The sequence below is a fragment of the Lipophrys pholis genome (genome assembly GCF_963383615.2).
Source record: "Lipophrys pholis genome assembly, chromosome: 14".
Classification (NCBI taxonomy): Eukaryota; Metazoa; Chordata; class Actinopteri; order Blenniiformes; family Blenniidae; genus Lipophrys; species Lipophrys pholis.
The window spans coordinates 3,185,420-3,468,752 of record NC_137633.1 but is presented as its reverse complement, the minus strand read 5'-3'; the positions used below and the strand labels follow the sequence as shown (position 1 = coordinate 3,468,752).

General features: G+C 41.8%; 19 protein-coding genes across 29 annotated transcripts in view; 13 read left to right on the top strand and 6 right to left on the bottom strand.

Moving 5' to 3' along the window:
- Nucleotides 1-4,849, top strand: part of LOC308119633 (uncharacterized protein) — a 13,502-nt gene extending 8,653 nt beyond the window's left edge. The window contains exons 13-18 of the mRNA XM_080479784.1: nt 45-153; nt 233-407; nt 1,024-1,098; nt 2,319-2,421; nt 3,102-3,208; nt 3,911-4,849. Coding sequence (XP_080335910.1) covers nt 45-153; nt 233-407; nt 1,024-1,098; nt 2,319-2,421; nt 3,102-3,208; nt 3,911-4,052 — 711 coding nt within the window. The 3' untranslated portion in view covers nt 4,053-4,849. The remainder of the gene's footprint in view (nt 1-44; nt 154-232; nt 408-1,023; nt 1,099-2,318; nt 2,422-3,101; nt 3,209-3,910) is intronic.
- A 30,203-nt stretch (nt 4,850-35,052) lies between these two features.
- Nucleotides 35,053-36,760, top strand: LOC308120189 (nanos homolog 1-like). The gene has a single exon (XM_080480640.1). The coding sequence runs from the start codon at nt 35,165-35,167 to the stop codon at nt 35,837-35,839; it is 675 nt and encodes a 224-aa protein (XP_080336766.1). The 5' UTR covers nt 35,053-35,164; the 3' UTR covers nt 35,840-36,760.
- Nucleotides 36,761-39,982: 3,222 nt separating this feature from the next.
- On the top strand, nt 39,983-43,376 carry neff2 (neuronal intermediate filament family member 2). The gene is made up of 3 exons (XM_080480472.1): nt 39,983-41,190; nt 41,806-41,930; nt 42,264-43,376. The coding sequence occupies exons 1-3, from the start codon at nt 40,180-40,182 to the stop codon at nt 42,322-42,324; spliced, it is 1,197 nt and encodes a 398-aa protein (XP_080336598.1). The 5' UTR covers nt 39,983-40,179; the 3' UTR covers nt 42,325-43,376.
- A 1,577-nt stretch (nt 43,377-44,953) lies between these two features.
- On the bottom strand, nt 44,954-51,057 carry LOC308119434 (lysophosphatidylserine lipase ABHD12-like). The gene is made up of 13 exons (XM_080479438.1): nt 51,004-51,057; nt 50,580-50,742; nt 48,869-48,971; nt 48,559-48,678; nt 48,326-48,356; nt 48,193-48,238; nt 47,618-47,747; nt 47,505-47,542; nt 46,682-46,761; nt 46,100-46,182; nt 45,856-45,934; nt 45,627-45,760; nt 44,954-45,437 (listed from the first exon to the last, which is right to left on the bottom strand). Exons 2-13 carry the CDS (start codon nt 50,680-50,682, stop codon nt 45,416-45,418), a joined length of 969 nt encoding a protein of 322 aa, XP_080335564.1. The 5' UTR covers nt 50,683-50,742; nt 51,004-51,057; the 3' UTR covers nt 44,954-45,415.
- Nucleotides 51,058-55,825: 4,768 nt separating this feature from the next.
- nin (ninein (GSK3B interacting protein)) lies at nt 55,826-82,843 on the top strand. Its single transcript, XM_080479667.1, has 28 exons — nt 55,826-55,895; nt 56,821-57,033; nt 59,159-59,255; nt 59,968-60,140; nt 64,408-64,453; nt 64,535-64,710; nt 64,787-64,933; nt 65,199-65,366; nt 66,196-66,332; nt 66,476-66,616; nt 66,731-66,905; nt 67,396-67,506; nt 67,656-67,745; nt 68,008-68,143; nt 68,259-68,380; nt 68,741-69,840; nt 74,161-74,259; nt 74,439-74,508; nt 74,613-74,780; nt 74,867-74,983; nt 75,211-75,324; nt 76,522-76,668; nt 76,759-76,938; nt 77,046-77,180; nt 77,252-77,353; nt 77,447-77,539; nt 81,143-81,256; nt 81,896-82,843. The coding sequence occupies exons 1-28, from the start codon at nt 55,842-55,844 to the stop codon at nt 82,109-82,111; spliced, it is 4,641 nt and encodes a 1,546-aa protein (XP_080335793.1). The 5' UTR covers nt 55,826-55,841; the 3' UTR covers nt 82,112-82,843.
- Nucleotides 82,844-83,906: 1,063 nt separating this feature from the next.
- sav1 (salvador family WW domain containing protein 1) lies at nt 83,907-93,621 on the top strand. Of its 2 annotated transcripts, XM_080479753.1 has the most exons (6): nt 83,907-84,248; nt 86,129-86,632; nt 89,477-89,747; nt 91,102-91,257; nt 91,475-91,645; nt 91,980-93,621. In XM_080479753.1, exons 1-6 carry the CDS (start codon nt 84,155-84,157, stop codon nt 91,984-91,986), a joined length of 1,203 nt encoding a protein of 400 aa, XP_080335879.1. In that variant the 5' UTR covers nt 83,907-84,154; the 3' UTR covers nt 91,987-93,621. The 2 variants fall into 2 exon arrangements, with proteins under 2 accessions (XP_080335879.1, XP_080335878.1); XM_080479752.1 differs by lacking the exon at nt 91,980-93,621 and having other exon boundaries at nt 83,945-84,248; nt 91,475-91,809.
- A 2,277-nt stretch (nt 93,622-95,898) lies between these two features.
- atl1 (atlastin GTPase 1) lies at nt 95,899-107,335 on the bottom strand. Of its 5 annotated transcripts, none has more exons than XM_080479746.1 (13): nt 107,144-107,282; nt 105,401-105,651; nt 104,596-104,730; nt 102,912-103,016; nt 102,546-102,596; nt 101,767-101,823; nt 101,578-101,670; nt 101,342-101,480; nt 100,197-100,324; nt 99,287-99,343; nt 99,071-99,142; nt 98,475-98,934; nt 95,899-96,636 (listed from the first exon to the last, which is right to left on the bottom strand). In XM_080479746.1, the coding sequence occupies exons 1-13, from the start codon at nt 107,181-107,183 to the stop codon at nt 96,341-96,343; spliced, it is 1,884 nt and encodes a 627-aa protein (XP_080335872.1). In that variant the 5' UTR covers nt 107,184-107,282; the 3' UTR covers nt 95,899-96,340. The 5 variants fall into 5 exon arrangements, with proteins under 5 accessions (XP_080335872.1, XP_080335873.1, XP_080335875.1 ...); XM_080479747.1 differs by having other exon boundaries at nt 107,150-107,282; XM_080479749.1 differs by having other exon boundaries at nt 98,485-98,934; nt 107,150-107,282.
- Nucleotides 107,336-108,501: 1,166 nt separating this feature from the next.
- map4k5 (mitogen-activated protein kinase kinase kinase kinase 5) lies at nt 108,502-146,579 on the top strand. Of its 2 annotated transcripts, none has more exons than XM_080480052.1 (33): nt 108,502-108,949; nt 111,125-111,368; nt 115,482-115,539; nt 120,913-121,003; nt 122,481-122,545; nt 122,673-122,728; nt 122,813-122,860; nt 123,849-123,891; nt 123,983-124,055; nt 125,191-125,322; nt 126,088-126,150; nt 126,261-126,342; nt 127,232-127,348; nt 128,742-128,820; nt 131,808-131,866; nt 132,021-132,088; nt 134,519-134,563; nt 134,658-134,700; nt 134,792-135,002; nt 135,807-135,892; nt 136,281-136,322; nt 136,566-136,650; nt 136,724-136,803; nt 137,536-137,596; nt 138,369-138,483; nt 139,249-139,307; nt 139,535-139,638; nt 140,018-140,195; nt 140,428-140,496; nt 140,584-140,676; nt 140,938-141,008; nt 143,598-143,653; nt 145,587-146,579. In XM_080480052.1, the coding sequence occupies exons 2-33, from the start codon at nt 111,261-111,263 to the stop codon at nt 145,672-145,674; spliced, it is 2,628 nt and encodes an 875-aa protein (XP_080336178.1). In that variant the 5' UTR covers nt 108,502-108,949; nt 111,125-111,260; the 3' UTR covers nt 145,675-146,579. The 2 variants fall into 2 exon arrangements, with proteins under 2 accessions (XP_080336178.1, XP_080336177.1); XM_080480051.1 differs by having other exon boundaries at nt 108,507-108,938.
- A 2,337-nt stretch (nt 146,580-148,916) lies between these two features.
- Nucleotides 148,917-159,487, top strand: cdkl1 (cyclin dependent kinase like 1 (CDC2 related kinase)). Its single transcript, XM_080479286.1, has 10 exons — nt 148,917-149,021; nt 149,438-149,670; nt 151,874-151,995; nt 155,341-155,413; nt 155,818-155,908; nt 156,291-156,491; nt 157,362-157,444; nt 157,535-157,591; nt 158,349-158,510; nt 159,351-159,487. The coding sequence occupies exons 2-10, from the start codon at nt 149,503-149,505 to the stop codon at nt 159,450-159,452; spliced, it is 1,059 nt and encodes a 352-aa protein (XP_080335412.1). The 5' UTR covers nt 148,917-149,021; nt 149,438-149,502; the 3' UTR covers nt 159,453-159,487.
- Nucleotides 159,488-159,818: 331 nt separating this feature from the next.
- On the bottom strand, nt 159,819-164,193 carry dmac2l (distal membrane arm assembly component 2 like). Of its 2 annotated transcripts, XM_080480359.1 has the most exons (6): nt 163,581-164,193; nt 163,353-163,480; nt 163,150-163,249; nt 162,301-162,509; nt 161,595-161,766; nt 159,819-160,682 (listed from the first exon to the last, which is right to left on the bottom strand). In XM_080480359.1, exons 3-6 carry the CDS (start codon nt 163,245-163,247, stop codon nt 160,568-160,570), a joined length of 594 nt encoding a protein of 197 aa, XP_080336485.1. In that variant the 5' UTR covers nt 163,248-163,249; nt 163,353-163,480; nt 163,581-164,193; the 3' UTR covers nt 159,819-160,567. The 2 variants fall into 2 exon arrangements, with proteins under 2 accessions (XP_080336485.1, XP_080336486.1); XM_080480360.1 differs by having other exon boundaries at nt 163,353-163,883.
- On the top strand, nt 163,821-173,066 carry l2hgdh (L-2-hydroxyglutarate dehydrogenase). 2 transcript variants are annotated; one of them, XM_080480357.1, is made up of 10 exons: nt 163,821-164,118; nt 165,832-165,947; nt 167,028-167,179; nt 167,976-168,107; nt 168,238-168,400; nt 168,502-168,536; nt 168,827-168,994; nt 169,604-169,761; nt 169,898-170,029; nt 170,988-173,066. In XM_080480357.1, the coding sequence occupies exons 1-10, from the start codon at nt 164,027-164,029 to the stop codon at nt 171,181-171,183; spliced, it is 1,344 nt and encodes a 447-aa protein (XP_080336483.1). In that variant the 5' UTR covers nt 163,821-164,026; the 3' UTR covers nt 171,184-173,066. The 2 variants fall into 2 exon arrangements, with proteins under 2 accessions (XP_080336483.1, XP_080336484.1); XM_080480358.1 differs by lacking the exon at nt 165,832-165,947 and having other exon boundaries at nt 163,880-164,118; nt 168,224-168,400.
- A 1,564-nt stretch (nt 173,067-174,630) lies between these two features.
- On the top strand, nt 174,631-209,872 carry sos2 (son of sevenless homolog 2). The gene is made up of 23 exons (XM_080480032.1): nt 174,631-175,573; nt 189,029-189,154; nt 189,450-189,581; nt 189,704-189,868; nt 189,954-190,160; nt 193,776-193,919; nt 194,862-194,972; nt 199,444-199,542; nt 200,193-200,320; nt 201,132-201,787; nt 201,880-201,961; nt 203,924-204,046; nt 205,442-205,554; nt 206,041-206,263; nt 206,775-206,894; nt 207,073-207,235; nt 207,333-207,450; nt 207,568-207,740; nt 207,831-207,947; nt 208,416-208,680; nt 208,769-208,810; nt 208,928-209,028; nt 209,247-209,872. Exons 1-23 carry the CDS (start codon nt 175,490-175,492, stop codon nt 209,754-209,756), a joined length of 4,002 nt encoding a protein of 1,333 aa, XP_080336158.1. The 5' UTR covers nt 174,631-175,489; the 3' UTR covers nt 209,757-209,872.
- Nucleotides 209,873-213,178: 3,306 nt separating this feature from the next.
- On the bottom strand, nt 213,179-219,570 carry LOC308119671 (uncharacterized protein; the record flags this gene model as incomplete). Its single annotated transcript, XM_080479819.1, has 12 exons — nt 213,179-213,770; nt 214,249-214,352; nt 215,291-215,987; nt 216,121-216,213; nt 216,760-217,118; nt 217,200-217,304; nt 217,414-217,552; nt 217,670-217,790; nt 218,723-218,868; nt 218,972-219,072; nt 219,164-219,328; nt 219,529-219,570. 12 exons carry the CDS (start codon nt 219,568-219,570, stop codon nt 213,671-213,673), a joined length of 2,172 nt encoding a protein of 723 aa, XP_080335945.1. The 3' UTR covers nt 213,179-213,670.
- A 1,980-nt stretch (nt 219,571-221,550) lies between these two features.
- Nucleotides 221,551-227,636, top strand: cdkn3 (cyclin dependent kinase inhibitor 3). Of its 2 annotated transcripts, none has more exons than XM_080479993.1 (9): nt 221,551-221,692; nt 223,019-223,087; nt 223,697-223,780; nt 223,876-223,931; nt 224,022-224,066; nt 224,803-225,025; nt 226,173-226,204; nt 226,292-226,395; nt 227,207-227,636. In XM_080479993.1, coding segments are annotated over exons 2-9 (636 nt in total). In that variant the 5' UTR covers nt 221,551-221,692; nt 223,019-223,085; the 3' UTR covers nt 227,297-227,636. The 2 variants fall into 2 exon arrangements, with proteins under 2 accessions (XP_080336119.1, XP_080336120.1); XM_080479994.1 differs by lacking the exon at nt 227,207-227,636 and adding an exon at nt 227,155-227,184 and having other exon boundaries at nt 221,624-221,692.
- Nucleotides 227,637-228,279: 643 nt separating this feature from the next.
- Nucleotides 228,280-234,638, bottom strand: cnih1 (cornichon family member 1). Of its 2 annotated transcripts, XM_080479995.1 has the most exons (6): nt 234,436-234,626; nt 232,461-232,529; nt 232,122-232,169; nt 229,917-230,029; nt 229,664-229,807; nt 228,280-229,539 (listed from the first exon to the last, which is right to left on the bottom strand). In XM_080479995.1, the coding sequence occupies exons 1-6, from the start codon at nt 234,514-234,516 to the stop codon at nt 229,512-229,514; spliced, it is 483 nt and encodes a 160-aa protein (XP_080336121.1). In that variant the 5' UTR covers nt 234,517-234,626; the 3' UTR covers nt 228,280-229,511. The 2 variants fall into 2 exon arrangements, with proteins under 2 accessions (XP_080336121.1, XP_080336122.1); XM_080479996.1 differs by lacking the exon at nt 232,122-232,169 and having other exon boundaries at nt 234,436-234,638.
- Nucleotides 234,639-237,322: 2,684 nt separating this feature from the next.
- On the bottom strand, nt 237,323-246,088 carry gmfb (glia maturation factor, beta). The gene is made up of 7 exons (XM_080479997.1): nt 245,999-246,088; nt 242,381-242,477; nt 241,913-241,962; nt 241,705-241,754; nt 241,470-241,552; nt 241,307-241,380; nt 237,323-238,828 (listed from the first exon to the last, which is right to left on the bottom strand). Exons 1-7 carry the CDS (start codon nt 245,999-246,001, stop codon nt 238,757-238,759), a joined length of 429 nt encoding a protein of 142 aa, XP_080336123.1. The 5' UTR covers nt 246,002-246,088; the 3' UTR covers nt 237,323-238,756.
- A 1,457-nt stretch (nt 246,089-247,545) lies between these two features.
- Nucleotides 247,546-251,953, top strand: lgals3a (lectin, galactoside binding soluble 3a). Its single transcript, XM_080479992.1, has 6 exons — nt 247,546-247,726; nt 248,125-248,142; nt 248,229-248,945; nt 250,003-250,091; nt 250,298-250,454; nt 250,913-251,953. The coding sequence occupies exons 2-6, from the start codon at nt 248,128-248,130 to the stop codon at nt 251,066-251,068; spliced, it is 1,134 nt and encodes a 377-aa protein (XP_080336118.1). The 5' UTR covers nt 247,546-247,726; nt 248,125-248,127; the 3' UTR covers nt 251,069-251,953.
- A 1,555-nt stretch (nt 251,954-253,508) lies between these two features.
- Nucleotides 253,509-270,806, top strand: LOC308119813 (deubiquitinase DESI2-like). Its single transcript, XM_080480035.1, has 7 exons — nt 253,509-253,699; nt 254,254-254,390; nt 254,852-254,947; nt 266,772-266,844; nt 268,224-268,317; nt 268,397-268,538; nt 269,317-270,806. The coding sequence occupies exons 1-7, from the start codon at nt 253,636-253,638 to the stop codon at nt 269,551-269,553; spliced, it is 843 nt and encodes a 280-aa protein (XP_080336161.1). The 5' UTR covers nt 253,509-253,635; the 3' UTR covers nt 269,554-270,806.
- A 3,757-nt stretch (nt 270,807-274,563) lies between these two features.
- On the top strand, nt 274,564-280,645 carry srsf5a (serine and arginine rich splicing factor 5a). Its single transcript, XM_080480029.1, has 8 exons — nt 274,564-274,721; nt 275,850-275,983; nt 276,072-276,142; nt 276,765-276,893; nt 277,213-277,282; nt 278,572-278,645; nt 278,745-278,852; nt 279,577-280,645. The coding sequence occupies exons 2-8, from the start codon at nt 275,858-275,860 to the stop codon at nt 279,989-279,991; spliced, it is 993 nt and encodes a 330-aa protein (XP_080336155.1). The 5' UTR covers nt 274,564-274,721; nt 275,850-275,857; the 3' UTR covers nt 279,992-280,645.
- The last annotated feature ends 2,688 nt before the right edge of the window (nt 280,646-283,333 follow it).

Sequence of the window (283,333 nt, the reverse complement as noted above, 5' to 3'; positions counted from 1 at the left end):
AGATTTGTTGGGTGAAAGATGCTGCTTTTCTTTGCACTCTTCAGGAGCTGGGCTTCAGCTGGGCGCAGAGCTCCGAGGCTCTGAAGACTTACGCCACGTTGGAGGAAGTTGTGGAGGCTCTGTTCATTGCCAACAGACACGAGGCACTATATGGTACAGCAGACACATCCGAAATGGTTCCCGAGGTCTCGGCGTTGGATGTTTTTTAAACGGGGCTGCTTTTCTCCCCTAGCCGCCCATGCTGGCGCCACGGGAGAGCCGCCGGCGTTGGAGGAAGAGGAGGAAGGCGAGGGAAGGTGGACTGTCCTACAGGCGAGCCGCTCTCGAACGCACCAGATCAGGGAGTCCGCGGAAAGCCGATCGCACTCCCTGTCGCCAACCCCTCGCTCCAGAATGTTGCCGAAACCGTTAGTTCACTTTACGTTCCCTCTGTTTGCAGGGTTTAGATCAGGGCTCTGCAAACTGTGGCTCTCTGAAGCTTTCACAACATTATTAGGACATTTTTTTAAAGGACTTTTAACTCTGGGCTTTAAAAAAAAAAACAACCAATGTTGGACAAATGGCTAAAACCAACATAAATGGGAAAAATTGGTTAAAAAAACAACTCGAAAAGGCCGAATTATTTAAAGAGAGAAAAAAAAAGAGCTAAAAAAACATCCACAGCTGCTTCACAGTAAAAAAGCTCAAATGTCAAAATTATGTAAAAACAGGTGAAACCGCTTAAGTCGGGTCCAAAAATGCCTGAAAACTAAATGTTTCCCTTCTTAAATTGTAATTGAAACTTCATGAGTCTTTGTTTGAAAAATCTAAACGTGTTTTGTGGCTCTACGTTAATTTCGAGAATTTGGAGAAGACGCCCTGATTTGGCTCAAGCCCACAGGATCACAGCTCATCCCTCACTTCTTGTTTTGACTTAACTGTTCACAGTCGCTCCACAGATATGAGGAGCAGAAATGAGTGTGTTACTGAAGAAACTAAGTGAAGTTTAATCTGTGTTTTCTCCCTCTGCTGTTTTCTGAACAGGGACCTTTTCCCCGTTTGGGTTGGGACTTTGAGTCCCGCCATGACCTACGTCAGACTCCACGAGCTCTTCAGCAGGTTGAGTATCAGTCTCTCTCTCTCTTTTTTTTTTTTTTGTTTAAATCTCTCACCATGTATTTATATCAGGATCTCCTTCACTTTACACCAGATTGGTACCATAAAACTAAATCAATTAGATACGGTGGAGATAAAAAGGAGGAGGAACAGTGTGTCCTACACGATACATCTCCACTTTAACTGTTATTATATCAAACTGAGGTTTTTTTTTAAGCATTCTTAAGAGTTTAGTTGTTATAATTATAGCTTTGGGTTGATGGAAAAAAAAAATGTATCGCAAAAATGATAAAGAAAGCAGCAGAAAAAGATTGAAATGTTTTATTTTGTGTAGTTAATCTAAAATACGTGCACAGTTTTCACAATAGTTAAACTACATTATGGGATCTTTTCCCTAAAATCAGCTCATTTTAGGTCAAAGGCAGTGAGGTTCCTCAGCAAATATCACAGATTCTTAATCAAATTATTTTCAGCTGCCTTTCAGTACATTTAGCATGATTTATTACATTTTATTTTAATGTCACCCAAGCTGAAAAACTTCTAAAATATGAGTAAAAAAAAAAAAATTCAACTGTTTATTTTTAGCTGAGTATTAATGATTTTTTCTTTTGTATCAAGGAAAAATGAAATTTCCAAGCACTTTAAATGACAATTGAATTCCGAACTAATGTAACTGCAAGAAAATCCAAAAGTAAAGGTCTATCTTGAATGTAAGGCTCCCCAATGAGTTCACCAATGATTAAGTGAACTATCTAGATGTCTATAACTGTTTTTACTGAAAGCCTAAAGTAAAGTTAATTAAAACACTCTTACAAAACCTTTTATGTGATTTCCCACAGAATAAAGTTCCAACAGCTCCACACTAACTTCTGCCTTTAGATGGTTGGAGATGTTTTGTTTGTTAATATCTGTCATTTTCAACATGTCACGAAGGCTTAAGCAAAGTGTTTCATATATTCTGCCCCTCTAATGTACGTTAACAAAACGGCTATAATGATAAAACTCTCCTCAAGACAATACAGTTTACCGTCACAATGAAATTCAACCTTAAAGATCGGAATGAAGTTAAAATAAATCAGAGAGAAACTGATCAATATGACTTCTGCAAAGGCAAACCTTCAGACAGAGTTGTAACCCATTGAAATAGCTTCTTCTTTTTCTTTTTTCTTACTGAAACTAAACCTCTTCCTCCCTTCCTTCCTCCCTTCCTTCCTCCCTGTCAGAACCGGGACCGTCTACAGCATCAAGATGCTGCTGGAGCAGCAGTGTGCCTTTGTGAACTACACCAGACAGGAGGACTGTGACAGAGCCATCGAGTGTATTCACGTATGTAAATCACTTCAAAAGTACGAATATTTGTCTGTGTGAATTTGTTATAAGTGTTTCTATTACAAACGAAGCCATGGATGTAACACTTCCTTTATACCGTATAAAGATTTACCAGATTAAAGCCTCTAACGAACATAAAAATATATTTTTATTGCCTTTGAATCCCAACAGCTTTTAACAATGTTTTGTAGTGTGGAAATCATTAAAAAAATAAGATTTGCCATCATAAATTACCACTTAACATGAAATAAAACTGATCTGTGCTCTGTTATATATCAGGATTTTTTTTTTCTTCTTTATTTCCCACATGTACTTTCTCCTCATATTTCTTATTTAAATCTCGATAAGGACGGTTCAAAGTTACAGTGAAAAACAGTCATTTCTGCCAAAAAAAAAACTATGAAACAAGTTGAATCTTGAACTTAACCAATAATTAAACTGCTGTATCTAAGATGACCAACACTATACGATAGTGCGTTTGTGTACATCTTCATACCTTTATGTGAATCTGATAACTACTTCAAATCAACAAAGTTAGAACTCATGAAAATTTAAGAATCTTTCCGCTTTTACTGAAGTATTAAAGTTGAAACTCGCTCCTTTTTTTAAGCACATATCTGCTCTTAAGCGAGTACTTTTGTCCCTATATTGACGTTGAATTATTGTTCCTCCTCCAGGGAATGCTGGTCGACGGGGCTCCACTGACGGTCAGATATCCCTTCAAAGCCCACTCTGAACTCGGTGCTTCTAAATCGGCCGCCACCGATCCCTTCGCACGGCCCGGGTAAGAAAACTCAACGTGGCCACAACATGTCGAGAATTTATCGTTATCAGACTGAACGGCACTCGTGTTGTTGTCTTGCACGGTGCATTCAGGCTCTTCAAATTCAATGTGCCAGAATTTAAAACATGAAATAAATGTGATTTATTACAATTAATTCACAAAGTTTGTGGGATTTTTTTACTTCTGAAATGGTAATGGAATTGACAGCATTAAAAAATTTTTTTACGGGAAATTACCAAAAACTGCAAAGTCTTACAAATTAATTAGCAAATAAAATGCAAAGGAAAAAAATGCATGATAGGCATGTGATTTGGAAAAAAAAAAAAAAGGCAAGATAAATCGGCTCTGGTTTTTGGAAAAACAATGACTAACATCCTCAGTGTTTTTTATATTATGTAAATGTCAGATAATATTCCCAGAGTATTGTCATAATGATATTATGTCGAATTATTCCAAGCAATTACATGAATCCAGACGGTAAAAAAAAACAACTGTTGAATACATAATTTTGACGTCTATAAATTCTATTAAAACGGGCACCTTGCTTATTTCTTGCCATTAAAACGGGCGAGGAGAAGAAGCCATGTCAGCAAGACCAACGCACAATTCATTAATTAAATAAGCATTTAGAGCTCGAGCATTAAAACTGGTGAACCTACAAAGTTTTAAAAGGTGTTTTTTTTTTTGTTTTTTTTCTTGTAGCACGTACAAGAAGGAGTGCTTCTTCTGGAGGACGACTGGCTGCACGAGGCAGGACTGCACCTTCAGACACGTGCCGGAGAACAAGAACATCGACAGGGAAAGGTTCACCAGTCGCCTCGGCTCTATGGGGAACCAAAAATGACGAGCGTGCGTGGTTCCCCAAGTGGGGCGGTCGTACCCGGTTTTGTTGTAAAAAGTTTGGTCATCCTCCGAAAACATAACGATGAAAATATGTTGCACTATGTCGGCCGTCACTATAGTATAAATTGCAATAATGTACTGCATGATAGTATTATAAGGTATTGATCATCCATCAGAGTTCGATAGCTGCGTTCAGGATGTGTCGGGAGCTTTGAGCTTCCTTCAATCATAGTATGACCTTCGCTGGGGGGAGAAAAATACACCAGTCTGCATGAAAAAAATCTGTTTGGGCTTTTTATTTTTAATTAAGATATATTCTAGTTAAATCTTTTTTGGCGCAAATTGATGTTATTTGGTCTCAAAAAGCTAAAGTGTGTGTATATATTTTAGTTCCTGTGACACCGAAGAAGCTCTGTCTGAATTTGATCAGCAGCTACATGCTACTCCAAACAAGGAGTTTCTGCTTTTATTTTAACCCGTCAAAACTAAAAGTATTTTCCATTTCCATCTGATCTCATTCTAAATGTAATTATTCTGACAATACAATTGCACCTGTTTAAAAAAAAAAACTTTAGATTTTAAATTTTTTCGGTTTTAAAAAAAAGAAAAAAAAAGTTTTGTTAGTTTCTCGGTCTCCACCAGGTGGCAGCATTGCCTCTATGCCTCATCTTTTTTCAAACGACTTGCTCCGATTTTAAAAAGCAGTGATTCTCTTGCATGGATCTGCTGTGTTCAATCATTTTCAAACTGTCTTCAGTAGTTTGATTCACTTGCCCATTAAAATTTATTTTTGATTCATTTTCTGTTTGTCTTTGTACATAAACCGAATTATAAAAGTGAAAGTACATATATCATGAGACGTTTGTCTCAAAGTATTATCATATATTAGTAATATACTAAATGATGAAAGAGGTCATTGAAAGGACTATTTTCTCCAGCCTAAATATTTCTATTCAGTAATTCTGTGGCTGTCAGGATGTGTTGCTGCTCCCTCCTCTGTTTTATCTAGTTTGACGGAATAACATTTGAAATGAAAGTACTTTTCCAGGAAGTGAAAGTACAGATATGTGCTAAAAAAAAAAAAGCTCTCTCTCTCTCTGTGTATATATATATATATATATATATATATATAAAGTAAAAGAGATTAGATGTGATTAAAATAGACACTGATAATGTGCAATATGAAAACTATTCCAATACTTTTAGCTTTATAAGACCTTCAGCTTTCTGAACATCACTAATGACCATGTTTATAACCTGAATAATGTTATGATTCTTCCTGATTCTTCCAAGTCCACAGTTTGTTTTACTCAGATTTCCTCTTACAATAAAAAAAAACAAAAAAAAACAAAGCACTTCCAATGCGATTCTAAATACATTTACAGCTGAGTTGGCAATAGAGGTCAATAAAAACAAGAAAAATATTAAAGATAAAAGCATCAGGATGAAATAATAATAAACAGGAAAAGATAAAAGCGAGAGCTAAAGTGCAGCGCAAAATGAATACCTGCTGAAAGGCAGCTGTAAAAAGAAAGTAAAGATAACTCGAGAGTTGCAGTTCTCAGGGAGTTTATTCTAAATAGATGGACTCTGCTTTGAAATGCAGTCGGGTGCAATCGGCTCCAGGACCTCTTACTTGGTTGGAAAGATGAAAAGTCCTTACTTGTTCAGGTGTAAAACACCAGCTTTTCTTTATAAAAGGCTCTTGTAACAACCCCCCCCCCCCCCCCCCCCCCCCCCCCACACACACACACACACACATTTAATGCTGCCTGTGTATCCCGTTGCATTTCATTGAGTAACAGATCCTTCTACAGTCATGTCAGGCCAGCTTAAGTTGAAGAGGACCAGTTAAATGCCTGGAAAACAACCATTGTCCTTGAGATTTTATCTCTAAGCCTTAAAAATGTCTCTCCGGCTGTGTTTTCTCACTGGTAATGTGGGTGGGATTTGTCCAGATCCCTCTTTGCTAAAGGCCGGGCGTATTTGTTATTTGACTGGAGCAGTCCAAGGTCACTTTGGCGACTCCTCTTATGCAATATTTGGAGTGTGAATTACAAAGTCTTCCCAAAGAGCGGAATAATTACCTAAAAATGGGGCCGGGAACGGACGAATGAAAGCAAAGTTTGGGGAGTTTTAGCCGTGAAAAGTGCTTAGTCTGGAGCTTCCAGGCAGTGCAGCTGTGCTGGTGGGCATTAATTGGCCGATGGTGGCACAGCTCACAAAGCCCCTTTGATCTGTGTGAGATTGCGAAGCATGAAAGGACCGGTCATACTAATAACATGAACTCTGGTTGAACCCGCCGGCAGCACTTTGACATGTGGTTGATACATTAACAACTTGCAAAAAAAGGGCCTATATTTAATCTGACTCGTCCGTTTGGCTTTGCCCCCCCCCCCCCCACACACACCCACACCCCCACCCCTCCGCGAGAAACCTGCTCGGATAAAGACTGATAAAGAGGTTAGGGTTCACGAGCCGGCTGGAATCAACATCCCGCCACTCTGCGCTTGAACGAAGCCAAATCTTTACTTAACAAAAGCAAACACCAGTGAGATTAAGTGCATCTTGTTAAAAGGCTGCGTGCTTTGTGGAGCTCTTAACAGATACAAAAGCAGAGAACAAGTTGCTCTGCCTCTCGTAGTTTATTTATATATATATATATATATGTGTAGCAGGTATGCGCTACCCTCAAGAGATCATAATCTAATTTTTATTCTAATACTGTGGTTTGCCTCTGCTGGTGAATAAACTATTGATGTGACATGAGGGAGTAGCCGACTCACGCTGTATATCAACACAGTGAGTTGCTTCCCAGGAAGCCAGAATAAATGGCCCAATGCCAGCCGCTCGGCGCTCCTCCGACTTCATAACCTCCCCGGCAGGGCCGGCCGGCTGGCCGGCCGCTCCTCGCTTGTCCTCACTAAAAAGCGGCACGCCAAAGTCGAGACGTGTCTTCCCATGCATCATTTACAACACGTTCTCGCAGTATAAAGCCACCGGCAGCGCGTCTTCTCAGTCAGCTGCTTTTACATTAAGCGATGTGGTCATATAGGCAAGAACTCAAAGTTCCAGGAGTTTAAAGTGGACGAGGACTGTTGGAGAGATGTTGCATCATTCTTTGTCTTTTTTTCCCCCACAATGTGTCTCCAAACCAAAGAATGTAAATAACCCTCACACATGGGCTTTAAATACCCATTAATCTTCCAAAACTGCTTTATCCAGTTCAGCTGGAGGCAATCCAATCCCAGCTGATCATGTATGAAGGCAGGTTGCACCCTGGAAAGGTCAGCAGTCAATCACAGGACTTAACACACACTCACGTTCACACCTGCGGGTGATTTTAGAGTCGCTAATCAACATCAAACAGGAGTTTGGACTGCGGGCGCTAATCGAGGAACCTGGAGGAATCCCACGCAGGTGGAACATGCAAACTCGGCTCGTTCAGTAATTTATAGTATGTTCATGGGCGACTGGGGAATTTGCTGCTTCTCATCAGAAAAAAAAAAAATGACACAAAGGCTGTTTGGGAACTTCCCACTAGGAAAGTGGGACATTTTTAAACTAACTTGTAATACCAGTTAGAATTTTTTTTTTAAAGAACATAGGGGTTTATTAGGGATTCACGAGTAAATATAAAGGGGGAAAGGTGACACTCCCAGTGGGGAAAAGTACATTGATGTCCAATATATTTAAATTTTTTACTTGAGAGACTTCAAATAAAAATGAGACCTTCTCAACTTCCGTAGCTCCCAGCTACATGAAAACACCTACTAACTACAGTTTAAAGTGGCAACAAAGTAATTGCATTTATTCTAAGTTTAATTTTAGTTTTTGATAAATCAATGTACTCGTCTCAAGTTGTTCTGCAGGGCAGCACAGTTCCATCTAGGCTGGGATCATTTCTGTTCAGTTGGCATGTACTTCCTGTTTGTCGTTGATTCTGATCCTTTGCTTTGAATGTGAATTTGTGTGTTTGTGTCCAGGGCCGACGATAACTTGGCCTAAGCGAAATAAAAGATGGATGAAAGGACGTCGTCCTGTGTTAGTTTGCCCCTGAAGTGAACTGATGTTGATCAGGTGTGATATTAAATTGTGCTCCACCAACAGCAATGCGACAATAAAGAGCGTTTGAATCATCAGTCGTGGCTTCCACTTCATTCTCCTGGTACATAATTCACAGGTGATCTTTCCGAATACAACATCAAAACAGATCAATATGTGAATACAATGTATGTAACCATAGAAACGAACGTCACTTAAAGGGTCACAAGTGAAACATCAAAGTATCGCCTGCATTTCTCCCAACTATGTCCTCGTTCTGTCTTCGTTTCCATGGAGGTCAATAATCACTGATCCTCAACCGTTCCCAAACAGACGCATAGTCCAGGACCAAACTATTGTGTTGTATTGTAATGAGCACGATATCTGGGATCGGCGAGATGCCGCGGTGGTGTGGAGCCGCCGCCGCGGGGAGGCTTCTGGTTTTTCTGCGGTCTCGCCATAACTGGTGGCAGACTCCTTTGTTGCGCGGTGAAATGAATACAGTAACCGTCACAATGAGGAATTGACCTTCCCTTTAATCTCGACAGAGGCCCCCCTTAACAAGTTAGAATAGCGCAAACCCAATTAGGGAATTGATTGCTTGCTTTCATTTTCCTCATTTGCATCAGGGTCATATAGGGAAGATAAATTAACGTCTTGGTCTTTTGTCCATGCTTGACGTTCTTGCTTGTGAAGTATTTATTGCCAAGAAATGAGCATGAGGAAAGTCTTTTGTCTCCCCCTGACAAACCCATCGCTGATGATGCGCTGTTAAACACCTCCAGAAAGAAAGACCTTTAGGAGACCTCACTGCTTGATAGAGCTGCAACCGTATTAATTTGATGAATCATCTACGGCACAATACGATCTCTTCTTGTTTGCCCGTGTAGTACATCGTACGGTAGGTTTGCGTCAATGTGAAACGCAATTAAAAGCATCCAATGTGAAGTACAAATACTCTCCCACTTCTCCACTTCAGCCAGAAGGAATTCGGCATGCGATTGTTTTTCTGTGTATTACTGCAGATTTTTTAGTGTTTATATGTGCAGAATTGATGTGTTTTTGTTTGTGAATATTTTGAGTATACGTCCTGTCTTTTGCATGTGTAGCTGCAGGTTTTTATCTGCAAGCTTACATGTGGATCTGTACATATTCAGCTATTTTGCGTGTCGACGTGAAGGTTTCTAAGTGTTTTTATGTATATTTGTACATAGATGTGTAGTCTTCCATATGTATACATGTACTTGTGCAGGTTTTTGCACATATGTGTGCTGGGAATTGTGAGCATGACAAGCATGTCATCATGAATAAACACATTTGCAAATTAGTATGTGATTTTGCAGATTTTTTGCATGTAAATGCAAGTTTTTGTGACGGACTTATGCATGCGTACATATGCACATTTTTATGTATATGAGTATATGTAAAAAACCCGCATACATACACACAAATGTATGTATGCGGGTTTTTTTTTAATATGTGTTTTACATATGCCAAATTTTGTATGTATATGTGCAGGTTTCTTGTATTCATGAGTAAGTTGATTGGATGTGTTGCATGGATTTATGTGGACATGTGCATGTTTTTATCATGTGCATATGTTCATGGAATTGTGTGTGCATATTTTGTGTGTACATGTACATACTTCTATGTGATATGTTCACAGTTTGGTGTGTACACGTGTAGATTATTGGAATTGTGTTTGAATGTGGGGATACCTTATGTGTACGATGTTTAATTCTGTACGTTTCTGCAGATTTCTGAACGCATAAGTGAAGATCTTTCTTTTCAAAAGATGTGAATGTTTTTGTTCCCACACAAAGACTTAAGGATGACATGGGGGGATAATGGCACTGGGGTCCTTTGTCGCCTCTCCTGATAAACGACAGTTTAAAGGTTGGCTCACACAGCTCTTTCATCTCCGTCAGACGTGCACAGGCACAAATTCTGCGTGTTGTCACTTTATTTTGGTCTTTGTCAATGTGATCGATTGAGAAATGGCCTGCGTGGGAGCAAAGTGTCATTAACATGATTAGAGGCTTGTAAACAAAGAGGGGCCTTTGGGTTTTCAAGGCACCTTTGCTCACAGCGTGATGTAAAGCTGAGCATGCCTGAGCTTGCGTCCCCCTTCAAGTATTTACGTGACTTAATCGGGGGAGAAATATGTGGGCTGTGCGTAATCATTTGAACCTGCAGCCGGGGCTGTATTTCACCCCGCTATCGACCTACATATCTGGAGGTAACATGTTCAAGGGCATGAAAAATGTCACGGCCTGTAAATCCTCTCATTGTTGCCTCAAGGAGTTTGACTTCCAATAATTGATGCCCACTTCCATACATCACTAACTCCCATTCCTGCAAAGCCTAAATCTCACGCGAGCCCCTTTCACACACACATCGTCCAGAGGTCGTCTTCCGTTTTGTGTCACTCATTTTTCAAAACCCATAGATTAACCTGTACAACACCGGGCACAATAGCGCCCCCCATTAATCTGTGGGTTACTCGGTGGGACAGTGATTTATAACAGGAGACACTTGTAATAAAACTTTGCCCTGCGGGCTTCACCGAACTGCGTGCATCCTGTACAAATGAAACCTGCTTCCTTTAATACAGATAATGCCCGAGCGGCACGTTAGCTCCCTTGAAATCTTTCATGCTGACAGATGTTTGCCTGAACGTTGTCGTTCACTCCTCTCAGGGATCGGCGTAGTCAAATCTATCCTCATTACCTTTGCTAGTTTTCTCCACACTGTCTAAACATGGGACACGGCAAACAAGCTGTGTAATGTTTACCGCCCATTTAAGAATCAGTGAGGAGACTGTTTATCTCTCTTCTGGTTATAGAGCCCGTGTGCAGAAACCAGGATGTCTGGGACGATTTAAGACTTCCTCCCCGCTCGCCTGCTTGCTTTGCCTGTTTGAAAATGCTGCAGAGGATCCATCCATTCCTCTCGTTGTAATGAACCTCCCTGGGGGCCTGGGCGCACCATGTGAAGACGCCTTAGTACCAGAGCGATTCATTACCTCGGAAATGTGAGCTTTTGTTCCGTTTTCAGCAGAGCCCCATTAATCTTGGGCTGCCTCCTGGCATGCAGGCCAGGTACTGCTTAGGTAATTACAGTTAATCATCATTCAGACGTGCACATGGACAGTGGGCTTCTGTTCCTATACATCCTCACACTGTTGTTTACTTGATTCCAACTGTAACTCGACATCCCGGTTGCACCATAAAAAAGCCGTTTTTGTTTTTTTCTTCCTGTGTATGTGTGTGTCTTTGTTGCCGAATCACAGGAATTTGGGTAATTGTGTTCAGTAAGATTCGACTCAAGCAAATCTCCCAGTGCACAAACAAGTAAACATCCCAGCAGCACCTTCCTGGGCTCCCTTCAAACATTTTACACTATCCAGCTGTCACTGTTGCACAGACACAGGAGCCTACTGTTCACCTGCCGTTTATGATTGTGATTAATGGACAGATTATTAAGGGGGATGATTTTCAAGAGCAACAAGCAGAAAGAAGCCATCTGCATCTTGGCTTCAGACAGAGAGAGAGAGAGAGAGAGAGAGAGAGAGAGAGAGAGAGTGAGAGAGATAACTTCATCACCGGGGTCTCTGAAAACCTGCAGAGCTGTGGCGGATTAAATGTTAATATGTCAGACTGAAACAATAGGTATGTTGCTCACTCAAGTGAGTTTGATAGAATTACTTCAGACACTTCAGAATCAGGCCCGTTCACTCGTGAAAGAAATGGCCACTCGGTTGATTGTGTACATTCCACAAATGACCCACGTCCACATGTATTATCATCCCTAATGACCATGGAGACAACAATATGAAAGGAGACAGAAGAAGCCGTGGAAGGGATCGGTCATACAGCCATCGTTCAACCGCAGACTGATGTTTGAGTTCAGAAAGGAAATTAATTCTATTTTCAATTATGTAAATAAACAGCAGAATAATTTCTTCTAGCTCATTGATCTAACTAAATCTAATTAAACAACAATGATTGAAAAACCGATCAATTTATATGAGCAAGATGGTGAAACTCCCCTTTACGGGTAAAACTGGCGTTATTAAAGAGTGACTGGAAACTTCCCAGTGGGAAAAACGAAAGTGAACGGGGTAAAACTGGGAGCTTCCTTCTGGGAAAGTGGGAAGAGCTCCAAGAAGAATGTTTGACATCAATTAACACAACAAATTATAGAATTTTTCCTTGGATTTATTATCTCTATGAGGCCACATGGCAATGATTATAACAGCTCTCTATAGCAAGGTTAACAGCAAGAAAATATCATAATGGCTGCATGACAAATGCACGTAAATGAAGTGTAAAAATAAATTGTACCACCTGAGATTAATTTAATTCCTCTCTTGGTCAATGTCTCTAATGACAATATTTGTGGGACCTTGTCAGCTGGTAATGAAATTTTTTTAAAAACCTGTTCTAGGCTGCATGAAACCAACATTAAGCTTTGGTGGTGAATCAGTGAAGCTGGTTGATGACTTGGCCCTCAGCTAATTACAGCCTGATTGTATGAACAGACAAAACCTTTTAATAATAAATCCACCAATTCTGTGATAGACTGAGTAATCAAATAGCTATGAGCTCATCCTGATCTTCTGCCACAGTGAAACTTCATTTTTTATTTGGGTTTCTATTTTAAATGTGTGTTCTTACACTCCGGATGATTGCGATGGATATTCTCTTTCCATATTTGAGTCCAAGAAAAGTCAACACAAGCTCTGCTGATGGCAGATTTAGTTTGAAAAGAGCCGTAGCATTACGTAACGACACAGGAGAGTCAAAGACAATACTGATGAAAAAATAATGCCTCCACAACACTCAGAGAGTGACTAAAGCTGTGGATTCAGAGAAAAACTAAGGAACAAAGTCACATGCGATTAGTGTTGTAACTTATCTGTATTTTTCCAGGATTCATTTTTCCTTTTGAAGCAAACCTCAAACAATCACATTTCTGTTGTTTTGGCTACAAGTCTTTTTTTTAAATTTTATATAGGAGTGTGTTTTGTTGCAGTTTTACAGCTAAAACTCAGCCATTCATCCATTCAAAAAGAATTTCTAAGAAATCTGTGAAGCCTTCTAATCAGTTCACTGTGTTATACTCGGTTAACAAGCAGAGGTATTGATTAACATTGCAGATATAAACAAAGAGAATCTGTGTGTGTTGTTTCGCTGGAGAAAACACGGCTAAACAAGCAGCTGCCTGTTTGATATTTGACTGAAGATAAAATTGGTGGTTAAAGGTTGCGGCGGCAAATGTGCCGGCTTTAGTCTGGCTGACCTCCCTCAAGGAGGACAAAAGCAAGCTTAGGCCAAGTCAAACACGACCAGGATGCTGTTTGCTTTGTTTGATTAGAAGGAGAAAGAAAGCGGAGATGGTAATGTGTGGTGGTAAAGCACACTGAAGACATCCAGGCTCTGTCTTGGTGGAAATGAGGAATGGGTGAAGGCAGCAGCCCGTTATCTGATGCCAAAGGAGGGCAAGAAGGCTTCTCTCAGGTTTGTGTTGCACCTGTTTGGCTCGTGCAAAGCAGGTAAATCCTGAGAGAAGATCGGAGAATGGTACAATCGGAAAGAACAAGAAAATGCTGATAGGAAAGATAATAAATCTGATGTTTAAAGAGTCTTTCTTGTCTTTGTTCTAAGAACAAAATGCCACTTTTTTTCGCCCCTACTACATCACAGCAAAGGCATTATACTGGTTCTTTGTTTCCCAACAAACCACCTGACAAACCACCAAGGAACCGTTGATATTTTCTAAAACAAATGTCTTAAGAGTAGTGAACACAACACAACGCCGAGACCATCGCAAAGAAACTAGCATCAGCCTTAAAGCCATGCTGTCAGGGTGAGTTTGTAAAAACATGCATAATATAACAGTTCCAGGAGAAGTATTTTGGACATTTCACTGTAATCTGCACCAGAAGGTTTCATTAAAATTGGCTTTATGTTGAGACAGGAGTAACTTTCAGTAGTAACTGTTGGGTTTTTTTGTGAAAAGATCAACATTTTCCTGACATGTACTTTGCACCACAACAACTAAACACTAACAAGTTTTAATTTAAAGGTTATTATGGAACTATTTCACCAGTCTGGCCCACTGAAAAGGAAACTGGGTTGCATGTGGACCCCTGAACTAAAATGTGATTGACACATTGTGTTGTCGAGGTTCGGCTTGGGGGCCTGGTGTTCATGCACGTTCTCCCTGTGGGCGTCCACAAGCCACAACTAGAACTACACTCGGTAGAGCGCAGACCTTCACCAACGCCACGTTTGTTTGTGGAACCGAGTTCTAGCCTGTCAGGTAGCAACAACACTGTGTGAAACACTGAGCAGAGAGCATCTCTATGGCAACAGGCGCTGATCTCCTTTGTTTTCCACAGTAATTTGGGATTCACTCAGAAACAGTTCGCCGTTTACGTCCCAAAATCAAATCAATTGGTCCTTGGACGATGACAAATCATCCCTGAAGATTTCATGCAATTCGGGTAGATAGTTTTTGCGAAAAGTTGATGAAATTCATACATACAATTCAATAAAGAAATAAATACATGCAGACAAAAAACATAACCGTCCCCCATCATGTGTTTGAGGTTTATTGGTCATTCAGAGATTAACTATCAATGGACACTTCCAGCTGTTTTCTTATTTCACTGAAACTAACCATGTGGTCATGAGGATAAGACAGTGGGATTCAAAGACATTCAGTGATGAATGTAAAATACGGTTTCATTTCGGTCAGTTGTGCACTTTGCAGAAACATTTTTATTTAAAACAAACAAAGGTTGGCCTTCCTTTTTAAGAACTGTCTATTGTTATCTCACCTGCTTTGTTGCCGCTTCTTCCCTTATTTCTTCAAAAGGTGCGAACACATTGTACACCTCTAATACAATTCAGAGAATCTATTTTTCCTTTTTTTTTTTTTAAGAACTTGTTTTTCTACAAATATTTGAACTTCAATAACAGTGACGCGAGCCTTTCCTCCCCTCTCACATTTAAAAGACATTTTGACAACACAGTATTCCCAGCTATGCGTGTAAACACATTGTGAAGCTATTTCTGTAAAATGTTAACACGATTTCTCCAAGATTTCTGTTTTCTGTAATGAGAGCTCGAGGCGGAGGGAAACAGTGAGGGAATTGTGTAGATAGACAAAGAGAGACATTGAAGTTTTTGTTCAGTTTTTGAAGCATAATGTCGGCCCCTTTCGTTGAAGTTTATGCAATGTAGAATAATCTTTTTTTGTGTGTGTGTAATGCTACCTTAGCTAATGATTACATAAAACAGTTTCTGATCCGTGCAGTGATGAAAGGGTTGAATGTTTGAAGAGGAAAAAATTAAGAGAAGATTTTTCACTCTAATTGTTTTGCTTTTACCCTTGTGGTCCTCCACACCACCTTAAACCGCAAGACACCTGTCCCTTTGTGTGACACTTTGCACACACACACACGCACACACACACACACACACACACAGGCACACACACGGACTGAAAAACCTCTGGGGGTTTCTGCCCAGTCGTTTGGCACATTTTTGATGTTGAATCAAAAAAGACAAAATGAGAGAAAGAGGAGGGAGCAGAGGAGGGAGAAGGAGCAATCTAGGCTTTCCACTCCAGTGAAAGGCACTCTTTGTTGAGCACTCCTCTCTGACTCCCCCACCGCTACACACCCACACCCACCCCTCCGTATCCACCCCCCCCACCCCCCCCCCCCCACCCCCCACCCCACCACCACCTCCACTCACTCCCCTCCAAAGCCTGGGTGGATTTTTCATTAAACGCTATCAGAAATGTGACTGGTCCTATTCATGGGCAGATGGAGGGCTGGCTGTGCGGCTGGAGACCAATACCTTCACTGGAGAATGACAGGAATCTGGGCTGTAGGTGAAGGTCCGGGCAGACTTAAGAGGACCTGACAGAGGAAGAATAAACAGGAGAAAGCTGCATCACCTATTTGCTTTCTGATTTCCTCCTTGGGAGAGAGTTTCTTTGTGTGCCAGAGCTCCATTTTCTCAACTCCTAAATGTGTTTGATGTATTCCTCCGGACCAATGTGTTCTCGCTCAGACTTTTCTCCCCGGTAGAGGAAGAAAAAATAAATAAAAATGAAACAACCTCAGATTTGTTATACTCGGTGGCAGCTCCCTGTTTTCACTCTCGGTTCCCTTAAGTAAGACCTCCTTGTCCTCATTTTTCCTAAAAGCTACTTAAAGAGTTAAGAGCACTCTTGTCTAAACAAAACAACATATTGTGCCCACTGTTTCCCCACACAAACAAGGTGACCAGATCCATCCGCTGTTCATTTCTCACCAAAGGAGGGAGATGAACCTTGCATATTGTTGAAGAGCGCTCGATTATGTCACGGGACAATGGGAGGCAGCGGGTTGGAAGAAAACACAAACAATGATTTCCGCAACAGCAATTTAATCCTCTGGCGTTAAAACCCGACACAAAGTGGACAAAGGCGAGGAGGCTGGCACGAATAAACCTCGAACCTGAAGATTAGGCAGGGGAGAAAAAAAAGAGAATCTTTTGTGTAAAAAAGGCCCTTTATCTGCTTTTGAAGTCGGTGAGACCTGCCAGCCGTCCGCAGACTCTCTTTGTAAGCGGCCCCCATGTCCCACAGCAAACCACCACCTCACTTTCATCTGCCCGTCATCTTAGGGGGCAATTAATGCCATTCAGGTCTACCCACCACACAGAGCGGGAGAGAGAGTGGTGGTGGTGATGGGGGCGGGAGGGGGGGTGTAGATGGTGGGAAGGCTCATCTACTTGTTGAAGCAGGAAGATGACAACAGTTTAGTGTAGCCTAATGTGTCGCATATAGGACAAGCGACATTTCTTGATCGGATCAAATTCGGCGCCACTCCCCCTCTCCGGTTATTATTTATATTTGATTGGGCTTTTGTTTACAGGCAGGCAGTGTTGAAACCAGCCAGGGCTGTTGCTTAATGAATATTTCACTGCCTCCACACAATGAGCCTCCCATGATAGCCCCGTGAATAAGGTCCCGCTCTGCTCTGCAATTCCGCCGTGCAGGGCGCAATAACTCCAACTCATACTTGATAAAGCTGCATGTGAGGAGAAAGCCTCGGGTTTTATTGTTGACCTTTACGCTCTCTGCTGTAGTTTCTTTACTCGGGGGACTCCCACTGTTTCTCCTTTGCCATCTCTAATGCAGCGGCCCCGGCCTCCACGTCTGCGAGAGGCAGGGGAAATAAAGCCTCCATTTGCATTACGTAATTTCATGCATTATTCAGAGCTTCAGAGAATCATTTCACCTAGACAACTCCTCAGAGGGCAGTGAGGAGATAACTGTTAGTGACAGGACTGGCTCATGAAATGCAGAGTGACTTAACCACGCAATCTGCAGATATTACCCCGGCCTGAATTGGAAATAGACACAGATGCGCTCCTTCAGAAGTACACACTCCCTGATATTCTCACTTTTTCTTCAATCGCTGAGGGAGAACAAGAGATATCAGATGCACATTTTCACAGTATATCTGTTTTATGATGCTGTTGATATTTCAAAGGATTATAAAGCTACGGTAGATATAAGCAGGGAGGAAACAAAAAAAAAAAAAACCCACAAAAGAGGAAAAAGGCTTTGAATCCAGAGAGACTGTTGGATAACGATGTTCTAGTTCTGCTCAGTTCGCTCCTTCCACAGCCCGTTATGTTGCAGCCCTGTCACAGCGGGGTGCGTGTAAAGATTTTATTGTCATAATCTGTCTTTTTTAATAGGGCACATTAGTTTGCCAGCTCTACTAACAGCAGCGGCGGCGAGTCCATCACGAGGCAGAGAGGGAGCAGGCAGGCCAATTAGTGCAATCAAACAGTCACCATCGCACATACAGCATGCTCCCTCCAACAGTCCGACCACTGATTATTGTTTATTCTCCATTAGGTGTTATGTAGGAATCTGCATGACTGTCGAGAATCAGCTTAAATTTCAGAGTTGGCATAACTGCTCACGCTTAACAGAAACTTAAAACTGCAGTAAAAGCATCTGTACGGATTTAAGCACCTAATTTAGGAAGAAAATACTGTTTCAAAGTACCTTTTGAACCCTGCTAAGTGCATATTCATGTTGTATTGTTATCATTATGAGTTCATCCTGTAAACTTTGTGTTGGTGTGGCATGTTCTTAATCCATACATCCATCTTCTTTGTGTACATAGTGTGTGTATAAAAGAATTTGAATCCAAATTGCAAGTACATAAAACAAAGGGATGCATTTTTTAGAAAGGTATTTGGAGTTGCTGAGACTTGCATCTCCTGCCCTTTTCACGTCAAACCCATGTCAAAAAAAAAAAAGATCCACATTTTTGACTAATAAAGAGGCTCTTTGTCCACAAACTAACCTGGAAAAACTGTAAAATCCTCATTCAACAAACAACAATGGAAATTCCAGCAACCTGCACTTGGACAGGCGATTCTCGTGAAGAGAAAAAGCTTCTTGTCTCGGCTCTTGTCAAATTTCATGGAGTATCTTTTTTTTTTTTTTTTTTTTGCGATTTTGCAAGCAAATTGACAAATAATTGGTGCCTCTTGGTTTTCTTTCCCAGGTTAAAAAAACCAACAAAAACCTTTCCAGTTATGAGTTCAGCTGTTCAAGCCGAGGTAGAGTTATTACCAATTAATCAAATAAACCAGAATGAAAATAATGGGTTTTTAATTCAGTGCAATCTGGTTTTACCTTGTCTTATGATTACTTTTTTGTTCATTTCTAGTTCTAAAATAGAAGTAATCTTGAATTCTAATCTTAAAGGGAAGCAAGCCTGTAATCTGGAGTTTGCTGGTTTGTCACAGTGCGGGTCACATGACCTGCTGGGGCAACCGAAAAGATATTCATAATCGTAAAAGACTTTTTCATGCAGTTTTCTTCCATTGATCTTCTGTCCTTTAGTGTTGCGGGGCACTGGAGCCGATCCCAACTGCCGATGGGCGAATGCATGTGGTAAGGCACTTGAGAGAGACACTTACATTCACACCTAGAGGCGAATTAGATTTGCCAGTTTGACTCGACTGCATGTTTTTGGATTTGGCCGAGAAAACCCCACACACATGCAAACTCTGCACACAAAAGGCCCAGACTTGCTGTGACGTAAGTGAGTGACTGCTAAACCCAACTCCACCATGTACACTCCATTTAGTTTTATTTCAATCAATACTATAACCCAGTATACCTGAAATGCCTGAAATGTAATTCAGTTGTCTGTAAGAACTTTAAATTGGATCAATCTGAATAAAAGGTGTTATAAATAAAGTTATTCTGATTCATTGAAAAGGTTCCAAATAGACTTCAATTTTGGTCTCTTTGAGGTATTATAGTCCTGCATTTGCAACTGCAAGCATCCCACTACACCCATAAGGGGGGTGCAATTTCCAGCAGTCATGCAGAACTCAGCATAACACCGGCACTCAAAATAAAGGCTCACAGCTCTAATGGTTGTGCCGTTGTTATCGCAGCCGGGAAACACACTGCAACACAAGACTGCTGAGAAATAAAGCCTTCTCCATCTAATCATAGACAATGGGAGAGTATTTCATTAAGCCAGATAATGGTGTGTGCATTTCATTACCATAGATAACTAGGAATATTTAGATGAGGGATGAGGTGCTCATAAAGCGCCAGTTGGTAACCATGGAAACTTGGACCTTGGCAAACAAAAGAGTCGGGGAGAAATGTTTGCTGGGGGACGGAAAGAAAAGGAGAAATGGAGGAAAAAGAGGGAAGGAACTCGGCAGACGGAGTCCCAGGCCAAAGCAACCGAGCTGAACCGACATTTGAAATAAAATAAAAAAAGAAGAGACTCAGGTGACGAACCGGGATCCTCCTTTGTTCTGCAAAGTTAAATATTCCTTTCTCTGTAGGATACCCCTGGGATAATCACATGCTAATGTAGCCGGGGGCCAAATAATAAACTTAATCACCCAAATGTGGAAATCAATGTGCAGTAAAGAAAAAAAAAAAAAAGAAAAAAGAAAAAACCCGAACCATCCATCTTTGCTCCACTACTGTGAATATTACAATCCAACCCCTACGTGTCCCGGTCACAGTGCCAGTCAAACCTGACTACATTTCTCTCTGAATTTCAAATGAAGATCCTCTCTGACAATAAGCAGGGCCTCGGCTACTGAATCAGTCCAAACTCTGACCTTGACCTTGGGAGATGGCTCTCATTCATCCCGTTTCATTGCTGTCACTTTGAGGAAGAAAAGCAGGACTGCTTTTATTAGTGTGGCTGACACCAAGGCAGCGGGAATCCATTCCTCTTCCAGCGGCATTAAGCGCCGCCGCCCTGATCTATCGAGTCTGTCATTATGAATGTAGAGACATCATTTGCAGCTGGAAAATTAGGGGTTGGAGTGAATGACAAGTCTATACAGCTGATTTGACATTTGCCAAACATAGCAGTTATTACAGCTTTTTTTCCTCCTGAATTGGCCAGACAAGCTTTCACACACACACACACACACACACACACACACACACACACACACACACACACACACACACACACACACACACACACACACACACACACACACACACACACACACACTGTGATTACAAGTCACAACTCCGTCACTTAACTAAGAAGATTAAATGGCGTGCTTTACATTATTTTGTCACACTGCCCAAAGAAAGCATTTCCCATGATTTGAAATGTTTTCTGTTCCGTTCTAACTCCTTTTAACTTCATTCATTTTGTCCACGAGTGACTAGAAAGAAGCTTTGCTTGATCGACTTTGAATCACAAAGCCAAGTTCTATATCTTGCATGGATGAACATATTCAGTTATATGTTGACCCAGAAGCTCCATGGTGAAATAGTGGTTAATGCTTTTGACTTACAGAGAGACTGTACGTGGTTCAAGTCCAATCTGGGGTATTTTCCGTGTGGATTTTGCATGTTCTCCCTGTGTGTGGATCGGTTTTCCTCCCACAGTCCAAAAGCATTCAACTAACATTAACCCTATAAAGCCGTAACCATCAAATTATTTATTTTTTTAAACTTTCTTTGTTCCTTGTCTGCTGCTCTTTGAGTTACAAACGAGATCCTCCAAGTAGCTGCATGGAGAAAGCAACCAAACCTGTGAAGCGAACAACACGAGCTGGTTAAAAACTCCCCAGCAGAGCATGTAATAGATGCTGAGCTACAGTCTATCAGTCTGACACTGCTATTTCTCAGTCTACGCTTCCAGCATGACTAAAATCCCCACAGCAGACGATACAGACGCGAGGAAAATAACTGCACATGACCCGCAGATAGAGTTCAGCCATTAGGTGAAAGCAGATACCACTCCATATGGACAATCACATTCCACGCTGACAGGAATGTAGCGCTGCTGTCAGGCGTTCGATGTAAAGGAGAAGAAACCTTTTTAAACATTTATCTATCCTGGGAACGGTTTTGCAGAGCATACCGAGTGTGCTCTCTAACAACCTGCCTCACATTCAGCAGCTCTCGTCCTCCTTATGTGGGAATCTGAAGATTTGAGAAGCTTCCAAGATTGTTTTGAAGGTTTCATAATTATTATTGTATTAGCAATTTATATTAATTATAAGCAGTGTTGACTGAGTTTAACACGTCGGGTAAAAAGGGTAGACTGACACAGAGGTCCTGAATATCTATTAAATATTAAGGTCCAGCGATGGTGCACCAGGATGCAGGTTCCTCACAGTGTGCAAACTGCAGGGAAGCACTGCACACATTCAATAACAACCTTAAATAAGGGGCTTTCGCAAGTGGCGGTACACAAAATTGGCTGTTTCAGCCTTCAAAGACCCTGCTGGAAACATAAACTGTGCTACGCTCAGTACCCCTGTGATAGTCTGATATTGTTGTTTGCATAACTTCACACTGCACCAAATCCTAAGAAAGGCATTCTTTAGTTTCTAACTTCTGGATAAACACAAGAAATTGCAAAATTCCCGAAATGTATTACAAACAGAAGGGGCAGCATCTTTCTGGGAAGACAGTACAGCTTTCCAAAAAAACAGGAGTTTTAATTATTTCGGTTTATGGGCCACGACCTCTTTGTCAGTGTTTGGAGAAAGGTGTCCTAATGCTGCGGTAATATAAAAATGTGACGTATTCCGGAGGAGATTCTAGCTCAATTTTATAGAAGCAAGAAAAATCTGGATGTGAGCATGTATGACTACTTGCCCCATAAAGGGGTAAACAGCAATTAAAAGATAAAACCAATTGCACATGTGCAAACACACACACACACACACACACACACACACACACACACACACACACACACACACACACACACACACACACACACACACACACACACACACACACACACACACACAAACACACTACAAAGTGAATCCAGCTTGTGACAGTCAGCCGCCACCACATCGATTCCCCCGGTGGTGCATGCATGTGTTTGTGTATCCAGACACCGGCCCTGGCCCAGAGTAATCGGATCAGCCTGTTTGGGCCTGACAGGCCGAGTCTCTCTCAGGGTGGCCCATCTGGCCAGCGACCAGGCCGCGGCGCCAGCCACCGGCTCCTCTGCTTGGGGACCCATCTGTGGTCCTGTGTGGTATCGACCATTACACTGCCAGGCCGGCACAGATCTGCACATGGGTACCCCAGTCAGGGTGTGTGTGTGTGTGTGTGTGTGTGTGTGTGTGTGTGTGTGTGTGTGTGTGTGTGTGTGTGTGTGTGTGTGTGTGTGTGTGTGTGTGTGTGTGTGTGTGTGTGTGTGTGTGTGTGTGTGTGTTACAGATGGTGGTGAGTCAAGTAATGGTAGCACATCACTCTTAGTGACTGCAGGATTCAAAGTGTGAGGGGTCACAGTCAGGTGAGGAGTGGGACAAAAGGACACAACCTCGTGATTTTCCTTGTAAAATGGTAAAGTATTTTTGTTGTTTAAAGAGAAATGCATTTGCGTTTCACTTTCTTTTAAGGATAGATAACTAAAAACATTAAAATACAAACACAAAGTGTCCGACACAACATTGTGCTCACTGGGATCCAACGGGTTGGACTTTGATTGAGTCACACTTTTATCTGAAATACGAGGCCAACTGGCAATATTCCTTTATGCTTTGTTTCATTTAGACTCTGGTTGCTGACAGCTACACTCTTTATATTGTACCTGAAATGTGTCTTTTCATAATCTGCACACTGATTGTAGAATCATTTACAAAGAGATCTAAAGTGAGAAGTACTCATGAAATCCAATACATACTTTTGAATGATACTGTTATGATACGGTTGCTGGTATGGTATGGTTGCTTTCATATGTTGTATTTGCACTTGGACTTTAATTCAGATTGGATTCCAACATAACTTGTGATCAGAGGTTTTTCTTTCTTGTATGTATGAAGAGAACCAGGCCAGCTGTCGCCACCATCTTTCCAGCTGCTGGCTTCGCCTCAAATTCACCAACTGCACATAAAACTTAACATTTGTCAAGCTTTCTAACACCAAATAAATTCAAACAAAGTAAACCAGAGGTGGGACAATTTAAATATTAACATTTAAGGTGAGCTATATTTGTTTTAATTCGAAATACACTGGAATTTCTTTTACAATTGAAATATCTGAACTTTCCACATAACATTTTCAAAACTGGTATAAAGCCATACTATTTAGTCTGAAGGGAATCGTCATTAATTATGCATCATTATGTACAATGGAACGAAACAGAGTAGGCAAAGTTGCCTTTTGTGCAATCAGTAGTGGATTTCAGGCATGACAACCATGCAATGTGCTTCTCAGTTAAAACCCTTAGAAGTATCTATTTAAGAAAATATATACTAAATTCATAAATGCATTTATTCATTCTCTATATCAGTTTTATCTAAGTTAGAGTGACAAGGTTGAAGCGTTTAACACTTAATATTTTTCTAATAGTAAGCATTAAAACGTGGGGTATTCTCACGCAGTAAAGTAAAACAGAATAAAAGATGATTTATAAAATAGCCTTACATGACCGTGGAAGTTTTTCCACTGAAGAAAAGGGCACCAGGACGCACGGCTGCTGCAGATATTAACCTGGTGATACTGTGGCAGTGGGAGCCGGGGAAAAAAAAGAAAGTCATCCCAGAGTCGCGGCCTCTTCTGGCCTCACATCGAGTCCTAAATTACAAAGTTACATGCTGAGACTTGAATAATGATGCTGAAAAATCACTTTAGCAGCTTTTTATCCGTTTGACTTGGGCCCTTCCAGAGCATTTATTCCACACACTTCTCTTGTTTAGTCTGATGCTGTATTGATGTAAAACACATTGCTTTAGGTTGGTTTCTCTGACCAATGATCAACTGTAGAAACTGTCATATTACTAATTTGTTGACTATTAAAGTGTTGGGCCGATTGGTTTAGGTCGAATGATAGTTTGCAGGGTTTTTGGTTTTATTGAAGTTCATCACATCATCAAGATTCATTTAATCCTAAATGGATGTTGAGTTTTATTCTGTAAATGCCACGAGATGGTCATAGAGTAATTGGCGCTATACAAATGGAACTGAATTGAAAAACATCAGATATGTCAAACAAGGGTTTTTCAGATCACAGGGGGTCTCAAAGTAGATTTGCATAATGTAAAAGAAGACCATAATAGGAGTCTATCAGGCCTGGGAATCTTGTGCTGGTGACACTTTGGCTTCACTGAAATGTTTTGGCAAAGATCAGAGGGTCTAAAGACTTTCCTCAGAGGCAATCTGGAGGGTTAAAAAGAGAAAAAGGTTGGGGAACCACAGATCTTGAGCACATTCTCTTTTTAAGTTCTCCCTTCATCTTCAATCCCGCTTTGCCCACATTAATGTAATTGTGCTGGAGCCAATCTCAGCTTACAATGGACTCAAGGCAGGGTACAACCTGAATATTAATGCTGCTTCAGCATTTCGATCAAAGATTTCCTGGCGTATGCCACGAAGCCCTCCACAATCAGAGGTGCGACCCCTCCTCAGAACAGTCAGCCGTTGGAGCAATCTCTGTGTTCAGAACATTATTAACCCCGTGAGACCTCGGAAACTACACCAGGAAATGCAACCACGCACAGCTCCAGGCACAGCAGGGTATCCATGTCCAGAGCAATAATGAAAACTTTCTGCTTCAAGCCATGTTCAATCTGGTCTGGAGATGCGATCCACACAGCCGTTGAGCAGGGTTGACTTGTGTGGTCATCATTTAGTTCATATTTTCTGTGACGATCCAAGCTATTTAACCCGTTATCGGACAACTGACCATATCGCGAACTGTTGCATTTCGTGTATTTCACACTATTAAATGTCCATCACCTGAGCCTGGTGCCTTCATGCTTCAAAAGCGCCACCATCATCCCAGTCCCAAAGAAACCTGCCTTCACGGGACTCAATGTCTATAGACCCGTCGCCCTGGCATCTGTGCTCATGAAGACCTTTGAGACACTGGTATTGAACCACCTGAAGGACATCACAGGCCTGTTGGACCCCCTGCAGTTTGCCTATCAGGCAAACAGGTCGGTGGAGGATGCAGTCGACGTGGGACTGAACCACATCCTGCATCACCTCGACTCCCCAGGAACCTACGCTGTGTTACCTGTGTACACTGTCACTGTGAATGTACATATACGTACATTATTTAATTTAAATGATCATCTACGCCCACTGTAATGTAAATACTGAAAGTTAACTTCATCACCCTTTTGCACTATTCATCACTACACTATTATCTATTATCTTATTGTACATATTAGTCTTTAATTACTTGTTTATTGTTATTATTTAATGTTTACATTTGTACAAAGAGAGCACAGTCTACCAAAGTCAAATTCCTTGTATGTTAAACATACCTGCTCGATAAAGCTTCCCTTAAACTAAATAAATAAAGCTTCGCTTAGTTGACCTGATTGATGTGGTTAACTTGAAAATATAATAAATAAACTATGAAAAACTGCCACATATGTTTTATATGCTTTCATTAAGTCGTATTTAGAGGACTACTTTTTGCAAACAAGGCATTATATAGAAGGATAATGGAGCACAAGAAAGAGTTTTGAAGTTAGAAATGGTGAAATATGTGCAAGTTTCATCAACATAAGGGTGTTTCACTTTAAAGTATTAGGATAACCTTAGATAGTGTTTATTTAATGAATGCCAGTCACTCAGGGCTTAAGAACATACGAAAATGTGCCAGAAGATGAGTAATTGGATAGGAAGAAAGCTTAAAAAGAGAGCGCTGAATCCAAACCAAACAATGAATGTGATGTCTGTGACGGGGACAACGAGCAGCAATCTGGGTGAAAAAAAAAAGGAAAAAGAAAAAGCGTTTCTTTCTTCACTTATATAATTTGCATACATGTCAAAGACTTTGCATTTCTACTTTCACTCAAGCAAAGAATGTGAAACACTGCTTGTAACAATGCAATGTTTTTGTACACATCAACTAATGTGTGTGTTCTTTGCCATTTCTGCAAATAATGAAATATTGAGAATGCAGCTTTTCTCACTCGTACCGTTGTCTGATGACAGATTCTCATTATTAGTGTCAAAACAAAACCAAGACGTTGGCATATCTGAACCACCCACCGTGATGTTTGACAAGAGAAAATGTTCGAGATCTAAAATGACAACAGAGGAAAATAAATAAATAAATAAAATCAGGTTTTCACATTTCCTTTCTTAAACATTTCACACGGCGTTCAGTTTTAACTACCAGCAGCAGAAGCGTCGAACATCAGCCTTGAATGTCAGCCTCATCGGGCCCCTCAGACAAAACCGCTGCAACAAATGCGACTATACAGGTTTCATGTACAAACAGAATGAGATTTCCACCAAGCTGCGTGATTCACAAACCCGAATTAACCCGAATCTGCTCAACCACAAGTGTTGGGTTTCTCTCTAATTCAGTTTCAGGAAGCTGAAAGCGAGACGGCGGAATGTGGACACGACAGCAGCTGCAGAGCTGAATGATCACAGGAGACAGCAGAGCATGAGCTAATATGAGACGAGACACATCTGCCTCAGAGATCCACTGCTCTTGTGTGGTAGGAGTTTACTGCATAATAACAATACGGTGAAATCTGGACGGATTCCAGCGTAGAAACAATAGCTCTGTTCCTAACATCTCATTGTGAACCTATCTTTGCATGAACAATGAGGACACTAGCAGAAATTCACACACACACACACACACACACACACACACACACACACACACACACACACACACACACACACACACACACACACACACACACACACACACACACACACACACACACACACACACACACACACACACACACACACACACACACACACACACACACACACGTGGTATTTTCACACATTCATTTGTGTGAATAATTTATAGTTTGACTGGTGCTGGCAGTCTCATATTTTCCAATAGATTTCTGCTTATGTACAGCGGCGCTAAAGCTGACGATGCTAATTTGCTAATGTTGAGCTTTATTTCCCTGATAAGCACTGGATGCTGTTGGCATGGCGCCGCAGTGGTCAGAACTGTGGCCTAACAGGTGTAAGACAGGGGTTCAAACCAGAGTTTCACCTGTGTGCGGTGTGCGTGTTCTCATTGTAAATGCAGGTTATCTTTCACACTACAAATTAACTTAAGCGAAAAGATGCACCTAAAGAATTAAATTCATTCTATCAATCCGTTACTTCATCCAACCATCTGCCTTCCTGGTGATTCCACATGGGGTCATGGTGGTGCAGTGGTTACCACGTTGTTTCACAGAAATAAGTTTCATGTTTCACTCGAGGCCTTCATGAGTGAGGTTTCTAGACACTGACATGAAAAACACAGATTCATTTATGGTATGCATATCCCTGCACGCAAATGTACACATATGTATACACACAATCAGTATAATATGTAGAGACAAGTCAAATATAAGTCCAGGTGAAAATAATAGATAGGATATCATAATAGCATACAAATATAACAAATACACACCTGTTTATTCCACCTTGCATCACATGAATCCTACAAATAAGATGAAACAAAAGTGATTTTACATCATTCTGGTAAAAGATAGTAGGTAGTGGATGAAAAAGCTTTTGAGTTTGGAGCTTTTCTGTGTTCGGTTTACACACTGTTCCTGGGCCATATATTGGTATTTATGAGATACCTTGGTCAGTGAGAGAGAAGAATATCATTAATGTTTTTACTAAAGACTTCCACCCCCTGTCACCTGGAGACAAATCCGTATTTGATAATGAGAAAAATGAATGCAACAAATAGAAAAAAAGCATTAGGTCTGATAATAACTTCCCCACATGCCAAAGCCTTTTGGAATTCTTTGGATCTGTCTACCTTGTATTATAGCTTCATTAGTGCTGGCTTTTCTAAATATGGTTTGAATCATCCAGTAAGCCTGTTCCTATGCTGATCAGCTCTGTAACTGAAGGATGCGTCATTAAGGTTTCAGCCTGCGCCGTTCTGGGACTGCAGGATCCCATCAGGGGAGACAGTCTGAGATAATGTGGATGTGACTATTAAACCTTTTACCTTTCATATAGACTTTCACCACATTACGGGGCTGTGTCACAAGCCATTAAGCGCTATACTACCGCATATATTACAAGCATGGGTGGCCACAGTGGCAATTAAAGTCCTGACAGTGCTACTGTTAGCATTATGTTCCCACCATAAAATTGATGCCCGCATCAGCATTGTTTCTGAGGAGGACATTTCCTACCAGGCTGCCTTACTACAAGTTGGACTTCAAACGTGTCACAGTCCACTCGCCTGGCTGCACAGTTTAAAAGCTCGACACGGTGCGTGGGACAATGGCGGCTCTCGAAAAGCATTGTGGTAATCAGGGCCAATGGAATTTTCCCTGCATCATTAAAAAGGGATTGGTCTGCTCGCCGCGTTCATGGGAAGTGCCGTTAGTTAACCCAACAAAGGTGCTCCGGCTACAGACCCCCAGAGATGAAGGGCATCGCAGGAGCTCAGTGAATCCATCTCTAATCCTCTCGGCCCCATTGTACCGATACCCCCTAAGCCCTTTGACCACTTCCCGCTCTAATCTCTGCAGATTTCAGTGAGTTAAACAAGTTTCTGATCCGCGGGCTTGCAATGTTCCTGCTCCTCATCCTCCACCAGGTTTAGATTTGGCAAACTGACCCCAGCAAAGGTTTTCTCTAATAATACACTCTCAAGTTCTCAAGTTCACATGATCCTAAAGGTATTTACTTTACAATGTACGTTCCAGTCACACTGACCTTGTACTATCATCAAGAAAAGCAGCCAGACACTTGACAGGTAACCTTAACCTCCACAATGTGAGGATTTGCTGTTCTTTTTTTTATAACAGAAGTGACGGTAGACTGAACATCTCTGGCTTTTAGGTGAGGAATTAACAATGAGAACAACTAAAGTCTGCCTTGTGATCAAATAAACATTTTACAAATGTCCAATCTATTGCTGAAAACAATCTTAGACAATTTTTAAATAGTTAAGCAACATTTCCAAAAATTATGTTTCTAGACTTGTTTATTAATATTTTAATAGTGCAATCTGCTGAGGATGTGAATACAATAAAAGTAAAACATAAAAGAACAATATAGATCCACAAAAAGGTCAGAAGGAATGTTTAGAAATACCTCGAGATGTTAAAAAAAGACTGTCTATACATCACTTCTGTTGTCTGAACTTATTGATATACTAAATCAAACTGCTCATCCTCTCAATTTGAATGGTGCCGTCAAGTTAAAGAAATGAACAATGACAGTCAGTCCTAATATGTCCAACTTGCTGGCAGGATATTACCAATATGTGTGTATGTGAATACATGAATGCCTAACTGCTGGGTGGAGGGGGTGGAGTCAGTAAAAGCAGGACGGGGGCGAGATGGTGGTCTTGACAAAGTACTTGACGGGCCCAGAGACACCCCCTAATTCCAGGTTGACCTTGGCTTGTTTAGCATTCTCCATTGCGGCTGGTGACAGTGACACGTGTCTGGGGCTGGGTCAAGTCTAGGAGCAGGGGTCTAGAGGGGGTGGTGACAGAGAGAGAGAGAGAGAGAGAGAGAGAGAGAGAGAGAGAGTGTGTGTGCAGATGGACGACCGTTGGGGATGCAGTGCTCTGGTCCCAGGAGAGGGGGCAGAGGTCAAGGATCAAAGCCCCTACTGATTCCCCACCCAGCTCCGTGTCTGGGGGCGAAGCGCGGAGCCAAAAACGAACTGAAGCTCAGGGCCGGCAGCATTATTCAGTTCATGCAATTAATGCAGCAGCAGGGCAGGCAGGGGTCTATAGGAACCGTGTGCGAGTGTGTGTGTGTGTGTGTGCGTGCGGGGGGGTGGGGGTATATCTCTTGTGCCAGGCCATTGTAGCTGCACAATGAAGCAGCACAGCTGGCACGTGCTGCGCACACACACACACACACACACACACACACACACACACACACACACACACACACACACACACACACACACACACACACACACACACACACACACACACACACACACAGCAGAGTCCAGAGAGGTCTTTTAATTAAGGGATTTGTTAATTTTCCATACAACTTGACAGTGATGAATGGGGGTGGGGGGTTTGGAGGCTTGGGGGGGGGGGGGGGGGGGGGGCTCCTGCCCATCTCAGCCTCGGCTGTTCAGCAGACCGAGCCACTTCTGGGTACGATCCCCGCTCTCCGAAGCTATATTTACACATGAAGACTTTTTTTTTTTTTACCCTTTAGTAGCCAGAGTCACGACGTTTAAAAACACTCTAGTGCTGCTGAGAAGTAAACAGAAGAGTCCCACAATAGACAGGAGGATTTGTTATTAGCACCGGCTACAACAGTGATGGGCAATTGTTATATGAAGCAATCACGGCTTGAAATACTGAAAACGTCAAACAGTAATTTTAATTTCTTTGTGTTGATGGTGCATTGGGGATAAAAGTCCAAAAATTGATGTCGTATTCTCATTTACGTCTCCCTCAAAATTACATTAAAAAAGCTCTCTGTGTGTTTACAACAATTAGGAGAAATTTAACACTGCCCGACTTGCATAATTACGATCTAACAACTTGTAAAATCTCTACTTTGTTTTGTTCCTGTGATATCTGCTCTTGTAATGTAATGTTGCAGACGCTAATCTACTGAACGTATTTATATAAAGTCTCCTACGTAAACTGAGCTGGTCACAGGACCTAAAGAAGCAAACTGCTGTTTTCAACATCAGAGCTGCTCAAATGCTTTTGGGTTGTCTTGTGTTTGTCTCAGATTACAGTGCAATTTGACATCCAAGGGAAATTTTGTGGCCGCATGTTGTTACTGTGCTTGGCGTTCTAGTATTACAGAAAGAATATCCCCAGTTTATAGACGTGGGGTGCCGCACTGTATGGAGTTGGGATTGGCATCAGTCCCTTTGCGACACTAAATTAGATAAGGCAGTATAGAAGATTGATGGGAAACCTCGATTTAAATTTGCTTGGAAAGATGTTGGAGAATTAGCACGAGACCATTCCCCACAACGAGGGCAAAATGCAAAGTTAGAAAAAGATTGGTTTCTGCAGTAATGTTCATCTGAGGTTTTAAAGATTCGATTCAAGGCTTCCTTTCTGTGCATATTCTCAAAACTAAAGCAATACCTGAGTGTAACTAATGCCGAGGTTGCTGAACACAGATGAAACACAATCCTACACACTCCCTATATTTAGCCTGTTTTAAATCTAAATTAAAAAACAAACAAAAAAAAAAACCCCATCTTGTTTCTCTAAATCTTTGACTTATTATTATTCTCTGCTGCACTTTGTGGCTCTTTTATTAAATGTGGGAATGATTTATTGCTGCACCATCGCCTCCATGGTAACAACTACCACAATAACAGCGCTATATTTGTCCATTTTTAATTCAACTGCATTCTTAGATAGTTTTTTTTTTTTTTTATGTGGTTTATTTTATACATGATTCTTTTTTACTTTTCTCTGTACTGTATAAAAAAACTAACAAAAAAACTTGTTCCTTACTCTCATTCAGTCTAAATTCAGTCCCGTTTTCAAGTGCTGGCACTCTGAATTAAACTCCTCATTTCATATTCATTATCAATACTTCCATTGTTGCTCCCAAACATGTTTTGCATTGCGAATAATAAACTCTACCCCGAAGCAGCGGAGCCACATGTCATATTGGCCCGGGTGCAATTTATCTATTGTGATATGGCAGCCATTCATCTTTTAAATGCTCTCTCATGATTTCCTTTGTGCATGCAGAGCTGGAGGTGACCTTGGAAATGGACCATGTGGTGTATTCTGATGATAATTTATTCCCACATACGAGAAACTGTCTCGCTAACATGATTTTCTTCCTGCTTTGTGCTGCTCTGGACTCACTGGAAAAGTTTTATGGCTGCAGCCATGTGCGTTCTCATTTTAAAGGATCCACTTTAGGATTTATAGGGACGTGCGAACTTTGGACACGGGCATGTCTTCCTGAAGATTTGAGCACAATTCAAAGACAAATTTGTCCTGTTTGTGCCACCAAATCCAGATCTTATCTCCGAGTGAATACAGATAGCCAATTATCGCAAACTTGAGGACGGACATGTATACTGATTGTGATGACATGGTGCCCAAAACAACAATTCAGCCTGAAAAAAAAAGCTTCTTCTGAGTCCTATCCAGAATCTGCAGCAGACTGACAGAGAGATTATCTCATCAATGAGACCTATCACAATGGTGGCAATTCAATCTAACTTCCAATTTTAGAATAATACGACAAGCAAATGACTTTTGTCTCAACTTTGACTGTCCGTATTAGTTCACCTCGAGGTGTGACTGAAATAGTAACACAGTCATTGTCCAGGCAGGAAGGCCAGTTATCAGGCCCCCCCCCTTACTGGGATTTGACTGACACACACACACACACACACACACACACACACACACACACACACACACACACACACACACACACACACACACACACACACACACACACACACACACACACACACACACACGCAGGTTTAATGCATATTAATGAAGTTAAACGGCCCGCTGTAGAGGGGAGACAATGGAGTGAAGCGGGGCTGGTTGTGAGCACAAAGCCGGGGACTCGGGGGATGGAGAACAGGTGCAGCTTCACGTGAAACGACCGCTCCATCAGTGCAAGAAGGGATCTGTTGATGTGGTGGAACACAACACGCAATGTTTTTGTTTTAGTCTCCGTGCTTTGTTTTTGCTCCGTCTCCCATTGATCAAACAGCAAGTTATTTTTTTTTCCCCCTTGAATTTTCTGCTTATGGACATTTAAGTTTAGTCATTGGTACTTTTTTTTTTTTTATATAGTCTATATTTGACGTTTGATGAACCAACAGCTAAATACATAATGCCCAAATGAAACAACACCCACATGGCAACACTTTTAAAGGTGAAATCTGTGTGTGTGATTTAGACTCAAAGTAAAAGTACTGACAGCTGCCAGAAGAAGAGGCGACTGAAGCATAACGGCAACCATTAATGTCATGATAGAAAACTGTTCAGCTGCTTTTCTTTTCTTGGGTTATTTTTTACATCGATATGATTTTTGGATGCTCTTCTTCTCTCCAGAGACCATAATGTGATTCCAGTTCCTCCCATTCATCTTCTATAATGCTTTATCCAACATAAGGGTCACGATGGGAGCCCATCCCAGTTGTGGGTAAGGGCAGAGTCCAACCTGGACCGGTCACCAGTCCATCACAGGGGGAACACAAGAGAGACCAAAAACACTAACTGCACCTACTGCAGGAAATGTAGAGAACGCACATACATGTTTTCAAACTGTGTGATGACACGAGTGTGGCCTGTTAAGTTAAAACATGGATGTTTGTTTTGTCATTGTTCACGTCTGAACTGCCAATAAAGAGTAGAAGCTGCAGAAGCAATGCATGGTAATGTAGTAGTTCCCAAGAGTCGGAGCGATTTGAACTGACTTTAAATGGTGCACAGTGGTTTTTAATATCATGCTTTTCATGAAAACTGAGGGAGGACGTGATCTTTGGCTACTAGGTTTTAAAGGGGAACTTCCACAGTGTCGAACATGAAAGATCTTTCACTGTTTGCTGCAGGTTTGGATGACTTCATTCAGAGAAAATAATCCAAATTCATCCCAATGAGCATTATCTGTGCTGCTTGTAAATCACCCAAAGCTGCTGCTGTGAGGAACAAGGGTGGAAGTAATGAATTACAAATAATCTGATAAAGTAGTATTTTTCATTACTTGTGCTCTGACTATTTCTTCAATCGTGTCTTTTTACTCATAAATCAGTCAGCCAGCATCTGTTTTATGTCCACATTTGTTCACTATGGTGTAATTTTGTATTTATATTATTGTTTAACAATACCACTGAACGTTTTACTCAGCAACAGTACCCTCTCAGTAAAGTTTAAGCAGCAACAGTCAGTCTATACAAATGTTAGAAGTCTTTCCAATGTGGTTAAAGGGCATCACTTATAATAAAACAGCTGAGACTTTAAAACCTTGTAAAATCCTGACAGTTAATTAAAAAGGAAAAGATCTGCTTTCTGTGGCTGTTCTTTTCTCATTTAAAATATCCCCTAACACACACACACACACACACACACACACACACACACACACACACACACACACACACACACACACACACACACACACACACACACACACACACACACACACACACACACACACACACACACGGACTGAAAAACCTCTAACGAGAGCATTACACCCAAAAATCAATAGTTTCAGGGAAAATACAGCAGACAGCCTCTTGATGCCTTTCTTCTAACACAAAGAGATACGCTCGCGGTGCTAATAGTTAGATTATGGGAGGGGAAATTGTTTTCCCAGCTCAGTAACTCTCTGCTCTGCTCCAGGGACTCTCCTATGAGGGAGGAGGCGGGGGAAATCAACTCCAACCAGACCACGCCCCCGTGTTTTATTCCGGGGGAACTTATCAGCGCCTTCACGCACAATGCTCGGCAAACTCGAGCCAGCAAGAGAAGAGAGAGGAAGGCTCGACACATGCTGACAAACACACGACTTATTTACCTCTGCAGACTTTACACTCTGCAGCCGTGACAGGATGGACTTCGAGTATCTGGACGCGCGGTCCCCGTACGACTACACCTTCAATTTTTGGAATGACTACCTCGGTCTGTCGACACTCGTCGCCAAAAATAAAATCAACAGCCCGTCTTGCAGCCCAAACTCCATAACCGAGTCCCTGAAGGCGACGCTGGGTCTGGAGGATGACTCTCCGGACTGCTCCTGCGTAATCGCGCACGGCAGGGACGCAGACGGACACTTGGACTGCTGCTGCGCGGCCCCGGGTTCCCCGCCGATCTCCTTCTACGACCTGCGGGAGCGCATATCGCTCCTCAGGCCCTACGACCACTTCGCCGGGGACTCGCAGCTCGGGGGCGGCGATTCTCCCTCCTACGGGGGCAGCTTCGCCGGCCTCGACCTGCTCGCAGCGGAGCGCAGACGCAAACAGACGCAGCGGAGCAAGCCGGAGCCCAAAGTGTGCGTCTTCTGTCGGAATAACGGCGCGCCGGAGGAGGTGTACGGCACGCACATCCTGAAGACGGCGGACGGCCGGGTGCTGTGCCCCATCCTCCGGGCGTACACTTGCCCCCTCTGCAGTGCCAACGGCGACAACGCGCACACCATCAAGTACTGTCCCCTTTCCAAAGACCAGTCCAGCCAGAGGGTGGCCAAAGGCGGCCGCGCGGCGGGCAAAAGACTGAAGATCTTCTGAGAACAAGAAGCTTCGATTCCAGTTGCACTGTTTGAAATCACGTGCAGTGAGTTGCCCAAATTTAATGCACAAGACAAGTCTGGAGATTTTGGACATTAAAAAAAAAAAAAAAAGATTTCTATGGGTTTATTTTGTTTGCGTCACAAGCTTCATTTGTAATGTTTTTTTGGGCACACAGTTTACACTTGGACGCAATGCGCGCAATATCCTGGGCAAAGAGTCGGTGACCGAAAATGAACCAAAGTACTGTACAGATCGACCTGTGAATGAACACCTTCATGCTGTAATCACAAGTTGCTGTTTTTGTTTGTTTTTTCCTGAACTGCAGTGCCAGTGCAAACAGCCCCTCTGCATGTCAACGGGCTGCTCTGGCTTCATGACATGCCAACATAAATCAATATGCAGCACTCCTTAAGAGGTGAATGTTTAGTCCCATGTAGTCCACTGGCAACTTGGATGGAAGAACTCCGCCAGCCCCATGTAAAAATGCAAGCCGTATATCTTTATATCCAGCACAATTTCTCCTGAGATACATGTTTTCTACCAAAGGAATACACTTTTGTACTGAAACTGTAATGTTTATATGTTGGATGTCTTATATTCTCCATGCGATTTTATGTGAATAGCATTTTACACGATTCAGCTTGAATGTAATACATTGGATGGAATCTTTTGACATGCAGTTCGTAAACAGTCCGAGCTGCTTTATTTCTCTCAAAGTACTTTCTTTTTTTTTTCCCCACACATGAAAATGTGCACCTGCAATTGTTGTAAATGTGTAAACAATTTTAGCAATGAGAAGCCTGACATTCCAAAGTCTTTATCTGTCAATAGAAATGTTTTATGTACTTATTTTCTACCTTACAAACCACTGGGGAATATATTCAATGTAAATGACTTCTGAATAAACATGTAATTTGGATTGTTGTTTGACTGCGTCAGATTGAAATGGACTTTTTATGGTGTGTGTGTGTGTGTGTGTGAGTGATCCATCACTTCTCACAGGAAGCTGTGGATGCAGATCTGCAGCAGGATTCCTGATAGCATAACCTGAAGTCAGGAGAGAACAACTGTAACACCTGAGACTCAACAGTGGAGACAACGTGAAGAAGTGTACATGTGCCACCTAGTGATCAAAGCCTTCAACGAGAATGTCGAAGAAAACATTGAAAAACCGATTCTGGACAGGCCATCAGTCAGTCACAACACTGAAACAAAGACACACAGTTGGTGATTCTACAAAACACAAAAGTCCTATTTGACTCCATCGCGGTCCATCGAAAGCATTGGCATGTGTGCATATAGTTCAATGTGACGGATCACATAAAGCATGTTGAGGTGGTTCATTCACAATCAGATATTTAACCAATTTAAAATTGCCAATTCAATCTTCATAGGTGCACAATAGAAAAGCACCTGTTAGGATTCAACCCCACAGGACTTCCTGTTGTGAAGTCACAGTGCCAGCAACTGCAACAGTGCAGTGGCCCTCTTTTGTGAAAGTGGTGTGATCCTGTCCCAACTGACCCCAGGTGAAAGGTCACCAGATACACTCAACCGGGAAGAGCATGCAAACTTCACACAAAGGCCCCCCAAGTTTGTGGTCTGGTAGCAGCAATAAAGCAACAGTGCTGGAGGCAATAATGTTGTTTCTTTATTTTCACACGAATACTGAAAAATTTTGAAAAATGATCTACCCAATCGGAATCTATTCCACTTTCCAGCTGCATGAACACATAATATATATGTAAATAAGGTCTAACATTAGATTCATAGCTACAAAAAAATCTGTTCTTGTTTTTCAGGATTTATGACATATTGTGGGTTTGTTTTGTTCAAAATACAAACATTTTATACAATTTTCTTTGTTTTAAAAAGTCAAAATATCACATTTGTGCTGTATCATTAAAAAACCATTCTGACTGACCTTTAAAACATGTTTCTTTTGGGGGGGGGGTAGTTATGAGTATTATTTTAATAATGCAGCAGCGACAATGAAACGATGGATCATCTGTTGCTTTGTTTACGCCCGTGTAAAAGTTATGAATGGCACTGCTCCATTTCAGTAATCAAAGTGCGTTTTGATAGGAGAGACGTTTTCTTGGTGTTTTTGATGAGTTTTCCATTCATAGGTCGAATATGTATTAAGCTTTACTGACCTCTGCTGGTCACAAGAGGAATGACAGGACTAAATATCGCAGCAAAAATAGCAGCAGAGACTGCCTGATGGACCTATTGTTGAAGTGGTACTTACTTCAACTTTCCTCTGTGATGTGAAAATGTTGCTATAAAACAATAATAAAATAAAGCGAGAACACATCCAACAAGTTCAACCCATTAAATTGGCTGGTGACCAAGAATTTCCACTCTTTGAGATAGTTGTGGTCACGGCACTCGCCTCATAACAAGAAGGTTCAGTCTGAGTTGATCGCTGCGGTTTCACTGAAACCTTTCATCAACAAGAGTTTGACTTGGCCAGAAGGGCAAAAGCTCACTGATCTATATTTTAATTATCAATACATATGACAGATCAGGGCATCAAATCCATCTGACATCTTACTTTGGACTCCCACAGTCCACAAACATGCATTTGACGTGATTTGGGAACTCCAATATTGCCCATAGGTGTGAATGTGAGAGTGTGTGTCATTGTTTGTCTCTGTGTTTGCTCAGTGATGGACTGCCAACCCCTCCAGGGCAAACCCTTCCTTTACCATAGTCAGCCTGGATCGAGTCCAGCATCCTACAACCCTGAGCTGGATAAAGGACTCCATGATGGAGGAGGCTGTCAGGCTGGATTTTGCAAGAGTTAGTTTTTCTAGGCTTGAAAACAACATTTCAGGCTTTGTAGCAAAAAATAGTGATTCTGACAACTCACTGACAGGAGGCGCACTGGGGATTATGTAAGCGTTTATAGGAAAGAGATTTTTTCACATATAACTTAAATATAGTCACCAACATCAACTAAGAATGGTACAAAACATTTGTATCTCACTTACATTCGTTTGCAGTGAGATCGAAGATTTTTTTGCAAGAATCTTCATTTTCCCTTTAAATTGTCCTGTTCTTGTGTTTCCCACCATGCAGGCGCCTACAAATGCCGATCTGCTTTGAGAACCACCAGACCGAGTTTGTCCGGCCACTAAAAATACTCGCCCTTGAGAGGGAATCTTGACCTTTCACAAGAGCTGCTTCATGCATCTCTATCAACAAACACTAAGGATGATTTACACGTTCCCTCCGACTCATCTCAGGACAGAGCAGCGGGAGTGTTTCTGTGTGTCAGCAGTTACAGGCGGCACTTTCTTCTCCAGCGGTCTCTCCCACACACGCTGGCTCAATCACATCCGTGACTCATCAGTTTGCGCTCTAATTAGATCAATTAGATCGACCTAAAGACACTGTGTAAACAAATCTGTATGAAGGGCATTGCAAAAGAATCTGTACATACCAGAGGAGATCGTCTCTTACAATGCAAATTACTGTAAAAAAGGAAGAAGAAAAAAAAAAAAGACATACTGGTGTTTTAAAAAAGCCTCAAGACACAAGAAAAACAAATCATCAGTCAACTGTTCATTCTGCATTAAAATAGCTTGATAGTTTCAGTTTGACATAAATCTATAATTGGTCAATTATCACTGAAAGAATTCAGTTATTGCATAGTACTTTTATGTTATGACACTGCATTAAAACCTCTATGTGAGTGTCATTAACACACATGTCCTCCCTTGCTCTCTCGCTCTCTCTCTCTCTCTCTCTTTGCCCTAGATATTGATTTTCTCCCACTTGGGATGTGACAAAGACTTTGTTTCAAGTCATTTCAGCAGCTTTTTCCCAATTCTACTTCTCTCCCTTTATGTATGGGCATTTGTTGCTTTAAAAAAGGATCGGCGACTGCACTGAGTGCATGTGTGGGGTAAATTATGTCTCTAGAAACATCCAGAGCAATAAGGCTAAGTGAATTCAATGCCATTATGGGAGAAAATTAAATGGGAAAACCAGCTCTACCACATTCACTCTGTCTGCTGTGGCTGATAGTGAGCCTCAAGACCAACCTGCTCTCTCCTCACTGCAGCAGCCTGTGATTGGCCTGCAGAGTGCTGACAGTACTGATGTTTCTCTGTGGTGGAGGCGGAGAGGAGGAGAGGAGGAGGAGGAGGGAGCTGCCCGGCTCTATAAAAGCTGGGGATCTGCAGCATCACTGAACTGGTGCAGTGCAAAAACGCTCACTCATCCTCACCGATGGTGTGCAGAACAAGGGGGACATAAAAGAAAAAAAAAACTTTTGAAACTACATATTCTAAAAAACAAACAAAAAAATCCACCACAAACAATTCATCATGAGCTACGATTCCTACATCTCCTACCGCCGCCCTTGGGACAGCTCCAAAGGCTCCCGATCCACCACCACCAAATCCTCCATGTCTTCCTCTGTCTACTCGTCCTGGCGAGCTCCTCCGTCCGGGAAGAGGACCCTGAGGACGGCCTCCTCTTCCCTGCCCGACGGGTCTCAGAGGTTGGACCTGGCTCAGGCCAGCTCTCTCAACACAGAGCTGCTGGGCCTGCGGTCACAGGAGAGGGAGCAGCTTGTGGACCTCAACGACCGCTTCGCCACCTACATCGAGAAGGTGAGGACCTTGGAGCTGCAGAACCGAGCCCTGCTGGAGGAGCTGGAGGCGCTCCGGAAGAGGCAGAACGACCCGTCCCGTCTGCAGGCGCTCTACGAGGGGGAGGCGCGGAGCTTGCGGTCCGTGATCGACTCGGAGAACGGGGAGAAGATGCGCATGGAGGCGGAGAGGGAATACCTGCGCGATGTGTTTGGGCAGATGAAGGAGCGCTTCGAGGATGAGGCGAGGAGGCGCGTGGACACCGAGGAGGAACTGCAGCGGGCCAGAGAGGAGGCCAGCAGGGCCGTGATCTACAACTGCGACGCGGAGGCCACCGTGGTCTCACTGTGTGACGAGATGGCGTTCCTGAAGAAGGTCTTCACGGAGGAGCAGGCTGAGCTGCAGGCCCAGCTGCAGATGGTCAACATCAGCGTGGATGTGGAGGTGACCCGGCCCGACCTCTCCACCGCCCTGCGAGACATCCGGGCGCAGTACGAGCGGCTGGCAAACAAGAACATGCAGGCCGCCGAGGAGTGGTACCAGAGCAAGTTCGCCAGCGTGGCGGAGATGGCCAGCAAGAACAACGAGGCCGTGCACGCCATCCGGGAGGAGACCATGGAGTACCGCAGGCTGCTCCAGTCCCGCTCCTCGGAGATCGAGGCCCTCCGCAACGTCATCGACTCCCTGAATAAGCAGCTGGAGGATCTGGAGGAGACGCAGGCGAAGGAGGTGGCAAAGTACCAGGTGAATGATGAGGGCTGAGTGGAATCACAGATGAGTGGATCCTGGCTGGCCCGTTTCTCTAGTGTCCATTCTGCTGTATGGTAATCTTTTAGTCTTGTGTCCGACTTTAGCACAGGGGGTCAGACGAGAACTGTTTGATGAGCTTGAACAGTCATGTGATCAGTCAATAACAAATAGGGATGAAAAGTGCAAGAAACTGTGCAGGAAAGACAAAATAAAATCTTAATCAGTCTGCACATAGTGCATGCTTATTGTCTTATGTGTCATTCAGCAGGATTTAAAAATTCTGGATTAAAAAGAAAACAAGTCAAAAAGCTGTTTCATCTTCCTTAAATATACTCCATGAAACAGATCCACCCTTGACTTGCTCTCTGTAGTGCTCAGCAGAACAGCAGGCTCATTGTAAAGGTGAAAGTCTGCAAGGTGACTGGAGCTGGGAGCCTCAATGCAGCTCGAAATGCTGCAAAGTGCAGTGCCTTTCAGAAAAGGCATCTACTCACACAATTTATCATCTTTCGTCTGTTTTACAATATTTTTAAAGCAAACTTTCAGCCACCCTGATATTATTTCGTGCACCGCTACGGGATCATCATTTGTTTTTCTTTGTATTTACAGATGAGGATAAGTGACCTGGAGCGAGACATCACTGAAGCCAAGCAGGAGATGGCACGCTACCTGCGAGAGTACCAAGACCTTCTCAATGTGAAGATGGCTCTGGACATCGAAATAGCTGCGTACAGGTGAGAAGTGAAAACAAGCAATTATATATACATATAGTTATGTTTCTTTTCTGGCTTTATATTCATTTAATCCTATCTTGTTAGTTGTATTATGTTCTATCACACTAATCAGGATGATTTTTGGACGTTTTCCCTTTCCTTACTCCGGTTTCCTCCCGAATGAGTGTCTGTCTCCTTGTTGATTGTCCTGTGATTGACTGGCAACCTGTCCAGGATGTACCAGGCCTTCACCCTACATCAGCTGGAATCAGCTTATTTGAATAAAGCGGTGTAGGTTAGAACATTAAGCAAAGAAAAACAAGTAAAACCATCTATTTCTGTGTTTCTTCTCAGGAAACTTCTGGAGGGGGAGGAGATTCGACTGGCTTACCCTTCCCTTCCTGCTCTGAATTAAAACCTAAATGCCACCAGCCTGGCACAAACCTGAATTCTCCACACCCCTTCATCTTGTCCTCAACATCCTGAACATTACAACTCTCTCCCTCAGTTCCTCTGCCCCCCCCCGCCACCACCACCATCATATGGATTCCATCTATCCTTTCCGAAAACAACTCCGCAAACCAAAGCTCATCCTTCTCAAGACAGCCGCGCCCTTGTGCTAAACAAGAGGTCCACCAGAAGTCCCCCTTCTTCTACACACAATCTGACACCATAACATCAAGAAGACCGCAAACAGCGAAACGCAGAGTGGCTGCACTGCATTAGTTACATGGCTGCGTCTGTAGGACAGCGGCTTCGTTCCGGTCGAGTTCCTGTCCGTCGAGCACGTTAGACACCCAAGCAACAGAGCTAACAATTCGACGGAAACCTCATTGCGCAAACATCTGACCAATTGTTTGTGAAAGAGGAACACAAAAACCTTCTTGAACCTGTCATTGCTTGGGTTTCTTCTGTGTTTGACCAGATGGAGAATCTCCACCTCTATGTCCTGCTTCCCTGGTCCTGTAATCATAGTCAGTGAACCAGTGACCTTAAAATCTTATTTTGATTATGTTAGAGACCCATTTTTGTCTTTTTAGTTAGTCTTCCTCTGCATTTATATTTAACTAAAAATTGCAAGCTTTGGTTCGAAGATCAGAGTAAATTCAAGTCTTCTGACTTATCTATTCGGTTTGTTAAATGTTCAACAAATTACTGCTTAGAATTGTCATCTGGACGTGTAAATGCTGTGGAAGATTAATTGTTACTGGTTTCTCCTTATAAACATGCAGAGTGTCTCTCGGTCGATCTGCACTCGACTTTCAGTTTTCCGTTCTGTGAGTTCATTCAAAGCTAAGCTGTGAAACTGAAAGAGAAGCGCAGGAGCTCCTTGTTGTTTGTCTGCTCATCTTAGGACTAAGTGGTGCTTTACGTCTGTGAAACTAATAAAACGTTTGCACCATTGCGCTTGGAGTACCTGTAACAGCCGGCAACAAGCTGAATAAACATAACTGACCTGCAACATGCATCACAGTGTGTGTTTTTATTCGACACTTCAGAGGATGTTTTGGACAATTACATCCTGAACTGTTGGCGATGTGTCTCTAGAGTTTTCTCTGGAGCTATTAAGTTTGAACCAGTAGTAAATTCAGTAAAAAAAATGTAACTGAGTGCACAGATTAACATGCACCATATAAGGTGAATTTCAGCAATTGTTTGCTCTGATGGATGCCTTCTCTGGTTAAAGTTCCATTTTATTTATGAGGGTGTTGTGAAGGTTGTGACACACAAGGTCCCGCTTACGTGAAGCTCTCAATGTCACAGGAGGACCACACAGCAGTGCCGCAAGATTTCCCATCTGTCCACAGTCCTGGCAAGTAGCTGCAGTGTGTTGATAGATTGCCCTCAGTAGGTTCTTCAGTCACCAGGTGACAATATCCATCCCCAAAAAGACAAATCACAGCATTTTACAAAGCAGCACACTTTGTGCACAAAGGAATGGTGTAAAAATTAATGATTTTATATAGTTTAGAGTAATTTTGGGAAGCAAAACAAAAATGTTTGATGACTATAGAAACACATAAACTTTTTTAATCATAGTTTTATCTTGTTTATGGAGTGAAAATAAAACAGATATGCCAAATTCTCAGAAAACATTCAACTGACTGTTATGACAAAAAAAAATGTTAATTGTATTTGGAATATCCAAAATATAAATTGCAATTCTTTGTGATTATTTCACCTTAATTACCAGTTTGGATTAGGTTTGGGATAAACATAAAGATTAGCATTGGTGTTAGCATCAGTGCACCCAGCAAGGGTATATGAACAGTGAAAATAACATTTTAGATATATTCATACAATTAAAAAAAATCACGTCTTCCTAAAACAATGAAAACAAGTCAATACAAACAATAATGAGGTAAACACTCACCTGGAAATCTCTTCAACAATGTCTGGAGCATTAATTATGCTAAAGGATAATCTCTGTTTACAAAGTTTCATCATTCCTGAGCTTTATAGGAACTTCTTTTCTTCAAATATATTCTTATGAAGCATCTAATTTCACTGCTACAGTTCATTAGACGAAAATTGAACGTTCTCCATGTATTCCGAGATTCCAGCTCACAGGCTGGTGGTGCGTTCACGGCCCATAAGCACAAACACGTCACAACGCAACCTCCGGACTATTTTGATTCCGGGAGAGTTTAATGAAACTTAAGTAAAATACTGCTGCTCAAAAATTGTGATTAGTGTCGTTGTGTTTTTCATTAGTCGGCCTTGTTGGCCTCAGTGTTTAAATTGTCATAACGTTATGCATGTACTCTGCCACTCAAAGTTTAGTTCCGGTTTTGTTCCATCGGAAAATATTGTCCCCCGGAAACAAAGTATGTTCCTCCAAACGCTGCCGCACTTCCGTTGTGGCTTTTGTTGTTGCGTTATGGCGTTGGTTCTTCTCGGCCATCGTAGGAATTGGAAGCCTCTCAAATTGAGAATTTACTTGTTCAAAGCAGTTTTAATACATCAACTCCTCAATTTCTTGGACATCATTTGCAGCCGTCTTGGAACAAAATTACTTAACATGAATAAAAACTAACGATAAACACATTTTAAAAAATCTTTATTGAAGCAGCACATTTTCACAGTAGTCTTGAACACGTGATATGTTGTTTGTATTTTTTTTTTTAAATGTATGTCAACTTCAAACAACACATGCATATTAGTTTGAATGATGGTTATGTGTTATTTGCAGTGCAAAGATACTTAATATCATCAGTGACAGTTGATTTTAGCATGTCTATTAAATCCAAAAGTTTGGTTTGTAGGATTAATTAATAAAAAAAAGAAATCACAGCAAAACAATTAAAAATATTAGTATTAATTTATGAATCGTACTAACTGTTTAAATCAAACTGAAATGTAACATGATTTGGAATGCATTTGTGTCAAGTTTTAATGTGCCATAGGAAGTAAAAATCAGTGCGAACTGGAACTGTTGGGAGATTACGGTGGAAAAAAAACCATGAAATCTTCAACACTTGAAGGAAGGGACAGGTTCATTACACTCATAAGTTTTGAAGAAAGTTCCTGAAAAGGAAAGCATCAAAAAGGTAATTTGCAAGACAGCCCTTGTATTAAAATTCTCAAAAACAGAACATACTGTAACTACAGAGTAAGATGCATAATAACTCTCAAACATATTTATCTTGCAAAAAAACAATGAAAGGTCTGTGTGTAGTTTCTGCATTTTGGCTTTGTGGGCCAGTTTTAACTTACCCAACCACATCTGACAAATTGGGATCCAGGTACATGCTGCTGTGAGAGTAACCACGCTCTGCTTCATAAGAGATCATTTTGACTTTAACATCTGCGTTGGCTTTGCTCTGTGCCTGGAGTGATATCTGATACAGCTGGAGACAATAAATGGGAGTATTTCGTTGAGGAGGCGGCAGTATCCACCAGGAAATTGTCGAGATGAAGGGCAGGATTAGAGACTGTACTGTACCTTCTGACCCATGTGATATGGGACCACGTGGTCATCCTCGGCATGCAGGATGAGGAGAGGACTGGTCAACATCTTCAAACTGCAAAACATATTTAAAGTTGGAAATGCATCCAAATCTCAAATCAGACATCACATATCACAGCAAACCCTTTCTTTATTTAACAAAGTGGAAAATGGTGGAAATGTTATGAAAAAAAAAGACAAAGAGTCAAATTATACTCACTTATACTTTATTTGTACTTACTTTTTGTCGTTCGCAAACACTATGTTGTTCTCCTCCAGAAGGTACTCAAGCAAGCTCTTAAATCCTGGCAGGAAGATGTACGGCTGGAAGAAAAGATTGCATAAATCATGCAGGAACAAAGTGCAAACTTCTGTTTAGTCTAATAACACAAATATATGCACCATCATCTGTGTCTGCCTCTGCTCAAGTCTGATTGCTCCCTGCAGTTCACTTCCCAACCAGCAGAGGTCTCCAATATCTCACAATTTAGCTGTGGTCATTCTTAATGTCTATTACCTCACACAGAAAGATTATTTATTATATTGAGCTCTTTCAGCTTGTGAGCTCAGAACTGCCATCTGCAGTGGGGCAGAGGTACTACTGACGGTCTCACTTTAAAATCAAATCCTTCATACACACATTTAATACATTATCATCTTGCCGTCAGCTGTCACAGTCCAGTGACCAAGATGTCACGCAAGAAGGAAGGTGATTTAAACCAAGGCAGATTGTCTGGGTATTTTCACGTCTCAACGTTACGCAATATGAGCCATGTTTTGAGGTCCGCAGAAAGACAGAAGTGCGCTAAGCGATCGTTCTCACTTTAGCAAAGCGATGGCTGACGACGACCCGTCCAATTGTTGTGTACGGAGCTTCCAGGATTAAAGCATCAACCGCAGAGCCTGACAGTAAAAAGCAAAACATAACATTTATGAGCTTGCGTACTTAAGTCAATGTCAAATTATTGCAATGCTAGTTAGTAGTAAGCTGTATTTTATCGCAGTGTGCATCAAATATAATAGAAATCGGTACTTGACAAAAAAAGCTAAATGTTACTGATCTGGTGTTACTTAATCTAAACCTTTGAATCTAAAGGCGAATGTTTTTCCTGTTGGTTAAACGCAGCTTAAGATATTTCTTTCTTATGAATGATGCTCCATATGGAATATTTACTGAATCAAAAACAGTGCCGCACTTTTATTTCACTTCTTAGCATTTCAATTGGTCTCGAAGTTGCAGCAGATAATTCTTGCAGCAAATTCATGAACATTCTTATCTGATATAGTGATAAAATACTGCTATTGACTATTTTAATTTATCAAGAGTCGAGACGGGATTGTATGTAGTCGTTCATGACTGTGATCCTTTGAAACTATCAGCTACAACAACAATTAAAAATAAATATTCGAAAAACACGTCAAGTCAATCTGAGAGGAAAAAGTGATTAATAAGCATTAAAAAAAAAAATACCAATAGAAATTAGAAGAATCAAACATATATAAAAATAAATAATACTGTAATAGAAGATATACAACAGTTTTCTTGGGACTTGCACCGTCCAAAAAAAGTTAAAAAAACAACTATTTTTATACATTGTGCAAATCTGTTAATGTGAAAATAAACACAAATTCAATTGGGAACTCACCTTGCTCTAATATTTTCACTGCAGTGTTTGTGGCCACCCTGTGCAAATAATGGAATATAAACTTTCTATTTCCATCCAATAATTTCATCTGACAAATAAAGAGATAAACTGACCCAGAGCCAAGCGAGTGTCCCCACAGACAGACCAGACTTCCTCTGCTGTGTCGCTTTACCCAGTGGTACAGGTAGAGGGCGTCACTGGTCAATCCGGCTTCACTGGGATCCCCAGTGGAGTCTCCAAAACCTCACGATACAAAAAAACACACAAAAAAAACCATACATTTGTGATTCTATTCATACAACACTTCAATTAAATGGTATTTACATTCCAGAAGACTCTATTCAACCTTTTGAATGATCAAATAAAGGTAATAATACAATTCAAATAAAACTCTAAACAATTCAGACAAAGTGACAGAAAATTATATATTATTCATATTATAATCGGCAAAGAAATATGTAAAACTACCAATAAATGAAAAAAATTTAATAATTAGATTTTTCCTTTCCAAATCAAAAATAGATGCTGTTTTTAATAATTCAATACATGAAGGGATAATACAATTAGGACATCTAAGTTATTAAAAAACAAACACACTAAAACATTTCCATCAGTGGCAAAATCTTTTTAACTGGATTTTGAGCTGCTAAATTAAACCCAACTATAAGAATATCATCACTAGTATTACCTCTGTAGTCCAAAGACAAAACGTGGTATCCAGCAGCACTCAAGATCTGTAACATGAAAAGTGCATGAAGAATATTTGACAGCTTAAAAACATTTGGGGGGGGGTGGGGGGGTGTTTCTGATAAAAAGCTTACCTTCACCAGTTGCACTCTGTTATTTTTTGCCCTGCAAAAAAAATAAAAAAATAAACAGCCACAATGAACACAGACGAACAAGTGGCTTTCAGTGACTCATTTATTCTGACCCACAAACCCTGGCATGCATTGTCCCCAGTGGATAAAACCAGAGGCCTCAGCAGTCATGTAATACCCACTAGACTCCATTAGGATCAATTCAAGGATCCCTACTCCGCTGCTCTCCATCCCACCTGGTCCCTATGTTTCCATGGAGATAGATAATAACAGGACGGTCATCTCCCAGAGTCTCCTGGTACCACTCGGGGCTTTTCCCGGCGGCCTCCTCCCATTGGCTGGCGGGGAGCGTATGCCTATGAGACACAAAGCCAGAAAGAAAGACCCAGCTAGACAAAACAAAAACATGCCAGTGTTTCACGCGACGCGTCTCGTTTTCCGAGTGGCTCTCGAGCGGCTGAATGAGTCCGGCGGCGTCCCCATTCGCCCCGCAGCCACCTGTGCAGAACACGCATGGGATATTTTCATGCAGGTTTCGTGGCCTACCACACTCCCACTGAGACGCCCTCCTCGGTGTCGAGGTAGAAGTTGCGTGTGAAGTTCAGCACGTCTTCAGGCCGGCCAAGATCCACCAGGAATGGAAACCTCACTGCGGACCAGATCACTCAAAGTAAGTACAGTTTTGTTGTTGTTTTTTTTTTTTTTTTACCTGATGTCAAAACATACTATTATTTGCGTCTGATTAAGAATCTCACTCTGCAATTTTCTAGTTTTTTGGGGAATGTTCATGCAATATTAACGCTGCTTTCTTTCTGCGTTAAATAAAAATGTAATAATGAAGTTTTAAAGCGATTTAATCTTTATCTATGTGTTTCTAATTTGATTTAAATTATTTTGACAGTCTGCGTTACATTTTTCAGAATGTTAATATGATAAAATTGCACTAGTGGGTCAACATTTCAACGACAAACAATTTTGTGATGTGCCTTTTTCCCCCAATAAATAAGTTGAGGGTAAAACTATTTATGTTTTTATTAACAAAAGACTCTCTGGTCCCATCGTCACTACACCAGAGGACGACAACACAAAGGGAAACACGCACTTAAAGCCAATTTGGAGTCTGCAACAAGGAACAAGGAAATCAATTTCAACATTTTTCAACTATTTAATTTGAGAACATGTTACAGACAAATGCATGGATTTGATCTAAACTATTCACTCAGTTATCCTGTATTAATTTTTTATTCTTGAGAATGAAAACATCAGTGCAAAAACTGACATCTTGATTTGTTTTCTCCTCATCATCCCTTTTTCACTGCTTATATAAAAACCCTAAATAACAATGAAAAAGCTGAGTGTTTTTTTTTTTTATGACAATATAAACTATTTTATATTGTTACGTTTTTCCTCAATGCCACAAAATCCTCAGTATCTTTACTTTCAGAGTTACTTTTTTGCACCCTTGCTGGTTGCAACCTACTTCATGTTGCGTTACATTTTCTAATGGGGGCTACTGTCAACAGCCCATTGTTTAACGTCATAATAGTGACGCACCGCTGTTATTGTGTGCAGCTGAGATGCCCATAGAAACGAGGTCAAACAAACTCTTATTTAGTCTGAATTTCAGACAGAAGATACAATATTGGGTCGAATCTTTAGACACTTCATGCCTGAACTACTATGATTGTAAATTCACTAAATCCAACATCTACTTTTTAATACGTTTTTAGATCTATGAGTATTATGTAGTGGGTGCATGACTTTTAGAAGACTAATAGTGTAAATGCAGCAAGTAACGGGGATCCCTACACGAAACAATAAATAATAAACACTACTGTTCTTTTTTTTAATCTAACTTATATGACAGTGTTTATATGGGTTTTATCATTCTACTTTTATTGTTGTTGTCTGTTTTATATATATATATATATATATATATATATATATATATATATATAGTGTTCATTGTTTTTATGTGGACTAAAGCAATAAAGAATGATTTGATGTCTATTTATGAATATAGCGCAACAGAATTTCAGACAAACTGAAGGTTTGCACTAAAAAAATACTTAATATTTCTATATACATAGTATTGCCTTATATTTCATTCACTTACAAGGATTTTTACTAAAACACGACACAGTAATGAAGGAGTTAAGTTTTGTGTTTTAGTGAAATTTAGACTATTTATGCACGATAGATAGATAGATAGATAGATAGATAGATAGATAGATAGATAGATAGATAGATAACTGACCCAGGTGAGCAAACACTACATGGTTGATGGTCCAGGGGAACAGGTAAAGCACCACGGGTACCGAGGCGTACGCGGTTATCAGGATTGAAATGAGCCTCTTCATCTCCGTTATTTTCCACTTTGCAGCCAAACAATCCGACCGTCTGTTTCTCCGCGTTTCAGTCTGAGAACAACAAGAGAAACGAGCCACACAAGGGTGGAAGAACAAGAAAAAAAAACAAAAAACCCGGTCAAGGTTCAGCTGATGTTTCTGGGCCAGAGACGATTCAAATTACAAGCGGAAGTGGGGAGACTCGTCCTCGCAGAAGTGGAAATAAACAGCAAATGTGTGCCTAAAAGAAAACCCATACGTGCGAAAAAAAAACGTCCGTAAAAAGTTAAAATAAACGCGACAGCAAATGTTTGTTGTAAGAATTGTTCTTACCTAAGAACGTCTCTTCAAAACCGAACGGACCCGGCTGACAGCCCGCAAGGCATCATGGGTATTGAAGTTTTTGTTTATTTATTGAATTTTTAGTTTGAAGAACCACAACTTGCTTGATTTCTGTGTGTTTTCTGTCAGTGTCCGATATAAACATAGATAATCAAAATATATCTCTGACATATGGGACATTTTGGGTGGGTTGAATCATGAATGATCTAGATTATCATTTTGGATGGATGGATGGATGGATGATGGATGGATGGCTTGATTTATAGATGATAGATGGAGTGATGGATGATGGCTCAAAGTCAAATTAACTTTATTAATACCCGGAGGTAGATTTTTTTTTTGTGCAGCAGAGAGGGCATCTGACAGTACATTCAGATATATTAAAACGCAGGACAGTAAAAGACAATAGGGACACAGAGATAGACGGGCACTCAAAGACTCACTGACAGGTTAAAGAGTGAATAAATCAATAAACAAATACATAGAAGGAGCCACAAAAATATCATTATGACAGCTTGTTGATAAAGTTAAAAAAGGAACAATAAATAGATAAGAAATCAGGTCGAAATTCATTGCGTAACAAAACCCAAGAGAAAGGTGCTTTCAAGTTTGATTTAAAAAGAAAATGGCTGCAGGAACAAAGCTGCTCCTGTAGCGGCTCGATGGCAGGAGCAGGAACTCTCCTGGATGGATGAATGGATGGATGGATAGGTTGATTTTTGGATGGATGAATGATGGATGGATGGAGGGATGGAAGGACTGATTAATGATGGATGGACAGATAAAGGATGAATGGATGAATGGATGAATGGATGAATGAATGATCGATGGATGGATGGATGAATGATCGATGGATGGAGGGAGGAATGGATGGATGGATAGATGTATGGAGGGAGGGATGGATGGATAGATAAAGGATGGCTGGATGGATGGATGGATGAATGGATGAATGGATGGATGGATGGATGATGATGAATGGATGGATGGATGGATGATGATGAATGGATGATGAATGGATGATGATGGATGGATGAATGGATGAATGGATGGATGGATGATGGATGGATGGATGGATGATGGATGATGGATGGATGGATGGATGGATGGATGGATGGATGGATGGATGGATGGATGGATGTATAAACATGACTTTAATTTTGAAACTTTCAAGGTAGTCAGATTCTTAGTTATTTTCTACAATCATACCGTATTTTCATTTAGAAATAAATTCAACCTATACATCTTTTTTTAATTAATTTCTTATATAAAAAATATATAAAAAAAGACTACAGGAAGTTGTGACACCACGTGCTCGTCTTGGTATGACCGTGTATGAAGGCGTTCATCATGAACTGGGCGGTGGGTGGCGCGCGCGGGGGGAGGGGGGGGGGGTGGTTGATGGGCGGTGACCCGGCCCGGGGCCACTCAGACTCTGTCACCGCCTCTTCCTCTCCCAACAACCGCGTTTCAAAATCCGCTTCCAGCCGCAGGAGGATGAGACACCAGCGGACACAAAGCGCCACGGAAAGGCTCACGGCAGCGGGGATCCAGGGGCGAAAGACCCGGGCAGAGTAGCGGCTTCATGCGGAGGATCTTTTCTCCTGATCCGAGAAGAACAAAACCCGGAGAAATGTTGAGAAGTTTGATTTAGAGGCGCTTCAAGAAAAAAACTGAAAAAAAAAACAAAACCCAACATCTGCAGATCTCAGTCGGACAAGGAGCGACTGTCGGCTAAGTTTGCAGACTTTGGGTGAGTTTCACTGTCAACCAGCAGCTTTCTGCAGATTTTCACTCTAAATGTTTCCTCTGCTCGGTTAACCTCGCTTTTCTACTGCTTGTTTAACGGCTGGAAAACCACATTTGTATCGAGTAAAACCTGTTTTCAAGCACATTCAGGAGGAATCAGTAACAAGTCTGATCGTATTTCCAGCAGATCACGTTTCATAAAGTCAGATTATGGTTATAAATTGTCAGATTTTCCAACATCAATGTATAATCTGATTTAAAAAATGTTGTAAACGCAGGAAAGCTATCTGTTAATCATTAGAACTGTGTATGCAAGACATTTATTGGGAATATACCGTTTTATATACAGTCAATAATGTTCATTTAAAGTTTTGTGCTTAAAACAGAACTTTATGTGAGATTATTTCATCTTTCTAACAATCCCTGGAAATAATCCCACTGCAACAGAGTATTTTCTACTATTAAGTTCCTGCTACATCACTCAGCTGGAATTGAAGAGTTTAGTCCAAATATGATTAGAGACAGAAATTATAAATGGAATTGGTTTATTTTCAAAACTATAACCTGTTTAAATGCATTTAGGCCACGAAGGACGAATAAGCAGGTTATTTCAACTGTGTTTCATCACAGAGAAAAAAACAACCAATTCTGTTAATAAAAATATTAATGTTTAAAGAAATAGTTATTTGGATCAGTGGTTCCCAAACTGGAAGTCCTCTGCATAGTCTTCTCTTGAGATTGTCAAAATCAGAGCCCCCCCCCCCCCCCCCCCCTTTTTTTAGGGAATATTCTGACAAAATGTTGAGATGAACTTTTCACATTTACACAATAAATTAAATGCTTTATATGTAAGTGTCTGTTTTCACTGTAAAGAAAATTTGACATCAGAGGGTGGCTTGCAAACCTTTCTTAGATTTCGTCTGTGGAAAAACTAAGAATCTTCCAGACACTGGTTATGATTTACAGATTAGAGTGATGCTATTACCCAGTTTGATATAATCTCATACAGTTTAGATTAGAATCCCAGTGATGTCTCTTTATCCATCCAGGAAGTTTACCTTGTTTGTTTAGATTGTTTCCCCGGAAAGTGCCTGTTGAGATTAAAGAAATGCATCGTGATAAGTGTCTTCTGCAGTATGTTGTATCTCTCAGATTGAGTATTTCTGATAATGGGACATTAACGTGACTTCAGACCAAAATCAATGATTGGTGACATATGTAGAGGAATGCAGGAGCTCCATAAGAAATATGGCCATTTCTACTTTTCCAAGGGGACATCTGCTGGTGATAATTGCCAGTATTACCAGTGAAAGCTTTGTCGGTGTCGGGATTAACCTTCTCCTTGTGACCTGCACTGGTGTGTGAATATTTGGCCTCAGCAGCTGCATATAGGGGCCACCAGCATAACTGGCTCAGTGTCTGTTTGCAGGAAGCAAAACAGTCTGGGAGACAACAAACCCAACATGTGATTAGAAAATCCAATCATGAGAGGGAACTTTTTATTTTATTTTTAATCAATTTTCCAACTGTTGCTTAAGTATAGTTTCTCATCCTGGTCCGGTTTCTTTAGAAATGTGTAAGATGTAAAAAAAAAAAAAAATCCGACTGAATGCCGAGCCATTATCTTTCCCCTGAAATGTGCAGATGTAGAATACTGATGTGTTTTTTGTGGAAAGCCTATTGTCCACGGTGAATGGGGACCCCGGGCGTGGAGTGTGTTGGGGGGGGGGGGGGGACACCTGGCCGGGCGCTTGGTGGGCTCGCGGAAGGCAGCTGGAAGAGCAAAGGGTCAGGCGGCACGACCACGCTCATTATTATGAACACAAATACTCCCCCCAAAGCTGAGGAGCTTCAGCTCATTAGATGTAGTGGCACGCTCTCGGTTCAGATCCTCGGGTCCGACACAGATGAGATGATGACATGCTTATAGGTGAACTAGTGAAACAGAAGCAAAGAAAAGTTCCCCCATATGTTGCCTAACTGCCAATTACCTTGTGACGCCCAGTACACTATGTAGATGAACAAATGTACATTTTGCCCCGACAATCTGCCTTAAGTGTCAAATTTAAGCCACGCCTCTGTTTGGGTTGCGGTGGCCCAGTCTGTCTGTCTGTTTTTAGAGTCTTGTTGGAAGCAAACCTGCTTTTCATCTAGACTCCAGTGCTGTGAATCGGCTACCACGAGCTTCAGCCATTCAATATTGAGTGACTCGGGACACCATCTGGTGGTGAGAACTTGTATTGCAAAACCAAACAGGCGGGGGCCATTTGGGAAAACTTGCTGAGTTTAGTTGATATACAAGCAGCGCGTCACGCAGTTGTGCTTTAGATTAGATCATGAATGTTTGATCCCTGCCTCAAGCTTTTTGGTGACAATCTTCATGTTCATAAAATCTGGGTTTCTGTTTTTCTGAAAATGTCATGACCCCTCCGTAGTTTTTTTTTTTTACACTTCAAAAAATAGTTTATTCATACAAGCATTTCAATTTTGAGATAAAAACAAAAATGTAGTGTGTGTGTGTGTGTAACTGATGCTGCCAGCCAGTCAATGTTGGCATCCTGCTCGCTGTAACCTTCTTAATTAGTCCCTGGCTTCTTGCTCCACTTGGTCCAGTGCCACCTTGTTGTATTTGCCCTTGGCCTTCATGATTGGCTGCAATATTAACATTTATGCTTTTATTTTAAATGTATATGTAGCCCAAATACTACATCTTTCCTTTTTATCTCCATAAAAATCTGTTGAAATAGATTAATTGTTTCACCCTCCACTTCTTCTTAGAAATTGAAAGTAAAAAAAAATAAACACACGTCTGACCCCCAGATTTGACCTGCTGTACACTATTTATATGTTCTATTTATGTATGTGCGTTTGCACAATTCCAGTTCTCCTCTTCTGTCTTATGAGTGAAACATCAGCAGTCCGAAGCATTGAAATAGACTCCTGCTCTGTGACGGACTGTTAATAACCGTGTCTGTTAATTTACCCGATTGTCTAATCGTTGTAATTGGATTAACCAAAGCCTGGGCCGCAAACGCCGCTGTGGCGGTGTTCTTGACGTCCCAGTCTGTGAGTCACGCTCTCAGATGAAGGTGCAGTCAGGAACCCATGCTGTTGAAGTAGATGCTTCCACTCAGCTTGTGAGTAAAGTTTGACTAGACTTCCTGAACTCTAAAGTAAATATATTTTTGCACCATGCATCCTTTTTGCCTGCTGTAACCTGGTTTGGTCACCCTGTGTTGACGTTTGGGCTTAAATGTCATGGAAAATGTGGCGTATTTACATTTATTAGGCGTTCCTATTCATCGGTATGTAAACATATTCGTAATCTCATACAATGGGTGTTGATCTTGTAATTGGTGATACTCCTATAAGGTAAATATTCAGTTCAGAGATCATACGCGAGAGATGTTTGGTCCTTCAGACACAATCGAGAGACTGTTCTTAAAATGAAATTCCTTTTAAAAAGAACAATAAAATCGGAAAATAGAGGAGAAAGTTATGAAGCTGGAGGAAAAATGGGTATTTAATTAAATATTGTACAAGTTAGGCATTAAAAAAATACAGTAAAATATAAATATCTCTGAATTAAAAGCAAATAGCCACTATTGAACATTTAACATCATGTTTCCCTCGGGGTTTTCTGAAAGAGGTGATTTAAAACACACTTGAGAACTAAATGTTTCTTATTACAACATGATTCTGTCCCGTAGCATCCGTGCTAATCGTCCCTTGGCTGAAACATTGGCTGCTTATATCGGAATCTTGTGTGCTTATCGGCTGGAACGATATATCTCCCTGCCAAAGACAGATGTCATAGGCATGGCCAAAGGGTTTGAACTCTTTTTTTTTTTTTTTTTTGTCTTTTCTTTTCTTTAAAAAGAAAAACAATGCATTTGTAAGTTTGAGCATTTTTCTGTTTATTGTCTCCCTGAACAATCAAATGGCTTTTCAGCTGTTGGTCTCTGACATGAAAGACGTCGATCGATCCAGTTCCTTCTCATTTCTTCTATTCCGTTCCAGGTCAGGAATGATTTTCTCTTTTGTCGTTGTTGCTTTCCCCAGGGCCGGTTGCTGTCCTGTGGGATGGGTGACGGCCAGGAGCAGGACCACTACGAGGAGCGCCTAAAGGAAGTCTTTAACAGTTTTGATGCCAGCGGCTGCGGCTCCCTGAGCCCGGAGGAGCTCTCTGAACTCTGCCTGTCTTTACACCTGGACGATGCCACGCCAACGCTGCTCCATGCTCTGCTGCAGAATCAGGACCAGCTCACTGCCAGGGTGGGTAGAACCCCTTCCCCAAACTGCTTTCATTCTGGCTTTTTACCGGCTGTATGGTGTCCACAGATGCACTGTGACACTTATTTCACATGTACTTCTGAATATTTAGCTACTTTATGAGTACGTGATGTATGTATGCTTGTTGTGTTTTGTGGCACTTGAGCAGACCACACACACACAAAAAATCTTCAGTTTTCACATTATTCAGTTGTTGAAAGAAATTAATCTGATTATGTTGGAAAGCCTGTTGTGGCGTATTTGAAAAAACAAATATGCCTTTGTGGGATGAGCATTTTGGATTTTTGCATAAGAAACATCAGTCAAATCTTCTCCGTAAATGCAAAATAGCTTCAAGCCAAAATTCTTATGGTATTTTGACCATTCAGACTGCTGTCACGCTACATTGCACAGAGTGAGTGCCGCTACGAGGTGCAGGTACTTACAAATCATACAAATGAAATGCCATAATATGACCCTGTTGCTATATTAAATAGTAGTTTGCGGAACTTATAGAGGTGAAACACTTGTTCACATTCTATTGCAAGCTCTTTCCCAACACGTGAACACCGGCCTCCTGTTTTGGCAAACAGTTACTTAAACTAACTTATTTTTTTTTACTTTTGCTTGTACCATATATCTAATGTAGTTAAATCTGCTTTTACAAGATTGTCACTTTCGCCTCACCTGATGTGCACGACAGTCGGGAGTGTTTTAGACGCCTCCGTTGATCTTCAGGTCTGGTCGCCCCCCAGCAGCCCTGTCCCTGACGTCTGTCGTCATGACAACCGAGCTGGCTAATCACCTCAAACGCGCACACATTTCTCTAAGAGTGCTTCATTTTCAAATCGCCGGTCACAACGAAGGACAAATACGCCTCGGTGTGTTTTAGTGTTGTTCAATCATTCACCCTCCGGCTTCGTGTTTCCACCTCCAAGTCTAAAAATGAGAGTATCCAGACGGCTCACCTCCACACTTTTGCACAAACTTTTTGTTTGTATATAAGCGTGTGAGCAGACGGGTGCCTATTGTTTTGCAATGTGGGGGTGAATTTCTAGCACGAGGGCCAGAGAACTGAAAAAAAAGCGAGAGCTCTCCCTCCCCCGCCAACCTACAGCCGCCAGTCCTAAAAAACACAAAGAAAATCACCATATCCAGGGTGAGCAGCTGTTGATTCTTGAAGTGTGACCTCCCTGAAACCCTCCTCCACCCACATGGCCTCCACCCGGCACGCTGGGAATTACGCCCCATCACAGGAATCCACTGTCGTCGTTCTTTTTAATATGTATTGCACACAAGGAATGTACCAGAGAGGAGAGGCCGACTCGCCATGATATGACAGAAATGTTTACGAGTCGGATCTGAAAAATGTAAAGGTGACGAGCTTCTTCTGTCGGAGTTCGCTGACCTTCTCTGAAGAGATAAAGCTCTCAGGATGTTTGTTTACCACTTTAGAAACCTTCTTAAATCCATGCAACATCTTTCTTTTCCTTATAATTTCCTTTTTTTGGGGTAAAGTTTTGCACGTCCTGTCTCTAATACTGCAAATACAAACATGCTGATTCTTGTGTGAGGCTTCAGGAGTGATGGGAAAAATAAATCTAGTGAATTTTATTATAATTTACAACCATTGTAGTTCTGCAGATGCAGTAGAAAAAACTAATATATAGCTTTCGTATTTCATAGAATTATACTTTAACATTTTCTTAACTTTCTTTATTTTGTATTGGTTTGTATTCATTATTTTGTTTATTACTTCATACTGATTCGCTTCTTTACCCCCTCTTGTTCTTGTTTATCTTTTACTCTTATTTTTTTTACCTCTTCATCATTTCGTTTACTCTTTACTCAATAACTTTCTTTTTGACTGAATTAAATCTTTACTCACTTTCTTTTACTCAATTACTTACGTATTCAATTAGTTTTTTTACTCCCCGATTCACTTAATTACTTCAATATCCCCAATTATTATTATTCTTTTTAATGTTGCTTTTGCACCTTTTTCTTCCACCTTCATTTTCTCTTACTTCCCATCGGCCTGATTGTTTCAGATTGTCGATTTTAAGAAACATTTTCCTTTAAAATTAATACACAAATGTCGCTCAGTTCTTCCTTGTAACTGTTGCAGGTCGACTTTGACCAGTTCAAGAATGCACTCATCCTGGTTCTGTCGTCGGCCGCGGCGCCGCCGCCTCCAGAGGAGCAGCGATCTTTGCCCGAACCAGGTAAAATCTCAATATTGTGACCGTTTTTTAAAAGAAGGTTTTTGTTTATTTCCTTTACCCAGATCGCTAAAGCGTAGACGGCGGCAGAAGCCGAGTAAGTGGAGCAACCTTCACGCTGATTCAGCTGTAAATTGACATACTGTGGATCAGTTTGGCTCAAAGCCAATTAACTGACAGCTGAACTCTTTGCACCGTCATGGTTTGACTGAGTTCGCTGGTCGTTAGGCAGGTTTGAATGACGCTGTATTTTGTAACGATGAGCTCCGATGGAGACATGAAGCTTAAAAAGGCAGGCAATGAAGTCCAGAGTCTGCTGTCAATATATGTGCACCAGTGAGTAGATTTTCCTCTGCTGACCTTTAGTTTAATGTTTAACTCAAACAAATAGGAACGTGTGGCTGCTTTTGGCAGCTTTGAGCCCGTTGTCATTTTAGAGAAGTGGCTATTTTAGGAGCTGTAGGTTTTGAAGGCTCAGGCGATGGTTAGTCACTGTCGTGTATTTAAATGTCGAGAGTTCTCCTTTCTGTCGAGAGATTCTATCAATCTTCCTCTGGAGGCAATCTGGAGGGCACATAATGGGGCAAATGCAGAGAGAAAGACGGTCTCACCTATAGGCAAAATAGAATTGTCAGTGAGAAACTCATGACTACTTATTTTTAGATGTGGTAAAAATAACTGGGTCTGTTTGGTTTTTTTTTGTGTGTCTTTTCAGAATCTCCTGAAATCCAACCAAAGTTCGTGAAAGGCAGTAAACGTTACGGCCGCCGCTCCACGCCGGAGTTCCTCGAGCCGGTGCCGGACTTGTCTGAAGTCGCGAGCAGGACGTCGGGCGACGAGAAGGATTTCGAGGACAACTGTGACTCAGCCGTTCCCAGGAAGCGAGAGGTAAGAGGCTGATGAATTCTCAGCGTCACTGAACCTCCAGACGCTCGGATGCCATTCTTATCGCCTCCTGTCCTTGCATGTAACCCCCCCCCCCCGCCCCCGCCCCCGCCAAGCGTGGCTTCCCTGGCAGCGGCGGCCGAGCGCCGGAGCGTTATTCGCGGCTAATCTGCTTAACGTAGCGCAGTGCAGGTCCTGAAGTGTAACATACCTGCACACTGACTCGGGATCCACAACACCCTGTTGGTTGCATAACAGCTCGGTGCTGTCTGTAAATAACACGGTGGACATAATTACTGGTTAATAAGCCTTGGGTAATGAGCACGTCAGCACTGTGTTGGTAAAGTGTCACATAATGTGTCCAATGTGAAGTTTAACTGATTGTATAAGCAAAGCGCTTTAGGATGCGAGTTTTCAGCGCATACAAAGAACATATTGTGGTGTTTTTACAAACTCCTGGGAAAGCTGGAAGCATTAGAATATGATTGATTGTGAGCTGAGGAAGAGTTGGAGTTAGAAATGCAGAAGTATTACTCATTAATATGTTTGCCATCTAAGTTTTGAACTATTTTGTGAGGTTTTGAAGCAGAGTTGTCAAACATGTAGCCTGTAGGCCAGAATCGGTGAAGGGTTCCCAAGATGAACTTGTAAAGTATAAAATAAGGACTTCCCAGTAGGGTAGCACTGTTCTAGTCAGATTAGAAGACAAAACCTAATAGCAGATTAATTTAACCTTCAGTTGTAAAGCCTAAGCCCCCGTTAAACCCGGCATTATGTATAATGAATGATTAGATAACGATCTCAAACTACTTGTGTCCATCTCATATCCTTCAAGTTAAACCTTACCACAGTAGCATTGAGATGGAAACAACATCTTGACTTAAATGCATTAAACAACTATACGGGGGTCAGTGGGTCGAGCAGATAGTCTTCTGTTTATGACGTCGGTGGTTCGATTCCCATCTCGGGTATCAAGTTTCCTTTGAGAACTTGTTGAATTGCCAAGTTGCTCCCAGAAAAGTAAAGCGTTTACACCAACAGGTAGGTGTGGCTAAAAAGCCACCACTCGCAGTCTTACTAAAGGTGCCAACTGTTGGATAACATCAAAATTTCCCTCCATTAAAAGAGTTTCAAATGGCATTAGAAGTGGCATTCTTTAGCAGGTGACGTGTTCAATTGCATTTTTTTTAAAGCGTTTGTTGTCTGGGACACTTGGATTTATATTGTGTCCAGAATTGTCAAAAATTGTGCAATGTCAACTTAAAATCTAAAGTATACATATCAATTCCTGACTGCCACAACAGGGGTTTCATCCCAGGTAGACGTTTCCCATTTAGACGCCTTATTATAATAAGTTAATTATTTGTAAAATTTCAGTGACCTAGGATGTATAGTAATATATTTTTGCACAGAAAGACACATAGTTTAAGTTCATTAGTTCATCGGGAGAAAGAAGTCGGAGAAATCATGACAGGGGAAAGAGAAAAAAAACTCTCCACCCGTTTCTGATGTCCGATGCAAACCTTCACAGAAAACACTAAAAACATATGTTTTATGTTATATTATTTATGTTCATACATATATATATATATATATATATATATATATACACACACATAATATTAGTGCTGTCAATCGATAAAAAAAGAACTAATTGCACAGTTTTCTGTAATTAATTGCGATTAATCGTATTTTATTTCTACTGAAGATTGAAGCTTGTAATGGATATATATTCAGAGAAAAGCACGGAATTAATGTCGGCTCAACACACACAGACTATATTTAAATTCAAAGATTATTCTTATAACGTCCTTTTAGCTTTGCGTGAAACTCTGTGAGAGAGAGAGAGAGAGAGAGAGAGAGAGAGAGAGAGAGAGAGAGAGAGAGAGAGAGAGAGAGAGAGAGAGAGAGAGAGAGAGAGAGAGAGGAGAGAGAGAGAGAGAGAGGAGAGAGAGAGAGAGAGAGAGAGAGAGAGAGAGAGAGAGAGAGAGAGAGAGAGAGAGAGAGAGAGAGAGAGAGAGAGAGAGAGAGAGAGAGAGAGAGAGAGAGAGAGAGAGAGAGAGAGAGAGAGAGAGAGAGAGATGTGCTGCTCTCTGCACCCATAGACGCTGCACATGCAGCTGCTCCAGTAAGGGAGTGTGTTGTAGTTTGCTTTGCAAGTTCTTCAATTTCCCTAAAACTGTGGAAGAAATGACCTGGTCTGAACATGCAATTCAAATCTGTGGGGAAAAAAAAGCGATTTAAGTTCAGGCATGATGCAGATCATCAGATTAATTGATAATCAATAGGATTTTCCAGAGTGAGAGGTGGTCTGCTTCTGGTCCTGCTGCGGTCGTCAGGCAGCAGGCTGATCTCTCACACTGATGGAGACTCCGTCCTGGATGAATGTGAAGGCTGCAGCCACACGAGCTGCGACAAAGGAAAGCCTGCGATTGTTCACCGTAAACGGTATAATGATGGTCAGTTCAGCTTGATGCCGGCTGGACGTGTTGATATTCGGCGCATTGTCTCGGACTCCGCCCCTCTGAAGTGTGTCTCCGTGTTGACTAATCTGCGCTGCCACAATGCGACAGTGTCCGGCCTTTTGGGACCAGCAGATGGGGCTGGGTCAGGAGGGAGGAGGAGGAGGTGCAGCTATGGGACAGAGGAACAATAAGCCCTGCTGCCCCCTCCCTCCAGGATGCCGACGCTCCATGTATCAAAACGCCACTGGCAGGATCCCATCTGCTCTTCATTCCCTCACTGCCAGCCTCCCAGACAATGGGACGGCCACGGCGGAGACCGTCTCCTCAATTATTGTAGTTTACAACAAGTTGAAATCTTAAAATGCGCTTGGAGAGGTTTTTGTGAATTTATTAAGAACCAAAAGAGTACTTTTTGATGATTTTAGTTGGAACTGGCGTGGAGAGAGTGTACATTTTTAAGCAAAGTGTACAGATCAGTTCAGTTTTGTTTAAAAATGAACCAGAATAAACTTGATATGTATCATGTTGCTTTCAAGTGGATTCCAGCATTTGCTGTTTTACTGAATTATATATATATATATATATATATATATATATATATATATATATATATATATATATATATATATATATACATACATAGATTAGTTTTTTCTAAATTAAAATGATGCTTAAAAATTGCACAAGGAGCTCATATATACTTGAAATAACTCAGTTGCTGATCCTTTTAAGCCTGATCTGTTAAGGTATTTAATGATTATAGATATGGGATTAACATGAGTCAGTTGCATAATGTGTAATGCTTATTGCTCCGTACCAAATGAATATGATTCATAAAAATAAATCGATCTTGGTGATTTTCGAACAAAAAGGCCCAAACTGTATTTTATCATTTTAATTTAAGTGTCTATGGTCTTCATATTTAAATGAATTAAAAACTAAAGAGCGCATCACAATGACTGATATTGACGATCTGAGGTGGAAAGAATATAGAAAATGTCCACTCATGCAGAATTATCTGCACATTGATTACATTTTATAAAGTTAAGTCTTTTCAAAAACTACTCAAAACATTAGGTACTTATAAATTCCATTAAATGTTATTGTTAACTCAAATTCTGCTCTGTCTGTACATTTAAGGCACATTTTATCACACAAATTAAAGTACCTAGACTTTACACAATGGAAATTTGTTTGAACAAATGTCCAACTGAAGAGATTGAATGACGTTGTGGGTGTATTTATTCAATAATCTATTATAAAAGTAGTAAATTACTAGATTTATTCAGGATGAGCCTATTACTTGAAAAAATACTGAAATGTACACACCCCAAAACTTCACTTGATTATAACCTTAACCTGTGGATTTGTAATTTTTTGCTTCCTTGATTGATTTTTATGAGTTTTGATTTATTCATTCTTTGCTGCACAAGTTACAACTATAAAGAATAGCCACAGAAAAGTTGAGCTTTTTATAAGCTATGAATCCCTCAAGCTGTTAGGATAACACCTTTTATAATTAATTCTAGAGAAGTCCAGCACTCAATCATATGCAAAGTTCCCACAAATCAGATGCTTTAGAGTGGAGAATAGTGTGTCTGCCTGGGACACTTATTTATTTATTTTTTATTGTCAATAATTCTCTAATAGAGAACCAGAATATGTTTAAACACACAGCTGACCCTCGCATTGTTCTCACTGTTCTAGTTTTAAGATTATTCTAATCAGATCCATTAGAACTGTACGAATTCGAACCGTTTCGTCACAATATTTTCACTCCCCATCTCGTTTCCTGCCCCCCGCAGCGCTGGAACGGTTACGACGCGGCCACAGAGGAGTATGAAGCCGAAGGTGAGTCTGACTTTTGTCCAGAGGCGTCATTTCTTTCACAGTGACTCGTCCTCTGACATCCGTCTGTGCCGTCGTGTGCAGGTCAGCTGCATCTGTGGAACCCCGACGAGCCGAGCACGCCGCGGGGCTCCGTCGCTCCGCCGTCGGCCCGGTTGGAGGAAAGCCTGCGCGACGCCTGCGAGGAGTTGTCGATAATGTGGGACGGCTGCGCCGGACACAATGAACTGCTCGCTCTGTGTGAACACTTGGGCCTGGAGGTTTGTTGAACCACTTTCACCACTTCACCGACAGTTTTAACAATTGCAGATCTATAAAATCCGCTCTCGTTCTCAGATCAACGGAGACGTTCTCCTGAGCCTCACCGGCGACGGAGCCATGAACGTTCAGGACTTTGTTTCCAGGGTTGTGAACCACAACAAACCCCCGACGCCGTCTGCCTCCACTCCCTACAGGCAGCTGAAACGGCTTCACTCCACTCAGGTTCGCCGTGTGTTTACTGTTCCCTGCCAGGTTACCAGATCCTGACTCCATTTCCACTTCAAACAAACAAGGGCAAATGGCATGACGCACACATTTCTTTGCTTCATGCATGTGAGGACATGCCCTTATTGCTTTAGAATTTAACATTTTGTTGTACCCGTTGTTTCATTTCCCTATTTTCTTTATCGATCCTGTCATCAAAGCACTGCACATTGATCATCACTGTTATCATGGTTGTTGTAAAGTCGGTCTTTTCTTCCCGCAGCCCTTCGATGAGGGAGGCCGGAGGATAGCGACACCCTCTGCTTTAACCAGCAGCATCGGCATGCGTCTCTTCTCCACCCTTGACGACGGCAGCGGTTTCACTCCAGCCGAATACATCCTGGACGCTTGGGTAGAGGAGGGAATAGAAAACAGCGCCGAGATCCTGCAGGTACTACAGGGAGGTTTCTACCCTAATGTCTTACAGTTGTACATTTATTAACAGACAATTTGAAAAATATCATGCAGCAAGTTTGTGTGTAAAAATTCTGAGTGGCAGTAGTGAGTCTGGTTGTGTCAGTTTTTTTTGCTATATGACACACCGTACCACCTTGTGGTACGAACAGGTAGTACAAGATAAATCCATGGATAACTTTTTCCCGTCCGTCAAATTAATTAGCAACGTTCTGATGACTATTTAAGGGTGTTTTTGACAAAAAAATACTACAAAAATAAGACTGCTAATACAGTTCAGTGATCTATAGGGAGTTACTTTTAATATGCACAATTTATTTCTCATTTTCACTTATCACCCTGCTTGCGATCAGTAACTCGCGCTTTTCTCGATGAAAATGATGAAACTGCACAGAACACACTGTCATCGTATTTGTCTGTTTGTGTTGTAAATCAAGCTTGATGATATAATAGAACTCAGAATGAAATATTATTTGAGATATTTTTACTTTTCACAGTGCGAAGCTAAGTTTTGGTTTTGAGCTATTAAGAAAATAAAAAGTCTTTTTCTAATCCCTAAAAAATTAATTCAGTAACAATAACTTATTTTTATCATTTAAAAAAATAAATCAAGTTTTTTTTATAGTGAAATTAAAGAACTAAAATTAATAAAACATTTAAATTGAACATAATATCCTAAATACAGACAAAATGTTGGGGGAAAAAACATAAATCAACCAACTGTATATCTATCTCTTGGTGAGTGAGCGTGTGTGTTGCTGATATATTGATCAATTATTGTTGTTTTTGTATTAAATCTTTCGCAGGCATTGAACTTTGATCTGGATGGAAAGCTGAGTCTTGGCGACCTCACCATGGCGCTTGAAAACGAGCTGCTTGTCACTAAGAACGGGGTTCACCAAGCGGCTCTGGCGAGCTTCAAAGCTGAGATCAGACATCTGCTGTGAGTAAACTCACTAACTTAAGGCTAAACGTTTTAACCTTTAAAACATTTTCACTTTTTGTTGTTGTCTGTGTTTTATTTCTTCATATGGCTGTTTGTATAACTGGTTGGTGTTTTTTTTGTTTTTTCCTCCTTCTGGTCAGGGAGCGTGTGGACCGAGAAATCAGGGAGAAAGAGAAAATCCGATCAGACCTTGAAAAAGCGGAGAGACTGAAAACGCAGTTTGCCACTGAGGTGGATGAGCATCACTCTGCAATCGAGCACATGAACAACCTCAACCTCAGGTTATTTATCCTTCTCTAGATTCTAGGGATTGAAATCTCAACCATTCCTAAACTCCGGTCAATCGTTTCACATAATGATTGTACATATTAATCTGCATCACCGTGTCTCTGCAGGAAGCTTGAGCAGGAGCACAAGGAGAAGCTGGCGGCGGTGCGGTCCGAGCTGATGAAGGAGATGGACCAGATCCAGCAGCAGGCGGGCCTGCAGCGCGAGGAGCTGGAGGCGGAGATCGAGAAGATCCGGGAGGATGAATCCTTTCTCCGAGACCACCTCTCCATCTCGGTGAAGGTACCAAACAACTTTCTAGTCTTGCTTTTATTGTGTTTGATCATTTGAAGCTTTTACGGTTGTTTCACATTTGTTAGTGCAGATTTGGCGTTGACCTTAATGTGCATGACACAATGTGAGGTGCACATTCACACACACACGCTCTGATGGGGCGTTTCCATGAGTACAGAGCAAGAAAACATTAAGGCGTCATGTTTCCATGACAACATGGAAGGTGTCATGTTTCCATGACAACAGAGCCTGATGACATGGAAGGTGTCCTGTTTCCTTGACCCAATGCACGATGCCATCAGGAGTATCATGTTTCCATGACGACTTGGAGAGCACCGTGACAATGGTTTCCTCTGATTTCCTTGATATTTTTTTTAAACTTTACATGTTTTCACAACACGTAAAAAACATTTCTCTTCATATATCACATGAACTGTGTACAAAGTGTGTGCTTTTGTTGAAATAAATGAAAAATGTTTTGAATGTTGTGTATTTTCAGGAGAACAGGCGTATGGAAATGGAGTTGCTGGACAGCACTGAAAAACTTGTGGAAGCACAAAGTCAAATTTCCAAACTCCAGACGAATTTAGACAACATTAGGAAAGACAAGGTACTAAGAGCTTTCATGAAACCACAAACATTTTCTTAGTTCTTGCTATAAATGTTTTGACTTTCTGTGTAGCTATCACTGTGTTTCTTTTGTCTTATTACATTTTGGTTCCATGCTCATGACCTTCAAACTCTCTTCTTGTCATGCAGTTTGGTGACCTGGACCCCGGCAGTGTCGACTTCCTTCTCCAAGAAGAACGAATCAAACAGCTCCGCCGTGGCTACGAAGCACAGTGCAGGGTAACTGTGGCTCAATCTTTAAAAGAGCTTCATACTGTAATCTAATTACATGTTTAATTCTGTGTAATATACTTGTTTTAAACACGTTTTTGTGAGGTGGCTCAACACTGACAAACAGTGAAATGGACTTAAACCATTGTGAGACAGAAGCAGAGGGAAGATAGAACCTTTTTAAAGTTACAAATATTTGTGCTTTGAGTGATAAAATTGGCTATTAATTACATACATTGATAAATTGCCTGTTTTTTGTTTCTGTGTTTAGGAGCTGCAGGATCGTATCGACGAGCTGCAGTCGGAGTTGCAGGAGTTTCACAGTCTCGGTCGAGCTCATCAGTCCTGCCAGAAGCCTCTCTCCGAGGAGCTGGAGAGTAAAAGTCCCGGCATGGAGTCGGACCCAGGTGAGCTTAATGAGTTCCTTCAAATACACAAACAAATAAAAGTATTGATGCGATCTCCAGAGGGCTCGTTATCGGACTCGCACCACGTTTGTTCTACTGACCGTCCTCTCTGCAGGCATCGGCGCTGAGGAGGTCCAGCCCTTCAGCATGAGCCTGGAGGCAGAGATGATGCTGGAGCAGCTGAAGGAGCAGCACCTCCAGGAGATGGAGGATTTACGAAACCAGCTGGAAAGCAAGGCGAGTCTAGTGGAACCACGATTTTTCTATTCTTTTTTTAAAGGTGTAGTGAAACTGTGCAGTTTTAGAGGGCAAAAGTTTGGCTGTTGTAACATAAAGTGAGCTTCTTACTCTTCATCTTCTTCCTCTTGGCTCTTTATTGTTTTATCCATTTTCTCTTATTGTTCTATGGAATCTTTGTAACATTTTTCATAATATTGATGAGGTTTATGTAATAGCAGAAATTTAATAAGAATGTATTAAATGAAAGTGTAATAACTGTTAACAGTATAAATGTTCATGTGTTTAGCAGCAGCTGTAAAGTGCTTTATCTTGGCGTGTCCTTGAATGCACCCTTTTTGTTTTGATAAATCCCTGCAGATCAGCGAATTTGAGAAGATGGTAGAAAAGCAGAGGTCGACTCACGAGGACCAGAAGGCCGCCTTGTCCCTCCAGTACCAGCAGGAGGTCCAGGCCCTGCAGAAGGAGATGGCCAGCGTCCAAACCCACGCACAGGAGCTCCAGAGCCAGCTGGGTCAGGCCGAACAGGAGCAGCGACGCCTGGAGCGACGGCAGGCGGAGGAGAGGGAGGAGCTGGAGAACCTGCAGGAAGAAGAAGTGGGAAACCTCAGGCAGCAGCTGCTGGAGGCCCACCACTTCGCCGCAGACCTGGAGGAGCAGCTGAAAACTCTGGAAACGCAGCAGGCTGAGACGGATGAAGATCTTCACGCTGAGATGGAAAAACTGGGAGAGAAACATGTCGCAGAGGTCGGGAACCTAAAAGATGAACACGCAGAGCAGCTGGAAGCCAGACTGTTGGAGCAGAGAACGGAGTTGCAGGAGGAGAAGGTCAGGCTAGAGCAGAGTCTGTTAGATGGTTGGGAAAAAGAGAAGAAAGTGTTACAGGAGAGCCATGAAGGGAAAATAGAGGAGTTGAAGTCGAGGTTTGAGGAGGAGCGCAACGAAGTCGTGAAGAATCTGACGGAGCAGTGGCAGAGAGAGAGGGTCCAGCTGGACGAGCAGAATAGCGAGTCTCTGCAGGTGTTGCTGGAGGAGGAGATGCTGAGACTGGTCCGGGACCAGGAGGAGAAGCAGAGCAGGCTGAAGGGGCAGTGGGAGCAGGAACGAGCTCGGCTTCAGGAGCAGCAGGAGGAGGCTCTGCTCGAGAGGCTTCGAGGGGAGCGCTTACACTTTGAGCAGCGGGACAAGAAGCTGAGGGAGGAGTGGGAGACGGAAAGGCTACAGCTGGAGGAGGACTATGAAGGGATGATCCAGGGCCGGCTGAACGAGGAGAGGGAAAAGCTTGAGACTGAACGGGAGGAGGAGGATAGGAGGGTCGACAGGTTGATGGCAGACGAGAGGGACCGCCTGGAGCAGCGTCATCGAGAGGCCGTGAAGGAGCTGACGGCGAAGCACGCCGAGGAGAGGGACTCACTGAGCGCCGCGCTGGACAAACTACGAGACGACGTCGCTCGGGAGAGGTGGGTTTTTACCTCATTGTTATTAGAACGGTTACATTCCACTGCAGTTGTGGTGTTTTAAGGAGCAAAGTCTAGAAAATCCTCACAAATGAATGCAAATGGAACATTTCCTTCTTGAGTCAATTGAGGGTCGTTGGGATCTGACTGTGCTGAAGGGGGGGTTATGGGAGAAAAACTGTAGTACTCATGCAGAGGGAGAACATGCAGACTCGACACAGAAAGCACCCTGCATGATATCAAACTGGGGTCTTCTCAATGAGTGGCTGGATTAGATTGTGCTTGTGTGTTAACATGACCCAAAATGACCACTACCAAAGGTTTAGCTACAAAAATGGGACATCATGGCCACTGAAGACAGCATTACTAAAAACAAAGCACAGAAACGATACCGTTTTGTAGACATAGTCAAGAAAAAGATACCATTTCTATGAATGTAGTGCATCATTATGTTTTGGCCATCTGAAAAAAAACCCATGCAGAACAAAATAGCTGTCCTACTGTAAAACATAGTGGCGGTATCATCATGCTTTTGAGTTACATTGCTGCATACAGTATTACAATATATCATGCAATTACAGAGACATTTTCAAAATGAATATGTGAATTTGTAATTCCTGACCTGAAATCCCTTGAAGATGACAAGGTTCTTTTGTTTGTCTGTTTTTTGTTTTTTCTTTGGTTAAAAAAATTTGTTTTAAATGGAATTATCAGAATATTTTGACAAAATTGATTGATTTGCATCTATTTCTGAGGAGCATGGTGAGTGCCAGTAATTAAAATATAAAAAATTAAGATTGTATTCCTAAGGCTTGTGGGGCAATTGTTGTTCTTGAGGATATCTTCAATCTTACATTAACAAATGTTCAGCGCTGTTTGTGTAACCATCATTGAATAACCATGTGCAGGAAGGAAATCGAGATCAGCTTCAACCAGAGAATCAGAGAAGTGGAAAATCGTTTCTCGGGCGATCAGGAATCTGTCGCGGATCGTTTTCAAGCGGATGTTTTAAAACTTGAACAGCACTACCAGAGTGAGCTGAGAGCGCTCTCCGACAGCCACGGTGCACAGCAGAGCCACTGGGAGGACCAGATGCAGAAAGATCTCGAGAGCCTCGATGAGCAGAGAAAGGTGATGGAGGAGGCCGTGGAGCGGGAGAGAGAGAGGCTGAATCGGGACTGGACCGAAGAACGACGGGAGCTGGAAAATGTCCACAGTGAAGAAATGGAGGCACTGATGTTGGCGAACAAGCAGCTGCAGAACGAGCTGGATGAGATGGTCGGCAAGGCCCAGACCAAAGAAATCGAGCTCAGCAGGCAGTTGAACGATCTTCACTCCAGGCTTCAGGAAAGTCTGAAAACCAAACACGATCTTCTTTCCCAGTCGGAGGACAAAGCCCTTCAGATTGAGCTCTTGTTGAATCAAACCGTGGAGGATTTCAAACAGGAAAGAGCAGAGCTGCAGAACAACAACTCTGAGCTGGAGGCCAAATACAAGGAGGCGCTTTCCCTCTCCGAGAGGCAGATCGTGGAGAGGATAGGACTGTTAACTGAGCGCGACGATTTGAGGATGAAGATCGAAGAACTGGAGATGCTCCTGAAACAGGCTGCAGGGGACTTCGAGCAGGAGAGGAACGAACTGCAGGAGAATCTCACCGTTCTTGAGAAGATGCTGAAAGACACTCAGGAGATCGACGTAGAGGAGCTTAAAGCAGAGAGAGATATGCTGAGAATGAAGGTTGAAGAACTCGAGGTTTGGCCCAAAGAATTGAATTACAACACCGAAGATGGTGTTTCTACGTCTGGTGGAGCAAATTTAATTCAGGTTGAGCAAGAGGAAGACGCAAGAACTCGAGCAGAAGAGGAAGATGGTGAAAGTGGAGAATATGTTTATGAGCAGGAGAGCAGGGAACCTCAGGAGACTCTATCACTTCTTGCGAAAATGTTAGAAGAAATAGATGGAGAGGAGCTCGGGGCGGAGAGAGAGGTTCAGCTCAAAGAGGTTTCAGATTTTGCACAAACAGTTGAGATGGAAGAATTTATGGAATCAAATTCAAAAGAAAGGATGCAGCACACTGAAAATGACGGTTCTTTGTCTGGAGAGCCAAATCTTCTTCAGGTTCAAAGTGAAGGAGAAGCTGATGCAGTACATGATGATGATGATATTGGCGAAAATGTAGATGAAGACGGTTCTATTGACGGCGATGACCGAACAGAGCAGGATGAGACGAAGAAACAAGATAAAGCTGCTCTGCAAACGGAGACTCGTGACCTACACCCTGAAAATGCTGCGCTTTCTCCCGGACGACCCGACCTCCAAGTCGATGTTGTTCCCGATCACCGGCTCCGATCTTCAACCCCCGAGCGAACCTATCTTTGTCATGAAACCTGTGAATGGACTCCCAGTGAAAACCACAACCCAGATCCTCCAGAATCATATTTAAAAAAAACAAATGAAGCCTTCGGTTTGGAGATGCAGCAGGACCTTTTCTCTTTGCTCGGGGCGTTCGCCGACCCTGAGAATAAAATCCTCCTCCAATCGTGTAAGGAGAAGAGCAGACCTCAAGATGCCGCCGCTGTGGGTTGTGGGAGCTCTTTCCAGGAGGATGAGCTGCATCATGAGGTTTTGGTTGATCCGTTATCGCTGGAGGAGACGGGTGAACTCGATGAACCGTCTCTGGAGGATCCACAGGTTGACTGTTTACCAGAGAAGTCTCACGGCAGCAGAAAGGCGCTCGCTTCAATTTCAGAATGTGAACGTTTAGCCACAGAAATAAGGCACGAATGTGCACATGATCGCATGGACTCGGACGGCGGACACAAAGAGTGCTCTCTTCTGGAACTACAACCCCTGCTCACCTCCACCACGGAGGAGAACTTCCTCCTGCACGAGAAGATTTCTCTGCTTCAGCAGAAGACGGAAATACTCGAGCATCTGCTCGCTCACAACGCCGAAAAGATCAAAACGGGCCGCCAAGCTTTGGAGGAAAACTACAGCCTCAAAGTAAAAATGCTGCTTCTGATGGAGCTCGTCAAAGAGATGGAGGCGAAGGCCTTGAAAACGACGGACCTCCAGATCAGGTACGAGGACTGCGTGTGCGAGAACGCCAAACTCAAGGACCAAAACGCTGAACTGGAGAAGAGGGTTTGGATCCTGGAGGGCGGGATGAACATATTCCACGGCTTCCGAGACGGACAGGGTTCGCTTGTGGACGAGGTCGACAGGATGAGGGAGGAAAACGCGCAGCTGTCGGAGCTGTTCGTGAAGCGGGGCGGGATCGTCTCGGAGAGCCCTGCCGACGGGGCCTTCCCGGATCCAGACGGCGAGCTGGAGGTGGAGGTGGAGGTGAAGGCGCAGGCGGCGGCCGACCTGGAGGACTGCTGTTTGGAGTTTGAGAAACAGAACAGCGAACTCCGTCGAGCCATCACTGACCTGCAGGACAAGTCTCAGACGCTAAACGAAACCACACAGGCTCATAGGTAACGTGGAGAAGAGTAGGACCCCCAACCCTGTGTGACCTCCGGTGACCTCCGCTGCCCCGCCCCTCTGTGCCTTGATGGACTCCTCCTCCTGTTGTTCTTGTAGTTCCACCTGTGGTGAAAACGCTCCTTGACCTGCTTTGGACCTTGTAGATCACCATTGAGTGTTTGGTTTTTCCATATCTAGCAATGTGGTTGCCCTTCTAACTCCTGTTTCTATGGTAAATATCTTTAATTTAACATGCACTGCAAAAACCCAAAGCTCTTTATCAAGAATGCAGTGATATATAATGACTTGTTTTCTTTTGACTCTGCAGCTTAAAATTAAAATAAGTTTTTAGTAATTAAAACAAAAGCCTACATGAAGATTAGCTCAGCCTTTTACAGGGCGAAGAAAGAGACTCAAAAACATATAGAAATTAACATTTTATTGAATGAGAATAAATTATTCTCAAAATAGGATTTAATAGAACGCCTGTGTGTATGTTTACCACAAATCACCTTGGATTGTATGAATATTACTGTTAATGTGGAGGCTGGTATGTGGGCTCTCCATTTTTTTAAAAAGATATGTACAGTTATAGCAATCGTCAAACAACATGTATGATAATAATGACATTGCCTGATACAATTCATGATGTTTATTAAAAGCAGGATTCAAAAACATAAAATTGTTTCATTTGAAGATGCAGAGTCGAAAAGAACGATCCGAAAATCTCAGCAAAATGTTTTTTGTTGAGCTTGACACGACATTTCGACACTCACCCGTCACGATTTTGGGTTTTTGCAGGTTTGTCGGACCGGTTTGTGCGTTTTTTTCCTAACTGGTGTCGTCTGTTGGCAGATCTGAAGTCGGTCGTCTCGCTGAAGAAAACGTCGTCCTCAGGCAGAGAATCGCTGCACTGAAGGTGGAGGACTTGAAAGACGTCCAGGAGGCATTAACGTGAGAAACAATGAATTTATGCCGCCGTGCTGTAAAAATCTGCTTTTTTTTCTATTTTGAAAGTACTGGAAAACTCGTGTTATAACTTGAACAGGCACTCGGTAGAGCGCGTACCTTCGCCAACGCCAAATTTGTTTGTTGAACTGAGATAGCATCGCAAGCATGTTCTGTCATTACAGGCAAACTTTGGAACACTTGAATAAAGAGAAGTTTGGAGCTCAAAAAGCGGCTGAATCTTTCCAGAAACAGGTAATCTGTGAACAAAGTCATAGAAACAATCTTATCAGTTTCTTATTACGGTATTATGGTTGTTCTGAAGCACAAGTTCAGAGTTCATCCCCTTTTCTCTGCAGATCTCGGAGCTCCGCCTGCAGAACCAGCTGCTCCACGATGACAACAGGATGCTGTTGGAGAAGAATGCCCGAAACGCTTCCGACGTGGAGACCCTGCAGCAGCAGCTGGACGAGCTGACGGAGGATGGCCAGAGGAGGGAGCTGTTCCCCGCCGAGGAGAGAAACGAGGTGAGTGCCTGATAACGTCCGACGGGTTTACTGTGGTGATGGTGGTAGTCGTAGCAGGTAGTTAACTGGTGGCCGTTCTGTGTTAGCTGGCGGCTTGTGTGTCGGCTCTGGAAGCAGAGTTGACCAAAGCTCTGGAGGACACTGCACAGCTGGAGGAGAGGAACATCCAGCTGTCACAAAAGCTCTCCGAGTCCAGAGGGAAGGTGAGCGTCTTCGCTTGGACACGAAATTAATAACTCCTCCAAAATATGTTCTAATCAAGACGTAATAAAAGCATTGCACAAATATATAATATGGCTTTACAAAGAGGCTGGATTACAGCTATGACTGTATTCTGCCCCCAGTGGACAAATTAGGAATAGCAGTGTTGATCTATTTTTATTTCTTGGCTTTAGTTGTGATGGGGTTATTTGGGGGGTTTTTCTTCCAGGCCGTGGAGGTGGACTCGATGGAGGTTCAGCTCAGTCGTCTTGTGGAGGAGCGGGAGAGTGTGGAAAAGGAAACGCTCGGCCTCAGAAACGAGCTCGCCAAAGCTCAGGAGAAAGTAACCAACCAAACTCTCACTTTTGGGTTGAATAATTGAAGAGCAGCTTTGGGGAAAATGCTTTTTTTTCTTTTTTACTATTGTGATACTTCAAAGCACTTTAAATTTGTCATATTATTTATATTAAAATTACTATTAGGCTCAGTCACTTTTGTTTTGAAAAGAGTGAAAAACTCTTTCAGAGCAGCTTTGATATGAATTAATTGAAAACCACTTCAACTACAAGTACTAATGATACTACTGCTACTACAACTGCTACTATATGACGACTATACTACAATTACTACTGCTACAACTTCTGCAACTATGTTACTACTTCTACAAGTACTGCAACAAGGACTACTGCAACTTCTACTATGACTACTACATCTCCTTGTAGTCCTACTGCTACTGCTAGTGCGAGTTTACTAAATCTACTAATAGAACAACCACTCTAGTTATGCTCCTGCCACTACTACTGCTAAGTGTACAAGTGTTACTACTACTACTGGTACTCTTGCTACTAGTACTACTACTGCTACTGCTCATACAAGTTTGAATACCACTATTGCTGCTTTTATTGATAGTACTGCTGCTGCAAGTGTTGTCGCACTACCACTATTACTACTACTACTCTTACTGATGGTAGCAATTAATACCACTGATAGCCTTATTAGACATTGCTTGTACTAGTATTTCTACTCCCACTTCTACCAATACTTGTACCAACCTTAACTTCTGATTTAAAACCCTGATAGATAAATATATATGTATATATATATATGTATATATATATTTATGTGTGTGTGTGTGTGTGTATATATATATATACGTATATATCTATATGTGTGTGTGTGTGTGTGTGTGTGTGTGTGTGTGTGTGTGTGTGTGTGTGTGTGTGTGTGTGTGTGTGTGTGTGTGTGTGTGTGTGTGTGTGTGTGTGTGTGTGTGTGTGTGTGTGTGTGTGTGTGTGTGTGTGTGTGTGTGTGTGTGTGTGTGTGTAAATAGTCAACAAGATATACAGAACCATCAGGGATTGTATAATTTCACATTATCGACATTTATACGATTAAAATTTCAAAACCAACTAAAGGGAAGTTTCAAAGAAAAACAAGCCAGTTGAAATAAAGTAATTACAATTATTTTTTTAAGCTATAACTTTTAAATTCCTGCTTTTCAGTGATGCGCAACGCTGAATGCACTTTGTTTCCTTTCCAGGTGAAGTCGGCAGACGAGAGTCTCCAGTGTGTGAACCGCCACAGCGCTCGTCTGAAGTCGGACCTGCGCGTCGTGCAGCAGGAGAAGGATTCCCTCAAGCGCGAACTGGCAGCGCTGCACAAGCAGCTGCAGAACTCCAACGACAAGGTCCCACTTCTTTTAGAAAAGTTTTGTCTCGCGTGTCGCAGCTGCAGAGCGAGGACGCCGAGTGTGACGCCGCCCCTCTGTTCATCCTAGAACCGCGTCCTGGAGATGGCGCTGCATTCGAGCGGGCTGCAGAATCAGAGCAAGAGGCTGTACCGAGACGAGATGTCGCGGCTGATGGAGCAGGAGCAGCAGCTGCTGAGGCAGGAGAACGACCGGCTGCAGGCCGAGGTGCGCGGCGTCAAGGGCGACCTCGTCCAGTCCCGAGAGAAGGTGCCCGGAGGCTTTCAGCGATACTTGCAATATAACCTTAAAAAGACATGGTAATTAGTGTCCCTGCTTTGTCTTGCCGTTACGAATCGTCCGCTTTGTGTGCGCAGGCCCGTCAGCTGGACGCTACCATCCTGTCCCTGAAGCAGCACAAACAGCAGAGTCAGTCGTCTCTGGTGAAGACGCTGGAGCAGGAGAACGTCTCTCTGAAGCAGGAGCTGGAAGCACGGCGGGAGCTGAACAAGGTAGAAACGGCTCTCATGATTCGGCCAGTTGGCTTCAGTATGCAGTTTTTTAAAAAGAGCTTTGTTTTCAGAGCTGTGAGGCTGGACAGAGACACACGGAGCTGGAAAGCCTTCAGCAGGAGAACGAGGCGCTCAAGGCCCAAATGGCTCGACTGTCCACGCAGCTGCTCGAGGTCGGCCGCCGGAACAATCCGTCTCTTTTTCTTTACAATAAAATTCCTTCTTCCTTTAGTTCGGTTATATAATTTTCCATTTTTTCTTTCAAGACGTTTCAGGCCCAGCTCGTCGGACTTCTGCCCCCGTCGCCTCACAGGATCCCCCGCGGGCAGCACCGCGGTGAGGATCCAGACAACGTGCAGGTACAGTCCACTTTTAATCATTCCTGCTCGGGTTTAAATCACCAGTTGATCATACAAGAGGAAAATGAGAAATGCATTTTTATTTTTTGCAATTTGCTTGTGGAACTTGAGAACTTAATAGTGAGCTACAAATCTCAAGACTTGGCACTTTTTTTTTTTTCCATTATTACGTTCATTTCCTGCCATTTCTTTTCTTTCAGTGCCATAACTGTTTGTTTTGGTGTCGTGGTTTTTTTTTGCCGTCACACCGTTTTCATCATTACGCCAACCCGATAAATCAGGGGTGTCAAACATAAGGCCCGTGGGCCAAACCGGAACACAAGAGGCTCCAATCCGGCCTGCAGAACCACTAAGAAAATTATGTAAAAAAAAAAAATAATTTTATTAACTTTTTTTCGGGGGGGGGCGTTCTTAGGAGTAGCAGACACAACAATGAGGCCCCAGCTGATGCTGCCATGAAAGCCATGTGTGTGTAAAAACTTGCATGATGATTATACGTGTGGGAAATTGTTTCGACATTTTCAACACAGGAGGCCTTTTTAAAGTTTAAATTGAAAGGTGATCATGGCACTATTTAACTGATCCGTCCCACTCGGGATGAAACTAAAATGTGTTCGACACCCCTGCTCTTAAATGATCGTTTCACTGTTCTAGTTTATTTTAGTGCATTTAAAAATGTGTTTAGTAGTATGAACCAGATGTTAAAACACCCAAATAGAAATATAGTGATGTTCAACATAAAATATAATTCCGAGTAGTTTCCCAAGATGTGACGGTAGGAATACTCGCATTGTGTTTATTACATTCAAATAAATCACTCGGCTCAGGTGCTGAAATGTTTTTTGTTTTTTTTTGTTGTTGGTGTTTTTCCTTAAATCATTTGCGTTTGGAAATTGTAAAATAATTTCCTGAACACCTGAGCTGAGTGTCATTTATTTGTGATTTTCCCTGTTTCTTTATAGTTTCCTTCATCGGTGTTAGAAAAGCACAGCGCTCCTTTGTTTTGTGTTTTTTGTTGCTCCTCACGGATCCATCTCGACACCTGTCTGCGCTCATGTCACACCTGTTTACGTTCGGGGTTTGGTGTTTAGTCTGTGGTGCCGGCCTGGGTTTATTTTGTCGTGTGTCGCTTTCCTTATTTGATTTTCCACCTCGGGACTGAAGTAGTGATTGTCTGGGTGTGGTCCTGCCGGCTCTTTCCATTTGTCACCTTCACCTGTTCACAGCAGATACATGTTAGTTTGTTCAACTTTATCTGTAAGTGGTAAGTAAGTAAGATTTGTAACACATGATACCAGTTTTCATACTTTACATGTAATGAGCAAATATTTTCATGACCTGACCTGATGGGAGGAATTATTTCTTTCAGTGTGTTTTACTGTTAATGTCACAATTCATTCATTTTATTTCCATTTCTTTTGAAATAGGGGTGTCAAAGTTAAGACATGCAAGTCAAAACTGGCCCTTATGTATTTTTAAGTTTTCATTAATAGAGCTATGACTAATTTACTACTACTAACTATTTATCGAGCACTTTAAAAAATGTATGCTCTTTGCATAGGTGGTTCAGATTATTTCCACTTGATTTGGAAAATAAAGAGTACATTTGGAGAGTACACCCTTTAGAGTCGTAGTAAAACTGAGAGAAAAAAAATGTAGAATTGGGTTCTACGTTCTACGTCCGACACCCCTGTTCCAGTTGATTTGGTATTTCGTCACTGATGTCTTCAGCCGTAGAAAGCCGTTACCTGGCCGGCCTGTGTAGGTGTGTAGGATCAGCGGAGAGGCCCGAGCTCTGGTCAAGTGTTCCTGCCTTTTCTCTCCAGGGGCCGATGCCGGAGCAGCGGGCGGCTCACGCAGACAGCTACCGGCGGATCGGCGGATTGTAACACCCGGCGTCTTTCCCCGCTCTAACCCCGACTCCTTGTACTCTGCTTTTCCTCGGCTATGCTTGGAGCGAAAACCCTGACCTGTAAACCTGCCTTCACTCTCTGCATCCTCATAGGAGACTGTTGACTGCCTGATTTAAAAAAAAAAGGCGTGAAGCTGTAGACATGTTTGACTGCTGCTCGGTGGCAGGAAAAACACAGGGAGGGCTTTTTTTTTCTTTTTTCCCAATGGGATTTTAAATGATGGCTATTAAAACGCTGTCAAACATTCTATGAATAATTTGACATCTATTTGTTTGAGCTGGACAAACTTTTTGTAGTCAAATTCTCTGTTCTGATCGGAGGACATTTTTAATGTATTTTCTGGGAGTAAACTGTTTCTGGTGAACAGGGTATGTTACGGCGGCCAGAGGGGTCGACACAGAAGCACAAACGACACAAGTGCACAAGCTGCAACTCGAATACAAAAGCAATCACACGGATGCAAAACAGTGGAACAAATAAAAAGAAAACCCCAAAACATGAATAGAAAATTTGTCATAAGACAAATTTGGCATCACAGTGAACAAAAGCCACAAGAAGGATATTAAAATGACAACACAGAAATATCACAGCTACAAAAGCCTGAAACACTAACGTATACATCACAACAGAGACAAACTCTGACAGCAGCACAGATACAAAAGCCCAAAAAACAAGCGCACCGAACACAACGGATAAAGAAGTCCACAACCTAAATACAAAGTTTACAAGACGGTATAAGTTAGTGAGCAGCGACAACAATCCCTCTCCAGGCTGATCCATTAGTTCATCCCACCGTTCAGCCACTTCCATCGCTGTGTTGGTGTTTGTCGTCTTTGTGCGTCTGTTTAGCATTGTGGGGACCCTTCTGAGCCGCCGTTTTACCAACATCCTCGGAGGCCTAAAATCCCGTGCGACAGTTTGCCTCACGATCTTCGTGGCGGAGTTAGTGCCTGACGGTCCTCTGAGCCTTTTCTAACAATCAGCCCTCTGCTACCTGATGAAGTCGGGTGATTTCTTTTCACCGTCATATCAACGAGGTTCAATCTTGTTTAACCTGAGCCGCTTGATATCGACACCACGTGGAGTTAAACACTTGAAACTACCTGCCGCATGTTCGATGTTACTTTTGTGTTCTGGACCTGGTTTTGTTGCTGCTGCACAACCAAAGCAAAGAGAAGCTGCTGGTTTATGTTTTTTCTTGAGCAGTGACTGTTCAAACAAGTCACTCGACTGTTTTGACAACTGTTAACTTTGAATGTTTATCTATTTAGTTCTCGTAGAAAGTTCCCATGAACTGTGTCTTTATATGTATATGTATATGTGTTGTCATTTAGTCCGACTTTGCCATCGTGTATAGACTCGAATGTATTTAATTTTATTTATTTTATTTATTTTGCCATGTTAGAATTTATTTTTATTTATACATTAAATTATTTTTTTGTAGAGTTGTCTGGAACATAGAGCATCATTTTTATACCTATTTATATTTAATTTATTTTTTCAGTCCATCTCCTTTAGAAATGTATCGGAAGTAATTTCTTGCACAAAGTTTAATAAAATCGATAATTTAGCATACAACAAATGTCTGTGTGTTATTTCTTACGCATTATTCATTCGTGAAAATGACAAATGTCCTTATTTGACTGCTGCTGTGGCAGTTGGGTGACGTTCTCGGCTGTCTTCTCACCAGGACGACAGAGAGAGGAAGATGAAGATCATGGAGGAGCGCATGAAGGAAATCGAGTTGTCGCTGCACAACGTGAAACTGCTGCTCAGAGAGAAGGCCGCTCAGCTGAAAGACCAGGTCAGTTTATGGTTGACATTAAAAAAAAATCCCTCAATGTTTTTTGTTACTTTTTTTAATTAAGATGATTTCAATCATTTTGAAAGTCTTGAAAGAGAAGAAAAATGACTTACTGGCCATGGTTTACTCTATCTGGATTTTTAATGGACAATTTTTTTGGTGTAAATCATAAAAAAAACAAGATATAAGCTGGATAGATATAGAATGGTACTTGTTTTGGTCTTTAATACAGCTAAACTGCTAAGTCTTGCAGTACCGCTTTATACCTCCAGATGGTGTAATGAGTTACATTACTCGGACTACTTGCAGAACTGGCTGTGGTTACTTCGACTATGGGGTAATTTGATTACATGCTGATCCAACTACACCACTTCTGAGGACGGTACTAAATCACGGTCGAATCAAAGTGGCGTTGTCTCCTGCTGTTGGTGCTTTCTGAATGTGTGCATGCGCCACTTTGTGCACGGTGTTCCGAGAAATAATGTCAGTGGTAAAGGTTAATGCATTAAGCAACACTGTCCTTTAAATATTCCAGAATCTGGAGAAATATTTCAGTTTGCAAACATTCGATGTTCATCAAATCCTCAATCTTTTACCACTTCTCTTGATTTTGTTTTTTTTATTATTATTGTCTTGTAGCTGCACAAGAACGGCAAGTCAGACGTGCTGATCAAAGATCTGTACGTGGAGAACTCCCAGCTGCTGAAGGCTCTGGAGGTGACCGAGCAGCGGCAGAAAATCGCAGAGAAGAAGAACTACCTGCTGGAAGAGAAGATCTCCAGCCTCAACAAGATCGTGCGCGACCTGAACCCGGCTCCACTCCCGCCGCTGCCGTACCATTACAAATGCTCCTGATGTCAAATTACTCGGGGAGGGCGGGGCCACGAACTGCACTGTTTTACTACAAAACCCAATTATTTGTCTGAATGTGTTTTTACACTAAGTTTTAGTGCAACAGATTCAGCCGTATGCACAGAAACTGACACGGGCTGTGTCTTTTTTTTTCTACTTCTAAAAATGCAGTATTTCTATTTTAAGCAATGACTAGATGAACTTGTGAAGCGTTGAAATGTGAAGTCAAACTGTAAAGAAAGTGAAGTTTTTTTGCAATAATTTATCCTTTTAAATTAATTTTAATGCATTAACTATTACAAGTGCATATTTTACACTGATGCCGAATGTCTTGGTCCAAAACGAAATGCAATACTGTCTTTTTATATATATATATATATACACACACCCACACGTGGTCTTGTGAGTGTATTGTCTGTCTGACTCTCCTCAATCCTTTATGTAAAGGTGAAACTAACCCCGTCTGTCAGCGGTGTGATCATGTACACAGAAAAGTCAAATAATCTGGTGACCTTTGCAAGGTGTTTGCTTCCAATGTGACTCGACTCGAAGTTGCACAAACTTAAATTGTCAGTGAATATTTCACATTTGAATGTATGCGATGGTGTCTGATGACCTGCTGCAATATGTTTGACTATGAAGGTGGTCACACTAAATAAAGGAGTTTGTAAATGCTGCCTCAGTAAAGAGAAAACAGGGTGTGTTGCGAGAAGGAATAAAACGCATGTGAATGCACGTGTCTGGTGGTTTGATTTGTCTGCTTACTATTATGGAATTTGTTTTTTGTATAACAATTATAGAGCCTGACTGCAGCATATCCACAACCATCTATCACGTGCGGAACTTCTTAACTTTATCCTGTGTGAAGTTAACACTGAAAAACTTGAGCCAATAAAATACAGCAAATTATGCATTTGTAAAGGTATAAAACTATAGATTAAGTCTTTATAGTAATATGTTGGTTGCATTAGATCAGGGGTGTCAAACACATTTTAGCCAAGCGGTTATTACCGCCTGGTTTTATCTTATGGGGGCTGGATTGGTACTGTAGTGCCGTAATAACCTTTAAATTTAAACTCTAAAGAGTTTCTTTGTTGTGGTGCAAAGTATACATGATGAAAATGTATATACTTTCACAGAACCAAACAATCACGATGGGGAAATCACAAAAAAAAAGGCAACGTTAATCATGCAAAATACAGTGAAATAGCTGTTGCATTACGCATGTTTTAACAAACTGAAGATTCAAGATATTTATTGTCATATATAGAGATAAACAGACATTTAAACCGTACAATGAAAAGCTTACTTTGCTGGTCCCCAACCTATTAACTACAAGAAAGAAGGAAGGAAGGAGTATGTACAAAAGAAACAATATGTACAGATAAATAGTTAATAAATTCACGGAGAACAAAATAGACAAGGCGCATTAAAAAGAAAGACTGACAGCATAACTTTAAGGATAGTTTGATAAGAGCGAGGTTGCTGTTTTCATAGCAGCATATCAACGATATCTCAGCTCATGTAGTGTGTGCCTGAATAAAAAAAAAGGTTTATTTTGACACTTTTGGTAGTTTGGCGACCGGATTGGAGCTACTTGCGAGCCGCTTTAGGCCCACGAGCCTTATGTTTGACATCCTTGCTTTAGATGAATTTATTGACCTTATTGAATATTGACACATGATTTCCCCACTTGATGTTATTTTTTTTATATTATCTAAATGAAAAGGTTTGTTGGTGCAGATGTAGACATTGCTTGGTGCTGATCTCTCCTCCTGCAGAGGGCGAGATGGGAGGAGGAGGAGGAGGAGGAGGAGAAGAACCAGCAGCAGAGGCAGCGGCGGCAGAGGCGGAGGGGACAGGACCGCCAGCAGCAGCAGACGCTCCCAGCGGCTCCACCGCGGCCGGCTGACGCGAAACCCCCGCGAGCCTGGGAAATGTTCACCCGCCGCGCCTCGCGACGCCACGATCGGGATGGTTGCAGAGACGAGGGGTCGGGCCGTCACTTTCCAGCGCCGCGTTGTTGACGCCCGCGAGCCTTGAGTTATGCTCTCACGAAAGAAAAGCAAAAACGAAGCGTCCAAACCAGCCGAGGTCCATGGGAAGTATGTGAAGAAGGAAACGTCGCCGCTCCTCAGAAGTAAGCGCAACAAGTTTAGCCGCTGTTTCGGGTGAACTGGTTTCACTGTTATCTAGTGACCGACTTCCTCCATTCCCCCCGCCGTTGCCGTTAAGATGTAAATAACCCGACGTGAATTTGTCTCATTGCGAAACCATTAAACCGCATTTACATTAAAGTTTCTAAATGAAGAGTCTTGTTTTTTTTTTTAACATCTGCTGCCGATAGCAATAACAATGGACGCGAAAGGAATTCTGTCACCAGTTAACAGGGAGACCAGGTAATCCGAAACACCGGCTAGCTCGGGCTAGCATCGGCTAACCCGCAGTTTAAAGTTAACCACCGACACACCGCAGCCAGTTGCCACTAACCGTCTGCCTCAAACGGATTAATACCAGAAGTGTGTCAACTTGTTGGTGATTGTGAGCTTGTTTAGAACGAGTTAATCTTGTAAACTTGCAACCAAGCTGGATGCTAACATGGTGCTAACCGAACGCTGCCCGGACGTCAGCTGCTGAGATTAAAGTGTCCGAATAACGGTTACAAACCTCACTGCTGGCTAATTTACTAAACTTCTCCAATAGAACAAAGTCACAGCTTCAGTTGAATTAGTTTAAAACAGTATTGTGTGGTTTAGTGTACTTGTAAATTCTAATTTTAATGGAGACTGTGTTAAAAACAGTGTGAAAACCCTTTAAACAGACGTAGAAGTAACGCGTTACACTTTACTGTAGATAAGTAGTAATTCAGGGTTTCTCCTCAATAAAAACCATTCATCACTCATTTATGATTTGTATACTTTATAAATGCCTACTATTTTAAGTCCAAACACATGTAGTAACTTTTTGGAGAAGAGTACTTTCAATATTATAATTTCGTTCTTAGAGGTTTAGTTTCAATCAAGCAATGTAAATGATCAGTGCTCTTTAGCAGACATTTAGTAGCATTTTGGTAATTGATTAATCAATTCGTTGATTTATTAGAAGTTAATTGCAACCCATGTTGTAACCAGTCACTTATTTTATGTTTTTATGGGTGAAATGCTTATTATAGCTTAGTAGGTATGAATCATAAGTAAGATTTGTTTATTTGTGAGCAGCCAATTGGGCCACAATGACAATATTTATGCTCCTGAACCCTTTAAATATCCACACAACTAATCAGTCAGTTGATTGATCATCAATTCTTTCTGTGAAGTCACTGTCCAGTTTCTTTCCTCCTTTTTTCTTTGTGACAGAATGAATGTGTGAATGAACTCCATACAAGCTGATCATTGTATTGAGCGTGAAATTCTCCTTAAAATTCAGATATTTTAGATTGAATACATATGAGTGATTATCTTTTGTGTACACTATTGATCAGAACACAACACTACAATTTTGACAGCATCTCAAGTTTTTAAAAGCCTGTTTTGGCTTTTTAAATGATTAACTCATTGAGGAGATTCTGAAATAAAGAGCACATGAATCAAAGAAGATAATTATCGTTAAAGTAGGAGGTGTTATTCATACTAAGCCAATGCATAGAAAACATCACGATCATTACCTGTCATAGAAACAAGTTTTGTGTCTTTTTTTCCACTCTTTTTGCCAATTTTAAAGACCGAAAAGAGGAGTCAAGATTGGATTTATAGAAATGTTTCATGAGCGAGATGAGTCAAGAGATTGATGTAATTATATAGATACATTAAAAAAAAAAACATTTTCTTGTAACTTAATCCAAGCAAGCACATTTCCATGTATTTGACATTTTCTACAACAAAACTAAAGCTTTTTTTTTTTTTTTTTTTTGGTATAAGTCTTTGTACCAAAGGTTATAATGGCCTAAAAGTCATGTTCAAAATGTCAAATCCTTCTCTGAATGTATTCCATATAACCGATTCCTGCTGTTTGTGCCTGCAGATCTTATGCCCTCGTTCATCCGTCATGGACCCACCATTCCCAGACGCACCGAGGTCCCCCTGCCGGAGATGGGCCCCTCCGCCTACCCGGTGGCCCCGAGCCGAGAGCCCGTGGTGTCCCGAAACAAGAGCGTGCTGCGCGCCCCGGTGCAGCGGCCCCCCCAGGAGGTGGCCCGCAGGGAGAGCCACCGCCTGTCTGCCCCTCCCTACCTGCCCCGCAGCCTGGGAGACCTGTCCCACGAGTACGGGGGCTCGTCGCAGTCCTTCCTCACGGACGTGAGCCCCATGTCCGAGAACGGAGACGCCGCCCGCTATTATTACCCCTCAGAACCTTATTATGACAACCAGCAGCAGCGGCAGCAGCAGCAGCAGCAGCAGCAGCAGCAGCCCAGGAGAGTCCCCGAGCGCTTTCCTGAGGACTATAGATACTATGAGCACAATGAACACAACTTCCAAAGAGTCCCCCGACAACATACTCCCCCCGCCCCGAGCAGACCCCCCTCAGGTAAACAACAAATGCTTTACACTTCTCTGCCATTTTTCTTCAATCTTTCAGCTTTTTGTATTTTTAAGCCTGCCCGGTGGCCACCAGTTTTGAAATAATGAGAGCTCTCAATCTAATTAAGTTTTTGTGAATTAATCAGAGTTTTCTTTCATATTAAAAATGGTCATTTTGAAATTTGTCATGAATGCACAGTGCATTAAAAATTTAATTTCACTGTGTATATTTCACATATCAATACCACGATAACAATAATTTTGTGGTATAATGTGTAAAGTAATGCCGGGCTGCCATTAAAATTTTCAGCCACGATTAATCACATGACTTTCAGTGATTAATTGCATTGTTATGCACTAAAATGCAATCATGAATTCAAATGTATTGACCTTTTTGTTATTATTATTATTGTAACGATACAAACAAACGCTTTACCATTTGTTTTACCCAGGAATATATAAAAAATACAAGTGTTTTCAAACGGCAGTGTTTCCTTCACACAGTGACAGTTAAAGTAATTCCATGATAATTATACTGCATTAGTGTTTTTTCCTTGACAAAGGCCTTAAAAAAATGTGTTTGTCGTTTAATCGGCGTCTCATGCTGCTTCAACACTGAGGTTATGTTTATACAAGAACCATCAGATGGAAATGGGTTAACTTTCTGTTACTGTTTTAGAAAAGTTTCACGTTAACCAGGGAACTTTTTGATAACGATAGCCGAACACACGAACTGGCAAAAATAGTGTAGTTTGCATGCCAGGCCACTAGTTGGTGCTACAGCCTCTCATGCATCTTTGTACAATGTAAACGGTCAGAATGGCTCAACTAGATGAAACCTCAAGAACAGGCAGAAAGGAGAAACAGCCAGAATTCAAGCTTTAATATTTACAGAAAGTTGGTCAGAAGGATTTTCCTCCCTTTCTTAAACGCTGGTGAAGCCTTTGTTTTGAGGCCGAGTGTCGTCGGCATGTATCCGGTCGGTCCTGGTGTCGGTCCCGCCCCTCGCGTGTCACACAGGCTTGTTTGGACTCCAGTTAAACAAACATTAGAGGCTCTGCATTTTTCACCTCTCCGTTTGCTGAATCTCTCTGATGGCAAAGTAGTAATTTAGCCGACCGCCTCCAGTCAAACATCTCAGCCTTAAACTGCCTCTGCTGTGAATCATCTGTGTGTCTGAGCCTCTTCCTCTCTCTCGCTCCACTCCTGAAATATGTGTCTAATCTTTTGGCGTGATGTAAGAATTTGCACTGTGGGGATAAAATGGAGTTGTTTTTCGTATTTCTCTGCGTTGCTGTGTGGAGAAACTACATTGAAGGATCCTTCTCCGGTTTACTTCTGCATGCCAAATTACAGTACTCGATCAATCAATCAAAAACAATAAGGTGTCGCTGCTCAGGGTCATTGTCTGTTTATGCGCTCAGCAGAAGCTTCTTTTTTTATATTTAACCGTTTTATTTTTATTCTGTTGTACTCATAGCAAGACTCGACTGTCACAAACTAGCAGAGTAAAGAAGATTTACGGCACATTTTACTTCACGGGCCACATATATGGCGCTAAATTTCAAAGAATGATGGAAAAAATATAATTTGAAACGGATAAGTTCAAGGTTCAGTCTTTAATTAAAAGAAAAAAAAAACACTTTTCAAAATAAAAGTGTTTGAAAGGTTTGTGTATTCGACTTGAATATAATTTTCATTCCACTCAGGAATTTTTTCGCAGTTGCAGGTTTGATGTTTTCAGATTAGGATCTTTTTTTTCCACATTGGAATCCAGTTTTTCAGGTTATAGATTTCTTTTTTTTTTTTTCACCTTCAAAACTATTTTTTTCTTTTAGCCCAGTTCTGGCGCGCGGGGGCTTCGACTGAGAAGGACGTGGGATTGTGAGTGACTGCACAGAAAAAGCTCAGGGCTTCAGTCATTCTCTAATTAATCTTTTCTGATGGTTTATTAAAGCAGTTATTTTGCTTTTTGATCTCAAACACAAAATTTATGAGCTGGATTTTCATCGATTTGAGTTTTCCACTTAGTTTATTTACGAGGCACAAGTGTAGACCATTCCCGACTGTACCAAGCGACATTCCTGTGATGCCTTGAGCTTTAAAGTATTTTTCTGAAGAAAAGGCCAGTAGTGATGATGATGAGGAGGAGGAGGAGGAGGAAGAGGAAGAGTGCATTTCTGTGGAGCACTCAAACATTCCAGCTCCTCACTCAGCAGCTGGCAGAGCGCTCCAGCTCCGTTGCTGTCACTCTCCTGCAGAATTTATCAGATCTCGGCCGCCATTTTAACCCAAAATATTTCATTCGTTGCGCTTTCTGCTTTGTCTTTTCCTTCATTATATATATTTTTTAACCCCCGATTATTCTCCCTCGTCCACGCAGCTGTCGGCTGGACATTCCTCGCTGACGTCAGCCGACGGTAAAAGTACAGGACCTCTCTGCCGTCTGCTCCCACACACTCTGCTCAGCACTTTCCTCCAGTCGCCTTCTGCCTGGGGAGGCTAAGACTTCCCGTCTGAAAGCAGCAACACTCCCATTTCCTACCATTCATCAAACATTGCCGCTCAGAATAAGATTCTTCGTCACAGAAGAGTCAAAGCTATGAAAACCGTCCTGGTTTCAAGTCTCATGATGACGTTCGGTCGCCCCGTCACAGCGACCTTTCCAACGCTGCGGATACATTCCTCCCTCTGTAAAAACGACATCTTCCCACACAGGAGATTCTTTAGAGAAGCTTCTCCACATACTTCCTCTTTCCCAGAGGCGCTGGCAGCTGACAGCTGCAGCGCTGGATGTTTGGTCAGACATGTCTCCCTCTCCCTCTAAGACGACATGTTTGTTTTTACTCAGGCATAGGTCGGATACAGGCCAAGTCTCTGGGGAACCTGTCCAGTCTGACGGCCGAGGACCTCCCCCTTCCGGGCGGCTGGACCGTGGACTGGACCATCCGAGGCAGGAAGTACTACATCGACCACAACACCAACACCACGCACTGGAGCCACCCGCTGGAGAGGGAAGGGCTGCCACCGGGCTGGGAGAAGGTGGAGTCCGCCGAGTTCGGCGTCTACTACGTGGACCACATCAACAAGAGGGCGCAGTACCGCCATCCGTGTGCTCCCAGGTGAGAGGAGTACGGTGGCCCAGAAGGGTCAACAGCAGAACACAACAAAAAGCCACAACACAAAAGCAAAAAGCCACAACACAAAAGCAAAAAGTCACAACACAACAAAAAAATTCACAATGAAAGCGCACGGCGGTCGGAGAACAGACTTTGTTTTTTGACGGTCTGAGAACGGGCTTTGTTTCTGGGGGACATTTTTTTCTGACGGAACGATGGACGGCAGAGCACATACATAATTAGTAATGACAATTTCAACACGATGACCAACAATAGTGAGTTCTACGACAAAGAACGTTTAACATTAATCACAATCGTCACGCAGCAGCGTTTTACTTGCGTCTCATTATTCAAAATAGAGAAGAGTGATCGGAAAACTGCACAAAAAATGACACGACTGGAGAAAGTTTAAATTGGTTGGAAAACGTTTGCACAGTTTGCACTTGGCTGCACACAGCAGGTAATACTTACTGTATTTGTCACATCTGCGACATTTAGGATCCTAAAGCCTAAAACTGGTCAAACATGTGGGGCTGTTTCCTCATGTTGACCAAGCCTTAAAAAAAAAAAAGAAAACCCCATTTCAGTCCACTTTTCTTTGTGTTGGTTCTGATATTTTTAATACCACGATAAAAAATGTAAACATATCACACACTTTAATAATAGCTAGAATGTGCCAGATCTTTCATAACTTCCACAAATAAGCTTTGTGCGGGATAAACTACCCTCCAGGGATGGCTGATCTGGTGTGTTTACCATCCGAGGACTCGAGATTGTTTAGATAATGTGCAAGAAATTCACAGAGTTTACACACGGGTGAGAGACGGCAGCGGTCCAGTTTATTCTGCTGAACATCTTCGATCTGAGCTGCATTTAGACCAGATCTGAACCGCATGAGATCTGGTTAGGAGTAAAAACAAAGCCTTGGCCTCCTGGGGATTGAGGCCACGTTTCCAGGATTCTAATTGACTATCGTGGTTAAATGCTTCTCGTTACACTGCCCCCTACAGGTTTGGCATGCTCGTGGTAGCTCTGAACCAGGTTTATATGCGGGTCCATTTCAATGAAGATTTTTTATTTATTTTTTAAATTTTATCCTAATTTTTTTTAGTCGTAGAGGGGGAAATATTAATTTTTGTGAAAACTCAGATGTGTGGAAACATGACCTCCTCTTGTTTGGTGTTCACTCCGTTTCAGATAACACACACTTGAGTAATCAAACACACATTTGTTCCCAATTAAATCTACAAACTGAGGAAAAATCCTCATTATAAATGGCTCTTTTTTTTCTGGAGACTCTTTTGAACACATTTCCTGTTGTTTCTTTCAATGATGAAATACTCGTGTTCGGTTCCAGCGTGCCTCGCTACGACCAGCCGCCTCCTGTCCCACCTCCGGTGACGTATCAGCCTCGTCCCGCCGAGAGGATCCAGCCGGTGCTGGTGCCGGCGAACCCATACCACACGGCCGAGATCCCGGACTGGCTGCAGGTTTACGCCCGCGCGCCGCTCAAGTGAGTACGGAGCGTGTCTCGATGCTTTGCTCTTGTTCGCTGGTGTGTCGGCCACTACGACTGAAAACCTGTGATCCCCGTTGAATAAATCAGAAACAACAGGAACTTTGATTGCAAAATGAAATTGTTTTGCGAGGTCATCCAAAGTCTGGATTAAAAATGTAGGGAAAAAAATCAGCTGCCAGTTAATATTTCCCCCTTTTTCTTCCCCTGTAAGGTACGACCACATCTTGAAGTGGGAGCTGTTCCAGCTGGCCGACCTGGACACGTACCAGGGCATGTTGAAGCTGCTCTTCATGAAGGAGCTGGAGCACATCGTCAAGTCCTACGAGGCGTACCGGCAGGCGCTGCTCTCCGAGGTGGAGGCTCGTAAACAGCGGCAGCAGTGGTACGCCCAGCAGCCCGGCAAGAACTTCATGGGGAACATGTGATGCGCGTGCGTGTGCGTGTGTGTGTGTGCGCGTGAGACGCGGGGCAGCCACGCCTCTCTTGAGGTTTCCACAGTTTGGGAGCGGTCGGACTTTCCTTTGAAATTGCGATCGACTCTTAATTAGCCTCTTTACCAAACACATCTGTGCCTTCGCTTCATCCAAATATACCAACCAGGAAGCTGAGACCCCCCCCCGTGTGACGCTCACTTCGTAACAGACACACCGAACAGAAGGGATGAAGTGCTTCATCTGGAGACCGCTCATGGTGCCGTTTTTTTTATTTTTTTACAGCCACTGACCTGAGAACTGTTTTTAAAGAGAAAAGAAAAACCTGCTCTGGCGTTTTGGATCTGGAGGTCGTGCCTTGATTCAAATACTCTCCGCTGACATCATGGACACAGCAGCTCCTCTCTTCCTGTTTGGGGTTAAGCCACCGGCAGCTTCTTCTGATTTCAAACACTACATGACATTTCTTTCCCTCCCTCCCTTTTTTTTTTTTTTTTTTTTAAATTTTGCTTCGTTGCCCTCATGAACTGAACCCTCGCCCTTTTTGTTTTTACATTTAAAACAAGTGTGCATTGTTTATCATTTATGCCATACTGTGTACTTTATACGACAATCCACCAAAACCTTAACAGATATTTAATTTTTTTTTTTTATATGAAACACGTCTTTTATTTAAAGACCCTTTGACGGATGAAGCATCACGTTTGATGCGGCGGTTGGAGCGTCGCTCGGCTCTTGGCATTACTGCAAGTCAGGAAAAGTCTTGTTTTTGCGCGTCTGATGAAACATTAACGAGCTACGGAACGCGTTTGCCAAACAAGTGCAATTCAGTTTCACTCTTGATGGATTTCTGCCGCCCCCGATTCTCCTTTTCATTTATTATGAGCGCAGGTTCTACGAACGGCTTCATCTCCTCCTGAGATGCTCAGAATTGTGCTGTTTTTTTTGGGGGGGGGGGGGTTTAATCGAGTGGACACTGGTGCTAGCCAACGGACGAAAGTAACGTGTTACTTTGAAAGTGTACAAAGAAAACTACCTTCAGTAAAATAAAAAAGAGGAATCAGAACTTTTCTGAATGTCTGAGGAGGGGTAAGAACCAATCACATGAAAATGGCCAATAATGTAATGTTTTGGCTCGTCGTTTGCCAATAATGTAATAAAATTGAAAGGGTGAATGAATATAAACAAATGTGACGACTATGTCATCCACTATACCTGTTTTTCATCAGCAAACTGCACAAAACCCGCATAAAAACAAGCTGTTATTTCCAAGAAATGCAGTTTTATTTATGCATTATTACATTATTGGCTGCAGTTTTTCTTATTATTATTTTTTTCCAATGCTACGTCAATCACGTGTCATTTTATTACACCGTTGGCAACTTATAACACTTTATTGGCTCGGTTACATTTAAAATGGCCAAAATGATTACGTTATTGGCAGGTATGAGGTTGTTGGTTATTACAGGGTGTTTGGTTGGGAAGCAGTGGAGCAGATCTGTAAGGAGCCGGGTTTTCAAAGTGTGGGACGATGAGCCCAAACTCACCTTTGTTCTTCTTTCCATTATAAGATATTAAGTTTAGAGGCAGTAAAATCAACTTTTTTTGCTTCTCTGAAAACATCTTAGCTGTTCTGTTTTTGGTTTTCTTTTGCACTAAGGCTTTGTTTATAATTTCTTTTTATCTCTTTTACACTAAAATGTGTTTATTAGTTCTATTTTTGGCCCAACACATAGTTTTAATTAAGATTTCTTATCAGTTCACGTTGGGGGGAAAAGGCGTCCCCACACTTTGAAAACCGCCTGGTGAGTCCTACACTATGCAACAAGTTCTCAGTCGCATCTCCTCTCAGAGCCGCGTCATCGGTTTGTACATATCTGATTCTGTGAATTGCAACTACAGGAGATAAACAATAAAGTCTGCCGTGAAGAAAACCTGCACTTTTTTTCCCTCATTTTGTCTTTGTGCTGAAGATTTATGAGCTGTACGCGTCGGATTCAAATATAAAGACGCAGAACAACTCTTGTTTACCGAGTTTTCATCATGAGGATTGAAGAAAAAAAAAAAAAAAGACTTGAAACTTCACTTGTAATAATTCCTAGAAGTGAATTATTTTAGGTAAATAAATATATTCATCCCCGTTCCACCACACTAGATTCAAACGGAGCAGGTCAATACAAGCTTCAAGGCTGCAAACACTCTTTTAAAAGACATTTTTAGCTGTTAATACATTTTTTAGTGCACCTAATTCAAATTCAAACAGTTGATTTGCTGAAGCGCTGAGAAAAAAATACAACTCTCCAAAAACCTTTTTCGAAGTTAATCTTCACATTGAATTTGATTTGGAAATGTAAAATTTTTAAGTCCCTCCTCCCGACTTCTTCCTGTTCTGATAAAATGTTTATTGTGAAAAACAACTGCAGTTCAGGACTGACAAAAACTGCTTTAGGACAAACTTAACTAATAAAACTTTGTGTGTGCCGCTAAAAACAATTACGTTTATTTACAATGAATTTTAACAGTTTAACTGTGAGATTTTATTAAAAAATTTTTTAATGACAATTAAAATTTTTTATGTATTTCAGAAGTTTGAACTCTACTTACCAAGGGTGGTGCAGGAGGATATTTCTTTGTAAACCTGTGAGGTTGTTCCAGGAAGTGTTTTTCCCGTCACAAATAAACAACTCAAGTCTACATTTCCTTAATTTGGTCCAACTTTATTTAGTCGTTTCTTTGTAACTGAATGTGTTTTTTCCTCTTTTTTTTTTTTTCCCAACGCGTGTGCTGAAACTAAAGCAGAGTGGACTCGGAGGAGCTCGCCCCAGCAGGCCGACACCACGTGACCTCTGACCTCCCGAGCTCAGACGATTCGACGAGGGGGCGGCCGTGTAAATCCTGGAGGAGTGCGTTTGGAAACAACGCACAACCCGACACCAAACAAGTACAACCGCCCTGCCTGGTTGAGCGGACACACCGAAACACAGTCAAAGGGGGAGGGAAAAAAGAAAAAGGTTTCTAACCTCACAGATCTCTGTGTGAAGGCCTCACTTGATGCTGATTATACATTACGGAAGACTGGAAGCCACTCTGCTGCAGCGCCTTGAAATTTTCAACCCTTGAGGTCAAACCTCACTATAAACTTGCTAAATATGCGTGACTGATCGGATCTGTGTGTGTGTGTGTGTGTGTGTGTGTGTGTGTGTGTGTGTGTGTGTGTGTGTGTGAAAAGTTTACAGCAAGGGAGCGGTGGGGGGGTGGGGGTGGGGGGGGATTCTGGGCTAAACAAAAACAATACAACCACATTTGTACAAATCTACAGTAACAGTCCACAAAGCCAGAATAATCAAACACCAAGAAGCATGTTGGGAATATTAAATATGTTTCATAAAGGGATGTGTAACACTGATATTTTTGTACTAGAATTTTTTTTTATTTGGTCGTTTTTCCTCATTAATCAGAGCCGATGTCCTCATGGTTACTATGTCGGTAAACTCCTGTCAGCTGCAGAAGTGATGCTAAACTATGATTTTTTTTCTTTCTCTGTTATCTCAATTTAGTTTTCTTGAAGAACTATTATGCAGGACATAGCGGCAGATTTTTAGAGCATCTTCCGCCCACTAATTTTAGCCTTTTGTTTACAAGCCGTTTGGTAGGAATGAATAACTGAGGATCCGTCTCTCTCTCTCTCTCTCTCTCTCTCTCTCTGTTGTTGTTGTTGTTGTTTGCGCACATGATTCAGCTTCAGTGCGTGAAAGAGATGATGACAGAGATGTGGAATGAGGATTGTTTCTCCCAAAGCAGAGCACATCTACTCTTGATTCCACGATGGCCACAAAAAAACAAAACAAAAACAACAATGGCTTTGACCTGCTGCGATGGCAACAATCTCTCTCCTGTGACACACACACACACACACACTCACACACACACACACACACACACACAGATAGGATCACTACATATACAAAAACTGCGAGCGGACTAAAAAGAGAGCGGTAATGTCATCGGTGTTGCGTAAACCTTGAACTGCTCTCCGGAGCGCCGTCGCAGCAACGCCAACCTCCAAAACAACAAATAACACAGGTTTTAGAAGTGCCCTCGGGGTGACTGCATGAAACGTGAAATCATCTTTACGTGTTATGGCACGATACCACTTCATCACAACCATTAAAACTTTTTTTTTTTTCTTTTGTTTTTTTTTTTTAATACAAAGCATACCTGTACTTTAGAGCTTAAAGATGACAGACACGAACCGTTTACCATGCTGATGACGCTTATTTAACATACAGTACACATTGTGGCTCTCGCAGGTCATAGGTAATGTTCTTTCGAGACGGTTTCTAAAGAGCAAAGAAACAGAACGATCGTCACAGATGGTGGGATTCACAGATTCGGCTTTTTGGATTAAAAAAAAAAAAAGAAGAAGAAAGAAATCGATGAGAAACGATGGGAGAAAGGAAAATGAAAGGAGGAGCTGACTGGAGGTTGGGTTACGCGGAGGCCTCCTCCAGCAGAGTGTTTACAGGATCTGTACAGGTGGGGTTTGTTCCGTTTTGTTGTTTTTTTTTTTTCTTTGTTTTGTTTTGTTTTTCCACAGACGAGAAGTGAGAGAGGATGAGCGTCCGTCACTTTGCGTCCGCTTTGACCTACGCATGAACGTTACACAGTCTGTAATAAGAGATTAAAGTAGTGAACGCACTGGTGGGCCGCAACAGCCAACCCCAGAGTAAATAAGTGTCTGATGGGCGAGGAAGCTCCCCCTCCTCTTCCTCCTCGTGTCCACCAGGAAGTCCCTGCTGCTTTGTGTCCCCTCTCGTCAGTCCTTCTTCTTGTCCTTCCTCTTGTCCTGCTCCTCGGCGGCCTCGTGCTCCTGATGCCCGGGGAAGGCGTGGTGGTACAGGTGCCTGTGATTGGCCGCTACGTTGTACAGCTTGTAGAAAGCCTACGGAGCCGAGGCCAACACGAAAAGTTAGGCGAGCTCAGATTGTTCAGAAACATCTGCTTCTGCAGCGGATCACAGAGATTATCATGAAGAACCAATAATAAACGCCCCCAAAAAACGTCTGATAGGTACATCTGTAATATAGAAATGTAATCTGTAATCTACAGTTATCCAATGTGTTCGTAAAAAATAAATAAATCCTCTGCTGTTTCTCATTGTCATTATGTCACAAGTCTGGTTCTTTTAAGACATCCAGATTATAGGGCATCTTCCTCCTCTGACATCCACAATATAGAGCATCTCCCTAATCTAACACCCAGATTATAGCCCATCTTCCTCCTCTGACACCCAGATTATAGAGCACCTTCCTTTAACATCCAGATTATAGAGCATCTTCCTTCTCCAACACCATTATTATAGAGCATCTTCCTCCTCTGACATCCACAATATAGAGCATCTCCCCAATCTAACACCCAGATTATAGCCCATCTTCCTCCTCTGACACCCAGATTATAGAGCACCGTCCTTCAACATCCATATTATAGAGCATCTTCCTCCTCCAACACCATTATTATAGAGCATCTTCCTCCGCTAACATCCAGATTATAGAGCATATTCCTCCTCTAACATCCAGATTATAGAGCATATTCCCATAACATTGAGATTATAGAGCATCTTCCTCCTCCACACATCCAGATTATAGGGGAATCTCCCTTTAACATCCATATTATAGAGCATCTTCCTCCTCTAACATCCATATTTTAGAGCATCTTCCTCCAACTAACCGATGTGACTTCAGTTGAACTTAAGGAGTGAATCAGCCATTACACTGACCCTCACAGCTCAGCTATGTGACATATAAAACCAGTTTAACTGACAATTACGAGTCACTTTCTCAATTCTATTTAATTTTCAGCCGCCAATAAAATATCTCCACTACAGTTTAAAGAAGTAACTAGTAACTGTAATCAATTGCACAACACTGGGAACAACCTCAAGCTATTGTAAGTATTTCTAAAGTTTGATATCTGTCAACATCATTCATCCATATTGACCGTTTGTCTTTTTTTTTTCTTTCCTCAAAAGCTTTCAGTTTGTAGATTTTCATTTATAAAAAATAAATCTCTCCTCCACTCACCTCGTTCGTGCTCCCCTGTAGCGGCATGAAAAGAAGTAAACATACATGTAATGTGAGTATATAAACACACCAATAAAATGAACACAATCAGCAGAGAAAAAGTTATTGACAGATTTTCTGACACTGATTGAAGAGATTTTGTCTCCCTCTGGTGGTTTAAAGATGCAGACTCGTCTAATCTGTTTGTCTCCTAAAGTATCTTACATTTTTCTTTTCAATAATAAAAACTAAATCTCTTTAACTATTTGTCTTTAACACAGATTAATGATATTGGCAGGGTTTCATCAATGTGAGTTTGAACGTGGTTAAAAACCTGCAAATAACATTTCAGATATTTGAATTCCGTCTTTTACTTTCAGTGAATTAGAAAGTATAAAAAAAGAAAGAAAGAAGCCTTCAGTCTGGTCCTCATCCAGCAGTTTCAGCATCTTTTTGTTTGTCTGATGATAACATTATTGGTTTATTAGGGGGAAACCCTCACATGCATGTTTAGAAGATTTAACGTAAACATCATATTTACATCAATATTTCTCAAATGTATCACTGAATTACGAAACTCTATGAAGCACCAGAAGTAGATTTTTACCCAAACTTCAACAGAAATCATTACAAGTCCTCCCAGTATTAGTGTAACACATGTAAAGTTTCAATCAGAATTGATTCAAAGTGAAAATTGGTGCTAAATGTGGCTTTTTCTTGCATTTGCTGACCTGCTCTCTGTGATTTACCTGGTCCCACAGCGCCCCGGCCACCTGGTCGATGACGGCGCCCAGTTCCCGGTACTCCCCGGAGTAGCGGATGTAGGCCCAGGTGCAGAGCGTGATCAGCGCCAGGCCCAGGATCATGTTACACAAGCTGGCTATGATGTCCACGCCCACAAAGCCCGTGATCCCCGCCGCCACGTACATGACAAAGATGACCACGAACAGCGTGGCCGGCGTGCGGGCGGCGTGGAAAATGTTCTTGGAGTCATTGTGCTTGATGTACTGGACGAACACCTCGTCGATCTCCCCCTCCAGCTGCTGCAGGTAGCGCCGGCTGAACTCCTCGCCGCCCATCTTCTTCACGCCGCGAAACACCTGCAGCGCCTCCTCCCGGATGACGCCGTGTCGGGACTGCAGCTCGTTGGGCGCCAGGAAGGGCCGGTCGCCTCCGCAGACCTGAGAGTGGAGACCAGAGGGTCAACACGGAGACGTCACACGGAGACGTCACACGGAGACGTCACACGGAGACGTCACACGGATCCTCGCGGTTTCACTGAAACGAGCTGCCATCTCACAGTTAAAAGTGACCAACCTCTTCCATTTTTTTGTTGTACAAATCCTTCGCGGCTGCTACGGCTGCCAAATTATTCGCCTCCGCTGTGGCCTGAGAGAGAGAGAGAGAGCGAGACAGAGCACGTGGAAATAAAGTGTTAATCTTAAGGATTTTTCTTTTAAATAACATTGAACAGTTTATGCAAATGAACTGGGACAAAACTGAAATGCACAGTGACAATGACTTAAAAAGTACCTGCAACATTGACTTTGGATGGGGCAGCTCCTCACCCTGGTAGATTTTGATATATGCCTGGAAAAAAAATAGAAATGGAAACATGTCATCAGTCGTGCGAAATTCTCCACATAAATACACTTTCTTCATTATAGGAACATTTAAGTGAGGTTAACCTCATATCCTTATTCAATTGTCCTGTTTTTAATGTAGAAATGTATTGCTATAAACTTGAAATGCTGTAAAAACCCAACAGAAGGAGAGTATAAATAAATAAATAAATAAATACTTTAATATTTCATCTGGGAAGTGATCATAATGGCTCTCTTTATGCTCATCGTTGAGATATATGCTATCTGTTTATCAAATTAGGATAAAAATCATCGCGTTTGTTCCTTTTACTTCAGCAAATCATCTTCTAATCCCGATATGTTGACCTGATCGATGCATTTGAGTAAAAAAAAAATTAAAAAAAATCTCCTCAAACATTTGCAACGTGCAGAACAAAACTACTGCAACTGACAATATGCATGTGTGAACATAGAAACAATGAAACTGTCATATAAGGAGGGGAAACCTTGAGAAAACCCTGAATATATGAGTGATTTTGGTCAAATTCACATCACTTTGGTTCAACCGACTTAATATGGTGTATTTTTATTTTGACTCATTTAAATATCCTACAACAAGACATCAGAGTAAAAATCTTTAATTCATACAACTCTTTCCTATAATTTCCTATAAAGGTTAGACTAAATAAATAGTTGTTTTTAGATATGTAAAAAAAGAAGAGTTTTTAAAGTTACATAACTGCTTTCTCTACACCGGCGGTTTGTTTTTCAGAGAAACGTCGTGTGCTGCTCTGGAGGTTTGTGGCTGGATGAATATTTTATGGGACGTTGAGAGAAGACGGAGGCCTCGCCGCTCTGACCTTGAAATACTCCACCAGGCCTCTGCAGGTGATTTTGCTGCCGTTGATCTCCTTCACGTCGATGTTTCGAGGGCTGAGCAGCCAGGGGACCAGAACCTTCAGGTTGTTTATGAACTCGCCGTCGATCTCTGCCAAGTGAGGAGAGCGAGTGGTGACATGAGTCTGTTTGTGCTTCAGTAGAGACATTTTTACACACACAACTTTTAATGAGTTAACGTTGTGTTAAGCTGCTGAAGCAATATCCTGTGAAAGACCAATAAAGTTCTATTCTAGTTTAAAAGATATGTGCAAGAGGCACAATCTCATCTTGAGAGGACCAGACTTCTAAAATTAGAGAATAATCTCTAAATATTTTAACTTATTTTGCTGCAAATAGGTGTGACATTTTGAAAATATCTCAATTAATTTAAATGTCATCTCATAAAACTTGAACAAGTTTACATTTTTGAAAAACAAATGCAAGTTTTAACAATATCTCTTGCTTTCATTATTAGTTTCCCATCTAATTATGAATAGTGAAGCAGATTACATGGTGGAAATTAAGAATGAGCTACATTACATACTAGAATTAAAAACAAAAGGGTTACTATTTCTTTTAGAGCATTTTAACATGTTTTAATTAAATGTGTGACACAACCAGAGAGCAGGGGTGTCCTGGCAAAGACAACTGGAGCTGCAAATATATTTAATTTATGAAGATAATGGAAATGTAATAAACTTAAATCAAAATTATAAAATAAGCTACAGAGCAAAAACAGGTTTGTAGGCCTTTATATATAGATATAGATATATAAATGACCTATGTAAAGGCATGACTTTGGATTTACCGTTTATTGCCTTTTGGATTTGATATTAATCTGAAATTCATTAGGGAATCTGGTGTTACCTAAAATTACCAACTCAGTGAGATTCCTAATGAGTTTCATTCCTGTTCCATGATATTGTTGTCTGTGTCTTTAACCCCAGAAAGAGAGAAACGGGTTTAAATCCCACCTGAAATCAAAATAATCCCTCAAATCCTCCCTGGTGACTTGCACCGTGTTTCCACTTTGCTTTTATGTAATATAATCCCGTCCACATGCCGCACTTGGTTCATTCAAGAGACTGCAGCGTTCGCATGTCAAGTGAGCAAAGCGGGAAATGACCTTTGATTCTCCCGTCGAAGTGCGGGTTGGTGGCCACTTTGAGGCCGGGGTGAGGCATGAGGAAGCAGGAGATGTTGGTGAAGCAGGAGTGGATGTGTTTGCGGACGTTCTGCAGCTCCTCGTGCTGGTTCTCCGAGATCTGAAGGGAAAACAAAACACGAGCAGACGGGAGTCACTTCCAGTCCGGCCGCTCAGCCTGCGAACCTGCCGGTCTGCCAACACGTCCGGCATTTCACCTTCAGCCTCTTCTCCAGGAACTTCATGCCGCCTTCCTGCCCGTATGGAAACTCGTATGGAAAACTCCAGTCTCGGACCAGGAAGATCATGGACTGGATGGAAAGGGAGGAAAATCTCAAATTCACTCTTCACTGTAAACCCACAATCAGCATTCCATTCTTCTGAAGACAAAGTTTAGTTCATCTTACCTGGAAAGGCTTGAGGAACGTCTCCTCCATCGCGAGTCGGCCATATTCAGTGAAGAGCTGCAACACAGGAGGCCAGGACAGGTCAGGATGGAGAGAAGGAGGAGAAAAGAGAAAGAGAAACGATAAAACTCAGTTTAAAAAAAGAAAGAAAGAGGAAACAAGAAAATGACAGAATGAAGATAAGAGACAAAAAAAGGACAAAAAAAGAGAAGACAACAGAAGAGAAAGACAAGAAAGAAAGAAAGCTGAGTTGAGAGAAAGAACAGAATAATAAGAAAGGACTGAAAAGAAAGAGGGGATGGAAAGAAGGAAAATTAAGAAAAAACTGACAAAGAAAATCATATGAAGAAAAGAAGATAAAAAGACTGAAGAGAGAAAGAACAGAATAAAAAGAACTGAAAAGAAAGAGTGATGGGAAAGAACAGAATCGAGGCAAAAAGCATCATATGAAGGAAGATAAAGAAAGAACTGAATAGAAAGAATGAAGAGAGTGAAAAGAGAGAGAGAGAGAAAGAAATGAATAGAAAGGTCAATAAAAGAAAGAACTAAATAAGTCCAGAGGAAAGAATTGGTTCAATAGAAAAATGAAAGAAAAATAAATAAATAAATGGAAATAGAAGTAATATAATAATAAAGAACACAATAGAAATAAAGAACTAAACAGAATAGAGAGAAAAAGAATGAAATGTGAAAGGAATGAAAGGAAGGAAGGAAGGAAGGAAGGAAGGAAGGAAGGAAGGAAGGAAGGAAGGAAGGAAGGAAGGAAGGAAGCGTTTCACCTGTAAATGCTGGAGGTCGTCCTCCTGTACGTTCTGGGAGATGTTGTAAACCTGAAACAGTTTAATGACTCACAGCGTCACTGAAGTCACATTAAATACACATAAAATAAACTCCCATGTACAATCTATCTACGAGCACAAATCTTCCCTCGTTCTTCAAGAAAATAACTAAAACAAAAGAGCATCAACAAAATCCGCTGACTCATGGATGTCCGTGTGTGTGTGTGTGTGTTCGTGTGTGTGTGTGTGTGTGTGTGTGTGTGTGTGTGTGTGTGTGTGTGTGTGTGTGTGTGTGTGTGTGTGTGTGTGTGTGTGTGTGTGTGTGTGTGTGTGTGTGTGTGTGCAGCGCTGTGAAGGTCGCCGTACCTGCATGGAGCTGATCATGGTGCTGAGAGCGAAGACGGTGGCCGAGTCTCTCAGCGTGGACTGACTGTCGAACGTGCCCTGAGTGTCCATCAGCAGCACGGCCACCTGCGCACAAACACACACACATTAACACGTGTGTGTGTGTGTGTGTGTGTGTGTGTGTGTGTGTGTGTGTGTGTGTGTGTGTGTGTGCGCTGCAGTGTGTGTGTGAGTTTAAATACAGTGTGAGGAAGGGCAGGTAACATTCAGTCTCTGGAAAAGGCAAAAAAAAGAAATCCTCCTCATTTCCTCACATTTCTTTTAAAACATTTAAAGGTTTGTGACGTTGGTTTTTAATGGTTTTTTTGAGATTAAATGAGATTGAACAAATTTCTTTTTTTATCCTCAAATGAAGAATAAAATGGATCATTAAAAATGCTATTTTAAAAGGTCTTATATTCTCCAGCTTTTCAACACTTTCACGTGTCTCGTTGGTCCAGAAACCTTCAGGATTCTAAGTTTCTAGCTCCTCCTTGATTTTCCTCCAGTTGAATATTGGATCATAGGAGCTGCATTCAGAATCTGCTGTGTCTGTGTGAGCTGGACTGGCTCCGCCCACACATGCCCATCTAGGGAAGAGGAGGAAGTACTTCCTGTCGTGGTGCCATGTGCCAGAGCAGAGCTGCCTAATTGTCGGAGGAGTCAAAGGGAGGAGCCTACTTTGATTGGGATTGGCTAAACCCCCGATGACACTATATAGGGTTTGATTTCTGATTGGCTGGTTGGAGCAACACACTTTTTAAAACCCTGAAACAAGCCAGGGAGAGAGAGGACAGACTGTCTTCACTTCTGGGACGTCAGTCCAGGTATGGGGACGATGAGTACTGTTGGAAAACCTTTAGAAAGTGAAGTTTTCATAATATGACCCATTTAAAAACTTAAAATGTTTTAATTATAATTTTTGACAGGTATACGATAAAAACACAGCAACAAGTATGGAAATAGTGAGTTTCCTGGTGATAAATGCAGCGGGGTAAAACAGTGTATGGATGGTCTCGAAACATATTGACTAAAAGTACATGTGTACTCCACTCTGTTGTTATTTTAACTTGAAAATTCTACACTAAATTACTTATTATTTAAGTATTTCAATGGGTCTTTGACAAGGTACCATAACAACAAATAGTAAGATAAAATATAAAACCTGCCAATAACTAAATATTTCTAGTTATTTTAACAATCAATGTAATGAACTAAAGTAATGTGACGACATGCTTTATCTCACACGAGGTAGTAATTTTTGATTTGATGTCGGACTTCCTTATGTTTTCCACATTATTATTGTTTTTCACATCTGCTGCACCCTGAAGCTCGACCACACGCTCTGAAGACCTCGGTCAGAATCTAAAATAATACACATATTGTACCTTTAAATAACACTAATTTGCAAAAAAGCTGCTTTGTGATGTGAAAATCTCAATACAGGAGACAAAAAAAAAAAAAAAGAAGATAATCCGAGCAACATTTAAGAGCGATTTTATTGAGTCGATATGATTCTGAAGGCCAGAAACATATTTTAATTATGAAGCGAATGAATGAATGAATAAGGTTAATTATGCATCTGTGTCATGTGCAATTAGGCAGCTCAGTGCACAGTAACCCCCCCCACACACACACACACACACACACACACACTCACTCTCACCTTTCTCCCATCTGGCTTGTCCACCAGAAAGACCTCGCTCCAGATCTGGATCCCGGTGGTCTCCCTCTCCGAGCCGCCCCTCCAGGAGAAGCCGGTCAGAGGCTCGTCTGCGACTCCCAGCCAGGTATCAGACGCCTGAGGACGAAAACAGAAGGTTTGATTAGTCACACAACATGTGATCTTGAATCAAATAATAGAGACGAGAGAAAATGAAAAGATTTAAAGCTGCACATGTGCAAAAAAAACAACAACCCTTACTTAAAACATCTATGATGCAGGTTCTTCTTTTACAGCAAAACACATTCAACCCTTTATAAAGAATGGAATGTAAAATTGGTGGTTTAAGAGTCTATTTAAGTTTCACATCGACACAATTTCTTTCTTTATTTCTTCTTCTTTCTCTCTTTCTTTCTTTTTTTTTGGGAGAGAACGGTATTGACTAGCTGGAACCAGCAGATGGCGGAAGTGCAACTTCACGGATGCCAAGTGAAGAAGAAGACGAAGAAGAAGAAGAAGAAGAAGAAGAAGAAGAAGAAGAAGAAGAAGAAGAAGAAGAAGGGAAACGGTCATCAGGGATGAAGAGAGGGGTGGGAAGCAATGTAAATAGATAGAACCAGCAGATGGCGGTATTGCAACTTTATGGATGCAAACTGCCTTTAAACCCAGAAGAAGAAGAAGAAGAAGAAGAAGAAGAAGAAGAAGAGGAAGGAACTCTTTAATCAGTGTTTAAAAGTGGAATCCATTTTAAGCGGAGCCCATCACTCCATAAAGTATGGCATGAGAGACTTCTCGGGTTCAGACTTACGTGGTTGTACATGTAGCGCAGCATGAAGTCCATGAGGAAGGACTTGCCCTTGCGGAAGGCCCCGGCCACGGAGATGGCCACCACCTCACGGTCCCGGACCTCCTCGGCCAGCAGGATGCGGCTCAGCGCCGCCTCGTCCAGCTCGAAGCTGTGGTCGTCCTTGACCAGCAGCACCTGGATGGGCCGGGCTCGGCCGTCTGGCTCCTCCTCCTCCGAGCTCCAGTCGTAGACATTCTTGTCACTGAGCGACCCTGGAGTGTAAATCAGGGGGAGGGGCTTAATGGAACTCACCTGTCACTCTTTCTAAGACACATCTATTCTGGATGACAGTGACCCGCACATGCGCCGGTAGAACGTGCAGACTCCACGCAGAACTGCAATCAAACCGGTGTCTCCTCAACCGTGAGGCCGAAGTGCCAACCACTACGCCACCGTGCCGCCCCGGAGGACATTCACCCGCCCATTAAAGCCAGGAAATAGAAAAGTTGGGTCCATTATTCCCTCCTAGATCAATAGCGTTGCTCACGAGCTTGTTAATAATAATTAGAATGAATCCGGCCATGATATTCGTCCAATCCAGTGAGCTCATGAAGATCCACAGCCTGTAGGTTTTTTTTTTCTGGCAGTGACTCAGTGTGTTTCCAGTCTCTGCTGTCTCATGTCGAGGGTGAAAGCAGCAGATCCCGTCATGTTAGCACAAACTTGGGCTGATTTTCAAGGACACGTTAACAAATTAAAAGCACGACTGTCATGCTCTCACAACGCCACCGTGAGCGAGCAGGGCTGAAAGAGAAAATGTGGGTGCACGCTGGAAGATGAATGCACAGTGAATTATTTAAGTCAGGAATCATTCAGGCTTTTCTTCCCCAATGCCTGGAGGAGACAGTCGGTTTCCCCTGCACAGGCCTCAGCCCGGCCCAGCCCGGCTCAGCCTGGCCCGGACCTGGTTAACCTGATCATGCTGCTGCTGCTGCCCTTAAAACGGCCCAAGACGTCAGAGCCAGTGTGTGCTTAAAGTGGGTCAGAGCAGATCAGCTATCTAATGACAAACAGCAGCATTCCACCTATTTTTTTTTTCTTTTTTACCCCCATCCTCTCACTCAATCCAGGCTTTTTTTTCCATGATATTATTTTTTATAAATCCTATCGAACAGGCCTGGTTCAGAGAGCCTCAGTGGGATGTCAGGAACATGATGATAAGCATGAAGGTGATGGTGATAGTGATGACAGCAGGGTGCCGATGATGGTCCTCGAGATGATGACAGGCTGTTTACTGATGCAATATTACATAATATTTCTGCTAAATGTTCCGTAGGAGGCTGGGGAAAATACAATAAACACATAAGATGCGTGTTTTTTTTTTTTGTTTTTTTTTTTTAATTAAGGCCTTTGGGGGAAAAACAGCGATTCTTGTATGCAAAACACAATAATTACATTGAGTGTGGTATAGTGATATATATATATGGAAATAAATGTGTGGCTATGCGTTTCTTCTGCTTGATTTCTTTCCCCTGCAGAAATAACGACGCACTAATAATACCAGAGACCAGAAAATACAGACAGTGGTCTCAATACTGTAGAAAAAAAAACAAGGCTTTTTCATGATGGAGTCTGAAATAAACATCTAATTAGCTGCATCGCTTACACCCTCCTCCCGACAGGAATGGAGAGAGCTGGAGAGGGAGAGAAAAAAAAACGCGTTTTGTGCGTCAAGGAGAAGCGTGAGAGGTGAAATGTACGCACACTCACCCCAGCTGTCTCTGTCGGGACGGTGCTTGGCCATGATACTGTCCGTAAATCCCTCTAATTGCGCGTTAATCGGTAGTCATGGGTGTCTGTGTGGGGCTGGGAGGATGCCCTGTCTCCGCCGAAACGATGCTCCGACCAGGCGGGGATGGTGGAGCTTTTTTTTTTTTTTTTTTTTTTTTTTAATTCCCAGCGCGCTGCAGAGGGGCGGCGGAGGTCGGGGCGCCAGGGGGCGCTGCTGTCTGTTGTCCCTCCCTTTTTTTTTTTTTTTGCCCCGATTGAGGCAGCTTCGAGGCGAAGCGGAATAAAAATGAATTTGCTTGCACGATGTATAGAACAAATAAGGTGGATGTGCGCTTCCAGCTGCGACGGAGCCAGTTTAACACCTCCCAATGCCCGAGGAAACACACAGGCTGCGATGTGAGCGGCCGCCGGCAGGAGGCGGCATTGTACAGAAGTTACTACCTGTGCTACGTTCGGGTACCGTCGTACGTTTGTGATTTAACTTGTCAACAAAGGGGCAGGATGTTTACAGAATACTGCAGACCTTTGACAACGCACAAGGAAGATTATATTTAGGAATACTAATTGTAAGACTCCTAGTTTCAATTAAATGTGCGGGTATTTGAAAAAAAAATACATTTTCCTTTCCTGTGCATGTGATCATTTTAGTTGAGGGGCCACATATTTCATCGAGTGGGCTGGACTGGTAAACTACTGCCAGAATAACATTTATATTTAAACCTTAAAGTTTTTCTTTGTTGTGGCGCTGAATATACAGACATTTCTAATGTCTATATTTTCACAAAACCAAACAATTAGTACAGATAATTACTATAATCTCAACATGAAGCCAATTTCAATGAAAACTTCTGGTGCAAAAAACAGTGAAATATATTTTTGAAAAAATTCTCTATAGCTGTTGCATCATGCATGCTTTTACAAACTCACACTGTCTAAGCCTACGGCAGCTTCACTGGAAAATGGCCCAGCCTAACACCAGTTTGGCATGTCTGTGATTGTTTTATATTTCATTGAATATTTTACAATGACAGTTTGTAACCATGTGGATATTTAGTCTATTTAGTTTTTTCTTGTTATGTTTTATAATCTAAAGGGTCATTTTGTGCCTCTATTTCAAGTCATTTTGCTGTTTCTAATTTCTTTGTGGCGAATTGTATTTTTAATTTCGTGCATCGTTGTCTTAATCTTACTTTTTGTTTTGAACTCTTACTCGTTCGTCATTTATGAACCGCTTGCCATGTGTGTGACTTTGGCGCCCTCTCGCGCGGTTGCAGCGCATGTTCGTTTTCCTCCAGAGAGTCTCAGTTTTCCGAGCCGCCTCTGAACGCACCACCACAGTCCCGTTGCAGCACAGCAGCGACTTCTCGGAGATTAGCGGCACACTGTTGCTTTTTTTTTTTTTGCAGGAGCGTTTTTCCCCAAATAAATCCAACATTATTAGAAGATTTATGCAATTTGAAGCTCTTTTTCTGCTCGCGGGAGTTCCGCTTCTCTAAAACCGTCTAGAGGGAGAAATGACACGCCAACGGCAGAAGTTAAGGCTGGTGTTTTTGCGGTGGATTGAAGCTGCAGTGAAGGAGACGGAGTGAACCGCAGCGGCAGCCTGAACTTTACTACTGTTTCCTCGATAACAAAGGAGGTCGACGCTTATTTTTTTTATTTTTTATTTCTTCCCACATTACTCGACGCCACAGCTCGGCTAAAGGCTCCCGGGGGGGAGGTGTAGGATGCGAGGCGCTCGCTGTGCGCCGTGTTTGTGCAGTAAAAGGTAACGTTGACGTGAGTAACCGGACACGAAGCTAAGTTAACGGCTAGGTTAGCTCGCGCTAGCTGACCCGCGCGGATGCTCGGAGCTCCGCGGAGGTGGCCCCGGGGTCTTGAAAGCAGGGGTGACCGCATCACTCCGCCTGGTCCCCGGGTCTTGACTGCAGGGGTGACCGCATCACTCCGCCTGGTCCTCGGCTAACTAGACACATTAACTTTAACCTGAGTTGTTAGAGAACTTTTATGCCATAATCAAAATATCCCGTCACAGCTGTTTGAAGGGATCAATAGAATTTTTTTTTTTTTAATATGATGAGTTAATTAAAAATCTTTTAAAAGGCAGACATGTTCTTTTTTTCTTCTTCTTTTTTTATAAAATCTCTGTTTCCTGTGTGTTTTATTTTCACTAAAATGAGTCAGACTGGTAGTAAAACCACAGGAATATGAGACATGTTGTTGCTGTTTGTTTTGTGTCACTTTATGTTTGTTTTCAGTCTCTGTGTGGATATAGTCTTTTTTTTTTTGCAATTTGTTGTAGTTATAGCTATTTTTGAGATAGTCATTTTTTTTTTTTTTTAGAGAAGTAACACATTCCAAATATTGACACTGTGCTATTCTGATCACTTGTCCTTTATTTATATGTGTACATTTGCCCCTTTTAACATCACAAGTCATCACTAAATAATTCAGACATCCTTTTATTTATCCCACATTGGAAAAATCAATATTATTTCAGCAGCCAGTGGACAGTAAATAAATAGATTAAGAATATTAACAATAGTACGTATGTATGTTAAATAACACCAACAACAACAGTCAAATATATCAAGTCAGACATAAGAGTGAAAACATCAAGGATGAGTGTTTAATTTGAACAAAGGTAAAATAAACTTGCACTGTGATGCATGTGTGGATGTATATCTTATTAAAAAGCAGCATGTTACAATCTGGATTCTGTCATTCAAATCTTTAAATGCTGCTAAGGTGGATAAAACTACTCATACAAGCATGAACATAAATAATTGTGGTTGCTACTTTTAAAACAAAAGCAATGCTGCATGTACAGTAGATTTCATGTGATTTCTTATTGATCAAAGAGCCTGATGTGGCCTCTGGGTCGTGCAACACCCAGGTCTCGAGTATGCCCACATTTTTAATGATTACAGAAACATTTTAATGATTACATTTGTGCAGAAGAAATGACTACAGTTGACATGAGTTGATAATCTGCTCACGACTGCAGTTCAAATGGATTATTCTTTTAAGCAACAGCTCTTTTACTTGTAATTAAGTATTATTTAAGCATTATTACAGAATTATTCAATACTCAGTCCGCGTCAGCCCAGTTTGCTTCTTTGTAGTACTTTAGTGTGTTTTTCTCGTCATGTTGCGTTAGTTCGTGGTTGTTTGCTGTTGCAGGTTTGTGACACATTGTAGAAGGTTAATATAACTTTTTGGCCTTTTTGTTGATGTTTTAAGTCTGAATGTGTTAGTTTTGCATATTTGTAGGAGTTTTATGCCTCACTGGAGTCAGTCTGTCGCTTTGTGGCTGTTTTGCAGATCGCTTGATATCGTTTTGTGGTTGTTTTGCATCTCTGCAGTCACGTGTGTGCTTCTGAGTAGTCGGTAGTCAGTGTTTTCTTGTTAATGGTTGTCTTTGTTTGTGTCTCGGTGGTTATTTAGTGCTTCATTGTGGTCCTTCTCTTTTGTGTTGTGGCCACTTTGTGGATGTTTTGTGGAATTAAGTGAGGTTTCTGTGTCTTTTTATGGAAATCGTGTGCCTCACTATTGTGTGTGTGATTGTACATGTATCTCAGCTTTAAAGACGTATAAAACACATGGGTAGTTGGAGAGAAGCGTAATGTAATAGTACTTAAGTATGAATTTTCTGTAGTCTTGCTGTCTGTGTAGCTAAAGATAATCAATGTGTACACATACCAACATTTCTCATGCCTATCATATCTCTGATTGATCATTTCAAGTATGCTCAGCCATCTTTTCTTGTACATATCTAAACAAATGTTAATCCAATTAGATTAAACTTGACATTTTAAGTTGGTAAAAGATTTTTAGTTCATCTTTCTAAATCTGATCTTGTGGCCAACTGAAGAAAACACTTGATGCACGTGACGTTTCTTTGCTCTGAATTTTAAACACTTTTCTCCCCGTCTTTTTGTTTGTTGCTTTTAGGACATGGAGCGCGTAGAGGAGCCGTCTGAGTAGCCGCAGATAAAGTCGAATCGAGGAGTTTTGTCTTCATCTGACCGCCGACACCAGATCTGATCGAGCCAACTAAATGTAAAGGACCCTTGTGGTCGGAGACGCCATGGACATCTTTCCCAGGGCAAACGATGGGATCCAGAGGAGGAACCCTCAGCATGACTTTGAGCTCATCCAGAGGGTGGGGAGTGGAACATACGGGGACGTGTACAAGGTATGATTACTCGGTTATTAGTTCCCACAGTTTGTCCACAGACCTACTGATACCGTGGCTCGTCCATCACATGACTAATCAAACCATGGTTGTACTTTCAGCCTGAGTGTTGTTTGTTCTGCAGCGTGTGGCCGACACATTTGACAGGAAGCTTTGGAATGAAGGTCAAATTCTGTATCTACTCATACAGGGGGGGGAAAAAAGCAGCAGATCTTTTTAACTTAACATAATTTGTCCTTTGTTGATTGTGCACAGTGTGCTACTGAAAACTGAACTCGTCACTCCAACCAGTTTGACTCTCGTACTCTACTGAGATGAGCAGTGAATGCTTGTAAATGCATGCCTATTTTATCTTGATCGCATTTCTTTCTCTGTTTTTAGCCCAGTGCAGACCTCAAACTTGTAGGGTTATGAACGTTTTTGTGTAGAAAGAGTTTAGATATAAAGCAAATGGGATAAGATGCAACAAAAATCTGTCTGCAAATGATAAAAAAAATCCACTTGACAAACAATTAAGAAGATTTAACTTTTTCTATTAGGATTGTTCTTTCAGTTTTTTTTAAGAATTGCACAATATACCTTATATACATTACGTATGACCAAGTGTGTGACAATGATAAGAGACAAGACAAGAACAATCAAATAAATACATATATTCACATAATAAAAATCAGAAAATATCCTCAACAGAAAGAGAAGGTTGAAAGAGTTTGAGTTTGTGGATCGGGAAGAGAAACAACGAGGAAATCATTTGATCATCGTGGATCAAAAGTTTTACTTGCAGTTAATGAGTAGTTACCAGATTTTAAGAGAAGCCCTGTGAGTCAGTATTGAAGCTTGTAAACGTAAGATTGATCACATTAAGATTAAACTTTTTTATTTATGAGATAAAACACTGTCATATTCTTTCACCAGTGATTCCTGATTCAAATAGTTTGAATTTCCCCAAATTAAATCAACTCAACAGTTAAAATATCTGTAGTAAACAGAGCAACGATAGCTTATAGGGAATAGTTAAAAAAAATGGTCAACTCTTCCTAATAACCTTCTGATTTTAAGCACAATGATGCTAATAAACTATTGATACATGCATTTGTCTGTTAAGAAACTATTGGATTGAAAATGGAGCATTTAAACCAACAAATACAGGAAGACTTGTACACAGTATTGAAAGGGTGAGGCGGACCTCCTCTGAGAAACAACCAGAGAGTTTCAAGGGGAAACAGTTCAAGGAAAGAACAGATATTTCAACTTAAAGCACAAGAAGAGTTTCAATTTAATTTGGATCCCAACAATCAGTAATGTGAATAATGTATAATGACAGGAAAAAAAAACAGTAGGAAATGTTAGTTGTTAGTATGTGTCGAGGCTGCCGTTGTATAATCTACTTTTTTTAAATGGTTTGGGTCAGATTGTTCGAGGTCGTGCCCTGCACTGAAAGGTGGGTGTGTGGTTTGAGTCTAGATCGGACCTGAGAAGCTGACCCTGAAACAACTATCAGTCAGTATGTTTGAAATGTTTTCGGATGACCTTTTTCTAGTTTCTTCTGACATTTCCAGTCGGCACTGGAAATAGTTTTAGTTTCAGGCCTAAAGGGAAGTGTGTGTCACTGAAGGGAGTTCAGTTTCCAAATGTTTTTGCTCCGAGCTGACACCGAACTCCTAAAACGGCCTGATGTCTGCCGCTGCTTTGCCGGGACAAACGGACAAACCATCTGATCCAGACGCGATGGTTCAGCCGCTCTGCCAGTGGCCTCCCTCTATACAAAGCCTCTGTGGCCGGCCCCCCCACCCCCAGACATGGCCACCGGTGGAATGCTGCGCCTGGTATTCTCCCAGAGCTCGCAGGCTGCGAGGGCTGCAGCGGGCTGAAATATGATCAGGCCCCTGTCTAAACATGCGTTTCACTATGGGTGTGTTCTGCCCCGCACTGACAACGGAAACACCTCCGTTTGGGGGAAAAGTCTGCCTCTGCACAGCTCCCGGCCTTTCTCGGCTTCAGTGGCTCTCAACCTTTGACTAGATCGATTTATCAGTTTTTTACCTTTAAACTTTGACTAAGCATGTGCTAAACTCTCTCAACATATGTAATCTAAATATGGTAATGACCTGGCTGAACCGCTTTAAACTATGTTTCCACTCACTTTGGATCCATGCTTTACAAATTCTGAATTGCAGACTGAATAATAGACTGCTTCTCCTCTGAAAATGTAGAACTGGAGATGCACATGTGATGGAACTAGTGTATTTATTGGAAATCTTATCGTTATCACAATACTTGACTACATTTGCAGTCGCGCTGTCGTGGGACGAGGTGCACATGTCCCGTCCCAAAGGTCAAACAGCATAAAAAAAGGTAAACATGAACTCAAACAGAAGACGCCAGTTGACTGCACTCTGTAAACACGGCGAAACCCGATAAAGTGTGCTCTTGTTCCAAACTGAAAGATTTTATCGACTCCTATCATCATGAGGTGATATTATTTCAACAGTAAATCCAATTTACTCTCAAACATGTATACAAGGTCAAAGACATTAATCCAATCAAACAATGCATGTAAATGTACTGATTGATGTTTCTGCTTTGAGTGGCTCGTTTTACATTCCCTTTGTTTCTTCAAAACTTAGCTGAAGAGAGAAATCCAGCACATCTGCTTTCCCTTCCATCTGACATGGTGATTGAACATGTGTCAGGTCTCTTCAGAGCTCTGTTACATGTCCAGCTTCTCCTTTCTTCACTCGAAGTTGGTTAAAGCTGTCTTGTGTGCTGCATCACACATGTGAAAGGTCTCTTCAGAACTTCCTCTTCCTCAGTTTAGTTCTCAGGTTTGTGAGTGACTTCAGGAAATGTAAATGGAGGCGAAAGATACATACACTGCAATGCAGAACAGGCGTGAGCTCTCAGCTTAAAACAGCGTTGAGCAATGTGCGACAGTACGACGTCGAATAACCGCCTGGATAATGAGTTTTTTGGTTTAGTTATTTGCATGTGTGATATCAGCTGTAGAATCTGTGCGTTTAGTGTTTTGCATGCGTGGCCTCGCCAACTCGTTCTCATCGTTGAAAGGTGGCCGTGCCGGAGGGTTTTAGGGTTTTACGTGTGATTGTCCCGTCTCCTCACTCCCACGGATTAGAGAGCATCCCGTCTTGACCTGGATGTGGACGTCTGCCCCCGGCTGGGGCACTGAAATTACTCAAACCGTGAATCACACCATCTTTGCACATTCAGATGTGGGAGTGTGTTGTAAAACCTCACCAAGTGATACTAGAAATGCATTTATATCACAAAATGAAAAAAAAAAAAAAGGAACCAAAATATGCCTGAATGACTAAATACTAAGTCCTTTTAAAGGTGAAACATTTCAAGCTTGACTGAAAGGCAGTGTCAAGCCTCCCCCTGCTGACTAATGCTGCCTGTGGTTTGACCTAATGACCTCTGGTCATGCTGCTCTTTTAACCCTTTATCAGGCAAGTCACCTTATTTAGGAACTTTTGCATGCACCCGTTTAGTCTAACCTAGTGTTGTCAGGTGGAGCTCATCCGCCACACAAAATCTTTACAATATTACTTTTTGACATTTTCATACAAATTAGGAATGCAGTCATCGTTTTCTGAAATAATTTAGGTGTTAATCTGATCCGCAAAATGCATGAAATCGTACAAAAAAGACTAGGCCACCATCAGGATTAAGATTAGAATAACACTGTGCATACTGTTGTATCAAGTCAAACTGAAGAAGGACATACGTTTAGAGAATAGATCAAACAGGAAAAGGTGTACTCAAAGTGATATAGAAGATTTATTACAGGTGAGACTCCTGGTTCACTGGTTTAATCTTGTCTGGGAGGTTGTACTGAATATTTTATCTATAAGACAGACTTTTTGGGGAATAACTATCGTTTTGTCTGCAAAATTGACTAAAATTGTCCTCAATGTGAAGATGACATTGTTAAACATCTTGTGTTTTCCGTCCAATAACCAATGATAACTGGAATTCATAACAGATGACAAGCTTGACACCGCAAATATTTGCTATTTTAGTAGAAAGCTGAACACTCGGTGCTGAGAATTGAAGTTAAACTGCTGCTTATGCTTGTGTTGTTATATCTTTCAGGCCCGGAACATCCAAACAGGAGAGCTCGCTGCGGTGAAGATCATAAAGCTGGAACCGGGTAAGAGTGAACCTCACTTCAGACGCTCTGATTTCCTCATACTCGTGGTCCGCCATCAGACATGCTGATGCTCTGCGTTTTTGTTTTCAATAACTCATGACTGCAAATCACAGATTACTTTTGTCTGTTTAACATAAATTAGCTGTGATGCGTTTCCATAAAAAAAAAAAAGAAGAAGAAGAAGAATTCTGCAGCGACAAATTTGCTCAAAATGTGTAAGAATGTCCAAATTACATGATGAGCTAACCTGAGGTTGCATTTGTAGAAAATACTTCTGAGCGTGCCTGGCTCGGGTGCTGCGCTGATGACCTAGTGACAGAGTTGGTGCGATCCAGATTAGTGGGATTACAAGGGAGGGGATTTGTACCACCAGCAGCCAGACAGAGCTCAGCTGATTACCAGCCAGCCAAGGAGGAGATTCACTCCTGTATGTTTTCTCTTTCATTCATCACGTCGCTGTTGGCGTCGTGCTGGTTGTAACTGGATCTGACAGCAGCGATGTGTTATTCTCCATAGTTTATGGAGGGTTTTTTGTTAGTTTTTCCCCCCCTTCAAATAACATGTTGAAGATTTTATCCAAATTTAGTTGAGAATCAGTTGAGAATATTTCCCAATTTTTTTTTTAATCAGTTTACAAGTCTTGATGTAAATATTTAAGCAGTATTCTGCAGGAGTATCAAGAGGGAGACAAATGAATGAGGTGAGCTGCAGCTGCAGGATGTTCTTGATGTTACGACTCCATCGTGAAGAGAAAGCAACCCGAGCAAATTTCACAGCTGCAAACTGGATTAAGTGCAAACTTTGTCTCAGTAAGTCTTCACCTAAAGGCTTAAGCTCCAGGTCTGCAACCCTCCTGATTAAAAGACTCGTTGTTTTTCCACTTCTTACCAAAGAAAACTGTTTTCAACCTCAAAACCTCTAATTTAAAAAACAGATCAAACTGCTTTTATATATTCTGTAAACTTTAGGTCTAAAACATGCAGGTTATTCTGTCTACATTAAGTGAAGTTTTAGTTGACTGAGGATACTGAAGTATTAAACACACTCATGCACAGGGAGAACATATAAACTCTATCGAGGAAAAACAAAACCTAGCCCAGATTCAATGTGGTGACCTTCTCACTATGAGGCGATGGTGTTTCCCACTTCCCAGTGAGTTCGGTGGTGAGATGGTGAACGTACAACTCTTGCTGGTGGTTTAATACGATGTGATTAGATCGGTACTGAGTTTAATCAGTTGTGACATTTTAATCTAGTTTTGTGAAAGTCACCACGAGCCACTGCAGAGAGGTCGAAGAGCTGCAGGTTCTGGCTTTAGGTTAAAGTTAATAATGTACCGCAGGGTTGCTGTTTAACTAAACGATCACATGATCCAATCAAAGTTCTTCGTTTTAAACACATTTCAAAATTGTTCCGTTTCTGTCGTGACCTGAGGCTTTCCACTGTAAAATGTGCTTCTGAGTGAGAGTCAGTCTGTGTGCTGGAGGTAAACTGCTGTGGGTGGGACCAAACAGTGCAACAAACAGGTTTGACCAGGAGGAGCGACGCCCGTATGAAGTTTGTGACAGAAAGAAAAGGGTTAGGTGTGGTGGAGCCCTCCAGCTTCATGGCTGCAGGGCTCCGTTGGCTTGTTAACGGCATAATTTAGAAGCCAGGTGACCACTGAAGGCAAATTGAGGGACTTCATGACCCATACTTACCAGATTGTTCAGTGCCTACTCTTGGATTAGTCGTTTTTTTCCAGATTCATCGTTTATCACTTCTGTTTCTCTTAAGAAAGCGCTTAAGTTATGTGTTTTTGCACGCCAGACAGTTCCCACCAGACATTCTGCTGCAATCCACACGAGCTGTCACATCAGAGCATGGGCAGCAACTCTGACGTTTCCCAATCTCACCGTCACTTTTTCAAGTCGTCTTCCACCTTTGAAAAATGTCTGTGAAAGCGTCTTGGTGTGAGATTTAATTGAATTACGATAAAAACCCAGCACACGGATCTGAAACTTGACCCGATGGGTGAGAAGCATATGTATTCAGAGCAGAGGGAAGTCTCAGTCTGAGAGGAAGTGGGTTCACTCTTTGGCCTCAGAAGAGAAGATTTTGGAGGTTGGTGGGTAGAGGCTGGGGTCTGCTAAAAACTTAGAGCATAGGCACACCTCGATCTTCATACCTCGAGCCACCTGGCTCAGTTTCTCGGGTGAAAGTCACAAAATTTACTTCACATTTGAGCTGTCAGCTCCTGTCTGACAGATTTCAGAGGATCCGTGTTTATGCGTAGCCTCACGAGGCAAAACTAACAAATATCCTGAGGCACTTAAATTAAGAAAAAGCGTGCTATTAGTGATTTGGTATGATTGTGATGTGTTTTGCCAGCGACTGTATCCATGAAATCACATTTTTGTAGCTGTTTACATTGTGTGAGCACATGCATATGAAAGTGCCTGATCGACACGCAATCATATCTTTGTAATTACAGAGAAGTGCATAATTATAACCTAATTATTCAGCTCTGTAATGAGAAGCTTCACTTTTTGTGTTTGTACTGCATCATAAAGTAACGTTCACATTGCTTCTCATCAAAGTTTGAAAACTGCAAAAAAGATGTATTGTTTCTTGCTGTGTATCATCAAAACGACTTATAGACAGAAGAGGAGTAGTCCAGACTTGAGTAACTCTTCAGTTCCGCGTGTTCAGCCTTCTGTCGACAGCACAGAGCATCGAGTCACTCGAGCTTTGTCTCGTCAAGTATCTATAATAAGCTAAAGAAAAAGAACAGCACACGATTAGGAGCAAATTAGGAGCTGATACAGCAACAAGACAGTCGCATTGTGCAGAAATATGAAGGGAAATATCGCACAAAGAGGATTTAATTAGGAATTTTAAATGGAAAATTACTGGTGTGTTGTTTAGTCGGTCGGATCATTTGGCACGCGTTGGCATACCAACAGGTTTTAATACAGAGGCTCACGTGGGAGCGGCTCAACCCTCCCAGACAAGCAGAAAACAACACTGAAAGAACACAGCGGGTGCCAAACTACCAGGTTTTATTTCTATAAGGTTTTTCATGCAAGTTAGCGCAGTACTTTATGAGATACCTCATGGGTGACTGACAAGACAATGATAAGAGGGAAGATTAACAACATTTATGAGTAGAATTTAATTATAGGTAGGGATGTACAATAACAGTTTTTTTCGCATAGTTTATTTACATATAGTTAATTGGATTCATGATGAAATTGCCGGGGACTAATGAGGTTAGTTATGTCAAAATGTTCTATGTGGAGTTTTCAGTGGAACATGGGTTGTTTTTTTATTTGGCCTCTCTGGAGAATGAATTGCCCAAACATTTCACTCCATGATGACATGACGGCACACAATTTTCTCTATTTCCTTCCCAAACGGTGTGCGAAGGTTTGGTGTCTGTGAAGGCCGTTTGAAAAACAAAACAAAAACAAACTCAGGCATGCTTTGCAGTTTAAATCGGCCGAAGGGTCCAAAGTGTGCCATTAAAATACACCCCCACCAGCAAATCAGCAGAAGCTGCCTAAACCATTGAAACCAGGTGGGATGTTTACATATTTACATGTTATTGGACCCAGAGCATCTGAATGTAGCAGTAATGAGGACCAATGTCATTTTGAACTGGCCATGCTCCACTGATCTCTCATGTCTCTGGCAAAAGACATCTTCCTTCAGAAAACTGCTGCTCTTTAAATACTTTCCCTTTTTAGGATTTTCTTGGTAACCGCAGAGATTGTTGGCTATGAAAACCCACAGTAGATCTGATCTCAGCTCGGTATTGATGATGAAAATATTATTTATTATGGAAACAAAGAGAATATTGCACAGTAAGTTAAAAAAAAAACTAATACAAAAAAGTTAATCAACCTTTAAATAGGTTTTAGTTTTCTCTTGAAAGGTTTCACCAGTACCTGTTTCCCTCAGATCTTTGAACTGTTCGAAGTGCTTGTAGCTTGAAAACCTAAATGTTTTCTCACAAAATATTAAAATAGTCATAATCACCTTTATGTGCATCACACTTTTTGAAACACAGTTCCCCAGTGCTTTCCAGTCGTAAAATCAAAAAAACAAAATCTAATTTAAAACGATAGGATAAGTTATCACTCGAAGTGGAAACACTCAGTCACAGCTACATGTAATTTGGAGTCACCAATAATCCAAACTCATGTTTTTCAACTATGACTTGATATTGGAGTACCCAGAGACCAACGGTCACGGAGGGAAAATATGCAAACTCTGCACAGAAAAGCCCTCAATATGAGCTAAGACCCACTACACTACCATGTGGCCTAATTCGGTAGCCATAAACCCTGAATAAATCCAAACAATCCAGTCATAAGATGATTAAACTCGTTCAAGTCGAATCAACAGAAATCTGCTGAGGACCTCAGGCCACATTTTGTTCACATGGAATCAAACGTTCAGGAACACACTCCTTGTATTTTAGTCCTGAGCGTGCAAACAACCAGCAGTTTTGCGGGACAGAAGTTGAGTGGGTCACACTGACTCGTACAGTTTGTGTCTGCTAAAAACGTATGGCATTCACATACCTTGATGTTGGACTGGCGAGCCGCCTGGCTCAGTTTCCGGGGGGGGGAAAGTCACAAAATGTACTTCACATTTCAGCTGTCAGCTCATATGTGACAGATTTCAGAAGAGCCATGTTAATGTGCCACCTCAATATTATCACTCTGCATTTTAAAAGGAAAAAAGGGAGAAAAAAAAGGGGGCACGGTATTAGTGATCTGTTATGATTGTAATGTGTTTTGGCACCGACTGTATCCATGAAATCAGCTTAATCTGGACGCTTGCCTTTGGATGGCAGTGTGTTGATAGAGCGCCAAAGCTGGCAGCGTCTTGTTAATGTATCCCAGCGCTGTGTCTTTGCACAATTGGGAGCAGCTGGGCTCACATATTTCAGCCTCTTTACTCCCTACTGGTCGGATGTGTTAGCGTCCGTTGCTGAACTTGAGAGCAGCCTGGATATTGGCCTGTACCGCACAAACTTTTAAAGTACAAGATGTTCTTACTTGTTCTGTAATCTGCTGCCTTTGTCCAAACCGTATGGAAGCATGTAATCTGAAATAAATATGGCATTACGGTTTTTTTTCTTTCTTTTTTTGAAGTGCGGTAGACCAGGAGGATAGAGGTTTAGGATGTGCTCATCTTTTGACCTGCACTGGCTGCTTGTGTCTTTTTTTTAGCAATCCAAGTCAAGATTATGTTTTCTCAGCTCGGTTTAGCGCATGAAATGTGAACTGATTATTTCAATTGGATGTGCACAATCAAATTTATAGAGAATCTTATTATTATTTTTTAATCTCATGTGTCGGTGTGATTTCTGCCTCTTTCCAGGAGATGACTTTTCCATCATACAGCAGGAAATCTTCATGGTGAAGGAATGCATGCACCACAATATTGTGGCCTACTTTGGGAGCTACCTCTGGTAAGACCCGACTCCAAAATACTCGTGCATTGTCATTTTGATATCAGTGTTTTCTCGTTTCACACACACACACACAGTCGGGGCCAGGCCATAACATCTGTGGAATTCATATGTAACTGACAGAAGGATTTTAGCAAGCCGCTGCCTGAAACTCACATGATGCATTTAATTACTTGGGTCACACCGGCGTGCGAAAGTATGAGTCAAAGCTCCTGAACAGGGCTGACTGGTGCTGACGCGGCCCCTCAGTGCCAGGATGTTTTAATGGAGCCTGTATTTTGTGGCTGACATCTTAGAGGAAGTAAGTCCGGTCCGCCCACAACTGCCTCAGACTTCCAGCAGGTTTAACTGGAATATGAGCCTCTGAACTGTTTTATACGGCTGTTGGTTTGGAGGGATGTTATGTCTCATCGCAGCGGGAATGGCTCATATGGTCCCACCACACAAAGCTCAGCTGGTTACAGTAAAATGTTAATGAGCAACCGGCCATGTATTAATTTACACACAACTACAATAATAGATTGAGGAGACTCACCATTTGTGTGAAAATGAATCTTTATTTTCAACCATATCTCAAATTAAACAGGTTTCCGTCACTAGATGGAAGGTATTATTAATAATTTACTTGTTTAATGCCTAATAGCACTGAACAGTTTCCTTCTTGTGGCTCTCAACTTGTTTCTTTTGGCTAATTTGACCTTTACCCAGAGGGCTGCCATTTTTGTTCTCACTTCTCTTGTATCAGATGCTCCAAACACACAGTTACAAAACCACAAACTGAACGGTTTCTCACCTTTCTGTGTACTTTGTGGCTGTGCAGAGAGCGAGAATGAAACTGGAGTTTTTTCAGTTTCTTATATATATATATATATATATAAAACTCCTATTGACTGTTTGAAGCCAGTTTCATTCTCGCTCTCTGCAGAATAAATATATATTATATTTTTTTATTTTTTTATGAATTATTCCAGAAAATAGAATCTGTGATCAGTGAAAGTGTTTGATTATTTTATAATTTGTAACACACACACACACACACACACACACACACACACACACACACACACACACACACACACACACACACACACACACACACACACACACACACACACACACACACACACACACACACACACACACACACACACCTTGACCTTAATATGGACAAGTTATTTAAATATAAAGCTGTCACCTTTAATATGAAAGATTTCCTGATGCAATACAAAATGTTCATCAATCTCAGGTTTGATTTATGACTTCTGGGCCCATAGTCCAAAAATGTGGGACTAATGGTCCAGTTTGTGCGAATGAGAATGTGTGTTACCTTTTGTGTGTTTGCCATGTGATGGATCGGTGAATTGTTTTTGGGGTTTAAACTTATGGTCAGAATAGTTGTATAACGACTCATTAATATGCAAAATTATTTGTCACTTCCTTATTGATTTTGTTTGTATTTTGTTTTTGTTTTTTCCAGTCGAGAGAAACTTTGGATCTGTATGGAGTACTGTGGTGGAGGATCACTGCAGGACATCTATCACGGTGCGTCTTCATCCTTCTTTCAAAACAAATGAGTAGCTTATGAAATGCTTTCTGTTGCAAGGTCCATTTTGAAATTCTTCTGCGTTCCATAACATGTAAACAACCGATTGATATTGTCTCGTTATAGTGACCGGACCACTATCAGAGCTACAGATAGCATACGTGTCCAGAGAGACCTTACAGGCAAGTAAATGTTCTTTTGAGCAAATTTCACAGAAACATTTTTTTTAGTCTGATCTTAACAGTGAATACTTTATTCTTTCACAGGGTTTGGGATATCTGCACACCAAGGCCAAGATGCACCGTGACATTAAGGTATCGTCTTTTAGACTTCAATTGCCCACTGATTTCATGCCCACTTCATCGTAGCACACACACGTTTTCATGCAATACAAACTCAAGCTCAAATCTTAAGGGGAGCATATTTTGCGCAGTGTAATCGTCCGATATGCTACTCCCCAGTTCAATCTACTGGTATTGAGGCAATTCAGCTCCTGTCTCTTTAAGTGCCTAGACAATGTAGCTGCTCAGTGGGAGGCAAGGAGGAAGACCTGAAGACCTGGGAGGAGACTGATGGATGTAGTGAAGGAGGACGTAGAGGTGTTTGGTGTAACAGTAGAGTCGGGGACAGGGTGAGATGGAGGCAGATGAAGGGCACAGCTGAAAGACAAAGAAGATGACGAAAAGCCAATGTTTCATTTGATCTCAGCTTTTACAGAAACATTGCTACTTTAAATGCATTTGTTGGCTTTGAGGTCAGATTTCACTCTGATGTGCAGCTCAACTGAGGTGTGAGGTGAAGTCATGAGAGCTGAGGATGTGCTCACTTGGAAGCACGTGACTGACGGTGCAGCTTAGTTCAGTTTCAAGGCCGAGCCCATGTCGATGGTGTTTGATGCACACGCAAAAAAAGGCTGTAGCTTCACTCTCATGTGTTATCACAGAGGTCAGGGCTGGACTTATTATCTTTTCTCAGCCCTACGCAGCAAGCACTTCCTGTTTCCTCTGCTCTCACCGCAGGATGCCACCAGAGAGACTGTCAGTCACAGCCAACAGAAACACTCAGTGGAGCTGTTGAATACACTTCAACACTGATTCAGCTTACTGGAAGTCAAATCAGTAACTGGCCATTTGTTAAGGCATTAATCAGAATATTATTTTACCCAAACATATTCGCACATAAACGACTTTGTTACAAACTAGTTTGGAAACACGTGTGCTCATTGCACTTGTGATGCTAAATTAGTGTTGTCTGTTGGAACGCATCTTAAGCCAAACAAATATTTCTGTGTTTCATTAACAGGGAGCAAACATACTGCTAACTGACAACGGGGACGTGAAGTTAGGTAAGTTTCCTTTGAGCCTCTTAACTCTTCGCTAGGTTTCAGTCGGTTGTGTGTTACGTAATCTGAAAAGCCCTGTCAAACCTCGTTACAGCTGACTTTGGCGTTGCGGCCAAAATCACCGCCACCATTGCCAAAAGAAAGTCCTTCATTGGAACACCGTATTGGTGAGTGTCACCCTCCTTCAACTGGTCTTTGGCCCCTGACAGGTTTTGTTAGCCGTGTTTAAAGAAGCTGTGATTAAAGACTTCGAGCCATGTACCAAAAATATATTCAGTCTACTTTCTGTTGCACCGATTTCTTTCATTGTGATCACACACCTGACCGACACATGCTCAGTTTTCTTACAGAGTCCCACCTGACCATACTTGGCAGCTTCTACATTTCTTTCCCTATGAATCCCTGGAGCTTCTCGCTTTAGAGTTAGGTGGAAGCAAATCTTGTGAGGTTGTAGTTGTGATGAGTTCCCAGTATCTCTGGGTCTATTAAGCTTGAGTGTGGTTAGCGATGCTAGGAAAAGCAGCAGCTGTCTTTCCATGCAGGTTCATTTTTACGTTCTTCAGTAACTGTGGCATGCCGTTGTGTTTTGTTTTGTTTTTCCTGACAAAGCCTTCACGCTGCCTTGTTTTTATTTTGTTAGTGCTCTGTAGCCCCCGCTAGAGGTGTGTAGCTGCATGACAGTTCAGCTGCTTCATAGTGAACATTGATTGTTTTAACTGACGAAAATTTGTGCTGCAGACGAGCACGCTGGCGGATGTTTAATGTCCTGTGACAAGTCTCACGCATCCCCAGTTCACACTGACATAGGTGTTGCTGGTGTGGTATTCGTAGTGTTAGTGGCAATGATGAAATACACGCCTACTTTGCTTTAACCTTTTCAATATTCTGCATTCTGCTTATTTGTGCAGCTTATCGATGGTTTCAACTTGAAGAAATTTTTTTTTTGCATTTTCACACTAAGTTCAAATCTATGGCCAATATCTGGTTGATATGATAATAAGAACATTTGACAGAACTATGATGAGAAATGTATTTCATTTAGACATTTTTTTTATAATTGTCTAATAGTGAATGAGATTTCTGTCTTTTCCTATTTTCAAACAATTTTCTCATAAAGTAAATTGTAAATGATAAGTCTTCCAAAAGTAAAACAGTTGACGTTTTTTATGTCCTTTGAAGCCTTTAAGTAAGACAGAGAACCTCTATTTTGTCAATGGTTTCCAAGTTGTAAACACACAAAGATGGAGAGGTTTTACTGCAGCCACATCCTTTAAACCTTTTATTCTGCACGGCTTTGTTTAGGATGGCTCCTGAAGTAGCAGCGGTGGAGAAGAACGGCGGTTACAACCAGCTGTGTGACATCTGGGCCGTTGGCATCACGTCCATCGAGCTGGCCGAGCTGCAGCCCCCGATGTTTGACCTGCATCCAATGAGGTCTGTTTCTTTTCAAGAATCATCTCACACAGCTCCTGCACAGGGTTCCTGATGTTTTCATGTGTCCTTGAGTGTTTCATTTAATCTGCCAAGTAATTGAAAAATTTTATTTATTTATTTGTTTTTTTTGCAAAATATGTCAAGGACTTAATTAGAGCGAAGCTTCCAAAATATTTTCAACAATAATTCAGTGACTCCCAAAACCAAACAACATCGCTACTTTTATGAACGTCTAATAAAGAACACAGCAAACCATGAATTTACAATTCTATGAAATATATTTATTAGAACCATTGAGTGGAGTTTAGAGAACTGTGAACTAAACAGTTTAGACAAATCACAATAAAAACGGCCTGATCCTGCATTAATTTTAAACTTTAGTTACCCAGCAGCTCCACCCCACATACAACCCACTGAGGCTTCTCTTTTTTCATTTTTTAACAGATTTGGTGAAGTTTTCTGAAAACGCCCTTGTATTATTGTCAAGTTAATATTGCAGACAGCAGTAGACACAGGCATAACAAAACAGTCGCTCTCCAGCACGTGAACCATGACTGCACGCGCTGGTGAACTGACGCGTCACCACTATTATGACGAGGAGAAGAGACGGAGGAGAAAGGGGTCGGGGATTGGATCGTCTTGTGGGGCGGTTTTGCCCCATGGTCCTCATGTTTGACACCCCTGAATTAGAGCATGTTCTTGGATATTTTATTCAACCAGATGCACTTTCAGCCTGTTTAATACTTTCTTCTTTGTCTCCTGTAGGGCCCTGTTTCTGATGTCAAAGAGTAGCTTCCAGCCTCCCAAACTAAAAGACAAAAACAAATGGTGAGTGTCTCCGAATAATACTTGTATATGGGGGTTTTGATGTGATGGTTTATACTTTGGTTTTCACTGAGATAATCCTTGTATCAAAACAACCTTATCTGCTCCCTCAGGTCCGCTGCCTTCCATAACTTTGTCAAAGTATCTCTAACAAAGAACCCCAAGAAGCGGCCCACGGCCGAAAAACTCCTCTCGGTAATAAATCTTTTGTTTTCAATATGTGGGGGATGAGTTCATGTCTGAAGATAATAGCTGAGTCTTGTTATTTTTTTTGTGTGCATGCGTGAGTGTTCTTCTGTTAGTATTATGATTATCATCAAATATATTTATGGCTCACTTTTCTAAACATTGTGATGACAAGTGCATATGAAAAAAGAACTAATTAATTGTATTTGACTTCAATTTTCCCACAATTTAATTAAAACTGTGAAAGTTATTTTAGTTTTAACTGCCACATTTCAAATCTTTGGTTCTTCATTATAGTTTAGTTATATATTAGTCATAAAATCAACATGTATTACCTCAAAATATTTAAATATTTCATGAGGTCAGATGGTCTTTCTTTGTTTTTCTCGTTTTTTTTTCAACTTGAGGCTAAAAACAAACTTGAACATGGCCCCCTAACTAATAAAAACCTATAGAATGTGCATTGCATATGTCCAAATGCTTTTCATAAGACAAATAATCACAACATCACTTCCTTTGTGATCACCAAGCATCTAAATAGTTTAAACGGATGAATTTCAACAGTTTTGAATTTTTAAAGCTGGAAATTATATAATGCAGAGAAAGTCTCAGGTCACTGAGAATAGAGTCAAAGTTCACTCCTTATTTTTAGTTACCAGGCGTCTGTCTGTGCGTCTGCTGTATCTTAAAACTTGCACTTCGTCTGTCATCACCACACGTCGATGCACCAGCCTTGTGGAGCCTGAAAATGATTGCAGACACTTTCAATTTACTGCGTTAAAATAAAAGTCTCTTCTTTAAATATTTCATGTGCTATACTTAAGAGCAGAGATGCCAGACAGCGGATAGTGACGTTCTTAAATTATGGCTTCTTTAAAACTACGTTTGTTGCTTTCAGCACGTCTTCATGGCCCAATCGGGTTTGACGAGGAGGCTCGCCCTCGACCTCCTCGATAAGATGAACAACCCAGACAACCACCAGCATTATGTTGAAGTGGATGACGACGACCTCGAGGTAACACCTAATTCTGTCTCACATGTGATGTTATCATCAAAAGACATGTCTTTACCTTATTTTCCTTTATATATATTCACCATGCATACTTCTCATAACCATATCTCCCCGACCGTTAATAGCATTTAGAATATTCAAAGACATAAAGTTCCAGAAAGCAGAGAAAAAGTGCTTTGTGCAGATATACTACTCATTTAAAGCCGCAACTATTATTCCAGAGGTCAGACCTCTGCAGCTGCACATACACTTTTATGGGATGCAGAATAAGGTCATGCTTATAAATGCAGAATTTTACCCGAAAGGGAGGTCAATGTAAAAATTATTTTACTTTGACAATTATTTGGCACAGATCGAGAGATAAACAGTTATCCCACAGACCGTATAGATGGGAGCTCAGGAAAGGCATTGTTTTAATTTTTTTAACAATCTTACGACTAAATTGACTGGATTTCTTTAAGTTTCAATTGATGTAGACTTGTCAAGTTCTTTTGCGCTCCTTTCGAAAGTTCACTTCAATTTCCTGTATGTATATTGCTGTGTGTTTTTATGGTTCTGAGAAGCTGAGAACACAAATGTGCGACACACTGTTGAATTCTGTCTGTGATTAAACTGTCATATGCAGGAAGTCCTGTGAGCCACCACTGTGACTAATACATGGTAACAAAGCTCTGTTCCTCTACTTTCTGGTAGATTTTTAATTTTATTTGGTATCATAAACACCTATTATTATTATTGTCTTTAAGGATTTATGTTGGCAGTGAGGGGTTGGCATTGTAAAGATAGGAGTTCAGTAAGAGGAATACAAAAAAACTACAGATACCAGAAAAACACTAACATGCATCAACTGCGTTTTTATGATTGTCATAGTTTAGATGAATGATTAAAAAATTCCCCTTAAACACAGCAATCTCCTGTCAATGACATTAAAGCCTAAACACTGACTGACCTTTTATTTTCAGTGAATAAAAATAAAACAGCAAAGTTCTGTCAGCTCGGCTGCAAAGTATAAATCAGCAAATTGTAAAGCGATTTTATTCCATGTTCCTTTAAAACTTTCCCTTCCCCCCTTCTTCTTGATTCTCTCCATTGACATTATTATTCCAACTGGAATCAACATCACATCTATGTGGCAGCCAAAGAGGTGGTACCAGCGCCTTTTAAGAGACCATTGTGCTTTTCTCCCCCCTGACAGCAGCAGCACTGTCTCGGCCATGATGAGTGAAAAAAACCCACAGAGCTATTGACTGCAAGCGGTGGAGCTTGTGGCAAACAAACAGCCTCTGAGATGCATAATAATGTGATGATAGCAGCCTCCAGTTTAAGAGCTGGTTTAACTTTCAGAAGTTAATGTCATTAACAGTGTTATATCAGTGTCTTTCTGTCTTTGTTTCAGCCCCTCTCTGCAGTCCGACACACCATCCGCTCCACCAACAAACAGGCCCGAGCTGAGAGGACACGCTCAGAGATTGACTGTAAGTGAACAAAAAGTCCAAACCCACTGGCACAAGCCCCCCCCCCTCCTCTGTCGTACATCTGTTCCATCACTGGTCGGCGTGTCCGTCATCCCGGCTGTTCAGGTCAGAAGAGGTTTGATAGCTTGTCTGAGGGTCATCCCCCTAATCCTGCAGCCGCACCGATTGGCACCTTTCCAGACCACAGCATGAGGTAGACCATGTAAAAATAGCTCTGGGATTCACGGAAGGGAAAGTGAACGTAGAAGAGTTTACAATGCTTCTGTGTAGCATGTGTTGTTTTATAACAACTGTCTATTGAGCTCGCTTGTCTGGAGGCTCCCAAAGAAGTAATAGAATCTGATCCAGTGTAGAACTGTGATTTACTTCGCAATCCTCCCAAGTTTTGTTTGTGTTGTTGTAGTCCAGGAGTGTCAAACACAAAGCTCATGGGCCAGAGCTCGCCGACACAACGGTGCAATCTGACCTCACATGAGGTAACCTTGCAACGAGTAAAAATTACGGGCGGAAAAACTCAACTTTTTAATAAAAGTGTGAACAGTTTTTCATTTATCTGCACATAACAATGATAACTGAGGCGAGAGATCAGTAATACAGCCGGTAGCTACCTCATCACTAGTGAAATAGCTTTTTCCATAATGTGAGTGTAAATTTGTGAAAAACATTGTGAAGGTTGTAACAATCCTGTGGTTGATAAATACATGTTTTTACCAACACTAACCTAAAGAGAGCGACACACTGGCCGAGAGTAATTCTGAACTTTCCGCAGATTTGAAAATGCAAAGTGATTTTTTTTTTTTTTTTTTTTACATTTCTTTGTGTTTTGCTGAGAAACTATTGTTGATAAAAGGCTTATTGTTGAGATAGGAATTGTTTTTCTTTAATTTGTTTGGTTTTGTGAGAAAATATTATTCATGTGTGGCCATTGTTTTAACAAAAGGAAACATTTGGAGTTGTTATACATGACACTGTTCTGTTCGAGATGATGTGGGGCTCTGTGTGGACCCTGATTTTATTGAGTTTGACACCCCTGTCCTAGATGGTGCTGAATGTGTGGTGTCAAAGGTCTGCAGTTGTTTTGTCATTTATTTTTAGGATGACATAGTAAAGGTTGAGAGTTGCGACGTCTCCCTCAGTGATGGTGCTTCATTGTGTCGTCTGATTGTTTGCACTGTGATCGTCTGTCCCCGCTACACGTCCTGTTTGGTCCTTTTTTAATCAAAATTTCTCACTATTATCTGACCTTCCCTCCTTTGTAAAGCAAACAATGGAACAGACCATGGAGGGCCACTCTCAAGCCCTAGCTTCTCTGAGGCACACAGGGGGGATGCAGGTTAGTGACAGTGTAGTGAGACAGTGTGTGTTTTTCTAATCCACCAGCTCCCTCCCTCAGACCCTCGGGGATGTAGCCAATTAATGTGTAGTATCACAGAAAACTATTTGTGGATATGAGTGGCACTAATAAAGTGAGTTCTCCAGCATCAAGTGGTTTCTTACTGCAGCCAGCTTGATTAAAGGTTCAGTGATTTGGGTGCTGTTACATCTTTGCTTCAGTTAGACTGACTGAAATAACTTACATGTGGATGACTAATCAGACTCTTAACAAATACATTTGACTGTTGTGTCTCACCTGATCTTTTAACTGTTTTGAAAGTCTCACCTTCTCACTGTTACCTATGCTTTGGGTGTGTTCACACTTAGGTTCGGTTAAAAAAACCTTTAATGCATTTGCACTGTTCAAATATATTAAACAGTCTATGACCGTACTAATGTGATGTTGTGGGATGTGAGAGATCATGTAGTTCATGTCAACGTTTTGATTTTGGAACGCATCCCAGACTACAGTTGAAGGCCGAGTACACTCTGGACAGGTCAACAGGGCAAACACAGAGAGACAAAATTCACGCTAGCAATTTAAACTCACCAATTTTGGACTGTGAATTAAACCAGGACGACAACTCAGTGTCTGGAGCTGATCTCGGCTCACTATGGGTGTAGGCAGTGTACACCTTGGATAGATCATCATCCTTTCACAGGAGCAACACAGAACAGTCACACACTTTCTCAACCACAGAAATCATAGTTGCCATTTAACTTCAAATGCATGTTTTTCTGATTGTCTTCTGGAAGTTATGAGAGTTAATCTCCCATAATATAGATCATAAACATATTTAACATGCTGCTTATTTAGGTCCATTAGTCTTACGTTAAAATACAGGGGTGGACACAACGTAAACCAAACCAAAGTATATTTCTTCATGTTTTTGTGCTTTGGTTCAGGCCAGAGAAACTTGCCCCAAGTGTGAACACAGCCTTAAAATCTGCAGCACCTCCCCAGTATCAGCATACCTCAAGCTTAAAAACAGAGTGGGAGAAAAAAAGAAAATCCATAGTGAGAATTCTTGAGTACAAAGTCTCTTTATTAATGGGAAACTGATTACGTGGGAGTATTTTTTGGCAGGTTGGATGATTTCTTTCACCTTCAGGATCCCATCATGTTTATACTGGACACTAAACCGGTCTCTTCCCTCCCATCGGATCAGCCGTTTGACAGAATATGACCTTAAACATAAACGGAGAGAAATCTGTTCCAACATTTATTAGCATCTCCATGTCCCTCATCAATCTCTTCTCCAAAGTGAGCAGACCTGGTTAGTGTCAAGTGTGATCTGTGTTTGTCTTTGGTGACCGCTTCATCTTGGGGCTGCAGACCAAACATTATCACAGCAGCGTCATAAATCTCTGTGGTATTTTGGCAGGTACACCGTAGATCTGCTTTGGGTTCATTCTTACACGTGATCGTTTGCTAAGAATGAACTTGGAGCATGTTTTCCCAAGACTCCTGGTTGGTACTAATACACATGATCCCCTCAAGGCTTTGTGTGCCTTTAAGCGTTGGGCTCTGATGCCCTCTAGTGTCAAAGGTGTGTGCAAGAGTGGGGGAAAAATCCAACCTTTTTTTTTTTTTTTTTTTTAACAATCGACAGTTGACAAGCTCCAGTTTGAACCACCACTTCGGAAGGAAACAGAGGCTCATTCTGAAATGGTAATTATCACCAATCAGTTTCGTCACTACAGTTTCTGTTTGTAAACACATAATTTCACCACGCCTGTGGAAAAAAGTCAAGTATCTCTATGTGTATTAGAAAAATGCAGATGTTTAAAAAGTCAATTTCTGTGCATGTCCGCCCTTTCCACAGGATGTGAGTAAAGATAATGACTTCCCCTCACCCTGGAGTCCCTTCGCAGAAGGAGGAATAACAACCAGGTAATTCATGGAAACTGTTATAATGGAAACTGCTTCTATTTACACTCTCTCTGTCTATTGCTCTTCACCTGGTTTGAATTAAAAAACTCATCTGTCGAGACTGGAGGCTAAAGTTTTGTTGCAAAGAAATTTGAGGATGCTTTCACACCTGCAGTTTTCAGGCCGACCAGCTGAGTTTTGGGAGGCGGTAAGATGTCAACACCAAACTCACTGGTGAGCTGGGCTCCAGTCGCACCCTGGTGCAAGTGTAGTGTGACAGCCACCACACCAGGGTGGGCTCCAACTTCTTTAATTAATCACAAGCTTGACCCTCAACGCTCCTGTAGTACAATGAGATATGTGTGTTCTTATTCCCTAAACATAACCAACAAAGGAAGCCTCTAAATCAAACCTGCCACCAAACACACATTAAACCTTTCCCCTATATTTGGTCTGCTAATTTTAGGAACTGGTTTTCAAACGGCTCCCTCAGTGCACCAGTTACCTTACTTTGACTTGGTTATGGCGATATTTCTCAAGCGATTTTCTTTTTTAAGGCAGCGTAGGACCAAACAAAGCTTTAGAATGAAAGCAGAAAAGAAAATGAGTAAAATAATAAGAGATGAAGAAATAGTATGCTTGAATATTGTGCCTACATCTTGGGTCTTGCTTTACAGACTGACTTTGTTCTTTATACAGACTTCATGTTACATTATGTAAACAATCTAAATGTATAATTCAGATTAGAATGTTTAAAAACAAAAAAAAAAGGTTGAATTTGAGGGGCAAGAAGGGTTAATCCATTATATTTTTTGTTTGTAGTACTGTGTTTTGCAGGGAATTGTGTGTGACGACCAAGGTTTGACTGCACCAACAGCTCAAAAAAACTGGGATGTATATGCTGTGTGTATTAAACACCTCATAGAAAGAGGCCTCAATTTCATTGTGATTTAACACTGCATAAACGCCCCAGAAATCTGGAATATATAGAGGTGCCTTATGCACATAATTATACAGGAAGCAATAGACTTTAGACTTTGCATTATTTATCCCTTGGGATGACTCTGTCAGGTAAATTTAAGTTCCAGCAGTGCAGAAAAGGAAAACATGGTTACAGTTGTATCCATGCAAACCAAATCTACATTTTGGTTTTCACAAAATGTGCCCACTGGCTCTCAGTAACAGGTGTGAAATCACCCTTAGTGCTATTCTGTAGTTTAATATCTGCTCTTGATCATCTGTATAGAAATTCTTGTGAATGTTTCTCTCTGTTGCTCACTTTGACCCGCTCACTCAGTGCATCTAATCTGTGCCTGTGCATGAACTCCCTCTCCCCTGTATGCAGTTTATAAGAAAAAAGTTGCTTCAGCCTTTACGCTCCGCCTCACAACGTGCTTTGTTTGTTTTTGTTGTTTTTTTTTTCTCCCTCTCTCACTTATCTTCGTGCTGTTATGGCTGTTCGTCTCTTGTCTCGTCTTGTCCTCCTGAAGGAGCCTTCTCAAAAGCGTTGAGGATGAATTGTTCCAACGGTAACCCTAACACTGTGTGTGTGCTGTAGTACCCCACACCATCCTCATGCACCTCGCACTCGTTCACATGTCCTGCAATGAGGTTCCTCACCAGTCACCCCCTCTGACATCCCTCCATTCTCCTCGTGTGGCATGTTAACAGCTGCAATGTCATACAGAAGGAAAATCACACTTTACGTTTGAAGAACTTGTGAGCCACTAACAGATGTGTGAAAACCTACAATCGCATCTTGTTGTTGACTTTTCTGTCACATTGATTACTAAAGCAAACATTTAGGTCTGGATGGACAGAGATGTGATGCTTAATATGTGAACAAAAACAGAATGCAAGTGAAGTCAGATATAATTAATTTGAACTATCAATCCATTCATCCATTCATCAATCCATTATACTGGCTTCGGAGCAGATCACTGCTGTTATTAGGTTATCGGCTGATGTGGATGTGCTTCCTGTCCATCCTAGGGGCTGTTACAGAGAGACAGACAACTCACCCTCACACACACTCACCTACAGCCATCAATTATTGTACCCAGAGAACAGTCAGTTCAAACCAGGAATTTATTTGACATATTTGTCTGAATACAGGACAGTTTTGGTTTTTGGGAAGGAGGACTGAAAAGCTCCTGGTGTTATGCCAAGTTCTGCATGCAGGATGGTGATCATTCATAGCAAGGATGACAAACCAGCTAAGGTTCTGTACAGTGTTGTTTAAAAGTTGTTGAAAAGCAAAATACAATCAGCTGGCTAATATAAATTTAGAGATGACTTAATGTCTGTGTCGCCACTGTTGGTCTTCCCATGAGACTGTTGCTCCCTTTACTCAAAGGAGAGATTTTAGGAAAACATTTGCTCCGTCTTCTACCCCCTGGGCCCCGATGAGTCTTATATTTCCCCTCTGATTCCTGTGTTTGTGTCCTGCAGGGGACACATTGCTCATCTTGAAGATGCGTTTGAAGAAGTCGAGCTGTGAGTTATCTTGACAAAATCTGATTTGATCGTGAAAGGAAAAACTATTCACGACTGTAAAATATCATTAACTTAAAAAAATCTTCCACTACAGGTCGACTCTCAAGCCAGGTGTTCCCCCTCCTCTTCCTCCGAAGGTGAAATAACATTTTCATACCCTCTTCGTTTTTCATCTGTGCCTTTGCTGTGCAGAATTTTCAATAAAGGTTTTTTTTGTTTCCTTCTCAGCCACGATTGAACAGCTCATCAGAGGAGCTGGGCCTTAATGACGAGAGGTGTCTGACAGTCCGGAGGTTTCCTAATTCGGAGAACGGCCCGAGCCAGGCGGCTCGCAGACAGAGCACACCCGAGCAGGGCAACAAGGTGGAGCGCTCCTCCCCAGACTATCTCTCAGCCAGCGTCAGCAGCCCCGGCATTTTGTCACACGCCTCCGATCCTGGTGAGCCTCAGCATTTCTTCTCAGCCGCTGTTTATTAAGACTTTCACATTATTCTGTTCTGTAAGTGAGCACATCTTTTACTTTTGCAAGCTCTCAGTAAACCCAAACCCAAAGGTAAGGCACTGATGTTACTGTTTGTGATCTTTGGATTTAGACCAGATAGTTTTGTCTCTACCAAGTCAAATTGGGATGAAGCCTCAAAATATTTAACCTTCTAAACGAGAATAACAGCCTACATCCATCCCCTTTTTTTGTATTGTTTTGCCATATATACCAAAACTTTAGTTTCATATCAGTAATTTTAAATTAATTGGAAAAAAACACCAGTATACAAGAATACAAATTGTTGTGGTCCTTGGAGCCTCTGTGAATGCTAGTACACATGTACAGCTTCTCATTTCTGCTTTCTGGTCTTTTGGGGATTTTCTAGATATCAAAGATCTAGTAGTTGTGGTTATGAAATGTCCATATGCTGAATCCATTCAGCTTTGACAGGAAAGGAGTATGAGGGTTAAAATAAATATCAAAAAGTCAACATTAAGTACTGGCATGGTGGTACAGTACGATCTGACACAAATATTCTTGTTATACTGTTTAAAAAATTCTTCTTTCCAGCCTTAAACTGCAAATGAGAGTTCCCTTTGAAAGATGCAACAATAATGATCAAATAAAATGACACTATTCACTGTAGCCACCACAGAGATGTTGGAGAACTGAGTTTCTGAATCATGTTTGGTGTTTTTTAGTTGAAGTGTGTGTTTGGTTTGTGTGTCTCAGACTTGATCTGACTTTCCTCTGTGACAGATAACGATTCAGACGACAGTGTGAATGGAGGCAGTCCCAAAGCCCCGCCCAACCGGCAGCACCGGAAAGAAAAAAAGGAGTACCCCGTAAGTTTATACATATATCACAAGAGAATCCTTTGAACCATTTTATAACACACAAGATAAGTCCTTCTTCTCATCTTGAGTTTGTTCCCTGGATAAAAATGTCATGCGGTTTTGAGCCTCTATGTGGTGCTTGCATTGTTTCTAGCTGACTCCACACTCAAACCTCAAATATGCCATTTTCCTCTCCCATATCCAAATGCTGACAGTCCAGAAAAGCCTGGAATCCATTCCGGCCTGTCATGTAATGGACTTTGATAGGACACAAAAAAACCAGTCCATGTTGTTTGCTGTTTGGCTCGTTGAAGCGTCCGCTAAGTTTGAAACGATTGTTGTCAATTTGTCTGTCCTGCATTCACAATGGGTTTTCATTTCCTCTGCTCTTCTTCAGAAACCCGCTATCAATGGCCTACCCCCCACCCCCAAAGTACTGGTGAGTGAATCCTCTGCATTGTCTCTCACAGTCTTCACTTCTTCCCTACGAACCTCCCATCATGGACACTGCTATTAAACGCTTGTGTGAGCTGTTGCTGTACATTCTGGAGATATTTGGGGTCTGCAGAGCTTTGTGCTTTGTGGTCCAGCTCTGCTCCAGCTCATTAAAAGTCTGGCTGACATTTTACACTCCACTGGGCCTGAGGCGGCCGCTAAAGAGCCGTGTTGCTTTTCTATGCAGATGGGGGCCTGTTTCTCTAAAGTGTTCGATGGCTGTCCACTGAAGATAAACTGTGCCACGTCATGGATTCATCCAGACACTAAAGGTAGAATTACTTTGTGCAAATACACATAATTTAGAGGTTTTATTGGAGCTAATACTTTCTTTTTCTCTTGTAGATCAATACTTAATCTTTGGGACGGAGGATGGCATCTATACGCTGAATCTTAATGAGCTGCACGAAGCCACAATGGAACAGGTAACTGTCTGTCACTGTCATCGTCATACATAGCCCCTTTTTACATCGCACATGATTTCATAATTTTAACTGCTTTTAGAAAACCTTAGCGCATATCCATTGAGATGCAAAAAACAATTAGGTTGAATATGGTTTCATTTATAGAAACATTTTTTTGTATACAAAAAATTACGTAATGCCCTCTCCATATAGATAAATAGTTCATTTATGTAACAAATGAATGTCTCTCTGTAACCAAAGATACAAATTAAGGCTGATTTTAGTGTATTTACTGGGAAGACATTAACTCAAAATGACAACAATTAAAGACATGGTCGGCAACCTTTTTCATGGATCATACATTTATAATGCAGTATTTGGATTACTTCTTAACACTTTAACTGTGGGAATATAAGAAAACAATTTTTTTTAAACTGCCTATAAAGACATGCATGTGCTTGAAAATCGCCCAACTGTTATGGTTGGTACAGTTTACACGCAGCATACTGTGTTTTGTTCTTCAGCCATTGTACTACATGCATGAGCTCATTGTTAAGCATTAGACTGCTTCTCAAACAACTCAAGAAGTCACAACTTTACCTCAGTCTAGATACAAAATCAACTGATTCGCAGAGGATGTCACTGAAAGCAGTTTCGTAAATAAAGCCAATAAAACAATTGGAAAATCCTTTGAAAAAAGTAATTTGTGTCTTTTTTACCAATCAATTTTCTTTCTTTAAATTCCCTGTCCAGCTTTTTCCCAGGAAGTGTACGTGGCTGTATGTTATCAACAACAACCTGATGTCTCTATCAGGTAAGTGATGGACCTCTCAGCCTCCTGTTTCAGCGCCTACTGTCATAACCTGCTGCTTCTTTGTCCTGTGTTATCTGGCTGCACCTGAAGGCCACACAGTCACTCCATATCTGCAGCCCTAAAATAGATATCTCTTCTGTTTGCCATCAGAGAGCCTCTTTAAGAGCTCAGTGATTCACGACTGACACATCTGGCTTTTACAGCCCGTTTTACTGCAGAAGAACCGTTGATGTATTGATCTTTGGAGGTTACGATGTTTACTGTGTCGTCTGTGGTCAGAAAACTCAAATCATCCATCATTTGAAACCCAACTGTCTTCATTTGGCTGTTCTGAGAGTCCTATCCTTTTCTCGCTTTAACAGTTGAGGATGGGATTACAAAGCGAGAGGTCTACTTTCGGTTTTACCTTCAGCAGTTTGCTCCTTGATATACCTAACCCCTGTTCTCTTCTCCTCTTCCCTTGGACACTGTCCATCCTCCTCTCGCCTGGCTTGATTTGATATTCTACTAACTGGCTTCATCAGAAGGTAATCATGCTTCACATCATCATCATACCTCTGTTTTTATCGCTTTTCACATCTAACCTTTCCAATTGTGGGAGAGAGAAAAACGCTTCACGTGGTCCAGAATATGAAGAAATTTTCAAATATTGGTTGAATTATAATTTGGCTCGACATTCATGAGAGGAGTGCGCTTTAATTTGTTGACTAACGTGTACTTCCTGTTTAATTCACGAAGTGGATGATTGAACGTCCTGTTTTTTTTGGTTTAGGGAAAACCTTCCAGCTGTACTCTCATAACCTCATCGGGCTGTTTGAGCAGCTGAAGAAACCCGGCCTCGCTGCTCAGTTCCAGACGCATCGCTTCCCAGACAAAATTCTGCCAAGGTCAGATCAACACATCTCTAAATCCAGATATACAAACCAAAGGATTTAACATGGTTTCATTGCTTGGTAGAGTTTGTGAAACAGGCCTAGATGGAGAAATGTGTATTTGGCCCATACGTGGTTACTAAGACAACTCCTTAAAAACTTCTGCTTTGCAACTCCTCACATCTCTGTGTCCGTTTGAATTCAATTTAATTTATTTGGATTTTTCCACATGTACACATATAAAATAAAAACATACAATAGCTCCAGTACTCTCTGACATTCAATAAAACTTTTTAGAAAATGGATGAATATGCAGTGTAAAATGTAAACATTTAATGGAAGGAGCAATAGACCTACAAGGCTCTGATCTGTTCAAGTGGGTCAGCTGTTATCTCTTGTGAGATTAATTTTATCATCATTGAAATGATTTATTTCATTGTATTTTTGATGAATGATTGAAATTTGTTTATAAAGTTGATCATAAAATGTACTTTTTTCCCTGAGACAAACGTCATTGTGAATGTGTAACATTTTGTAACTGCACTTTTTGGCATCTCTCACATCTTCCAGTAGTAATGTCTCACCTCAGCCTGTCCAACCCACGCTGTGCAGTCCTTTAGTGGTTGTTCTCCTCTGTCCACCATCCTGACAAATGGCTGCAGTGGTACAGAAAAAAAAAAAAAGAAAAAACAACCACTGGCCAGCTTCCCTCGTTCTGGACGTCATCACTTCTTTATGAGACTATCGTCACAACAGCTTGACTGTGTTTTCTTTCCATAGGAGATTTGCCCTGACGACTAAAATCCCAGACACAAAGGGCTGTCACAAATGCTGCATCGGTGAGTGAATTCTCCCTCCCAGCCACTCAGGCTTATTTACCGACCCTTCAGTCAGAATAGTTTGTGTAAACACATGAAGATCACCCTAAGTTAATTTACTGACAAGCTTTTGTTCTATTGATACAATGTGAATTAGTTTTTTTTAAACTTCTACTACTTTGTTTTTCACCTGACACATATACACACACTGGCAACTCATGTTGATGATTCTCTCTCTGATTTGCCAGTGAGAAACCCGTACACAGGTCACAAATACCTGTGTGGAGCGCTTCAGTCTGGGATTGTCCTGTTGCAGTGGTATGAGCCCATGCAGAGGTTTATGCTCATCAAGGTCAGTTGACTCACTTTCCTCTCACACATCATTTGATCATATAGACGACTTGTAATTATAAAAGTGAAGAAGTTGTGCCACACGGAACTTTGGTCAAACGTAAAGTTTATGTTCAGACTTCACAATGTCAACCTACACTAGATCTGAAGTCATGATCATACAACTTACATCAATATACAAGAATAACATTGTCCTCCATGCACACTGCTGAGATGTCAACTATTGGTCCTGACTTGAATATTTACTTGTTTAAATGAACCCACTTTAGTGACTTTTGTATTGTTGGAGGTTTTTACCTATGACCAACATGATGCATTAATCCAGAGCTTCTCTCTCTCTCTCTCTCTCGCTCTCTCTCTCTCTCGCGCTTCCTCTCCAGCACTTTGACTTCCCTCTCCCCAGCCCGCTGAAAGTGTTTGAGATGTTGGTGGTCCCAGAGCAGGAGTATCCTCTAGTGTGTGTTGCAATCAGCCAAGGCAGTGAGCCAGGTCAGGTGGTCCGCTTCGAGACCATCAACCTCAACTCCTGCTCCTCCTGGTTCACAGAAATAGGAACAAGTGAGTCAAACTTGAGCTGTGCGGTTGGAGTTTTTGATTGTTGCAGTTGAGCTGACATTTTAATTGGTTATTGTCTAAATGAGGATTATTGCCCCCCCGTTGACAAAATTGCACTTTACATAGGAAATGACTATGAAATTATATTTGGATTCATGTTGATATATATTAAATCATGTACAGATGATACTACATGGAACAACAGTGTCGTTAGTGTTGCCCTTCCTTCCTGCAGGTAACCAGCAGGTGGATGCAATCCATGTCACCCAGCTGGAGCGAGACACAGTGCTGGTGTGTTTGGACCGTAAGTTTAGTCGTAAACCATCTTTTCCCATGTTCAGATAAAACCTTTACCGGCACTTTGAACATGTTTCTCAAATGTCTCCCTCAGAAAATCTGAAGATTGTTAATCTCCAGGGCAGACTGAAATCCAACAAGAAGCTGGCCTCTGAGCTCAGCTTTGACTTCTGCATCGCATCCGTTGGTGAGCTTTCCAGCACTTCTGCAGTACATGCTGCTCTGTGTTTTCGCAGTTAGATCTCAGCTAAACAGGATGACAGGAAACATGTTACTTAATCCAGCAATGATTCATAAGTGACTCACAAAGTACTTCTTTCAGACTGAAGTTAATGGTGCTGACTTATGACTTTTAGTTCATCTTAATTTAGCTCTAGATTGTGTCGATTTCCTTGAGCAGTGTTTATAAATGACTTTGTGCAGTAACACCAGCACTTTTTCTTCACAGTGTGCCTTCAGGACAGCGTCCTGGCCTTCTGGAAACATGGCATGCAGGGAAAGAGCTTCAAGTCGAATGAGGTAATTTATTCCTTAACATTAAAGACCGAATCACCATGTCACAGAGCCATTCATTTTGAAAAAAAAAAAGTTTTTCTGCCTTTGTTACACATATTTTCAAGTCCATAATCCATCCTGCTTCATCCAGTTCATGGCTGCCAGGTCAGGTCCATAAACACACATTTTCAAAAACTCCTTTCAGAGTAGATATTTAAAAAAAGAAAAAAAGATTTACTGTTAATGGCAAAAGGCCGGGTACAGCTGGGTCAGGTCACTGTAACCCACTACATTATAGAGACACAACCACAGGGTGTGAGTTGTGATGAAAGCAGAAGGGGGGCATTTGATGACGTCAGACGGAGGTAATACGGAGGCTTTTCTTATACTTTATAAGACATTTATTTGACTTGACTAGTCTATTAGTGAAGAAGCTTTAAAGTAGTTTAGCAGATGAGAGGAAATGCAGACCAGAGGGGTTCATATCCCTCCCACTTACCCTAGCAAATCCACTGAATTACAGTCCGCAGTTAATGTAACAAGCATATCTTTGGATGGTGAGAAGGCGCTGGAGTAACTGAGAAAACCCACACAGGCACAGGGAGAACATCCAAGTCCCAAATCAAACTGCTTCTTTTTGCTGTGAGGCAGCAGTCCTTTCCACTACAACACATCTACATAATAACAAGGCTGCTGGTCTGTGGTGATGTTTTGTCCAGGTTGGAACAGCCTAAAAATTTTAAAAAAGTGTTTGATCAGGTTGACAATGTGTGAATTACTGTTTGTGAATTGTTAACATTTAAATACACATTTGAGTAGTTTGTACATGTACGTGGTAATTGTTTGGCTTCTCCGTTCTGAAACGTACTGCAAACTAAATTTGTATCAAAATTTCCGAGTCAGTTTTCCTTGGCTCCTAAGTGACCCGCTGAAGTGGAAACCGCGAATGTGTTTTGTGTCGCCTCCCTGAATGCACACACGTTTACGGCGCACGTTTGCGGCACACATGAACAAACACCTCTGTGTCTTGTCAACAAAGCCCCTCAGTCCTGTGCGTTTACGTGTGTGTGGCTACACGCTGTCGGTGATCTCAGGAGATTAGCCCTCAGGTGGAGCCAGACAAAGTGTCTTTGTGTCGGGCCGAGGTAATGAATTTGTCCACCTTTCACGGAGGGATTCCATGCTAACCCGATCACGAGTCGCGCACAGCGACACAATAAAAGTTCAAGAGATCGCCGGGAGGTGAAGCATTCTGTTTTAATGAAAAGTGATATGGCGATAGGGGCCGCCCTTTTGAAAGCGGGCCGTGTCAGACGTGGCCCCGCGGCACTCGGATGAAACTGAAGGTCTGTTTGCAGAGTCTGTGCCCAGCCCAGCTTGACAGTTCTACCATAGCAAGGATTTTTGAAATGTCAGCGGCCATGCAAAATTCATGCTCAATCATAAACGAAACCCGTCACACAACAGGGATCAGCACTAAATAATTCAGCCTTTGTCTCGTTATGATTCCCCTCAAAAGCGTAGGCATTCAACGGGGGCGGGCCTGTTGATGCGCCTCGGTGGGTGCTCCTCCGAACACCCGAGACCTTGTTCTCGTTTAGACTTAAACGGATCAGATCTCCCACGGGGCCAAGGACTTACACCTTGCAGGTGTCACCCACCCACTGTCTCACATCTGTCAACAGCAGGTTGTCATGACATGTCAGCCTGGGAGTGTTTTGAGGGCTCCTGGCCTTTTACGCTGCAAAGTGTCAGGCTACACCATGTGAGGAGAGCAGGTTCACTCCTCGATGTGAAGGTACACAGTGACACAAAGTCCCTGGAGACAGTCGGTCAAATAAACAAAACTAAAACAAAAAAAACCACAGGTTTATTTGTTCAGGGATCAACAGATTCAACAGTTTTCCCTTCCCCACAATTAAACCACAGGAGACTAACTTTCTGAGTTAGAAAATGAGTTTATAAAGCCTCAAACATTCATTAGATTCATGCTGATGAAGATTTGTGTTTTGTTAATGACCTGGTAAATTGCTTTGTGTTTTTTTGTTATTAACATCACACATCAGTCGGTATTCAAATGCCAAAATGAACCACCAGATAACAAATACAGCAGCAAAGTTGATTTCATTCCTCTTTAGAAAGTGTTTGATTGATCTCATGTTGAAGCAGAAAGCTGTTGTATCAATTGAGGTTAATGTAAAAATCTGAATCTTTCAGAATCAGACCAACAGTTTGATAGGTGTTTGACGTTCATCCATTCATTTACTTTGTACTGTTCTCTGCATACACAAGCGGTTGCATTACAAAAATCACAGCAACTTGTGACCTGGCATGCAAACTCCAGCGTGTCTGTGTTTACAGTGATCATTATCAAAACATTGCATCTCAATGTGCAACTTTTCTGAAAGAAAAAAGGAATAACCATGTCATTTCCAGCAAGTCATTCTTGGTATTACATGAAGAAATAAAACTTTTCTTTTATTTTTTGTTTTTAGCACAGCTTAATAAAAACTGTGTCTTAAATGCCAATTATTTCTGCATTACATTGTACCCTGAAACTCCAACACACATACAGAGAACCATCTATTAAAACTTGTGTTCCCTCATTTTCAGGTGACCCAGGAGATTTCTGATCCAAGCCGAGTCTTCCGCCTGCTCGGATCTGACAGGTTGGTACATTTCAGCTTCATCAGTGCACACGAGTGATCAGCGCAGGAGGAGTAAACACACAAATCTCAAAGGATTACTTTGAGGAACAGTCCTACTGAAGGGAGAAAAAAAGAAAAAGCTTATGTAAATTTTTCATCTTATCACCACTGTTAAGTTGCGTGATCGCCATGAAAACCTTCCCCTCTCGACCATGACGGTCCTCCCTCAGGTCTCAGTGTTTTGCCATTACCTGGAAACCGCCAAACAACCCACTGGGTTTTGAGCTCTCAGCTCTCACTGCGCTTCTCTTTTTCTCCACCTGCAGCCATGTTTTCCTCCTCTCACTGATTTTTCATGTGTGTCTGGTTTTGGATTCCAATTTTTGTTTTCTCATGCTGCCATTGCGAACACTTCAGACATGCTTCTTTAGAAAGGGCGAGCTTTCACAAATTAGTCACAAACCTGTGTGAGAAAATTAAGTTTGTTTAATGGCGTATCCACAAAATTTAACAAAACAATACTATGTACCATCTTACTTTAGCTTCTGGCTCCCCTTTCAAATAAGATGATGAAAAGCCCCAATAATACTTTCTCTAAATCCGATACTTGTGATTACTTTTGAATTTTCTTTTGTGAGTTAATAACATGAAATACTTGATTAGTCTTCCAAGTTAATGGTAAAAGATTATTTCCATGGTATAAGCCAGTGTCTTCAAACATCGGGGATTCTTTTGGGAGAGCACCAGGGCTTCAGCCTTCACCATCTCTGCAGTTTGCTAAGATTAGATTCACACATGTCAAAAAAAAACAAAACTGTTCAAGAATCTAAACAGCAATTCCTACTTTTGTCACATTTGAGAGAATGAGTGGTCCTCCTTTAGGCTTCACTGTAATGATTTTATAAATCAGAGCCTTTTACTACAAGGGGACTCAGATTACAGTATTGTTAGAAAATACTGAGGAAAATGCAACGATCACATTCAATCACATTGAACAATTTAACTGTTCGTAGTGAATGGTTAGTAGGCGTCCACTTGATTCACAAAAACTCACAACAAACTGGAGGATATTCTCACACAGAGCATGCTCAGTGATGGTTGATCTTCCCGTGGTGCCGCCGGCTGGGCGATGACTCCTGATGGTAGCCGTCCTGCCTGTGGCACCAGAGCGAGGCCGATCTCTGCTGCTGCCCAGCTACCCCCCACCCCAACCCCCCTTCTCCATGTTTTATTCACCGCCGCCCAGGCACTGCCAGCCTGGTTTGAGTGTCTCTCTGCACCTCTGTAATTTCATCTGATGGAACGGACAGTATAGACTGTAGCTTCCCGGCTCACCTGTCACCGCCACGAGACGGTAGGACGGCATCCGAAGATGCTCCCGCTGCCGTCCTGATCCGACCGTCGCATGACGTGACATTTAACATGCACGACTCTGATACCATCAACACGGCGCTGCGAGCTGTGTCATTATCTGTCAGTGCAGCTCAATTAGTAGAAAGTTTCCCCGTCACTCAGCCTCTCATTAAGCTACATACAACTGAAGTTGAGCAGTCCTTTCTGTATAATTATAACGCAATTGCTATTTGCTATATTGAAGTGGTCGTCTGTCATTCGTACTAACACTCTGCAGACGTGGAAGTAGGAAACTTAAAGGTCATGATCTGGAGCCAATGTAGTGTAAAAAGAGGAGAGAAGCTCAGTTCATTGAACAAAGTCTCACAGCACCGTAAACCTAAAGCAGCCTAACTAAAATAAATAGTCCACGGTGACCTGAGTGACCCATAACTGTTAGGTTTGGAGCCTGATTGAGCTGATCAGGAGAAGAGCCTGACAGCTGACAGCTCGGTCTCTCTCTCTACTTTTAGGAACTCCACACCAGCTGCAGCTCAGCCGCGGTTTTACCCTCCACCTCCGAGTTGCATGGCGCTTTAACTTGATTGGTTTCTCTCTGCAGGGTGGTGGTCCTTGAGAGCCGACCGACCGACAACCCCACGGCTCTGAGCAACCTCTACATCTTAGCAGGTCACGAGAACAGTTACTGAATGGGAGAAAAGTTCATGGGAGGCCTCAGTTCTGGGAGAAAAACTCCAGACTACCACCTGGAGGGGAGACGTTTGGTTCAAAGCTGTTATTGGGAGTGTTTGTTATTGACCGCGGGGGGGGGGGGGGGGGGGAACTCTTCAGGGTGGGTCGATGAGTAGCCTTACACCAGCAGGACGTTTACTGCAGAGCCACTCGCCAAAACAGAGCGAGGCGGAGAAACATAAAAACTCGAATGAACAATGTTACTTAGCATTTCTTCAGTACTGTGGACGGAGTCCCAAACACATTATCTAGAGGTATTATCAACAAAAGTGCCATTAAACTTTACGAGAGTTGTGATTGTATTAGGAAACTGGGAGATTTATGGTGTTATTGTCTGTTGCTCATAATCACCGCCGGTGGCAAACATCAGTAGGCTTGAAAGGGTTTTTTTCACGAGCTCTGTAGTTGAACTAATAATCAGTTTAAACACAAACCTGCTGTCAGCACCGTGGGTTGTTTAAGCAATATTTATTAACCCCATCTTCTGTGGGAGTACGTTGGATTTACCGGCGGAGACGGAGCGGTGGGCGGTGTGAGGATTAACTACCTAGTGAACAGTTCCCGAGCAGCTTTGGGTTATTAAATTTACTGCTATGTAACATAGTCGCATCTCCTGCTCTGCTGCGTTTTTAGGACTCGAATATAATGTACATGTTTTATTTTCTTTACCCTTCTCTTTTATAGACCTTTTACTTCTCATTATTTGCACCATGTAAGCACTTTTGTACATTTTTTTTTTTTTTATTTAAAATTAAATGACAAAATGAGGGACAATGCTAGGTTTTATTAACGTCTCTGCATTCCCTTCGCAAAATGTTAATGTATACAATTTTTGTAATAAAAGAATCTCTTTTAACATGATAACCAGTGTGGGCTGTGGTTTATTTTTGCGCGTTGAGTGGAAGTTGCTGTGGAGTCCCCAGTGGGGGAAGACGGGTGAGTATTCTTATCCATTATTTCACCGTTTAGTCTGCCTTTCCTCAGACTTGAGTAACCTCCACTAATTGGTCTCAGAGCGACGTTTTTCTGTTTGCAGCTTGATGTCATACGTTGAATGGTGTCATGTTGACGTGGCTCTGAGGCTTTGAAAGACAAAGACAAGGCAGGACTGGCTGAAAGGTGAATGAAATCTGTTGAGCATTGAGAAAAACATTAAATATGTGATGATTCTAGGGGGTTTTAAGCCTATGTTTGGTTAGTGATTATGTTTGTTTTTAATTTACGAATCCCTTGTGCATGTTTCCGTCTAAACTAATGATAACTGAAAGGAAAGACAATATGGAGGGGGTAAATTATATTTTTGCATTATTTGTTAGTGTTTGGCCCTTTGAATTTATTTTATGATCAGTCAGTTTGAAAATGTGGATCAGGCCATTACTGTGGAGCATTTTAATAAGTAAAGCATGGGCCAACATTGTTTGAGAAGAAATTATTTAATGAAAAATAGTCAAATGATAAAACAGTTATCACACACATTTATATTACTGAAGTGACTGCTTACGAATTAAAATGATAAAATACACTTATGGTTTTGCACTTACAGTTTAACAGTTTGAGTATAAGGAGCTAGTTCTGCTTTTTATTACATATGAATCAATACTGCAACCCAATAAAAAAATTATAACGTGAGAAAGATTTGGAATTCCAGCATTTTTTGATGTAAAACAAAAAAATGCATTCTCTGACAACTGGGCAAATTCACAAAGAAAATTACTCTTAAGTGCAATTTATTTGTTCTTTTTTGTTGATTTATGTCTCAATAATGTATAGAAGGACAACAAATACAAATGTATAGATTACCTTTAAGGTGAACAGGTTTTTCTGTTTCACCTGGAACTGGTGAAATATGTTACCTTTTTCAGATTTACACCTGCATTACAAGACATTTGATTTAATAATTGACATGTTGAATCTGGAAGGAATATCCTCTAACAACACTTTAGGGTTCAAACGTCACATTTCCACATTGTGAGTGCCCCGTAAAGAGTAAATGAAGAGTCTGTCCCTGAGCTCTCATCTTTTGTTTGTGAATTTCCTGAGTTCGCCTCCCTCGCTCTCTCAGGTGTGAATAACTGCAGGTGCCCTGCTTTCATGCCCCTCTGGAGGTGAAGTCTGCAGTTCCTATGAGCACCAGAGTGGGAAAAGCAGAAACCTGTCAAGCTGCTCAGTGAGAGAGTCTGTGGATGGAAACAGGAAGAGTCGTGACTTTTACCTTCAACATAAAAATAAATGCAAGCGCCTGCTAACACCAACAGGTTGATGAGCCTGTTTATCCACATTTAAACTAATTGAACTCCCAATATTTTGTTAATGTATTATTATAATTCTCATATATTTTTGTGGCTTAAGTGCTGGGGCAAAGTTACAACTCCGATTTTAAAACAATTTTCACATTTTAAAGGATTAGTGGAAAAAGTTTAAGGCTCATTTGAATTCACTTGAGTATTTTGGAGAGGTATTTTGTTGACTCCCAAAAGATGTCAAATGATTACTGATTTATAATTTAGAGCTATTCTGAACAAATACATGTACATGTTAATCCAGCTTTAGTAAATATAAACCTGTAAAATATTGTGTCATTTAATGTAGTTTTATTGTGTTTTTAAGTTGAACAATAATTTTGTTGTCCCACTGTGAGGAAATCTACAACTTACAGTTAACTATTAATGTGCTACTGAGTGTTTTCAAATACAATACCTATAGGGTATATAAATACAAGCAGTGTGAAGAAGTACTATAAGCGCATCTCAGTAGAAAACCTACATTTTTAGTTCAACATCCATGTATTTTATATGTATTACACATGAAAATACTTATGTTCAGCTATTCTTTTGGCAATTAAATCAAAAAGAGTTTCTCAAATTATATAAAAAAAAAAACATCAATATGTCACAGTACTGCATGTAGATAGATGACTACTGGAAAATACAGCTTAAAGATCTTTCTAATATTTAATCTTGTTGGTGATGTTATCGGAATGCCGCTACACTAGTGAAATAAGGGGTGTTTTTATTTCTAAAAGATAAAATATGTTGGTTAAAGAAGCTAGTGGAATCATTTTCTGGTCATTTGTGTTACTGCAGAGGGTGTCGTCGCTTAGGTGGTTTTATTGTGAAAATCTGGACCGGATGTGAGGATGTGTCGTGTGGTACTTGTCTCTTTAAAACAGGAGCCTGTTGCAGCAGCAGGGGACAGTCGAGCTGAAGACGCCAGTCCTGCAGGGTCAATGTGAGCAGAGAGGAGAAGGAGAAGAAGGAGGAGGCGTCATCAGACTGAGAAACGTCTGCAAACTCCTCCACTGAGGGTGAGTCCAAACATCTAATATCAGGCTTTTCATTTCAAAACTTTTATATTTTTCCACCAGAAACTTTCCTCTCATATTATAAATTTGATTTATTTGTTTTTGTTTATATCATCACATGCAAACTCACAGTATCAATCAAAATTGTGTAAGTCAAGCTGCAGAGTTCACTTTTCATAATGTGTTTGTAATATTTCCATGTTTATGTGCCGGTGCCTCACTTTGATTTAATTCCCCTGGCTGCTTCACTGTTAGTTGTTTTCTCTGCGCTGCCCTCAGGGAGCTGACCTAATGCACTTTGCATTGCAAATGCTTTCATTACAGAGTCCTAACTGTTGGAACATTGGTGTAATGTTCCCCGTTAGCAGTTATGGAGGCAGTTTAAGAAGTTAAGAAGCTTCTCCTCTGCTTGTTTTCAGGCTGCAGGGACGTCCCCGCCTCCCTCCGAGGGAAGGTGTCAGTCATTACCCTTTTCCACCTGAGGATGGAGAAGTACGAGAAGATCGGGAAGATCGGCGAGGGCTCCTACGGCGTCGTCTTCAAGTGCAGAAACAAAGACACGGGGCAGATCGTGGCCATCAAGAAGTTTGTGGAGTCCGAGGACGATCCCGTCATCAAGAAGATCGCTCTGAGGGAGATCAGGATGCTGAAGGTAGCTCCAGAGGGTCTCCGTCTTCTGGTTTTACTCTCGGAAAAAACCTTTTTGAACTTTCTCGCAGGGCTGCCAGATTCAACTTCTGCAAGAAAAACAAAACAATAAAAGGCGTCCAGATTTTATTAGTCCCAGTAGCAAGTTTAACAATTGCTTGAGATTAAAAATTAAAAGTGAAAAATACAAATCTCATCCTAAATTTAGGTTAAATGTGTCCTGCTGTATAATGAGGAGGTTAGAATAGTAAGAAAGTCCAAATATAGTAAAGTTAGTAGGAGTCTTTGGTTTTTAACCATAAAGATTTCTATGAACCAAATCTTGATCATTTGTTCACTTCAGGTAAATTGGCCTCCGTCATGAGTTGAAGAGACGATATTGTTTTACACTCATAAAATGACGACTTATGTCAAGGTTGTGGCTTATGGGTTTTATTCAGCCTTAAACTACACAACAATGTTGGTTTAAAAAAAATCTAATATATTTTTGCATCAGTTTTTTGGGGGAAAAAAATTCAATAGAAACAAAACATTTGCTGTTATTCAAAAGTCCAACTAAATCAAACATTGTTCATTCAAGATCTTACTGCGCAGAATTCCAATAAGACTGGTAAAGCTGAGAGATTATATCAGAATCAAGACATGCTTGAGGTTCGAAGTTGGATCTTTACCCAAAATATGAGATAAACTTTAACTTGTGGCCTGCTATGATATAAATGACCAGATAGACGACATGATTTGTGAACGCTTGCAGAGTTATTAGACAGCTGATTAGATTTGAGGTGATAATGAAGCATAATAAGAGGAAAAATGTTCACCAGATGCAGAATTATTACATCATTTAAGCAGATTGTTCCATTTTATGAGATAAAACTCATAAAATGTTAAGTCATTAAAATGATATAGTGCATAGGCTGGGGGCCACATACAGACCCAACTGTCTTCTGTGTGGCCTGTCAAATTATTTCTGTGTGTGGTGATGCAAGGAAGCTCAGTTAACCACATTTAATCCCCGTATCGATGTCGTGAAATAGTTTAAAAATAAATGTATTTAAATGAATAAAGGCATGCATTTTGATTCAATAAGGTTTATTTAGAGCTGTTTGGTTAAATCAGTAATTATTAAGTACCTGGCTTATTTTTTTAAGATTTTTTTTTTTTTTTTGTGGCTATGAATGTGAATAAAGTTACAGATCCTTGTTAACACATGAGTGGAGCTGACCTGTTGGAAAGTAAAACTTTGGGTTCTAAATTAAAGATAATAGGTGAGTGCGCTGTTATTCAGGTAAACCTGTAAAATGTAATCAAAGCTAAAATGGTACATTTGGACCTTTACTCTAGACATTTTAACAAAAATGTCAGAATATGACATTTATTGAAGAAACTTGACCAAAATCTATCAGTCAGACTTAAGTGAATCGTTGTATTTGTGGCTCTTTATGAGTTTTATAAGAAATCTTTGCAGATGAAGTTTAAATTATCAAGGTGTTTTTAATCTGAATCTCATTTTATCTAAATGAGTGAATAACCATATTTTTTATACAAACTCAGTTCCGCTCTTATTTTTATTTTCTTTAGTTCTGTGCTCTTCTCGGCTCTGCTTTCCAGACTTCATGTGGCGCTTTATGGATGTAAATCTTGTTTTTTTTTGTTTTTTTTTACTGCTTTAAAGCATAAAGAGTGGCTCCTCTGTGGAGCAGCCAGCAGCGTCCCTCACTGCAGTTAATTCTGCAGACACAGGAAGCACTTTTCTTCTTAAAAACAGCAGCGTTTAAAGGGCTTTAATCAAAGGTAGGAAAAACCCCGCTGCTTCACAGCTGACTCGCTGTATTTCGGACACGATGTGAAATGTCACTGCGCAGAGGAGTGAGAAACTAAAACATCTTTACATTTCACCTTTTTGGGTGTCCATGTCACTTTCATTCTTTGAAACCGGCTGGTCTTTGTTGTCTTTATGTTGAATAATGATGATCAGAGATGCACTGGGGCAGTTGTTGCGGGTTTAATTAGTCATGCGGTGGGTGGGAGGGTTAGTGGCCAGCGGGACACAGGCAGCTCATTAATGGGGCGGGTCGTCAGGGGCAACAGCATGTTTATTACCTCCCGGTTAATAAAGGTTTAGTCTGTTTGATGGGTCCAAACCACAGATGGCGAGCAGCACATTTACATCCCGGGTTTGTTTTGGTTCTTTTTTTATGTCGGCGCAGCAACTGAAACACGCCAACCTGGTGAACCTGATCGAAGTGTTTCGACGCAAGCGGAAGCTGCACCTGGTGTTCGAGTACTGCGACCACACCGTCCTCAACGAGCTGGACCGCCATCCCAGAGGGTGGGTGTCGTTTATTTCACTGTAAGGGTCAAGAGTAAGAGGCCCCAAACAACAACACGGCTAAATATAAACGTTATCTCTTATGCTACGTGAGCTCTCTACCCCTTTAGTCACAACTTTTCATTTAGAAAATGGCAAAAATATATTTTCATTCTAATGTTGGTTTACAGCCTCGCTCTGAACAAATACACAGGTGCATCGAAATTAAAAAAAAAAAATCACAATACAATAGAAAAGTAAATTTTCTTCAGTACAACTTCCAAATATTTTGTTGCACATAAACTGAATTATTTCAAGCAATTGAATTCATTATTCTTTATCATTTTAATTTACAAGTAATTAAAGTGTAAATATCATATCAAGAATTTGTATTTAACCAGAGGCCATAATTAGCATAATTAAAATGTTTATAATGATTGAAACTTAGAAAAATAACCAACAAAACAATTAACCATTATTTTAAATGCACCTGTACATTACGTTAACATTATATTGTCTTGTAAGTAACATGTAATATTATTTATATATATATACATGAATACATATGTATATGTATGTGTGTATAAGCTAAAAGTCATGTGTTTGACCAACTGATGAAATAAATCCTGAAATATAATTAACTGTCTATAGATTATAAAGTGTGGTGTGGTGACATAAAACATCTACTTTTTATCCAAGAAACTGATAAATTACATTAATATTTCACAAAAATAGCCAAGGTCAAGATACTATATCATATCTTACTTGACGTGATAAACTAGATTTCAATAGATAATTTTCTTTACTTTGACTATTTGAAAACTACTTTGAAAATTGAGGCATATCTACACTCAATAAAAACACGTTTGTATGTCAGATTGATTAAAAAGTCATGAATATTATATACATTAAAATGTATTATTCTAGAATTACTTAAAAAAATGTTTTACTTGCATGAATGAAATAGTTATGTGATTTAAAGTCATTTTTGTGAATTAAAACAAAAAGCTGTTAAGTCCTGTTAAATCATACCAGCTCTATAAGGGTGAGGGTGACGTGAAGCACCACAGTCAGGTATCTGTTGGTGTGGATCCAGTAGGAACAACTCCCAGCTTCCACGATGCAGATCCATCAAGGGACTTTATTTTTAAGATAAATATGCGGCGCTTTGCGCCTCGAGAACATAAATCTGAGCGGCTGCGTTTCATTAAACAGGCCGCTGTGTGCTTTGTGTTATCTCTACATTACATATATACCGCGGCGCTTTGTCCACCTCTGATGGGCACGGCGCTCGTCTCCCGGGAGGCCGGCCCGCCTCTCTGCGGTATGCTCGCGTCGATGCTCTCCCAGAATGCTTTGCTGGTGCGGAGCCACATTTTACGGGGGAGTGTTATTGGCCGCGCACAGCTCCCCCCCCTCCCCTCCGGCCGGCCAGCAGCGGGTTCAGAGGAGGAGCGACAACAAAGTGGGGAGAAGGGACGGAGATGGTTATTGATTGCCAGTCACAAGGCTGGAATTAGCCGTTTCCATGACAACGCTGATAGACGGCGGCCCCTGGATCAACAAAGCCCCCAGTGTTGGACATCGGGGGCGCACAGAGACGGCGGCCAGACCGTCGCTCACTGTCGTCTCCCGAGGGGAGAAGACGAGTCTGGAAATCAACGAACCAAACAAACACATTAACTTCTTTTAAACCTTAAATTCAAATTTCTCCTTTTAATCCAACAAAAAGCATCAGAATCTTACAAGAGACGAGAAAACATGAAGCATTTTCATTCTTTCATTTCTTGTGGGTATGTAAAGACATCAAGTGACGATGGATAAACTCATAAGAAATGAAACTGGTTTTGTTTTTAACGTCAGATTTGTAGCCAGATGAGACAAATTAGGCCAAAACTACACTGATATCTAGAATATCAAGGCAAAAGGGAATATTTGTCATTTCATTGTGCATCAGGTTAAGTGTTGACCTTGAGTGTGGAAGACGAAGATGGATTGTATCTTCCTCGAGGGGTATCAGGCTTTTTTAAACTTTTTTATTTCTTTTATTTTACAGTGCAAATTCCATTAACGATGTGGTGACCTCTGTTAAAGCAAACCGCCATATTAAACGTATAAATGTGGAATTTAATGTGTGCATGCATTTTTAATTAATCCAATAAGAATATTTTGAGGTTTTTGACTTGAGCTGAAATAATAAATTGATCAATATTGATTTATTTAGTTATTTTTAAAAGTGAATATTCTCTGATTCCTGTAGCCGTCAAGAACAAAGTGCACATGTTTGAGTTGTTATTCGCTTGGTTGGAGTAGAATGAAGTGTTTTAGGATATCATTTGGGGATTTAGGCACCATTTGGTAAAATGTATTTTAATATTCTGAGACTGAACATGTGAGAAGAAGTGAAGAAGATTTACTGAAAAGCTTCTGGCAGCAGCTGGCTCCCTGTGTTCCGTCTTAAATCTTTAGATAAGTTTGACCCCAACTGTCCCTTTTACCCTTTTAGCTGCAGCGTTTTGCTCTTCATGCAGCAGAAATCAACTGGTTAGGGGCAAGGGAGAAGTATTGATTTGGTTAGAATAAGTTTTATCGCCGAAATCCATCCTGACGTAACACAAAAGTCCTTTTTTAGCTTATTCAACAGATCCTTTCACTGATGACAGGATCTGGCTTGTGTACGTCTCATGAGGATGACTTCGAGACACTTTATGATATCGAGAACATTTGAACACTGCCTGAAAGTAAAGAAAAACTTGCATGTAGGATGAGATTCTCGGTTCAGGAAAAGGGCTGGAATCTCTCAGGCATTTATTTAGAATTATAGATACATTTATTCGCAATTTACAGTTGCTGCCCCCAGACTCTGGAATAAACTCCTCCCTGAAATACGCACCGTAACCGACTTTGGCCTCTTTAAATCCAGGCTCAAAATCCATTTATTCACACTGGCTTTTAATACACAGTACCATGGTGACATTTTATCTTATTTTATTTTGGTTCGATTTGATTTTAGTCTTTTTCTCTTTTAATTCTTCTTTCTCATTTTTACTGTGAAGCACTTTGGTTACCCTGTGTGTTGTAAAGGGCTGTATAAAGGGCTATAGTTTCACAGATTTAAAATATACCTATAGGCTATACAAATATAAAAAGACACACACAAACATAAGCATAAACTGTTATTTTTTTACATATTAACTGAAATATTTGAAGCTATTTCAGTTTTCTTTTTTTTTTTTTTTTTAAACCAACCTCACAAGACATGAAAATCCAACACACAGTGGCTCATAATATTACGTTATTTCTTCACATTAAACTCTTAATTATTCTCTCCCAGTTAACTGTGTGGGTTCTGATCTTGTCTCTCAGTGTCCCGGAGCATCTGGTGAAGAGTATAACCTGGCAGACGCTTCAAGCCGTCAACTTCTGCCACAAACAGAACGTAAGTAACCACATAGCCTCTCCTCCTCCTCCTCCTCCTCCTCCTCCTCCTCCTCCTCCTGTCTGTGTCATATATTTCCCAGTTGCCAAACTCTCCCCTCGGCTTGTTTTTAAAATTCCTCTCCGTTCTCCGCCCTCATCCAGCTCCCACCGAGCCCCCTCTGCTTTATGGCTCCTTTTTTAACAAGAATTCCTTCCCCCTGGCTGACCAGCAGTTAATGTATCACCTAGACACAACAAATGCTCCAAGGGCCGCTATTTAACACAAATTTAACGTCCCTCCCTCCCTTTTTTAACAATTTCTCACACAGACCCTTTATTCTTCACCTCTCACAATTCAAAGCAGCTTTAAAAGTCTTTATTTCTAAGCTCATGATTTAATATTCTCGTCTTGTTTGTTTGCAGTGCATTCACAGAGACGTCAAGCCGGAGAATATTCTCATCACCAAACACCAAGTCATCAAACTCTGCGACTTTGGCTTCGCTAGGATCCTCAGTGAGTCTGGAGAGTTTGTATCTGCTGCATTGTCAAGGACGCTGCCACCTAGTGGTGGCCAGAGATGTTCCACACACCTGGTATTGTGTTTGAACCAATTATATTTAAATGATTATTCAGTTTCTTCAACATCCTACTGATTAATGACAGTTTTTGTAATTGAATTGTACAGACCAGTGTCTTAAATTGGTTTTCTTTAACATAAGCTGATATAATTTGATCTTCTCAGAACAGTCTGAGCCTCACAAAGCCTTTACAAAAGCTTTTTCTTTAAAAAGCTCCATTACAGTGAATGTAATCTTTGAAGCATTTGAGTGGTAATTGATATCTGAATGAATCCCAATTTCTGTGAGCAACACCTGAAGCATTTGCCTTCCATTAGCTGGTCCGTGTGACTACTACACGGATTACGTAGCGACTCGCTGGTATCGGGCCCCCGAGCTGCTGGTGGGGGACACTCAGTACGGCGCTCCGGTGGACGTGTGGGCGATTGGTTGTGTGTTTGCCGAGCTGCTGTCGGGGATTCCTCTGTGGCCTGGGAAGTCTGACATGGATCAGCTGTACCTGATCAGAAAGACTCTCGGTAAGTCTCCAAACAGGCGCTACTGCAATATTGAGACATGTTATCCAGGCAGTAATGTTATGAAATACTCTGACTGATCTGCAATGGGCCACCACGGTCCCCACAGTGCAGAAGCCACAACTCCATAAAGATAAAAGCATGGACGCACAGGCTGCTGCACAAATACAAACACTGCCGCAAAATGTGAAAACTGCAACAACAGATACAAGATGCAAAAGTTGCAAACAAGTTGCAAAAGTTGCAAGCAGGACAACACAAATGCAAAAGCCACAACAAGATACAAATGTTGCAACATATGATCCAAAGCTCACTACATAAAGTACAAAAGTTGCAACACAAGACACCAACACTGCATGATGAGATACAAACGTTGCAAGACATACAGTAAGTAAGAGCAGCAATACATGAAAAAAGTAGTCCCACCTCAAGATATTATTAAAAAAGAATTGCAACACAAGTTCAGAGATGCAATACAAACACAAAAGCCACAACACAGGTCGTTGCACAACTGCAACAACAATCTGTCATCACATTGTCTTCAGGGTTTTTGTATTCAGCTGCTGTAACTTTATGATCATTCATGTCATCTCTTTTGTGGACCCTTCACTAAACTCCACACTGAAGTTTTAAACTGAGAATAGAAAAGAAAAGAAAAACAATCTAGGTGCCATTTTGTCATTTGAAAGCCTTTTCCAAAACTCTGGAGATCTTTGAGAGCTACCCTGAGGGCTTTTACGCTCTCTCCCACCTCCCACACTTTGCCTTGATGTTGAAGTGGCTTCAAACCTCCTGCAGCTCCTCAATCGACTGGATTCTTTTTTTTTTCCCCTCAAACCGACGAGATAAAGAGCTTTTCTTTCCCCCCTGCAGGAGATCTGATCCCCCGACACCAGCAGGTCTTCAGCAACAACCAGTTCTTCTGTGGAGTTTCCATCCCAGAGCCACAAGAGATGGTGAGACACATGAGCATATGTTTGAACATTTAAATTCAAATTAATGATCAAAATTAACAAAAAAAAACTACTATTTTTCTGTTTCTGCAGGAACCTTTAGAGCAGAAATATCCAAACCTGTCGCATCAAGTTCTGAGCCTCATGAAGGTACAGCACCAATGTTTCAGTGGGATTAAACCACATTAAAACGCTTTTCTGACATACAATCTGCAATCATAAGATAGCTGGTGTATCCACACTGACACACATGTAATACTAAGAGTACTGAAAATTTGTACTTGATGACAAATACTATTAAATTGCTTACAATTCTACTGAACTGTACTTTTGTTAAAAGACACTCGGATGAAAACACAAAGTTCTTTTCTTGGATACAAAACTATTAAACACATTTCATTTCATCATCAGGAGCAGATATTTCATTGAATTTACTTAAATTGCGATCTCTGCTCAGAGCACATCCATCATACAAAGTAAAAGAAATACACAGTGGCAGTTTTACTGTGAACATGTTTTGATATAAAGCAGGTATTTTCTGCGACAGAAACACTGATCCAAAGTCTGAATGTTAATTAAACTCAGTGGAGGACTTAAGAAGTTGCAAAGTAACATGATGTAACTTGCAAATATATATATGAATGGATCTACACACATGAGAATACAAGTATCCAAGAACGTTGCAGTAATACAAGTATTTAAATTGGTTATTTCCGCTCCTTGCTTTACGATAGCTGGAATGTGTTTGAGTGGACATGACTCCATCACCACCATCAGGAAAAAATATTAAGATGCCTTAAAGTGAATACATTTAAGAAACGCTTTTTCCTGATAACCAATGAGAACGAACGCTCGATGAGAAATGTTTCTCAGGTTTGACGCGTGGCTGTGTTTGTGTGCGGCGTAGGGCTGCCTCCGGATGGACCCGTCGGAGCGTCTGAGCTGCGAGCAGCTGCTGCAGCAGCCGTACTTCGACAGTCTGAGAGAGAAGAGCCAGAGCACGTCGCGAGAGCCGGACCGCTCCAGCAACAAGAAGACGCGTTTCCCCCGCAGACACCTTCCCCCCGGGGTGAGCGGCCATCAGATAACCGTCGTTCCTCCTGTTTGGGTCGACACCCCCCCCCCCCCGGCTCACCGCCGACTCTAGTTCTGCAGGTTTCTTCCTGTTAGGAGGGCCAATCACACCTCAGCCTCAAGTCAAATTTTATTTTTCACACACCCACTGTCCTCAGATTTTATATTTTTGGGGGCTGGAAAAAAAAATTGATAAATAAACACAACTTTCCATCCCTGTTCTTAACAACTGTTGGTAGCACATAGAAACATAGAACCAATGTGACGGTTCTCTTTAAATTCTGCTTTATCCAAATAGCAAACGTGTTTTACTCGCCTATGGCTGGCAGAAATTTTTATTTCTTTATTTTAAAGGTCAACAGGGCTGTTTGCTCATTCAAATGATCAATTCTGGCCCTCAAAAGTTTGAACGCCTCATAAACTATAATGTTTGTACAGCAAATACAAGCTGTTTTTTTCCCACCATTTCAATGTATATACAGCAGTTCTACCGTTTTATTTACACACTAGTTAATCTGTGAATGAAATGCAACTTGATATATATATATTTATGCATTATTATAGCCAATACAAGAACAGTTTCAGTAGACTGACTCCAGATGTTGTGCTCAACTAGAACACTACAACCTTTTTTGGAAGAAACAATATCATATTGAGTTATACTTCCAGAGACGCCAAAGAATGGCAGTTTTAAAGTTCTGCTCCAAATGAAGGAAAAGGATTTGTTATGGTTGTTTGACATGTGTAGCTCCAATTTTGACCAAAACAAACATTTGTGTTCATGTAAAATTGACTTCACTGATCTCAAACTTTTTTTTTTATCTTAATCCTCCAGTATTTGCCACAGCTCACCAGCAGTAGCATCTTTCCAGCTCTGGACAACAAGAAGTACTACAACAACCTGCGCAGGTTCAACTACCATCTGCCCAACATCTAAACGCTCCAACTCTGCCGCTTTCACAAGGATTCAACCTTCTTTTTTTTTTTTTGTAAGAGCGTTGTGTCTCTGTGTTGGTGTCAGTCTATGCACTATATCCCCGACGCGCTTCGGCTCGTGTGTGTCGCCTGCGTTTCAAGCCGATCTGTAGAGAAGACGAGGAGCGACGTGCCGCTCCGCTCGTAGCTGCCGAGTAGACTGAAGGTAAAACTGACGACGTACTGCCTTCACTGGTTTGCCAAATATAATTTTTTTATATAAATAAATACATATATATATATATAATGATGGACTCTTTAAGAGTGACGCGTTTATAGTAGGACGTTTAATGTTTAAGTTATAATGTAGATCGACTCACAAGCATTTCAGAAAGTGATATTTATTGGAGCAAAGACGTTGCTTTAGCTCACCATTACCAACATTTAACGCCGGCCTCGATAGTCTCTGAAACTCTGGTGCTAAGGAGGTTTTTCAGCCATTTGTCTGTCCTCTCAGATTTAACAACAAATGCCAAAATAATTAAAAATATATATATATTTAAGTGACTCTTAAAATCCTTAATATTTTCACAAATTGCTTTCTCTGTGTACATTCATTATTAAAGTATCAAGTACAGAGTATCAAAAAATTTTAAGTGCTTGAACTCACTGTTTCTTCCAAGCTTTTAATAAAAAAAGCACCACGCTCACACACAAACACACACTTTGTCTGTACAAGCATTAGAAATATTGAGAACTCTAACAAGCTTTGGTTCATCTACGGGAGGAATGAGCATTTCCTCAAAATGCACTCAACAAAAATGACCAAAATTCAATTCAAACGGCGAGGATTCATTCTCCCAGCATACGTAGTGCAGTAGCAGCCAGCAAAAGTGCAGTATTTCCAAATACACCTGATATCTATCAGTGGTTTTCTCTATGAACGTCGGTATTCTGTATGTCGACTCATTTATTTGTAGCGTTCAGGTGATCATTTTAATCATTTTGTTGTCATGGAAACAGAAAATTCCAACCTTGTGACTTTCCAACTTCCCACTTGCATGAACACATCATAAAACTAAATCATTTACATAAGTGGTGTCCTTATTTAAGAAGCGAACAAAAAACACTTCTGGATCAGTCCAAGTTGACGACGACGTCCAGACGTGGAAGTGCCGTCTTCAGCCGGCCAACCGTCGTCTCTTTGTCTTTGATTCCAGGAAGATCGCTGAGAAACAGATACTCCAGATTCCTGCAAAGAAGTTATACACAAATTAAATCTCATTTGTCATCAAATCCGCTTTACAATTTATTCAAAATGTAGTAATGCACAAATTAAACAATGTCATGTATTTCAGTGCATTTGAAAATCTTAGTTTGGACAAAATTAAGAGATTACCATAATATTTCTGATATGCTAAAAACACAAAATGTTGGAATATCTTGCATAAAATATGTCAACTGACCACAGATCAGTGACTTGCAGTAAAAAAGAAACTCATTGGACAATGTTTGGGATCACTTCAACCTTTGACTGCAAACACTTCAGAGAGCCAATATAAATCTGAATATTATAGAAAACCATTGTCAGTGGACACTTCAAGAGCAGAGCCACTGTCAAGAAGAATACTTCAGAAACGTATTGCCTGTGAGCAAGTGAGTAAAACCATCACATGGGAACACTGAAGGAAATCACCACCTGTGAAAACTGCAGCAGCTGCTGTCCATTGCAATTCCGCATAAACCATTGTCTGACACCAAACTCCAGCAAAGCTTTTCTCTAGTAGCACTTTGAAAGCCAATGTCCTGGAAATGATTTAAAGCCACTGTCTATGAGCTCTGCAGAGAAATATGATTACTTACTCTGGTTTCAATTCACGCTTAAGAAACACAGTACATGTGAACACATTTTCTGTGAACAATACAAGAGCCACTGTCAAAGTACACTTCAGAAAACCATTGTCTGAGAGCATCAGTGAACACTGAAAAAAAACATCTTAATACTCGGAATCAAGTGTCATGTCCGTGCACGCTTGTAAAAACCATTGTCAGATAATATATTTTAACATGCAAATTTTTTAAAATATGCTGTGAAATTTCAATAGATCGTCTTCTGATTTTTATTTTTTTTGTTACATAAGAGTAAACACGAGTTGCCTCTCACCTGAGCTTGTGCAGTGCGATGACACCCTTGTCAGTCACGTTTCCACAGGAAATCACCTCCATCATGTACAGGCTCTCCTGCAGGTTCCCGATGGAGCCCAGCCTCTCCAGACAGGCGTCTTCAATGTAGATGCACTTATTCAACTTTATGTCTTCCAAATATTTCAATCCCTCTGGAAGCAGCAGGCACATTAAAAAAAACAACAAAAAAACCAGTGTCAGACACATGAAGCAAAACAAAGGAACCCGACACCCACATAAATGGGCTCGCTGTGCTGCTGCCAGCGAGGCCGGAGACGCTGTAAAACATCCCTTTGACTTGCGTCATTTTTGGAAAGTCAGTCAGAGAGATGCTCTTTCACCCTCGCCTTTACTTTCTTGTTAACACCGGTGGGAATCACTTTCAGGTCAACCGGCGAGGTCAAACTCGTGCCAACACGCTTCATACAAAATTTACTCTTTCTGAACTCGGCTTTAATCTTTAATTTTAACACTCGTCATCACTTTAATCCAACTGCATGTTCACATCTGCTGCATGCTGAGGGTGACTCATGCAGCTCCGCTAAGCATCAGTACGTAAAGGTTGAACTTCAAAATGATGTGAAATACTAAAGGTATCAAATACCAGGAATACTAGTGGCCGGTTAATGAGATTGGGACAAGTAACAAGGACTGGAGGGTAATACTCTCTGCACCGTAACACTGACCCAGGTGGTCAAACCCTCGGTACATGATGCAGGATTCGGTGGCATCGATCCCCTGGATCTTGTATCTGCCCAGAGGCCCAGTTGGCAGCCCATTGTAGTCGTGGTGCCAGTGATCGAAACCCTGGAACCTCACTTTGGCACCGCATCTCAGCAGCCACTCAGCGGCCGCTCGGTCCGGACCCACCGCTTTAATCCGCTCGTAGTCCACCCTGTGCAAAGACACACTTCAGAGTGACTGTGGTGGAAACCATGTCTGCTGGCTGTACTTCTGAATGTATGTAGGGTGGGTACCTTGATCATAGTGAGGGGAACATAACTTTTACCCTGACGGTGGGCAACCACAAGGACTGAATACACTTACGGCAGCTAATTTCAAGAACTGTATCACTGTATGTCTCTAATTTGACTCAACATGCACGAATTTCAGTTTTTTTGTTGTTGTTTTTTACTCAAAAGCACAGTGATTGAGTGATGTCCATTGATACCTGGTTCAAGTGTGTTTAAAAAGACTATAATGCTAACATGACCAATTGAAAAAATTGGCTCACAGTCCACAAGATATTAGGCGCAAGTCTTAAACTTGCAATTTTTCTTTACAGGTAGTGGAGTATTTTCCTTTAACCTCTTTGCAATTTATAAGACAATGTCCTCTTCACTCTTGGGAGAAGCAAATGTTTGATGATCCATTTATGATCATCAATTCCAGTAAATAATAGATGTAAATCAGCTGAAATCACGAACTATTGCCTTATTATATCAGTTTATAACAGCAATATCTACATGTTTGTAATGTGTCTTTGTTCACTTTACGATAGCTGATAAGACATGTTGAATAACGTGGTTTCTCACTTGTTGAAAACAGCATTGAGCCAGCTCCAGAAGTGTCTGCGGCTCCCGCAGCTTTGCAGCAGCCCCGCGCGCTGCACCGCCTGCGACAACAGCCTCATGTCTGTGAACAGCACGCACCAAAACACAACAGTCACGAACCAGTTTACACTAAGTGCTTTACCAAATTCAGATATTCTGCGGAGAGAACGTCTCCAAACTCTCACCCGTCCTCCAAACGAAGTACGTTGTTTACATTAGAGGCACCGCCATCGCTGTGACACAATGACCTCACGACGTAACGGGCAGACGCGCTCTCCCATTGGCTCTACGCATTGACGTCACCGCAGCTAAACTGTGGTCAAATGGAAATTGAAAGGCCAGATCCAATTTAGAACCTAAAATATAACATTAAGTCCATAACTTTGATATTTATCAAATTCATTTTATCTTACTTGTTTGAATATGACCGTATGTGAGGAAATAGTCCCACCCCATTTCAGAGATGATTGAACAATTCACCACAAAGAATCACGTATATCGGAAATTCCATATCGGACTTTTGTCTGCTCGTGCGTCGTAAGTTTGATGTACTAAAAAATTCGTTACGGTTTAAGAGACAAAAAAACAGTCACAGTGGTATTATTGTATTTGTATATAGAAGAATCAATAAAGCTTCTTTCAAAACCGGAAGTGTCACTGATAGGGGGCGTGGCTCCGTTTGAGTTCAGTTCGGCTCTTTTCGGTTCCACTCGGCTCTATTCACGACGAAGCCGCCGGATAGTCGACTGACTGCTGTCACAGGAGGAGCAAAAGACGGCACACGGAGTTCAGGAGAGGTCCTCCCGGGAGTGGTACGATGGCGGAGCGACTGTGAGCCGCTTTAGGAGCCGCTGTCAGGATGTTTCGGGTCGTTAACAGCGCCGGTGTGAAGGCGGCCGGCGCGGTGCAGCTCAAAGTGCTGAAGGACGTCGCGAGCAGGCAGCTGCACAGGTAAGACCGGAGGAGACCTGTCTTCTTCTCATACACGTGAGAAATACGTCTAATCTGGGCTTCATTTCACACACTGACACAGACAAGCTGCTGCCTGCATGCCTGCTAAACTTTAATTACCAAGGACACTGTGGGGCTGCAGCGTTGCACAACTCGTCTGCTTTGTGTTCAACCAGATCTTCACACTCCACCACATTGTTTCCTTACACAAGACGTGTGTGTCCTCACCTCCTCCTCTGCACTCACCCAGCAAGGGATCCATATTTAGGAAGCCTCCTTAAGCTTGTTTTAAAATCTACAACTTGAGTTATTGTTAGCTTTTAAGATCTATTTAGGTATAAGCAGGTGTTTAGTTTGAAACCTGGGCTCTACGGTGTATTAACACTTAATAATATAATATTAATAATGTAATTCAACACAGCAGCTTTCTCATATAAATCTGTTTATATAAAGGTGATGATGTTCAGTTTTGCATTTTTTTTTTAAAGGTTGTAGTTGCATGAGAGTGGATGAATTATTCTCCTTTCTCCAGCCCCATGCCCTCCTTCACTATTAATTTGAAGTTGTTCATTTATAACCTTCCATATGGTAAACTCAAACATTCATCAGAGACCATTTAAAGGATAAATGAACTGTCGTTGTACAAGTTTTCACAAGCTCCATCTGTCCTGGGCTTATTGTCTGATCAAACATTAAGTTACACCCATCCAGCAACAAGTTATTCTTCTGAACATGCAAACTTTGTAGAACATTTCCTGATCTTGTCCCTCATCCGTGGCATGCGATGCCTCCGCTCCCTTCTTTTCTTGCTTTATGGAGCTTTTATGATCCTGTGTCTGACTTTAATTTCCGAAAATGAAACAAGATGTTGACTGTTTACAAAGTCACATGAGCTGACACGATGGAACCATTTTCTTTCCAGGTGTACATTGTGTTCCTACAAAAAAATAAAAGAAAAAAGAAAAATCCCGGCGGACAGATTGGATGGAATTAAGGAGAAGGAAACACACTGATCTTACTCGCTGCATGGTTGTGCGTTGTCTAATTCAGTTGTTCATGGTCAAAAAGGAAATTTCAGATATGCATAGAAACATTTCCCTTGTAGTTTTTCTTGAAGTCAGTGTTGTGAAATTATAGAATGTAATATTTCTAACTATATTTAGACAGGAAGCTCTATCTTATTTATCTAGAACTAATAGTGGAAAGAGCAAGTGACTGTATACCAAAGGAAATACTCTTTTTATGGGAAACAATGTGAATAATAACTGAAAATCGTGTTGAAAAAGCATGATGGAATCAATATATATTTAGCTTAAAAGCTTAAAACTTGTCTTGAATCTGTCCCTGAACGGAAATGTGTTTGACACCGCTGGTCTAATATTATGAGACTTTATCTTTTTATTGCTTGTGAATCCCAGCAACGCTTAACAATCATGTTTTGTATTGAGATTAGAATAAACATGAGGAAGCCATGCCTTCAAATTACAATTTGTGTGAGTTAGAGGATTTCTTGTGTGATCTTTAGGAGCTCTATTCTGCTCCAGATGGATTTACATGCGAGACTAAGCGGATTTCTCTCCTGCTCAAAAGTCCGCAGCTCCTCCAGTTGGACTTTAAACTCACTGATCTAAACACTTCCCACCTTTTGGTCGACGATTAGTAACCACTTTAATTTTTAACTGCGCCCTCCCTGTCCTGTCCTCCTCCGTCCAGCTCGTACGATGTGGCCGTGGTGGGAGCGGGCATCGTGGGTCTGGCCACGGCCAGAGAGCTGATCCTCCGACACCCGGCGCTCAGCTTCGTCCTGCTGGAGAAGGAGAGCGAGCTCGGTGGGTTGAGTCCGACAGGAAACATGTTGCGCATGTGGCTCTGGTTAAAGTCACTCACGGCGCTCTGAGGTGACCCAGGAGGTTCGGATGCGAAATGAAGCCGCGACGGTGAAGTTTTACCTTCAGTTTTGTTGAACGAGATTCGAGACGCTCTCGAGTGTTTTCAACCTCCTGATCACAGTCACAGATCAGACCCGGTGTGCCGGAGAGCAGAGCTGCAGAAAAAACAACCCAATTAACAGATTTGTCATGAGGCCTCGACATCTTGAAGTGTTTTTGTTTGGTTTTCATAGCTTCTCCTCGTCAAGCAAAATCATCACTTAATGGAAGGAAGTCAGTGTTGGTTGCATGTCGAAGTGCCGCAGCTGGACTTTTTACACAACAGACACTTTTAATAGCCACGTGAAGCTTTATTTAAAATGCAGATTTAGAAACAACCCTTGTTGATCAGAGATGAAACACATTCTTTATCATATTTCAAATAAGTGGTAGTAAATAGCCATTTTCAACAATGTAACACCAGAATAACTTTGAATACGGTCAATAGAAATGTAAATAAAGAAAAAGTCTGGATCAATAAGGTCAGTTTATAGAGATTGGTTTATAGCATTGTTAAAGTTACATATATATTCTATTTCTAAGGTATTTCATTTAAAAATCTCAAAATACTACAGAATTGTAGTGGAATGAAGAATAATCATTTTATATAATAAAATATTTTTTTATTTAATTTTTTTCAAGAATAGTTATTCATTTTTATTTTTACCGGATAATATTCTACTGACTCGATTGACTGGAATGTATTTGAGGCGATATCACGATTTTTTTGTTTGTTTGTTCATGATACAAAATAATCCAAATATCTCCAATAACCGGAGGTGGATTAAATACTTCGACACAAACCATTTGTTTCCTTCTTTTGATTTGAAAAGCTCTAAAATGGCATCTACACAAGCTGCTTCGCCTTCAAAAAAAAAAAAACTAAAACAAAACAATATCAAATTTCCAAATACAACCAAATGACTGTGAGCAGTGTCGTAATAAATCCTCCCTTTGTTTGGTCCTGGTTCTTCTCACCAGCTCTCCACCAGAGTGGGCACAACAGTGGGGTGATTCACAGCGGGATCTACTACACTCCGGGCTCCCTGAAGGCCCGCCTGTGTGTGCGAGGAGCCACTTTAGCCTACGAGTACTGCCAGAAGAAAGGACTGCCCTACAAGAGATGTGGAAAGGTTAGAACTGGACGAGGCGCTGCTCCTTCACAGGATAAACACAAACGTGCAATTTGGAGTCCCCAATTAACCTTAAATACGTGTTCTAGAACTGTGGGGGGGGGGGAGTCAAAAACCCACACGTGTCCAGGTAGAACAAACAAAGGTTTTATTTAGATTGTTTTTGTTTTGTTTTTGCATCATCCACTGGTTTTTGCAATCAAGTTTGTATATTTCATGTCACACAAGCATTTTAATAGGATCTTAGTGCAAAAACAAGTAACCCTAAACCAAAATACTTCAGATTTGAGTAAAATTATCTGAGCTTCTCGTCGTCCACGTCACTGTCAACAAGCAGACGTTTGATCAATGTGCGATTTTTCCTAAAAAAAAAAAAAAAGCAAGAAAATTAACCCATTTGAAAAATGACCATATATTTTGTCCTTGGCTTAAATAAAAAGCACAAAAAGAGACTTTTTTTGGGGGGGGGGGGGGGGGGGGGGGTCACATTTTTATGATAAATGGATTTTAACTTGTAAAGAATATTATTTTGAGCTTTACATCGTTAATCACAAGCTGCGGCCAAGCAAGGTCAGTTTGGGTTTCTGTGTCTTGCTCAGAGGCACTTCGGCATGTGGCCAGGCGGGGATGGGGAATTGAACTTGCGACCCTCCTTGCACGTTCCCCCCCCCCCGCGTGTGCGTGGGTTTCCTCCCTCAGTCACGCGCGTGTGAGGTGAATTGGTGACCCGTAAGCGTGCGGGTGCGAGTGTGTGTGTGTGCCGGCATGAAGGCGTGTGTGTCGGTGCTTCTGGCAGCTCATCGTGGCCGTGGAGCAGGAGGAGATCCCCCGACTGAAGGCTCTGTACGAGCGTGGCCTGAAGAACAACGTGCGGGACCTCAGCATCGTGGACGCCAAGGGCATCCGGGAGCGGGAGCCGTACTGTCGGGTACACACACACACACACACACACACACACACACACACACACACACACACACACACACACACACACAAAAACACTTGACATATTTACCCGAGCAAAAGATTAATACTCTAATAAAGCATCACGTCTCCAGGGGATAATGGCGCTGGACTCTCCGTACACGGGCATCGTGGACTGGAGGATGGTGGCTCTCAGCTACGGGACGGACTTCCAGGACGCCGGCGGCACCGTGGTCACCGAGTACGAGGTGAACGACATTTCCACGGTCAAAGAGAGCGCGGCTGGGAGCAGCGACGGTAACGGAGCGGTGTGTGTGTGTGTGTGTGTCTGCAGTCACACTTCACGCAGCGTGATATGTTTTTAAATCTTTTTTGTTTTGTTTTCATTCAATCTGCAGGGATGAAATATCCAATCGCCATCAGGGACTCGAAGGTGAGACTCCTCCCAGTGGAGAAGAAAATGATGCAATCTGGTTTTATAGGAGCCTCTGATAGTAAATGAATTAAATGTTCCTGTGTAAATCTTGTTTTCATTCAATTTGATGCCTTATTCATGTATAAACTGCACCTGCTACAGTCATTTTATCATTTTAGTTAGTCTCCATTACTTCTACAACAAACTCATTGATAAAAATGTTTGTTTTAACAAAAATAATTCCTACTTTAATCGTCCATTTATTTGTTTTCAGTCATGATTACGGTTCATTAACTGTCTGTCCACAGGGTAACGAGGTGCGCTGTCGTTACGTCCTGACCTGCGGCGGCCTCTACTCGGACCGGCTCTCCCAGATATCTGGCTGCAGTCCGGAGCCGCGCATCGTCCCGTTCAGGGGAGATTATCTGGTCCTCAAGCCTGAGAAGAACTACCTGGTCAAAGGAAATATCTACCCTGTAAGTCAGTCTGACCTGCAGACGTCATGGATTAATATTTTGGAGCTATCGCAGCTTTTATTTGTCCCAAAATTAAACTCATTTGAAAAGAATATATGCATTTCAAGCCATTTTCAGCGGTTTTCAATATTTTATATATATATATTATTATTATCTATTTAGTGTCATTTTTCACATTGAGTCTATTTTGAAAATTTTCTTTTTGTGCAACAAATTTGAATTAAAGCCAGACGGCAGAGAATTAAAGGTTTTTCCACATTTAAAAAAAAAAAAAAAAAAAGAGAGAGACAGTTGTAGAATTGATGTTTATTGTTTAGGTAATGGAAACCAAAAAATATAAAATAGGTTTTAACTTGCTTTTTTCTTCCTTTTTTAATATCAATGTTAAGATCTTTTAATATTATAATATCTTATGATGTGAAAAACATTCGGAAATCTAGAATACGATAAAAAAAATTAATGGAATTAATATGGGATTGATGGAATTAAAAGCAAGTGGATAAATACGGGTAAGACCACAAGAAGGAACAGATTATTAAAGTGTGAACGTCTGACGATGTTCTGTGTCCGAGGTTTCGCTGTTTCAGCTTCATTCCATCACATGTTCAGGTTCCAGACCCTCGCTTCCCCTTCCTCGGCGTCCACTTCACCCCCAGGATGGACGGGAGCATCTGGCTCGGTCCCAACGCCGTGCTGGCCTTCAAGAGGGAGGGATACAAGGTGTACGACTTCAACGCCCGGGACTTCGCCGACGCGCTATCCTTCAGGTCGCAGCGCGTGCGTGTGCGTGTGTGTGTGTGTGTGTGTGTGTGTGCGTGTGCGTGTGTGCGCGCGCTCGGAAAGGTCGCGAGGTCACTCCAGCAGCCGCACGCCGGATATTGAACGTGTGTTGTTCATCTGCAGGGGTCTTCAGAGGCTGGTGATGAGGAACATCACGTACGGAGTCGGGGAAATGTACCGGGGGGTCGTCATCGGCGCGCAGGTTAAACTCCTGCAGAAGTACATCCCCGAGCTCTCCAGGAGTGACGTCGTCAGGTGGGTTTGTGAAGCCGAGTGACGGACTTCTTACTGTTCCTGATGATCTAATAGATCTGGAATCTTCTTGGTGGTTTATTACTACATTCAGGTCATTTATTTAAAGATGCATGAGAGCTGGAGCCACTAATTCAATATAGAATCTAATCAACTTACCAAATTGTGCACTTCCAAAAGGGTTGCAGAAAAGGTTTTTAGAGAGAGAAGGGAACTATAATTTAACAGGAAACTACATTTCAAGATGCAAAATGTGAGAACGACACTGAAAAGGATGAGTATTAACAATAGCAGCCGTTAAATTATGGAAGTGCCTGAAGGATGAAACGAAATGAAGCACCAACATGAACTACTTTATAAAAGCTTTTTAAATCATATATCATTAGTAGGTACAAGAAAGAAGAGCAACAATTTCACCTAGAACACCAATAATATATAATATGTATATAATGGTATAACATATATTAATATGTAATGAACATAATAAAAGGTAAATATTGTGATTAATATTATTAATTTAAATATTGCCACACTATAGTATTTAAAATGTAATTGATGAAATTTAAATAGTAAAAATAGTTTAAAAAAATTAGTGAGAGCCTTGTTTAGTGTTTTGTGATGAGGAAAACTAGTTGGACAATTGAGTGTTTGTTTGTTCTGTTTTGTTTTCTGAAGACTGACGAAATAAAATTCGAATGCAACCATTCCATCATCTCCTTAAAACGCATCGAGCTTTACAATATCTAAGGAACGTTTGTAATCCACATCGGTTGGTTGTCGACCCTCCACCGCTGTTTTTTACAACAACGCCATAAAAGCGACGCAGAGGCCGTGAACATGAAGCAGGTTCATCTCGTGTTCTTTTTAATTGTGCAAATTGTGTAAACGGAGATAAGTGCAGAAAGACTGAATACACACATCTGGAGTGTAAAGTCCCTCAGTTCCTGTGTTTCCTCCTCAGGGGTCCATCGGGGGTCCGAGCTCAGGCGCTGGACCGGGACGGGAACCTGGTGGACGACTTCGTGTTTGACGGCGGCGTCGGAGAGGTGGCCAGCCGGGTGCTCCACGTGAGAAACGCCCCGTCTCCGGCGGCCACCTCCTCCCTCGCCATCGGCGAGATGATCGCGGACGAGGTGCAGAGCCGCTTCGCCCTGTAGGGAAGTCTCCCAGGACGAGGATCGAAGGAGATCAGGCCTTAATCAAGTGACGTGACATATCTCCCGTCATTTTACACTTTTCTGGTGCAATCTTGGGTTTCTTATGGTTTACGCCACCACATTTCACTACGTTATTGTCTTTAAATGATGGCAACGTCATAGATCACAGTCAAAATCAAAAATCCGGATACTGAAATAGATGGACATGTTGTGAATTATGAACTTGGCGTTTTCATTTAGGGGCTTTTAAACGATTAAACTGTGGTACTTCTTTTCTTCTTTTCACTTTGCTTGAGCTCATTGAGCCACTGACGCCCTTTCAAAGTTTCTTTCCTTTCAAAACTCCCTTTTAAGCTGCATTTAAAACCAAATAAACAATGTGAGTCAGGTTTCTGACCAATCTATAAAGTCTATCCATGATCTTAGGTGACACTGGGTACTGTATTGTGCCATGTATTGCACATTTTTTGCTGCAGAACGCACATTTTATTACAGAAACGAGTTGATCTCACTACATTTGACAGGGTAATGTTATACTAATCTATGAATTACATCCTGAATATAAACTGCTGTCTTAAATGTGCATTAAAGGTGCAGTGTGTAAAATTTAGGATATATTTGAGTAACTCAATATGTCACCCAAAACGATGTTTTCATGAGCGTATAATCCACTTAAACGAAGAAATGTCAGGTATTTGCAATGTGGAACCACACCACAAGATGGCAGCAAATCCTACAAACTCAACATTTAAGGACAAACTTGTGTTTTCTTACAATTTCTTCAGAAATTTGAAACCTTCACATATCCCTTAACAGAAATATTTTTTTTTCTACCATTGTAAACTCATCTCATTTATAGACGAACGAATGTTAAAGTATTTCGAGGGTAAATCATCTATTTTTTTAATAGCAGATACACCAAAGTTCGGAGGTTGTGACAGATTGTTTTAAAACGTAAGTGCTTACATAGAAGTGTAAGGTACGAGTAGAGAGAAAGAATTAACCTTAAGGTCAGGTTTAATGTGTTTGGTGTAATTTTAAAGTAAATTATGCTGTAGTAACAGATCTGTCTGTTCCCAATACAAGCATTTCTATCGTTTGTCCACAAGGAGGCAGAATAACAGCAACAAAAGATCTAAGTGGAAGCAGAGAATGTGCCTCCATTAGTTTTCTAGAATATAGGGTCTTCAAATAAACGGATTAGGGGGGAAAAAATCTCTTTATCATTCTTGAAAAAACTAGATATTTGCAGGTATTTTTGCATTTCTGCTCGTTTGATTTCACTTTGCTGATTCTGCATCTTTGGCTTGTTTTTTTTCTTTGTTCATTTGCATCTAAAGTTGCTTGTTTTGCGTGTAATTGTGGAGTTTTGCCACATTAACACCCGGGGATCTCCCAATCCGGGGCTTCTTAGCTTCACACACAAATTGTCTTTGGTCGATTATTTCTCTGTTGCATTTTAGAAAATCTGTTTATTTCTCTCTTGCATTGTGCTCAATTTGTAAGGAACGTGCATTTGTGGGATGAGCAGCAGGGCTGGGTGTATGGGTTGCACCCATGTAAAGTTTACCAGATCTTCTCTGCTTGTGCCAAACAGCTTCTTTTTTTTTTTTTTTCCTGTTACTATTAAATCTAGAGAAGATCTCTGAAACTGTCCAGTGCGTTTACTTCAAACCACTGCTGATGAATCTTGTCTGTCGTTCTAATATTTTTACTGATGGTGCTTTAATGATAGTATGGAAATAAAATCGGGTTTTGTTTTTTTTTGTTTTTTTTTTGCAAAAGTGTGATTTATTTGCTTATAAATGAATTTACTAAATCTACTCAGGTTTTGTGACGCATAAAACGTACAAGGGACCAAATAAAGTTATTTTGCAGATTGAGATTACAGCCTGTTGTTCACAACCGAAGCTAATTTCTGCAGCGGACACGTCTCACGATGACATTTTGTACAAGAAATCGGTAAAACCATCTGTGTATTCTTTATAACTTTTAGAAAAGCCTTTTCCTTGCATGTGGGAATAATGAAGACATTAATGTTGAGGATGGGCCAAGAGTTTTTTTTTTTTTTACATTTTCTACAGTAGAACTGAAAGTTGACATTTCAAAGTAAAAAAAAGAAAACATCTGTTAATAATAATACATGATAACTCATAGTATCTTCTACTTTCTTATACTGAAACTGAAAGTTAAAATTTTAAGTCTAGAAATTAACAAAAGCTTCTCTGTCATCTTCTAATGCTTGACTTTAAGCCTTTTTAGATTAGCAGTGGAACTTGGATTATTTATTGGACATTTTAGAATTCAGTTGAAATGTTTCAAGAAGGTCGTCATGATTGAAAAAACATGGAGAAAAATTTTTCACATTTCATTGATAACTTCAATTTGCATGCTTTGGGTATTTTCTTGGGGTTATTTGTGCCTTCGTGCAGCTGGGAACTCCTGATGTGACCGGCTGGGAAAGTCCGATTTCCCAGTGAGGAGTGTTCACATGGTAACAGAAATGAAGTTTTGAGACGCAGCTGTTGGGCTCATTAACTGATTATTTATAGATTATGATGCCGTCATTAAGACCAGATGTGTAGGAAGAAGTCTGACTCTCTTTACTTGTTTATTAATGGGTTTATGAAAAGTCACTACTCTTCCAGGTAAATGCACAAATGAAATCGTTTTGAGTGACATCACATTAAATTCCCATTTTTCCAGTGGGAAGTTACAAGTTAGACAGTAGCAGGATGGACGATCCTTTCTACTTTCCAGTTATACTGGAACACAGCATTCATATTCGAAATGTTATTAAAAATATGTCATGTTATCATTGTCATCTATCTATCTATGATTAGTTTCACACTTTTCCATGGAAAATTGAGAAGTTAGCAGTTAGAGACTAATCTGCTGTATTTTTCCCACATTCCAGTTACTCAGGACCGAAGAATGCATTCTCAAAATTAAAAGGTTGGGTGTTTTTTTTTCATGTTATCTCATCACCATCCACACACTCACACGCACACACACGCGCGGAAGAGAAGTGAAGTTGAACTTTCAAGTTTATTGTCATCTGTGCATGAGAAACATGTTTTCCTTCACAATTAAAAAACTATGAAGTTACCAGTTACTCTTTAATGGAGCATCACATCGCAAAAATTAAATCAATAATTTTATTTATGTATTTATTATTAACATTGTGACGCTTGACAGGGAAAAGAAGCATGAATTCCATAATTCGCTGTCATTTAAAATTGCATTTCTAATACTTGGCTGAAAAAGTTATATTTTTGAGATTCACACATATAAATAGATGGCACCTTTTACAAAAAAAATGTTTTAAATCTATCTTCGTGCTGCGGGTTTACCTGCTGATACAGAAGTGAAGCGTCTAAAACGTCACGTTACGCAGCGCGCGCGCCTGAAGCGTCTGACGCGCGGCGGCGGCGCGGCAGCGGCGGCAGACAGGCGGCAGACAGCACAGAAGCGGCAGCGGCAGCAGCGGCGGAGTTGGTACGAACATCCTCGGACTTCTCAAACCAAAAAAACACCCCGGCTGCTACTCATCTCGCCCCGCTCTCAGACCATGCCTCGGACCGGCCGCCGCTCGGGGGAACGTCCGCGGGACATGACGCCGGCTCGCCGCGGAGGAGATGCCCAGATGTGAAAGCGGAGCGAGCAGCGCCGGAGAAAGTGTGCCTTGTTCGGAGCCGAGCGGGTCGTGTAGCCACAACACGGGAGTCGGAGCGCGGCGAGGCCAGCGGCAGCCGTGTAGCAGCAGTTAGCATCGTCGGCGAAGCCCGCTAAACGTTACAGGTGTCCAGGCGAGCGAAATCACCAAACATTACCCGGCGGCTGCAGTTAGCTGGTGACACGCCGGGCTCCCGCGTCTCGACCCAACGCCGAACTAAAACGTGCCTGTTTACCGCCTTTCAGCCGACGCCAAGGAGCGAGTATTACACTCAGCAGCATTGTTATTAGCCGTTAGCTCGTCGTTAGCCGCTGCCCCGTGTTTACAGCCGCGGCGGCGGGCTAGCCACATTAGCCACCGAGCTAGCTGGTTAACTTAATTGCTACATGTGGTTTATTTTCTATTGTTGCTCGTTTTTCCTTTTTTTTCTCTCTTTTTTATTTGCCAGTTCAACCGCACTCGGGCTCGCCGTGTAGTTTCGAGTGTAACTTATTCGTATTTGCGAGTGAACCAGTGTGACTTTTTCCACCGTGCCTGCCCCGGACTGACCCACCCATAAAGGACTATCTACCCGGGGCCGATGCTGACAGTTCAGCCCGGACCACGGCAACGCCAGGAGCCGCTACAGCAATGCAGCCCCAGCAGATATACGACTTTTCGAGTGACGAGAACAGTCACAAATGGAGAGGCCTCTTCGTGCAAGCCCTACGAAAGGTACCATTGTGGATGTTAACACTCGTGGCTTCACCTGAGTTTAGATTGCTCCAGTTTCAGAGTGCTGGTTTCTCCCTGTTAAAGTTACTGACAAGTTGCCAGGTCAGTGTGATCAACAGCCACATAATCATGTTAACATTATTTTAAATGTTCACATGCAACCCCATCCTTTGCAGTCATTTCTCTGCGAGAGCAATTGAGTCATATCAGTTATTTGACTGTTGACTTGTAGATTTGTTGCATGTAGTACAGCATCTGTATCTGTACATATATCCAATGCATCTCTCATCCCGCTTCCCGGCCCGTTTCTACAGCCTTTTTGTCACGTGTCAAAGTTTGGTGGGTTTTGCTTGAAACATGCAGGGTCAGTAACACAGAAGCTGTCCTGACCTGTCCCTTTGTGGCCAGCCCCTTCATTTTGTTCCTCATTTTCTCAAACAGCAAAGATGTCTCATCCTTGCTCGGCATTGTGACACGTCTCCATTTTCCAGAGTAACGCAGCTTTATTCTCATGAATCTGTGACTTTTCAGTTTGGGAAATAATTAGATTTTAATGTCTTATGTAAGCAGTACTGACCTGTATCATTTCCTTTTTGAAAGAACCCTCTCTTTCCCCTTGCTTGCATCATCTTGGCTTCTCCCTGTCACCAGCAGATTTGTTTTCTGTGTTCCTCATCCCTCACTGTTTCTGCCTCCACTTGCAAAGTCATGACAGCCCGGTCCTGACTTCTGATGGAGACACAACGAAATTGCTGCTCTTTCTGTTTTAGCTGTTTGGCCTGCTGTCCCGTCGGGTAACATGCAAGCCAGATTGTTTAGAAAATTGAAGTTGCACTGCGCTCTTGCACGCTGCTTTTCCCTTTGAAATGGTTCTGTGTGTAAATCCAGGAGGACCTACTCGTGAATCGAAGTGTTTTTATTGTGGTTGGAGCTTGAAGGAGTCGCTCTCTGTTCAAGCAGGCAGTAGGAGTAACAAGCATGTTTTGGATCGCAGTCTGTGGACATTTGTGACTTGTTGGAGCTGAGGGGGGTTGACCCAAATGGCAACACATGTTTATGTTGTGCAACTCATCACTGCTTACAATTTGCATTTTAGAAACTCATTCCCTGACAAAAACAAACAAAGCCAATTTCTGACAGCTTTTCTTTTAGATAAATAAACCTGTTTGTCGTCTGTCTTCAAACTGGAGATGCAACATCATAAAAAAGGAAAGTGAAATAATCGTCAGGAATTCTCAAGACAATTTACCAGCGAGGAATATAAAAGTGACATATATTCAGTCCTAGATTTTTCCAAGAAATTCTCCTTTTAATAAGATGTCCACACATTCAGCCATTCTTTTTTTTCTACATTCACTCTTTTATATTTGTGATACCAAACCATGTGTTAAGCAATCATACAAAAACAAATTTAAACTGAACCAGGAACATCATCACTATGAGGTGAAATGCTCATTATCTATATCTTTTGGATATCTGTTAGACAGTCTGATCTTGTTAGGGGGATAAGCGCATAAATTATCGTTTGACTCGAGTTGCACGCAACACGGTTACTTGATGTGTGTATTGTTTGGTGCCAAATCTGAGAACCATCCATGATTCTTTTTTTTTATTTGCAACATCGACTTAGCGTTTTAGTTGTTTTTTGGACGAGTGCAAATAAAAGAAATAAACACACACGAGACACTGTGCTACTGTGTAAAGGCCTGAAGACTTGGCTCTTCCAAAATCCACATGGCTGAACTTTTATGATAGATTTTACTGTTGCTAAGGTGGAAACTTCTCAAAGTGGAGCTTTTTCAGGAGTGAAAGACATTGTTGGGAATACAGAAATGTTTGTTTTTAAAATAGTGCTGAACCAGTTTATTCTCACAGCATGAAAGATGAATGACTGTTCTTTGTGACAGACTTCCAAGTATTACTCTGTTTGTACTGCTGTGATGAACTTGTAATCACATCGTTCCAGACCTTTGCCAGAAGATCAGTTATGGATAGCCAAAATAATCCCATATTATTTCACTATTAGTGGGGTTTTGTATTGCTTGAAAACCCTAAAATCCCTGGGATTGTGATGACACACACTTTTAGCAGAGGTAGCCAGCCTGGGATTTAGCCATGTAGCAACATGGTGTTTATAAATAACATCAATCTATTATTGACAGTTATCTGTGCAGTCGAAATGGTGCGATGAATCAGGTGAAACTGAGAGAGGGAGCGAGAGAGCAGGTGGTCGACCACGCTGCCACAGTTTCATTGTCTCGACTTGCTGCACAACTGCCGGAGGGGAAGCCTGTCACAGATTGACGTAGGAGAGGTTTGTTATGGTTTTGACAGACTGTGACTCGCTGTTTTTCACAGCTGTCCACCGAGGGGGAGTCGTGTTGGATGACTCTGTTCCGGAAAACCAGTGCGATCAAGGCAGAATTAAAGGCGACCTGTTGATGAGCAGGAGGTGACTTTATCATTAAGCAGAGGGATCATTTTAAGATGTTTCTCCTTCAGGTGCTCTGTAATTACTGGATGATTTTGGGAAAATGTACGTAGCTGCAGCCCGGCACTCACAGACTTTTCACAAATTACTTTTACATCTGATGGATGATTGTCAATAATTATTTACTCACCTAAGTCATTTATCAAACAGTGATGCCAAACATTTCCCAGCTGCAGCCTCTCACATGTGGAAAGCTGCTGCTTGAGTCATTTTATATCATTGTAATTGGCATATTTTTGCACTTGGGTTGGTGTTTTTTGAAAAGGATAAATTAAATAGAGGACATCACTGTCGTCAAAAGAGATAAAAATTCCACAAATCGAATGGTAATGAAAGAGATTGTCATTTGAAGCCTTGGGTAAGGATTCTAAAAAACACATAATTTGCAATGAAGTGTGACGAAGAAACGGCATGAAATGAAGCTGTTGATGCCATCAGCAAAGTGAGTTGGCAACATTTGATCAAACGTGGTGCGAGCTCTGATGGAGCTCGTGTTTCTTCTTCTATCATGTCGTCTTGGAATGCCTTTCTTGGTGAGACCATTCTGGAGATGCTCGTGTGCCTTTTGGAGATGCTGAACATTCCTTCTGCAGAAGGTTGGCTTCCCTTCTTGAGATGCGAGTGTAACTGTTCGAGATGTTGGCTTGCCGTCGAGACGTGCTTTTCCATCCAGAGACGCTTTCTTAGCTCGTTGCTAACGGGTAGCCACAAACAACCGCGATATATAGTCTTCAGACCAGATGTCAATGAGCGCCTTACTCACTACTGCTTCCTCATTACTCCATATCTGCCCGCGTGATATTGTCCAACTTTTTCTTTCTGCGTCTGCTTCTTCTGGTTTGCGCATTGAGCTTTGTGTATTACCCAAAATGCATTGCGCTCTACGTCACGTCCTCCCGCCAGGCTGGACAGTCTTGCTTGCATGAGAACCAAGACAGACGGTTTCCAGGGGATCAGAGTTTCTTTGTTCGATCCGGATCAGATGTCAGAGGTGCATTCACAGATGTCAAAAAGAAGTGGACTTTCCCAGAAGGTCTGGGAATCAAACAGGGAAATGTGATCGCGCCCTTCGGAGACGCTACTCTGCTTTTCAAAGATGCCTTCTACGGAGAAACTGGTTTTCCGACTGGAAATGCGAGTGCGTCTTGTGGAGACACTGGTTTCTCTTCTGGAGGTACTGGCTGTCTTTTTGAAGATGCCAACATCCTGAATGGATATACTTGTTAAAATCATTACAACATATGAAGAGGCAGAAGCACAAATTGTTAACAGGTGGTATTGTCCATGTGCCCTCTATTCCACCCAATTTGTTGGCGTATTTACAGTGCAAAGGCATAGAAGAAAACATCCCTCAATACAAGAAAATCAACACCTTTTTTTTTTTTCAATAAATCTGAATCGCCTGATATGAGTAATTAAAAAAATAAAGAAATATAGGGCTGTGTGTGTGTGTGTGTGTGCGCGTGTGTGCGTGCGCACGCACTGTAAGTGAAGTTTGTTTAGACATGTGACAAGTTGTGCAAAGGATGTGTTTCCTGCCAGTGAAGCCGTGTGGAGTTTTCAAAACTGTGTTCAAAAAGCACACTGGAATTGCAATATGTACCATTTGCATGAGCAGTGTAATATGAAGAGGAAGCCTAGAGAAGTTGTTCAACGCCACTAAATTGATCACTCATTTGAAGATTCGCCACCAACGCGTTTATGAGCAACAAGTGGGCAACACGCCCAAACTGTAGCTCGATTCAGAAAACAAGAAGTTTACGAAAGCCAATCACAAACAGAGTAACAAAAATGAGCGTCAAGGACAGTGGATTTCACCAGTTGATGGAGAACTTTGAACCGTTCCTGAACCGTGTCTCGACTATTCCTGATGGCCGCCGCACGCGCCTGATGCTTGGCATGAGGATCATCTCACGTCTGACATTATGGTGTTAATAACGTTGTATTTTCTACATCTGCCGTTTTATGGCAAACAGAGACGGACAGAACCTCAGCAGGTCCGGTTTCGTTGCGTTGGCGTGTCGTCGTGTGGATGAGTTCGCAGAATTTCACTCCAAAGCTGAGGCACTTGTTTTAATCAAGATGAGTTCAAGCTGTTTTCACCTTGGCATCACGGATTTATGTCAAACTGCCTAATTTCTTCTATAATTGGGTTAATTCCTGTTAACACAAGCCCTGTATCTACCGTCAGTGTGGATCATCTTCAACAGAAGCAGATTAGGTGGAGCAACCAGTTAAGTTGTAAATGAAAGTTACAAAGAGGCAGGAAATGACACAGAAAAACACACTTCATCAGCTGTGACCACAGAAGTTTCTGTGCGAGCAGTTAACTGGTCTCTGTGTGCGCAGTCGTCAGGGAAGGTTGTGCTTCTGTTTAAGAATCAGTCCGAATTTTACTTTCACTTGTTTGTTTTGCTCTTCTTGAGGTAATTTTTTTAAAGACGAAGCCAAAAATGTCACAAACGGCAGTTTTTCCATTTATTTTCAGTATTTATGTATACAATCATCACTTTAATTTGTGATCTTACTAACATAAAACCTTTTAAACGTGTTTACAAAGTGCTCAACAAAAAATCAGATCATCCAAATAATGCTAAACTAATCCAGCAAGATGCTGCACACAGTGGAAAAATAACACAGTTGTAATTCCTTTCAAATGTTATGTAAACTGTAATAGTGAAAGGAGAATGGGAGGGGGGAAAAGCAGAATAATCACATCAGCAGATGACAGTTGAATGCAGATGCTTCACATACTGATGTTGAGGGGTGAAGAAGTTAACTCAATCAGAATTTATCAACCACTTAATCATTTGTTTATAAGTTGGTTGTTGCAGCTCTAAAGCAAAGTGCATGTTTATGCACACGCAGCTCAGCGTTTGTCCCCATACAGACTTCCAAAAACTACTCAGATTCGACACGGTATTCTTTCTAAATACGCCTCAGGAAGTTGCACAGCTCGTCCACAGAAAAATAAGAGAAGATATGAGTAAAGCACAGGTGCCACTGTCCTTTCCAGAATTGAATCAGGTCTGTTGACGTCAGCTCGTCCTCAGGCGGAGTTCAGATTAAGGGCTGGGGGGTGGGGGCTTCATCGGGCAGCGGTCACTGTGTCAGGTCACACACTGGAAGCTGCACGTCCACCATGCATGCGATTGTGACGAGAAGTGTGTGTTAATTGCCTGAGTTAAGAATTGGAAAATGTATCTCTGCTTATGTCGCCATGCCCTTCGTATGCATGCATCCTTTGTGTGCACGTGTTGTTGTTGGTTTTTTTTTTCTTACTGCTTGTGCCTGTTGTCTCGGAGTTGATCTCTGGCCTACGGTTCCCCAGACAGTCTGGTTGTAATGGCAGATGATGTCATGGCATGAATCACAAACAGTGACACATGCTCGGGTTTAATAACAACCACACACACACACACACACACACACACACACACACACACACACACACACACACACACACACACACACACACCTCCAACACACGCACACAAGCCACATTACCTGCAACCTGAGCCTGATGCAGTCCCATGTACACAGCCAGGAGAATAATCAATTGAATTAGAAATGTTAACCCTGTATTACCACCGTCCTGCCTCTATTATTACCTCCAGGCTGTCTGTTCTCCTGCCGTCAGCACACACCTGATCACACCGCGCATGTCGGTTCAACGGTGTACACAGATGATCAATCCCGGTTTCAAGTTCGACCCAAGCACGTTTGACCTGCATCTCTTTGTCTCCAGAATGCACACCGAGCTGCGGCACACAGTCTTCGGTGTTTTGGTGCATTTCTCCTTCAACAGTTTTGTGTCTGTTTCCAAGTCTGATGTTTTAAATGACACTGCATTTCAAACTGAGCATTTTCTTCTGGGGCATGATGGCTGTCTGTGGTTTGGATATTTGGAGAATGTTTGTTTGTTTATCTATCTATCTATCCTTCACTTTCTCTCGTAAGCTTCACAGCAAGGCTCCATTGTTTGTATGTCAGGTCTGATTTTCTCTGTAGACTTGAAGTAGACCATGTGACAGCGTTATTTTTATACAGCGCAAGTCAATGAAAATCACCCACTTTTCAACCATGAATACACCAATCAGCCATAATATCAGGACCACCTGATTTGTCTGCAGCACAATACAGCCAACGGTGATGCACATGTGATGTGTGCTCTGACATCTTTCTGTTAGAACAAGCATGGCGATATCACTAGACAGAAGTTTGATAGCATTGCAATCAACATGCTTATTGCACTGTTCTCTGAGGATCCAGGAGGGGACAAAAGCTATAAGTGACATCTTTATGGTACCTTCAAGTTATTCGGTTCATTATTTGTACTTTCAGACAACTGTACAATATTAATAAGCATCATTCTGTTTTCTTGGATTCTTGTTTGAAATATAACGGATGACTTCATGTCTTCTTTATGCGACTTTACTGCCTGTTTATCACATTTGGTATTTGTAACTGTTATGCAAATAAAATAATTAGCTGTGGTTTCTCATCCTCCCACACCTTGCAGAGCCCTCATCTCAACTTTCTCTTGTTCAGTTACCTGGTGGTTAAATGCATCATATTGTCATCAGGCGTGGGCTGATAGTGGCTTTGTGTGATTGACTAGTCAGTGTCGGCCCAAAATGAACATTCCTGTATCTGTGAAAGCGTCATAAAATGACACTAACATTTGTCCAAATGCTCATGTAATGTGCACAGTTGGAAGCATTTAATAGCATTTTTCTCAGCTGTGAGAGGGACTTTTTCTGCTATTAAACGCTCACTAATTGTCTGAATGTCATGCATTGTAACTTGTATTGACACATTCATTGGTTGTGACATTAAATGGCTAAAATCCGTTTCAAGGATATTGCAAACTACATATATATTGAAATATTAGGTTCCGGCTGTGGCTTCTGTACGGCTGTATCCAACTTCGCACTGAGGCAGGAGTTGATCCAGCTGACTTTTTTTTTTATTAACATTTTTCCGTTTGCCATTAGTCAAACAGCAGTTATCAAGGTTTGTTTTGTGGCACTGTAGCAGCGTTTTGTTGTCATCCCGTAACGTCTATTGATCCCTGAGGGTTCGCACCAGAGTATTTTGAGATATAAATTGAGTATGTTGCATGACAAGCCAAACCACAAAACAACGTGTGAGTCGTTGCCTGGAAGACATGGTACCCAACATGAAGGTGGCGTCACTGATGTACTAGTTAACCTGTAGTTTCTAACCCAAAGCTGCTTCAGAAGTGCTTATTGGATTTATCTTAACGGAAATATTCCGTGGTTAAATCTGTTAACAACTCCATTACCATGTATTGTTTCTGAAAACCTCTCCTATGTGTGTGTCGTCCACATTTTTCAGAATTTTTCGCCAGACATGCAAATGTTGTGCTGCGTCGGGGCTCTGGATAAACTCGTTATACATTTTGACCTGGTGGTTTCTGTCTGTCTGTGAATCCTGGGTTTCTCTTTCCTGAGCTCGTGCGTGCGTGCGTGCATGCGTGTGTTTGTTGCTCGCTGCCTCCTCCTCGTACACGCACATCAATACCTCTCAGTCTGCCGCTATGATCCGCTCTCCCCGGGGGCTTCGCTCTGTGTGGGCAGCGAACAGGGCGAAGGAGGGAAAGTGAAAGTGAGCGCGCGAGTGCTGGGACTTCCTGTACGCTGGCCTTTCTCCTCTTAATGGAGATGACCCATGAAACTGAACACCTTAACATGTTACAGGAGGATGTGCATGAAAACTGACATGTGATGTGATGCTTCTCATTGTAACCTGTTTGGCTGATTATAGCATCACACAGTTACCATCAGGTCCAGTGTTTACTACTTAGCTGTTTCCATGCCAGATACAGCTGCATGTCATGTGATGATGTCATAGAGAGTTGACTCAAATTCTAATAAATGTTAAGGCTGGTTGATGAATCGAAATATAAACTAAAATCATGATGTGAAATGTTGCGTATTGCTAACCCGCTATGTGTTTGTATCAACATTTTTGCAGGGATGTTTGCATTAATAGGTGCACAGAATATTATTTCTGTGAGCTTGAAAAAAACAAAAAAAAGCATAAATACTTGTTTGAGGAAATCTTTTCAGGTCTCATTTTTAAATGAGAAAATATTTTTTACGATTGACTGTGACTAGATCAAGAAACTTAAAAGTCAGAGGGAATATAATTGGCACACATCAATGTATTTGAGGTCTACAGGTAAAAAAATTAATTGTTACACATATTTTTCCTAAGGCGTCCAGCCCTAATGAATCTGTACACGTTTTTCCTCCATTGTATTGTTCATCATTTCATTTCCATTGATACCAGCACCTGAAGCTTGACATCAACAGGCAGCTAAAGTAGTATTTGCACCCGAGGTAAAACCTTAGCAAGTCGACAGAGCAAGTTTCAATAGGTCGCTGTAGGGTGCAGAAGCTTTTCTTTACATGAGATGACTTGTTGAAACTGTTGTTCTTCTCTACCTCATGAAACCGACCGTCTCCGTTTTGGCCTGAGTGCTTTTTAAATTCAGGAGTTCCCCTGCTATTTTTCCACTCAATTACTTCCACTTTGCTTTCTTCAGTGTCCCACACCGACTTTATTAGCCTGTGTCAATTGCCCATTAGGGTCAAGTTGCAGTAAATACTGTAAATACATTGAGCCACAGTCATACCTGCGCTGCTCTCACTCCTCCATCTCAAAGTGGTCATGGAACAGAGCGGGCAGATTCTCTGAATGCAGCTCGTAACATCTTACCTGTCACTTTAACTACATTCTTACTTTATACCTGCTGGTAATGCCGCTGCGTTATCAGTTTAGATTGTTAATGTTTTTCAAATCATTATGTGTAATATTTTTAGTTAGTGTATCCAGTATTTTAAGACTGCAAGTTTTTAACTTTAAAATTTCTCCCGTTTTATCATTCCCAAATAACCCGTTTGTCAATACATCCACAGAGCATGAGTTTTGTCATGTAGGGAGTCCAAAACGTATCGAGTAGTTGTTTTAATACAATTCTTAATTGACATTTGTGCCTTTTTCATTCCCATTCAGATCCTTCTGCTCTTTGAACTGTGTAAAATACTCTGGATAAAGTACACTTTGATATACTTGTATACCATATTTTTCCCCCCATTGCTTTTGGCAATGTAACATGATACAGAAAACCGGGTTGACAACCTGTGCAGTCCACTACATGTTGCAGCCAAACAAATAAGAGCAAATGCTGAAATATACCTGTGCTAAAATTCTGGCAGTGTCAGAAATTTAGTGTGATCATCTCAGTGTGACTGCTGCTGGGACATACATCAATTAACTAACCAATAGAAATGCAGAATGAAATGATGTACTGATCAGTGCCATACTGGCACTAAACCCTAATACATGTCTTGTGGCTACAATAGCAAAACGCGAGCGGAGCCCCCGCCCGTTTCATGTACTGACGGCACACGCTTATTACGTTTTATTGTTACGCAATCACGTTGAGTAATGTACATCATAGGCTGCAACTCCGCTAATATTTTCATCGTGCAATTTGCACACAGCAAACTTCATGTCGTGCCTATAATTTTAGATTACGTGTAGCCGTGAACTTATAAAACTGTTAAAATCGCAGTATGTAGCCAGCCTAAAACATTGCATTTGTATCAGCATCTCATAAATACTGTAGATAAATTCCAACTCTTTCCTGCTCAATCTTTATACATACATATATATTCCATTTGTCCTCATCTTTATCAATATATTTGACTTTTTATATCTTTCTATATATTTTCCTTTGGTCTCCCTCCATATTTACCTCATCTCCCAATATGGGATCCGGAATCCGTTCGGTATTGAATCTTAGTCACGTGTAATTTGTCTTTGTTCGCTTTCTTGTTTTTTTTTTTTATTATTTGAATGAGCAGTTTTGTGTATTTTCGTTGGTCTTATCCTGACATTGTTGGAGATAGACGACACTTGTTGGAGTGGGCCTCTCGGAGACGGGACAACTATTCTGTGAATGGAGTCGAGGGAAACCCCCGTAGTTTCAGCGTGGTGACTCACAGCTCCTGGTGTCCTGTGGAATTTGGTCAAGTGCCTGCTTGTGGTTTGACGAGATCTATCTCATAACTTACTTCTCCTTTGATATGTATATTTTTTTTTTTCCGGCTGCAGTTTTAAGCTTGCGGCTTATTTATAACTGTTAGGTCTTGTGAGCATGCATCAAAACAGAAGTGACGTACAGAAACGTAAACGAGGCCAAGCTGCGGCTTCAGATTTTCCAGCTCCTCTTGTGTTAAGAAGCATCTGAATGTAGTTAATGAATTGCAACGTGAAGCCAAAGCACAGTGAGGAAAAGGGGTCTTTAATAAGCCCCCAAGACACACTTTTCACCCTCCTTTCCTTTTTCTGATTCATTATTCTAACCGAGATAAATGAACTCAAACTTGAGGCTGAGGGGCCATCCTGTTCGTCGCTGCTTCTGTATTAAGTCAGAGAAGAAGAATGCACAAATCCCCATCTGAGTTGACCTTTTTAACTCTTCCTCTCACATTCCTTAATCCGGGGGCAACGTTTTGTCATCATAACACCCCACTTTACTAGACTGCCAGGGTAATTCCATCACTAGCGTGCGAACAGACCGGGCTTTTGTGAGTCGAGTGTAAATGCAAGGCTGTCTTTGCTATCCACCTCTCTCCTCGTGTTCGCTCCCACAGTTTTTTTTTTTTTGTTTTTTTTCCCCCCCTCCTCCCCCTCCGAGTCTGTGCTGGTTGCTATAATAGTATCTCAACTGACAGCATTCCTGCGCGAGGGCACGGCCCGAATGACGACAACTTTTGGGAGGCTGGAGGGTAGCCGGAGAAAGGGGGGAGGTAGTTCTTCTCTTTCCACTGGTACACCTGAAGAAACCGCACCTCCTCTTGAACACCACGCCTTCTGTCAGGCTGGTCCCACCCGCAGGAGTCCCACTACCACCACATTACCGCTGTAACTTTATAAATCAGCAGATGGGGGCTTAATCTTGTAAAGGAAATCATTTTTATTATTTTTTTTAATTGCTTGGCAGTGTCTCACAGTGTAATTTGAGGATTTTCATGCAGCGGGTTTTCTGTCTGCTCTGTGCTGCCAGATTTCAGACAGAGATATTTGTGGTTTAGTGAGCTGCAGCTTATTCATTCACATTCGCATTTTTTCATCCAATCAGCCCTAATAATTTAAGCACTGAGAGGTGGTGTGTTTATTATTATTATTTCCTGATCATGGCATCTGTTACTGTGGAGGTAACTCGTGCAGTATGTTAACGTTTCATTTCAAAGTTGAAAGCATAAAATGGTTAAAGTCTACAGATTCAAATGAGTTTGGCAATGTTCAAAGTGTGATGGGTAGATCTCTGGGTTGGAGCACCACCTAAGGCCAAAATATGCTTCCTGTAGGCACTTAAATTGGTACATGCTTTTCAATTATTTTCATGCGTCACTGCCTTCATGCACTCATGCGTCCCTGACGTTGGTATGATTGTTAAATCAGTACATCCAGTAGAGGGCAGTGCACGTTGTTGGTTTCATGTGGGACATTTCTAATCCAAACTTTGATGAAACAGGTTAAAAATAAGTATTTATGTCCCTAGTAGTATTTAAATTTTGGTCTGGGGGAATAATTTGTTGCCTTATATTTTTAACTTTGTTTTTTTTCTCAGGGACGTTGTCATTTTTATTGTCTTCCAAGTTACTTTGTGTTATTTGTTCCTTTCACTGGTTGCAATTGAGCTATGTTGCTCAGCACTGCCCCCACAGGTCATCAGTTGTATTACTCTATTTGCTACACATCTGTAAGATCCCTGAATACCAAAAATACACATGTAATGAACGCGGAAGATGGAGTAGTTAGCATATGGTGTAATCGGGCCTTAAAACGGCAACTCTTGTGCCCGATCCAAACATACTAGTATAGCAGCTAAAACGACAGCATAAATTGGTAGTGGTAGAAGTTTTGACAAAAAAAATATATCGGAATACACAGTACATCACAGCTTGCTGCGTTAGGACACTACAAAGGAGGATGGAGATGATATAAAGGAAGAGGCAGTAATGTTATAGCTGATCTCCGAAGCGGCATCTTCACTTCATCAAATATTGATACCCATTAAAGAAATAAAGCTAAATTAATCTTCTTTTTGTTTAGTTTGAAGTATGTTGCCATGCACAGTTTTTACAAATTCTCTGTCAGTGGGGCATTGAGAGTGTCACATGGATTTTACTTGATCAAATCAAATATTTAATGGGGGGGGGGGGGGGGGGGGTCAGTTTTCCAGCATTTTCACACAGTAGTCACATCATAAAGGATGCATGTTATGTATGACACATTTCTCAGTCAAGTGTAATTTTTTGGCCTTTATCAAGGTGATGAAGATCTAATTTATTCACTCTAACGTTTGTGTTGCTCAGCAAAACAGAGCTGTGGAAGCTGGCATGCAACAGATGACAAGAGAGGAAATAAATGATTAAACATCAATCCTCTCTAGTCATCTCTAACAACATTTTTCAAGTGACAGAAGGGAGGTGTTATTTGTCACATATTCAACATACAGTGATATTTGGTCTCTGTAATTAACCCACCGATAGGGAGCAGAGGGGTCAATGAGAGATGCCTCAGTAGTTCCTGTCCACTGTGGGATGCAAGCATGAGAACCTCCGATCACAAGCTGGCTTCTCTAACCTCTCGGGCATCGCTGCCCCTTTAACACTGACGATGAGGCCTGAAGTGTTTATGGTCAGTCAGTCATTGTCTGTACTCGCAGTGTTGACGTCATGAAACCTCAGCCCGGCTGAGGTGCATCATACCAGATGTTACAACTAGTTTCACTAGTTACTTGGTTTCAGTTTACGTCGCGTCAACAGAACAAGTAACTTAATTTCTCCCCTTCAGTGAGAACGTTGATACGGCCCATCAGGAGCTTTCAGTGTCTGACTGTCATCTCACTGTGCTCACAGGTACAGAAGCAGGTCCACCCAAACCTGACGGCGAAGGAGGATGCCCTACAGCACATCGAGGAGCTCATCCTGCAGCTGCTCAACATGCTGTGTGTGGCTCAGCCTCGCTCGGTGCAAGATGTGGAGGTGACCACTTTACACTCTCTTTGAAAACCTCAACTCATGATTAGGAGGATTCGTAGACCTTTCAATCTTTACACACTGAAGAAATCTCAAAAAAATATTAAGTACGGTGTATTCCTACCATTCATTCTGGAGTTGCTATAGTCTTTTAAACCCAGTTTTTCATCTTTAAAGTATTATTGAAAGAAAAAAATTATCACATTTGGTGGGTCCTTCTGTTTATTGAGCCCATATAAAGTTCACATTCTGATAAATGCAAAGGGAAAATAAACTTTCTATTTTTCTTCTGTCCCACCAGGAACGCGTCCAGAAAACTTTCCCTCACCCAATAGATAAGTGGGCGATCGGAGACGCCCAGTCAGCCATTGAAAAACGTAAGAGAAGAAACCCCTTACTTCTCCCCGTGGACAAAATACACCCTCTTCTGAAGGTAAATACTCATAAACCTGTTTTTCGCCTTAGTGTCCATTAGTTTCTACAATGTTGAATGCAGGAAGATGTTTGTTTTTTTCATAAGTTTAATCAGTTTCCTTCTCCATCTTCTTTCTGCAGGAGGTTTTAGGCTACAAAGTGGACTACCATGTTTCCCTGTACATCGTAGCAGTGCTTGAATACATATCTGCGGATATTTTGAAGCTTGCAGGCAACTATGTCGGCAACATTCGGCACTATGAGATCAGCCAGCAGGACATCAAAGTGTCCATGTGTGCAGACAAAGTGAGCAACAAATATTCCACAGAGGAGGGCTGGTTGTTTGTGGTTTGGCTGCGACTGACTGCCTGACACTGCTGTCTGACTCCAGGTGCTGATGGACATGTTTGACCAGGAGGACGACATCGGTTTGATGTCGCAGTGCACGGAGGAGCCGTCGTCTTCCGGGGAGCTCACCTACGACGACTTGGTGAGGCTCGAGATCGCGGAGGAGCGGCAGTACCTGCGGGAGCTCGACCTCATCATCAAAGTGTTCCGCCATCACTTCCTGTCCAACCCGAAAATCTTCACGGCCCAGGTGAGGAAGGTCCCCAACTAAGATTCAGACTAAAGTGAAGCGCAGAAAGGTCCTAACAACCGTGTGAATGGAGCCTATTCTGAGCTGATGGACTGAGGCTGTTCAGTATATCGCAAATTTTAATCTTATCCCAATATCAACATGCACAATATTACGTATCACAAAAGATTGACTGAAATGTGATGAATTACTGCTCTGCATGGCAACATATTTCTCCAATCAGATGGAGACCAATTGTCCTAGATAACTCTCCACTGTGTAGATGTGTGTCTGTGGTCTGGAGAGAGTCTCGTTATTGTTGTGATGGTGAAAGAGACGGAGACAAGAGGGGAAATATGAACGAAGGAAGTTCGATCCCCAACGCCCTGCTTGCATGTTAGTTGGAGATCAGCTACACTAAAATGAGGCTATCAACCCCTGAAAACTGCTGCTGTCGCTGGGAGCAGATGGCATTGATGCAAAGAAATATGTCTGTTAAAAGGCTGGTTTCTGACCTGAACAGCTCAAATAGCCAGTACTCTTTAAAACTGATTTAAAGTGAAGTGCATAAAGGTCCTGAATACAAATAAAATCAGAATACAAAAGGTTATGAAAAAGAAAAACGTGGAAATGTTTGTGCCAAAATAATGAAAAATGTAATCAAACAAGGCTTCTCTCTGCGAGTCCAAAAAGAAAAGCCTAAACGAATCTGCAACTCTTAAATCTCGGCTGCCTTGTTCCTCACAGGTGGATAACAATCAGGCTGTTAGTCTTTCCAACCTGGCACAGGGGAGAGATGGAAACACACACATAATTTTGATTTAGAGAATAATGAAGCAGAATAGTGTGTTGATCCTCATTAACTATATTCAAGCAGCTGCACAAATATGGACATTTGTACAGTCAGGTATTGCCACATGAGATATCAAGTGCTGGTAAATGTATCGTGTCAGCTTCCGTTGGTGCCGAGTAAATGCTGCAATAATACGGCTTAAAATCACAGAGAAGTCAAGTTTAGTTTCTGGCCTGCTGAGTCACAAAACCACAGGAGTCGGCCTTGAAGCCGGCGTTGAGCACGTCGAGAAAGACATTGTCTTCCCAAGTGGGTCAGGAGTGTGGCGAGGGGACGTCTTCATGGGAATTGGTATCTCGCCACAAGCATTTTCCCACGTTTTTCTACTGTTTGCTTCAGCCTCCAGACCTTGGTCAAGACGGGAGTCTTCGTTTTCGTTTCTGGATGCCCTGAGGAAAACTCCGGTCAGCTTCTTGACTCGGCAATCAAGGAGCAAAAGACGTTTTGTTGCTTGAACCCCTGAAGCGTTTCCGAATAACTGCTGCTGAAATTGTACAATCATTCATATGAGCCACGATTTCAAGAACAAAAACGTTAATTCCAAACTAGCATTTTTTAATGGAAGTAAAGTTTTACAATCAACATTTTTTTGACAGTTCGAACCCCCCCCCAAAAAAAAAACAATAGCCAAGCTGTGTCTTAAAAATGTGGCCAAAAATAAACTTGCAGTCAGTTTGATTCAGCCAGAGGAAGCTAAATACTTTCAACTCTTTCGCTGAACAAGTAGCTTACACCAAAGCCAGTTTATAAACACCCGCAGTCAAGATTCCAGCAAAACCATTTCAGCCAAATCTGCCATAAGATCATTTCGAGATTACAGTTTAAAACTATAATCCGCTAACTGGCAATCAGCATTATGGAGCAGCAAGAAACATCCACACAGTTGTTGTTTTCCCCCCTCTGTTGTTTTAATGTCAGAAGCGGCTTCACCATGGTGTAATTGTCCAGTGACATTATCTTGTTTTCCGAAAATCACATGCCCGTGCCAGTAAGTTCATGGCAAATAAAGTGAGTTAGGGCTTCAATTTTGATGCTTTTTGACTCCTCCAATCGAAAGCTAAGTAGATTGACTCTTTTTTTTTTGTGTCTGATATGGTAATCTTATGTTGCAAATGATCTTTAAAAAAAAAAAAAGGAGTGAAAAGTGTTGCAGAGGGAGGGAAATGAACAGTGTCTCTTCGGTTTGAGAAGCGGAAAGTTGAGTTTATTGGGTCGCTGTGGTTTTGCATATTTTGGGTTGGGTAATTTGCGGCATCATTTGGGTGAGGAGGATAAACCTTTGCGAGGCCCAGTGGAATGCAGAACGTGTAATTACGCCGAGACAGGAACAACATCTGCAGCCCCCGCCAGAGTAACCTCAATTATGTCTGTTGAAACGCGGCATAATCTGAAATTACTCGGGAGATGTCAAGAAAGTGTTACGGTCAAATAATGACAGGGCTGAACCTCTATTCAGACTCGAGCAGTCAATAATCACCCTGTGTTATTTTAGGGCCCTCGTCAGCTTGACTAATTATTTCCTCAGGCAAATTCGGCTGGTTGTTGTCCTTATGTGCACATTCTCACTGTATTTTTTTTTTTTTTTTTTTGAAGTGTTTATTCAACAGAGCCCGGCTGAGAATGAGAGCGCGTCCTGCAGCAGTGTGCCAACCACGCTCAGTGTGTTTACATGCACTGACCGTAGATAACCAGATTGTTGTCAGTTTTCTTTGGCAAGATGACTTCTTAAACACAGTTGAAAGAAAAACAGGCTGGAGTTTGTCCAAATAATCCTCCATTTTCAGGCTTCTCAAATGTGTCCACATTTCAGCCCCGATGCCAAAACGGTGGAGGGTGTGACCTACATTTATATCAGGACAGTTTAGGGCATCTCTGCTGTAGAGATTGAACAAAACACTGAATGTATAAAGGTTATTAAATGGGCTGCGTTGGTTTCTCTGGCTGGGCGGGATCACAAAGTCTCTGTGTAAATGATATCGAATTAGCATCACTAAGAGCAGTAGCGGTCCTTTTAACATATCCAAATGCTTGTGTTGAATGTGAAGTGATTATATTCCAGTTTTTTGTCTGAATCATTCTTCAAGCGAACATCACTTGTTTTCAAACTGTGCTATGGTGGGTGGTTGTACATGAATCAAACACCAATTGTCCAATCGGAGTAATATTTATGGTGCTGACTAAGCAGACTTTTAATTGTTGAGCTGAGCTATTTAATCCAGTGAATAAACACAAGATGGTTTGTAAAAGTCCCAAAGGTTTTTCACCACCACAGAAAATGTACGGTTTTATTCAGTTATTAGTTTGAGATGCTCTCGTTGATGGACAGTTCTGCAAGTGAGTTTTGTAAAACACTCCACCTGAAAGGCACTGTAGCTTTTGGTTTCCTGAAAGAGAATGAAGAGGCAGCCACCAAAACCAATATTTTAACAAGCTTGTTGTGCGTGTAAAAGAGAGATCTCGGTCAGTCTTGTTATGGCAGGAATGAAGACGATATCCTCTGTGGATGGCTGCTTTTGCTTTCAAATTGAAGCAGCCAAAATGAAAAGTGGAAAAAAAAAAAAAAGTTATCACAGCTGTGCGGATTTCACTTCAAACAAGGGTTTAAAAAAACAAAACAAAAAAACCTTTTCATGCAGTTGCTCAGCAGATATTGTGAGCAATCACAAGATTACAGTTTTATTAGTTATCGCTCGTAAAGTTTCCTTGCGTGCATTTACGTGGGACATTTCTAAAGAAGATGCCTCCGGTTCTCACCCTGCATCACTTTGTCCTCCCATCTGCAGGATGTGGAGGTGATCTTTAGTAACATCCTGGACATCCACGAGCTGACGGTGAAGCTGCTCGGACTGATCGAGGACGCCGTGGAGATGACTGCTGATGGCAGCCCTCATCCGCTGGTGGGCAGCTGCTTTGAAGACCTGGCGGAGGTACGGAGCAGTGATCAGTCCAGGAAGTCTTGCGTCACACTTTTTAAACATATATTCCAAACACAAAGCTTGATGGTGGATTTGCGGAATCTTTGATAAAATAACTCCTTTGTGCTGTTTTGAGGGTGAAATTGTAAAATTGAGTTCATACCTTTAGTCTTACGTCCAGCTTTTTTTTCAAATTTCTACCAGAGTTTTGAAGATTAGTTTGTTGGTCATTATACTGTATATAGAGACTTCCAGACTCATTTTCTCATTGTCTTCTTTCTTTACCATTCTGCACAGGCTGATCAGTTCACTTGATGACTTCAGTAGCTAAACATAGAGCACAACTCGTGGTTGATACTTATTGAGAATAAGTGCAAATTTCTGAGGATGAATTAGTAATATAATTTCGAACCTGAAATGTCAGGAAAACCATTTTTGTGTGTGAAACATTGCTTATCTTTTTTTTCAGCGACACTGCTCTTAGTAAATCTAGTTTTTGTTGTTATATTGCTCAGAGAAATATTTAAGTCATTGTGATTATAACTAAATGCATAAATCCTCACTTTTTCAACCCCACACTTTTTAAAGAAATGTCTTTTTTTCTCATTTTAGAGAAGGGAGTAGATAAGTTGAGGCTTCTTTATATTGTATTCATTGCGTCGCAACTAAAAACTTGCATAATTACTTATCTGCAATTCTGCAAATCAGCAAAAATGTCATTAAAATCCTCTGATTTTGAGTTTCATGTTTTACTGAAGCCTGTTTTGTAAATCAGTCATTATAATTGAAGAAGTGTTTGAAATTTGCAATGAAAGTTTTCTAAATGTGGAACAGGTTGAATATGACACTTGGGGAAAATACAGTTCAATGCTGGTATTGGAGGTGCTTTCATAAAAGCAAAATGCTGCTAAATACAATGGTTAAAAATTAAAAATGCTTTATTTGTGTGTTTAGGAGCAGGCATTTGATCCTTATGAGACTTTATCCCAGGATATCCTCAACAAGGACTTTCACGAGCACTTCAACAATCTCATGGCACGACCGACAGTTGGCCTCTACTTCCAGGTGAGACATGTTTTGGAACTTTCTTCTAATCTTCAATTAAATAGAGTGACATTTTGTTCTGTGAAAACACTTCAAAGTGGGAATTTACATGTCTCACAGATGATTGACATATTTAGTAGCCAGTGGTGACTGAATGATTAATCGTCCTCTGACCTGAATCATGAGATGTTTGACTTGGCAGAAAGGGAAATTTAAGTTCATTTAAGTAAAGCTACGATTTCCATATACCACACATCGTGGGAAACCAATATTCCCAACTGGGCTCCATGAAAACCGAGCACTGCCGTGCCTGGTTGTGTTGCAAGTTGACTTAATTTCCACTCGATATTAATATTTCTCTTCATTTGACTCTTGAAGTTCAGCGTTTTGTCCATTATTGCCTATTCTAATTATAATTCTTTAACATTGCATTCTGTTCCCGATGAAATCAGCACGTAGGTTTAAGCTGAGAAAATAAATTGGAATTAGACATGGAATTGATTGTTTTTGATTACAAGGCAGAAGCAGGTTTATTTATGCGTTTACACCCGACGTACCATGTTTCTCTATTTGGTTCCGTTTCACTTTGAAGGCAACCTGTGGAATTCCTCCCGATACCGTCGCGGGGCATGTTATGACATATTCGGCGTCCTGTGTACAGTTTATTCACTGCTGCCGCATTGTTTTATTTGGACATTCCTCACAAGAATAGCATTGAATTATGCTCGGCGGGGTGCAGCCTGTTGGCCTTTGAAGATGAAATATTCGCTGGTGTTTTCTCAGGCCGAAGACCGGCGAGGCCGTCGGTTCACATGAAGCTGTGTCAAAGCTCCAAATCCAGCAAATTCCTGCTTTTCTTTTCAGCATTTAAAGCACAACTGGCGTATTTTGATCAGTTAAGATTGAGATCGGTGTACATGCATGTCAGAAACCATCAGAAGGGACCGCTCGGCATCTTTGGTGTGAGGTTTTCACCAGAGAACAAGCCGCCTCGCCCCACTTAGATCAACACTGTCGGCGCTGTCCTGTGATCACGCAGTGAGGTGATGCGAAGGGCACAGGGGTGGAAATCGCACTTTGTTGTGACACTGTTCTCGTCTTCTGATGCCTTGCTTTGTCACAAATCCATGAAAGGAATAACCACTTAGCTCACTACTCATCTTGTGCTTCCAAAGATGAAAGTGTTAATCCATTATTCACATTGTCGGTAAATGAGGTATAAATTCAACAGGTACTAGATACTTACCTGCCTGTGCCCCTTTTTATTTGTCTTCATATTGAAGACCTAAAACAACCTAAAAAAAAACTTATGTTCATTATTGTTGATATGATTACCCAATGCAAGAGACGCTGCATCTATCTTCATACTCCCAGTGTGTCTCTTGCTGCAAGATAGTGACAATGCAATATGCAATAACGTGGTTGAATATTGCGGTAACTATAGGATCTGCGTTAAATACAAACACTCCAATAGATGATGTTAAAAGCTTTTGTTCTTCCAAATACCGGTGCTCTTTCTCTTTCCCTGGATTAAACCAGCTGTCACTGCTCCATGATGTTTGATTATTGCCAGCACAAGCAGCATTTCAAAATAATACAGCAGTTTATTGAATTTGATGTTTTGGGAATTCGTTATTTTTTGTGCTTCTAAATACTGTTGTCACTTTAAATTTGGAACACATGAATATACAATGCATGTAAACATCGAATCACAGTTCACTCATGGTTTTGTGATATTTATATTGCACATGTTGAGACGTACGTGTCCATTCAATTTGTAATCGATTTAGCATTTACTGTCACTGTTGGTGACAAATTATTGCATAAACTTTAGTGCAATATTCTACATGCAACACATTTACTTTGCATCCAATTTAGACTTTTTCAAAGCCATGAATCCATGAAGACGTCGTTTATCCACAGTATTACTTTGACTGGGATCCGACCTGTAGGTTCATTACCGCCCCTCCACTCCTCGTCAGTTTCTGCCTCCCTCTCCGTCAGATGAATGCGTCTGTTGAACACGCTGCAGCGTCTGGTATCGTGGCTAAATTACATCGCCTTTTCAAAAATAGAACAGGCGGCCACACTGCGGGCTATTTGGCTCTCGGGGAGGATGAGGAGGGTGGATTGTGAGCCGAAGCACATTTCACATTGAAAATAAGCTGTGAACTGAGGCGGCCAGTGGCATAACTTGGATTTAAAAATGCAGTATGGTACAGCTTCGTGCTTCTAGTCGCCGTAGTTTGTCTTTAGTTCGGCTTTTTATTTAATTTTTTTCTAACTGAGATAGTTTGGGATAAATGAGTCAATAAGTTTGGCCATATGCTGAACACTTCTCCAAAAAAAAAAAAAAATCGATATAAGTATTTCCAACTAGACATTAGTTTGTAATCAGTAACTCGCAGGTACAAATCCAGGTCACTGTTGTGGGTTCTCTGAGCAATGGTGACCACACAACAATAGCATCTGCCGTTTAATAAAAAAAACTAAAAACTTTCCCGATCAAACATACAGTTCATATTATCAGCCTAAGCAGCTGAAACACATCCTCATTACTGCCATTGTGTTTACAGTAGGTCGTCTCTTTAAAAGTTATAATTTACACACACACACAAAAATAAAAGGTTTGGGGCTTTTTACGTAAAGTAAAAATACATATTTTGGGGAATTTCTTTTACTTAAAATTGAATAAAATCACATTTTCATAAATTATGGCTTTAATTTTGTACTTTCCTTTAAAAAAAAAAAGGGGATTAAAATCCGACTGGATTTATTAAAAGAAATTTGTGTAATGTTGCTGCCACATTGTATTTCTTAAATTAATCATTAATCACAATATCCACTTACATATTGGAAAAGACTGCAAATGAATTGTATATCTAAGCATTTTTGCGCTGAAAGTTGAAAATCGAATTTCATATTGGAAAGAAAGGTGTGATTGATTCACAAAAATAGTGCAATAACCAAATTTAGAATTTAGCAGCCAACAGAAAACGAGCACTAATTTTAGAAGAAGAAAACTGAAGGCAAAAAGACCTTAATTGTTATCCTACATTGTCTTCTTTGTATTTATCACAGTTATCTTTATCACATTACCACACACCACTTGATATGTTCCAGTTCTAGTTTACAGTAATCAAGCACTGAGTCATAATTCATTTATATTAGACGCTTCAGTCAGGTGTGATGACTGACAGTTAACAAATAGTCTTTGTGGGATTTTGAGACGTGTAAATCCAAAAAATATAAATCAGCACCCAACCGAAATTTCAGCCTGACTTTCCTTTTTTGTTTTCCCCAGTTTTCCAGCCACACAAAACAAATAAGGTCACTCACCCAAACCTACGTCCGTATAGTCTGACTGCACGTCGTTCACTCCTTTTAAAGTCCTGAGCATCTCTTCTCAATCATGCTCTAATATCCATAGAAAAACATCTTGTTTGTTTCCTATGAACAAACACCCTGCATCACTTGCTATTTTTATTGATATTGTTAAGTTGCATTCCTTTCATTGGCGTGAGTTCAGTGGACTTATTCAATCTAGAAATTCGTGATTAGGATGTTTGGGATATGTAACAAAGAGAGTAGCTTCCATTATGGACCTCGCGTCACAAACACGACTCAAACCAACCTTTCAGGCTTAAAGACAGATTGTGAGTGCTTGTGTCGACATGTGAGATATCAAAACTAACTCGGAGGCTGCATGTGTAGTGAAATGTTTGCAAACAAGTTACATTTCAGAAGCGGCGATCATGATATCGTGTTTAAAACAGGCCTCCGGTGTAAAGGGGGCGCTTGTTTTGTTGCAGTGGAGCATGCACGTTCACACACGGCACCAGTGCTGCAACAAGTCTGCCCGAAAACCTCGATATACTCGTGCAATTTGTAAACCTCTGGGACGCTGACGTATCAATACCATGATCTAAACTTAGGTCATTGTTCCCCCGCTGTCCATCGGCGTGTGTCGGGCTGCTGATGTCTCCTCAGTACACACAGCCTTCCTCCTCCTCCTCCTCCTCCCTGCAGACACTGTGGCCGCTGCTGTGGAGTCTGAGCACTTGCATATTGATTCAGAGTCATCTATCAGGGGAACGGGGAGATTTAAATGGATACTATGACGGCCTGCTCTCCGGTTACCCCGCTGCCTTACTTGGTCAACTGCTCCTCTCCCAGCCGTCATCCTGCAGCCTCGTCCCGCGGCTAATTTTACATTTTCAGACTGAAATGTTTACGTTTTACTGTCTCAGCCTTCACGGTTCTCCTCTTCCTGTCGTACAGAGGTTATTTCTAGTGAGGACAGGCTCTGCTTTTATGCCATTCATGGCAACTTATATTCCTGCCTGGTGTTTACACTGATCAGCCATAACATTATGAACACCTTTGTATGTGTGTACTCTTCTGTTCTGTTTCTTTTCTGTGCAGAGTTTGAATGCAGTGGGGCAATTATGGGCTTCAACTCTGATAGTTTCCATTGTGTTTGTGTGTCCAGTCAGTTGCAGAAGGCTTCAAAGAAGCCGTCCAGTACGTCCTCCCCCAGCTGATGATGGTGCCCGTGTACCACTGTATGCACTACTTTGAGCTGCTGCAGGTACGTCCTCGCACACAAAGCATTTTGATGCAAAATAACTCAAAATAAAATTGAACAAGTGTTTGTTCATTTTTTATGTAATCTTAATAAATATACTAGGGTGATGCAATTACTAATAACCAATAATTAATGTGTAAAACTAAAAATGTGAATTTGTGAGTGTTTTGATTTTTCCACAAAGACACAGGTGGGATGTTTTCATATGCAAGTTGGCTTTATTGTCATTGCAAACAAAAATCGCAACAAAATTTAGTTGGTGAAACAAGTAAACAATCAAGAATATGGAACTGACAGGAGTGGCAACGTATGAATTTAGGGAAACGTGAGGCACAATGTATGTTTAGCATTAAAAATAGTGTTTCTGTTTTGGACACTTTGATTTCTAATTGGATTACGCATAACAAAATAATATAAACTGTTGTTTTTTGCATTTTTGGTTCTGATTCTAATACATTTCAGGGTTAAACATGCGTGACATGTTAACAGTACACAAAGTAATACACAAATTGTATAATTCAATGAAATGTTTATTTACGCATTGCTGTGGCACACACAAACAGTGTTGCAGTTGTTGATATTGTCCGGCTTGGAGGTTTGTACATCGTGAGGTGATGTTGAATATCTGCTGTTTTTGTTTCTCCTTCTCGCAGCAACTTCAGGAGCGCAGCAAAGAACAAGACGACAGAGAATGTCTGAAACAGGCGATCACAGCTCTGCTGAACCTTCAGTGCAGCGTCGACCGCATCTATGCCAAACACCAGCCTCGCCGTAAACCAGGGTACACACACTCCGACAGCGCAGTATTTGTAGAAAATAGTCTGTTGTGACATAATAGTTACTGGAATTGTAATAACATTCATGGACGGAACAGTAAATGGTGTTGGAACACTATAATAAAATCAAGTATTTTATTAAGAAGAAGGCGCCTCTTATTATAAAAGTTAATAGTACTAGTATGACAAGTTTACCCTGAAAGATTCTGAACGATGTATTCAAATAGCTGGAAAAGAGACGTTCGATAAACTCCCATCAGCTGTGAAATATAAGAAGTAGTCGTAAATTGACCAAGATTGAAAATGAATTCAAGTTTGTAAGCCATCTATGTTCAAGTACATTCAACCCTTTAAGCAAAAGCGGTGACACAACCCTGTGCCAGAATAGATCCAAATCTAAGTATTAATTTTTAAATCTTATTTTGTGTGTTTGATTTGCAGAGACATAGTTGTTGTTTTTTTTTTTCAGTTGCATGACTGACCGCATCTCTTTCAACCAGAGCAAAGCGGGTCAGGTGGTACAAGATCATCAAAGCTCGGCAGAGACGTGATAGATTACTTTATTTGACATAAATAATCACAAACATCAAAGTAATGCGATTCTTAAAACAAACAACAAAAGTAGAAATATCTTTCTATTAAAAATCCAAAAACCTACTTCATCAGCTTTGTTTTGTTTTTTCACGTTACTATTCAGTGAATAGTTCAGCTCTTGCTTTGACAGTCAGAAGTGTATGAAAGTGTTAATCCATGTCAAGATATTGACATTCAAATCTAAATGAATTTTGTGACTGAACTTCTCCGCTCTTTTGACAGCGAGCCCATGTACCGCCTGTACAGCCGGCAGATTCGTAGCAAACAACTCGCCATCAAGCGCATGAACGAGATCCAGAAGAGCATCGACGGCTGGGAGGGCAAAGACATCGGCCAGTGCTGCAGCGAGTTCATCCTGGAGGGGCCGCTGCTGCGGGCGGGCGCCAAACACGAGAGGCACAACTTTCTGTTCGACGGCCTGATGATCAGCTGCAAAGCCAATCAGAGCTCGCGGCTCCCGGGGTCGGGCAGCGGGGCGGAGTACCGCCTGAAGGAGAAGTTCGTGTTGAGGAAGATCCGCATCGCAGACCGCGAGGACTCCCTGGAGCTGCGGCACGCCTTCGAGCTGGTAGGCAAGGACGAAAACTGCGCCATTTTCTGCGCACGGACAGCAGAGGACAAGGCGGCGTGGATGGCGGCGCTGGTGACTCTGCAGTATCGCTCCACTTTGGATCGCATGTTGGACACGGTGCTGCAGCACGAGGAGCAGGCGCATCCTCTAAGACTCCCCTCCCCGGAGGTTTACCGCTTCGCCGTGCAGGACTCCGAGGAGAATATAGTGTTTGAGGACAAAGTGCAGAGCAAAACGGGCATCCCCATCATCAAAGCTGGCACCGTGGTCAAGCTCATAGAGAGGCTCACCTACCATATGTATGCTGGTAAGATGCTGCTGCTGTCCGTTGGTCTGTGGAAGAAAAACGTGTGCTTCTCCTCTTGTGTTCACTGTCTCATGCGTCTGATCTCTTTCCAGATCCCAACTTTGTGCGCACATTTCTCACTACGTACCGTTCATTCTGCAAACCACAGGAGCTCCTCACCCTGCTGATAGACAGGTACAGTGTTTCATTACTCTACGATTCGATATTTGCTGGTTTTTACTGATTTTTGATTTTATTTTATCTTTTTTTTTTTTTTTAAGGTCCACAAATCAAGTAAACCGCAGAGAAATTACTTTACGTATTTATTTCAATTTAAATGTCAGTTGTGCATGCAGTATAAAGGATTGTTTAATTTGTCCATCTCACTTCATGTTTGCTATTTTTTAAACTTGAATCACAACCTGAAGCAGGGAATTGATTTTCAAAGAATGAAATGGCTGAGATTTGATTATTATTAAAATTGTAGGCTTACTCAACAATGATCTGAACATAGTTTATTAGATTTAATTGTGTAAATTCACAAACTAATTGTTAAAGTACAAGTATCCAAAATATTGCTGAATTATGGTGATTCATTTTTAACTTGTGTAACTATAGAAGTGGGACGTTCATTCGTTTAACCACCGTCAATCAACAAGCTGGTGTCGCCTGAAGCGGTTTCACAGAAGTGAAACTATGGTGTCTTCTTCTTCGTCTTCGTCTTCGTCTTCATCTTCGTCTTCTTCTTCTTCTTCTTCTTCTTCTTCTTCTTCTTCTTCTTCTTCTTCTTCTTCTTCTTCTCCTCCTCATCCTCCTCCTCCTCCTCCTCCTCCTCCTCCTCCTCCTCCTCCTCCTCCTCCTCCTCCTCCTCCTCCTCCTCCTCCTCCTCCTCCTCCTCCTCCTCCTCCTCCTCCTCCTCTTCTTCTTCTTCTTCTTCTTCTTCTTCTTCTTCTTCTTCTTCTTCTTCTTCTTCTTCTTCTTCTTCTTCTTCTTCTTCTTCTCTTCTTCTTCTTCTTCTTCTCTTCTTCTTCCTCTTCTTCCTCTTCTTCCTCTTCTTCCTCTTCTTCCTCTTCTTCCTCTTCTTCCTCCTCCTCCTCCTCCTCCTCCTTCCTCCTTCCTCCTTCCTCCTTCCTTCTTCTTCTTCTTCTTCTTCTTCTTCTTCTTCTTCTTCTTCTTCTTCTTCTTCTTCTTCTCCTTCTTCTCCTTCTTCTCCTTCTTCTCCTTCTTCTCCTCCTCCTCCTCCTCCTTCTTCTTTTTCTTCTTCTTCCTCCTCCTCCTCCTCTTTCTTCTTCTTCTTCTTCTTCTTCTTCTTCTTCTTCTTCTTCTTCTTCTTCTTCTTCTTCTTCTTCTTCTTCTTCTTCTTCTTCCTCTTCTTCCTCTTCTTCCTCTTCTTCCTCTTCTTCCTCCTCCTCCTCTCTCCTCCTCCTCCCTCCTCCTCCTCCTCCTCCTCCTCCTCCTCCTCCTCCTCCTCCTCCTCCTCCCTCCTCCTCCTCCTCCTCCTCCTCTCCTCCTCCTCCTCCTCCTCCTCCTCCTCCCTCCTCCTCCTCCTCCTCCTCCTCCTTCTTCTTCTTCTTCTTCTTCTTCTTCTTCTTCTTCTTCTTCTTCTTCTTCTTCTTCTTCTTCTTCTTCTTCTTCTTCTTCTTCTTCTTCTTCTTCTTCTTCTTCTTCTTCTTCTTCTTCTTCTTCCTTCTTCTTCTTCTTCTTCTTCTTCTTCTTCTTCTTCTTCTTCTTCTTCTTCTTCCTCCTTCTTCTTCTTTCTTCTACTGATCGAGCCACTGGTGAATTTCAAATACATATTTTGGGAGGAAATTAGAGTTCCTTCAGGGAAAAGGCAAGCTTTACATGAAAGAAACACAAACAGGATTGGAAATACCTTCAAAAAGCACAAACCCTAAATGAAACTGATGAAAAAAGAGAAAAGTTGAGCTAATATTTACATCTAAAATAAGTGTTTCTTCAAAGGAATGTGACAATAAAATTAATGAAATTTAATTCAGTGTACAAAGTGTGTTCAGTGTTGCAATGCATTGTGGGTACTTTTACACATCTGTTTTTCTTTTTTCCGAGTATTGTCGAATGCATGTTAACACCCAGCGTTAATTGGGTCCTGTTAAAGCAACGTTTAACGCTTAATGAATGTTACCTCTTGCACTCCAGGATTGAGATTCCTGAGCCAGAACCCACCGAGGAGGACCGACAGGCGCTCTGGAACGGCGACCAGCCGATGGCGGCCGAACTCCAGAGGTTCAGAAAGGAGTACGTGCAGCCGGTCCAGCTCAGGTATGACAAGAGTCATCCACCCAGAATCCTTCCCGTCTTTACTCACCTAACTTTACTCCGGAAAAAAAAAACCTCTTGTGCAATTCCAGTTAATTGCTTTGCCTGGATTTTTAAAGTCCAAGGCTGCTGCAAAATAGTGATAACATTTACAAAACGCAATATAAATTCTCACAATCGAATCACTCTGGTACAGATTCTGGAACAGTTTCTTTTCTAGATGTAGCGTTTGAGTTGATTTTATGTTGTATAGTAAATTATTATTATGGTAGATATTTGAAAAGTTATAAAATACTGGAATGAATTAGATAAAGGCTCAACAAAGCTCCATCCAATATTGAATGTTTTGCTCTGAGTCAGACTTCACATAAGATTCCTCCATAGGAAGTACGTTTGTAAAAGATAAAGTTTAGTCTAGCTGTAAGTTTATTTTTTAACTAGACCTTTTGAAATGTCTGTAAAGAGCAGCTCTTTGTCTCCTGTTGTTGCTTGGCTCTTTTACACTCTCTCGTTAAGGCCCCGATGTTCCCTCAGAGCCGCAGAATGACTTTCCCATTAGACTTTGCAGCCTTATAAGGAACAACAGAGTCGGGGCTAATCTCGGAAGGACCATTAAAAACTGAGAGCTTCTCAGCATCAGACGGCCAGTGGCAATAAAATCTTTCAAATGTCAGTCACAGAAACAATGAACGCATGAGTGGAGAGTTGGTTTCTCCTTGTGAGTTACAAGACTCTGCATCAGTCCGTCGGTACTAAAGACACAATGACATGTTTATCCGAATATTATAATAAAGAACTCTGTTCGTCTCTGAAAGAAGTCTTGTGATAATGGACCTTCTTAAAGTACAGTGAGTAGTGGTATAAGGTTCAATTCACCTCCACGTCCTCCAGCCATCACTTTACCTGTTAAAGTGTGGAGCTTTATACACTGAACTGTGTGTACTTGTCTGGTAACAAGACCAGTGCTGTTCAGATGGTTTTCTACAATGTGAGTTGAAGAATTTTAAGTACTTATTTTAGCAGAGAATTACTTCCTAACTTGGGCCTGTTGTCATGGGCGTCTCCTTAACCGTCATGAGAGCAGGTTCAGAGAGTAAAGACATATAATAACAGTGGAAATACAGTTACAGTCTAACGTAGTAACTTTAATGGAGTGAGGCCTGAAACCTAAATGGCTTTCAACATGTTGAAGGAAGTAAAGTCTGACCTGCGTGTTCGTAATTCACAGATTGTAGCATGACATACACGCTCTAGTCGTTGGTAACTGCGTCTTTAAATTTCATTTAATTTATTTGTTTGTTTAGACGGGACATAATAATGAACAAGCCATCTCTTCACAAGGTTACTGTAAATATGCTGGATTTAGCACAAGGCTAATGTCCATCCGTTGCCCTCCAGGGTTCTCAACGTGTTCCGTCAGTGGGTCGAACATCATTTCTACGACTATGAGAACGATCCTGAGCTGCGGAGTCGGTTAGAGGAGTACATCACCAGCAAGATTCAACTGCGAGGTGAGTCAAGAATACAAACGATGGCTTCAGAACGATGGTTAAAAAAATGTATTTAGCACAAAGTCCTGGGAGACATTATGGATGAATTTATGAATGTGAAAGTGTGTTGAAATGGCTGAAAAGATAATTAAAGGTTAATAACTTGATTAAATCTCCAATACCCAATTGGGGGATACCCGCCATATCTGGCAACGCTGGTCAGAGTGTCGATCCATTTTCAAGTGTTCACGACGACGAAGCGAACAGTACATGTAGAAAAATATCCGAATGGGTTTCCACAAACAGTCGAGGCCACAAAACAGGTCGGATATGAGTCACTTGTGAGCAGAAAATCTGAATTGTGTCGCCTTTTCCTGTAGTGTGAACGAGGCCTTAGACAAACCTTTTGTGGGGTTCTTGTGTATTTCTTGTAGTTCCACTTGTACGCGGAGCTCTTTTCCCCCCATTGACGCACACGTTGACGTAATCCTGTGCTTTGCATTTCAGGGAAGTCGATGAGAAAGTGGGTGGAGTCCATTAATAAGATCATCAGGAGAAAACTGCAGACCCAGACGAACGGCGTCAGTCACAACATCACCTTCGAGAGCTCGCCGCCTCCCATCGAGTGGCACATCAGCAGAGCCGGCCAAGTGGACTCCTTCGACCTCATGACCCTTCACCCCATAGAGATCGCCCGGCAGCTGACGCTGCTGGAGTCGGAGCTCTACAGGTCAGTCATCCTGCAGGAATGCTTGACATTCAGAGCTGCAGATTTGTTTTAAATTAATAATAAACTGGATGGGTGAGTGAGTGAGTGAGTGCTCCCTCTAAATTGATTGGAAACAACATGGCACAAAGGCGTATTGTAAGTCCCAATACACCAACGTTGCTCAACTCGTTTATAATGAAATGCCAATAAAAATGAGGGAAACTCTGACTTATGGCCAATTTTCAAATAGAGTTGATTCTCCAAACGAAAGAGGAACTGCCACAAGATCAGGAAGCACGACCTGCGTGTTGTTCAGTGGTAGCTCCTTCCTCCGCCGATCGCTCCTTCATTTGTTAGCAGACGTTGAAATTAATAACTTTTCTTTGATCCCAAAAAGAAATGAAGTTACTCAGCAGCTCTCAAGATCAGAATCAAAAGAGTTGGCAACTCCCAGGAGTCGATTTAAAAAAAAAAAAAAAAAAAAAAAAAAAAAAAGGAAAGAAATGTACATGACACCTTGTTTTATCCGCAGAGCCGTTCGGCCGTCTGAGCTGGTCGGCAGCGTCTGGACCAAAGAGGACAAAGAGAAGAACTCGCCAAACCTCCTCCGGATGATCCGTCACACCACCAACCTCACGCTGTGGTTCGAGAAGTGAGTCGCCTCCATTCATGGGAACTGACATCTTCAATCGGACACTCCTCGGACACATTACCCAAAACATTTCCTACCTTCTCATTTCTCAATCTCAACTGTTTTAATTTTCATTCATCAGATTTATCTTTTAAGTTGTTGTTGTTTTTTCACTCGAGGACTCAAATGTGTGTTTCAGGTGTATAGTAGAGACGATGAACCTGGAGGAGAGGACAGCAGTGTTATCACGAGTCATAGAGATTCTGCAGGTTTTCCAGGAGCTCAACAACTTTAACGGCGTGCTGGAGGTGGTCAGCGCCATCAACTCGGTGCCCGTCTACCGGCTGGACCACACCTTCGAGGTGAGTCCAGCGGGGCGAGTGCCCCCAGCGAGTTCCTCACATGTAGGAGCAGACATGCTAAACCTCCTCCTTGGCTTCTTCTTCTTCTCCTCAACAGGCAATACCAGAGAGGAAAAAGAAAATCCTGGAAGAAGCGGTGGAACTGAGCCAGGACCATTTTAAAAAATACTTGGCTAAACTCAAGTCAATAAACCCGCCCTGTGTGCCTTTCTTTGGTGAGCTTTCTATCAACTCGACCATGATCAGAAAAGATTAATTATGATTACTCAAAACAAGTAAATCCATCATTTTTAGATGCATTTTCAGTGTTGCTGTATGCGTTTAATCCACAGGTATCTATTTAACCAACATCCTGAAGACAGAAGAGGGCAACCCCGACTTCCTCCGACGCCACAGCAAAGAGCTCATCAACTTCAGCAAGAGGAGGAAAGTGGCTGAAATCACGGGGGAGATCCAGCAGTATCAGAACCAGCCTTACTGTCTGAAAGTGGAGCACGACATCAGGGTGAGAGCCCCAAACGTCGATATTACTCTGTAGTATTGGTGTGAAGTGATGGATCACCGATGCTGAAGTCTGTCTGCCTGTGTCGCTCAGAGATTCTTCGAGAACCTGAACCCGATGGGTAACAGGAGCGAGAAGGAGTTTGCCGACTACCTGTTCAAGACGTCTCTCGACATCGAGCCACGGAACTGCAGGCAGGCTCCACGATTTGTAAGTGCTCCAACTTCATTGTTTGGTTTTTATTTTAGTCCAAGTTCTTTAGGCGCTCTGCCGATTAACAAACAAAAATATACTGTGGATCTTTGATCATGGATCTGAAAGGTGAAGTCTGCTGGATTCGATTGCAACGCTCTCTGCTGTGTTAGTCGCTGCCTTTTTTTTTAGAAACTGACGGATGACTGTCTTGAGACTTCAATAATCTTTATATTCAAATTGGACTAATTGATTGGTCGCAAGATTGAAGTGAGGGTTCGATATGTGATAAATAGAAATGTTGGACTGATGTCATTTTCACAGGTTTACTGTAAGAAGTCTGGATTCTGAATATATAAAAACAAATGTGTCCAGCTGTTGTTGGTGTAGCAGAGTTCAAAGAGTCTCCACTAAGAATAAAGTATCTATTTTTGTTTTATTTCTAATTTCTCCCATGACAATGACTCTTTCCGCTCCGTGTTGCAGCCCAGGAAGACCATCTACAACCTGAAGTCCCCGGGGATCCGGCCTGTGCGAACGTCTACCTCCGGCACCGCCAAGGGCCACCCCGTCCCCCTGGAGAGGGAGCCCCCCCACAAGATCACCTTCCGGAGCATCGCGGAGACGGAGCCGGACACGCCGGCGTCTGCCTCGGTGCCCACCTCCCCCAACACGCCGACCCCCCCGCAGTCGGCCTCCTCCGACCTCAGCTCGGTCTTCATGGAGCAGGACCTGAGCAGCTCGTACGGCGGTGAGTCGACGCTTCACGTCTTCGTCAGCGCGTCTGTTCACTGCGAGTCGTCTTCATCCTGCGTCTCTGTTTGTTTTTTTTTTCACAGGCACCAACTCCATATTCGCTTCAGTTCTCCTGCCACCTTCAAGTGAGTGCGCAGTTTGTTCCCGGTTGTTTTCTATTCCACTGCAGTTATCGTTTTATTGTCGTCGGGTTTCATACCTGCAGCCATTTAACCTTTTCCTCCGTTGTTTTCCGTCCCCAGAGTTTCAGTCGGTGTCTTGCGGGAGCCTCCACCAGCTGGGGGAAGATCTGAAGCCGCCTCCTCTGCCGCCTCGAAGGAAAGATGCCATGTCCGAGGCTAAAGTAAGAACCTGCAGTTTTGAATAATTTAAAGTTAAAATGAAAAGAAAATGACCAAATTGAAACAGCTTTTTCTTTTTTATCAAAAACAAAACAGAATCCCCCCCCCCTGTATTATTTAGTAGATTTTTCCCCGACTGAATATTTGAATGTAATTCTGAGCCGCTGCTGCAGCTTCTCATTTAAAATCTGTTCTAACTTGTTTTTGATCTTTGCCTCAGCTGAGCTCCATTTCCGACAGCCCCCCGGCCATCCCCCCCCGGCTGCCCCCCCCTCTGCCCAGGAACCAGCCCCGACCGCCAGTCATCTACAACGGCCCCCCCATGGACGGGCCCCTGCCCAGCCCACCGCCACCGCCGCCCCGCGACCCCCTCCCCGACACGCCTCCTCCCGTGCCCCAGCGGCCTCCGGAGATCTTCATCAACTACCCCCTCAACCTGCAGCCCTCCCCCGTGGGCCGCTACCACTGGGACTTCGGGAGCTCCCCCAGCTCGCCGAACACGCCGCCCAGCACGCCGTCCCCCCGCGTCCCCCGGCGGAGCTGCCCCCTCAGCGCCAGCCAGAACAGCCTGTGCCCCCTACCCATCCCCATCACCGCCCCACCAGTGCCCCCCCGCCACAACTCCAGCCTGCAGCAGCCCAAGCTCCCGCCAAAGACTTACAAGAGGGAGCCGCTGCAGCCGCCGCTACAAAGCCTCCCATTGGTGGAGAACGCCGACGGCAGCCAGTGAGCCCGGCGGCGTGCCGACCGCGTCCTGCAAACGACCACACAGCTGAATCTTAGCTACTGATCTGAAAGAACAAACTAAACTCCTCCTCCTCCTCCACCCCCCCTCCGCTGTGCCTCTCAGGGGATCAGTAGCTCCGCCTCCATCCTAAACCCTCTGTGCCAATGAGAAACCCACACCGGTGTGCCAGCGAATAAACAACCACAAGGAGCGTTTGTTGTCGGAGCGGCTTTGTTTGCTTCCGATTGAAGTTCTCACCCCAACCCCCCCCCCCCACGACGAGGTGAACACCCCCGCAACCCGCTCCTCCGTCACCGGGGGGGTGGGTGGGACGCCACGGGGTGAGGGGGCGTCGACTCTGTAGCCTCAACTGTCACATGCTTTGTTTCTTTTGGGCATTTGGAGTCCTGCTGCAGCCCACGGATCTTTAGGACCCCCCCCCCCCAGAGTTGACGTAGCTCCTCCATCTCGCTGCGAGCAGCAGACATTTCCATTGACTCGTTTGCTTTTGTTTTTCTTACAAACTGAAAGCAAACAGTTGCCAAAGTCTTATTTTATGCAGGGGGAAAAGGGATTTTCTTGTTTTATTCTTTTCTTATTAAAACACAAATGTGACGTCGAAAAGAAAACACAGCAAAAGGAGGCGACACTGAATTCCCCCCCCCCCCCCCCCAACTTCTCTCAACTCTACACTGTGACTGTAAAGACGCGAGTCAAACTGTCCTGACTGTTTGTGTGTGCGTGCGTGCGCCGTGCACGCGTCTGGAGGCCCGTGGGGTTTTTACAGCAGCAAAGTCTCATGTGGACGTTTAGAAAGTTGTGTGTCTCAACGTGTTGGTTAGTTTCTTTCCCTGACAGATTTGCATATCAAAATGTGTGTAATAGTTTGTGTGCACCTACAAGGACCAGGAAATGGCTTTGCCCCCCACCACCCACCCCCAACAGGTTTTTTTCCCCCCTCAGTTCAGACTTGCAGGCTCACTATTTTTTGAACCAGGTGCAGTCAGTGAGCATTACATTACAACTGAAAATTTGTTTATGTTCAAAAACATTCTAAATCTTTTTTTAAATACATTCATAAAAACTTGTCTCATGACAACAATACAGTAAACCTGTATGATCTGATCTTATTCAATATTTGCTTTTTTTTTTCTGAAATTTAAATTTAACTTCTCAAACTAAATCTTTAAAACACAGTAGTTGAGGTTGTTATTGTAGCAGAAACTGACAAAATGTGGAACGTTTTCTTTTTTTCAGTTGCACTTATAGGAAAAATGAAGCTGACAAAAAGAGCCTTCCAGTCTCTGCTGAGGGCAAAAAAAATAACAACCCAGGGTCAGTCAGAATTGTAGCAAAAAACAAAGAGATCTGCCTGAGGTGGACATTTACAGGTCCTTGTACACACACACACACACACACACACACACTGTATTTCACAGCCCTAAATCTTAATGCACACATTTTGACACACACATAAATCTAAAATGTCATTACAGACACACAAATTGAGAAAAACAAAAAAGACACACAAACTCTCCTCTCATACCTGAAGGTCATTTAGCTGCCATAACAGCCCCATAACGACCGGCCACAAAACGTTGCCTTTCTTAAAGAAAATAGTAAGATCCAACAGCGCTGACCTCTGACCTCTGGCCCCGGGCTCCGGTCGTCTCGGCGTTATCGGTCACGGAGCCGTGAACCGGGAACACTACACGTTTGCACATCCGGCCTGGGCGGAGTCGGCAGGATGATAATAATCGGACGATTTCATGAGAGAAATGAGAAAATCTTTCTGCGGTTTTGGACGGAAGGACGTCTGCTGCCACGATCTCACAGCTCCTTCACCACCCCCACCCTCACCCCCCTCTCTGCTGATGAGACGTGTGCTGTTGTCTGACACTGTGCTCCCCTTCTTCCTCCTCTTAGTATTCAAGCTCACGTCCAGCGCCCCCTTGTGGCTGCTCCAAAAACAAAAAGGAACTTTTTACCACCAACTTCTCCTTCGACTCCCTTTTCTTTTCTTTTTTTCTTTCCTTCTTTTCTGCTTGAAACATTCACGTTTCACTCCGGAAAGACTGAAATAACCCATGCATCACGCTCGGATGTGCCTTTTTTGTTTTCTACTTTACAGAAATAAAAGCAAATGATGTCTAAAATGCTAAAAAAAAAAAAAAAAAAAAATTGCCTATGTAATGTTTAGAACAAAGCTATACACTATGAAATTGTACATGTCTGTGGATACTGTGTATATATAACATGTATACACTAACTGAATAATTTGTATAAAGTGACAGTTTGTTTGTTTGTTTTTGTTTTTTCCTTGTTGTATTGTACCTTCATCCGCATCTGTTCAGTCCAACATTTGCCTAATAATCCAATGCTGCTACAGTCGGATAGAAAAACGTTAAAAAAAACAAACAAAAAAAAAAAACAGGTCACTGTCGCTAACCTACTTACTTACAGACAATCTCCAGTTGAACTACTGGGAGTATTAACTGAGGAAAGCCATTTTTTTTCTTCTCCCCCTGCCCCTTTAGAAAGCAATGAAAGAAAAGCAAACAGTTCAATATGCCAAGCACTTACTTAGACGTGTGCTTCATTTTGTACATCCTACTAATGGACTTTTTTTTTTTTTTCCTCCTCCTCCTTTTCCAAGACTTTTTAATGCTTAAACTCATTAAAAACAGGTTGTATTAATACAAAAAAAAGAAGATTGCGGCTGGATATATATTAAAATATATATATTATGTATACACACGGACATATATTCAGTTGCAAGTGTTGGAGCATCGTGAAGAATTGGATTTGTTTGGGGTTTTATTTTTATTTTATTTTTTTTTCTCCTGAGAAACACACTTTGTGCACTTTAGGCTGTACTGTTGAAGAGCCGCGGTTGTTATAGGTCATGTTTGTAAATGCGATGGTCCTATGCAACTGTTCAACTCACTTTCTACGTGGATCAGGGCAGAAAAAGCAAACGCAGGAGTCTACCACCTCACATTGATCGCCCCTGTGTGTGTGTGTGAGAGAGAGAGAGAGAGTGTGTGTGTGTGTGTGTGTGTGTGTGTGTGTGTGTCTCTTCTTGCTTTGCTCTGAAAACACACGGAGCCTTCCTCTGCCTCTGACGGTGGATGTTTAAAGCTTTTTGATCAAACTAGGGAATACAAGGGGCAGTTTTTTGTTTTCTTTCCCATTTCACAGTATTGGTGGGGTTAATTTTGCCAACTTTGTTTTGTGTTTCTATTTTTGTTTTTGTTTTTTTGTTTTTTTTGAGCCCCGTTCCCGGCAGAATAACAGATTGGTTTTCCTCCCGGTGGCACTGTAACAGCTTGATCCAGCAGTCGGTTTATTTGATGGTATGTGGCCTTTTAACTGCTTTGTATTAATGGTCTTGATGAGATTAATAAATCACCCAGTCTTATTTTGTACTGAAACGCTCAGTTCTCGTCTCATTTTTTTATCAAATCGAAAAGATATTTTAGATTTATTACACAAACTGAAAGATTTCAGTCCTAGTTTGCTTTTAACGGAGCTACATCCAAACATGTTCAGTTCAGTCCCTTTCCCAGGTATATCTTTATACCCCCCCCCCCCCCCCCCAAAGTTATTAAACAATTCAAAAGCCTCTTCAAAGCAGCACAGTATTATAAAATATTGTGTAAATCCTGCCAATCGCAAGCCTTGGCTGAGCATAATTAAGCGTGGCGTTCCCCAAGGCTCCATCCTGGGTCCACTACTATTTAAATAAAATGTGGAAAAACACCACTTCTTTGTTCTCCTCTGTTTAGTATTTATTCTGCAATCCTGAAAAGGACACACGAGTCACACAAAGATGTCTGCAGTGGTTCAGTTTGAATGTTAAAATCGGAGAAAATCCTTTTTCTCTACAAGTCCTGACTCCTGCACCAGTTTGGAGGTCAGACGGTGCTGCAGGGCCCTTCGCTGTCCTCGCTGTCGTCCCACAATCCTCCACTGCTCAGAGCCGCTGCGAGGTTTCCTCTCTGAGGGAGGCCGGGCCTGCAGACAAGTACAGAAAATCAAAAAAAAAAAGTTTTATTTTAATTTCTATATGTTTTTTGTTTATTTTGGGGTTTTTTAAAAGTCAGAAGTGGCAAACGTTTCTTCATAGTAGAAACCTCTATATAAAAACATTCTAAGAGGAGCTAAAACACTGATGTAACCTATTTCACAGAGTAAAATTTTTCTTTGGAAAAACAGCATAATTTCTGAAATATACTTTTAATTACATTTAAAAACAAACCTGTTAGACGAGAGTAAATCTATTTACACTAGTTTACAAAATGAAAGTTTATTTTTAATAAGCTTTGATCAAACACCTGATCTATAATTATATATATATATATATATATATATATATATATATATATATATATATAACATACTTAAATGTCAGGAAAAAAAATATTGTGCCTGGATTTGTACTTCTGCAGATTGACCACCAGGTGTCGCTGCTGTCTGAGTTTTTCTTCCTCACCTCAGGTTTTCTCTGCTCGGGTTGAAGTTCTGGTAGTTCTGTCTGCCTGCTGCTTGGATCGGGAAGAAACCTTGTCTGTTGTCCTTCTCCGGAGCCGAGTCAGCCTGATATATGGAAAACAGCAGATATAAAGAAAATTAAATATTTTTCAGTCACTATGAAACTCGAGAAGGAAACTGTGACACCAAGAAGATGGTATAGTATTAAAACAAGTGACTGGAAGTTAAAATGTTTAGTTAAAGTTAAAGAAATAGATGAGGTAGTGTGGTTTGACATATGAAAGGACTTTTGACAAATGTTAAAGGTAAAATATGTAATATTTTAATGTAAATCAATTGAATCTCAAATAATTGACGAAGAATTTTAGATTCCACTGCAGAAACAATTTCGTGAGATATTTATTAGTTAGTACGTTTCCAAACTTGCCTAAGCCTGTTTGGTATTGCAATGCAAGTTTGCACCACCAGCTGGTGCATTTAGTCGCTCAGTACTGCCACTCAGTGTACGACAGAGGCGCGACACGATCTTTAACCCTTTACTGATCAAGTGACCATGTTTGGGAACTTTATGATTTTTTCACATTTCTTCCAAACTATCAACACTGAATTCAAGATAAAGCAAATTGCTGTGTTACAAACGTAGACAGATGTAGATTGAGACGGGATTTCATCGTTTATGAGGATTTGACCACTGCTGTGGACTGATTAATATGTTAAAAGATTCAAAATTGTTCAATCCTAGTATTTCTGCTTTTTAAAGTCATGGTAGTGAAAAAAAAATTAACTATCCTTCAAAGTGTTTCAATATAAAAGCTTAATGGTGGAAAGTAAATTTTGTTACAAGAAAAGTCGTTTTTACACTTTCAACCTGATATTTTTTTAATTGTGTTTGTATCCATCTCATTAAATATTGTATTCTATGACAAAATACATTAAAATATGTCAGTAATATTTGAGTTGGCGAAGGTCTGCGCTCTACCGAGTGTAGCTCTAGTTTCAAACTTTAAATTCTATATCAGAGGATGAGCCATTTTGCTCCAGACCTGTTTGGACGGATCGTCCCAGATGGGCCTGAAGGCACTTTTTGGATGCAGGGCGGGGGAACCTTTCCTCACGCTGACCAGCCTCTTCCCGTACGAGCCCACCAGACACGGCGTCCGTCCGTCTGCGTACGGTCCGTCTGCGTACGGCGTCGCCGGGCTCCTGAGGGGGGGGTGAGGGGTCAGTCTGGGAATCTGCCACCTCAGACACACAGTCCTCTCTCTGGGGGTGTCAGCGGCGGGGGGCTGCTGCTGCTGCTGGGGGTACGAGGGCTTCAGCAGCACCGGCACCTGGCTGTCCTCCTCCTCATCCCCCCCGCTCTGGCTGCCCGTCCTCTCCCTCCGCAGGGTGCCGTCGGGGCTGCAGGAGGTGACGGAGGAGTAGTCGAAGGCCGAGGTGTCGTCGGGGTCCGTCTCGCAGTCGTCGTGGTTGTGGTTGGCGCGGGGGGCCGCCGGCTCGTTGGGCGTTTTCCCGGTGGGGTGGCTGTAGGTGCCCTGGCCCGAGTCGCTGGTCTCCCCCCAAGCTGCGTCGTCCGGGGCGAGGAGGAAGGAGGAGCAGTAGGCGTGGCCGCAGCCCGTCGGGGCGCCGTCCCTCCCGCAGCCCTTCCTCCTGACGGGGCTGCAGGACCAGCACTCCAGACGCATGGAGCCGTCCACGCCGTTCACCAGGCCGGCCGCCGCCGCCGCCGCCTCGCTCCTGCTGGGAGGAGACGCAAACAGGAAACACACCTGAGATTCAACGCAACACAACGAGTCACCAAGGAGAAACTGTCTGCTGTGCAGAATATCCTCTTTCTTCTTTGTGCCGTCAGAAGCAGCAGAGGGTCACTGACCTCTGACCCGTGGCGCTCGACTCCTCTCTGGTCAGCTGACTCCTCCTGCAGCAGTTTGCAGAACAAGCCCCGACTGCAGCGTCCGAGCAACTACTGTAAAGGCAAAACAAAAAAAAATCAATCAGAATCAGCGTTCACAAAGCTTGTGTGAGGTAATTAACCTGCAGCTCTGTAATGGACACTAAACAAAGCTGTGCAAGCGGCGCTTTAAACTCGGAGCGCTGACGCTCTGGAGCTTTACTGCGCGGTCAGCCGCAGCATTAACAACACTTCATGGGTTCGTTTTCAGCCTGGGGCAGCCGAAAACACTCCTGACGTGACGAGAAGCTCTTCGCCTGACGTCAGAGGAAAAAACAACAAGGCCTGAAACGGTTTGCAGTTTCTATTCTGCTGGAATCAGGCGGGAAATCCCATGTAAATGAAGAGGACATAGTGTGTTAGTCATGCTGCCTGCTGGGACTCGAGTCATTCCTGTTTATATTTAACGCTGTGAGTTGAACTTGTTGTATCTGCGGCTTCATAAGTCAGATTTGAAGTCACCACTGGAGTAAAGCAGTAGTGAAAGTGACAGGTGGAAGGCCGCTGTGCAGCTGATAATCTCTCACAGATTGTTTCTTTCATCACAAACGAAGCCCTGACCTCTGAGCAGCCGCGTCTCCGTCCTCCCACCGGACGTCCTCCTCCAGGACGACGTGGCAGCGAGACAAGATGCTCCTCAGAGCTCGCTCGGCTCCCAGCAGGAGGCTGCAGTCCGGGTGCTCTTTGCCAGTCCACTGCAGCAGGTTCTGAGAGGAGGAGGAGGAGGAGGAGGAGGAGGAGGAGGAGGAGGAGGAGGAGGAGGAGGAAGAGGAAGTCACTCTGTTCTTCCGCAGGTTGAACCTCCATCGCGTGTGAAGCTGCCCACTCACCTGGATGTGACTCAGGTAGGCGTGGATGCGAGCGACGGGCGCCAGCAGCAAGGAGAGCAGCTTCGTCTCCCCCCTCTCCGTCTCGCCGCTCTGCGGAATCACACACAGAGCGACCGTCTGCACATCTGAGGGACTTTTACTGACGAGTGACGAAGGCGTCGCCTGCACTACCTGCGTCTTGTGGCTTTTCTCGGCACGATTCAGTCTGTTGAACTCCAGCGAGAAGAACGACGCCAGCGTGGTCGTGTACCCGAGGTACATGTCGGAAAACGCTGCCTGGACAAGAAAAGAACAACAGATTATTCCTTCAACGGAAAATTCCTACTTTATACCTGCAACGAAATGCAATTGCAAGATACGTTATGGTGTGTTGTTATTCTCTCACATCGTTTTGGCCGATGAGCTGCACCAGTATGTCTCCTACCAGAGACTTCCAGTGTTCGGCTGACAGACGCTCCTGCAGGGTGTTTCTGAAGAGGAGGTGCCTCTGCAACAGCTGCTCCACAAACTTCATGTACGTCTGACTGGAATCAACAAAACAAAGAGAGAATCAATCAATCCTGCTGGGTCCATGTAGGACCCCTTAACCCCCACCCCACCCCGGACTCTGTATGGAGGGTGTTCAGGTGTGGCGCTCTCACTACGGCTCCAGGCTCATCTGGTGAACCGGCGGCGTCTTGTACTTGTCGTACAGCTGGTTGAGAGTCGACACGTATTCCCACTCGGAGTGAAGGAGCTGCATGGCCACCTGATGTCGGGCGTCTGCAGAAGAAGGAAAACACCGAGCCGCAGTTTGAACAACGTTTAGATTCCAGTTACCATTTGGTGCCACTGAGAATCGTTCTATTTGGGTCGACAGGCGGAAAAGAGGAATGTAGAACTGTTAGGTTTAGCCCTCCAGGACTCTGAATGCAAAGTTTTTATTATTATTATTTCTTTTTTCTTTTTTCGTTCTTGTCTTGTCTTTTCATTTATTTCTTTTTTCCTCTTTTTTTGAAGAGAAAAAAATTATCATCATCATCATCATCATCATTATTATTATTATTGTTATTATTATTATTATTATTATTATTATTATTATTATTATTATTATTAACATGTGTGCAATCATATATACTCCATATACCCACGTACATATATATAAACCCTTTAGTGATAATATAATTACTTAAAGTTATATTTTATTAAAATTGATTTAGAAAAAATAGATAATCTATATTTATACATCATTTTCCTATTAACATGACTTAAAATGGGTAAGAAAAGGTCAAACTTATCTAATCCTCCCCCTTCTCCAATATTCAATAGTCACAATTCATAACTGTCTTGGTGTAGAAAGAATATATAGAATGTAATATCTGAGTGTTTAAAACATATTTTAAAACTTTCCTTGGGATCCTAAACTGATTGACTCTGTATGGGGAACCTTCTAACTTCTGTTTCATCCTGTTCACAGTTCCTATGGTTCATTTAGCCAATAATGCTTTTTTTTAAAAATCATTATTATTACCTGGATTCATCTACATAGTTTCCAGGACTTCTAGTTAGTCTTTATTTACTAAAACATTATTTAGTAATCATTCCTATGAGGACAAATTGAGGTTTTTGTTGGTATTTATGATTTTGGAACAGCAGCATCGAATGCTAAAGTCGTTCCCAATCCTGAGCGTGATGGACGTGGTCGACCCGCTGACCTGTGCCTTCGCTCAGCCCGGCCTTGAGTCCCTGCAGGAAGCAGTGGAGGAGCAGTTTCCCTCTGGAGTGACCGGCCGAGGCTGATGGAGCAGAAGAACAGTGGCAGCGACCGCACTGTCCTCCGTCCGGCTCTGCCGGCTCGCCGCTGCAACACAGATACACAGAAAGGAGTCACCATCAAGACACAACTGGACACACCGATACCATCAAGTCCATCGATACGGTCACCACGGTAACAACAGTTCCACCTTTCTGGCTGTTTGGAAGTGGAGCTCTTCACTTCCTGCTGGGGTCGGTTCCTGTTGCTGTACAGCTGCACGATCTGACACCTCATCACACCCAGTTCCTCCTGCAAGAAAAAATACAAAAATGTAAATTTACTTTCAATGTTGAAAAGTGCACCGGTTCTGATTCTGCTGGTGTCACTTTGGCAGCCTCACCCTCAGAGCCTCGACCTGCCCCTCCAGTCGAAGAGCTTTCTTCTGACAGCTCCTCCTGTTCTCCTCCATCTCCTCCCGCAGGTACGTGTCTCCATGCTGGATCTGACTGAGCTCCAGCAGGGCGCTGGTGAAGCCCGTCTTCAGCTCCGACACCATGCATTGCACCTGAAAGAAGAGCTCCATGAGCAGGTGCAATCCTCAACAAAAAAATCCATCTTTACGACGTGCATGATTTGATAGGTACTGAAACGTGATTCTACTATATCATTGACATCAGATGAGTTCTCCATCCTCCAGCAGTGTTCAGACTTGAAAGTGAGCTTCTCCCTTTAACGAAGCCAGAGCAGCTGCTGAGGGAAACCCACCTTGGAGATTTCATTGACGAGCTCGGCCTCTTGGGGCTTCATGACCTGTGCAGAGAGACACACAAACAAGCGTGTTGGCAAACACTGTGAGACTAACATGCACCAACCGTCCGGCTCCTGTTGAGGCTCCCCTAATTTTGACTTCCAACCATACGGATGCAGGCGTGGGGATGAGAGACAGCAGAGTACGACAAACCAAACTCCGGAGCACCAAATAGCGTCTGGAAATCATGTGTTTGTGGTACCTGCTCAGATGTTGGCTCTGCCGGCAGACCCTCTGCTAAGGAAGTAGGGAGCCGGCCAAAGAGCTCAGCCCTGCAGGGGAAACGGCTGCAGGAGCCAAGATCCCTGCTTCTAAGTCTGCTGACAGAAGGACGGGCAGGGATCAGTGGAGCAAGTAGAAAACACAAACAAATGCGTGCAAAAAAATACTTTGAATTTTAAAATGCGGCTCATTATAATCTTATATATAATCAATTATACAGGAGTTAATTTCAACTAATTTCAGTCGAAATATCTGAGAAATTCAAATGTGCATTTACGCTGCTCTAAAGCAAATTATGACATTACAATTCTCATGAATTCTTCAAGGATTCAAAAGAAAAAAATGTTGATTGTTGCTGCCAGAACATACAAACAAAAGGAGGAAAAAGAAAAACCCTCACCTCAGTTGGCGCTCCTTCTTCTGCACATCTGACGATGCAAAGTGATCCGAAAGTCCTGAAAGGTTTTGCCTCGTCCTCCCCGGCGGTGGAGCCGGGTTTGAGTCATTAGTGTGTGGAGGTTGCTGCTGCTCTGAGCTGCTCTGTGCTGCATGACGCCCTGCGAGCAAAAGCTCCTGTGATTTAGTGGAGAAGTCGGCTTGTGTCTGTGCTGCGGAGGCAGTCCTACACACCTCAACGCCTGTCGACCAGGCTGTGTTCTGAAAGTACGTTTACAAATGTGTTTTGCACTGGAAGATGATTATTATTATTATTATTAAAACATAGCAAGATGGTGAAAGACAAACTTTACCTGAGATTGTTCAAAATTACATTTTAAGATGATGCTGCATGGTGGTGGAGTGTTTACCTCCTCACGGCTGTGTGGAGTCCTTATTCTTAATAATCCTGCTTCAATCTAAGTCAGTTTTAGATAATATCTGTTTGGGAAATCTTGTTTTTGTCTCATAAAGACTGATGTGTAATTTTGCAGTCTGATTTTCAAGGATGACCTGCGTCGACACTTTTGGAACCTCTGTGCTACTTTTTGTAACCTTCATGGTCTACAGTGGAGGAAGAAGGTGGATCTTTCTCAAAACAATTCAGCCTTTAAGAAGGCGCTCTCCGACGTCATAGTTAGAAAAACTCCTGGACAATCATGCAAAGGTTGTTATCTTTTGTCCTGCAAAAAATTATGTACTAAAATTGTCTTCAACTTTTTAAATCGCTCTCAGTCTGACTCCTGTGTATTCTGTCTGACATTACTGGAGGTCAAAGTAATGTCAACCAGTGTCTCTACATGTTTAGATCATTTCTCTCTCAGATGTTTTGGGCCAAATTCAATAACTTCTGTTTTATCTGAGTTCAGAAGCAGAAAGTTACAGCTCATCCAGGGCTTTTATGTCTTTAAGACATTTTCTCAGTTTAATCTGGTTTAATAGATGAATATATTAGTGTGTCATCTGCATAATAATGGGAGTTCATTTCCAAATAACATTCCTTACATAAAACATCTTTCATTGTTATTTCATTAACCATCCAGACCTGTTTTCTGTTTCCAGAGTCAGAACCAAACATGCAGAAGCCGTTTTAAATTTTTCTGCACCAAATATGTAAATTAAAAATATAATTAAAACTTCATTATTCGTTATTTATCTTTAACGCTTGAACATTTTTGTTTCTTGGACGTTTTTTTAATCTCTGCATGTTTTCTATTTTCTGTTCATTTAATTCTAAATGTTCTCATTTTTATTAGTATTTCTTTTTTTTCCGGTTGTCGAACGTTCACGACTCCGCCCCTCTGTCTCGCCTCTTCTGACAGAATCGAGCGCGAGTCACTTTGTTGGTGGGCGTGGCTTAAGGGCAACGCTCGCACCTGATTGGCTGCGGGCAGCATTGAATTTTTTTTTAAACTGTGGCAGCTGCGGACGTCAACGCGTCGCACTGAGAGCAACAACATGCCGGTGAGTGAGAGAGAAGCGACTCTTTAAACTCTTTACAGGCGACATGTGCGTCTTTTTCTCTGGAACTGCGCCTCAAAGAGACGAAGCTCTAATTTTTCCTTCCGTGTCTCTCTCTCTCTCTCTCTCTTTCTCACGTGAGCTGCACAGTCTCGACTTTCTCATCCACTTCCGGTCTTTTTCTGACGTTCGGTCAGATGGGAACAGGTGTGCAGGAGAGAAGCTGTATTCAGTCTCATTTTGCGCAGTAAAAAGTCTTTGCACAACTCAAGTGATTCGCGTGGTTGTCAAACCCATTGCGTGTTGCTTTTGACTGCGTTTGTTTGAACCTCTGCGTCCTACTAAAGCCATAAATTTAATCCATTTAAACCCGAGAACTGCTGTTATTCCTCGTTTGATTGCTCAAGGTGGTGATGAATCAGGAGCTATAATCAACCAATGGCAAAGTATCCTTGAACTCACACCTTTTACTCCTTTGCATGGAAATTAAAGATGATTTTTTTTTTCTGTTCACACTACATAAGTTGATTAAATGTGTATATCCTTTGTTTTTCATATGTCTTAGATGATATTTCATTTTTTGATATCCAGATGGCTTCATCAGTTCATTTTCTCTTAACTGAGCCGATTAGTCTAAGTAAATGTAGGTATCTTATGTATTTGAACTCTCTGGGTGTTTTATAAACTGATGAGGATGTACTAAAGAGCTCAAGATGAGGCTCAAATGTCAAGACACATGACTGAGTTCAGTTGGAGTGGTGTCAACTCAGTTTAGTCCAGGGGTCACATACTGTTTAAATGCACTTTTCTTTAAACCCATCATGAACGAACATAAAACACAGTTTATCTTCAGTTTAATTTTCTGCTGCTTTTACACAGACTCATGTTCATGGTTGAGACTAGATGTGCAAAGCGACTCTCTCTTCCCGGCTGTTCGGCTGCTGATCTTGTTGAAACTGTGCAGCTCATCCATTCAGCTGTGGGCGACGGCGGGGTGCACCCCGAACCGGTCTGCAGATAATCGCAGGACGAACACACACATGCTCTTACTTTTAAGGTCGCCTATTAAATGCATGTTTTTGCATTGTGGGCGGAAGCCAGAAAACCGTGTCACACAGGGAGAACATGCAGACTTGGCACAGAAATGCTCACTATATTATGAAACCACTCAATATTCAGTCTTTCAGTATAATTCAATATTTAAACATTTTAAAGTTATTGAAGAACAGCTTGAAAATGATGTGCAGGAATTCTCCTTTATTCACTGTTAAAGGTTTTCCATGGTTGAAATCCCATTTGCAGTGATTGTAACTTGTTTTCATTTGACAGATGTGACGTTGTAATGAAGGTTTTGCTCCCTGCTCGCAAAACTTTAACGTAACGCGGACAAAAACAAATGTAAGTGATGCTCGACGTTCTAAATATCGGCTTGCAACTCGGTGTTGAACAAAGTCTAAAAAGAATTTGTAATGTTACCCTCTAATTTACTGTTACCAGACTGCGATTTGTTTTCCCAAGTTTCATTTTATTCTTTTCGCTTAATCTTTCTTAGTTTTGTGTTTTTAAATAAGAAATCATTAGAAGTAATCTGTGAGAAATTTGTTAACTGTACTATTTCTAGATTAATTGCACTTTTCATATTTGAAATTCTGTCATTTTCAATTTGCCTACTGGATTCAGTTGATCTCCGTTCAGTCAGTCTGTTGTGATATTTATAATCTGCGTGTTAAAATCATAATAATAATAATAATAAAAGTGCATGAAGGTCAAATCTGCTTAAATTTATGGTTTTACCACTGGTTGAGCCAATATTGCCAATTATCCACCAAATCTTATGAGAAATCCTGTAAAAGTCGGCGCAGATTTTTTTTTTTATGTTTAGATTCCACATTTCACACATTTTCGTGATTTTTATTGAGCCCATGATTAGTTGCTGACAGACCATTAAAGAAAAGCGGTTTCTAGAATTGTTCCTGCTGAACTGAAGTTGTCGTCGTGGCTCTGCAGGGCCGCGTCCACCAGAGAGAGTAACTTCGACTCGTCTTCAGATGAAGACATTGGCGAGCAGGAGACTCCGTTCCACGTCTCCTGGTCAGTTTATTCAACGGTTGTCTCGTGCGTTTTGATTTTAATTCTTTCGTGTTGGAAAAGTAAAACCTACACGTCTTTGTTCATTTGCTTTCAAGGTTGCATTTGTCCATAATCGAGTGTTCGCAGTCTATCGGAGTATGTGGACTTCCAGGTAGACTCTTACTTTATCCTCACTTCAGAGCTTAAGTTTCGCTTTTTAACTAAACTCTGAATTAAAATGTAATTTTTTTTTGACGTTTAGGCTGCAAGTACAAAGAGATCCGCAGGAATACGACGAGAGATCTTGGTGAGATATCAGGACACACTGGAGCCGGGAAAAGGTTTAAAGAGCATCAGATAGTCCTACTCCATATACACTGATGTCACGGTACTTAAATTGTGCTCATTTATGAGAATTATGTTGAAAATCAAACTTTCTTTGAGTAAAACTGAATTGAAAATGTTAAGTGATGCAAAAAATACTTTGTAATTTCAATAATGTTACTTCCACCTGTGGTGTGAAGCAGAAATGTTTCATAACAATCGAGTGCAATCTGCATAATTTAACAGATTATTAATTGTATAAAATTAGTTTTGGACCTTTGGGCTTTTACACTAATAACTGCTTTAACTTTTAAACATTTTGTGTTAATGCAACTGTTTTAGTTTCACTTTTACAAGAAGAGGCATCGCTTTTTCAGAGCACAAGTAAAACAATAAAACTAGTTAAAGGATTAATTGTACTTGATCCATTTTACTCGTTTAAAATATCAAAGATCAAATCACTTCTGGGACAAAAGAGTAATAAAGAGACTATATTAAACAGAAAATACAGATTTAAACCAAGAAATGTTCTTTGAAAATAATAAATTTAGAGTAAGCTACAAAAATATGCAGATCAGAAAATGTGATTAAAATCACATACTTCAGTACATAAAGTTTAATTAATGGGAGAGAATGTTGCTGCAGTTTGACCCTCCAGGCTCCTGTTTCCACCGGAGTTCTGAAAAGTGAGTTTGACCGCCGTTCCCCCTCGTTTCCAGATGAGCTGCAGAACCAGGGCGTCCAGGATGTGTTTGTTTTCTGCAGCAGGGCGGAGCTGGTGAAGTACCGCGTCCCCTACCTGCTGGAGCTGTACCAGCGCCGAGGCTTCCGGGTCCACCACAAGCCCTTCCTGGACGGAGACGCTCCGGCCCTGGAGTACTGCTGCGAGATCCTGGACGAGCTGCGGGAGTGTCTGGAGGGCAAACGGCGGACCGTCATCCAGTGAGTCAAAATCTGCTTTTAAACCGACGACGGAACAAACCTGCTGCTTTCAGTCAAAGTATTTCACCTCCAACCCTCATGTGGACGTGGAGAACATGCAACCTCTCAGCCCAGACCACAGCCTGGACCAACCAGCGACCGGAAATGAAGTGACCATGTACTTTGAGTGCCGACTTTTTGGAAACGTGGCGTTTCCATGACGACAGAGCGTGGAAACGTGGGAAACGCCACGTTTTGGTGACGATGCATCTTTAGAAAATACAGGAAATGTAAAGTTTCTGAGAACGAGGCAGCGGGATGTTTCCATGACAACCGAGCGGGAAACGTCATGGAAACATGGTGATGGAGTTTAAAGACGTCTCTCTTCCATGACTACAGAACAGGAGTTTGTGGGAAAACGTCACATTTTCATGACGATGGGAGCGTAGGAAATGTGGGGAAACACGAGGACGGGGCGGGAAACCTGATGTTTCCATGACAACAGGGCATGAAAACATGGGAAATGTGATTCTTCCACGAGTACAGAACATGAAAACGTGCACGGTATCCGGTTCTTATGTGTACGATCCGAGTTCTTCAGCAGCTACTTGATGCAGCTCATCAATGTTTTTCTACATTTTGCTCTTCTCATCAGTGATCCGGCGTTTCTGAAGCACTTTTTCTCACCGATCTTGCGGTTTGTCTGACAGAATGTCGGTGAGGTATTGAACCCGTTTGGATCGTGGATCGAATCATGACTCATCAGGAGGCCGCAGGAGCATTTCAGCTCAAGCTGGCGAAGGATTTGATTTAACTTCTGTCCTCTGACTATAGAAAGGTGTTGTGTTTGTGTGGATTGTGCTCCTGAAGCTCCTCGCCAGGCGACGGGCCTCTGGTCCCCCGGCGGTGGATCTGGAATCGGGTCAATCTGAGGGGAATTGACGTCACAGTGGAACCACCTGACATTCATAGCCTGCATCTTAATTTGAAGGGTTAAAAATACAAAGGTTATTCGACAGTAATTGTGTATTTTAATATTCAGAATATTTTTAAACTATTCTGAAACGGCAGATGGCGTCTCACCATCTATTTTTAGCGATCCTCAGGAAACCTCATCACACAGCAGAGATCCCATCTCACTGAATTTCCTCTTTTCTTTTTCCTTCAGCTGCTATGCGGGTCTTGGACGCTCTGTGCTAAGTAAGGATGTTTTTTTGTATTTGAATCTAAAATATGTCTCTTAACCGTTTGAATCCTCCCTCATGGTTTCATATCCGCTCTGTTCAGTCGCTGCCTGTCTGCTGCTGCAGCTCTCGTTGCTGTTGACACCCGGCCAGGTCATCGAGATCCTCCGGGAGCTGCGAGGAGGAGGAGCCGTACAGACCGTGAAGGTGAGGAAGAGGAGGAGGAGGAGGAGGAGGTGAAGGTGATCACATCTACTCGGAAGCGATTTCCTGCTTTTGCAAGTGAACCCAAGAGGACTCTCCTCTGAGCGTTTCCTCCTGCATGTCATTTCTCTGCGTTTGAGCCGCAGCTACGAGTTTCCTGAAAACTCCGGCCACAGTGGAGATTTAGAAAAAACGGTCTCCACTTGCATCTAATTGAAAGTGGGCGGAGGTTTACGTCACAATTTGTGATGTCATATTTTTTCAGGATTCTGATTGGCTATCATGGCTTCTCGTTACACTGCCCCCTACAGGTTTGGTTGCTCATAGCAGCTCTGTAGCGCGTGTGGATATATATACGATCCCTGTCAATGAAGATTTTTTTTTTATTTTGTAAACGCAAAGAGGAAATATCAGTTTGTCTTAAAACCCGGGGACGTGTAAACGTGGCCTCTGTTTTGGCCCCCTAGTTCACAACAGCTGGAAAGTAGTTTTTTTCAGTCGTCTGTGTGTCTGGTCAGTTTTATTTTTCTGCTCTTGAGTTCTGAAAATGCTTTTTTTTATCGTATAAATTTTTGCGAATTCATCCTGATTATTCACTCTTATCTTTATTCTTTAAAACTCGGTCAGTTTCATTCAGTCTTTTGCAAGATGCGTATTGTACATTTTGATATCTTGTGCTGCCATTCCTCGCACTTTTTTAATTGCGAGGGTTAGCTGGGAAAAGCTTCATTATTAATCATTAAGTCTATTTCTCTTCCACAGTCGAGTGTTTGAGCAGATCTTCTCGATTTCTTTGTTTTGTTTTTCACTGCAGCAATACAACTTCATCCACGAGTTTCGGTCAAAGTACGCAGACTATCTAGAAAGCAGAGAGGCGTTGTCGGAGCGCTCGGTGTCCCGGTGATCGGCGCCCCTCCCTTCAGGACGCCAGCTGGGACGAATCTCCCAGCATGTGATCGCTCACTCGTTTCCCCAGGAACTGCACTTTAATGGAATACTCTAATATATTGCTTTTTATGCTTCGCCTGATTCTAATAAAGTTTGAGTACAATTTGTTTCTGTGTTTTTCTGAAGTTGTGTCAATGGAGGCCGTCGCCTCGGTCTGGTTCTGCAGGTTTCTAACTGCGAAAAGGAGTTTTTGCTTTTCGTCGTCTCTGATTCCTCGTGTGGGATTTTTTGTTTTTCGCTGTCAAAGTGCCTTGAGATGACCGTTGGCGCTTTAGAAATAAAATTCAATTATAAACATGTTTTTGGTCGTTTTTTTTCCCACCCAATTTAAAAAAAAATAATAATAAATTTCTAAGAAAAGATTCGGAGTCTTGCTGCTGGATTTCCAGATCTTTTCTTAGTCGAGTCAAATATATCATGTTCAACCCCTAAAGGGAAATATCCAGTATGTTGATGCTCTGAAGAACAAATATAAACATTTCCTCAGTGATTAGTCTCGTCAGTGTTTAACATCGAGGTGTGGATCGGCAAAAATAATGTGAATTTGTTTTAATCACCTGTTGGTCAACAAACCTGTTTTAAATGTGAGTTTATAAAGAATTTCTGGGACAAACTAAATCATTTTACCTGCTTTTCATGTAATATATTGAGATTTTGAATCAAGGGGTATAATATATCTAATTTCAGCAATATATTTAAATTTGATTTACATGCCTGGAATACATTAAGGCAATACTGATTTAAAGTGGAACCAGATTCACACAATGAATGCTAAATATAAGTTTATGGATGATAGTAGGCGACAGGTTTCCCAACTGGTAATCTTCCCATTTTAGTCAAACATTAGGAGTCGGATTAAGAATCAATAACGACAAAACTACAACTTTTATCTGGAAATAAAAAGATCAAAACAGTGTAATAACGCTCCAGTCTTGAACAGAGTGGGATACTTTTTATTTAGATTCAAATAAATCATTTCTGAAATGAGACACCATGGGATTTAAATGTTTGTGAAAATGATAAATCTTTTTCCCTGATAAATTTACATGTTGGAAATGGCAATAAATACACTAATAATGGGGAAAAAACAGGTTTAATTTCAATTTAAAACTTAAAAAAAAATAAATCCAGATTTTGATTCTGGAAATGATTGACACTGCGAGGAGTGCTTGATATTTTCAAAAAATCCTAAAAAAAGAATTAAAACACTGAATAAATAAACACTGGAGTTTCTAACAAAGTGAAATATTTTGGTGTTGGAATGAAAAAAAAAAAAAAAAAAGCACAAACACAGAAAAGAAAGAAAAGGTACAGTCAACAGTGGCACATCAGCAGACGAACAAAACTTTTGCCTCCGAAATGCCGAATACGTCCCCGGACTGTTGAGTCTACCTCTTTAGAGCATCGATAGCTGATTCTACAGGAGTACAAGTCACAAACACGCGGTGGCGGCCTACTCTGGATTCACACGGAGAATATTGCCAGTAGAGTTCAACCGGGATACGTGATAATGCATGAAAACCAGACTCTGATTGTTCTTGTGCAACACGTCTCGCTCTGATAACGGCCTCAGTGCACCTCGCTGCAGTCCGATCTGGGAGTCTGGGTAGCGGCTTGGTTTTGTTTTGTTTTTTTATTAAAAGGTGGCGGCAGGTTGGAAGTAGCTCTAACTCACGGGAGGAAGCGAACGCGGCTCAAGAGTCTCACACATAAAATGCACACCTGAAAATGTCTACCTACGTTGTAAACAAACCCAAAAGTTCGGAAACCGTGATGGAAAAAAAACAAACAACTTTATTTAAATCCCCAGCATCAAAAAAAAAAAAAAAGAACAAAAAAATCATCACACCGTTAAAAATAAAGAGCAACTCGTTCAATCAGTCCGTGTTTTTCCATAAAATATTTCAGCTATAGTGCTCTGGGAGGAACGCTGCGACCGAGATTCTCTCTCAAAACGGGCTAAATGTTTCTGAAATGACACTCTGGGTGTTTTGGGGGGGGGGGGGGGGGGGGTCAAGAGTTCGTCCGCGTCAAAATGGCGTCTGGTGTTGCTGATCAGTGGTCGCCGCAGGTCCAGTGTTCCAGCACTAAAGATCATAGTGTCTGGTCGTCTACTGTACATGCAGGTCCTTCTCCTCCTCCTCCTCCTCCTCCTCCTCCGTCGTCCTCGTTTAGGAGCTCACCAGAACGTAGATCATCCTGTCGGCGAAGGCACCAACAAAAACGGCGTTTAGGGTGACACAGGCTGGCTCAGGCCACTCTCTAGTGACGCTGCTGTAGGTTTACACGGCGGGGATTTCAAAAGAAAAGCAGAGAAACGTACCCGTAGAGATAGTAGAAAAACGAGAGGAGGTAGAAAGCCAGCTTGCACCAGCCCTCTTTTTGACAGTACGCCAGGATGTCGGCGTTCATGATGGTCGTCGGGTCGTAGAGTCCTGGACAGCTCATCACAGGTCTGCTCATATACCTGCAGCACAGGAACCACAGAGGGCGGCAGGTTTGCTCCCGATTCCACAAAGTCTAATCTGACAAACCTCGGGAGGACTCGTCTCGAGGGGAGTCGGCGGGACACGTACCTCCAGACGTGATAAGCCAGCAGCGGTAGGTTGAGGAAGAGGGTGAGCCACTCGGCCGCGCAGAAGAACATCACGCAGAAGAAGAAATGGATGAGATACTCCGGGAGCACCAGCTGCAACGGGAGGTCAGAATCAAACCGCACAGTCGGCACTTTCTTCTTTTGAGTCTTTAAAAATGTCCCTAAAATAGTTTTGTGTCCAACTGCAGTGACTTGTAGGAGCCTGAACCTCTGTGATCATAGCTGCAGCTCCTCAAAGCCAAAGATTCATTTTCACTCAACGGGTTTAACTATTTTAGGAGCCGCACTTCTAAAAATGGCTCTGGGCTCCACAGAGAACGAGAACAGGCGGAAATACTAATGAAGAGTTGAAGTGAGGCTGCAAGTTTTAAAGTTTGACCTTTTGTGGAGCCAATTCTAACTATTAACCTGCAGGTTTATTACACAAACGCTGTTTTGACATGTAAACGGATAAAAAACGGTGAAAGGTTGAGAACTTTTGTTTTTTTATAAACTAAATCAAGGAATGAGGCTGGTGTCAAATAACAAGACTCTGTTGAAAGAGGTTTTTTTTTTATCCAAATTGGCTGCAGGTGCTTCCAGTTTCACATAAATAGACAATATGAGATCATCAGCTATATAATGCGAGCTATTTATTGGAATCAACAATCTGTTGGAACTCAATTAACAATAATAATTTAAAGAAAAAAAAAAGGTAATTCCCCGAATTGTCCGTCATGCACTGTATGACCACGAGTAAAAGAGGAGGGACACGCATCAATAAGCATCAACATCTTTTTGTTTTGCAGAACTACAGATCATCCAAACTCCTGACAGACGGGACCGACTGGACGACACACCGGAGAAAGGACCATGCTGCGAGCGCGAGCAGTGTTTGATGCAAAGGAGCCCGACTCAGGCTGCCGGAGCTCCGCACTGGTGCGGGGGTTCACGGGGGCAGATGGAGGCGCCACATGGAAGCCATGCATTCAAAAAGAGCAGAGGGCGGGAGGAGGGCGACCAACAGCCCACAGATGGAAAGGTGAGGGGGCAGTGGAAAGTGTAGCGAAGGGGAGGAGGAGGAAGAGGAGGAAGAGGAGGGGGCTATAATGTGCTGAAATCCTGCACTGTGCTGCCAAATAGAACAAAAGAAATGATCCCGGCACAAAAATATCTGTGCAAAGCTGAAAAGAACGGCCGCCTTCGAAGCTGCAGGGCGGATTGTACCGTGCATCACAGATTATTACAGAGAAATCTGTGTGTTTATAAAAACAAACAAACAAAAAAAATAAGAAATACTAAAATCTCCTCCTACCAGTAAAATCACAGACCAATCAGTGGCTCCCAAATAATGCTGAGCTGGAGAGAGTCGGGACTCTGCGGCCATCTGCTCTGAACCACAGGTGATTTAGGTCGCTGCCAAACACTGAGCTCACCAACACTCGTGGAAATCTGCTAATTGCTGACTCAAACCGCAGCCGCCACAAAATAGAAAATAAATAAATAAATAAATACATTATATGAGCTGCATTTTTCTGATAAAAAAAAATCTAAATAAAATACTACAATCAAACATGGTGAACCATAACATAACCCCCAAAAGCTTCTCTATCCAATCACCAATAATCTGCCTGTAAATACTACGAACGCTAAAAGAATTGTGTCGGACGTCTCTGAGAGTTTACGTCACCAGTGACTGTAGCACTTTATGCAAACAAGGGGTAGGTTGTAATAAAGATCATGCATGTTTCGAGCATTTGCAAGTCTTTTCAGTTAACAGCTAAACTTCCAACTAAAATCAGCAGCGACAGATCACTTAACAGGGAGTTGATCTAAAAACTGGAATACCTCAGGTTTTACCATCAGCAGATAAACTTCAGTCTCTTGAAGAAAATGTGGTTCAGCCAAACGTAAAACATGCTGTTACGTCTACGAATGTTTACCTCCTAAAAGTTGCCATTTTTCAAAAATTAACGATGAAATATTACAACAAAAAATACAAAAAAGGGGAAAATAACAATAAATTAACACTAAAAAGATTAAATCAACTGGATGCACAGGTGGTTTGTCGTCTAATCCCAAGCTGAATTGTGGCCTTATCTCAGATTAGTTAACTGAAAAGACGTTTGCAAACACTTCCTCGTGCAATATGACAAGACTGCAGACTGAGTTGAACTGAGCGGGCATTTTAAAGATTGGTACAAACCTTTAATGCAATTTTGACTCTTTTAATCTTTTTGACCTTTTCAACTGTCTTTTTGCCATTTAAATAAAAAGAAAAAAAAAAAGGATAACACAAAAGAGGCAGATTAGGAAAAAAACAAACAAACAAAACAACAAAAAAGGCATTAGAGTTGGACAGCTGACAAGATCACTGAATTCATAACAGGCAGGTTATTTAGCATAACAGTGCAGAGAAATGATTGAAGAAGACACAAAGGCGGATAAATCTGGACTAAACTAAAGAAAACTTCTTTCAACAGAGCGAATCTGCATGCAGTCACAGAGGCAAGGAGGGTGTGAGCGCTGCGGCTGCGGCACTTACCGGATTTAAAGTGTTACACTGATCTATAGGATTCTTGTAATCAGTCTTCAGCTCATCAAATGCTATTATCTGTAGAAAGAAGGGGATGGAAATATAATAAGACACAGGTCAGATCAGTGTGAATCAAAAGCGTACGTGTGCAAACAGCAGAACGGAATCCATACCATTAAACACGATGTTTGTTTTAATTGTTTTACCAATCAAACAAATTACAAGTAAAAGGAAGGGAAAAGAAAATGAACGACCCTTTAAATCTGAAGTCCAACATTTAAAACAAACAAAGAAAGAAAGAAACTTTCATTCATAAGACAGGTTTACTCAAACATGCTTGGATGCTTCTCAACCAGACACTTTTATTGAACAAGTGACTTTCTCATTTGTTCCCAATTCTCCCAAATCAACAAATGTAAAGTTAAATCAATGTGCAGCCCACCCTGCGTCCAATGAATTATATCTGGCTCCACTAATACATGCTATGGTGGAACAGCGGTACTCAATCGTGTGTAGTCGATCTAGAGATGGTGAAATATGGGTGTCAGTTTGATTATTCAACTGAACATACATAGATGGCAAAAAAGGAAGTCAATTTAAACTTTAAATATCCTAAAATCACACAGAACTTTTATACATTTACAAATTTCTTTTCACGAGTGTCCTATAAAGAGTTAAGTAAAAATACATCATGATATCCTTTGCTACTGATTACGTACATAATCTACATTAACATTGAAATCTAATTTGGATTTTCAAAGACAGCAAATTCCTGCATTACCTTTGGTTTACAAAACAAATCCCTATAACTTAATGTCTATATACTTTTGTGTAAGAAATGTGCTTCCGAGTTAGGTATGTTATAAAGTTGAATTGAATGAGTTGAAACTATTTCTTTTGAGGCATGTATTTAAACAATATAGTTTAACCCTACTTTTGCCTGTAATTAAGTTCAATTTCAGCTAAGTAACTTTAATTATAATTGAGTATAATCGTGGATACATCAATGGAAATTGTGTTATTAAACCAAGCTGTCTGAGTGTTGTTTACACAGGTTACATTTATCGGCCATTGTTTTTAATCCAGGACTCAATCAGGACTCAAAAACTTTAAGGACTCAATTTAAGTACTTAATGAGGGCTAAAACCCGCGTCATGTCCTTTCCTACACTCAAGTTAAAACCTGGTCATAAAATCATTACGAAACGCAGAGATGCGACATGTGGAAACACATGACAGCTACATCACAGCGCTTCCTCCATTGGACGGAACAGCTAACAAGCTAAGAATGCTAACTAGCCGGTGTTTCGGATCACTTGGTTTTCCTGTTAACTGATGACCAACTTCCTTTCGCGACCCTTGATGCTGCTCGAGATGCAGATGTTAAAAAAATGGTCACAAATCCGAAGCTGTCCTGGTGAACGCCACATTAACAATACAGTTTTGAAGGGTATCTTTCGTGAGACTCTGTAGTTACTAGCGGCAACAAGGGACTCTAAAAAAAACAGTCACCACTCAACAGGGAAACCACTCAATCCGAAACACCGGCTAGCGACGAACGCGACGCTTCATTTGGTTGTTTTTGCAAGATCGACAACATAACATGCGTTTTCTGACTTTGTTTTATGTTTCAGAAACCACGAAACACGTAAAGATGTGCAAAAATGTACAAGTGGAGACTATTTTATTGGTGTTTGTGGTACTAGTTACGTGTGCTAGCCAGCAGCAGGGTGTGTGCCATTCATTCTAGAAAGGTTTGTTTTTTTTTCTTTTTAAGCGGGCAGCGCGCGAAGGTTATCACGTTCGCTCCAGGCGGGAGCCGCGGGGAGCGACGCAGAGCCCGAACACGTCCCGGACCGCGCGGCCACCGGCCTGAAGCCTTACGAGCACCGGACGTTCACCGGCCCCCTTCCTCGCCCTCTCACCCGCTTTTGTCGCCACCGCGGGACGGACGGGCCGGGCCTCCTTGTCTAACGTGTACTTACGTGCCAGATAGCGAAGAAGATAAGCGCCGCCGTGAGCAGCAGCGCGAGCATGTAACAAAAGGCCGCGAATGTGAACGCCATTTTTGTTCCTGCGGTTCAGCTTGTGGGTCCCTGGCTCGGTCGGCAGATGATGCAGGCAGCTTCCCCTCCGAGTTCAGGTCTGTCAGTCCCTCTTCTTCTTCTTCTTCATCACCCAAGTGTTCCTAGAGAGAGACAGAGTACCGTTACTGCCATCTTGTGGATCAGTCTGATATCACAAAGTTACTACATTAGTCTAATCCATTGAGTTTCATGTCGAGGAACAACAGTGAATATAACTTGTTTACATCACAGGCATGAACTATATGAAGAATTAAAGCTTTTAAACGCCATCCTGCTTTAAAAACTGTTTTTATACTTCTTCTACTTCACATGTTTTGCTTTTTTCCTTGAGTAATCACGAACGCCCATGTAATCTTTAACCACGATCGCACTAATCACATAACTTCACATTTAGGTTTAACAGATAAGTACATACATACATATCTTAATGAAAACTAGTCCTTCCTATATCAACATTTTAGGAGACCTGAACTATTTTTTCCCAAAAAAACGTTAGTTATTAATGATTGAATAGTTGTAAGCAATTCTAATGATGTGCACTAGCTGTACCTATATAGACATTATTGTCATTTTATTTGGAGAGGACAATAGACACCTTTTATAAAGTATGGGAAAATACAAATATCTCAATATACTGTATATATATATATGTGTGTGTGTGAGTGTGTGAGACAATAATACTTAGTATTTATGTTTTTTTGTTCCATATTGATTTACTTTTGCAGTTTTTTGAACATTAGTGTTTTTTCTTTCTACAAATCGTTCTAAAACTTAATGCAACTTCCTCAAACTTGACATTTGCATTGTCGTTCTGGCTATATTTTTTTTAGAAAATGGGACCTAAAATGTTTTGCAGTTTTCTTTCTACAGGTTCATCAGGTAATTTTCATGTTTCTCTGTGACGGAGGGCCAAACTTAAAACTGAGATGAGTGTCAATGAAGTTCTATTTATCGAGAAAGGAAAATGTTTTCTGTCCGAAGCTGATAAAGATACGAACAAGTTGGATCAAAAACAAGTCTCTGGAAGACAGTGGTAGACATTACTGTCATTTTATTTGGACAAGAGGACAATAGACACCTTTTATAAAGTATGGGAAAATACAAATATCTCAAGTTTCACGGATGCCATGAGGCAGTTCTAGGTGCTTTTTTTTTTCCTCCCAATAAAAAGGATAAAGGATTAAAAAAAAAAAAAAAAAACAGGCATTAGAGTCAGAGAGGACACCAAAGAGCTGAGTGACGACACGCTGGCAGGTTGAAGGAAAAGACTTCAGAGGCCTAATATACAAGTTCACTACATGATGAGGAAAAGCTATTAGATCCACAGGACGTCACCAGATGCATGGCTCAGAACAAAGAGGAGCTCTTCGCTGGATAAACTTTACTTTGGAGAGACTGATTCGAATACACAATGTTTATTACTTCCCATTTTTTTACAGAAAACCTCCAACAGCACCGTTCCTAAGAATTTCAGATGAACATAGTTGAGAACAAATACACAGAACGCAAACAACCCCCACCCCACCACCCCACCCTTTTTTTTTGAAGAGTCCCCATGCAAAACTGAGCAGGATATTATTGAGGATGTCTACAGGAAACGGTTCACATACATTTATGAGTGCATCACTTGACAGTAGATCTCCACATTTTTTAAGAGTTTTTAAGAATTTGGAAGAATCACTAATGAACCCGTCTTTATCTTCACATCAAAAGCAGAACATTGCACTTTTTCAAAAGGTAGCACGTGTTGCACTTGTGAAAACGATTCCTCTACGTCAGTCACCAGACAACCAGGCAACATTTTTTTAACATTATAAGAAGTTTGCAAATGTTTTACAGATAGTGTTCAACTAAAGCTCAGCGAAGAACTAAAACCACGACAATCGTCCATGTTGGAGTTGTGTTTCTCTGCTACAGCAGCATAATACTGACTCATATCAACCTGACAGTGTAAATATTCGCTTTATTATCAGTAGACATGCAAGTAATCATCCTATAGCTGACATCAACAAAATGATTGTGCGTACATATCTTTCAGTTTGATCACTGGGAAATGAGTTTGTAGTATTATTTATCACAACCAGGTCACTTTAAGGAAAAAAAAAACAACCCCAGACATTGAACAGACTTTCAAGATCATAAAGTAAAAAGAAACGGTTCTCATAAACCTTATTTCTGTTTTCATTTTGGTCTGATTACTTCAAAACAGACATAAATATGACATTTTTAAAAAAAGGCATTGGTATGGTAGACTTAACAGTACATTGGGTAGTGATTTTATTTTTCTACATCGTGACTTCAAACCTCCACTATCTCTTTTGCAAAAGACTTTGAGTAAAAGAGGACACTGATGAGAAAGCATGTGGAATTCATTTGTGCCCCCCCCCCCCCCCCCGTGAGAGTCAGACCAATGTACCCAGCTGAAATCAAGCCTTTATTAGGAATCTTCCATTTCTCCCCCTTATAAACATGAAACCAGCATCTGCAGTACGTTTATTTTCACATGCTGACTTTGAATAAACTTGGAGTTGTTTTTAACTCTCTGGGTCCGCTCGCCCTGCTGTTAAGACATTCCTAATCCTTTAAAGTATTAACAACTGGTTTCCAATTTAAGTGTGCTGCATTAGTTTGAAGGAGGATTTTCAGCGGGGAACAAGTTAAAGCTGTCTTATCTTATAGGGGAAAGAAATCGGCCAAAGACGTACAGTGAAGTGTTTCGAAAGAGGATTTATATATATATATATATATAAATATAAAAAGAGGACACTGGATTCCAAATTTTGTTGAAATATTTAGAAATGTAACCCCAATCAAGTCAAAGCCAATGAGACAGACAGACAGCAAACAACAAGAAGAAGTTGCTGTCCTGACATTTAAAGACCAAGAATTGGCTGCTGGCACATTCAGCATGTAAAGATCAGCCTTCAGGAAGATACACTGGTTGAACCCGACTCCGGATGGGAAATGGGATTTTTTTGCCTCAGCGCCGTCCTTTTACCCATCAAGTCCGAATATGAAGCACAAGCGGCATCACTTGGGAGGAATCCCAGCTGCCATTCTCAAGGCTGCGACCACCAACCGGGAATCAAAGTGGCTTTACAGCAGAATGAAGCTCAACATTCATCAACACCAATAACTGCAGGAGCTATGATGCACAATAATCGCAAACAATCTCCCGAAAGACACGCGGCCACCCCCCCCACCCCCCCTCCCCCCGTAGATTAAAAAGAGTGCAGGTGATGCAGCATGGTCGTCACAGAGGTTTAAAGTTTCTGGAATGTTTCTCGGAGTATTTTATTGTCACTTAGCAGAGATGCACGTTGAAGGCATTACTCATGATTCACTCCCCCCCCCACAGATTCAGAAGATCTGATGACAGACTAACGAGGTCAAATCTGCAGCATGTGGAACAGCGCACCATCTGCCCTGGTGTTCGTGTCCACAGGAGGGACCGCAACCCATCACATGTAAGTACTGGTTTTAATTAATAAAGACTATACAGAGTCAAATAAGTAAATTACAATGGAAATGCCCCTGAATGAAGGAGAGACTCTCTACAAATACAACAAAGTATTGTTCACTGGATTTTTTTTGTTATTTTCCTAACGTAAAAAATAAAATGAATAATATAAAGTACAAGTTCACCTAAACCTAAAAACACCAGATAGAACTAAAAATAAAAAAATCTAAAGTAGGACTCCCTCAAATGATTAAAGTTAATAAACGTGAAAGAAGGAAACCGCGGAGGTTAAGAGTAGTGACAAACGCCGGGTGTGAGCGTCTGAAGGAAACCAAACCATCAACCTCTGTTCACGTCAAGCGCTGCGGGAGTGTTAATTCAATACAGACACACAACTGGCACATGGAGAGAATGTATGAGGGGGAAACAGAAGCAGACCTGCCTCAAATAGTATTTTCAGTTTTACGGCTGCCGGATGGGATTTTATCTGGAGCCACGAAATGTCGACAGTCAAACAGAGAAAAATTCAAACTCCAGTGACGGCCTGAACCTTGTGGCGTACACAGAATGGTGACGGGGGGGGCGGGGCTAAAACTGAACACAGGCAGCGTTTGCAAACACTATTTAAATCAGGTCTGATGCAGAGAGGAGGGAAACATTTAAAACTCGCTCGCTCGCTCTCTCTCTCTCTCTCGACGCGAGTTGTGCGATCCGGACCCTCCTCACGTCCCAGACTTTGTGGGCCATGAGGCCGCGGCGTTAGCGGAAGAATCCAAGTTTCTCTCTGAGCCATTCCTCCGTGAGGTCCTCCGTGTTTCTCACCTCAAACACCTGCAACAAGACGCACAGGAAACAGAGAGAACGTCCTCCAATGTCAACGGTTCCAAGAAAAACCTTCTTTTTTTTTTTTTAACCAAACGAGTAACGAGTGGAATCACTTTGTTGTCAGACGTCAAGAAATCCTCATAAAATAACTGAAGCGGCTTTGAGAAGAAGACCTGCAGCGCCGCATTACGTAATAACGGGGCAATATTCTCAACTCATTATGTAATAACTTGCTGCACTTTGTAATAACTTGCTGCACTTTGCAACAGTTATTACAAAACGTGGGTTAAATGATTAAATGCACTTCAGTGGCACTTTACAATCTGCTTTAATTTACAATCTGGTTTAATTTCATCAATAAATAAATAAAAATAAATACTCTTTGGCTTGTGATCTAAAAAGTTAAACCTGATTTAGAGCGCTTCATTCTACCACGCGCTCTGTTGGCAGGACAAAGACCGACATTTATTCTAGTCCAACTGAAACTTAGTTTTTTCCCAAATTATTAAACATAGAACCACAAAATTATTACATTTTCTTAAAAAAAAAGTGGAATATCCACATTTTGTTGCAAATTGTTTGCGGCGTTATTAAATAATGAGTAGAACATTTATAACATATAGAACCATTATAACATCATGCGGCGCTACAAGGCCAGACTGATTAAAAAAAACCAACTGAAATATTCCAGACATGTTTGTGACGTCCGCCATCACTACACATCTTTTATAAAACTGTTCAAAATTCAAGTTACACAAATACAAACAGTTCATCTCTGACACATTATCGTCTCTTAACTTGGTACTTATTCTGGAGTCTAAAGTGCTCCACACCAAATCTCCAAGTGCATATTGTTGAGTGAAGTGTGCAACTACTGCGACCTGGATAGTTTGACTTCCAGTGGTGAGCGAGAGGTTAGAGGAAGCAGCGTGGAGGTTTAAGTGAGAGCTTGAGCGAAGCCCCTGAATCCCTGAATGCCGGTCCGTGTACCTTCCGGCCATTCGATTTTCGTTTTGATGTCGGAGAACGAAAAACCGGAAACCATCCAATTTTCGATTTGATATCGGGAAACGAAAAACGGGAGACAGCTCGTCTCCCGTTTTTCGTTTTACAATTGAAAATCGAAAAACGGAAATCGGACGGTTTCCCGTTTCCCAATATGCGTTTCTTAAACAAAAACCGGGAAATAAAATACGATTTTTTGTTTAATTTCAAACACAAAAGGGAAAAAACATAGATTGTAGTAGAAAAGCTAACGTGCGTGAAAAGAAGTAGGGGTACGCTTAATAAATCCTAGCCCCTCTCCAGTCAATCTATTTGCACCGTGTGTATTTTTTATTTATTTTTTTATTTAAACTGCAGCAGCCACATAAACATCTAAATCAACTGGTGGGCGAGTTCGAAGCTCCCACAGACAGCCTGAAGAGGGCAGCAACGCGATGCGCCGTTGTTTAATCTCATCAAGCGAAGAAGAGGGCCGACTTCCGGGTTTTCCGGCAAATCAAACTAGAAATAAAGAATTACGGTCGTATTTTATTTCCCGATTTTTGTTTAAGAAACGCATATTGGGAAACGGGAAACCATCTGATTTTCGTTTTTAGATTTTCCAATTGTGAAACGAAAAACGGGAGACAGCTCGTCTCCCGTTTTTCGTTTCCCGATATCAAATCGAAAAACGAAAATCGAATGGCCGGAAGGTACACGGACCAATGCTCCCGTGGCGCTGCACAGTCGCTGCACACTGGATTCCCCAGGATGGGTTAGATGCAGACGGCGGATCTCCATGTAGTACAGTGCACACATTGTGCAGTTTCTTCTTCCTTTAGAAGTGTTGGTGTTGATCGTGTTGGTGTGAGTGCTGCATTGTGTACACCCAACACACAAGTAATCAGCGTAAACACACGCTCACTTTTTTTTCTCTCCTGCTTTGGTCTGGATGAGAGAGAGCAAGTGTGTGAATCAGCCTCGGAGCGTGAAAAGTACAGAAAATCCCCCGTCCTTCTGCCTCGGTCATTTTCACCAGCGACACCATCTCCCCCAGTGTGTTCTCTCTGTTCCGTTTCGCACTAATTTAACTAGATGGATGTCGTTGGACGTTTCCATCACTTCAGCCGCAGTGCAAAGTGCTCGACTTCCTCCCTGGAGCCATTTGGAGGTCAGCGTCTCGGTCTCAAATGTGTGGAAATATGGGGGATCCCTCCACCGAGCACAGCCACTAGTGTACTAGCCACTAGTTCGGGTCTCCCCTTGAATCCTTAAAGACCCGTTTCACCCCAGGCCCGGCCTGTTCCTGCTGCTGCAGTCCAGGAAGACGACCAGAAGCTTTCTGGTGAAAGCAAACAGTCTCAGGAGGAACTTCCACCTCCAGGCCATTAGACGGGGAATCGCACCTACACCCACTGTACATTTACATCACACAATCCAGGGGTACATACGGCGCCGTGTGTCCGTGTGTCACGGCGGCGCCACACAGAGTCCACTCACCTTGGTCAGTTCGACAGTTTGCACCAGCTTGTTTTTGCTTCCCGCGTACATCATCTGCTGCTCGGGTTTGCAGCCTGTTGGACACAGACAACGCCACAGTTTACCACCGTCGGAGTTCCGACCCCGAACTTAAAGCCGAGGGCGACGCCGGGGACGTTCTTACCGGCGGGGCTGGAGAAGATGAAGCAGAGGGGATAAGACACGCGTCCGTCGTCGTGCTGGTACTTGTAGCTGTAGACGATGAACGTTCCCGGCGCTAAGGACAGTTCACGTAATATAGAACAAGGAAATATAGATAACCTGTTTGAACAGAAAGTCCGCCTTTAAGCGGCGAAAACTAACATTGATTTATGACAGGAGAAGCGTAAAAGCACTGAACTCATCCACTGAAAGGATATCTGGGCTGCCTCTCTGGGAGCTCGTCCTTCAGGTCATCAGGAGAAATGTCCTAAAAACAAAGTCGCATTTCATAAAACAATCATCTATTAACATCCGCCAGCTGACGAGATGAAAACAACCTTCGCTGGACAAAGTTTATTAACTTCATCAGCACCTTTTTTTTTTTTTTTTTTTTTTTTTAAACCTAAAAGTAAATCAATAACTTACCTCATGCTCCTCATCCAGAATCACCAGCTGCTTGTCCTTATCGATCTTCACTGAAGGACACAAACAACAACGACTGATCAGTACAGAAGCAGTTTCATGAGCCAGATTTCTCACCGCTGCCGAGGCCCCCCGGGTGCCAAAGGTGTGCAGGACGATTGAGTCCATGCCATGCGAGCCGGCTGCTAATCCCGCCGCGCAGAAATGAGGTTTTGATCCAGTCAGGGAGGAGGATAAAGCTTAAGCTCAGTTTTGATACCCGCTCCCTCGTCACACCACCTGCGGTCGACTCGTACGTTTTCCCGTTTGTCCTCAAGTCACGTCGACTGCAGCTGGCTTCAGTCCAACATGCTTAGCCGGAACACGCGAGGGGCACTTTCACAATAAAACGTGAGAAAGCTTTTGGCCCGAGGGAAGGATTCTTATCAATCTTCTAAAGGACAGTTCAGGTGAATCCGTGTCGGTACTCACTGATGATGGCCGCATTGTTGGTCTCCTTCCGGAAACGAAAGTCCCTCAGCTTTTTAACCAGATCCTCGTCCACCTCGCAGACCACCAGTGATTCACTCTGAACGGAACACAAACAAGAATTATGTCAATAATAGACCACAGGTTGCATCTTATTTCTATGTTCTCCTCTGCACAATTGCATTGGCCTAACAATTTATTTCTGAGTGGAAGATTTGGACAAGACAGACCCACCAGCAGACCGGACGACCCATCATCATTAACTCATTATTAAGTTCCTAATTCCTTCGAGCTGATGATCACAGACGACAGGAAACAATAAGTTGTTTCACATCAGTGGTTGCGTCTGTCGGGTTTTTAGAATCCGTCACTCTTTTGCTCATTTCATGCACCTGATTGATGCTTGGAAAAATTGTGACACATTTTGAAGAACGGGGGCCATAAAAGGAGTCACACTAGACCGCTGGGGGTCTTATTAACAGCTTTTATAACACACATATTACATTGTAGGACACAATGAAACTGCGTGAGATTTTTAAATCATCTCAGAAAAAATCTGGTGAGAAATATGAACTATTCAGACATATTTAATCTTTAAATCATAAAATATGTGCAATTTTGCTCAGTTTTACATTTTTCCTTGTGAAATAATTAAAGATAAACGGGACAATCAAGTTATTTACCTTTGGGTCGGTGAGATATTGAGTCTCTGTAGAGTTTAGCAGGTCTATGTCTTTACTAGGGGATTGTAATACTTTGCTTTTATATTTGCAGAACAGGTGAGGGACTCGGCGAGACTTGGTTTGTCATGGACGCCGCTCATCCCACAAGTGCATGAGCCAAAGGTCGCAAAAGATCAGGCTACCAATACAAGGTGAACTTCTAAAAAGCTTCGTTACAACAAAGAAATAATCAAATTAAATACAAAATCACATACTTTCCTACTTTTTACATTTGCCCCAAAATAGTTTTGAAATTTGCAATCAAGAGGAATATTTTTTTAATCGAAATTGCATTATTGTATATGTTATTCACATTTACACTGGTTGTATGAAATGGAAACAACAAATATTCTCTTTTTGTTATTTATCAGCCTTGCATAGCCGATAAAGGAAAAAAAAAAGAAATACTGCAAAAGCAGAACACATGAGATTCACACCTGACGACAAAGACAACAATAAATGATCTCTGGATTAAAAAGACATCATGTCACCTGCAACAGGTTTATTCTGTGCTGAACTAAGACCCGGCAGTTTTTAGCTTTAGTTTTTTTTTTTTTTTTTTTAATGAATCTGAAATTGTGACATTCCTTCAACGACTGATTTGAATGTAATTCAAAGTTCCTGTGAAGCACCTTGATCTGCTTCCTGTCTGAATGGTGCGACAGACATAAACCTCCTTTCTTGTCTTTACAATGTGAACACCCGGCACCACAAATCGAACATGAGCAGCTCTTCCTTGATTGCTTAGTTTACATGCAGTAAAAAAAAGAAAAAAAAAAAACTCAAACAGGAGTTTTATTTCTGGGCAGAGACCAATACTCCAGCTTGAACAGGATTTTATTGGCGTTCACCTCCGTCACCTCCACACAATATTACATAACTCCATCACAAAGACACAAACTCCCAGAGAGTCTCCGAAGACTCTCTGAAATCTATAATTACACCTTCCTGAACAGATGGCTGGTGGGAGTCAGGATTTCACTGAGCTCTGGGAAGAGATCTTCACAGATTAAACAAGAGACTGGAGTGTCTGTGGCCGGGACTCTTTGGTGGAAGCGTGACAGTAAAAGCTGGAGGTGGTTGCCGGTGGACTTCTGGTTCACATTCCTGCAGCCTCTGAGACTGATCTCACCAGGAAATGAAGAGCGGCTGAACTTTAAGGTGTGAGTGAAATGAGGCAGCTCCTCTGTTGGTGATCAGACAGTGGAAACAGCTCTGATGGCGCTGAAGAGTGAAGATGGAGGAGTTGTCCCGACACGCAGCTCTGATCGTCTGGATAAGCAGGCCAGCTTGCTTTAAGGCAGCTTGCACCAAAAACCCAGGCGAGTTAAAACACATCAGAGTGAGCAGCTGAGGCAAGTTACACACAAGCACCTGCAGCAAAGACGGAGGTGAGGCCTTCAAAGTAAGAGCACTGCACTCTGCAAATCAGATTACACTTTGCAAACATCTTCAGCGCAAATCACAGATTCACTTTGCCAACCAGTATTTATTTTTTTTCTTCTTCCAATATTTGTTCAAGCAACGGTTCCGATCTCAAAGATTTTAAAAACATTTTACAAACACAAAGAGGAAAAATAGAATTTGTGATTGTTTGTGTGTAAATTGTAGTGTTATTATGTAATATTTCAACAAAGACTACAGTGATTGTCCAAAATTTTAAATCAACAACGCATTCTTATAAATTATGTCGCTCGCTATTATAGCGAACATTAAGCAAGCATGTTGCACAGTTTGTCCATCTTCTATACCAATAACAATGGAACACATTGGATCCATTACAAAGAACTTCAAGTGCATCATTTGCACTGTGGGAGGAAACGAGTTCCTGCAAAGCTAACGCACAGGGAAAACATGCCAACTCCACACTGAAATGACCAGCCCACAATCTAAAAATTATTTTTGAACTTTTTTAAATATACATAAATCATTATGTGTACCTTTTAAAAAAAATAAAAAAATTAATCCAATTTTGGATTTTCATTAATGTTGTTTCCCTTCTGGCAATCACAGAAAATCAATTTCTAACCATGTAAAAATTCAAAATTACATGGTGACATGTGGGGTTGTTATAAGATGAACTAATATTTGTAGGTGGTTTGGGATGGCAAATACTAAAAGCTCAAAGTAGAGTCGACCCAATAGAAAGGACGAGAGTGTGACATGTTTTAAATGTATGTCATACTCCTAATCGCTTGAACTTAAGATGCCTAATTGCTTGCTTTAATGTATTTATTTTAATTATTTGTGAAGTGTTTCTGTATTTATTTTATTTCTTTGTAAAGCACTGCGAATTGCTTTGTGTCTGAATGCTGCTCCATAAATACATTTGCTTGCCTTTCCTTGCCGAATAATGCAAATGTGCAGTAGACATTTTTTTACTTCATAGTAAGTGTTGCTATTTAAATTGTCTTGTGCAAAATAAGAGGGATCACAACATGTGCCATGACATAGATGTATTTCAAAAATTTAAGACGATTTAAAAAAAAAAAAAAAAGTTTTTTTACTCAATCGTTATTCTGCAATAACATGGTTAAAACCGTCTTTCTAATAATTAATTTTAAAATACATCCACGATAAAAATCCAATCATAATTATCCATAATAAATGCAAAGTACCGATTATATTGCATTAAATGCAACGCGGTACAGAATGTCAGCTTTTACTTAGAAACTCCAAACCGGAAACGCCACCTTCCCCGCGCTGGCTGACTTGACGCGAACCCAATGAACGGAGGGCGGAACTAATGCTAAGCTAACAGGCTAACGCAGACAATTATGCCTCCATACTTTTATATCGACCGAAACTTGGCGCTCGTGACGGGGCTCGCGGTCAAACGGAGAGGAGAGAAAGACGAGGACGAGGAGGAGAGTGTGGAGGAACAAAGTGAAACACTCACCATTGTTGTAGAGATTAAAACGTCTATGGGGCTACAGCTGCTGCTCTCAATGCTCTAGACGCGTTCTATGTTTTTTTTTTTTTTTAACCTAACATCATCTTGTGACTGGGCTGACCAATCCCACACAGGCTCCCCCTCCTTTAAAAAAAAAAAAAAAAAAGAACGACACTCATCACTGCAGTTTGATATCCTGACTCATAACCTGGATGCGCTTTACTAAATACTCAAATTACTGTAATAAAACAACTTTTGGGCACGTGTACTTTAATTTGTATTGTATTTTGCTAAGCATAAACCTTTAGGCAAAATTAAGTAAATGTTACTCAATTAGTTACCAGATAATAATTGTATTACTATTTATTTGGTACCTTAAGTTTATAAATTGTTTTGGAAAATCAGGAAAATAAACAAAGAAGGAATAAGAATGGTAAAACAAAACGTTGCAGCTGAGTAACAAGATACAAAATCAAAAGTGGCACAAACAAACAATAGCATTGGATCGGAAAAACAACAATAATAGTTGCAATAACAACAATATGATATAATAATCGGGATAAACAGCAAATAAGTTAAGATTAAATAACAGAATATGAAGTGATATAAAGTGTAGACCGAAGAGTAATAATGAATATAAAGAAAATTTGACATAACTACATCACATTTTTTATATTTTTATTACATGAACACAAGTGTAATTGTGACTTAAATTGTGATATAAAAGTGAGTCACTGGGCCTGAAAGCCTGATATTTGCAGTACAGTTAATCCGTAACTACTAAGTTGTTTCTACTGAGTATTTTTTACAACAGTATTATTACCTGATGCAAAGGAATGCAAAGGTCGTTGTACTGGAGTTAAAGTTTTTGCCTCACTGGCCTGTAAGTTCAGTATGGCCCTCAGGAGGAACTGACAAAATGTAGAACTTAATAAGAAAACTTAACCTTGAATCTTTAAAATAAGTATTTCCTGTTTTATATTTATTTGCTGGTACCGACACAGTTTTAACAAGAGAAACAGTCATTAAAAAAAAATTAGCTGAAATTACTCACTAAGCAGCATTATTGTGCTTTGAGGGTGAGTTTGTAAGAAATAATCTCTCTGTTTTGTGATCACTAAATCTAAAAGTCTTTTTGCAACCAAAGTAAAGAGAATGTCAAATATTTAATTTAATGTTCATGTCACATCCCAACACGACTGAATGATTCATGCATTTACTGATCTCAATTCAAAATACGTCTAGCTCTAAAATATCTTAAGAATATTTGTATTAATGTTAGTCATTTTGTTTGAGCCACATAAAGGACAGGTGAGGTCTGCAAACCACCAGTTGCTCTAAATGTTCCCTGCTGCCCCCTAGAGGAAGGTCAGTGACAGGTTTGTTTGTTTTTTTCTTTTTTTTCCAAGTTCACAAATTATTCCTACTGTTTTGTTGTTGTTTTTTGGGGGACTTCTCGTTAAAGATTAATGGAAAAGTGACTCCGGGCCTCACAACGATAGAACAATCGTCTGTGCGTGAGTGTGCTCACGAACGCGCCCGCCCTTCTCACTACGTCACCAGCGGGTCCTGCGTCGTGAGCGCGCTTCCTCCTTCCAGAGTTGGAGTTGTGGAGCGGCAGTTAGCGTTTAGCTTCCACTTTGAGCCTCGGCAGCCGCTAACTGAGCGTCCACAGCTGGACTGTCCGTCGCTTCCCCCCGCTGTCTTTTGAGGAGGAGTCCATCTTCTGGCCAGGTAGCCGTTAAACTCACCCTCCCCGGCGGTACTTTTGGCTTCTGGCTCCACGGAGCTAAAAATAAACAAACGAAACAACGTCAACTAAGACTTAGCTGCTATATTAGCTAGGTCGGTAGCCAACTCTGTGACATCTGTAAACCTGTTTTTTTTAAAGAGTAAATCCGCGTTTGTTTTGAGTGTAGTTTGTGTGCAGCTTTTAGTGCTAATGTGGCGGTGGTGTGGAGCTATTGAGGCACTGCCTGAATGGGTTTTTGTGGATCACCATTTGGGGATGGAAACATTTACTCTGCTATTACTCAGAGCCTGTGTGTGACATGTCCAGTGTTTGACAGCTCGTGGAACTGGTTATAAGTACACAATAAAACTGATTAAAGTTGTGTCTCATTTTGATTCAGGTCATGGCAGATTTCTCGGTGAGTTTCGAAGGACTGCATAAATGTCATAAATACTGATGTGGTTTTACTTTCTGGGAGTCACTTTCCTTTCTCTTCTGTTCCAGCTTGCAGATGCTTTAGGAGACGACGCGCCGTCCCAGGCAAAGAAGACGAGCAACACCAACCCTTCCGCCCCTGCTGGTAACCCGGGACCTCCTGCAAACCCGGGATGGCCCGGCTCGGCCCCCGGCGCTCCCACCCAGCCCTCCGCTCCAGCTGACTTCGGTGGAGGATCGTCTGGCCCTGGAGCCCCGGGGCAGTTCCCTTTCCAATCAGGGCCTGGAGCACCAGGGCAATACCCAGGACCGCCTTCAGCACCTGGTGGTTACCCTCCGGGTCCTGGAATACCTGGACAATACCCACCAGCACCCGGAGCCCCAGGGCAGTTTCCGTCAAGTCCTGGTGCCCCGGGGCAGTTCCCCGGGCAGTATCCACCTGAGGGGGCTCCCGGACAGCTACCCGGCGGCCCTGGTCCATATCCAACCGGACCGTTTCCTTCAGGCCCCGGAGCCCCCCCTGGGCCCTACCCCAATGTGCCTTACCCAGGATGTCAGCCAGGAGGAGGTAACGGCATGTATGGACCGGGAGGTCCTGGCACCTTCCCGCCTCCAGCTGGCCCTGGCGGTTTTGCTGCATTCCCTGCTGGAGGATTCCCCCCAATACCAACTGGGTCATGGGGACCACCTGGGGGTGGAGGCTTCCCTCCTGCTCCTGGCCCCTACGGACCCGGTGCGGGGCCGATGGGTCCATATGGTGGGCCTGCTGCTCCGGGAGGCACACTGGTGAGTAGTCGCGCTTTTTATTTTCAACTAATCTGATGCTGCTTGCTTTCTGCATTCCTTTGCTGACACGTTGTTTTCTGTGGTGTGCGTCGGATCATCTCCCTTGGTGTCACTGCAGGTGTTGGACAGAGAAGCGTAGTTTCCCCACCTCTGCTTTAGGAATGTACTGCAGGAGGGTTAATTCTTAGTCAGGGCGGCTGCGTTTGAATGAAAATGTCTTCTGTTTCCGTGGCTCTGCTGGGGTGCAAATCAAATATTTATTTAACTTGATAAGTATTCAAAAGTAGTTATCGAAAAATGTATTTTTGTCTTTCAGCCCAGATATAACCCACCATTTTATTGAAAGCAAAGCTCCACTTTTCAGTCGGACAAGGACTCCCCCTCCAGAATCAACTTATGGTTTGAATAGTGCCAAATACTGAATGTATACAGTATCTAGTCGTCTGTGTTTCGTCTGCTGGAGCTAATGCTTAAATGAAGTGCAATATGATATGATTTACACTTGTTTACTTGTATTAACACACCCTTTTTCTACTTTCTGATAAAGTCACAACAACATAGACTTTTCAATTTTGTATGAGGCTAAAATTAAATATCTTGTTTCTGTCTGGTCTGTTTGTATCGGTGATATCTTGCTCTTGCAACAATGTGAAAAACATGTATTTTCTCTGGTTGCCATGACGAGTCGTTGTGACTTGCGTAACAGTGTTGAAATAAATGGAGATAATGACTCATTGGGGTGTTTCTGTTGGAATGTGGGAAGGGTCAAAGTTTTTGAATAATATTTAACTAAAGCCTCTTTGTCTTACAACATTAAATACTTTGCTGTGTTCTACCAATGTCAGAGTATTTATAATAAAATGTAAACAATTTCACTTCCGCACCTGGAGACTGTAGCAACAGGGTAATTACTTTTTTTTTTTTTTTTTTTTTTTTTTTTAAATTTGTGAATTTTTAATTTAAGGCATAAAAAAATCTACTGCCAAAATGTGTTTTATCCAAAATATAGCAACACATTTCTGTTGAAAATGATTTAAGAAGTTTCTGTTTTCTGCAGATGATGCCTTACGATCTCCCACTTCATGCTGGAATTATGCCGCGACTTGTAATCACAATAATCGGGGAGCCGCTTCCCGGTGCAGACAGGTAGGAACCAAATATTCTCACCGTTTTCCAGGAAACTGGAGACCTTTGTCACAAATCTACAGCTCAGCAACCCTGATAAACACCTAATGATGACCTGAAATAAATCCTATGTAGGAACTAGTGCTTAGTTAAATCCTCAGGTTGTAGTTCATTTATTATATTGGATTAAATGTATTTATTGACTGAGTTTTGTTTTGTTTCTGCAGGTTTAAAGTGGACTTCGTCAAGGGGCCAGATGTCGTCTTTCATCTCAACCCTCGATTTAGTGAGCAAACAATTGTCAGAAACTCCAACTTAGGTGGATACTGGGGACCAGAGGAGCGGGAAGGAATCTTTCCATTTGTTGAAGGACGCCGTTTTGAGGTACAATAAAGTGTTTGCACCAAAATACACTTCCTGCCTCAACAAGGATTCAAACCTGCGTCTGGGATTTGAGCTGCTGTATTATGATCTTATATTTGTGTCAGAGAATTTTAAGCACAACAATGTGATTTTTTTATTTTTTTTGTAAAAGTTTAAAATCAAATCTTTCAGATAAGTTTTCTGCGAAATTTAACGTATTTATTCGACCAGAGATTTAAACAAATTTAATGTCAATGATGATAAAGGCTTTTTTATGATAGTTTTGTATTTGTTAGTTTTTTTAGACATCATGCTTCTGTGTTCAATAGGTTGAAGTCTGAACTTGCACATATACCAGGAAAAATAGAGTTCAGTTTCTTAATTTTTGTGTTTGCTTGAGAAGGGAACAGACGTTCTTTGAGATCCTCGTCTTCCTTCAGTCCGGTCGTTGCTGAATTTGTCCGTTCGTCTCGCTGCAGCTGAAGATCCTGGTGGAGGAGGACATGTTCAAGGTGGCCGTGGACGGCACCCACCTGCTGGAGTACGAGCACAGGGTCGGCGGGCTGGAGGAGGTGACCCTGCTGCAGGTGTCCGGCGACATCGCGCTCTACAGCGCGGCGCCGAGCATGATCTGAGCCCACGCCTCGACCACATGATGTACAGGAGACCGTGGTCAAACTCGTGTATCTGAAATCCTTTTTCAAATACCGGTTGGAGTGGCACCGTAGTCAGCGAAGTGCAATCGATGCCCACCTGGCACATTTATCACAGAACAGATGGCTGAACAACTCCGGTCTGCACACAAGTCATGTATTTCTTTCTTTTTATTACTGGATGGAAACTCTTTTTTTCAAGCCACTCACAACCCCGTCTGCTTCATGACAAGAAAGTATCCGAGTAGTGAACGAGATGAGTGCATCTAAAGTAGACGTTTTAAGGTAAATTACTAATTTATACCTAATTAACAGATTGTAGGCTGAGTGGAAATGTGCAACGTGGCCCAAAACATTTCAGTTTCTTTCTACCGTTCTGCTGCGTTTTGTTTACATGCGTGTTTATTATTATTCAGTTTAATTGTATTAGAAACCATGATTAAGCCTTCGTTGTAATGCATGGGAGTGTGAGGCTCCAAAGCAACTTCTTAGTTCATCGTGTTACTTTCAGTGCTGGCTGACCCCCCCCCCCCCCGAGAAGTTTCTTCAAATGTATTTACACAGTTTGCTTCAGCAGTTTTCCTCCTAAACTCTGACTGGGGAGGGAATTACGATTTCACGTTGAAACTTAATTAGTTGGAACAGAAGAGGCTGGAATTACACCAGAAAACAGTGGCCAAGTGGAGGGATGGAGCGAGTGATTTGTTGCCAAAGATCACAGCGGCGCAGTATTCTGAGATTATATATATACATATATATATATATATGGCAACCATTAATGACTGCTGAAAGATGTTTGATTCTGAAAATTGTAAACTTTTCACAAATAACGTGCCTGCACATGTAATAAATACTGGTTTTCCTCTTACTTTCTCTTTCGTTTATTCAGCTGTAGTGGGAATCTAATCCTTATTTACAGTGTGCCGATGTGGTTTTACAATGTTACAGCAACAGGTGGTGAATCTTAATTTGACTTCTGTCGTATCAACCGCAAAGAATTTTCACTCGTGGAGTACAGAAACAAAAAATGGTGCCCACATTTCAGGAAAAAAAACACAATTATAACTGACCGAAGCCATTGATGTAAACACATTAAAACCACTTTAATCCTGCTTTGAATATGAAATACTTGAATAAATAGAGTTCACTAGGATCAGTTGCGTGATGGCATCATAGCAGCAGTGCGATCTTCAACATATAAATAGAACACTCATCAGTGTAAACTTGAAATGTATGAACAGATACATATGACAACAAATAAAGAAAAACTCCACAAAGATAAAAAGCAACAACAAAACGTACCATGGAAATCAGCAGACGACTGGAGAAACACAGAAGTAAAGCAAGCAGCTGCATGAATGAATCCAGTAATATGCAATAGAAACGACCATGATAAGATACAACCACAAAAAGTGTCACGGAGATAAACAAATCACCTGCAAACAGAACCCAAACCACAACAACGACACTAAATGACCATAACACAGTGGCATTTGAAATCCCACAAATATAAGAAACTGACAAAACTTACCACCAAGATACACAAGGCGTCTGTAAAGACACAAAACAAACTGAAACAAATCAACATGTCCATAGACACAAAACAATAGCAAACGGACATAAAATGAAAACAAGTAAAGTGGTAAAACTCAAAAATACCAACAGAAATAACCACAAAGATGAAAAACAACCGCAACAGTTACCATAGAGATGCACAAGACGTCTGTAAACAGACGTAAAATGACAAAGAGAGACATGCAACAATTCCCTCAAAGATGAGAAACAACTACACAAATTAACTTAGAGGTAGATGAGACATCTGCAGAATCACTAAACTACTATGAAACAACTTGAATTACTAATAAAGGCACAAGAGGATAAGAGAAAAGCACATGGCACATGCAGATATTAAATTACAATAAAAAAAATCAACGATCTATTTTGTTCTCTTCAAGCATGTATCTGTTTCTCCAACATACTTTTTTGACAAAAAAATGAATTAACATGACAAAACTACATTAACAGCAATACTCAAAATACTATCACAGATTACCATTAGAGATGGAAAACAAGAAAATACTATGGGGAAAATGGCAACGCTGCCACAAAACTATATAGCTGTCCAACATGACGTCATGAAAAGATGAAAATATATAAACATTTGTAAACAACAGAAATGATCACAGAAACATGGACTACCCAGATAGACACAAATATAATCAAGTTTTTTTTTATCTCTCTGGGTGGGGGGGGGGGTGGCCTTTATCTCCTTATCCAGCCGTGAGTAAACGCTAATCGTCTCCACAGGTTATCTTATTCCCCCAGATTGTTTTATAAACTTGAGTTTTTTCAAGATCCTTTATCGCTGCCCTGTCATTCAAAGGTCGGCCTGCAGCTCCGTGCCTCGCCGCTGGGGGGCAGCGCAGCCACAAGTCTCGGTGTGCGGCGGCGGAGGAAGCAAATCGAAACTCCTCAATGAGTTCACCTTCACATAAATAGTTTGAGTCCCTCTTTCTCCGCCAGCTCCTCGTCTTCACCGCCTCGGCACCATGAACGGCTCCGTGCACTCCTCGCCCGGCGCGGTGGACATCCGGCTGAAGCGTGGACCGGCGGGTAAGGACGTTTGAAACCCCCCCCCCCCCCGGGAGGGACGGAGCTAGCGGCGGCGGCGGCGGCGGCGGCGGCTAGCCGCTGCTGCGTAACGCTGTCAGAGCTAAACCGTCCCCCGAAGCTAAAGGCTAATTATGAAGGAATAATGTCCAAACTTCACTCAGACTTCAGCCTCCGTGCCATAAAAGTGGAGGGACTGTCTCGCGGGAGTCTCGTTAAGTTGTATGAACGTAGATCAATGGCGGAAAGCGGTGTTATTTAGTTCTTTCTGCACTTTGTGTTGAAGTTGAGGAGTGAGGCTGGAGCTCGGCCCGATGGACACTTTCTCCAGTAATCCAGTGAAGCCAACCAGGAGCTGATGTGGCTGCTCACTGGATCACGTTTCACTCATGTCTGTGTTGTGTAACGTTCGGTGAGCTGCTGCCGAGTCCCCGGGAGGAGGAGGACTCCTGCTCTTTGATCCACTTTGTGATTGGATCAGCAGCCTCTGTCCCGAGAAACACCTGGAGCTCCAGCGCAACACTCCTCTTCTCCGCTTTATTTGTTTTTTTTTCCAGGTTTGGGATTCAACATTGTGGGCGGCGTGGACCAGGAGTATGTTATGAATGACAGCGGGATATATGTGTCCAAAATCAAAGATGACGGAGCTGCAGGGCTGGATGGAAGACTCCAAGAGGGAGACAAGATCCTGGCAGTAAGAAACACTCACCTTCATCAATATTATTACTATTATGATCTTTACGGCTCAACCATCCCCGACCACCAAACATCTCCCATGTCATCCATCCGTCTTCCCCTCGTCCTGGTTGGACGCTCCATCTCCTTTTGTCCAATATATCCACATCTCTTCAACACATATCCCGACTGTGTACCCATTGAAAAGTGACCTCTTTTTTATTGTCTGGACTAATTAAATTTGCACAGTCTGCTGTAAAGTGAGCCGTTAACCTAATTTGCATGGATTTTTGACTATAACGTAAACCCACACATGCAAACTCCATATTAAAATAATGCCAACATAAATTGCAATCTGCGTTCTCGTAGTTCATCGGTTTCCTTTTTCCAGGAAATAGAGGTTGAATATTAATAATAAACTCCCGCTCAACTGATGTAGTCGCCGGTGAGGAAGATGATGTTTGTTTTTGCTTATTGCAGATAAACGGAGTCGAGCTGGAGAATCTGACACACAAAGCTGTGGTGGAGCTGTTCAGGTCGGCGGGGGAGGACGTGGCGCTGTGTGTTATGAAAAAGGTATTTTCTTTTAATTTATTCCTTTTTTCCTTTTGTTTTGAAGCACAAACCTGCAATGAACCGAATCACCAGGACAAGTCAATCTCTGACACAAGTTATTAGTGAGTAACAAACAAATGTTTCCCTTCAGAGAAACTTCCCAGGTAAATTATTTCTTCTTTTTTTTTTTCAGTCTTGAAAGTGCTCATACACCGATCAGCCATAACATTAAGACCGGCCGAGTATTCTGCGGCCTCACTACAGCCTGTGCTGAGCTTTGAATTCTTAGTTTTACAACAGTAGCTCGTCTGTTGTTGGATCGGACCACCCGCCACAGCCTTCGCTCTCCACCTGCATCAATAAGCCGTGACCTTTGACCTTTTCACCAGGAACCGCTCGCAACAGCTGCAGATTTTAGAGACCGTTTTTAGAGCTTGTCAGACTACCTCACATTCTTCTGTTTTCACTGACCCAACAGTTCCATGTTCACCACTAGATGATGGCGTTAGTGAGGGGAGAACACAACGAGTTGAATACCTCGGCGTTATGATGAGGCTGGTGTTAAATTACAGAAGCCACTTATGATGAATAGTAGTGTGTCGTCCAATTTCAACCCTTTTATAAGGAAAGTTTCCATATTTAGTGGCAACCACATTTCATTTTTAAACGTCTCGATTTACGCAAAATCCACTTTCTAATGATTTTCTAACAGTAATCTGTCCTCATAGCCTGTGCATGAGGCTCCGAAGTGAAACAAATCTTTCATCTCCCTTCTTTGCGCCACCTTTTTAGTGAACGTGCTCAAACAGACGACTCATAGATTTTCCCTTCATGACATCATGAGGGGTGTAGCTGCCCTTGGCATCAAGAAGAAAGTGTGGAGCTCGACGGGTGCAAACGTTTATTTTTCTTTTCTTTCATTGTTCTTCAGAACAGGCACCAGCACCGTACACCGTGAAACTGCAGGATATTATGAACAAAAAATACATCAGTTCACTTATTTCATTACATTTCAATCTAACAATAATACACAGTGCCCGACTAATAATAACAAACAAAAAGACGCGCTGTCATTGTACACACCTCGCTTCGCCTACCAAGGGCTCAAAACACCGGTCCTCATTTCCTCAATGATCCCAACACTTCAGAGTTTGCCTTAAGCAAAAACACAGGGCAACACATGCATGTCACAGTTCAATTTAACGCGTTTCTGTGACATCTTTTGGGACTACCTACCGGTTATCTTTTATATAGCAGTCGCTCCTTGCGCGCTGCTGTCAAGGCCCGTCAGTCTCAGTGTGCGTCAGCTGTCAAAACCCGCATGTGACGTCACAATTTGTAGGCAAGTTACAACCCGGAAACATGAATTGTCGGCGGGGTGAACCCCAGAACATGTATGGCAACAAAGCAAAACAATACTGTAAGTAGCCACTTACAAGGGGAGATAGCCACTCTCTCCGGTAGTGGATATTCACTACCGGAGGTACATGAGGTCTGCCCTCTAAAATCACGATCAGGCGCCATTTCTTTCTCCTTGCAAATGTAACAGGAAAACAGACATGGGGGAGGCGTGGACAGACACCGCTCATTAGCATTTAAAGTTACAGACACAGATACAGCCTGTTCTCAGTGGAGCTCACGAGGGAGACATTTAGACTGGATTTGGGGAAATACACTTTGAATACTATGTTGTTGAACCTCTGACAACTATGTGAAATTGATTAACTGTATAATATGGGACCTTTAACGAGCGCCAGAGAAAACGTGCTAATCGTGATCCTAAACATCCCTCAGTGATTTAAGTTTTAGAGTTGGTAACTGATTCCACGAATTGTTTCCCTACTGAAGCACTCTGTAATGTTTAGGATATGAAAACAAGGGGTTAAAAGCAGGCAGAATTTCAGTTTACATGTAAGCAATCTAATTAATATGGAGGCTAGAATCCCTGCTTGAATTAATTGATGGCAAAAAATTTTACTTGTTCATTGTGTTTTCTTGTACATGCACGCTAGTTGAAACATCCGTTTCACTATTGAAGCTGATTTAGAATCAGATTTCCACATTGGATTGTGTCCGATTGGAGCCTGTGGCGCAGCGTTAAAGTCCCTCCTTGCTCCCTTTGCAGTTGCCGCGTGAAAGGACCGACTCCTCGGACTCGAACCCGGACAGCAGATCTCCTGCGTCTTATCTGGGAATCTTTGCTGTGTTGGCGGGCATCACTGCCTTCGTGGCATTCATCTACAAGCGGCGCGCTCATTAGTCACTTTTACCACAGCCGATGGCGTCTGTATGTCGCTTTTCTTTTTTCTTTTTTTTTTCTTTTTAAAGATCAGAAACTTTGCTAAACGCCAAAGATGCGGATGAGGGAACAAAGTCTGAACCGTAGACCTTATTTTTTATTTTTTTTTGATTAGCAGGTGTTGGTGTCACTCGTGAGTTTCTCCATGTATTTTTATGTGATCGATGGTCGCTTCCTCTTTCCTATGCAAACGGACGACGTCTCACTCGGTAACCTTGGGTAGAGGGAAGCAGAAGAAGGACGTACACATTCCTGCTGCCGAGCTGTGCTGAGCTCTGCTCTGGCACAAACAATCCGAAGCTTCTCGAGTCCAAAATGCCATTTAGAAACCGAAAGACTGACGTCCAAAACTCTTACGGCTGGGTTTGATCTTCATTTTGTATTGTTGCACAGCATCGCGGCAGGAGCAGTGGCTGCGATTAGTCGTGACTGAGAGGTTTCTTAGTGCCTTTCCCCCCCCCCCCAGCCAGTCTGTCCATTTATAACGCTGCTCCTTGTCGTGATCGGAAAAAAAAAATCCACACATTATATCCATCATTATATTTTATTATATGCTTCAAAAAGACCGAAACCGAGGAAGTAAATACAACTTTCGCTTCTTTTGAACCCCCTGAACTATGAGCTTTATTAGTTAATCATCTGAATCTTGCCCAATGCAAATGTGTTTCCAAAAACATAAAAAAAAACTAGAGCGAGGGAGTGAAGTGCATTCGTCAGTGACTGTTATCGGACGTGGATTAACACGAATCGAGTGCTCGTCCGAGTATTTGCAGCCGCAGAAGGTCAGTTTGAGGTATTATCGGTGCAACGGTGTGGCTCGCTGTTGTGTTTTTTATTGTTAGTGTAGGACAGCGAAACCCCCGTGGCATGGGCCAGTAAAACATATCTGATAATACTTTTTTTTGGAAGGGGGGGGGGGATTTAATGACTAAAAAATGGAGAGATCATCAGCCGTGAGAGAAAAACAGCTCAAAGTGTTGTCAAGTTGTATTTAACTTTCAGGAGGTGTCCAGTCATTCTTGATCCAGGTCGTGCAGTCAAGTTTCTTAAAACACAGTAGTAGAATAACACGCTCGTAATCCCACCCGCTAGCCGATATTCCTCACGGGATGAGTAGAAACATATGAGATTACTTAATTTCTTTGACGGACCAACAGCTGAAAACAGAAAAGCAGCTAAAAAAATAAAGTTGCTTTCGGCGACTTCAGATGTTTTTCTTTTTCTGTTTGCACTAGTCACAATCATAAAACTCCTCCAATAGCAGCTGTAGAGCAAATAAACAAGTCGAGTCTGCTCAATGTTTTTTTGTTTTTTCTTTTGGTCCACATCTGTCGTGTTAAACGTCCCCGACTGGATGTGGGTTGTTGTGTGTAAATACATTTCATGTCGCTCTGCTGAGTGGGACTGTGAATATGTTTCAGTATGCCAGAACCGTGGATCAAAAGGCACTAATAAATTATGCAAATACTGTGTGTTTGACATCCAGGCACCTATTAAAATTCATGTTGAATTCACCTGCATGAGGCTTTTCTTTTTAGATATTCAGGATCCCGTAAAGGGTGTGTTTGTTTTCCTTTTACACACATTAAAAAAAAAAAAAAACATCACTGATTGAATTCACTGTCCTTTTTTAAAAGTAGAAATAAGCGTGACTTTAATAATAATTTTCTTAAGTTGTTTTTGGTCAACAGTCTAACCTATTATTTTTAAAAAACTGCCGTAACTATAACTTATTAAATATATTTGGCATATATTTAAAAACTTGCACTAGTTTTATGGTTCGGCACAGATTTTCTTAGTCTACATGTATTTTTATATCACTGAATTAACAGGGAAGAAAAGGTGCGTTGACAGATAAAACACAAAAAGTACAAGCAGCAGTGACTTATGTCAACACTTGATTTTATTAATGTACAATTTTTTTGTTAATTATTAACAGAAAAAATACATAAGTCAGTAAATATGGTCACATTTCCAAAAAATAGCTAAATATTGTGATTATTGTTGAAAAGATGAATAAAAGAAAAGTACAGATCCTTGGAATATTTCAGTAAAAGCCATTACATTGTTAAAATGAGCTTTGCGTCGTTTGGTTATAAGTAAATAAATCTGTATATTTCGCAGTATGAAACCAGTTAAGTAGGTAAAAGCTGTTTAAAAAAAAAAAATCGACATCTGTTACATGGAAATGCAGAAAGATCTTAATTACATTGTCAATTTACCTGGATGATATTTATAATGAATAAAAACGGTCCACAACATAGGTTGAGAAGCTGATGGGGCGGCTGCAGGTTCGATTCCCCATCTCCTTCCCTGCCCCATGTTGAAGTGTCTGCGAGCAAGGCACTGAATCCCAAACTGGGACTGAGCAGTGGATACAACAAATAACCAGGTGCATGAAGACAATGCAAGTCAGTAGCTTAAAACTGACATTGAAGAATGAGACTGGAAAACACTAGAATAATATTACTGAATGAAATTCACCCACAAGGGCACAGAGCTACTGATGCATTTCTATTTTGAGAGAAACAAAACTACTGGCGGCTCATTTTAAAGTGAGAAATGATGTATGATGACTTGGCGACTCAGCAACATTCATCACTCATTACAGTGTGAAAAAACAAAGATTTATTGTAGAAACATGGACTCGTCACAGCATGATAAACCCAATCTCAGTGTTTGCAAATCATAGGCCCAGGTCCTGTAGATGTACAGCTCCTGGAGAGGAGGGAGGTTGCGGTCATTTACCCAATCGGAACATTGCAGGTTAAATTCCTGTCTCCACCTGTCGACATGCCGAGGTGTCGATGAGCAAGACTGCACCTTACCTTCTAGGCAGACTGGATGATCTGCTGCAACAAATGTAGTGCAGATGTGTCAGGACTCCATGTTTCATAAAGATTGTGTGTTTTTTTTGTCAGGTAAGACAGAGATGACAAACATTTCCGGGGACTCAATGTGTAAATTGGATAAAATGGCATGTTGATTGATGGAAACGAGAAGAAATGATCCTGAGCCCCTCCAGATTGACCTCCTGGTCTCTACTTACACCCACAATGTGCAAAAAACTCTACTTTAGTGATTAGAAGATAGTTGGATTTTTTTTTATTGAAGCGTGTGTGTGTGTGTGTGTGTGTGTGTGTGTGTGTGTGTGTGTGTGTGTGTGTGTGTGTGTGTCTGTGTCTGTGTCTGTGTCTGTGTCTGTGTCTGTGTCTGTGTCTGTGTCTGTGTGTCTGTGTGTGTGTGGCTGCCTGGAGTCTTCTTTAACTCTGAGCTCCTGCACTCCCACCAGCGGCTCTGGCTCACATCAGCTGTTGGAGGAAGCCTCGGGGGCAGATATGATGTAATCACGCGAGGGGAGGCAGAGCCAGGGCCGGAGAATAATCACCACACGGATGCGCCTCGATCGGCTCGGCTGCTCCGGGAAGGAAGGAAGGAAGGAAGGAAGCGCGTTCCGGAGCCTTTGCGTTTGTTTTGCGGGGTTTTCGACGCGGCGCCGCGGCGTCTTTGGAAGAGTCATGCCCGCGCTGAGGCTGCTGGATGCGGGCCAGCAGCACCGGTATAGCGGCACCGGCCGGGGATGCTGCTGCTGCTGCTGCTGCTGAACTTGACCCCCCCCTCCCCGACTTCCGTCAGCTGTAATTACCCGGTGTGGCCCGGGACTCGTCTCCCGCAGCTGCTCCATCGGCCCCCGCGTGAAAATGGCCCGCACTCCGCCTCCGCCGTCGACGTCGCTCCATCTGTCGCCTCTTCGCCCGTGATGATGACGGGAGGACGCTCCGCTTCACGTTTCGCCGCCCGCAGGGCCTCCGTGTCGGCTGAGGATCATGTTTCCTCCTCTGATCTGATGCGTTGAGCCTCCCGTTACGCACATTACGCCTCCTTTTGGATATTTTTGGAGCCCGGTGATGGGCCGCGTCCGCCGTTGCACCTCGCTTCAACCTGCCGGGATCTGACTCTCACACTTTACCCCGACCACCATGGCCCCTGTGACATCCATCTGAGCTCCGGTTGTTCCTCCTTTAATCTCTATTTTTTTCTAAATATCTGGGCTTTTACGCGCGGAGCTGCGTCCGCGCTGCGGGCGCTGCCCTGCGGGTGGGAGATGAGAAGCCTCCGTCCCGTCGTCCACCGTGTGGCCCTGTGACTTCACAGCGGGGTGCGGAGGTGCAGACATCACTGCAACAAAGTGGAGCTTTCGGAGGCGAGACGGCTGCCTTTCCAGCTCAGGTTGAAGCCATGGCCAATGAACCTGTCATCCTAAACGTGTATGATATGGTAAGAGCCCCTTTCCTCCAAACTACACACCCACTCTGCACCTGTTTTCTATTTCTGGGAGTGTTTGTAACCAGACATCAGCTTGGGAAGTGACTGAACCCACATGTGCACTGATATTACAATTAGGTGCTGGTGTACTGTGAGAAAAGGGATTTTTTTAAAACACAAATTTAACACTATTTACTGTTTATTTCATCCAAAAAGGCATTAAAAGATATTAATTCAGCCACAGTCACACCCGCTATCTGAGATTTACTGCTATACTAATAGAAGACTCACTGTCTCACTGTGTGCTAAGTACAGTACATTATAGTACAGTATAGTAGGCTACAGTATAGTACGTGGCCTTGATTTGCTGCAGACATGAAGCCAAACTCTAGAAGCTTTTCAGCTGTAGTCTGTCACCCCTTCTGGCCTGTGAATGTTCCCTCACACTCAAGCAAAGAGAGAGAGAGAGACTGGTTTTGATTCTACAGCCTCGGGCTCGTGAAACAAGAGCCTTCCTCAACCCTCTGACCTCTGCCACTGTGCCTTCAGTTCACATGCTACACACACACATCTGCACACATGAAGCCACAAACGCCAGTGAAGAACAAGGCTGCCCATTCAGAGCCGTGCCCACCGCCTACTTTCTCACATAGTGTACTGCCGTGAACACTGAGCGCCATGCTGCCACTGAAACACTCCATTTACAGGAGTATTATCTGTATTGATCGAAATTTACTTGTAAATCAAAATAACTAAAAATACTCAGGTAAATTAGCTTCAAGTCAAATTTATTTCAACTATTCCACATCCATATATGTCCACTAAGAGTTTTAAAGTACGAAAGTAACATTTGCTTGGGGACATTCTACTATTTTATGCTGAAATAATCACATTTTATGTGCATATTTTAATACGAAGTAGTTCAAATCAATGATGACAATTTAAAGATTCCTTTTCCATGTGAATGGAAAATATTCAATTCACACATATATATATATATATAAGCGGAGTAAAGTGAAAGGTATAAAGTAAAAAAGAACAAGATTTACTCTGAAATTGTGCAGTTTCATTATGAAATGATGAAGTATCATCTGTATGTAGGGCTTTTAATTTAAGGTAATTAGATAATACTCCAGACGCTTCATTCACAGCAGCATTATCATCAGTTAAGAGCGGAGAATAATGTAACTAATGTAACTGATGACAGTTAAAAAAAGAGAGATGCTTTGCAAAACTTTATGCAAAAACGATCACAAGGTGTGTTCACGTCTCAAAAAACCCACAATATTTTCAGTTCTTGATTGAATAATTTGATTTAAATTCTAAAAAAAAAAAGTTTTATATGAAAACTATAGAACAGTTAAATATAAACACATGAAAAAAACTGATTAGTACTTTAAAATGAGGATTTTGAGGGTTTTTTTTGGTTTTAAATTGAGTACTTCTAAATCAAAGTACATCAACAATGGTGTAGTGGTTAGCATTCACAACACGAGGGTCCCCGGTTCGAGTCCTGGTTGTGCAGGTGCTGCATGATCTCCCTGTGTGCATCTGGTGTTTCCTCTAGAGTCCAAAAAAACATGCATTTGAGGAAGATTAATAACTCTAAATTTTTCTAAAAATATATAAAAGGAATTAAGTTCCTCGACCTTAACCTCTAACCTTACATGATTATTTTCCATTTTGAAGTATTTTAAAGTCTTTTTCTCCCAACAAGTGCTCTCATGTCTTTGAAGCCTGATTCCTCTTTGACGGTACAAACAAAGCAACGCCTCCAGAGGGACAGACGACCATACGGGTGTAGTTCCCCGTGTCTTCACCGTCTCCTGTTACGTTCAAACCGTCGACTCTTCAGCGGACAGAACAGCTGCTCAGACTTCTGATTAAATCCCTGCGTTTTATTTATTTATCTATTTATTTATTTTTTCTTTTACCCGGCGTGTCGGGACTTAGCAGGTCAGGCTGGGGTTGTGGAACTGGGAGAAAGTGATCACGAGGCGAGCCGCGGCCTTAAACGCTTTGCAGAGACTTAAACAATGACGACGATGAGGAGGAGGAGGAGGAGGAGGAGGAGGAGGAGGATGAAGAGGAGGAATCGATCATCTACAGCGTGGGATCGATGCTGATGAATGACGCTCCGCGTAGCCGGGAAACTGTAGAGGCTAAAAAAGCTGCAGCGATGGGCCTCATTTGTTTGAGCTCTCCAGGGACTGTCGGGTCGTCTTTGATTGTCTCTGCAGTCAAAGACAAGATTTCACTCTCAGGTTTGTTTTTTTTCTGGTGGGGGGGGTGGGGGGGGGTGGGGGGGGGGGGCAGAGGTCGCCTTTGTTTTCGGTTCTCAGTCCGTCTCCGTTGTGGAACGGCACAAGGCGAGCGGAGCAGAGGTCACGGCAGAAACATGAGAAAGAGCCGCTAACCCAAAGTGATGTGGCGGAAATGCTTTTATTGTATTACTCTGAGCCCGGAAACACGTTCTATTATTAATAATGGGACAGCTGGCTGGCTCTTAGCATGTTTTCTCTGGGGGGGGGGTCTGAGGGTGTGGGAGTGTCGGTGGGCGTCCGGTGGGGGGATGAATTATCTCCACGCTGTCTGCAGCGAAGGGGCGGCAGGTTGGCTCATCAACAGCACGGCCTGATGGGTAAATTTTCCCTCCCTGGAGTCCAGAGGCAGGCGATTGATTTTAAGTGTGCTCCACAAACAGACTCCTCTGGGGTGTTTTCTCCACAGGTGCATGCTGGGATACCCTCCCTGTTACAGATCCAGATCACAAAGAAAGGATGAAGGAAACACATGAGAGATTTTATTTTTGTGCTTAACTCAAGTCGAGGGCAGTTTTATCTCCCGTCAATGAGCTCCTTTGTGTCCTGTTTTGCTTGTAGTTCCCTAAGAGAAGCCTCTTGTATATTTATAGATTTTTAGGCTTCCTTATTTGTGCATCTTCAAAACCACCAGTTCAGGTTGATCCAATCTGAAAGCAGGGTACCGCAGGTTGAATTAGTTTGACCTAATATCACCGTTTGCAGTCTTTACTAGACCTCTGAAGACGCAATGGTATCAAGACATTGCCAAACTACTGTGGACTGAGGCAGCGTATCGTCCACCTGCAGGCAAATTAGCGACATGAATTGAACTTGTATGCATCATTTCGGACTGTGGGAGGAAATCCACTCATGCACAGGGAGAACATGCAAACTGTGGCAGTGAAGCAAGAGCTCTAAAAACTAAACCACCGTAATTCGACAATCAATTCTTAAGTATTCATGGGGATTATTATGCTCCAGGATGAGCGGATGCTTTAAAAGCAGGGATGGCAAACTTACGGCTCGTGGCCCCAAAACCAGATCAAATCTGGCACAAGGTGAATATTGATTGATTGATTGAAATGTTTATTTCGAATAAGGTACGAAAACAATAAGAAAAAAAAGAAAAGAAAATTAACAACAAAGTTTTCCTCTCAAATAATAAATAAATGAATAACAGTAATAATAATATAAAATAAATCAAGAAAAACATCGTCAGATGAGTATTCGAAAAGGAGTGAGAAGAAGTAAACACTTATTTACTCTCACCCCTTGTCACAAGTAAATAATATAATTACTTCCTTCCATCTCTTACACACACACACACACACACACACACACACACACACACACACACACACACACACACACACACACACACACACACACACACACACACACACACACACACACACACACACACACACACACACACACACACACACGTCCTGTGCAGCACATAGAATATATATACATACACGTCCATTCATACATATCTACAGACAGACATAAACACCTGTACCCACACACAAGCCCACAGTGCAAGGAAAGAAACGAACAATATAAATAACCAAAAGAAATGACTAGACATTTGCCCCTAAACATAGCCTAGTGATTGGCCACACCTTCTTCTTCCTCGTACCTTTTGAAAATCATATTTTTATATAGCATTTTAAACTGTCTCATATTTGGACATTGTCATGAAATAAAAGTTACTGGTCGCAAACAGGATCTGAACAAACTTCCTTGGACCACAACTAGATGTAAATGCATAATAATGTATACATGTTTAACGACAGGCTCTGTTAAGCCTCCAACATCTTCTTAAAAGCAAACAACCAAAAAACTAGAACGTGGCCTCGGTAGAAAGCGAACCTTCACCAATGCCACATTTATTGCCATCGTTAAATAAATAAACACACACAACCAAATACATGGAAAAAAAATGTTTTTAACCAGAACTGAACTGTTTTCAAACAGACCTGGACAATCTTTAAATCACATTCTTCCTTTTAACCAGATCATGAGACTCCGGACTTTCTAAACTTGGACTCTTCAAAATAGACTAATAATTCAAACTTCACTTTGCAGAGATTCTTTAAACGAGACGCAGATCCTTAAAACTAAACGTTGGATTCTTTGTAAAACTCCTGGATTCATCAGCTCACACCAAACCTAGACTGTGTATTTGTCCTTGTTGAAAAAAGACTTCAGGCGTCCATCGGCAATGTGTTCAACCTCTCCCACATATGTGAGTTTACAGATCTAAAGTCAGTCTGTCTATCTCGTTCCTGTTTGGTCTTCATGTGAGTCCTTGTCCTTGATTCCAGTTTTGTTCCGTTCAAGTTCCCAACAGCCTTTGTCTAGTTTCTTATTTGGTTGTTTTTTAAACTCTTCATAGGACACTCATTGAAATCCTCTGGGATTTATACCTTTTTACAGACTATTTAAACTTTTTTGCAAATGTACTGCCTTTTTGAGGCAGAATAACAGAATGATACATAAATATATGTAATTTGCATTGAATAACAAGTGATGAAAAATCACATATTTCATCTCTAATGTCTGAAAAGTGTCTCCCTTAAAATCTGGAAAGAAATACTTTCCCTTTTTCCACACTTGTTACACTACTGAGTACAGGAGTCTTACAACATGGTTTATTATTTGCAAAAAAAAAAGAAGCTTAAATATGAGGTTTTCTATACATTAGGTGTATATTTGAACATGAATATATTTCAATTGCATTAGTTTTACATGCACAATGCATATCATCACAAAAAGAAAATGCAAAACACAAAGTTGTTTGTTATGATAAATGTGAATTCTCACTAATTCCAGAAATCCTGCAGAGGACTTGACTATCCCAATGAGAAGAAATGCAGAAGTTACCTCAGCCATTGAAAATGTTTGTGATTGTGTGTAAAGATAATTCAGTATTTAATGTTCCTAACAGCCCTTTTCCACCTTTTCTCCATAGTACTGGATAAACGAATACACCTCCAATCTGGGAATTGGAGTCTTCCACTCAGGCATTGAGATTTATGGCAGAGGTAAGATGGGAAAAGGGGGGGGGGGGGGGGGGGGCATCTTACAGAGCAGATGGGTCTGCTTTCACAGACACGGAGGAAGTCTGGTTTTTAAATATGGAATATGGAATATGGACTTGTGTTCCTAATAACATGACCCCATTTCTCTGGGTTGACTCACCACTGACTCACACACTCTGTGTGTGTGTGTGTGCAGTTTGAAAAAAAAAAAAAAAAAGCGTGAAACTAGATCAGTGGGGGATCCATCGTGCCCTCGCAGCCTTGAATATTCTCTGTGCTCAGTGAAAGCTGATGACAGTGAGTTCATTACTATGGCAGGAAACCGCCCATTCCACGGACTTTCAGAGTAATACGCTACATTTGCAGCCTCTTTAGTCCTGGTTTGTATCACAGCTCTGTGAATTCATTGACGTTGGATTTCAGCGGATGAAAAGCTCTCGGTTTGCATTTGAGGAAAATGTTGCAGGAATCAAATCGGACTCACTTGTGTTGAACTTTTTCAGTATGTTTTTTTTTAAGTGCAGTTAAGTTTTGTTGATGCTGTGTGTTAGAAACTTTCTCCAAACTATCAAAATTCTGGACCCTCTTAGAAAGCCACCAGATGCCATGCGGCGGGTGGATTTTGTCAGAGAAAACCATAATTTTTGCATTTTTGTCCATCATAGTTTGGTTTCCTGAAATATTTTGCCAAATCTTAGATCCGAAAGGTGTCTCATAGCCTCTCTTAGAGACAATCCAATGAAATACAGTGAAACCACTGCTTTAGATTATGACCAGACACATGTACGCTCCAGTTTCAGATTTAAATCACAATCTGTTAAACATCATAATTGCCTCTTATCCATCACAGAATTGTATAGGAAGAAAGTAATTCTCTACCTTTGAGTTGGCTTAGCAGGCCTTTAACTTCCTGATCTGTCAATTCATGGCCTTAACAAGACCTCTGAAGGTCTGCTGTGGTATCCGGCATCAAGATGTTAGCATCAGCACCTTTTCAATTTTTACATTTTTGGGTTACGTTTGATGGAACCTGAGCAGATGGTGGAACTTCCCATAATCAAGAGCTTCAGTTCAGGAGATGCTCTGACCCATCAAACTCGCTCAAATCCTTCCCCTTGTCTTCAACTTCAACAACGTTCGAAGACGAAACGTTCACTTGCTTTCGGATATTGAGCTCAAGCTCGGCGGAGACGCGGCGGCAGGGATCTTGTCATCACTTGGTTTTCATCACTTCTCCACCGTGTTGCTGTAAACGCAGGCCACAGCCTGTGATTAGCCCGGCGTAACGATTTAAGCACAGCGTGTCGGTGATTAATTACATGCCTCTGCGTGATTACAGTTGTTTCCTGCTAACCTGTGTTCGCCCCTCCCCCGCCTCACAGAGTTTGCGTACGGCGGTCACCCGTACCCCTTCAGCGGCATCTTCGAGATCAACCCGGGCAACGCCGCGGAACTCGGGGAGACGTTCAAATTCAAGTGAGCAAAGAGACGCTGCTAACGGCGGGGACCAGTGTGCTGATATAACTGTTATTTCCTGCTTTCTTCTTTGAAACAGGGAGGCCATTGTTTTGGGCACCACAGACTTCACAGAGGAGGACATAGATAAAATCATGGAGGAGCTCGGGAAGGAGTTCAAAGGCAACGCCTACCACCTAATGCACAAAAACTGCAACCACTTTTCCTCCTCGCTGTCTGAGGTCAGTTCCCCCGAGAGCTTTGATACCGCAGCAGCAAAGTTCACACTGACAAGCGTGTTTGAAGGGACATTGCACCTGTTTCACACTTCGTACGTCAGTTAAGTAATTCATCAATAATAAAGATATAGATATAAAGAAGGATGCTGAGTCAGGGCTGCAGGATGACGGAGCTTGTGGGTGAAGTCAGCACACGACGCCAGCAAACACAGTAACGGCCACAGCTATATTAGTCATCAATTATAACCGTTGCTTGTTTTACGGGAGGAAACCTGAGGCAAAACTCAGACACGCAGGAGAACGACATGCGAAGCTCGGCTGAGCCAAACCACTTCCCTAACCCTAACCCTAACCCTCACCCTCACCCTCACCCTCACTCTCACCCTCACCCTCACCCTCACCCTCACCCTCACCCTAACCCTCACCCTCACCCTAACCCTAACCCTAACCCTAACCCTAACCCTAACCCTCACCCTCACCCTCACCCTCACCCTAACCCTAACCCTAACCCTCACCCTCACCCTCACCCTCACCCTCACCCTAACCCTAACCCTAACCCTGTATCCTAATGTTAGTCTAATAATGTCTTTATATACATTCTTAAGAAGTATATAAAAAACAAATTTACAACCAAAAGTAATATAAAGTTAAAAACAGGCAGAATTGCAATGAACCAAGTACTCGTCTTCAAAATGACCCAAAGTATTTGTATCTTTCTAACTACATTTAATGGAATGATCAGGTTGAGTTCTCACCACGTCTTTGTTATTTGTCTCCTCAGTTGCTGTGCGGGCGGGAAATCCCTCGCTGGGTCAACAGGCTGGCGTACTTCAGCTCCTGCATCCCGTTCCTGCAGAGCTGCCTGCCGAAGGAGTGGCTGACGCCGGCCGCCCTGCAGAGCCACATCAGCCTGGGCCTCCACAAGGAGGAGCAGAACGAGTCGAGCGACGAGGACCCTTCGTCCCCGCCCGGCGCCTCCTCCGGCTCCGCCCACAGCTGCCGCCACACCCGGGTGTGAGCCGGCCAAGCCGTCCTCCCCACGCCCGCCCCGCACCCACACGTAACGCCGACGCCTCGCAGGCTTGAACAACCACCCGACCTCACACGAGACGACGAGGAGCGCCGAGGCAGACCCTGCACGTCCCCTCCTCCCTCACCCGAGACGACGGGACGGCGGGGAGAAAGAGGCCGACTTGAACTTGGAGCGTGGCTCGGACTTCAACGACGACCGCCACCGCCTGTCGGGCGGAAAGTTTGGGACTCCTTAGAAACGTTGAAACCTCTGTCAGCCTTCCCTGCCCTGCCTTCAGAGCTGCTTTTGTAGGAAAACTAGATCGCGACACTCGATAGTGACATTATCAGGAACACTGCTAACCTGCTCGGCAAGTTCTCGTTCAACAGCCTCTATGTGGCCTTCCGTCGCTGCGGTAGACTCCGCTCTGCCTGTGCGGAACTTTTCTTTGGCCATTTTAGACGGTTTGGCGAGTTAACGAGGATCCGACCGCTCCTCCGGTGCCGCCTGAACCAGAGAAAAACGTTGCATGTTGAAAGAAGTGACCGAGACACTTCTGACACTTTTCTCCTTTTTTGTCTGAAAGAAAGTCTCCCAAACAGGGATTGTTTTAAACTACGTGGTTGTAAACAATCAAGGGCAAACACTGTTCGGTTTGAACCCTGGGCTGGCTCCACGGCTCCCCGGTAGCTATCTGTCAACATCTCAGAGACACAAACACAAAGCAAGTGAAGCTGCTACTCCACCCGCTGTACCTTTTTTTGTCTACGTTTTTATATCCAACCGATCTTTCTATAAAAAAAATTAAACGGTGCGATAAATAACTAACAGGAAAAACAAAACAAAAAACAACGTCACGTTGGGACCACAGCAGTTGAAACTGAAATCCATCCCAGTTCAGAGGAAGAACCCGACGTGCTTTCCAGTTAACGTAAAAAAAATGAAGCTCCAGCCGGCGTCTGGTTTATTCAGCCAAGAGGGATTTTAAAGTCTGAGTCTGCGGGGCCTCCAAACAACACATCCTCCAAGTCCTCATTAGTTTAACCTTGTTTAGGTTAATTTGATTCTGGGAAGCAAGTCAGACCATAGTTGAACCCTGAAGAGACTCATAAATTCATCCTTGGTGGTCGAAAATCCCTTTTCACGTAGTTTCACTTAAAACATCCGTTTTGAAGTGGAAAGAAGCGACGAGACTCCTCAAAAGCCGGCATCTACAGTATCTCTGAACTGTCCTTTTAACTAAATATTCTTATTCCTTCTCCCCTCTATGTGGACTCTTTTGAAACCTACTTCTTAATCGAGCCTGTCTCAACCTTTAGCCAGCCGAATCAGGGTGATTTACTAGTTTCCTCCACACAAAGTCTATCTAAACACAGCCTCTACTTTATATTGGATGTACTGTACTTGTTTAATTTGGATGCAAGCGACACCATGATTGTATTATTCAACAATTTAGACACTCAGAAAATTTAATCAATTTCAAGTTAAACACAGTTTTGTAGGTGGAAAAAATAAACTTGAAATCTCTATTAATATTATTCAGACCCTCCCCCCTATTTAAGAAACCTTATTCTCGCTTCAAAAACTCTAACCTAGATTATCTAAACCATAATATCCATTTGAATTGTCTCATTATGGTGCTTACAAGCCTCCTATACACATTCATGACATTTTTCTACTTCCATACATTGAGCCTTCCCTGAAAATATTCAGAGCTCCTATTTGTAAATCTTGTGATATTTGATCCTTTCGACATCCAGAAATTCAGCCAAGCTAAAGTCTAAAATCACATTTTGCATATTCAGACCTGAGTAAACTACATCGACGGTTCTGTAAATTAAAAACAATGACACATCTGTGGGGTGGAAAATCTGCAAAACTCCCCAAACTTTTGTTATTCCTCGAATCCCTGCACTCTCTTTTCAACCAAATAACATCCAGATGTTGCCTTTTTAAAACACTTTTGACGACTACTATTATTTTTTATTTATTTTCGTAAACCTAAAATTTCCCCTAAAATCAATTCAGAACTCCACTTCTCACTTGCCCTCCGACCTCTCATTAGTTTCATTTGTTCAGTTTAATTTGGTTCAGATGCCAGTGAGACCATGACTGCGTCATTGAAGCCTGTAGTCACTCAAAAATAGAGCTAAGAGGGCAGAAAAATCCATAAAACTGTTTTTATGAGGCAACAAGTGGTATATATATATAACAGTATAACTACCTATTACTATAATCGTCCAATCTCTGAGCCGTCCATTTACCCAAATGACCCACATTCATGATTTTTAATGTCATTTTATCTATGATTGTTTAGTTTTTTTTACCTTACATACACTGATGGAACCTCCCTTAAAATATATTAAAGTTTTCCTTAAGACTATTTTGGTAATCTCTTGTTTAGACTGTTTTATTTACAATCAGTCCTCAACAGGGTCCTAATGTTTAGTGCTTAATAATAATAATTTAAAAAAAGTTTGGATTACCACTGTGGGTGACCAGAAATTTAACAGGATACAAACCTGTTTCAGTTTTTACCTTCGGACCCGAATCAGTGAACATAGACACTTATTTATCTCATTCATTTCCAATCTGATACATATATTTTGAGGAATTTTCGTCCCGTATAAAAGTAATTTCATGTGATCTTAGATAACATTATTGTCTCACTGGTATCTCCAAAACCAAAAAGGAACTGTGTTAGAAATCTGTAGTATATTACCATTCCACACTATCTGATGGGAGGTCTAAAGAGCCTTACATCAGTCTGATTCAGCACAATAAACCAGAGTTTTCTAAGTGAGAAGTGGGTCTTCCCAGAGGTGCATGGTTAAGTCTTGAGATTAGGTTCAGTGCATGGAAATGTTTGAGAAGACCGCCTTCTCACTTTGAAAACATGTGGGCTTCACTATTTAAACCTTGCCATATTTGGCTCGGTTACGGTGCGTTTTGGTGAATTAGGACTAAAAGATAAGAAACAGTCACATTAATGTGAACGCGGAGCACATGTTGAACCGTTCAGGTTCAGTCTTTGGGCACTCGGACCTTATCCTGTGTACTCAGGGTGACATTCACATGATACATGGGTCAAATTGTTTTGTTTTTACCACTGTGCGAAGGCTACTTAGGGATAATTCTCAATTTATTGCGACTTTATTTGCAACACTCAACACAGCCATTACACAGCCCATAATTTCCTTTAAACTTGAGAAAACCAGACATAACGTGTCAGAGGTGTTAGTAGCCACATTTCGTTGAATCTGGACAGAACCAAGACGTTTTATTTCTTCACCCCACCCCCCTGACCAGTCTCAATGCTAAGCTAAGCTATTCTATATTTATCCTCCAGACAGGAGAGTGGCGTCAGATTCTCTCTCACCTGGCATACAAACAAGTCTCCCACATGTCTACTTGCTCCACTTCTACTCTGCTGCCTCCAGAAAGCTTTGCAGGGCAAAAGCTTTTTGAGTGATCGGCTCATAATATCAAAGTTTGCTGCAGTGAAAAGAGCAACAAGGGAAAATATGATGTCACAGGTTATCTCCAAATGGTGGATTTAGCCTGAACAACCACATTAATGAGTATTTTGCCCTGGATGAGGAGCTGGTGACGATCATGATTGTTATTGCTTGACATGAACGGCGCCCGGTGTGGTTTTTATTTCCTCCCCCTCCCGTCCCTCCTGTTGTGGTTGTGTCGACGGACAGCTACTCTTTCTCAGGAAGGACATCACATCAACCTGTAGTGATGACGGACGCTTCAGCCCTGCTGAACGTCTTCATCAGCAGGGTCAGAAGTGCAGATTAATCCTTTAACTTTATGTGCTTTGATAAGCTGTACCCCTATTTCTTTCTGTGTCTCACTTTTTTCATTAAGTGTATTTGCCTTCATATTTATTACTTTTTTTTTTTGACTCATGTTGAGGTGGCTGTACAGTGATCAGTATTACATGCTCTAAAAGTCTTTGGCACTTTTTACAGAGCAGACAAGATTTTTCTTTTCTATTGTACTGTGTAGACCTAAACCTTGTATCTCCTTTTCCTAACCTGAGACAATTTCAAGAATGATGATAGTCCTAGAATAAAGAATACCAAGGGATTTGCCTTGTCTGTTTTAGTCTTCGGGTAATATTCTCAGTCGGAGTCCTGCAAGTAGCGACGAGGACCCGGTCAACACTGCTTGCAGCTTTAATTCTTGTGCCTGCCTGCAAGGCGCAAAGATTGCTATCTTAGGCGGCCGTTTAATTTTATTGTTGTTTTTCGGCCTTTTTCTTGACGCCTCACTAGTCCCACTAGTATGGACACAAACAGCACATCAAAATATGCAGAAGATTGGGGACACAAGTTGCTGTGACTTTTGTTAACGATTTGGCTGAACATTAAAAAAAAAAAAAAAAAAGTCAAACAAATTGTTCTATACAAAGCGGATGGGAGAGGCACTCCTGGAGGAGATCAGAGGAGGTCAAAAGAGATCAGTGTCTGTTGCCTGGGAGCTGCTGATTTCCTATGGAATTTTTTAGTTTGACGACATTACCTTACAGAGGGCTCAAGGTTGTTTTGTAGTTTATTTAGTAGATTTAGTAAAAGAACTAGCTGTTTTAATCCAGCTGCAAATGTTCAACAAAGGCTGATGTAAAGGTAAAAAAAAAAACACGATATTTTTTTGTTGTTGGGGGATAGGGGAAGCCTCCCAGCGGATTTAAACAAGAAGTGGGTTGCCAAATAGTTGTCGAGCCCTCTCTAAGGGCTGCAAGCCTGGCGCTTGTTTTTATGTCAATATCAAGCAGGAAGGGATTTTTACACTCGTGCAAAGAACTTCATGAGCCACTCTGCGGGATAAAGTCCTTTCTTTTAACTGAGTTAAATATTAGCTACGAACAATTAACTGGCAACGTGAAGGCCCGCCTGACAACGCCTCTGATTGGCTAAAAGTAAACACTTCCGTGATTCATGCTTGCATTGATGAGTTCTGATTGGTTATCCTGATATGGAGGCCCAATCAGCGTGCATGTTAGGGGCGGGACATGAGATTGTCTTTCCACGGTGGGAATGAAACCGTTTCTTCCCTCCAACGCGGTGCTTCTTCGCCATTTTGATCCGGCAAAGAAGTGAGGGAACACTGTGAACCAGCAACATAAACAACCACCACAGAGCAGCGACAAGAAGAACCGCTATGTGAGTATACATACACTTGAACCTAAAGTAGATTCGGTGTTGGTTTTTCTTAAAATGCCAGCGTTTTATGATTTTCGACGAAATATTGTCGGTGTAGCATCGTTAGCTTCGGCTCCGTGCAGCCGACCTCGACGCCAGTTGAAATTCACTGAGATAAAATGTCACGATGTGTAGTTAATGTTCATCTGTACCCGTTTGTGATTTTGTCCTTTGGTAACGCTTCACTTTAAACCGTGATTGTGTTGCTAGCTACGGAATTTAAAGCTACATCTTCGTAGTTTGCTCTCATGGTGTGGTCCGGTGAAACTAGGCCTCAGCCAGTACTTTGGATCCGAATCGACTTAAACTCGTGGTAAATGCATGTTTGATCATTTCCAAGTTGTTTGGAAGTAATAGAAACATCCCATGAGCCTTATACTCTGCAATTCATGTGAATCGATGAAACCGATCGCTCTGTAAACCCCACGTTTTTTTTGTAGTCATGCGTTTTATTGAATTAAACAACTGACATATTTGATTTATTTTGAATGATGAACGATTATATTTAACCAACGTGCGTTTCCATATTTATTTTTGAATATTGGGGGTCGTGGCTGTACATTTCTAACGGTTTATACATTAACCTACTCATACTTTAGCTCTTTAGAAACATAAAATCTTCTGATTTTCCACTTCAGAGTTGGAGAAACTCATTTTATTACTGCTTGGGGGCAGGTCATTATCATCTAAGTCAACATTTCGTCTGTCAGTCTATAGATGAAGTTATGAATTGCCTGTGTAAATGATCAAACTCGTTCTACCAGAGCTGGATTAAGTTTTTGTTCTTGCTCCTCTGGGGTGGTGTTTTCTCTCTTGACCTAGTTTGATTTAAAGCTAAACCTGTTTTTCACAAGTGGGTTTTTTAACTTATGGGATCACGTGTCCACCGAGTCAAGGAACCACGTTATTGCTTTGACAAACTTATAGAGTAGACCTGGACAATAATTACCACGTTTTCATGGTTAATGTGTTGTTTCCTGTTCCACTCTGTGAAACTTTTGCAGTCCTAATTGCTGCTCCTACATATCAGTATTTTCTATGCTTTCTCTTTTGTTATCATTATGTTGACATGTCCACTTCATTCTGCAGATACCGCTATGAGTGGCTGCCGTGTCTTCATTGGCCGCCTGAGCCCACAGGCCCGAGAGAGGGACGTGGAGAAGTTTTTCAAGGGCTACGGACGAATCCGTGAAATCAACTTGAAGAATGGATTCGGCTTCGTGGTGAGTGTGACTTTCCACATGATTGGCATTAGTACATTGTGATCCCCCCCCCACCACCACTCTTACAAGATTATTTGACTCTCCTCAGGAATTTGATGACCACAGAGATGCAGATGATGCCGTGTATGAGTTAAACGGCAAAGAATTGTGCAGTGAAAGGTAATACATGTCACTTTTTGCATTTGTAAAGTAATTATTCATTTGGAGATCTTACAGACTGTTGTAACTTAGGGACACAGAAGTGTGACTTCCTTGCAGCTCTGTATTATTTGTCTGCAAATGTGTGTAAAGGGTTAGTTTCTGAGTCCATTTTTATTCTCTGTTGAGCAGAGCTAAAAGAGGACATGAAACTTGACAAACTTTTGTCCATCTGATCGCGTTATAGAAAATAAATGTTCCATTTTGTTGCAAACAGGTTGAGTTTGACAATAAAAAAGACATCGGTCACGATAAACAATGACGACGGTTGAGTTTGTTCATTAGCACTGAATCTGTGAATCACTTGATATTTCGCAAGATTTATAACTGTGAATTGGTATTCTGCTCAGATGGCTTCAAGCAGTTGTTTGATTATTCACTGTGAGCGTCGGCGTCTCAATATCTTTTTTTCCTCTCTCAAAACGACTCTGCTACCGGTTGTAGTATGTGAACGTGAACAATGGCACAAACTTACAGCAGCTTGCACAGACTTTGGAGGAATTACTGCATATTAATCTGGACTTTTTACGGTTTGACTTTTCACTTCCAGCTGGTTGAACTTGTGTCTTTCTGACTGTTTCAGGGTCACGATTGAGCATGCCCGTTCTAGAAGAGGAAGAGGCAGCGGCCCTGGGATGGGCGGTGGTGGAGGCCGTTTCAGTAGCAGCAGCAGCAGCAGTGGCTATCGGCCGTCTCGCAGCAGTGGCTCCAGGTACACAAGTCTAAGACGTCCCACCTGCAAAACTCAGTAAAGAGTTTGAATACGTGTTTACAACCTGTAAACACGTATAATCAAGCACGCTGTGATTGCTCTGTTACTGGATGCAACAAGCAGCAACAAATCTACAAACAGATCTTTGCGGTCTAATTTTCAGAAACATCAGTTTAGTTTTTAACTGTACTTTGACCAGGAGCAGGTGCCATCTTCACTCTTTCCAGTTGAATATTAACTTGACCGTTACAGTATTCCCCACAGAACACGTTGGTATTGACGTTTTTTTTGTGTGTGTGTGTGTGTGTCACCTGTGCAGGTACGGCCCTCCTGTGCGTACTGACCACAGGCTCATTGTAGAAAACCTCTCGTCTAGGATCAGCTGGCAGGTAAGACGTGACGCAGTCACGTTGTCTGTTTGCAACACAAATATTATAAACATTTGTAAATGTCATGTTTCATAATGAAGAAGCAGTCATATATTATCAGCATACAGAACATAGTCTCATTAGGGAATTGGCTTATTACAACAAAAAGCCCCAGTATTTTTAAATATTCTTAAATTTGAATACAAATTTTTTACTAAAAACACATATTACTGCTGATAATGAGCATTTAACTGCTCTTTACAGCTGCTCTGATTTGGTTTAGTAGACATCAGAGCTTAATAGAAACCCCCTCCAGGGGGGTGTCAGAAGTGTGTAGCGCCCTCTGCTGGTTGTTTTTTTTCTGAAAAGTGTCCATTTGGTGCCTCTCCCTACACGCAGTTGCCGCCGGTCTAAAGTCTTGGCTGGGCCCCGTAGCGGGTGAAAGTGGTCTAGCGCAGGATACGGTAGCCTTAGGAGGTCCGTAGCCACAGTCTGGAGGTTCTGAGGGCTGGCATCCCCGACTGCTGTAACCCCCCTCAAATCCACCGTCCCCACACTCTCCCATTTGGGTCTTTTTCTGTTGCCGATGGAGCTGGGGGGGTGTCGAGTCGGGCACGCGCCCCCCTCCCCCTACTTGCTCTCTGGTGGTTCCTTACTTGTGGAGGCCGGATGCTGGGTCAAGGCCGAGGGCGTTTCTCAAGGGCTTAACACTGCATTGGTTCCCATTTGCTATTTGGACAAGTGGCTCTAAGCTAATATCTTCCTGGGTATGGAGCGGTAAGTAGCATAAAACTCATGTGATTGGGTTTGTTGAGGGGTCGGGTGGTGCAGGGGTGTAGAGTTACAGTCTCAAAGGGGAATCATGTAAACACTGTTTGCTGAGCCTTTTTAAACATGAACAAAGAAGAAGCATTACTGTCATCCATAATGATCTGTAATGAAAACACAGATTATCTCAACACAGCTTAACCTCACAATTCACTAGGTTGGTGCATCACCACTCGGATATATTTGGGTTTTGTTTCCACACACTAGAATTAGTTTCTTTGGGGATCTGATTAAAAGGACATTTTCCTTTTTACACATTAGTTACAAGACTTAATTATTCTCACACAGCATTTCTGTGGCTCTTTTGTTTTGGGAGGTTATCACAAAGGGAAAACAGTCAGCATTAGCTAAGCCAAGTTAGTGTGTGTGTGTGTGCTGGTTTGTTTGCCTGCTCATCTCTCTCCCTGCAGGTTGAAACGGCTCTCACAGACTCCCCCTCTTTCCTCCGCTGTCACTCACCTGCTGTTGTGCTTTTAAACTAGGACCTGAAAGACCTGATGAGAAAAGCAGGTGAAGTTACCTTTGTGGACGCTCACCGGCCCAACAAAAACGAAGGGTGAGCCACTTTGTCATCGTCGTTGGAACGTGGCCAATGCCCCCCCCCCCCCCCCTCCCCGGGATGCCTTGCTCATGAGCGTCTTGTGTTTGCCTGCAGGGTGGTTGAGTTTGCATCCCGCAGTGACATGAAGAACGCCATTTCCAAGCTGGACGGGTCCGAGCTGAACGGTCGCAAGCTCAAGATCTTTGAGGACAGCAGGAGGAGGTGAGGCTCGTCTGAACGCTTCAGCACAAAAAAAAACAACTTTAAAGTTTATTATGGAACTATTTTACCAGTCGGATCCACTTGAGGTTAAACTGGCTGCATGTGGAACCTGAACTAAAATTAGTTTGACACCCGGAGCTAAACGATCCAGTTTTCCTGCGCTGATGCTCCACCTATTGTTCAAACACGGAACTGCGTGTTCTCCCGGGCCGCAGCCTTGTTTTACAAACCTTGAAGGCAAACATTGATATTTTGGCTGCAGTGACAGTTTGGTGTAAAAAAAAAAAGAAAAAACAAACATTTTAGTGATCCTACTACACCATATGCACGTCTTAATGCGTCTCTAAACGAAGTCCTCCATGTTGTTGTAAATTAGACTGAATCCAGAGGTGGTTGTACTGTTTTCAAATTGTATGAGTCAAACATGAAAGTGCTCGTCAGATTGTTTTTTAAACTGCTTTTTGTTCTTGCACATTTCATGAGAAACCAATAGTTTGGTTTTTCAGGTTTGAAGAGAAATAAAACAAACGTCCTTGTCGCTCCGCCTGCGACTCTCAGGTGTTTTACTTCAGTTTTCCGTTCCTGGACAAAGTCTCCCGACAGGAATTGTGAAAGAAAACAAAGTGAACCAGACGTTTCTGATCTGCTCAGAAATTTGAGTAGCAAAGAAGTGACACTTCTAATGTCGTCTTCTTCTTCTTCTTCTTCTTCTTCTCTGGTTCAGCCGCAGCAGGAGCCGCTCTCGCTCCCGCTCCCGCAGCTACTCTCGCTCCCGGAGTCGCTCCCGCAGCCGCGGCCGCTCCAGGAGCCGCGACCGCTCCCGCAGCCGCTCCAAGTCCCTGAGCCGCACCCCGGAGAAGAAGTCCGGCGGGGCCAGCAAGGGCAGGTCCCCCTCCCGCTCCAAGTCCCGCTCTAAGTCTCGGTCCAAGTCCCGCTCTAAGTCTCGGTCCAAGTCCCGCTCTAAGTCTCGGTCCAAGTCCCGTTCCAAGTCTCGCTCTAAATCCCGCTCCAAGTCCAAGTCCAGGTCTAAGTCCAGGTCCAAGTCCCGCTCCGCCTCGCCCGCCCCGGAGCAGAACAACAAGCCCCGCTCCAGGTCCCGCTCCAGGTCCCGCTCCGCCTCAGCAGACAGCAAGCACTGAGGCCAGCGCCCCCTGCAGGCATAGACTGAGAGTCCCACCATGAGGAGTGACGTGACCTTTACTATCAGAGACAAACTGCCTTCACAGTAAAAGCCTCCAACACATTCAAATTTTCTTAGTCTGGGATGAGGAGAAGGACTTGAACCGTTTCACTTTTAGTTTTCCGCCCCTCCGTCTCTTAACGTGCTCACTCCTCCGCAACGACGTCGTCTCTCCTGGAGTCTCCTCCTGCCGTCTGCCATGTTTCTAGTCCATCTCGTGGCTCCGCCCCCTGGAAGCGCCGTCGATTTCCCCCCCCAAAAAAGAACGAAGTCGTTCTGCTGAAGCTGGTGTTTGATTCACTGCCCTGATATGTGAAGGTAAAAATGCAAACGTTACAGCTTTATGTCTTAGTCCAGGAATCTGCCATCGATGTTGATTTTTAAATCTCGACCAGGATGTCGTGTTTTGGATTTTCTTTGTAATTCATCTCTTTTCTTTAGCGAAGCAGGTTCGTCTCTCAGTAAGTTTAATTTGTGACTAATGAAACACGCAGTCCATATTGTGATGTCTTTTTTTTTTTTTTTTTTTTCTTTCAAATTTGTAAATTTGTGGTTCCAGAGATGCTTTAAAGTTTCTGCAGTTGAATAAAACTTTCACAATCTCTTGAATTCTTTCCGCTGGATTCATTCAAACATCGGGCCGCTTCATCTTCCTGTTTCTCAGAGTTCCATTCTTTTCTTTGTGAAATGACCTTTTACTCGCCACGTGAACAAATAATAGTGATTTCAGTGAAATTAATGCAGAAATATGCAAACTGCAGTAGTTTGAAGAATCATTCTGAAATAAATCTGAAAACTTTTATTTTATCTACATTTTCAGTAAAAAAGTTGATAAATTTCAAGATGAATTGGTGCTTTAACTTCCAGAGATGTAAACCTTAATATTGTAATTTTTCATATAAACACTTATCTAAAATTGGAAAATTTATTTCAGCCATTGAAGCACAATTATACACATTTAGCACCATTTAAAGTGTTTTTGAAGGAACAAGTCGAGAAAACTTCATTTAATTTTATCGTTGCTGTCACCAAGTACCACAAAGTATATCAAGAAAGCGACTAAATGATCCTAATAGTTGATCCACAGTTTTTTTTGGGGTTGTTTTTCATTCAGAAACGGTTAAAGATATAATAAGCAAACGTCACGGCAGGAATCTCGTGAACAAGCTGCACGTTCTGATACGTTTCAAATCGGTTACAGACCGTAGGAGGAGTCGGGATAATAAAGATTTAGATGGAATATAAAAAGCAAAAATTTTCTTCCAATTGAAAATTTTTAAAAAATAATAAACAATTGCACAAATAATTGTGGGTCAGCATTTTCAATCACAATTACTTTTATTAAGATGAAACAAACAATTGTAACTAAAGGGAAAAGTGCTCAAATGTAACTATTGTTACTGTTACTTTGGTGAAAACGTCCTCAGTTACAAGTAAATGTACTTTTTGTGGTGAGGGAATTAAAAAATGACAAATAGATGTGAGTAAATATAATTATCAGAATGCAACATGGTTGAATTTGTTTTCTAAACAGAAGTACACTCAGGACATTAAAGGGAAAGTACAAAGTACTCTTATCCCGAACTACTTAAGGTATTAGTAACCTTTTAACTAGTTGCATTGTGAGCAGCAGGCATGCGATTCAATTCACCTGTAAAAATAGTGACGTTAAGAGTAAATTTCTAAATCAAGTGGAGTCAAAATGGAGGAAATTTTCTTTCTTTTTAAAAAAACATAAAAAGGTTTGAATACTAATTCAAGTTGTGGGTGCACTTTAAGGGTACTGAACTCCCCTGTTTTAATATGTATAATAATGAGCATTTTGTTGTGACTTCCATCTCTGTGTGCTATAAAGAGGAAAAAGGTTTAATATTAAGCTTTAATTAATTTAACAGGAGCAGACAGCAAAGGCCACAGAGTGTGTGTGGATTAATATTTTCCCAGATTATCCATCAACTCCTGTTAATCCTTAAAGGGACCACGCCCAGGAAGCTTCTGGAAACCTTTAATGAAGAGCAGCCACTCATCAGCACCAACCACGTGGGAGGGAAACAAGTCTGATCACGTCTGGAGGTTAAAAACAACGTTTTGATTTTAAGCACGTCGGAGTGCAGTGAGCGGGATCTCCACACGGGGGCAGCAGATACTCATCTCAAGAGACACGGTGACCGTGAACAATGTTGTGTTTTTTTACTGTACAAATCTAATGTTTCATTTATCCACACGCTTGATTGTTATTTAATTCAAGAGTCTTAACATCTGTCTTATTTTCTTTCTGGATATTCTTGGAGCACGAGTATCTGGGAATTGGGAAATTCCCAAAGCCAATTAAGGAAGAACACCTTAAAGATAAGCTCAAATTAACCATCCCTCTTGCTGTTTTGATATTTCCATGCCACATATTAAAAATAAGGTTATAGAATATCTTAGAGTTCTCGACCGATCCATTAAAGAGCGAAGACTCCTTTTACATTCTCACATAGGTGCATTTTAAAGGCTGTAATTCACCCACAATAACAAGCGAAATTCCCAGAACATGTATATCACCGTGAGAATGTAATGGTTTGACATTAATAACCCAGTTACAATAAGTATTTGTCTGATTGTGACTTTAAAACCTTCATTACATCAACTGCTGAGGTAGCTTGGAGACTTCAGGCTTCCAGGTATGGAGGCTGATTAGTGCCCGGTGAGACCAACGTCCTTCTGTTTAAAGTCACAGTGGTATAGAGGAAAAATAGAGCCACAGCACTTTAAAATACTGTAATTTGCAGGTGCCAAAGTTTGTTATTGTAAAAATGTGCATGTTACTTAAGATATTAGATTTTTGTTTACATTTTTTTTTACATAAGTTTCTCATCGAAGTTGCAGTTTCTCTATCCTACACTCACCCTCATCTTATTTTTGGACGCCTGCAGCATCAAATGTGGTCAGCTCCAATGTTCCATCCTCGAAAGAGACGAGGAGGAGAAAAGATTTTAGGGCTGTAATGACTCAGTGTGACCCACTTTATCACATAAAAAAAAAAAATCCTTCTGTTTAGACACAATGTGTTCATTCATATAATATATATTTTTATTGTTTTCCCTATGAGGGTTTAATTCATTTTCTTTTTAATCCATATAAAAGTTATATTGTTATTAGAGTGTCGGATGAAACCGGATGACTGTCTGAATATCTAAGCATGGGGAGAACATACAAGCTGGTCTTTGGTCCGGTGCGGGTCCGCGGGCCGCTGGTAGGCGCTGTGTGGCACTAGACGGCCGTCATACAGCGGAGCAGCGTGGTGGGCACAACACGC

Excerpts from the sequence above, each read along its gene's own strand:
- LOC308120189 (XM_080480640.1), top strand. The coding sequence starts at position 35,165 with ATGGACTTCGAGTATCTGGACGCGCGGTCCCCGTACGACTACACCTTC.
- neff2 (XM_080480472.1), top strand. The coding sequence starts at position 40,180 with ATGAGCTACGATTCCTACATCTCCTACCGCCGCCCTTGGGACAGCTCC. Across the intron at positions 41,191-41,805 it reads AGGAGGTGGCAAAGTACCAG|ATGAGGATAAGTGACCTGGA; the intron begins GTGAATGATGAG and ends TTGTATTTACAG. Across the intron at positions 41,931-42,263 it reads ATCGAAATAGCTGCGTACAG|GAAACTTCTGGAGGGGGAGG; the intron begins GTGAGAAGTGAA and ends GTTTCTTCTCAG.
- LOC308119434 (XM_080479438.1), bottom strand. The coding sequence starts at position 50,682 with ATGAAGAGGCTCATTTCAATCCTGATAACCGCGTACGCCTCGGTACCC. Across the intron at positions 48,679-48,868 it reads GGCGTCTCAGTGGGAGTGTG|GCATACGCTCCCCGCCAGCC; the intron begins GTAGGCCACGAA and ends TGTGTCTCATAG. Across the intron at positions 45,438-45,626 it reads AATTTGTCAGATGTGGTTGG|GAACTTTCTTCAAAACTTAT; the intron begins GTAAGTTAAAAC and ends TTTCCTTTTCAG.
- nin (XM_080479667.1), top strand. The coding sequence starts at position 55,842 with ATGAAGGTGCAGTCAGGAACCCATGCTGTTGAAGTAGATGCTTCCACT. Across the intron at positions 64,934-65,198 it reads AACGGCTTCACTCCACTCAG|CCCTTCGATGAGGGAGGCCG; the intron begins GTTCGCCGTGTG and ends TTCTTCCCGCAG. Across the intron at positions 77,181-77,251 it reads CACGGCGGGAGCTGAACAAG|AGCTGTGAGGCTGGACAGAG; the intron begins GTAGAAACGGCT and ends CTTTGTTTTCAG.
- sav1 (XM_080479752.1), top strand. The coding sequence starts at position 84,155 with ATGCTCTCACGAAAGAAAAGCAAAAACGAAGCGTCCAAACCAGCCGAG. Across the intron at positions 84,249-86,128 it reads AACGTCGCCGCTCCTCAGAA|ATCTTATGCCCTCGTTCATC; the intron begins GTAAGCGCAACA and ends TTGTGCCTGCAG. Across the intron at positions 86,633-89,476 it reads CCCGAGCAGACCCCCCTCAG|GCATAGGTCGGATACAGGCC; the intron begins GTAAACAACAAA and ends GTTTTTACTCAG.
- atl1 (XM_080479746.1), bottom strand. The coding sequence starts at position 107,183 with ATGGCCAAGCACCGTCCCGACAGAGACAGCTGGGGTGAGT. Across the intron at positions 103,017-104,595 it reads ACAAGCCAGATGGGAGAAAG|GTGGCCGTGCTGCTGATGGA; the intron begins GTGAGAGTGAGT and ends GTTTGTGCGCAG. Across the intron at positions 101,824-102,545 it reads ACGACCTCCAGCATTTACAG|CTCTTCACTGAATATGGCCG; the intron begins GTGAAACGCTTC and ends CCTGTGTTGCAG.
- map4k5 (XM_080480052.1), top strand. The coding sequence starts at position 111,261 with ATGGACATCTTTCCCAGGGCAAACGATGGGATCCAGAGGAGGAACCCT. Across the intron at positions 126,343-127,231 it reads CGGCCGAAAAACTCCTCTCG|CACGTCTTCATGGCCCAATC; the intron begins GTAATAAATCTT and ends TGTTGCTTTCAG. Across the intron at positions 127,349-128,741 it reads TGGATGACGACGACCTCGAG|CCCCTCTCTGCAGTCCGACA; the intron begins GTAACACCTAAT and ends TCTTTGTTTCAG.
- cdkl1 (XM_080479286.1), top strand. The coding sequence starts at position 149,503 with ATGGAGAAGTACGAGAAGATCGGGAAGATCGGCGAGGGCTCCTACGGC. Across the intron at positions 151,996-155,340 it reads CTGGACCGCCATCCCAGAGG|TGTCCCGGAGCATCTGGTGA; the intron begins GTGGGTGTCGTT and ends CTTGTCTCTCAG. Across the intron at positions 155,414-155,817 it reads ACTTCTGCCACAAACAGAAC|TGCATTCACAGAGACGTCAA; the intron begins GTAAGTAACCAC and ends GTTTGTTTGCAG.
- dmac2l (XM_080480359.1), bottom strand. The coding sequence starts at position 163,247 with ATGAGGCTGTTGTCGCAGGCGGTGCAGCGCGCGGGGCTGCTGCAAAGC. Across the intron at positions 161,767-162,300 it reads CCGAGGGTTTGACCACCTGG|AGGGATTGAAATATTTGGAA; the intron begins GTCAGTGTTACG and ends TGCTGCTTCCAG. Across the intron at positions 160,683-161,594 it reads ATCGCACTGCACAAGCTCAG|GAATCTGGAGTATCTGTTTC; the intron begins GTGAGAGGCAAC and ends ACTTCTTTGCAG.
- l2hgdh (XM_080480357.1), top strand. The coding sequence starts at position 164,027 with ATGTTTCGGGTCGTTAACAGCGCCGGTGTGAAGGCGGCCGGCGCGGTG. Across the intron at positions 168,537-168,826 it reads TCGCCATCAGGGACTCGAAG|GGTAACGAGGTGCGCTGTCG; the intron begins GTGAGACTCCTC and ends GTCTGTCCACAG. Across the intron at positions 170,030-170,987 it reads TCCAGGAGTGACGTCGTCAG|GGGTCCATCGGGGGTCCGAG; the intron begins GTGGGTTTGTGA and ends TTTCCTCCTCAG.
- sos2 (XM_080480032.1), top strand. The coding sequence starts at position 175,490 with ATGCAGCCCCAGCAGATATACGACTTTTCGAGTGACGAGAACAGTCAC. Across the intron at positions 206,895-207,072 it reads CTCACGCTGTGGTTCGAGAA|GTGTATAGTAGAGACGATGA; the intron begins GTGAGTCGCCTC and ends TGTGTGTTTCAG. Across the intron at positions 207,948-208,415 it reads GCAGGCAGGCTCCACGATTT|CCCAGGAAGACCATCTACAA; the intron begins GTAAGTGCTCCA and ends TCCGTGTTGCAG.
- cdkn3 (XM_080479993.1), top strand. Across the intron at positions 225,026-226,172 it reads AAACGGCGGACCGTCATCCA|CTGCTATGCGGGTCTTGGAC; the intron begins GTGAGTCAAAAT and ends TTTTTCCTTCAG. Across the intron at positions 226,396-227,206 it reads GAGCCGTACAGACCGTGAAG|CAATACAACTTCATCCACGA; the intron begins GTGAGGAAGAGG and ends TTTTCACTGCAG.
- cnih1 (XM_080479995.1), bottom strand. The coding sequence starts at position 234,516 with ATGGCGTTCACATTCGCGGCCTTTTGTTACATGCTCGCGCTGCTGCTC. Across the intron at positions 232,170-232,460 it reads AGTGTAACACTTTAAATCCG|ACAGTTGAAAAGGTCAAAAA; the intron begins GTAAGTGCCGCA and ends AATGGCAAAAAG. Across the intron at positions 230,030-232,121 it reads GAGTCAAAATTGCATTAAAG|CTGGTGCTCCCGGAGTATCT; the intron begins GTTTGTACCAAT and ends CTCCCGTTGCAG.
- gmfb (XM_080479997.1), bottom strand. Across the intron at positions 241,553-241,704 it reads CTCCCAGAGAGGCAGCCCAG|GTTCATCGTCTACAGCTACA; the intron begins ATATCCTTTCAG and ends AGCGCCGGGAAC. Across the intron at positions 238,829-241,306 it reads AAACTGTCGAACTGACCAAG|GTGTTTGAGGTGAGAAACAC; the intron begins GTGAGTGGACTC and ends GTCTTGTTGCAG.
- lgals3a (XM_080479992.1), top strand. Across the intron at positions 250,092-250,297 it reads CCGCTTCCCGGTGCAGACAG|GTTTAAAGTGGACTTCGTCA; the intron begins GTAGGAACCAAA and ends TTGTTTCTGCAG. Across the intron at positions 250,455-250,912 it reads TTGAAGGACGCCGTTTTGAG|CTGAAGATCCTGGTGGAGGA; the intron begins GTACAATAAAGT and ends GTCTCGCTGCAG.
- LOC308119813 (XM_080480035.1), top strand. The coding sequence starts at position 253,636 with ATGAACGGCTCCGTGCACTCCTCGCCCGGCGCGGTGGACATCCGGCTG. Across the intron at positions 253,700-254,253 it reads GCTGAAGCGTGGACCGGCGG|GTTTGGGATTCAACATTGTG; the intron begins GTAAGGACGTTT and ends TTTTTTTTCCAG. Across the intron at positions 268,539-269,316 it reads TTTCCTCCTCGCTGTCTGAG|TTGCTGTGCGGGCGGGAAAT; the intron begins GTCAGTTCCCCC and ends TTGTCTCCTCAG.
- srsf5a (XM_080480029.1), top strand. The coding sequence starts at position 275,858 with ATGAGTGGCTGCCGTGTCTTCATTGGCCGCCTGAGCCCACAGGCCCGA. Across the intron at positions 276,143-276,764 it reads AAAGAATTGTGCAGTGAAAG|GGTCACGATTGAGCATGCCC; the intron begins GTAATACATGTC and ends TGACTGTTTCAG. Across the intron at positions 278,646-278,744 it reads CGGCCCAACAAAAACGAAGG|GGTGGTTGAGTTTGCATCCC; the intron begins GTGAGCCACTTT and ends GTTTGCCTGCAG.